We start from the raw sequence: 271,112 nt of genomic DNA, 5'->3' as shown, positions 1-271,112 counted from the left end.
GGAGGAGGCTGACTTGATCCCATTCGAGTCGACGCGTCGCGACGCCACGATGACGACGAGGACTCTAATCACCCGTCATCGACGCGCATCGCTCATGGCTATAAACCGAAATCGAAAATAAGAAATACGGATAAAATCTTGCGCCCCGCGACTTCTATTCGGGTCGTTTTTGAAGGTAGCAGACTCGATCCTGGATCGGCGAGCATATGGCGTGCGAATAGACAGGCCTCGCCGTTCCATCTGGGCGTCTAGGAAGAAAGGAAGAGCCGAGACGCCGTTTTGGTCTTGTTAGAATATTTTTCATGTAGGTATAAGGCGGAATTATACGGCCGTTTGCCGACCGGACTCGATTCCGCGAACCTCGTCGTCGCAATTGGCCGAAATTGGTTCTTTCGATAAGAGTTAAGAGCGCGGACGACTCGGGAAACGACTCGGGCCCAACCCTTCGTTTTTGACCTCCGCACGCTGCTGCACCCGGGTGAACAATCCTCGAGGCTGTGGTTTGGGTCTTGTTACACCGGCGGTTATTGCTCCGCGAAACGAGTACGACTCGTGATCGTCACGGTCTGATCCAGCAGGTTGTTCGGAAAACAATATTTACGGTGTGAATAATCTCCACGTATAAACACCGACGACTTAATGGGACAGTGACGTATCGCCGTTTGGACGCTAAGCAGCGGCTCATTCTTTCTCGGCACTACATAATCGACCCTGGATTACACGTGTGTACTTCTTCCTCGTATACCTCGGGCGTCTTCCGGTACGTCGGTCGGCTTCGAGATAAGGATCGATCACGATCCACGTGTACCCGATCCCTGCGTTAATCGCAGCCTCCTTACGTCGTACGATAATTCTCGGCATGGATCGCGCAAGCTGTACGCCGTGTTATACGTAAAATCTTTTTCGATTCACGCATCGATTTCGTTTCAAACATCGATTATCATCATTTCTGCACACTGCAATTCCCGTTCCTTCGGACGGTCTATTTATTATCTTCAATGGGATAACCGCGGCGCACGGTTGACCGTTAAGCCGGGTTCTATTGCGAGGAGGAACCTCAAGGATGTTCCAGGGGGGATGAAACCGTTGCCGATGCATGCCGAAGATCGCTTGACCAGGTGCAGACGCACTTTATGGTCAACCGATTTTTTTCCTCCCCGCTAGATTTTTTTTCTAATACCTCAGACCCCCTCTGCTCTCCCCGATCATCCCGATTCTATCGAGTAGGGATTTTCTCAACGCGACGCGTGCGCCTCTCGGCACGGCTTATATACGCGTCGGTGAGGGCTGGTAGTGAGGAGAAGTGGAAAAAATTAGAACTATATACGAGTAGAAGAATACGAGAAGACGAAGAAAAAAAAAAGAAAAAAAGAAAACGAATAGAGATCGAACCGAGAAAGTGAGATATATAAATAATGTACAAGGAGGGCTGATGATCCGGGGGTTTGATCCGCTTAGCCAATATGTTGCCGGTTCGCATTGTACCTTATACGTATGTGACGAGAAGTACGCGTCGCTTAACCTCTGCGGACACAACAAGCCGATTTCTCGTGTACAAGTATGGGAATTGTACTGCAGTACGAATACAGCGAATGGCGGTCAGTTGGTTTTCGGGTTTTTCCTCACAAACGAAGTTTCTTTTTCACTCTCGTTTGTTTTTTTTTTTCTATTTTTTCTATTTCTTCTCAACCGTACGTACGTAACGATATAATCGAACCTGAAACCCATTATAGCGTTCGTTCACATATCGATCGCCCTCTAATATCTTTGGACTTTGAGTTTTCCTTCCTGCTGAAGATTTTGATCGCTCAGTTTCTGGCTTATTATACTCTACTGTTTTTTGTCCTTCGACTTTGTACATCTATAACGTACCGTATACGCAGCGGATACGTTGGATTTGAACGAGCTGAAATATTGCTACCGGAAAAACTGAAGGAGAGAAAGTAAAAAAATAAAAACAAAGAATACACATTTTGAGGCAAGGTAAGAAATGGGGAAAAATCGCAAGACCTCCGAACGACTAGCTTGGGCGGTGATCCTGAGTGACCGGTCAGTTTTCCTTTTAATGCATGCGTGAAGCGCAAAGGAGGGGCTGTGGACGGACGTCAGAAGCAGGGATACGTTTTTGTTGCCTAAATCAGAGGAACGTTCGATTTCCCGATCAGACGCGAGGTGACGGGGTGGCGATTCCGCAGCAGCGAGAGCCGTGCGCGGGGCAGGAAATTTGGGGTGCTTTTTGGCCCGCTATTGAATTTATCGAGGCTTTGACAGCTCTGTTAGGCGCTTGTTACCCATCGCTTCTACCAATATAAAACCCATAGGTTTCACGGGCGGCCGCTTATCGCAGTTTTTGAACGCCGCGGAAAGAGAGAGAATGGATTGTGTGGAATATAGAAATGTACATATTTGCTTGCCGGTACCGAGGTAAATATATATTTTTCGGTGAAATGAAACATCTCGGATTTTTGTCGAAATACGAAGGTTTCAATGAACGCGGAATAAAGTTTCTGCTTCTCGTGCGCGTTGAAATTAATTTTAGTTATAGAGTATTTTAACGTAATTAGTTCGTATTTTTTAAGTCTGATCAAAAACGACGTACACGTATAGATATAATATGTATACTTCAGAACGGGTGACGTCATACACAGCAAATTTTTTCAACTCGTTTGGTCTGCTTCAATTTTTCTTCATTGGAAAAAGAAAACGCATGACCTAATTATTCTTTCCCACATTACTCAAGTACGGAATAACAAATATATATATATATATATATATATTATATGTATATTGAATGACCGAATCGTTTCAACTGTATCGAAAATTCGAAACGAGCGATTCTTCAAAGCTCCTTAACGATCGTAGAGGTGAATAGTGTTCGGAAATGGGTAAAAAATATTTTATACAGAGATAGATTTTTTCCCGAAATGCAACCATTTTTTAAAAACAGCACCAATTTCGCAATTATATTCACGTTTCAAACTGAATAATTTTACACTTTGCGAGAATTTTTTTACGAACACCACTCCTTTCGGACATTTGAAACGAATAGTTGGAATTATAAACAATCGATTCAACTTTCCGAAAAGAATTGATCGTTCGATTTAAAGATGTAACGGTGTTTGAGAAAAAAATTTGCGATTGGTACAGAATTGAAACAGCTTTCGGAAAGACGAACCTCGGTCAATTCGCGTTACTGATTTTCTGTTCGGTGGAAAATTGAAAAATTTCGCATTTACGAAATCAATTCCAACGTGACTGGAACCCGATCCCCAGAATTCATCAATCGCATATCAAACCTCGTATACCTACTCAAGTTTTAGGCAGTGCGTAGGACGAAGCCCTCGAACAATCCGTCGCCCCACGAGCGGCTCTCGTCTTTCCGCCTGCGTCGACGCAACGATTCGGACCCCTCTCGTTTTTGGATTTTCGGGTAAAACGAATCGAAGCGAATCTGTCGAAGGGGGAAAGGGAAGGTAAGGGAATGGAAGGGTGCCGGCCTCCGGCGGGAGGGAAAGGGAAGGACGATGCAGGAGGGAGGGCGGAAGGGTGGTGAGTAATTCGAGACCCTGCAGACGCGTATTTACACGTGCAGCCCTGCAATGCGTAAGCCGGGCGCAGAGAGATCGGCCACCCCCTCGTGGCCGCCGCGTTGCAGGGGTGATTTGACCAGCTACTGCAGCAGGGGTTGATTCTCGCTTTCCTCTCGCTGCACAGAACTAATTTCCAGCCTCGCAGCCCTTCGCCCTTCGTATTTTGCGATGGCGGCTTCCGCCTCGCTCGCTGTAACGCACTCGTGCAGTTCGTTGTTCCAGCGAAAACTGCGACTAGATTCACCCTCTCCTCACGCATATACGTATATGTATTCGACCTCCGCACGTTCACATCGCATTGGTTTAATTTTCTTTCCGCATCTTCGTCTGATAACAATTCTTAGGAATCGCCGATTCATGTTCGACTTGCCGCAATGACGCCAGCCGGCTGGACTTGGTATTGTGTACTTGAAGAATGAGAGGAGAATCATGAACGGTGCGCAACTATGTATCGTGTTACGTATATGCATACATAAATATCTGAGAGGAATGTTGTCCGAGTTTAAAGACACCGTTCAAAAGATTATACCGTATCTTTTCGGAGGCAGACAATGAATGGTGGACGAATATAAAAATTTTTTTTTTTTTTCTGCATCCGTGAGGAGCTTTTTGTTCCTGATTAATGCCGCCTGAATCGCGTAATTTGTCTCTCTTCTTGTCTCTCTCTCTCTCTCTCTCTCTCTTGCTGATACATAGTACATATCGGTACATTCATCAAGCCCTCGAAACCAAGATGAATTTTCAATTCAACCGAGCTGCAACTTTGCCCGAAGCCATATTTTTTTTCTACTTTTATATATTTCCCACCTGATCGCGCCTCGCTGATCTTCGACAATAAACCCGCGAGTAGAAATTATTCACCATTGTCCAGCGCGTCGCTGTTCGTCAATAGCGGCTAAAATCTATAACGAGAAAAGCTTCTGTAACGGAAGTGTAATTTTTTTTTGCACGGTTGAAAATTTACTTCCCGGTATGATTTTCTTGACTGCATATACCAGAAGTCAAGAAGAAACGCTGAACCCCGAAACGCAATAAGGCGCGAGGCAAAAAATATTGCCCTGTAGAAATATTTTCATCGTAAAACTGGGTGAAATATTTTTTTACTATTTTTCTTTCCGCTTTCTATTTTCTATCATGTGGTCAATTCTTCGACCCATTCTTCGTTCAGATCAGCTCATAATATTCTCGCCCGTCAATCCGTCGCTGTCCGTCTTATATAAACCTATAGTTATAAGGCAACGTATAAGGGTGTGAAAATGGTGAGAAAATCAGTTTCCCCGAAAGAATCGACGCCGTATTGACCAAACGTGGAGCTACAACCATCCATCGCTCTCTCAACGATGGTCACTCTTCCGTAAGTGACGACTCGATGACAAGGAGGGGAGGACGTCGACAGGCTAATCGAATAAAATTGACTGCACCGTAACCGAGGTGCGGAATTTCTCCTTACTTTCCCGTCGTACAACGGATAAACCGTTACTTGTCAACGATCGCAGGGCCAGCTAGGAAGAAATTTGATTTCGAACCGACCTGCGGCCCGAATACAGTCGCGCGTGTGGAAAACGATGAAAGAGATCGTGCAACAAGAAATAGAAATAGAAATAGAGAAAGAGCGAATGACGAAGGGCGGGAAGATTTCCGTGGCGATACGAGGCGCCTAAACATCCCCGTTAAACATATGTTTACCAAAATTATAATACTTAGGGCCGATCGGTCCCGAATTAAGAGTATACGGGCCCCGTTAGGATATCAACCGCCGCATGACGCGCACCCGTATCATCCGTAGGTCTAATTAAATTAGAGCGGCGTACACCCCTCGCGGCCAACCCTTTTCTAATTGACTAGCATTACGCAATAAATCGGTCCGAGAGCTGGGCATAACCGATTACCAAATGGACTGCACTCCGCGCCGGCAATTATACGCGCCGAAACGGACGGGACGATCCTTGATCGGTGTACGCGCGCGGTTCGATTTATTTCCGCATTAGCATAGACAGGTGCACCTTGCCCAGTCTTGCCTCGCCTCGGCCGAGTCGAGCCCGGCCCTAATGGCATTAATAATAACACGTTGCGACCGTCTCGCGTTCATCGCCGGACGAGCTGGGCGGTTTTAATTCCTGACCCGTGACTCGCGATGCGCAATGCGCGCGGTTTACCGACGTCTTAATCCCGGGGGTGATCGATGTCGTGCCGGAGGCTCGATCACTGCGGCATCTTCCTCTTCTGGCCCCGAAGAGGAGCGCGGCTGACGACTTTCCTTGCGACGGACCAGCGAGTATTTCTAGTTTCTGCAAGTACCAAGTTACTTGTATTATACAAGCTGCGTGCACGAAAATACAACCGAGTTGGAAAATTCACGATCATGTTACACGTGTGTACAGCGGATGAGTTTCGGGTACCGATTGCAGCGTTCGTCGCTGTTCATTTACGATAATATAACTACAGCGTCGCAAACGAGCCGTCGCATTAAAATCTCGTTTATTAACGAGCAGTGGGCTGATGATGATCGGGCGATTCTTGAAGTCTGGATACCAAAGGTCTGCGCGCATCGCGCTATATTTGGAAGCAGGCACTGCGGTCGCGTTAAAATCCAATTTTTCGATCACGTGATCGAGACGCGACAATTGCAGCTTTGAAAATAAAAGGTACGAGGTACGAGTCTGTGCATGCGTGCGCGCGTTTCTCTTTCCTCAAATTCCATGGTTATCGCGAGCAGGCGATGACTTTTCTCAACCGGGTTTCGGTATACAGCCTTGATCGCGAACGCAGCTACCGCAGGTTTCTCAGCTTCGAATCGAATACTTCGAAATCCGAGAGAACTGGATGGATCCTCGCTTAAGTTAACGCGCGGACGATTATCGTTTACTGGAAGTTAATCGTTGCGCCGATGTGATTTCGGGCTTACGCTCTGCGTTATCCGTTATTTTACGTTGCGTCTACACGGCTTTGCTTTTCACGTTCCGAAATGTTGTTTTCACTCAAGACTCCGTATCGCGGAGAAAATACTAGTCGCGCTGTCCTCGAAATACCAGTTTCTTATCGATCGTCACGTACGAACGTGCAGAGCAGCGGGCTGCGGCGTGAAGACTTTGTTCCGAATTTAATTTGGTGGCGGAACGTGAAGCGAAGATATCAAACTTTTACGATTCAACCACGTTCCGAATGGTCGGAAAGTCGACGACAGCTCAAAGTTCCGAAATGCAAGATTCCGAACATTCGAGTCTCGATAGAGTAAAATTCTGACAATTAAAACATACTCGCACAGTGTAGTTTACTCAACGAGTGGGTGTAAAATGGAAAAGTAGAAAAACCGAATATCGGAATGACCAGGATTTCGAACGTAAAAATATGGAAAATCCAAAACAAAGAAATGTCAAGCCAGAAATTCACGGAACCGAACATCTTCGATCATCCGGAACTTCGATGTTTAGGATATTTAAATTTTCTTATTTTGGCATTTTCGGAACTTTGACCCGTCGGAGTTTTGCCCTTTCGGCATTTTGTCCTTCCGGAATCTTGCACTTTCGGAACTTTGAGGGTCGGGTTTCAGCCAATTCGAAACTTTGATGTTTCCTCAAAGTTTGATTTGTTCACTGTAAGTTTCGCCACCGAAAAATTGTAAATTTGGCGCTTCGTAAACTTTTTAAATCTGGAACTTGAACCCCGCCCACGATCTTCGACCGCCCGTTACTTCCTCGTCTCCGATGCACGCCTTTTGCAATCCCGTACGAAACATGATACGGGTAAGCAGCTAATTCACAAAGTCAGCCCGAGTTCCATCTCCTGCACTTTCGGACCACCGAGTGTTATTGTCACGCCGATCGGCATGAATAAGCTCGGGCGGAGGAACGGGCTGCAGGTATTTGCAGCCAGATAATCGACGGCCAAGAGACGGCCCATTTGTCAGTGTCCGTTAGAGTTGAAAGTCGTTTAGCCGTTGACAATGTTAAAGAGTTGTGTATTTGCCGAGTTAAATGAACCCTGGCTGAGGATTATTTTCCAATTGTACAGCTGCGCCGTGTCATCTCCGGGTTCGTTCTGGCGAACGATGAAAGTCGCCAACGTTCGGGCGGGCGTATATCGCTCATGCCGGGACTCGGGCGAAACTCTTCAGGTGTGTCCAACCGCGTAAACTTCGAGAGGAAAGCCAAGTGGCAACCACAATGGATCGGCAGCGCTGTTTCGACCATCAGGGATGAAGAAATAACTCCCAGCGTACGCGCGAACGATCTTCAATTGCTCGCCCACCTACGTCGAGCCCTCGAATCACTTTGGAGGAACGAACCTCGTTCCACCTACGACATTCGTCGACGAGAGAATTACCTCCACCTTGTATACCTCGTCGTTGTGCTTATGGAGCCCTTCCGAGAAATGTCTCTGGATTTGCAAAAATTTATCGGGATCACCGCGGTGTGTATTACACAAGATGTTTGGTCAATCGTCGTACGGAGAAAAAAATTTGGGATGCCTGGGATTTCAATGATTTTATCGATTCTCCGAACGACGTGCAAAATCATTTTTCCTGTTTGAAACAATTGGCAAAAATTAGCGATATCAACGAATATAATAAATACGACTGCACGTATTGTTAACGAAAATACTCAGGTATAATGTATGGTACGTAATACGTAATAACCTACTAGGTATTCCTTGTTTTTTGCAAAGTTCTGCAATTAGTTGACAAGTCGGCGTGATTTAACTTCCGGAGATTCTAATTCTGCGGAAAGAAGCTAATATTTAAGGGAGACAAAATCTCGTCGACGATTTTTTTCTTCCTCTCATTAGTTACGCGTAAGAGAGCGCAATTTTTTCTTTTCCACATTTTTACAAAAACTTTGCCATATAATTCATTTCATATAGCAGTTTTTTTTCTATATTACACATGTATTCTTGCGAAATATAAGACAGGTATTTTTGAAAATTTGAAAATCACACCGGTCGAAACTGTAAGCGAACAATCGACTTGACATTGAGTAAAAACTTGGAACTCATGATTTTTCTGAAAAATTGGCATTCGGTCGTTGACGGAATGGAAAAAAAAATAAATAATCGATGAATTCGCGCTTTTCCCTGACTTGTAGATCATTCTCTAATTCTCTTCAGCTTCCCAACTCCAGACACGATTCGCGTAGGTATAGGCATGGATTTTCAGGTTGAACCACAGCTCGCTCCGCAGGCTACACGGGGCATCGATAACAGACGGCTGAGCGCCAACGGGCTTTAGACGCTCCTCCTTCCCTCCCGGGCTTACATCTCTCCTCTTTCCGTCCCTCATCTGGCCCTCCTTCTCGGTGGCACGCGAGCACACACGAGCACACTTGCCGCGCCAGCAACAGGCTGCTCTTTTGCTCCTTCCTCCTCCTCCACCCTCCCCCTCTACACCTTCCTGTTTTCTTACTCGACGCTTTCCTCCTTGTTTATTTTTTATCTGTCGTTCCTTCAGCGATCGCGCGGTGAACCTCGCGTCCGTTTTACTGCACCCTGGAAATTACGTAGCTGGCGCCGATTCTGCTGCAAAGCTTGCGGAGAATCGCCGCAAACGCGGAACTGGCGCTTTTGCACGCGAGGAAACTTTCCGAGGTTCGAAAGCCGCGAAGCGGCTTCCTTCGGAAGTTCTTTGACTCTTCGTCGTTCCCGCCCTCGAGTCGACGTGCCGCCGTGATTTCGTAACCCGAAGCGTCTGCGAAGTGTCGCGTTGAATCTTCCGTAAGGTCAGCCCGGCGCGCCTGGAACCGCAGCAGCCAGATTTTTTGGCCCTCGCTAAAATTCTTCAAAGGCCGGAATACCGCCGCCACTCCAGAAGCAGCGGGATCATCTCGAAGCGCGTATGGTACTTGTCGGTGGCTCTTGAACGACAAAAATTAGCCCACTTCTTACCCTTCCTTATCTCATACGCACAGTCGGCAAGAGGAAATTAGAGAAACACTTTCACGAGTGCTTAAAAACGTGTTTCTCTTCCATCTGCACCCACGGTTCGCAACCGTTTCATTTTCGGAATAGCTTGATAATCGGTGAACAGAAAAGCCGCCATTTCAGAAGCAACGAAGAGAAAATTAAATTTCGACACCGAAGTCTTGTACGGTTTTCTCTGGAGGATCGCGTTCCCTCGATTTTCAAGTAAATATCCATCGCTTTAGGATAACCGGTCGAAGATTGGAAAGAGTTAAAAAAAAAAAAAAAGAACTTGGTCCGTTGAACAGGCGTGTGAATTTGGTATACAACTAGTCGAGCATCGCGAGTTCAATTCCGACGGCTGTAAAACTTCTTATCTCACAAATTCGAGGAATGAAAAGCGCCTGGATCCAGGTGCAGGTCGGTTTAATTTGGCAAGGGAAACAATGTTTCGTGCAGGTGACGCAAACACAGCTTTGCGCCCGTTTCTTTTATTAATTTTTATCGTGAGTTTGAACCGGCCAAGTACGGCCGCGTTCGCTACCGTTCCCTGCAGATCAAACAGAAATTTCCCGAGTTCTCGATGCGGCCCAGGTTCCAGCCTTGATAGAAACGTTGAATGTTTGCGACGCGGTTCGCACCTCGGCAGGTGGCTGGCAAGAATGGTTCGCTTTGTGGCCGAATCACCCACGCGCCTCAGCAACACGTGTGCGCGTGATGCAGACGTTATATTACCCGAAGCGCCGCGTTTCGTTGCGTTATAATTCCTCGGCCGCGTGTCCCCGCATCGGCTATTAAGATCGGAATAAATTTACGCAATAAAGCAAAGATCCCGCCCGCAGATTAACAGATTATTATCAAATTAACGCGCTCCTTCGTGAAAGTCCTCCGCCGCCGCGACACATGTCGACGATTCAAACTGTCAACCCTGATTTATTTCCGGCTCTATTCTATTATATCGCTCTTAGGTACGAGGACTTAAAGAGCCGCGTGGTTTTTCCCCTATACCACCTTTGCACCATCCCGCGTCTTTTTTCCCTCTCCTTCTCTCTTTCTCTCCGTCTTTCGATCTATCTTTCTCGAAAATAGATCCTCCGCCACGTTTCGTCCGTATTATACGTTATACGCGCGTTGTAAATGCAGTTATAACACATAGGTATACGTATACGTGTACATGTATATAATTTTATACAAAAGTGAAAATGGTTTCGAGAACACGCGGTCCGAGGTCCGGCGCAGGGTCGTTTCTATAAAAAGAATTTTTTTTCTTGTCCGTGTGGGACCACGCGTGCACGATTCCTCCCTATCCTCCACGATGAATTCGAAAAACCTAGAGCCGAATTTATATCGGCCGATAGGTCGAGGTACGCATAAAAGGTGTACGGGTATGCGGTGCGTATACGTATGTGTACAAAACTCGAAATTTCTTTTTTTATTTACGTTCCTTTTTTTTCTCCTATACTCTTAAGAGCAGATGCAGGCTGCGCACGCTTCATCGACTAAACTTAATCGTGTTTATGCAACGCTCGTGCTGGCTTTGATATACATTTTTTTTTCATTTTCATTCTCATTCGGAATCCCCGTGATTTTAAGGGTCCTTTATTAGGTTCGATAGTCGTTGACGTGCAGGGGTTATTTTTTCATTTCTCTCTTCCTCCTCGCTTTTTGCGTACCGCCCTACTTTTCAAGTCTCCTCTCCGTGAATTTAAAACTCCGTTACTCGTCCGACGATCGCAATATGCAAAAGAGCTAATGGATTCAAGGGCAAAGAGGAGAAGACGAAAGGGTTGAATTATGCAAGATGGCGCTCGCTCGCCTTTCTCTCTCCCGTTCCCCTCGCTCGCTTCCCGCTCCTAACCCTTCACCGTTTCGTTCTAATCTCGTCGGCGCCGCACCGCGTATGCGCGCAGGGCCAATGAAAGCCGAGGGCCCTGCATACTGATTTACTTAACCCTTTCGTCCCCCCGCGTCGCGAGTTCCCCGCCCGATTTAACCGCCCGGCGCCCGGCGTTCGGTGCTCGCCCACCTGTCACCGAAACTCTTTCGTTACGTAATTAGGAATTCGAGGCAGGCCCTCGGCCCGTGATTGGTCATTAGGCGACGGGGGCGTGCCCATTGTCACCCTTTCCCGCCGACTATTCATCAACCCTTTGAAAGCTGCGCTGTCTCTTCGCAACGCTTTGATCCTGCGTCTGTGTTGCGTGCAAAGGGTTGCGTCTGAGGCAAGATGGCGGCTATCATCGTAGATTAGAAATTAACGATGCGGTGCTACTTAGGGACGATCGCGTCGAGCGAGCAAATTTGCACAGTGATTAAATCGCCTGTGATTTTTTTCCTCGAATTTTTTCTGGAATGTGTTTTACATTTTTTTTTTTTTTTTTTAAATGTTTTTTCTTCTATTATTTCTCATTCGAACGGCTAAACGGTAGTTTAAAAGTTGCAAGTCTTACCGGGCAAAGTTTAATACGGCGGTCATGATTAATGACGCCTAAATAATCGCAGCGGAGCCACTGGATTCAAGAAGGCCTTTAAAATAATCCCCATAAAATTACACCCTAATGCCCCGACCATTAATTCTCCACTCTCCATTCTCGGCGCCTCGTTCTTACGTAGGTACGCCTAGCTGCTGCACCTATACACATCATACACACGCCCGATTCCCCTCCCCCTCTCATTCTTATCACTCCTACGACGGCGACGAAACTTGGCAAACACAGTTTTCCGGCAACTCCCGCACAGGCAGAAGGGCGGAAGACTCGTTGCTCTCCTCCCGAAGTCGCAACTTCCGATCAACCCTTCAAGCCCTCCTTTGCTCGTCAAAAATTCACGATCGACGATCCGATCAATCGGCCGTCAACCGCATCGACCAGATCGTTTCGGCATCAAGAGGCTCTGGCGGAGAGCGATACCCTACCCCACTCGATTCTCGGGCAATTTCTATGGGTGTGCGTGCACTAGCCGTTCCACCTCGGTCGCAACTAGAGGTCGTCGCTGCGTCATCGTCGCCCTGATAGCCGCCCCGTTTTTCACCCTCGCGACCCCCGGGATTCGCCTCGAAGACTCGCCCGTCTTCTTTCGCGCTTAAGCCGGCGGCGCTGCCGGAATTAATTATTTAGGGAGAGAAATGGCACCCCCCGCCATCCCCCTTTGCTTCTTAGGTCGGGCTCGGATCCCACCCAACCCCCGCCAATCTCCCAGCCTTGCCGGCGCGGCGGCGCTCCGTTCGTTCTACTCCCACCGAAAACTCGCCCCGTCTAACCCCAGGGCGAAGATATAATTACGGGGGCCAGCATCAAGTATTCATGTTTTCATTACGCCGCCTGCAGCCTTACTCCGGCATTTGCGAGAGTGAGAGCGGCGAGGAGAAATTGGAGAGAGCGGGGAGACGAGGAAAGCTCAAAGGGAGCGAGAGAGAGAGAGAGAGGGAGAGGGAAAGAAGGAACGAAAGTGTGGAGCGACGCTTGATTAACCGAATCGATATCGTAGGGCTTGCTGTGCCGGTATCGCACGTCGCGTCGCGTCGCGGTTTTCGCAGCTGACATTACGAATGCAAATCATCTTTATTGAATTATACTTGCAGATTATACCTCGAGGATAACATTTTTTTCTCATTGTCATTAATTGCTTTTAATTTCATTTCCATTATTTGTAATATAACCATGCATCGGTGCTTATTTTTCTTCCTCATCTTTTTTTCCTTTTCGAAAAATGCCGTATGTATTCGAGCTTATTTCTTCCAATACCGCCTGTTTCGCCAATCATTTCATTTGGAATAATATTCACTCTGTTCATTGTAAATTTGAAGGAATACATGTGTTTTCAAAGTGAAAGGATTGTCATATAGGTATCGAATGTTACAAAGAAGAATACGACGTTCCTACAACACTACACACCATGTATCGTATTACCTTCGCATCGTGAAGACTCATTGGAATTGAATCGTTGACGCAAGGATAGCGACGACAGTCGAAATCTACGAAATAGGGGAAGATCAACGATCTACGTTGGATGAAAAATGAACGCCTGTGGATTATTCTTGATCCGCGGAATAGGAATATAAGCGAGTCGGTAACGTCCTGCTGGCTAAGACATCCCGCCGTATAGTCATAGAGGGGGGATGCAGGGAGGGTGCAGGACTACGGAAGAGGAAGACCTTTGCCGGTTCCTTTCCTCCACTGTTTTTGTACGGGCCGTTATCTGCCCTTTGTTGGCACCCTTTGTCACGGGCTCCCTTTGTAACGAAAATCTCGCCCGGCATTGTCCTCGGCTAGCTATAAGACAAGGCGCAAGGAGCGGACATCTTGGGATTAATCGGAGCGCGGAGGTGCTCGGCGGTGTTGCGGACGCGTCGAGGGGCGGATGCGGGGGTGGAAGGTTGGGGAGGGGGAGGGGGGGGGGGGGGGGGGGTCAATATATCTTGGGAAGATAATTGGCGCGGAGGTCGCCTGTTTAAAATCCCCGATTCGAGCCGCGAGTTGCCCTTTGATTAAGGAGAGATTTTTCCTCCTCCTCCTCCTCCTACCCTCCGACTTTGCTCCGATTTTTTTTTTTTCCTACCTACCATCTTTTTTTCACATTTTTTTCTTACCTTCTTCCTTTTTGGCTCGGTGTTCTTTACTCATTCTCCTCCTTTTTATTCTCTCTTCAGCCTTTGGGCTTCCAGCCGAGTTCCCTTTTCCGAAGTGCTTTTCTTTTTTATGCTCGGTAGCCATTATTTCCTTTTACGGCCTCGATATTAATTACCTGGAGGCGGTTTATCTTCGGGCGCACCAACTCGACCTATGACGCCACTCGCACCCCCGCCCCGCTCCGTCCCACCTGACTCTCTCTTTCTCTCTTTCTCTTCCCCTTCCTTCTCCGCTCCCCGGCAGAGCTGCGGAGGAACGCGAGAAATTTAAATTAAAAACTTTTTCTCTTTCTTTGGTACGGCAGGTACGCCAAACTGCCCACCCACCCGCCTCCGCCTCGCGTATTGTACCTATACGTATACATATACATATATATAATATAAGGTCGAGGAGGCAAAAGGCTCGCTACTCGACCCTACAGCTCTCGCCGAGAACGGGCCATCGCTTTGCCCAAAGACGGAAAGAATTCGCGATACCCGCGATAATTAAAAAATGCCTCCTAATTTCGGTTCCCTTTATCCCTCGCGTTTCGCGAATCACGGAAAATGAGGCGGGAAGACAATATGGCGAGAACTGCAGATCGACTGTCCAAGCTGCTCGCTTATAACCGCGGTATACGACGCGTATTTTTATCGATCCCCGGAACAACGAGAGGGGTTCAAGAATGGCGTGGACTTATTGGTCAGTTGCAGTTCGCACACATCGCGCGATACACGCACCTATACATGTAATATGTATATACATATATAACATGTGACCGGCGACGGGGTTGAACCGTGCAGGGTTAGCTCGTTCCTCGGTCCTCGCAGACTCGGGGGTGACTCTCGCCCACGCGAAGGGGATGCGCGAGGCTCCGGGGGTTCCGTGTCCGAGGGGTTAGTCGAGTCGAATGCGCGGGGGACCGGCCGAGATACAACGCGAGGGGCTTTTTCTCATTTTCGGAAATTATGGTGGCGTGCTCGTTGGTCCTCGGTTCTCATGGCGTCCGCGTGACGCTTTCGGATATCGCGTACCGAGAGTAAGCTCAGTAGGCGTAGTTGATGGAAACGGAATTTTTAACGGCTTAGTTAGAAATCTCACGCCAAGAAAGCGACTGCTCCGGTTAGAAAGAGTACTTACTCGTATGCCGATACGTATGAATTCGATTCTGAATTGGGTTTCCTTCTGACGATGTAATATATTGATAACGATCAAAGACTGTCGACATTTCGAGGATTGAGCCAAGAGGTGAAGTATGTATCGTAATGCCGGGTGCAGGGTGAGAGTTCGCGGTGAGAAAATATCGCGACACCTACGCTTGAGGGAGCCTCAATTCGCGGATGAACTTTCAGCGAATTCGGTGACGCGAAATCTCGAAGGTATATAACGTGAGAGGTTTGAGCCGAGCTGAGAGAGTTGATCAATCGGACCTCTTTCGTCATCGCGTGGTATTTTGACGAAAACGTAGGCGTTGCGGCGTGAGGTGTGGGGAAGAGGCGGGGTGTATATTTTGAAGGGACCAAGATACGTTTTCCCCCGGAAACAAGGTGTGGAACAGGTCCGCAAGTGACTCGGAAGGGAGAAGAATTACCTACTCGGAGTTTGACGCACCTCGAAATTCATGGAATATTTGATATGTTTATACCGAAACTCTCGGCTCTCCCCGCGGTCCCTCGCATCTGATCTCTCGCCCCACGTGGAGAGCTGGCCGAGAGAAAGTTCAAAGATAGAACGTGGGACCAAAAACAGAGGGAATAAAGAAAGAAAGAAAGAAAGAAGGAAAGAAAGAAAGTAGGAAAAAAGCGAGAGGGACAAACTTTTCCGTGATAAAAGTTTGTCGCCGGATAGGGTGTATATGTATAAGGTGATACTCCCTCTTTCCGAATTCCCTTCCTCGCTGGATCAAGACCGTATCTCAGCGGTGCATTATTCCCCGGATTCCCTCCTCCACCCCCGCGGTTTGACCCGTCGCTTGATAGCTCCGCGAACTTTCGTTTTTATATTTCTTCCTCGCGACGGGCTTGCACTGGGATCTGGGACTTCCGGATCCGTAGATACGACACCTCTCGCCTCCTATCCTCGCAGCCGAAACTCGCTGCAGGCAAATCGAGCCGGTGTTTCGGGTCGCGGTCGAATGACTCCTCGCGTAGTTGAGGAGAAGAAAAAAGAAAGAAAGAAAAAAACAAAAAAACAAAAGGAAAACAAAAAGAAACAACTTGGTTTTAACAAAGGAGGGACGGGAAAATTATGCGTGAAACCGGCGTCCAGCCGCGATACTTCTGATCTTCTTTTGCCGCACTGTTCTTGCCACGTCACTCCATCCTTTCACCCCGGTCGGTCCATCGTGGTGTTGGCTAATTTTACGCCAGCGTTCTAGCGGCTATCGCTATTCCGAGAAACGTAAGATTAATTATCGCCGAACGGTAGTGTGTTAAACCGAAACCGTACCGACCAGTCATTCTCCGTTGGCTAGAAGCTTTCGTCTCTCTCCTGAGGTTGGACGCGGAAAAATTATCCGCGAGCAGCGTTAGAATCGGCGTCGCCTTATTATCGGGGTCTCGGAATCAATCCGGGTACGACTGTGTGACGCAAAATGGCGACCGCTCCAAACCATGCAGGCAAAGGCAGGTCGCAGGATTCCGTAGGACTTCGGACTTGGAAAGCTTCGGAAACAAGATTAAGCCGAGAGTTGGTGTAACGGGGGAAGAGCTTTTCTACGCTTCTAAGGTTTGATCTCGGCGACCCGTGACGGGGCAGAAAACGTTGGCCCACGGCTCCCAACCGCTCGAAATGTTATCGCGGTGCCCGCAACTTGCGCTCTGCGGCTTGATTCTCCCGTATTAATACAGACGATGCACCCACACGCGTTCCTTCCGCTCCCTCGAATGTAGAGGTATCGTCGATGCGGCAAGTCCGCGTGCAACCTTTGTCGCTAATTATCCGCGCGGCGAAAATGCCAAGTCTCGAGGCCCCGGGGATGATTTCGAAAATGTCGCGGTAATTGCGAGGCGAAATATCAAGCCTCGGTGCTTCGACCCTCCTTGTTCCGGCCCGGCCTCGCTCTCGGGGCGCTCGTCAATTGGCACTCGATCACCTTACTCATTGATCAGCCACTTCCGTGGTCGAATCAACCTCGATTCCTGAGCCAACAACCCCCGCTACCCGGGTTTGTTTTCAATCAAGTCATTGGTGCGGAATAAAGGCTTGTTGCCGGATCAATTTCGGGACCACCGTGATTGCAGTCGGATTCTTGAAAAATGCGTTCCGAGAACCGTTTCTTTCGGCGCACCGCTTCTCCCCTCAGTTTCCTCTCTCTTCTCTCTCTCTCTCTCTCTCGATCCCAGGGGCTGAAACTCCCGGCTCCGCAGGCGGCAGCCGCTCGACAGACTCGGGGCTTCGTTCGTTTCTTCCTTCCTTCGTCCTTTCTACAGTTTGACCGAGAGACCCAAAGGCGAGAAGCGAGCGGCCTCTTATTACCCCGTGGTAATCGTCGAGTTGGCTAATTCCAAAGCCAAGGCGATCCACCTTGAACGACTCGGAGTTGCGGACCCGATACGGCCGCCTTTCATCCCCGACGCAAGGGGCGCCACCTACTTCCGCTTCATCGTGAAAGAAATCAACCCGGTGCGGTAACACCCTCATTATATGCTCGCTTTTACCGAATTTCAAACGTCTGTTGTCTAGCTTATTTCACGTCAACCCCATTAATCCCTCACCCCCCACGACGCGGCACAACGAACTTCGACGTCAAGGTACCACAGCGGCAACGTTTTAGAAAATCACCGATCGATTCACGGTTACTCCATTTCATTCCTCTCGATCAATTAATTCGAGATCAACGGAATTAACGGCATCTATATTCTATCCTCTCGGCACCCTTTCAGCTGTTGGAATTTCGCGGGAAATTGCGTTCGGCGGTCGGCGCGGTTTAACTGTACCAAAAAAAGGGATGAAAAAACTAGCCGAAAGGGTTTTGCCCGCAACCTGTTTCTCGGTCCTTTACTTTCCTCTTTTTTCCATCACCTCCGTTACGATTATATCTTTTTTTGTCGAAAGCGGGAGGAGGGGGACGGCGTTTAGTGACACAATGTGGGCTATGAAAGGGTTGTTTGCCAGGTATCGGTCCGACGCATATTATACCTGGGTCCGTGGTGCGGGGCCCACAAAAAGGGTTCGGCAAATAGATAGAATTCGGGCCCGGTTCAACCCTCTCTTTCTATCTCCTGCGGTGTGCGGCCATGCGCAGGAGTCCCGCAAGGTTCACCCAAGGTCTCTGTGTACATATACACGTGTACATATGTATCTCACGTGCGTGCACATGCGTCCGGGTAAATAGTGCATCGGTGACAGGTGCGGGACAGGGTTAACGCAACAGAAGGGTTGCTCCGCGCGACCCTTTTCACAGGTGAACCTGACCTGCGACGAGCGTAGTTCGTGGGAGTTTTTCCACCCCGTGACACCCTTTTCCGCATTAACCATACCATCCACCGCCACCAAATGTCGGTGTTAAAGGGGTGAATGGAGGGTCGGTCCTCTCATTTTATACCCATTAAATGATAATTCGATGCATTACCGTTGCGGTCTGTTGTACGGTGCGCGACCTTTTCACATCCAGGGTGCTTACGAAACTTAGGAAATACTCCCTTCGTACCTCGAGACCTTCAATTACACCGCTCGTCCTCAGGTCGGCATTGAAGTGTTGTACGCACGGTATTTGCATGTTTTATCCCATGATGCGCCGAGCAACGTATCGTACGTATAATTGCTCATTTTCCGATTCCGAGAACCGGTGAAACAGCAGGCGGCTGAGTAATGAAAAACGTGTTGAAGGGCGTGAAAATTATTGGTATTATTATACATACGATACAAACCAATCGGAAAAACAACTCGTTTGAAATGAAAATGTAGGTTTAATAATTTGGTTGGAACAAAGTTGTATTAAATTTTTCCCACATTTTTACTTGGAGAAAAGTAGTAAAGTGAAAAAAGTGGCAAGTAAATTATTGAGTCAATTCATATTCCAAACAAATATTTTTATTTCAAACAAATTCAGAGTGTTTTTTTCCAGTGTAACTACAATTTGCACAAAATTATTCCTATTTTCTTTTCAACAGACAAAACACCTGATTCAAAAGTTATTACTTGGCAGATATGCTACCTTATTTAACTTACGTGTACAACCCTCGACAATAAATTTCCTTACGTTTCCGCAACGCATGCAGAGAAACGAGTTGAATTGATATTCGTTTTTTATTTTCTTTTATTTTTTTTTCTTTGCACATCGACCGCGTGTCTCGCAGGCACTTACATGGATAAATACATGGAATCGAAAGGTTCGAGCATCCGATACGGGGTAACAGAAATAACAGGTTACACAGCCTTTTAGTTCTCTCGTCGGCACGATCCTCTCTATTTATTATTTTATTCTTCTCTCCATTTTTTTTTTAACCTTAGTTTTTTCCCCCCTTTATTACCAGCTCTTCGAACCCTTCCCGATTCTACCTGAGCGCGTGCGTGGCGTGCTCCTGTGTCTTTCCGTCCTCCACACACCTCTCCTCGCCTCGTTCTTCCCCTCTCTTTTTTGTTCATCCGAAATAACCGCAGTCGCTACCTGGATCGCTCCTATATAGGAGATGAATTAATACGTCGCGTAATAGATTACGCCCTGAAACAGCCCGAGATGAGATGTTTCCCTGCGCATTCTTTCACCCGGGGTGAGGCAACGGGAGAAACCCTCTCTTGCGGCAGGTCGCGTGGCGTACCTGCGAGATCCGTTTGCAGGTTCACCTCGCGCGCTAAGCACAAAGGGGTGGGCAAACCCTGGATGCGTGTGTCATCAAGGCCCAAGAGCCAGGGATAGGGTTGCATTATGTGCATAGCTGCACCTACCCTCTACCCTCCGGTCGTTGGAATTGAGTTGTTGGGAAACGGGATATTCTTACGCTCGGATTATTTGAATTCCAAAATTTTTTGGTTAAGAGAAACTGGGACGTATATAACCAGGTCAAAACGAATGCACAAGCGCAAGGTGAAACCTGAGCAGCAATTAATTCATGCGTGCAAGTCCATTGAAAATTTTTACCTTTCCGTCGTGCAAGGTGAAATGTAAATTTATTATCTAAAAATAAGCGGCAGAGGCTATTAGTCGGGACAGAAGTTGATAATCCCGAAGAAATCGAGCAGGTTCGAAAGCCGGAGGATGATATTTTGATCAGGGCCACGTGGCGGTTTTCTTTAATCCTAATGGAAGGGTGTTCCGAGGTTGATCCGAGGGGTGGTAAGACGATCCGAGATCTTATCCTCGCCTTCTTTTTTTCCCCAACGTTCAGTCTTGATTTCATCCAGCGGTCCCAGTTTTCCGTTATACGCCGGTACGCGTAGAGGCCTTCCCACTCGCACCGCAGCACCCTTTATTTCTCTGCTCGATTTTTTCTCCTCCACCTTGTATGCGTCTACTTTTCTTTTTCTCACTGCTTATCCGGATGACACGAGGCGGCGTGGCGCGCGCCGTCGGGGTGGGTATTAATATTTTGGAATTAGTCGAGCATCCGACAGTAACCGTAAGTATCCTTCGAAGGACTCTTGAGCACGCATGTGTGAGTTTCGAGAAGCGAGGCACCGGGCTGCGCACCTTGATGAACCTGCGAGCACCTTTTCCGAGCTTTCTTGACGGTCACTCGGGTGTTAATATCTCGATCTCTCGGTCGATGGTTCGAATTCGTTACCCCCGACTATCAAAGAACACGCGCGCCGGCGCGCCGGTCAAATTTGTACATCGCATTCACCGCCGATTCCATCATCCCCCTTTGTGTCAATATTTTTTTCTTCACCCGGACGCTCGAGGAACGCTGATTGCCCGCCGACTCTACTCGTTATTTATACGTATCTATGCAGCGGGCGTTCCTTTTCTCAACCAATTCCAACCCCATCTTCGCTCCGCGCACCGGAGTTGCAGGGTAAATATTTTCATTTCAAAACTGTGCCTATCTTACACCCGCGGCGAACCGACAATACTCCATGGAATAAACAGGGGTGAAATTTTATTGTCGCGTCCCCTCGAGGTCCAATTAGCTCCTGTTATCGTTGTTCTTAACCCTTCGTCAAATCGGTTCGAGCATTCTCGAGACACGCGGGCCAATGAAAGTTTGCTCGCGGGGATTGACGCGCGAATGGGTTTGTTGTGACAGGAGCGAGCAGGAATTAACCCTCTTTCGGCGGTGAGTAAAGGGTGAATCAAAGGGGTATATGGCTATAGGGTTGCGCCCGTAAAGAGGGAAGAAATATGGCGGTGTCAATTACAAAATGGCGCCAGCTGCGTGCCACGTGAAAAAGGTCCTTTTTTCCGACCCGCGATTAATCATTTTTATTTGTTTATCGTTTTGTTCTGCTTTCACGCGTCTTTCGGAAGTTTTTCTACAACTTCTTTCTCTCTCTCTCTCTCTCTCTCTCTCTCTCTCTCTCTCTCTTCACGTGACGTGCTTACGCTCCGTTTATAAGAAGGAAAGGGTTTCCCTCGGCAAGGAAATATTCTCGGCATCAACCGGTTTAACATTTTTTTCCCCTCTTCTACTTCTTTTTGTTTCCCGTTTCGCCCTCGAGTTTCTAATTTACGACGCCTGCGCAGAGGGTGTCCGATTATACGAAATAAGCACGGGAGTAGATACCAATTAACAGCCTCGAGGATCCGTTCGAGTTCGGTTCGAGTTGATGCCAGTGTTAAAATAATCAAGGACCTCGTTTATTCAATTTTAACACTCCGGCAATTACCGAAGCGTACCGAGCTGCGGCGGTAAAGTTGAAGTTCGACTCGTTGTCGTGTCCTCGTGAAATCTTTACTTATTTACAAAGAATTTGAATTCCTAATTGCCGGGTGGGGAGGGAGGGGAACTTTGTCAATTTAATATTCCCTCCGCATTTTCGTCCTCTTCCTGTTTCCTCCGGGGGCGGCAGGGGCGCAAACGAGATGCGGGGGCGGGAGGATCGATGGATATCCGAGAGGGCCGTAAGAGCCGTGATCGCGAACGCCGCACTCCGTCGGCGGACCTGCAGGGCCGATATATTTTGCGACGAGAATGCGCCTCCGAGACTCGTAAGCCAACTTCCTGCCGTCCAAAAATCTAAACTGCCTGATCTTCAACGCCGGGACATAAATTCTCCAACTTTTTGCCTCCCGCTCACGCGTCCTGCCGCGCATACCGTCGTTGGAGGTACGAGGATCTTTCAAAAGGTGCGAACCTATTGCCTAATGAATCTTCCATCACCGTCCCGGACAGGAACTGCACGCGCCTGTTTTGAATACAGGAGTAGACGGCGTCGCTTTTCAAAATATTCCAACGTTTTTTGCAGTGCGTTTTCGTTTCCTGCGTGGTTTCAAGCTCATTTTCTGCTACACGTCGGTGTCGATTCGCCGGTGAATTAAAGAAGAGCGGTTTTCTCGAACGAATAAATAGAATGATTCCTATGAATTTGAGATTTACTTCAGACAGACAAGGCGTGATTAATCAAGATCAAGATGACGGTGTTCCTTCGCAGAGTAACGACTACAGTACCTAACGGAAATCAGCTGTGGTACATTCTTCTAAGCGGATTTAAGGATTCGTTTTTTTTTCTCTCTCTTTCGTTCCTCAACTTTTTACAAAACATACACACAATGCATGCATCCCAAGAAGCAAACAACTCTCGTATACGTATAGAAAAAAAAAAAAAAAAAAAAACGATCACGCGGCGTATAAGATTTCTCGGATGGTCAGATCACGATGGATTCTACCAGATTTGGCCCGATCCTAACTGACGATGGGGTAAATATTATATCTCGAGGAACGAGATCTTGATCGATCCTCTCTCCTTCCCTTCGTCGATGTACAGGAAACGGGGCGAGGAGATTCGGCGGGTCGGTCACTCGTCGTTTCCGCGCGTAACGGACCTCCGACAACACCTTTTGTCCATTCGGGGCATGCGGAGCTTTGCCGAGCAATGAAACTCCCCCCGAAATTCAGCCTCGTGTGTTCTGCGGAGGTCAAGGGTTGGCCAGCTGCCGCTGGACGGTTGCACGTCGTTGTGCAATCGGACGAACGCCCTTCTCTCTTTTCCTCCCGTCCGAGAGGCGCCCTTGCGACCCTTTGGAACGCAGGGCGGTGACCGGCTCGCCCAGGGTCACCACTGGTCCCATTATTACCCCCCAGGGCCCCCCCGACGTCACTCATTGTACGCAATCAATGGCCGATTCGATCCCTTTGTCCACCTTCGAAGGTCGGACGACGGCCATTCCGAACCTACGCGGTATGTGACGGGAAATTTGGACACATCTTGGAAACTGGTCTTCTAATTTGCAATATCACACATCTTTCGCGGAATCGTACATCAATTCGGAATTCTTCCCCTGGTGTGTCGATTTTGACACCCCGAGAAATAATAATTGTTATCGTATCGTATCCAAGTATAAATTCTTTGGGTTGAGGTGAAAGCGTGAAACTTACGATTGCTTGCACTATTGACCACTAAGAGAATCTCATAAAACAAACGTGGATTTTTAATCATACAAAATTTCGACTATTCGTCAAAAATGTTTCCAGTTCGTTGCAAAATTGTTTGTAGCTTGCAGAGTTACAAATATGGTTTGAAAAATTGAAGACTTCTCTTCCGTCGTACTGAAAAATATGAAAGCAATGATGTAACGAGAAGCTGCTGGGAGTTGACGCTCCGAAGCGTCTCAAACTCCGACCCCGCGACTCTGGCGAATTCCCCGCTTAATTTTCCCCAAAGGGAGTTCGATTCGAATGAATAATCAACGGTTTCGAAGGAGGTTCGCGCAGCCGGCGAACGCCGACGAGGCGATATCAGGGCGGCAAGGGCAGATTAAACGGGTCCGGCTGCAGCGATTCCCATTTTATGGGGCATAAACTCCCTCTAACCGAGTATTCGGATGGTTGATTGGCTATCGGAATAATCGCGGGCGACGCCTTACGACAATGGGGCCCACGGATCAAGTGCGGACCGCCCTGTTAACGACGTGTGTCTAGGGTATTTTAGTGGGATCACTGGATTATTTTCGGCATTCCCGATCCCGGCTGAAAGACGCGTACATTTACTTCTCACCGAATGTACGTGAGTGCAGTGGATTACCGTCTTGAGATTGCAGCGTGTCGGCGTGAATCACGTATATTTCCTTTTTTCATTCTTCTTCTTGTTACATCTTTTTACCCTCTTCTCGGCAATCATCGAAACGCGGCGAACGGATTTTTGACTCTTCGATCGAACGTCGACAGTTTTTTCCGTCACGTTCCTTTTTCTACCTCCGAAAAGCACGCGTATTATAGGTATATACGCAGATGCGTTTGTTCGGGGCTCGTCTTTTTTCATTTAGTTTTTTTCACACTCGTACGTCTCTCTCCCCGCGCATCCTCCCCGAGTCCTCGACGCGTGTGTGCTTCGGGGTTATTCTGCGCTACGCGTCGCGCGGTTTTCCATCTAGCTGCACGAGAGCGGCGCGCGCCATCGGCGACCCCTGCATGCACACGGCTCGGCTGCAGTCAGCTACTCTATCCTCTCTCTGTAACGAATCTCAGTTTTTTGCCGACGAAAATATCCACTTTTTGGGGGAATCGCGCGACGCCAACAGACGGGGCGAAGCTGCTCTATAAGCGTATATGGAAATCCTCCTGCCTGAAACGGGGAACAAAACCGATGACAAAAAAAGCGGTTAAAAATATGTAAACTGTTCTTGGCGCGCGAGCTTCTGCCGAGGATTGATGCCACGTGGATCTTCTGCTTGCTGCACCGGGGGGGATGAACAATGTGTCACGTAGATGCGGAGGACCGTGTAGCCTCGTGTCTTATAATAGAGGGCGAATTCCGCCCTCCGACTAGCAACGCGGTGGGACGCGACGAGTAATTAGTTTTAATTAAAGGCGACAAACGTGCCGCTGAAAAACCACCGTGGCACCTAGATTTCAAAGAGAAAAAAAGTAAAGAAACCAGATAAGTCCTGCAAGACCGTTTCCTTAAAACACCCGAACAGTCCCACACATGCGCACAAAATCACCTCCTATACGTTTTGATTTTCACTTTCGTTTTCTAAGGGTGTTGTACCGCTGCCGGGCATGCTCGGAGGTTTTTCCTAATCAACAGCTGCCGAGCAAACAGGTATACCTACGCATACGTTGTACGTATAACCCGGCCAGGTAGGCACTAATTACGTAAATTAGCGGTCGCTCATTTGCAGGGGGTCCGAGTGACGGGGATGAGATCGAGGGGGCGGCGCGACGGGTGCGTCTGCATCCCTTGCGGTGTAGAGTTATACACGTAGGTATGACGTGATCCTACGTGTATCCTACGGGAAAGACCGACTGGCTTGCGGACTTTATAGCGGGCGTGGCGTGTGAGCCGCGGTCCTTCTGGGGCGGGGGTGTATTTTTAGTTGTTTGCCGTCGGGCACGCGCGGTCTCTTTTTCCTCTTTTATCCATTTTCCCTTTTATTTTCACTATTCTTTTTCCAAACGCTCGCCGTATCCCGAAGCATCTGCCCCTGCAGCGAACGGCGCCACTTTCCTCCCTCCTTCTCTTTGTACACTCTTCTCCGTTACGCGGTGCGTGTGTCACGCGTACGCAGGCATAACGGGTGCGGGTGTTATTGTCTTCTACTGGCATAAGCAGAGCTACCCGGAACCGGTGTTGGGTTACTCATTCATAAGGAACGAGAGCCTAAATCGGCCGACACCGTAATCGCCCAGCGCCGAATGCGCCCCGTGTATTAAACCCGAATCCCGCCTCCAAGCCCCCAAACTTTTCGTCCAGAGGCCGCGAGGAACGCGCCACGCGCGTGTTTATGGGTTAGGCTTACGGGATTCTCCGCATAGCCCCGATCTCGCTACACCCATCGATTTAGAATCTTCGGCAGGATCGTCCGGATGCTTTAGGAAGTATTCTACATTTGTCTCGAGGATGTATCTACACTCTACAGCGAGGCCTAAACATACTCAAGCAAATTAATCCCATCTTAAATTGGCGCCTTGTTTTCTCTTAAACTCGCATAATAAAATCAACAAATTTTTTAAACCATTTTTACGGATAAGCATTTTTTTCTACACTACTCAAAAGTCACGCAGAAATTTTTTTCAGTTTAATTTCAATTTTGAACAGAATATTCATTTCATCTGACCTGAGTTAAAATTTCAATATCAAAAGTAGCTACACACAAATACGCGAGGTGATCTGAAATTCAATACCTACCCGAAATAAAACCATCTTACAGTAGATACTCACTTGTTTCAGATGTTGTTGTTCGTCCTCTAGCGCGTCGTGTATACTTCGGCCGTTTGTACACAGCGCGTACGTTTACAATCCATTGAAATAGACCGGACGAATCGGTAAACCCTTTCAGTGCACGTCGAGCTATCGTAGCGACAAGGAGTTCACGGTGAAGGTGTGTGAATGGAGTGGATAACTAATAACGGCGTTGAAAGCGTGGCTAAAATTTTTCGAAATCGATGCTCGATAATAATAATAATAATAATGATGATAATGATAATAATTCTTTATTAATCGCAATTAAGTTTGCAATACAAGGTAGTAAGAGTAGAGTACAGCAGGGGGTTGTAAGTGGTAGTAGATACGTATATTAGTTTCAAGTTAACTTTGCAACGGTGTCGAAATGATGATAAAGTTGTTACCGTACCTACGCGTGGCCTCAAACTCGCGTCCGATCCGATGTTTACCTTTAGATCGTTTCAATCAAGTTATCATTGCAGTGTTTCCAATGTCGGGTGCCAAGTGATATATAATCAGTGTGTGCGATCTGTTACAGTGCAAAACGATGTTCTGGATATCCAATTGGGAGGCAACTACGAGCTGCAACCACACGGTACGTGACAAGGTAAGAAATAATTTTAATTTCAATTCCTCTGCTTCACAATACCGAACACCGCTGATTTGTTGAATAAAATCAGTGAGTAAAATTATAACCGTTGTACCGAGGGTAGATCGTAAGAATTTTATAACGTGATTACGTAGATATTACCGTCCCACAAACGGTTCCCCTAAAAGCGACACGTGCATGATCAGCTGCATCGGGTATATTTCTTATCTTCAAGGGCTGAAATCGGTTACCTGGGACGCAGGCTGGGCCGCCGAAAACCTGTCGGGCGGTTTGTACAATCTCGAGTTTGCCGGCTGTAGAGGAAAGAGGAAGATGAAAAAAAAAAGCAGGTGATAAAGGCGATACTAACAGGGTAGCGCGTGGTGAGGTTGAGGGGATGAAGACTCCGCGGCCTTAAGGAGGGTGGTGGGATTTCTGAGAATCGGTGTGGAACAGAACACGTTGAAAAAAGTTAGCGCTCGTGTTCGGCACGCGCGAGGACTGCGAGCTGTTCTCGGCAAAGGGGGGGGGGGGGGGGGTCCCTGCCCCGATTACATCCTTCAGGACGTGAAACGGGGGACGGGAAATATCACGTGTTCGTTGTTCAGACTTGTAATAAGTTGCACGGCATTGCTGCGGCGCGCAGTGCCGGAACCTAGAGTATGAAAATCGCAAGGACTAGAAACTCTTTGCAAAATGTGCGACCGCGTAATTCGAAAATGGACTCCGTTGTCAGGGCGTTACAACATTTGCGTCGGTTCGTCACGGGTCTTTTACCCCATACGGGAAAATAAATGATCGCCGGGCTGCATATGCGGTCGTAAAAGATGGCGGTGCGCCTCGATTTTTCTTATTTTTATTGGCGGTCCAGGGAAGCGATTGGCTCGCCGATACCACAAATGCATAACGCTGCGTATCGCCCGTTGGGCCAGCGGATTACGCTCGGCGCAGGCAGGGGTGCGGTAATAAATTCTCGACCGCCACCGCGGCGCATTTATCACGGTCACAGCCTGCAGCCAACTCGGTCTCACGACACGTCGCGTCGTCGCATATAATTGCCAAATTGCGGTGAATATAATATCCTAGCCTTTGCCTGGTATGATACAGGGAAGTAACGATGATTCGCATGATTCTTTGGTACCCAATGGCAAATGACGTGGGCGATGCGTGGCCGCGGACGAAATCGGGACTGCAAATCATCGCTCCTTATTTCCGTCTCTTTTGAAAAATTTTCTCTTCTGTTCGATCACGTTCGTCGAATTATAAAGGACTTGAATATTTCCTCTTTTTTTCCACAAAGGCTTGCAGCTTCGATTAACCGCTGTCAATTTTTCCTTCTCTCGATTTGCTGCACTTTGGTATAAGTCGCGTCTTTCGGCCCCCGTGCAATTTTGGTACTCCGCGCGCTCTTTGTTCGCGGCAAGTTGACCGTGCGATTAAACGGTCTGTAAAATTGGTTTAATCACCGACTGCAACTCTCGGCCCTCCGTTGCAATCGCGAAATTTTCGGCCAGGGAAATCGTTGTGCACCTTCCGTTGGGTCGGATGAATCGTCGGAAAATCCGGCTAACGGTGCAGCACAAAAACGCTGTGCCTCAACTTTATTGGATGTTCGCAGTTTCTGACGCATCGAATCTTTGGGCAAAGATCAAACATCCGGTTAAAACTTCTTTCGGCTCAGGCACCTCCGGACCACAAATGCGGACACCGTTTGTTGTGCGCTGATGCTCCGTCCGTGACTGGCCTGGCCGAGTCCTTGCTGAATCCTGCGGAGCACCCTTTTGTGGGGCACAAAGGAGTTGACAAAACATGACAATCATGTCACCCGGTTCGGTCATAACCGTGATATTTGAGGGGGTGGAGAAGAGTTTAGGGCGACAAAAGAGCCGCGCTCTAACAGCTAGACAAATATTATTTGACGAGACGAGACGAAACGAGACGACTCGAAGCTCCTCCTCGAGCGATGGGAATTATATCTTTGCCGAATCGTGCACTCGCTGTTTGGCCTCCGGATTTAACTCACGCAATTTCGACCGGCTTTCGCCGACGGGCTTCGACGTGTCGCCGAAATTGTTATTTCGGATCGAGTGAGACGTCATCGCGCACAACGCCCGGCGATTGTTCTCGTGGTGGTAATAATTATCACCGCGATATTTCGATGCTTGATCTTCGCCGGCAACGAGTCCATTGTGTTTGAACTTCGAAAGTCAAGAGTCTCGCTCGAGGCTGAGTCCCCTCTGGATTCTTGCATTTTCTCCGAGGCATTGTCACGACACGGACGGTTGCTGCTACAGTTAGGTTGGCCCGAGGACGTCGGTCTCATTGTTCCAGATATCGCTAAAATAGTGTGGCATAAAGTCATAAACCGTATTTTAGCATTTTTGCAAGTCTAGGGTGTCCCTGTCAGTGTCGACGAAGGGCCTTCGAGAGAGAGCATGCAAATTTCTCGGGGAACGAGCCCGGCGAAACCGTTCTCGGAAAATATATAATTCAGACCGTAAATAGCGCCCTGCGATCTCCTTTACCGCCACCACCATCGCAGTCGCCACCTCGAGGCCATTGCAGCCTTACACTTCTTTGCTGCGTTGCCCTCTTTTGCTCGCTCGCTCTGCAAAACGGTTAACTTTTAACACCGCGGGACTGGCGAGCAGTTAAAAATATGGCGGGCTGTATAAAAGGCATAACCTAAGAACTGTTTGCAAAAACCTGGACGGTTTCCTTTCCCCGATATTTATGCAAGACGGATGCCTTTCTGTACTCGTCGTCGAAAATTTCACCCACTTTTTGTACACCTTTGCTCAGAGACTCGCTCTCATTCGTCACCTTCTTTCTCGTTTGCAAATTTTTTGTTCCAACCAGTCTTCTGTCGAGTTGAACGTTTTTATCGATATCGGAAGAACTATCACGTCTTCTGCCATATTTGATACAGTCAAAAAATCGTTATCGGTGCGATAGCACGTTAAAAATTGAAAAATGACTCGGCAGTCGTGAACGAATGGTAGGTGAATTTCTATAATACCTTAAACACACACCGATACCGCGGGATACGCAAGAAATTTTCAGAGATTAATAACTTGCCAATAATTTGTGTTTTCCTTTAACGAAACGCGATAATAGTGGGAAAAAAAAACATCGTACACAGCGTAGGCACGGTATACAATAAACCAAGAGAGGGGGGGAGAGACGTGACAGCGTTTTCCCTTTGAGAGGCACTTCGTGTATCGAAAAATGGTTTACGATCAGGGGTGGAAGGGCGGAAGAGGGCCGCGAGAAACAAGGAGACGAAAGAGTGCGTGGGATGAGGGGATATGTGAAATAACGCGGACTGGGCTTTTTCGCCTGTAACGGCCACGCGGTTTATGATTACAGCGTCGCAAAACACTCCACCGTCAAAGGCGTGTGTCTCGTCCGTGTGCCCTATCGGCACAGCCACAGTGACAGGCCCTGAACGGCCTCGTAAAGAAACCTTTTAATATGTCCACACCTCTCCCACCTCCGCGCCGCGCATGCACCTTCCGCAGAGTTTACCTTTGGATCTTACGCAGATATAAACGCGAGGACTCACTCCGAGGGGTGAAACGAGAGAAGAGAGCAGAGAGAGAGAGAGAGAGAGAGAGAGAGAGAGAGAGAGAGAGAAGCGGACCGATGTTTTTTTGACGAATATATATATGTATAAGAAAATAACGCCGCCAGTGACACCGACGCAACAATGCCGGCGTCCTCGCGGCTTTGTGCCGTATTTATGCACCCATATTATGCGCGAACCGCGAGCGTTCCTTCATTTACTTTTTTTTTGGCTCCTCATACTCGCAGTTCGTTGTGCGAATCAGTTCGAGCGGTGTCTGATATTCAGGGGGTTTTTGGGCGGCGCCGCGGTGGGGGGCAATATGGAAAATTGTTTCCGGTACCGCGGAGGCTCTTCTTCTTCTCCGTGGCAAATTGAAACTCCTCGACTCTCCTCTCCGCGTTTTCTCTTGTCTTGTTCTCCATTTTATCCCCACCTCATTTTTATTTTTATTTTTATTCTCATGTTTCTCTTTGCTTCCCTCGAGGCTGGGACGCATGGACGGTCTTCGCTCTATTCCTAAACTGATCTTCGAAACAATCTAATCTGTCATCTCGATCCTCGGGTCGCGGGCACGGACCTTGAGGACATGGTAAATGGGGACGAGGCAGCGCTGTAAGTCGGGATGCAAATATGCTCCACACGTTGCCGTAACCTTCTCGCGTCGAGGACGTCACAAATCACTGCGCTTCAGGATGGCCGGAGGAAAGAAAGAACCGAGGAACGGTACTGCTCCAGATTTTCACGCGATTTAGGGAAAAATTTACGGAATACCAAACGCCGGGTGGCCGTAACGCGGACCCGTTGCGACAAACGTTTACTCAATTGTTGCACGGTTTAACTTTTCTGGAGCAGTTTCACAAAGGATGACCTTCCACTGCGCTGTCGAGATCATTTCCCACCTCCTGCGGAGGTCCTCGGAGATTCAACCGTCGCCGAGTCGACAATTCCGTTTCTGTTTTGTAGGAATCACGAAAGCTCACGGAATTCCGAATTGTTTCGTGGTATAAATTTCATCTTTTGGGATATTGATTAGAAGCTTTCGTTATCGAATCAGGATTGTATGGATATGAGTATAATTTTTTTTTATTCGCACGAACATTCGTTGAGGATCGAATTCTTTCTAGTTCTTCGACGAACGCTGGTATTGTCGATTCCGTCGACCAGCCCGCACCTCGGTACGTATGTTGAGGTTAAAAATCTCGAGAACGTGGTAGATTGGCGAATGTGGGGAAAAGGGGAGTAGTAGGCATGGCTGAGCCGCGAAGATCCAGTCTGCACACGGGGCGTCGGGGTGAGACTCGGTATATTTTCATTTCTCTCAATCCGTGAATTCGCATTTTGCATAAAACGCTTTCCTTTCGCATACATCAGAAGCCCGGCTGCACGCCCAGGGAGGCTCCGCGGAATCGCCCCGAAACATCGCAACACGTTCCGTTTATGATCCTCTGTAAGCGGGATATTTTTCCAAGGGCATGCGGGGGATATCTTCGGGCGTGATCCTTACCGCAAACAGGACGAACGGATAAACCACTCAGAGCCGGGCGTTATCTGTTTGGAAGGTCGTTTCGAGGCCCCAACCCTGTCTTCTCGCCGGCTCCGGAGGAAAACTTTGGGTCCGAAAATCCCCCCTCCCCATTTTTTTCCTACCCCTGTGCGTGTGCCCAAGAAATGATAATATTGCGACAAAGCGGGATAATATTTGTATATTTATTCTCGTCACTCTCCCGGCGGGTACGCGGAGAGATTCGCTGGCCTTTGCCTAAGACGGTTCGCCACGGGCGAAGAGGGAGGGAAAAATGGGAATGCTTGCTGCCACCGCCTGGCGTTAAGCACAAGATTTTACTCGAGGATCTGCAAACACCTTAAGCTGTTTTGCGTTCGCACAGGCTCTCCTCTCCTCTCTCATTCTCTCTCGCTCTCTCTCTCTTCCCTCTCGTATTCGTCACGCGTTTTTCGCACCTTCGCGTCGAGCGCTTTCCAATGTTTTTCAATACCTGGTTGAAAATATTTTTCTATTTGCTTTCAGGGGTGAAATTTTTTCGGACGAAATTCCGCTCCGGCAACGCCGAATGATCGAAATCGCTTGCGACTTTTTATAAACTAATTTCTCGTCAACTTTTCAACGTCTTATTAATGCGATTTGAAAACGAGGCGAGGGTTCGAGCTCGACTGACCGGCGGATACATTCATTTGATTTCCCTATTCCGGACTGTCCCAAAAGGTTCCAGGAAACGAAAATGCACCCGTCGTAAATGGGAGAAGTGAAGGATATGCGGCATGTTTTATACGAGGGGGGCGAAAAGTCAACTCCTGTGAAAACTAAAAATGGAGCGGTTTTTACCCTAATCCACTGCAGTTCTATTATACCTAACGTACCGGCCTGAAGGTATTTTTTTTTATTGGTCTCACTAAAACGCAGCCGATATTTACCGACCGGTTCTGCAGTGCCGGTGTGAGTGAAATATGAATACAACGTCATCATCGTCATTGACGTTTCCAAAAATTTGACCTCCGCATGTCCGTACATAACCAAATTGCGGATGGTACACAGCCGTGGTATCTGTTCCAAATCTCCGTGCAGGTATTCGCAGGCAGTATTCCAACGCTTTTGAGACCAACGTTACAGACGTTGCTTGAAATTCCAACTTCCCCCCCTCTCGAAAATGTGCAAAATAGGTTGACCCACATTTTGGGGATCTCGGAACTTAATCCTCAAGCCTCCGTTCGGTAGGTATCCCCGTACGCGGTGGTCGCATAGTTGTTCATCTGTCCTGAGTGGGTCGTTAGTAGGTTAATGAGTGTAAGCAAACTAAGCCTTGACCTAGTGGCACCCTGAAAAACGGGCAACTCTTTTCCTCAAAATCGGCGCACTGCATTAGTATCGGCACCTATTCCTTCATCGAAGCGCGCTCGTTATTTAACGACTGGGTTAAACTTCCGGCTACCTCGCTACCTTTACGGACTATAAAGAAATAAAATAAAACTTGGCTTGTTTTCGGAGGAAAATTCATAAAGTGTGAATAGCCTCACCCTCATAAAATTATCGACCTGGTAATTTCCCGACCCAGTTTGTATGTTATCTGTGTTGCACCGATTCACCGCTCGGTGCACGGTCTGTACACAGACTTGGAACACGGCAACTGCTACGAGTATTGGCTTTAAAAATATACCTCACGTTTCACGCGAGAATGAAAATAAATATAAATAATGTACGATCCGTTTGAATTTTTCGTGAAAGAACAGGCCGGTTCATGCAGCCAGCGCTGTGGATTCTATAGAGGGCAAGCCGCTGTAGGGTGAACAAAGCCGAGCGACATGACTTGGAAAACGTCAAAGGATTATCTGGGCGCCCAAAAAAGGAATCTTCGGAAAAGGGCTATCTGTCAAAGGGATCGCTAAACGGCAATCGTTATTCGAGAAATATTTCTCTTTCGAGTATCCCGTTCATCCCTGGAACCCGCCTAATGGAATGCTAAAATGTTTTGACGTTTCATATTGACGTATTACCGAGGTGGGGAATTACTCTTTTTCGTTGGGGAAAAAACGATTTCTTTTACGAAAATTAATCCCACCGTATTACGGAATTTTCGGTGTTTTTTTCGAGTTTAGTTCCAATTGTCGGCCGTAAGGTTGGTCGCTACTTTACGATTGCCTGTCACTTTTTTCGCGCTGCCAAAAACCAGCCGAGTCTTGATTTACACGAACAGCGGCGGCCGTATTTTAGACAGCAGAATTCTGGCGAATCCAATTAACGGACGTGACTAAGTCCATTAGAATAGTTTCACAGGATGACAGTTACGCCTCGGCATTGGTCGAGCCGGCTCGAGGCAGCCGAGTGCGAATTGAACCTCGTAAAGTAATATAATTTAATTAGAACGTAAAAAAAAAGAAATGGGACGAGCTTCGAAGACGACCAGTGCTGTTTTACAATTCCAACTAATAAACCGGAACGGGCGGGTAATTTGATTGGACTATTGTTGCGCTTACGTCCCTGAGCTTCGTCAGGTAGCCGGCAAACTCGCCTCTCGACTAGTCGCTTTGCGATCCTCGGCAACTCGAACGGGGTAGAATTGAACAGGAAGATTTTGGGACTATGCTGAAAACCCGGCAAGCACAGTGTGCGGTAAAGTTCTCTGATCATTGCGGCTGACTACGGGTTTCCGACCGTTCAAAATTCACCGCATAACTCGTCCTCGAATTTTCTTCTACAGTTTTAACGAGGGTGCTTTTAAAACCGAAAACGATTTCACCTCCGGGTTGAGAGCTTCAATTTTCAATTCATCATCAAAGCATTTCACAAAAACATTCGTTGAAATCTGTATGGTTTTTTCTTTTTGTTTCCGCTTGGTATTCTCAAAATGGTAACAAAAAAAAATCTGGAGAATACAAGAAACTTTGTCATTCAAAAATTGATGTGTCAATTGGAAAACTTTTTTCTTAGTATTTCCGTAAACATTGTGAACCGTGTATCGTTTAATATTTCCAACGCATCAAATTGTTACTTGATGAAAGAAAAAAAAAAGAAAAGGAAGAAAAACTTGAAACAGCTCGAATTTACACAGATTCACTGATAACTTCGGGCCTTTCTTCCAAGCTTGCAAAAACGAACCCTTTGCGCAGAAATCTTCAGTACAGTCGAAGCCGACGGGCTTTAAGGACAAAAATAATATCTCAGTTTACAAATCTCGCCAAACTGGGTTAGTTTAATGCTCTTATATTATGCTGTTCGTGCCGATATGTCCGGGTGTTTTCTGCCCGGGATAATTCGTTGGATTAAAGGCTTCGTTGCTGGGTCGTTTACGGAGCGTAATGAGAATCGGTGCAGCTTACGAAACGGCTCAAATCTGCCGGCCGAGATTAGAATTTCCTCGTCTAGCTGCACAGGGTTAGGATGATGACACCACGATGATTCCCCTGTCTTTTTCAAACGGCCGTGAGGAGCCAGGCTGCTGCCGACCTTTACCAATCATGCTCCAATAGACGAAGGATAGGGATTCCTTTGACGCGTCTTAGTGTCGGGACGAGGCTTAGCCGTGATTCCGGTTGTTGAGCCTTGAAAACTGCAGCCTCGGCGTAATTTTTGTACATTTCTCGTGCAAATTTTCGAGGGGTGGGGCGGGGGTCGTTTACGGCCGAGCGAAGACTCGAATCCCTTACGCCGGGAGGATCGGTTTTTTACCCCATCGGTCTACTTCGCCGCCGGCTACCCGGAAGGAGAAAAACAGGGGTGGTTGAGAAAAAAGCTTTTTCAGATTTCTCTCGTTTATGCAATGCACCCTGCGCCACCCGCACCACCCCCACCCCGCGGTCAACCGGCGAGGTCTCGACAAAGGCCGGGGTTTCCTTCGGCTCCGCGCTTACCCACGTTTGTTAATTGTGAAACACTATATCCCGGGGTCAGTTTAACCCCGCGGACCTCCCGTTCTTACCTGTCCTCCGTGGGAAGCTGCGGTCCTCGGTCTCCAGCTATTGGCGGATCCTCCAGATCCCGGCGAGGATAGTGTCACATTCGATGACGGCCTGATGCGAACCGAAGTGAAATTTCTAGGCATGAGGCGTGCCGACGACAGATGCCGAGGGTGTTGATTTTTTCGAGATAATTGTTGTGTTACGTTTTTTTTTTTTTTTTGTTTATTATTTTTGTTTTGATTTTATTTTATACTTTTTTTTGATAGATCAGGACACGAGAATCGTTATTCGAAAATTTGAAGAACACGGGAAGGTGGAAAAATTCATAAATACGGTATTTTTGTCTATCTCAAGGGCTGGAATGAGTCCCAATGGTTTCTTCCCTAAGAGCGCAAAAAGCGAGGGCGGAAGCGTAGTGCAAAATTAAATTACCGCCAGGCCATTTTTTCCCAAGGTATTATGTCGGTATAGAAGAGCGGCCGGAGGCGTAGGGGGGAGGGGAGGGAAGAAAAAAGAAGAGGGTAGAGTAGAACGGAAAATAGGCTGGGGCTACCGAATGGTAACCGGATCCCGCGCTGGACTCGAAAAGCAAAAAAACAAAATAGGAACCAAAAAAAAAAAACAAGAAGATGAAGAATCACAAAAAACAAAAAGCGGATATGAAATTCTGGGAAATATTGAGATGAAACTCCGAAACGTTTTTATACATTGTTTTCGCAAATGATCTTTTCCTCGAATATTCATTTCAAATTTCTTTCATTCTCAGATTTAATCATTTTTCTTTCCTTTATTTCTTTCCTGTTATTATCCAGTTTCTCATTCTTTTCTTTTTTCGGCTCTTTTCAGCGTCAAATTTCGCGTCTGTTCCATTATAAGCTTAATAACCTGCAGCCTCATTCCTCAGTTTCCCTGGAACTTCGATAGTTCGATTTCGTTATTTTTTTTTCCGCGGCGATTCCTCGACGCTGCGCTTGCAAGAAATGATTTTCATTCTTCGAACATCGGGCGCGCTGGATGCGTTGAAATTTTTCCGAATATTATTCACCTGTCTCACCCGATCTTTTTCCACTTCTGCAACCTTTACTCCCTGCAATTGAAACGCTCCACAGATTATGTTTTTGAAAAGGAGAGAAGTGGAAGAGGAGAAAAGGGAAATGTTTTCAACAGGTCGCTGACCGGATGGGCGCCTTGAAATTTTACCCGAAAATAATATAATCGATCCCTGGAAACCGGTGGCCAACGTTACCAAACGCAACCATGGCATCACCGATCACTTACGGCCACTGGATGTTTTGCAACCCTGGACCCCGCAGGCGGACCGTGGGAAGCAGTTTTATCCCCGGTCAGGACTCGGTCTCTCACCCCTATTTCTACCTGTTATGGTCCGCTCTGTTCTTTTTCCGGGATTTGCCAAAGATGAAAAATTATCTGGCCGCGTTTTGGCCGGGATGAATTAGACAGCTTAGCATTCACGGCGGACAAGGAACTTACGAAGGTTTCGATAATTGTCCAAGTTTTTTACCTCATACCTTTTATATCTTCTTTTTATTTTCTCCCCTCTCTCGAGGAGAGAAGCACCTCTGTTTCAGAGATAATTTCACACGTTGTACCTGCCGCCGAGAGCACAGCAATTGAAATTTGCAAAGGGTTCGCGGCTTACCTGCGGGACTCGTACGGTGAAAATAAGGTGTATCAAAAAAGACGTGGACGGTTTTTAGTTTGGGTAAAATACCTGTGCAGCCGCTACGCAGCGCCCTGAAAAGTATCGCGAACGATTCCCGTTCGATTTAGCCGGTGCAACCCTTCAGCCCCCAACAGCCTTTGGGACAGGTAGAAAGTCACGGAATTTCTTACACAATAAAGTTGGATCCTGGACGCCGAAGAACCCGCAGCTTCCCTTTCGACCCCCTTATGTAAACCCTTATTCAAATATTATATCCAGCGCGTTTATAATACACGTACGTATATCTATACGTATACCTGAATGCCTGGGAACCTTTGGGAAAATCCTTTCAGAAAACGCAATTTCAGAATGTGACGAGGAAGGGAGAAAAAGATCAAATTGATTATTTGATGTTTACGAGGACAAAATTTTTGAATATTGACCGTGAGAGATTTTGCAATTCCGGAACGACGTGCAACGGACCCTTTTGTCCGGCTGCTTTTGACGTTGGGAGATTTCTCTCCTTTACCGCATGTATCGAAGAATTTGTTTAGGTGATTTGAATAGGATCGACCGTGGGAGTTGCGGGAGAAACACAAAACGCAATTTTTGATACGCGTTTCCTTCAGACGCGCGGTGCTGTGCGGACCTGAGCTAGTTGCACTTCGCATCGTTCTGTGGGAATTCCCCTGTTGCATCCTCGGATATACGAGCAACGATTTGAATACGCGGGTTTCGCAGGTGCCTTTTTGAAAAAGAAAAGGTCCGCTCCGCCCTTTCGAATCAAGTATAACGTCACCGGGACCGCGCGTTCACGGTGGGGCAAAATGTGACAGATAAAGTCGGCGCAAAATTGTATATACATGTAGAATGTAGATACTCGTACGTGTATAACGTGTTACAGAAAGGGGCAGATCAAACATTTAAATCGCACAACGCGATTCTCGGTCTGAATCCGGGACAGAAAAGGTTCAGAGGACGAAAGGAGAACACGAGTGGATGCCCTGCGGGATGGATTCAATATTTTTCGATATGTTTCCGCGAGGGTGGATGTCGGATGTGGTTGACGGGATCTTGAGGGGGTTTTCGGGAAGAGCGATGGAGGAGAAAGCGGCAGGACCTCGCAGAGGGATACGAAAATGGTTTTACAATAATACGCGTGGTCCGAATTCTTGCATATTTATATATTGTGTGACAGGTGTTATCGCGGGATTGGATTGCAGGGGCTCTCCCTTCGTTTTCCATTTCGTTCCATCGCTCTCGAAAACGGAACTGGATTACCTTCCGACGAAAGTGATTTTTTTCCCTTCCCGTAACCGGACAATTGAAACACCGCCCGGATACAGCGATAAATATTGCACAGCGGTACCAACGTGTCGATCCGATTCGTTCGTACTTGCTCTCGCCCTTCACCCCCGGAAACTCGGGCGATTCTAATGAACGAAATGCGGAATGACGCGCTGGGTTGGGAACTAGTTTGCTGGAGGAATTGCGCTAAGAGACAGAAGGGGCAGGCATGATACTTCTCAGTATCCCCAGCAGAAGTAGGAATCTCATGCAGAATGCAGAGGCAGGTGGATTTATCTTCAGATCTCGCATCAATGTTTCAAAGATGCCAAAGCAGAGCGGCGGACAAGGACAACAAGTCTGACTGGCTCTTCTTCTTCTTCTTCTTCTCTCTTCCTCTTCTCTTCTTTCTTCGTCTGCACTCCCCATCTTCCATTCGTCTTTGAATAATGGAGCGATTGTTAGCGCCGATTACGCCCGCCCCGTAGCACCCTCTAAATCTCTAAATCGTACCTACATTATGCATATGTGTGAAGATGTATCAAGGTGCGCTTATACAACCGTTCGAGCCGAGTGAGACGGAAAAAAAATTTCACCAACACTCCGTACAAGCGGAGAACTACTTTAATGCGTGCCGGCGGAATTTATTCAACGTCGCGATTCACGCTCTGAAACTTTCGAGCTCCTTCGTTCGCTGTGAAAGTGCCGGGTCAAGATGCTGAGATTTTCACGCAACGATGTCAAACAGTTTGGTTCATATTGTTGTCCGGCTCTTCTATATAATTATGTGCAACAACTTCGGAAGTATCTTATTACGTCTGTGGATGTTACGAGTTGATCCCATGCGTTGCGTGAGAAGTATTTTCCCGAAAGGCTCGAACGAGGAGGGAAAAAAATTGAAAGAAAATAGTTCGAATCGCTCGGAAGCTGGCCGTGGTCGGTGAACGTCGGAAAAGCATGAAGCATTTCATATGCCGCAGTTTCACACGCGGTGTCATGTGGCAGAGGATCTGGACCTGGACCTGTTTCCACCCTCGTCCATCCGTCCTGCACCGGCCGATCCGTCTATCCGGTCATTTGGTGTTCCTGAACGTGTGCAAACGCCGGTTTTCTCAGGAAAGGGATGCCCACAAAATCCTCCCCCGAGATTATTGAACACGAAAGGGAGTCGTTCGGGGCTCGTTATTATCGCATATGGCGTCCAAATTCGGCACACGGAACCAGAAATAAAACTAAAAGTAAGTATAATAATTCTCTCTTCATCGAATTTACGACCAGTTTTAGAATATTTATTTGAGAGATAACCGCGCGTGCGACAGCAGCTGTCCCTCGCGGTCGGATATCGTAATAATGACGTCATCGTAAGCCATCTACCGGACGGTTTTCGCTGATAAACGAATGGTTGGCGTATCGCGGACCAGATCGATGGGTGGAAATAACAGAACCAAAAAATGGCGCGACAAAAATCAATTCTATACGTCGAAGGAACGAGCCAAGGTACAAGGGCGGCCAGCCGTTTTACCTAAACAAATAACCTCCCTGCCGCAAGTGTTTGGGGCCTTACGTAACCTAATGTAACCGGATTGTAGATTTTATCCTCACCCGTGTAAACTACGGGACCTACCTTCCGGGCGGACGTCCGGCTCTCCACTTCTGTCCTGATGCGGGGGCGCCGAGAATGGTTTTTAAAATTTTTGGCTCCTTGCCTCAAGGACCCTGCTGCAAATCCCTTACAACCGGATATATGAGGATCGGGTTACAGTGCAAGTAGGAACTCGAGTAGCGGTCATTGAAGAAACCGAGTTTCAGCGATGATTGATTTCGCGCAACGACCTCGATTCTCACTCCGCGTTTGTGATTGCTCGTTTTTCGTGCAACTCGCCTGCAGCGATAGGGATGATCGTCACTGTTACGGCCTGCAAAACCCTCAGTAAGAGACGATCATCCGGCTAGACCAAGTGAGCCCTAATCTCCGCACGCTTCAGCCATTTCAGAACTTTGAGATATTTGTTGACGATGGCACTCAGACGTCGGCACGACGAGGGGCAGAAAAGGGTTCGGAGACTCGGTTATTGGCCGGAAGATACGAGAGATAAAGCCTTGTGAGGGATGGTGGTCTGCTAATTATTCGGTCGACGTGAAACGGGTCGAATGGAACGAGCCAAGGCGAGCGAAAACCAGTCAGAAACCGCTGCACAACCTCAAAGTTTGAAAATTAGTCCTCTCCTCGACCCTGTAACATGGAAATCCAATGAGGAGGAAAAAATCACTCCTCTCCACAAACTCTTGGGCCAAGGTCTGGTTCTCTTACGTTTTTTTCTTTTTGTTTCTTTTTTACTTGCGTGTCAGAAGAGTTTCTTGGCAAGATGCAGTGGGTTGATATTTCAGAATTTCATCACTTCAAAAGTCTTCTTGATTTTCATAACTAAGTTCTCGTTCACTAATTCCGAGTCGAAAAACGTTGATAAGATTCTGTCGGGTGTGATTACCGTCTTGGAGAAGTCGAAAAATAACTCCAGAGGTCTGTCGCCTAGTCGTGTTTCGGACTAGAACCACGTGAAGAGGGAGACGATCTAGACCGGAATCCACCTGCCGTTTCTGAGCCACAAATTGATACCTCCGTGTTCTTTATTGATAGGACAGGCGGTCCTGACCTCCCGGTGTCCCTTGTGTGCGTGCGTGTAGGTATTCCATTAGAAAGGAGTTTGCAATTTCCTTGTCAGGCATGTGCCGCGGCATATGTCTTCCCGCTATCCTACCCTATCCCACCCTTCCTCTCCTCTATTTTTTCCGGCGTGCCGCCCTTATAGAAATTTCGAACGGTTCTCAATAACTCTTCATTACGGGCACGAGGCCGAGACCCAAGGTAGAAGCAAAGGCGGTCCTCCTCCCGCCGCTGCAGTTCAGGATGACGCGTCCTTTATTCGGCGCATGCATCCATCCAGTGGCTCTGTAATTTTGAACGCGTGTGCCACGGCGTGGTTTACCGTTCATCAGGTTATTATCGGGGCACTGGCCACCTTGCGCGCTCCTCGGCTCGGCCACTTCCATCTTCTGCTCGTGTCTTGATCGTCCCTGCTTTTCAAGGATCATCCATCACGCTCACATATAGGTACGCATCTACGGCACGGTCACACTCTGGCACTCCGTATCCGAGACCGTATGATAATTATTACGAGCTCAGAGGGCGTGATTAATACTTCACCGTCGCTCACCGCCAACGGTGATCCGAAACTGTCCTTTTACCACATTCATCAGAAACAATCTCACCGATCTTAATCTGTTTATGTGATTACTTCTCCGCAGCTGATATTTGAAAAGAATTCTTTTCCCTACATAAAAATTGCTAATTTTTGTATGAAAACATTTTTTTTTTTCAAATGTTTTTCAACTCCTCAAGCCATGCCATGCGTTGCAACTCTAGGTGAAATTGGAACGTACGACGGGTACTCTGAAGTGATACGCGTAGAATACTGCATATCTATAGTTTGTTGACGGAAGTGGAGGCTGGCTGGCTGGCTTGTTGCTGGTGGGAGTTGAGGACGGGGCGCCTTCTGCGCGAGACCGTGTGTTACGCGCGTGTGACGTCAGGGGCGGGAAATTGTTGGGGGTTGGAAGTGGATGAGAACGAGGACGAGGTAGAAGATGGGGCGAATTTTCCGCGACCTTCGACAACCAACTATCCCGCGCACGTGCCAACTTATAGGAAAAACGAAGGTGTGAGTCAGGCGAGGAGTGTTTGAACGGTGCCTGATGGGATATCACCGACAAGTTGGCGTTGGATTTTCGAATTCGGGATACAAGATAATTATTTTTCGTAATACAATGCTCGAAGATCTCGATGCGACTCTTTGCGAATTCTTCAAAGATACAGTTCGACAATGAAAGAATCAAGTGCGTCGAAGAGAGGCTTGTTGATGTATATATCGCGCTGGCCCTTCGAAAGTGAAAGTAAAGATGACGAGGACTGACCGCAGCCACTTAACTTACAAGCAATTAATAAGCCTGGCTCCCGTCTCTCCGCGGTGCGATCGGTGAGAAAAAGTAACCCTTCTAGTTTTTTCTTACCCTACTAAAATGTATAATTAAGCTTATCCCACTTTCTCTGTGAACGGCAGCCGCACCTGTAAGCATGCAGGGCACGTATGTATATGTATGTATATGTATAGCGCGTTCGGAAATGGTATGCCTCTACCTGCAGCGCATGAAGGCTAACGGGCTGCTCTGCTTAATAAAACTGACAGGAACATCGTTTTCAGGTGGTAAAGAGTTAGAGGATAGATCAATCGACGATTACTGTCTGCTGCTCGGCCGGCGCACACGCTACGCCTGATCCTTATAAGTAATAATCACAGGTTTTTAATATCTGAAAACCGGAACGGCGTTGATACGATGAAGAGGAGACCGTTTAGGATCGTGGCTATATAGGAAATATCCTCACCTCGGATCCAGGAGCGAAAGAGAGGACGATTCCTGTTGCGGTTAACGACAGGGATCTTGAGATGCTGCTCGTTAACTTCACTCTCACGGCGTGATTGCCGGCTCCTTGCGCAAGGATGTGAAATAATTATTGTAGAAAAATTTTTTTCCGCGTTCTTCTCGTTAAAACAAGATCCTCGAACGGCCGCGATCACGAAGTGAAAAAAGCTTTGACTTTGGTCCAAGGCACTGTATTGCGGCCGTCGAGACAATCGGTTTCGTATTTAACGACATTGTTTTCACGTTACCCTTCTGTCTCCCAACAATGTTCCACTCTATCTTTAAAAAGGGAAAAAAATGAGCACCCACTCCGGAAAGTTGTCTGCGCGTCTTCGGTGTATTCGGGGCGTAAGTAGGCAGACATTTTCTCTCTCGACTCGAGCCTAGGCCCGAGATACGACGGGGGGGGGGGGGGGGCAGCCTTATCACCACCCTTGATGACTCCGCGGGGTTCTCGTCGACGTGAACGAGACATGTGTGTTTTTTTCCCGCCGGTTGAAATTCCCCTTCCCTTGTTTTCCATCCGCGCTTAGATCCCTCCTTCCCTGTCCTAACGCGTGTACTCAGAAAGTCCGGATGCCTGTACCTCGTAAACTCTGAAACGGGTGTGTGCAAGTACCAGATAGCTCATGCATGTGTACGTCCGGGTAAAACGAGATGCGGCCCGACGCGTTAGTCATACTTACTCACCGCGTGGCTCTGTTCTTGTCTTTCGTGATTTAAATGGGCACTTTGCCTAATTGCGTTATGTTTACGACTCGTCGAATGGTATTTCTACGCTGATAAAAATTCAGGAAGTCGGACTTACCGGTCAGTTAGGCTTTACCAGAAAGAACAGAATCGAAATGAGAAAGTTACGGGGAACGGAAAACACTTTTTTTCCAAATTGTTTTAGCGGTGATTCAGGCACGGGTAATCACTCCCAGGAAAATACGTTAACAAATATCTAAAGTGGTCGGAGGGAAAAGTGTCGCGGAATCTGAAAGCGTCAAATATGTCGTGCGAGTTCCACTATCGGGAAAAGGCAGGGAAAATTATCAGTGCACTTTTCCGCACGAACATGGAACGCTGGTTTAATGTTTTCACTGTTAAAATCGTTGACAACGATGAATATTGAAGTTTTTCCCTGTATTCACACAATCTGATTTTTGACGGCAAACGCGAAACGGATACAATTAGGGACGGTGATATTAGGACAATTCTTGAGATTCCATCAAATTGTACTCGGCAACGACGACGACAGAAATAAACTGCACGGTGAGATTATGTGGCACGAAGAAAGTGAATATTACGTGGATTTTCGAATGATTTGGATAAATCGACAGGTGGAAAAGCCGTCGGCGGCAATCGGCACTTAATCTTCTTCGAAAGACTTAATTATTCTCCATCCCTTGGCGGGCCCCGAAGTGGAGATGCCGGCTCGTATGGCAAAGGGTGGCTATTTTAATTGTCCGCTCGGGTCGCCGTCGCTATCTCGCCGCGCCTTCCTTGCGCATATTAAACACATTATGGTTCGAAGCTCGGGCAGGTGCGTCGGCGAGTGTGTGCCTAAATATCCCGGCGTGCCCCGGACGTCCCGGAAGGCCGATTTAATCGATCCGCTGCCCACGTCGACGTTAAGGCTAATAGCGCTTTTGTTTATAAATATGGAGATGTCGAACGTTCCGGACGCGGTTTTATCGAATCAACGATCGGACGTCAATTTACGCAACTTTTTAATAGCTCAGCTGCAGAGTCCGGCGCTCCGGTATTGAGTTACAATTTAAACCCCGGTCGCCCTGCGTGCGGTCAAAACGTCCCGCAGCCGCGCCTACGAAATTCACGGTGAACCATCGAGATTTACTCTCCTCTCCCGCATCCTTGCACGGGGTTCCCAGACAACTTTTTCCGAGCCCTTACTTACCATTCTGGGAAAATAAACACCGCGCGCACGTATACCTCTACAATGGGCACATCGCAACTCCTCGACGACAATTTTCGGCTCGTATATGCTCCCGATATTTCAACGCCCACTTGAATCCTCGTATCGGGATTTTTCACGCTGATCCGCGCCCATCACGTTGCACTGGGGGAATAAATAATACCGTATCTAGCTGGCCGGTTAATTGAGGTAAATTGTGAACCCGGCTATGGAACGAAGAAAAGGTGGGGCAACCTTCCTCGCGCGTATAGGAAGAAAAAGGAGAAAAAGTAGAAGAAGAACCGTAGCCCGTAACCCTTCTCGGGCCATTCCTCATAATCGATTAATTAACCTAACGGTCAGCTATATCGTTCCTGCCCTGGTCTATATAATTTATCAAATTACGTCTCGATCAAAAAAAAAAAAAAAAAAACAAGCAAATAAGAATAAGAAGAAAAACACGCAGAAGAAGAGAACGGCTTCGTTGCACCATAGGCGTGCTATTCCCTCGCCGTTGGGAGAATATCAACTCGCCACAGGGTACCAAAGGGTTGTTCGGATATGGCCGTGAATTGACTCACAGTTTCAGAATTCGAAAAAAGTTAAAAAATTGAAAAAAAAAAGTATAAGGAAAACAGAAGAGAAATTCGAAGCGATCGAATGACGGAAACTCGTCTCGATTTCACGACGAAAATTTCATCGTCCTCGAACAATTCCGGGACGGTTCGAGGAGCGGCGCGTGGCACGCGCCGCAGCGTCTTTCGGGGATCTCGTCGTACGCGGGGCGAAGACGGCGTGGATCCGACCGCGACCGTCGACCGGGATCTGAGGATATCGGGAGGTAATTACGAGGGTTTATAGAGAGGAAGGCGGCAGCTGGTTCACCCTCACCTGCCGGTCACCCTCGGTCTACCTAAAACAGCCCCGATCCTCTCCCCCGGTTCCCGGTGCCACGTGAGTCGAGCTGACTTTGTCAGTCGCTTCTTCTTCCCGCGGGAGAGCCGCGTGGACCGATTGGCCGGGAGGCGGCGTGGAGTCGTTTGTTGAAAGGGATTATTCGTTGAATCGACCTGTTCCTCACGCACCGTTTCCCAGAAAACTGTACAACTATCCTGTATGTATATTATATTCTAATCTTAGGCACCGATCGGAACGTTTAACGGCGTAACCCCGCATTAGACCGATCTCGGCGGCATGTTCTCGATCCGAATAATATTGTCTCGCTTGGATAATCATCGCCCGGTGGACACTTTTATTCCGCTTCTGTAGCCCGGAGCTAGCCGTCGGCTTTTGGGCAAGCCTGTTCTTTTCCGCTTCTTTTTCGACTTCGGAGTACGATGTAAAGTGGATAGGTACGTGAAAATTTCCTCCTGACGATAAAACTGGGGACATTTTTGTTATCTTCGCGTCAGGATGACTTGGAAAATGTGTGTAATAAATGTCACGCCTCAGCTGAGTTGAACGCGCACACCGGTTTGTTTATCTTTACACGACAGGCGCCGCCTTCGCCTACCCGGGGATACTATTCTTCTCTAATTAGCTGCGGCTGATCACAGTGACGGGAAAACCATCCCCGTTGGATATGGCAAGGCGTCCCTGTGTGCGCATCAACGAAGCTAAAACAATGGACGTGATCCCACAAGCGGCAGCTGCTAGAGGAAAAAAAGAAACGTGTATACATATATTATACACACACCGCATAACTCCATGCTTCGTTTAATTACTGGAAACCAATTAAATTTCGACGACCAGATATCGGACGAGTCGTAGACGTAATTCAAGGGCGGCAAGATTTATTAGGGTTGAAATTTGTCAGGGTGAACCATACCCGGAATGAATTTGTCGCTTTTATCAACCGAAACATCATTTCCACTGTTATACGGAATATTTATGACAGAAACAGCTCCGTACCTTAGTTGAGACGCGAACCACATCCACGTGGCTCTCTCTCTCTCTCTCTCTCCTTCTCTTTATTTTCAAAAATCAAAAGGATTATCCTGCAACGGATTTGCCAAGTGTCGAAGTAATACATTCGCCGATCATTTAGCGCGGAACGGAGCCTTGAATCCTTGGGGCGAATCCCGCCACGGTCTGCTGAACTCTCAGCCTCCTTTGCACACCCGTCAATCCTTTGCTCCTCCGAACAACCTCCGCAGGGAATCGACCGACTCCCTTGGAGCGTTCGGGTTCGTTCGATCGTGTGATACGAGGCCTAAGTAGCGTTTCTTACCCTCCTATTTCTCCTCACCAGCCTTCGCGATGTAACGCGGAAACTCCGAATCTAGACTGACCGCGGCACGAAGTCGAGACTAGGTATTGATCTTGCATCACCACCTTGTGAAATTCTTCCGGTGTGTTTGAAAATTGTTTTTTCTTTATTTTAGCAAAAACTTGAGCGCTTGTGCAATTTTGTTGCAAATAATAAGCCCTGTAGCGTGATGGGGAAGAGTGAATATTATACCATATTCTTTGTCGTAATCGGAGGGTCGATTTATCTTTTTTACCAATCTAGTAATATTGCACAGACCCTTCTTCGTTCTCTGATAATTTTTTGTTTTCTCTTTTTTAGACATTTGTCGTAGACAATCGTCCCAGTAAGCTAATCCCGGTAGCGTGTGTGTAAGTGTAAACGACTATTACCTGCTCTCTTGAACGCATAACTCGGAACCGATGAATTCCTTTTACGTTCCGAGATAGGCATCGCGACCTTTACCCTTGAAAAAAAAAGGCACTTTCACCTTGAAACGGCCAGTCGCCTCTTCCGTCGATCGTTACGTTTAGGCCGATTCACATTTCTACTAATCTCTACACCGCGAACCCATTTCCGGATGACGGCAGTCGCTGATAATTTTTTCTTCTTTCCATTTTCTTCACGCGTCAAGATACGCCATCGTTCCAAATTCCACCTTGTAGATAACACACAACGCGTGACTAACCTGTTGCCAATCCGGATTTCGATACGAAAACTTTACTCACCTGCACCTGAAGTTCTTGACGAGGTTCGCGTCGGTGGTTCGGAGAGGCAGCTACGTCACGAGATACGAGGGTGAACGACGCGACACCTTGTATCGGGGCCCGAGGCTGCAAGAATAACTGGTTTATGATAGGATTAAGAGAACCGTGAGGTAGGTGAAATTCCTTCAAATATCGTCAGAAGTACGCGTACTCCCTCCGCTCCCATTTCGATCCCAACTTATCCATGCAAACAATTCTGTTTACCAGATAAGCTTGGAATGCGTGAGCCCCCCTCTCCCCAAGATCTCTCGCTTCAGAATGGCTAGCCGGCACCAAGCTCTCAGAAAAATTTTTGTTTGTCCTCTTTCTCAAAATCAATATTATCAGTTCGCCGGATGCAAAGCGCTGTGTATATACCTTTATGCATATTTTTGGTAAACGTTACACGTGCGTGTCTCTCTCCAGCGGAAATAAGAGCAGAAGTAAAACACAGTCCCTCTTTTTTCTTCTCCACGATTTTCGATTCAAATTTTTGCATAAAGAGAAATCATCCTCTCCCGTTTTTGACGGTTTATCGATCCATCGATCTGGTTTTGCCAAAGCGGAAAAGTCTCGCGTCGGTCGGTAATCCGTAACTCGGTATTGAAGACGAGAAACTTCTCTGGTCTTTCAGAAGGCTTCGGGAGCCGTTTTGGCCGGCGTGATGTAACGGGGAGGGAAGGACTATTCTGTAAAGAGTTTGGTTGACACCAGGGCTCTAATATTTCAGCGCAATCTATGGTCAGTGTGGTCCGGTCTGAAAGGGCTGAGAAATTTATGGGTTGCAGCTGATTCCGTGCCACGGTGAAAAACTACCGCGCACCAGATCCATGACCGAAGGAAATAAGGGTCGCTGCAGGCAGACGGCGTCCAGCCTCCGGGAGTAACCTTCTTCGAAGTCCCGCCATTCGGCACAGCGTTCGAATTTCCTAAACTGCACCGATCCTGGAATTGTTTCAACTTTCGTCGATACCCATCGCTGATGAATAATCTCGCGAAGCGCTGTCCGGTCCACTTTCATAACACGCAAACGCTCACCATTGTCCGATACTCGGTCCCAAAAATGTATGGAACTAAAAAAGACACGAATCTACGCAGACTCTTTCATGTTCGCTTTCTCGGCTTCCGCCGTTTTCTGTTATACTTATTTCGCAAAGGCGCGCCTGTCCGTCTCCATAATATGTATGTATGTATAGCTCGCTGTAAGAATTTCCGTTCGCAAGTGAGTCGGGTCGATCCTTTATGACGTAATCGCATTGGGCAGCGGGGCCGCTTCTCTTTCTCTCTCTCTGCCTGTGGTGCGACCCCTTTGATCTGGGTGTGGTTGAGAAAACGGTAGAAAAACTCTGTTTTGGCTTGCGACGATAATGTTGGCCAAAACATTCTTTGATGATGCTCCGTAGGCAGCGCTAATGGAACCCCGGCTCGACATTCAAAGGTGGCAGCTCGTGAAATGCGATCAGGATTTTCTCCTTCTGTTACACCCTCGCCTGCCCCGCAAACCCCATACCATCCCATAATCCGCCTACCGGGCGTAGGCGTCGGTCAGGACGCACACTGGACGAAATCACGGACCAACGTTGTCATCCTGCCAAGCAGAAATACGGACGCTCTTTCTTTTCTCTATTTCGAATGAAAACTTTTCAAAACCGCGAAATTCACCCCTCCAAAGCTAGGAAAATATTTTTACGCTTCAACCGTGGCTGCCTCGGTTCAATGCAGCTGTGCAATGCATTGCGAACGAACACCTAGCCGCCAGTGTCGATTATATACGTGGGGTATACTTTTTTCGCTAATTGTGGGTCGGGGCAGCTTCAATCTATTATTCAGATAGATTCAGATCTCAAATTCTATCGAATTTAAAATACGCAATCGGCATTCTTATTAGGCTAATCATTTACTAGCGTAGTAAATCGAGTGGAACTCGAGATGTTAGACCCTCGAAATTTTAACTCGACTGATCATTTATTACACGCGTGTACCGCAGGTACGTTCGTTTTCTTCTATTCAAAAAAAAATGACCGGTTATAGAACCTCCTTGTAAGGTAAGCCTTTCTTACGGATGACAATAGAGTTGTCGACAGTGAAACTCCCTCATAAGCCGTTATATAAAACCCCGTAAAGCAAGAGAGGATCCCGTACCCACAATGGCGTAATGCCGCATACAACGATCCCACCCTAATTTACGTATTATATACTGAAATTCGTTGCCCATGTTGTGCCGCTTCGACGTTACAATTTTCCGTGCCCAGGCACACGTCTCAAAGTCTCGGAACGTAAAGCGACGTCATGTCGAATATTACGTGTGCCATATTTCTGCAGCACGCACGCACACTCAGGCAGAGACAGGATTTAACGTTGTATAAAATTGGAATAAGATGCACGGAGTGAGTTGAGAAATTTTTGTTCAGTTGTCCCGCCGCACGGAGCGAGGGGACGGGGAATAAATATGAATTGTGAATATTTATACGAGGTGATAAATTTTCAGAATTTATTTTTACACCCCTTGTTCGCTGTCGGACGGTTTTCAAAATCGAACGTTCGAATGATCCCTGGCAATGATACGTATCACGATCAATGGTTATATACGCATAAATACTTTATAACACGCGCGTAACGAAGGGTCAAGACCTGGTTTCAGAACTGCGGTGTAAAATTTTCTGAAATATTTGATGCCGTTCATATACGACCCGCGTATCGCACATAATACGTTATTCGGCTCGAATCCCGAGAGGCTGCGGCATCCCAAAAAACAAAGTAGGTATGAGGAAAAGGTGAGAGGTAACAAGTATAGGCGAAAATCTTCGCATTATATACTGCATACGATAAAGTCATGATCACAAGCGCATGTACTTTTTCCTCGCGGGTATATAATTCAATATGCTCTTTAATTTTGAATCGGTGAAAATTCACAATTATCTTCGACTCAAACTTTTCACTAATTTTTCACTGATATGCAGCGTATACACACCGATTCTCTTAAGTGGTGTACTTGTATGTGTAATTGATTCATATTTGGAAAGTACGGTTATCGTACGATACATTTTAGTGGAAAAAATATGATGTTCCGCCAATCAATGGCTCGTCCGCTTTGCGGTTTGCCGGATTGAGACGAACCCGTGGGTGAAGTCTATCCTAGAACGTAAAAACTCACCTCCATAGAGCCGGACGACCCTGCGGCGGACGGGGATCGTAAAATCGGTGTAAACCCGTTCGTTAGTAATTTTATAGCCCCTTTCATCGCACGTTGTGTATATAGGTATACGTCGAGGGAATTTGGAGATGTGCGTAGGGGAATACAGGCACTCGTGTATGTGGGTACCCGCCACGTCTTAACGGGCGTCCGCGATGAATCCAGAGGCTTCATTTTATCATTGGCAGTTTGGCGCAACCGCTACTTTACGCGCACGACGCGGAATTTCATCCCACTAGACCCGCACTCAGTCTGATTATCGAAAATAAACGTCTACCTACCCATTTTACCACCAATGGTCCAAATTTCTCTGATCGATTATTTCCCACTCGTTTTTTTTTTCACCCGTGTTCCGGCTAGAGTGATCCTTAGCTGGACCAGCAAATGACGCAAGTTTTGACATTCCACCGTCCACGAACCCTCGGCTGCCGCAGATCAGAAGCGCCGACTCCACCCGCGTCTGCTTCGGAATTTGAAAACAGGAAATACGCGCGCCGTTTGACATATGGACTGCTTCTTGAATTTTACGCCCAATTCACCGGTCGTCCGGATCCTGCTATGACCCGGGGAAAAATATTCTCAAGCACCTACTCGACCTAAGGTTTAATTTACATCGCTGTACGAATCCACTCCAACAGTTTGTAGCGCTAATGGGATTTGCTAATAATCGCGACCCATGCACTTCGGTTGCTTCCGGAACAAAGTTGGTGCGGTGTCGCAAAACGGCTGGAACAATATTACTTCCGCAACACGATGTAGGTTGACGTATTCGTCGTGATTAGTTTAATTTTTTCTCCAGTGTTTCGCCGAGTTTCGTTCCGTTCCTTTGTCTATCGCCAGTCCTGACGATTGAAAAGCACGCGAACGTTCGCCAGATTGAGTTCCTCGCACGGAATCCGGCCGCATATGCGGTGTGCCGTTATTATGCCCATATCCATAACTCATAATTGACGTATCGGCTGTTTGTTTTCCCTTCCGTAAATTGCGGATACGGGTGATGAATTCCAGTGGGATTTGGCATGTTCAGACCACGTGTGAGAGAGGACCAGCTTCGGAGGATACTCCAGCTTCCCGCAAGGTTTCCTCACGTAACTTACGCGTGTATATCAGCCTTACTTGTGGCTAGCCGCGTGTGTTTCTCAAAATTGATGAATCGCTTCCCTCCCTCGGCCGAGTGAAAAAGCAAACGAGGAAAAATAAGAAAACGAAAAAAGTGTGGAAAAAATCGAGGGGTCTCCGTAACGCCGCGTAATAATGAATTAATTACTGGCTGCGCTCGTCTGAAAATGCATATTGTAATTTGCGTCAGACGGTCAGACGACCCGCGAGGTTTGTGGAACAGGATGCAGGACACAGTCTGGAGGATACGGGACGCGGCCCTGACCTACGCAAGGCTGATTTATTGGTCAACGGTCGAAGGAACATGCGACATCAGACAACCGGACAGCCGGACGACTGGACGAGAGAATGGCTCGCAACCCTTACTCAACCTATCCTAACTTAGCGAACCTTGCCACTGGCCCAACTGGCTGCCGGACTTCGAAAGAAAGAGAGGCAAAGAGAGAGAGAAGAACGTGACGCTGTTACGCGTGTGCGGAAAGGCGACTACCGCACCAATAACGAGAACCATTCAGCCGTTCTGTTGTACCTGAGCACTTTTCATCCCGGTAATAAGCGGAGTTTGTCTTGCCGTTTCACCTCACCTTCCTCCGTTTTTCGCGCACACGCTGTGAGGAAAGCAATGATTCTTTTCCCTTTTTCCCTTCTTCTCTGCAGTTATTTCTCCCAATTCTTGTCTCTACATATTTCTTTCTTTAGTTACATTCGCGAACAAAAGATTCTTCGTATATCAACATACTTGCGTTGCACGTCGCACAATTTTCTTTATCTATTCTTTTTCCCTTGAACGCGGGGTGGTATCCGTTCCGATCGGTAAGGACGAAACCTGTCGCTGTAACCCTTGACTACGCATGCGTCCACGTGCAGTATGTGTAATTGAAAAAACAATGGCTCATGGTACCGGTTGATATGAAGTGATACGAATTGTCGAAAGCTCAATCCAGCTTTCACGGTTTCACAGCGCAACGCCGGTCCGGCAAAGTCTGGGGAATACTCAAAAAGGTATACGTTTTAGGGCTGTTGTGCAACTATGTCTATACGGTCTGACGAAAATTCATTCGGGGAGGGCCGACTGCCACCGACTGCCGCGAACATACGGAGGACCGGACAGACGCGTGGACGTGAAATATAGCGGAGAGTGTTCCTGGCGCATCGGTCGTAGAGCGCCGAGGGATCACCTCGGTGGTTTTTCGGCCAGCATCGCAACATCTGCCACGGTACCGGCCACCGACGGATAGGACGGACAGACGGAACCTACTTGCTTACCCACACTTGCGCAACCGCTCGTGTCCGATGCCTGGCTGCCACGGTCAAACCTTTGAAACGTGCCCCATAGTCCTCGCCGCTCCTTGAGAGATTCTATTTTTTTAGGACCCGGTTCTCGGGATCAAAAAAACGTGGGGAAAATCCGTTTTCATTGCTGTTCCGTGACGGCAAAACCGTCATACGCGTCTTACTGTACGTGAAGCTTCGACTTTGTCAATGGATTGTTTGATAAGCGCTGCCGAATGTCCGACGGTCCTCGAAACTTTGATGCTTCTTCTTCGCAAGCAAGCAAAAACGGAGAGGAAACGCCCACGGATTTTCAAACTACCTAAACGAGGGTGTCGCGTCAGTTCGCAACGATCGGATCGATTTGAGCCATAAACTCGATCTGCTCAAGTAGCGCGGCATGGCTTGTATAGGCAGCGGCGATAGAATCGGCTTCCCTCTAATTTTAATCGACTTACAACCCTTATCCGTTCCCATTTCGCTTTGTCTTACTCTCTGTCTCCCAACGCGCATTATACGTATACCTACCTACCTACCTACCGTACGTCGAGATGCAATGTGTGTTCTTGTTTGAATACCATCTGTCGATGCCACCAGCAATTACGACGCCGGAATGGAATCTGGCCGATTGACGTGGCGACGCGGTGACACTGGAAACCAAATACTAGTTATACCGCCGTATCCGGGGTGCCTATTGATCCATCGATGTCAACGTTCGAACGGAGCAGGCTCGTTCGATTATCCATCAGCGTCGCCGATCCCGCGGTCTTTATTTATCGTCCGATCGCTCAGAGGGCGGCGAACTTGTAGGTATAATAATGAAACGAAGGCAAATATTAGAGGTTACCTGCAACGCGATCGCGAAACAAATTTATGAGATGCGGAGCAATGAGCAGAAAAGAAAAAAAAGTAGTAAAATAAAATAGAAACATAAATAAAATTTTCGGCTTGCCCTGCAACGACCGCCGGGAAGAAGTCTTCTTTCCGCTAAACAGGAGGAGGAGAGGGTGAAGGAGGAAAAAGGAGAAGGCGATGAGGGAGGGACGATTCTCTGAAGCACGTCTAATGGTGTCATTCGAGATCATAATGGACGGTGGTCAGGGTAAAGGCTTGTTTTTGTGCGAGGAGAAGAATCGTGATATGTGTACCACAATAGCGAGTGAGCGGCGTCGGCCACCCGGAGGAGAATCGCCACTTCGCCGTCGAGGATAAACCATTATTTTTCCCTTCACTCTCCCATCGTGACGGTGTCTCTTGTCCATTGTTATCCACCCGTAGCCGCGTGTCGCGACGCGATCTCCCTTCCTCCTCCCCTTACATCCAGGGTGCACCTCGCATCTCCGATATTGAATTTCATACGCGAAATTCCTCCTCCTATACCTCTTATCGTACCTCTCAGGAAAAAAGTTTTCGCCGATCAGAGTGCGCGTAAATGGATTTCAAGGAAAGCATGCGAAATTTCGAGAGTCACGATCGGACACTGCAGAGCCGAAAAGGGAGCGTCTGATTCGACCTGATGCCTTCGGTCGGGATTTGCTAATTTCGTTAGGAGGTGGGTTGACTTTTGGTTAGCGAAAATTTTCGGAAAATGTGCGGGATATATCCGATTTTAAAATCTCGGTCACGGTGCAGATCGAGCCGACCGAGCGCGGAAAAGGGGGACAAAGTTTTCGTCTGTAACGTGAGGGGATTTAAATGGATTTATTCGTGCAGGAAGTTAAAAGTGGGAGGAGGCAAGTCGGCGATAAAGCTAAGGCACCAAACCAAACTCGACACCTTTTTATCCAGCGGGTAACGCACCTTTAATCAAAATTCCACACCATGGAATTCTTGGGGGATTTTCTATTACGCAACGGCTGTATCGCTCTGCCACAAGTGTTTTTCATTTCAGACATCCCTCTTATTCGGTAGCACGGAGGAACGGGATACGCGAACGCAGCCGGCCATCAAGTGTGGTTTTCATCATTCTATGAATGGTAAACGAGGCTTGCCTCTATTTCCTGCCCTTTTGGTCAAGCCTGGATCCTCGACGTTCTTAACTCACCATGTCCGCAGTGTTTTTTCTGCTTTTTCTTCTTCTTCTTCTTCTTCTTCTTCTTCTCTTTTTCATCCTACACTTTCCCGCCCTGCGTTTTCGTACATCTTCGCCGTGCCCGCCGAGAAATTAGACCGGTCTCGTATTTCAAGTAGCACAACTGCGCAGCGTGTGTATGTGACCAACAGCATCCGGTTCACCGGGAGACTCTTGTCTCTCGACAGGGAGACGATTTGCAACCCTCGCCCTAGTTTCTCCGTTTTATTTTCTCATCTCTTCTTCTCACCCTCTCGCATCCAAATATTTTTACCACAGAAAAAACACACGTCTGTCCAAAAATTTTTTCAAACTCGAAGAACAACGTAACTTTTCTCCCGTCCCTATATTTTCCAATACAGGTACCCCTCATTTCCGACCATTCGATCGTGCGCACCGTGTAGGTAGAGACGCGCTCCTCGCAGATAACGTCGTTCTTCCGGGTTTCGATATCCTCAGATGTACAAGGCATGCGGTCAACGTATTCGAGTCACGGTTCAGGCATCCACCTCGGTGGATTGGATCGGCGAAGGAATCAGGGAAATGCGATCTTCCTTCGGGTTTTTGCTTAATTAGTAAGCCTAAAATTAGCAAGCCCTGGCTAGACTTGGTAAGGAATAGTTCTGCTTACCCTCTTCGAAAGCCGGGTAAATATGCAAGATTATATACCTTCGGCTCTTCAAGGTTCAAAACGTCAAATCACGCTGCTCACGGAAGCGTGACTAGTTACCTTCTAGCGTGCCCCGCGCCAAACTAGCAAAATTGCCGTTTGACCCGAAACGGTCTTTACCATTTACGGAAACTACTTTCTTTCCTCGCTTTTCCTGCATTAAGCCGTGTCCCTTCTTATCCTCACCCTATCGGAATCCATCCGATCTAGGTGTGCGACAGAAATGCATAAGAGACCTGCTTTCCGAGCCAGGCGTTCGGACCTTGTACGACAATTGCGAGCACGCGGTTGCTCATCTCTCAAATCGCGGTCGGCGATAACATCGAACTACTCGACGGATGTATAGTGTTTTTTCTCCTTTCTAATATTCGGAAGTAGAGATCGGCTGATACGGCGGAAGTAGAAAAGTGACTACAACAAGTGAAAATCAATTTTGCTGACTACCTGAGACTCTCGACAAAAATGACGTCTACAAGAACACCCGCCATTCGATGACCCGCAAACATTTTCGAGCGAAGCCATTAATGCCCTGTTTTGGCTACTTTGCCAATCTTGAAGCAATAATCTCGGCGCAGGGTGAATAAAAGTTGTCGAGAATGTGCAGGTCCGGGGGGAAGCTGGAAGATCTCTGGAAATCTGGTCGCGGCTCCGCCTCATCCCTGCGAAGACCTGAAGCCTCTGGGGCGTCGGCTTACGATTTTCGCGTTAAGGCTGGTAGGTAATATTTCACGAACTGGGTGAATGGAACGGCGGAGCGTAGGATAGAGGCACCGTCGTAAATGTAAAGATCAAGTGAGCCAGATTGTCCCCTTTGCGTTCTCCTCGCAAATTCTCGCTCTAATCTGTGAGTAATTGTCCCGCCACAATGGGAGAATAAAGCAAGTTCTGGGACCTGCCCAACCTGCCAACGAGATCCCATTCAATATTTTTTACTTTAGCGATCCCAATGCTGCCCTACTCTGCCTTGCCTCGCTATGCGACACCTCTTTGCCGATTAATCTTCAATTATAATGATCCTGACAGCTATAACCGTAACACTTTTACGACCCAAATCCCGAGATCCTTCGGATTGGATTCTTGCCGTTTCGTAAACGACTCGTTTTTCGCCCCTGCACCGGTGCACTTCTTGGGGAAACGGTAGTAGGTGTGTTGTGTTACAAGTGCGGAAAGAGGCAGATTTCCGACGAGAGTGAAGTTTGCAACACAAGCCTAGACAAATCGCCCATTCGCACTTGTGACACACGCTATTTTTACCAACAACTGCGAAGGATAGTTTGATTTGAGAAGCACACGAACGTAATAAAATAGTTCAAAAGAAGTAGACCAAGGGCAATCAAAAGGTCCTGTGGCACAGACTCGGCTTCGTGAAACCTAATCTAAACGCGCAAACTTTCGGCCGAATTCAGACCAATGACGTCACTGCGCATGCGACAAGCAAGCCCTAGTACGTAAGATACTAAATTTCGGGAATCGTTTGCTGGAAACTCTTTCTCAACGCACCGCGGATTTACTTTTTTCGTTTCAATTTTGGGAACAACAAAATTTATCAAGCTCGTGGTTCTCGCTTCGCATTTCAGAGACCCGTGAACGAATGCGGGGAGGTTCGAGCCCCGGTATAACGTTTGCCTTTGAGACGTTGAATAAAAATCGGTTGAGTCAAGCGACGGGTATCGGCCGTTGCATCAGGTATCGGCTCGAATGTGAGGAACGGCGCGCAGGGTCTCCGAGGAGTGTCGTTTGTATCGGTGAAAATATGTGGTATCCGGAATGGGGATATTGATGCGCGTCAAAGATCCTCATTGTCCGTCAGCCACCCCCAAGGCACCGATCCTCTTTCCTACCCGGCCATTATCCTACAGCGGGAAAAACTGCACTTGATATATTACGAGTTTTCTGCCTTCCTGGAACGGCTTGACGCAACACCCGGCACATCCCTTTATATATTGTACGCCCTTGCAAAGGATCGAAGGACCGCCGCATTGTCGCCAATCCTGCCGGGACAAACTCACCTGCAACTTCTCCGACTTATTTACCTCGTATTTGTTTGCTCGGTGATCGCGCTCGATGATTCAGTTCCATTTTCATTCGCTTTTTTTTTTTCTCCTAATTCTTTCTTGAAAAAAACTCCGATTCGACGAAAGGGGAGGGAAATTATAAATGCTGTAAATTGAGGATTAGAAAGTTGAATAATAGTCAGCGGTGTCTGTGCTGTTTTCACGCAAGGACCGAGGAGTGGGAAGAATGCTCGTTGTAAATCTTGCCGAGATCATTATACCTACTCCTCCGGTTCCTCCCAGCTTCCAACTCCCAGCTCGAAACTCTCGGAGCTTTACTCCCGCTGTACACGTTGCCCGGGCGACCTCGCCATGCCGCGAGAGGAGAGAGAGAGAGAGGAGATGAGAACCTCGAGATCACTGTTGCAGTGTCCGTGTCCATGTAAAGGAGCTTTTACATCCCCGTAAAACGCATCGTTAACCAAAGGTGGGGCAGGGGAGAGGGGGTTAAGGAGGGAAGGGGGTGTGCGATAAAAACGGGGAAACACGTCATAGTCTTTTCCTCATCCAGTCTTCCGGTGAATTTACTTTCCCCTTTTTCCCAACCTCGCCGGTATTTAATACCATTAATCGTATGGATCGACGAAAACTCAAGATCCCGCTTTTTCGATTTCTTTAAAAATCATTGTCATTTTTATTTTCCCCGTTTTTGAAGTTGAAACATCCGAACCATCGATAATGGTCACAGTCGCAGCTGTACGGCGAAAAATTTGTCTTTGTCACCCACCGCACGGTGCAACAATTTTCATGTGTGTGCGGCGCGCGAGGGTGCAGAGCGACGTTTCTGACAGCTAGAAATAAACATAAGACGTGCGTGTGCCGACTTTTTTTTTCCTTTCCTCCTTCTCGCTTCTTCTGCTCGATCTCATCCGTGAAATCTCAAACTTACGTCGAGCATTGTGTGACCTCCGGTCGGTCGTTGTTGGTTTGATTTTGGTAGGTACTTTTAATCTTAGATTCTTTGAGATCCCGTGAAAAATCTTCCCCTTGACGTTTATTCACGCCGTCATTGGCCGCCTCCTCGTGACCGATCTAAGCCCAGATCAAACCGATCGAGATTTATTGGCAAGAAAAACAACCCTGCGTCCTTTTGTATATAATATATGCTGAGTTGAAATTTGTGAGCATAGAAAAGCGAAAAGTGAATCAATTTTCGTGTATGAGTAGAATGTGGCAGATCGAGTTTTGAATCTTTTTTAGGCTAAATTTACTTCTTACAAATTGACGATCGTGATCTATAAATTGGAAGGGTTGCAGTAGGAGTTTTCGAAATGGCTCGGGGAAGCGGTAAAATCAACTGCGTTTACAACTTAGCACGAACAATGGGATTTACTGATGAGTGTAAAAGGCAACCCTTACCGAGGTCGGGAGAAAAAGGGAGGAAAGGGAAATTTCACGCATGTTATTGCAAAATGAATGCGCGGGAATGCCGGTTGTTTACGAAACGCTGGAACAGAGCGCCGCACTTTGTTCGGTTACTATGGAAAGAAAATAACGACAAAGGGAAAAACGTCGGCGGAATCCCACCGTGCCAAAATCTCCGGGAAATGGAAGACAATGGAACGATGGGAGAAAACCAGAAGGGATAAAGTAATGATGGACCGAAGAGTGATTACTTTGTGGCGGAGCAAAGATCCGTCCGTTCGCTGGTCCGGATGGAGTGGCTGGCTTCTCGTTAATCCTCAGATTGGCTTCAGGTCTTTGAGCTACCTGAACGTTTTGCCCCGTCCAAGGAATCCGTCGAAGTCACTGCCGGAGACTCGGTTAATTGGTATTCGTGCCGAACATAGGCGAAAACAGGCGAAACAGGAAAACAGGCCGAATCTCATCTCTCGAGGAAAAAAAGAAACGATTTTTGCAGAAGCGTCAACTCGTATATTTCGGCTTCGCTATTTCTCCCCCGAATCACGCGCAACTTGTTTTATTCGCCTGTATGTGCGCTTTGTATTGTGTTATGTGTGTGGTGGGGGGGGCATCCGCCTACCTGTGCCACCCTCATTTTTTCACTTTTTCTCCTTTTGCTGTTCTTCCTCTCCGCCCGGCCGAAACCTTTTTCTGGGTTTCCGCATCTTTCAGAATCCATTTGTTGGAATGGAGGGCGACTCGAGCGGACATAATACACAACCCCGCTGGACTCTCCCCGCCGCCCCGCTGCCCCAACCCGCTGCAGAAGCAATCGGCTGTAAGATTCCTTATTCAATATCCACCCGCGCCCTGCGGTTCTCGGATATATGTATGTTGCATATTGTATGTATATTTTCCACCGAATGAGGAAACGCGGTTTACGCGACATCTCGAGGCGCGAAGAGCCGCCATTCGCGCTCTCTCTTCCTTTTTCCAGTTAAGCCGGACAACCGATGAGTGTAAAATCTTGCTGTTAACGGGCGATGGCGGATATTTACAGCGATAAGAAACTTGAGGCGTCGCGATTCCGTTCCTTACATACTACGTACACGTATGCGATCGTCCGAAGCGGTCGAACGGAAAAATCTTTCCGGTATTTGATGCGTATAATGCGAAACTTTGTGATTATGCAGCAGGTATTACAACGGCAGATGCGTCGAGGGCCGATCGTCGACGTCGATCTCTCTTATACATAGGTACAATACAACGAGCATGGGATATCCCGCCAATTTTTACTCGGGATTGCTAATATCGCATGGGTCCTTGACAATGCCAAAAGGGAGAGCTGCTGCATGTGCAGGCTTCGAGCTACTCGAAGATGCTCGCTCAACCTGAACAATAACATATTGCAGAATTCCGAAGGTGTGTTTTCAATGCACGGGGGTGGCTTCATCCCCCTCGCCGACTACTCTACCTGCGCTCCGGTCGAAACTCCGACAGCCGTTCGCCCGCTCTCCTATTCGCCTTGGCATGGAATAATGATAAAAGAGAATTAGGAAAAAATGGTCGAGCAAAAAAGAACCCTTGATCTTGCTCGAAATTTTGCCGTGCAGATATTATATTCATGCGCGCAAAGTGAAGGTCAGCAAAATACCAGGACCGTATATTTTTTTTCTCCCGGATATCCTTTTTTTCCATAAAAATCTTCCAGGCGAAAAATGTACGGATGTTTGCTTTGTAACTAAAAATGATAAACAACAACGATGCGGCGTTCAAAATGAATAGCAAACATACCCAGAGTCGCTCTGTTTTTGGTCTAACAAGAATCTTGGTTTTTTTTTTTCGCGCCACAGGCGCGTGCTGAGACAAACGTTAAGAGCGAATGGTCTTGCGTCTGGAGGGAGAAAGTCAGGGTTGGAAACGCCGTCTCTATACGCGTACAGTCAGGGTTCTCGAAGGTCTCGCAGAAACCCTCCATAAACCCATCGGGTTCAAACGACGAACCGAGAATGACACGCTGTAGATACCTGGTTTTGTTATACACGGATGAACCGAAACTGCTCCAGTTTTGCCCAACATTGTATAATTTACAGCCTGATTTATCAGTCGAACAAACACTGGAGCTATGGGTTTTTGCCGTGGTAGATCGTGCAATTTCGTACAAACTTGTATACGGCACTATGCATATACACCCGCGCATACGTACACACTACACAAATTTCTTACGCAGCGTTGTAAATCTCCCAAGTAGGAAAGGGGGGAAGGGCGACGGAAAAAGTGGGGGGGGGGGGGGGGAGGGGGCGGGGGGCGAGGGCAATTTGGGACGCAGAAGAACTATGCTCTAGTTTTGCCTAAGGCCAGATAAGACGAAGATATTCCGTTGGGGGATTTATTACAGGTTACGTTTAGTGTCCCGCCGCCTCAAGGATGTCAAAATCGTCAAAACCTGCGGTATGAATTTTCCAAAGTAAATATCGTATTGCATTTAAATTCTCTGGCAGGTATGGCTGCCTCCCTGATAATCCGCACGCTGGTTGGTTGAGCGATTGATATTACACGGATACCTATACATATATACATATAATTCTTGCGACGATCAAAAGCTATCGACCTTAGCGATGCCGTTTCGCCCCGGTGGTTCGGAATGGAAAGAAACGCCTGGTATACGAGAATCGTTAAAATTTCTTTCGTATTTTTATTTTATGCACAGTATCTGTAAAGTAACGAGGTCCTCCCACCTCCTCTTTACCCCCGTCATCTCGCCCTTCACTCCTTCTTTCGACGAGTGAAGGAGGCTGGCCGGGTGGTTTTACAAGAAGAAAAAAATTAAGAAGAAGAAGGAGACGAAGAAGTAGACGAAGACGAAGGATAAAAAAGAAAGAGAGTAGGAAAAAAAACAAAACGAAACGAAAAGAATCAAGAAAAAGAGCGAGAAGATCTTGGATGGCGAAACGCGGTAAGGAGAAAGCGGAGCGGGGAAGCTTTCGGGGTGGCGAAGCGGCGAGGGTGGCGAGGAGAAGAGGGCCGAAGGAGGCGACGCTCGTGCGGACTCGCGCGAAGAAGCCGTGAGTTTAATGATATTCCTGATTACAGCGAGGCACTGACGTTGCTTCAACGTCCGCATACTTATTCGCGCGCGCGCGCGCGCACACACAGACACACACACGGTGTACCTGCACCCTTACTGTATTTGTGATTGCGTGCCTGTGTGTGTGTGTGTGAGTATTCACGAAGAGAGAAGTGTAACAGCGGAGCGGAGCGAGACCGACTCCGCAGGGTTGAAGGACGGCGAGGGGGGAGCGCAAGGAGACGGGGGTGCAGAGCCAGCTCTCGCGAATCTGGCGTAAAAAGTATTGATCTGAGGGCTCCTTGGCTCCTCGTGGAGTGCTCGCGCGGGAGAGGGTTGAATTCACCCTAACTGTTCGCGGTACCTTTATATTCATCATCCCAGACCCGGGCCCGGACCTCGGCGTATTTAAGGGCCTCCCTCCTTTCCTCCCTCCCTTCCTCCATCCAGCCCTCCTTCCCACCATCTGAAACTCAGACCGCCGAGGAGACTTTCCCGCGACTATTCCGAGGGGTGCCTCTATTTTTTATACCATTCGCCTTTGAATACCAACGACTTCCACAGGATTTTAATTGGCTTTTGTGTCGCTCTGTATTTTTTTCATCCTTCTTTCTTTACTTCGTCTTCTGGTTCTTCTTCTTCTTATTATTATTATTCTTATTCTTCACTTTTTATTCTACTTTCTTCTCTTCGGAGAAACGCATTTCAGTATCTTCCTTACTTCAAATATTTCGGTTTCTTATTTCTCAATCAACGAGGTTTTGCCTTGTTTTCAATAGTAACCTTGCATATTTAATCGTTCAAAATATTCACATTTTCTGAGAAAAGTATAGATGGAATTTTTTTTTTTCTACTTTCAACTCTGCAAATGACCTTTTCACCTATTCTGACGATCAGGGAATTTGGTACATATATCAACAACAAGATAATGGTTGTATCGAAGAGAAAAAAAAAGTAAATTGCACGGGACATTTGCGAAAACGAGAGTAAGAAAAAAAAAACGACCAAAGCGACGTCTTTGATCTTGTCAAGCATTTTCTCTTCGGTGTATATACATATGTATATACGTATACGTACGCATATACCGACATTGAAACGGCGGATAAAGTGGACCACTTTTATTTGATCTTAGAACAACTGACTGACTGACTGACTGACTGTCGGGGATCAAGGGTTGAAAAATCCTTCAGAATGTACGAAGCCATGTAAGAGAAGGTATACATAAGTGTATTCTTGCGCGTGTGTGTGGGTGTGTGCACGGAGAGTGAATTCGAGACAAAGTCTGCGAAAGAACCGCTACACCGCCCCGTGAGACAGGTCGACGTCTGGAGAAACGATTACATTAAAGTAAGTGGTGGATTAGCGGTGACGTTGCAGGAGAGGAGAAGGAAAGAAAGAGAGAGAGAGAGAGAAGAGGCCTCCGAAGTGGCCAAGCGGAAGGTGGAAGAGAATCGCGGATGTCGTTAAGAGTGTATCTATCCAACACGGTGGTCCAAAATCCTGACACTTGGCCTCTGGCGACTCGGCGAGTCGCGCCGAGGCAATATTTTCGGCATGAGATTATGCGCGCTCATCTTTGCCGAGAGAAAAATGTTACACAAAAATACTTCGACTTTCACACAAATCATTATAATTATTATCACATCGTCGGAACGCCGTGAATTTCACTCGAATTTACACTGCGCAATGTTTAAGAAAGGAATGTTATGCTCTATGTATATAAGAATTGAATCGCAGCGCGCTGATAAAATTGCAGACTCTTGAGGGTTGCGAGAGCAAACAACAATTACATCTGCAAAGAGCCGAGCATTTCCCTAATTTTCTTCCCTCTCTACCGTTTTTTCTTCTTTTTTTTTCTCTCTTTTTTCACTTCATCTTTCTTTCTTTGCTTCTTCGCTCGTCGCAAATTTGAAAGACGCTAATTTTTCAAGGGAAAATCACGACTCGTTATCTCCTTAGCCCCCCAACCCCCTTCCTCCTACTCATTTCGCAACCTCGTTCTAACCGTCGAGATAAACTTTGAGTCGCCCTCCTCGGATGCTCAGACAATATGCGCGCGGAAATTCACCCACGTTGTCATCCCCGCGCGGTGAACGGATAAGGGAAGGACAAGGAACACGTGTGAAAAGACGTTCAACCTACACCTACGCTCGCGAATAGTCCCCCTGAACATGGAGCAACAAGTGTACCCGATCTCCTAGCATACGACTCATGCTCTCGCCTCTCTTCCCCAGTTCCGGTTAAACTTCGACCACTCGCTGGGGATTTTACTAGTCACTTCTGGTCGGGATGAAACAAATTATTGCACGCTTGAATGTCATTGAAATTTTAAAGGTTGTATATGGGAACACTTTGATCGCATCTGAATAGAAGTTAGGCGACGGTGCTCTGGACCTTTCCATAATTATTTTGGTTCAAAAGCCCATCTTCTTCGCCCGGCGTGTTAAAGTGCGTCATTAGAAAGCTCCCTCGAGACAGCCTGTAAGTTGTTCAAAGAATGAGAAGGAAGGAGGAGAGAGAGAGAGAGAGAGAGAGAGTGAAAAAAAATGGTCCCTTTTAGGAGTATCAACCCCCTCGAGGTGGAGGAGAAACCCTTTTGAAGCCAGCGAGCGAGGCGTTTATAATCGTCCGAATCTGCGAACACCGCGTTGCTCCTAAACGCCTCTTATCGGAGGAAAACATCGCCGGTAGATCCACTTAAATGTATTTCGAAATCCCTCGAGTACGTATTGACCCGGCGTAGTGATCCTTGAAAGGGTTTCTCCCCCGGTGTTGTGACAGCGATCCTTTGTCGTCCTGTGTATCAGATGAAAATTATTTATCTTAATATTTTCGATACTCTAACAACGGTGGGTCTATTATTATATTCTCGCAGGCTAGTCGATCCCCGAGGTACAGGCGACATTCACCTGATCCGTGAGAATTTAACGAACAAACGAGCCTCTTCCGGCTCTTTCCCTTATTGCTACTAGCTGTTTTTCTTACTCCTTATTTTTCACAAAGAAAAGAGTTCGACGCCAATTTATGCGTTCGGTGTCCAGTTACGAGGGTTGAAAAGCGTCGGGCGATTCCGAGGCCCCGATATACCTTTCCCGCACTGCAGCTAGATAGATATCTGCGGCTCGATTAGACAGATGATTCGAGGCCCGCAGCTTCCGGGATGGCGTAAAGGCGTAAACGGGAGGGATCAATCATGGCGAAATTTCATCGGTGCAATATCCGCGTGGCAACAAAGCCAAAGATCGTTCCTGGAAATCTTAGCGAGCCGCTTGTGTCTTTGCCGCGACCAAGGTAAATTAGCAGCCAGGCCACGTTCCCTGCGAGATGGTTTACTGCCGTGCGGGGGAAAAGCGCGAGGGTGCAGGGCTCGAGGAGAAGGAGGAGGTCGGTTGAAAACGGAAGGGCCAAAAGTAATGCCACCTTTTATTAAACTTCCGCGCCCGATGCAAAATGTGTTTCGGGTTGTTTTAACTTTAGAAGCCATCTTTATTTACTCTCTCATTCGGTTCGCCCGCTATTTCTCACCCCCCTACAGCCGTTTCTCTCTCTCTCTCTCTCTCTCCTTTTCGCTCGCTGGATCCCGAATGAAGGAGGTTGTAGCCACTGTAATAAACCCGCTCCCAATGCAATTTTCCTTCGCGCTTTCCTCCTCCTCCTCCTCCTACTCCTCTTACTCCTTCATCCTCTCCGCAATAACGCATCGTCGAAGGATTCTTGGCGAAACTCTTTCGCCCTGCGAAACGATTTCCCTTACATCATCCTCGCGACGTTGTCGCAGGCTATAACTGCCACGGGGAATTAGTTGGACGGCGAAAAGGGTCGTCGAACGGGGTTTCCCGTAGCCATGGAAACGAAAGGGTTGCTGCCGAGCGCTTGTATCTTTTCCGTAAAAGGTTAACGAAATTATATCGTACAAATGGAAAGAAATAGCCTCCTCTCATCGCGTGGTTCCGTTCGCCACGGGAATCAAAATGGCTGCAGCCGGAAGGACGATCCCAGTTCGAGTCATCGCAACAGGGTGATTCGGTTACCTCGAAAAAAGAAAACGTTCCAATTCCAAACACGAGGTGATCAGTCCTTCCTTCGACTGGAATCGACTCGGGGATAAATAATGCATCGAGGATTAACGTAGTACTTTACTGCTGTATTCGACCTAACTTAAAATCTTTTACAATTAGTTCAACGACAAGGAAATCCGAGCGTGTCTTTTATTTCGGTATTGTAAGTATACACGCGTACGTAAGACTTGGGTGTATGACGCGTATATGCAGGAAACGGCGCATATTATTTCCTCACTTCCGCACGAAAAAATATTTTGGCAATGCCCGCACGCTCGTTTCTCTCACTCTGCTCAAAGTATTGCACGGTGGTTTTTTCTCTCTCGCCCTCTCTTTCCGTCTCGGCTCTCCCGATTCTCTTTCTCCTCTCCGTTCCTTTCCATTTCTCGTACTTTACTTTACCTCTGCTCGCCCTCGCCTCGCCTCGCCGCGCCTACGCTTTCCGTCCTCACTTCACTCACCTACTTCCCCGGTTCCCTTCTTTTGAAGTGAGTATCCGAAATTTATTTCCGTCCGAGTGTTGGTAGCCCTGCGCGTGGGTCGCCGGGTGGTTGCAGGGGGCATTCTTATTTCCATACAAAGCCTTTCAATTTCACCGGCTGAGCCTTTGTGGGACAAGGGTGCGTTCGCAGGTTAGGCAAGAGTGTTGCGATTTCGAATATTTCTTAGTCCCGAGTAGAAGGAGGTAGACAGAGAGAGAGAGAGAGAGAGGGAAAGAGCGAAAAAAAGAAAAAAAAGAAAAAACTGTCGAATGGAACGGGGAAGGGAGGGAAATGAAAAAAAAAATTATGCAAACCGTTTCCCCGCGTCGTCCTGCAGCACCAAGAAACTCTCTTCGCCCTTTTCCTACCTCGCTAACCGATTTGCACTCATCCCTATTTCGTTCTTCGATCATATTAAAGTATGCAAGATATCGGGTGATACCATGCCACGAAATTCGTTACCTGTTCCAAAATGGGACATAAATCATTCGTTCACTTTTGTTAACCCTTTTGGATTACACATGCAATACTTTGAAGCTGATCGAATGATCCCTTAACTTGGGAAATGACCATATATCAATTACTGGTCACATATTTCCTCTTCATAATTCCGGTTAACCCCACGGGAAAACCCTGCATTGTCTCTACGGCAGGGCTTGACCAGACGGCTGTACAGCCGGATAAGCCTATTATAAGTCAAATTATACTTCTAATCCATTTAATATCGATAATCTTCATTGAATGAGTGGTTGTAAAATAATATTATTGGCCCGAAAGGGGTAAGTCATTGTAACAGGTGAATACAAGACAAGAATTAGCTAAAGCCGTCTCATAAATTACGAATCAACAAAATTCTTTCCCCTTACATTTAAAATACAACGTAGATAATCACTAGAGGCTGTAAACCTCTAACGCTAAGTCTATTATTGTCCGTATTGTTAAGACCAATAATGATATTGGCACTCACTATTCGGTATTGTTTCGCTGCTATGGTTATCTTGTACGCATACATTTCTTTGTATAGCGCTATTCTACCGACTTTGTCTTATACCATTTTTAATTTACACCATTGATCGTATCCTTTGTTTTGTTTTTCAAGAATTGTACCCAACTAGGCATCTATTTGGGTGAAGAAAATCTTTCGTGATTGGCTCTGAGCAATTTAATAAACATATCGAAATTGCCAATTTATCCTCCGTTGTGCCCGTATCGATAAAATGAATAAAACGAATAACATGGATTCAATAACTCCACAACTTGAATCGGCATTCCAAAAAATGACCGATCAGTGCCACCACCTCGGACCATGTAAGTGATTAGGGATTTTGTTGAAGCCTCATGGTCACAATGCTCGCCCGCCACTCCTCTTCCGGAGGCTTTTTCGCGCATCCGGTCGGACTCGAGTCCGGCAGGGTCCGATGGGTCTCGTGTAGCGGAATTTAACCTCTCTGAAAGGATTCCGTTTGCTGAATTTTCCCCACGTCTCTATACGTGTACACATACGCACACACGTATACCTCTAAATCTCGGCGATTTATTGGTCCTGCCTGAATTACGTGTCAATAGTGAACGAGTTGGAACCCTTCGGTCCTCGCCGCCCACTCTATTCAGTTCTGTTCAAACCCTTTCAACCGTTGAAGTATTACTTTTTAAACGGCCTCGTACGCCTCGGGAATTAGCGATCGGTCAGCCTGATTTTTCTTTTCACAACGTCGCGTGAAAATATTCAATCCAGTTTGAGATATCCATACGCAGTGAAATTCGTGTTTCAACCGCTTGAATTGTTCTCTCGGATATTTGAAATTCGTATTCGTTCATTCCCCGCGCTTCGCACGAAGAGGGGTGAAGAAGAAGGGGCCACCCGTTAGCAAAGCGCTACCGGTTTCCGGATTTTCGATTTTTTCGGGAGGGAAGGCACCGGTCACACCTATGCCTTCCAATCGCCGGATTTTCGTTACTCCGCCGCGTTATGCAGAGAGGTTTCATTGTGGGACCTCGGGAAAATAGCGCTGGGGTAACTTACTGGCCCAAACTCCACCCCGATCGACTGCGGAGGTATACGAACGTTTCCGCGCTATTGAGCGACGAGCGTAGGCTTCACCGTTGGAAGCGATGTCGGTGAATGCTAGACTCGTCGTTTTCAAATTTCATTTCACACTCCTGCATCTTAGAGCCGTGCGGTTTACTCTCAGAATCTGAGGCTGATTATGATTCTGTTTATTCGACTTGACGATAGCCGCGTCACTGGTTCAGCCACTTCTCCGCTACCCGTTTGTAGGGTCGAGAGTAGAAGACGAAGGAGAGGAAAAAGGATCGGGAAGAAGAGGAGGCGGAGAGCGTACGCATTTGGCTGAAGTAAATACGACGGATGATCGAAGATGGAGACTATGGCGAGAAAATACACACGGGTCTTGGGACAAGGAGGGGGAGAGGGCTGGAGGGGGGGGGGGGGAAGACAGATGCGTTCCCATGTGTGAATCGGAACGTGCGGTTAGAAGCGAATCGGAGTCTGTCTCAGCGTGGGCTGCTATTTTCTCACTGTTTCCTCGCCGCACGTTCTCCGCGCGAACTTTATACTTACTTACTTACACTTCGTTCTCATTTCGTTTAATGGTATGGACGTGCGCATGCACGCGAGCCATACGCACGCAAGTCTTGTTGACGAGATGTACGTATAAGGGTAGTAGTAGGCGCAGGTATAGACTCCCCGGAAACACCGCAAGTAATAAAAATATGCCAGGAGAGAGTGATGGATAATGACAAAGTCCCGATGGATAGAAGTCCTTCTATTCTCACCGAGATGAAACCCGGCCACCATTTACTCTCTATCTCTTTCCGTTTCGTTCATCAGTCCATCATCGCGCACATCTGGATATGAGAAAATGAAATCACTGTACCAACACGTTGTAATCCGTGATTGACTGGTCAGATTTGTATAATATTTATTTTATAATAAATCTGGGGTGTTGTAACGATAAGAAAATACCTTCTCCATGATCCATCGATTGGCAATAAGGACAAAGTTACCGTATCGGGACGAGATTCAACGCGGTAAGCAGGTGTATCACTTTCGGTTGCAGGCCGGTTCCGCCAAGCGTCTCGATCATTTTCGGCTATCATTTATCATCCTCCGTTCATGCCAGGGTCTTTAACGTAATTACACGTTCGGTGGGCACGAGGCCGAGTACGGAGTACCGTTGATTCCTGAGCAAATAACGGCTCAATTTTCCATGATGGATGTAAACGCCCGAAGGATGAACCTCGCGTCGTTCACCAATTTCAGGATCACCGTGCGCGCTGCAGCGGTAACAAGGACCCCGTAATGCCAGGACTCGTGCTGCCGGCATAGCTGACGTTTTAATTTCACTCTCCTTATCCGGCGAACCCCGCGATCAAACCCGGGATTTATAAGCGTCGGCGTGGCATCGCGTCCCTAGCCAGCTTGCGGGAAGTTCAAGGAAAGAACCGGGGTTCAATCGACGCGTCTTTGTCTACCTGTTACGCCTCCCTGATAGAGCAGTTCTCGCGCGAGGATGTACTATAAATATACTTATCCAGGAGAGGAGGGAAAGAAGAGGAGGAAGAGGATGAAGAGGACGGAGAGCTTGCCGCGACGGATCTTCCTTCCTCTCTCTATCTCACCACATACTTTACCGGAGGAAGCCACGTGTGACAAACTGCCGACGCGGCGAGGATCGGAACTGTTCATCGTAAACACGATTTTCCCTCCTCTCCGTGCTTCTCTCTTTTTGGCTCTTGCTTTCACCGTGCTACGATACTTCTTTTTTTTTCTTTTTTCACCCAACGGTCGACGAGAATCCCACACTCGGGATAATCACGCGAAACCAGCAACAGGCTTCGTATCCTTTATGTCCTCTTCCTCATTCACATTCGACAAACTTCTGGTATTCACGGGCAAGTGTCGGCGAAAGATTCTTGGTGATATCTTGTGCTCTTTTCCGGGTTTATTGTTTTCTTTTTATTTTATCAATGAGTATTATCCGTGTTATTTGACGCTCCTGGACGGGACGTTGCTCATTCCCATAGGACTAAAAGAATCCGGCGGTTTTCTTTACTTAAGACGTCGATGGGATTATTTATGAGCATTATAATCCGAACAAATGATCCCCCACGGCAGTCTGCTCAATTTTTTCACTAGACCCCTTTATTAGGTTATCTGCATTACCTTTTACGTACAATTTCTTCACTGTTTCATGTTAAACGTGACAGAGACAAGAACAAAAATTGAACCGATGATAAGGAGGCATCCTTTCGGGTCAGAATCATATCACGAAGACTATCACTATTACACTATGTCGGCTCAACAATGATGCTGGTACAAGGTGTACATCGATAGTTTGTCTGTCGATCAAGATAAGTTGCGCACCTTAACGACAGAGCTGACCTTTTCCTAGTTTTTATAAAAGCCGCAGCAGCGAGTTTCGGTCCAAGAAGTGCGGCGAGGAAAAAATTGGAAAAAGTAATCCTGCAGAAGTGACACGCCATGAGGTGAGAATGACCGCGACAGTGGTTCGGCGCGTGTGTCGGTAGGAGAAAAAAACTAGCACCAATGTTACAGGGTATAAAATGCAGGGTGCAAATCTTCCGGGTATAGAAAATTTAAATCGACTTAGCCAAAATTTTTTTCACTTCCCCTGGATTTTTTTTTCCGCGCACGCGCTTTTCGCACTAAAAAACAGCCAGATGCCACGCCGCACGCTTCGGTGAACGACTTTGAGCACTTCCATTGTGTCCCGTGAACGTTCCTCACGCGCGTTTGGATCAGGGAAAATCGATGGAGAAAATAAGAATGGTGATAAAAAGTAGGTAACAACCCTTGCGCTCAGCCTGTCGCGTGTTCATCACTCTCGTAACACCCTTGCAAATGGCCGCCAGGTTCGATCTGTTTGGGTTAACCCTTTTCACCCCTTGGGATATCCCGGCGCTACTACTCCCTCGGGCCAGTCCTCGACCAATCACGAACCGCCACTGATTTCGCAACCCTTCCATATCCAATCTCCAACCCTCCCAGCTTCTGCCTCGCAACCCTTCCATCCTCCTCAGGGTCGGCTAAATGTATGACTATACGACGTGTGTATATGTGTATGTGAAACAGCAATGGCCGCGCTGCGGAGAGCTAATTGCCTTCGGGGCGCCATTAACCTTCGCAGCGTTAATCTTGGTCCTGAAATGCTCGTTACTTAGTTTTCATTCAATTCGCCGTTTTTTGCTTCCCGTTTTCCTAACTTGATAACCAGTTTGGCGACGGATTAAAGGGAAAAAGTATACATCAGCGCACAGAGGGGGAAAGGAGGAGAAAAGAAAACAAAAGACGAAAAAGAAGGTAACACCATTTTCAGACGTATCAGAAGGCTGCATCGTCACCGAACAAAGTCTTAAGCTAATCAGACCGCGTATCTCTCATCTTGGCGCTTGGCCTGGCAAGTAATGAAAGCATGAATACTTGATGCGGCCTCCGTAATTATATCGGAGGCCCTTAGGTGAGGCGAACTGAGGTGAGGTTAGGTTAAGACGGCGCGGATGACGAGCCGCGGAAACTGCGCGGCTGCGGGGAATGCGGGGTGGAAACTCGTGGAGGTGATGGGTTGGGGAAGGGCGAGGAGGGTGAGGAGGGCCAGAAGGGGAGGTTCGTTTGCATCGCTGAAAAGGCGTTTTGTGCCCCTGAATAATTAATTCCGGGTACGCTCATGGTTTATACCCTAAAAGCATACTTTCGGATGATACGCAAGTGCTGCCGACGAAAAAAATATTATGGCTAACTAAGTTTACGCCCAGCCGCCATTTTACTTTCTCCTCGCCCTACAACATATAATATTCCACTTTGTACACTCTTCGGGCGGCGGCCACCACTCACCAGAAGCTCGACGGATTTCAAAATTTAATTAATATCCGATTTCAGAGACGCGTGTTACATAATACATCAGCGCTTGGGCATTTATAGTTTTTGAGGTGAAAAAAAAAATTGAATTTTGGGAAAACCGATGAACGTATAATAACAGACAGCGATTGCATTATATACGAGGATCACGAAAGACGGAGGGACCGTGTTCGTTTTTCATCTCATCAAGAAATTTTCAAAGTCTTATCAAATCCGGCGTCGGCAAAGGACTCAAAAGGACAGCTATAAACTCCTTATTATAATACTTATTCTCGACTTCTTCTCATTCCCTGCAGCAGCGGCAACAGCAGCAGCGGACGGTGATAAATTTAGCTGACGACGTGGATGACGACCCTTTTGACTAAACTCGATCATTTTCTAAGGAGTCAGCAGACTGGTAGGCCTCAGATAAGGCGGGGATAATTAATATAATTTAAAAAAGGCGGAATTCACCGTTGCGCGTATTATAAAACGGTGGGCGCTAATGTCTGCACCCATACCGGTTTACATATCTCGGGAATAAGAGAGGCCGATTCAAATGAAGAGAATAGGAAATCCTTAGTCATACAGACAGGGCGAGCGAATTAGGCCCTTCCAATGAGCATGAGCCCGAGGCGGCGAGGCGGGCTGATTCGGCGATTCTTAATTGCCAGTCTGCGAAGGGCAATTATCCCGGCAAAATGTACTGCCGATTAATTCAACACGACGGTGCCTGCTTTCGGTACGAGTACATAATATGAGACCGGTGTCGTCCGCGTTATACATACGAGTTCCAGCTCGAGCGATCCGGGCACAATGGCAGGTGACAATGTGACAAAGGAAAATTTGCGCTGGAAAGAATCGCGAAGAATCGGGAACAATGACCCAAAGATAAGACTCAGCTTTCTCTCCGCGGAGTAAGAAAGAACGCCATAGAGAAGAAAAGTGAACAAACATAACAAAGAGAAAAAAACACACGCACACACACACACAGACACACACACACACACAACGATTCTACGGAGAAGGCGAAAAAAGATTAACTCGAAGGAGACGAAGGAGAAATACAAGTAGAAAAATTGCGCGACTCAAGACAAACGAGACTGCGACAGAGATAGAACCGATACTCCATTATATCCCGCGTCTATACGCATTCGATCTAATATCCCATGTTTCGGCTTGCCTCTACTCGCGGATAGAAAGGGTATAAGGGTCGAAAGATCGCTCGGAGACCTCGACTGAAGTAAGAGAGAGCGAGAGAATTATTCTTATCAAAGTAGCAGATTAACGGAATTCCTGCTGTCGGCACTCAGTGAGCGTTCGTTTTTCTGGAAGAAACGATCGAGGCTGGATGATGGAGGAAAGGCGTTCGGTCAATCGAGTGGGAATGCAATGGTTGTCCTCGCCCCGGCATGGCACACGTCACGGGGTATGGCAACGCCGGCTAGGCCACCCCTCGAGCGTTCGTTCCACCATAATTTCAGAAAATGAGATAAGCTTCCCTGATCCCGGCGTGGGGCTGCAGCAACCCTCTCCAACCCCCTCGGTTGACGCGGAGAATGGGGTTGCTGCAACTGACCAAGAGTGAAAGCTCATTGGCTAGGGACTGAGCGAGCGAGCGAGCTGTCCTGATCAATAAATTGTTCTAGTACCTACCAAACCGAGGCCAAACTCTCATTTGGAGTTGGTTGATGGATGAGACGCCTTGTTTGCCGGCGAGCTGCAGTATCGCCGAATGTTTGAATCCAAAAATCTCGGTGGGAAAATATCCCGCCTCCGCTGCTATTGATCGATGCGATCGCGTCCATCATTTTGTTGTTTTCTTCCAGCTTCGGACCTGTTTTTGTTTTGGTTTTTCCCGCGCCGACCCGATCCCCTCTCAACTCGGTCTTCCCGCTGAGAACTCACTTTAGAAAAGACTTGAGATGAGATAAGAAACCATTGAAAAACAGTTCCGTCAACGGGAAACAATTGTTTTCAATGATAAACCTACCCGGCGTTTCAGAGCTTCGAAGTGTTGTCTCCGCAGCTCGTTTCCCTAGATAGAATGGTGAAAAGAAAAAAAAATCCGCCATTACCTACCCATCGGAAAAGCATCAATTTCGCCCACTAAGGATTAATCGAACCCTTGTTACGGTTCAATCAAAATTCACGCGGAAAAAAGGAAGCAAAATTAATATAATCGCTGATAGAACTTCATTTAGCTATTATTTCTTAAACGATTGAAAAATTTTCTGATGCGCTGCCGGCACTGAAGTTTTTCGTTCCAAGAAGTAGAAGTTATTATAATGGGTTCTCTTTTCCTACGTAGAACTACTTTCAATGTCCACGTGACGATCGGGCATTGTTAGCCACGTCGAACAGAAACGGAGGGAACCTTTGGATTTCGAAAATTGCGGAAGCATTACGTCGCCAAAATGTCTACAAATTCTCCCAAGAATTATCGAAGGAGGAGAAATATCTTTTTCTCCATCAATTTTAATACTATTGAAAAACGGTCCCTACTGCTTTGAATTGACTCTGCATTCAGCGTTGAATGAAATCGGTCGCGTAGGTGTCCGTTATTCTCATTCGTGACGCATCATCATCGTCATAATCATTTTCTCTTTTTTCTCGCTCCGTATTTCTCGTTCTGTCATCCAACGATATTTGTCCAATACGCGCAGTGACAGTTTACTGTGACTTGGCACAGTTTTTCACAACTTGAAGTATTGAAGATTTGGAAGAAACTGTGTTTCCGGAACTGTGCCTAGTATACTATTATCTCTCTTTTTTCTCCTAATTTCTGAAAGGATTCGAGGATCACTACGGCGAAATATGTAATTTCCCTACATCCCTGAACGCAGCTGTAGACTCTGGTTTTTGTTTTTTCGTATAAGTATATACGGACAACGCCCTAGCCTCTGGGTATTAAACGTTGTTTTCTTGCGTCAAAGTTTGTTCCTTGAACCAGAGGAGGCATCCATCCAGAGTTTCACGGGGTTCCAGGAATTCCGGACGCGCCTCGAGGAGACTCGAGGAGAATTTTCGGAGGGTCCGGTTGCCCTGGAGACGGACTCTGTGGCCTCACTTCCGTGTTTCGTTGGTTGTTTATTCGCTTGTTCACTGACTAACACTCCTATTTCCCGTCTAACACGATGATTGTATTATCACAAAGAGCGTAGTTGTATCGATTTAAGGATTCGGAACTCCCTGCATCGCGGTATGTTTTATTAAGTTCTGTCGAAATAAGCCGCCCATTATTCACCCTGCAGACGAACGAAACCCGTGCGATGAAATTTTTCCCGGGGAAGATGAAAACGAAACGCGAAAAGACTCGATCACTTTATAGCAGTTTGTGGTCATCGAAGAAATTTTCACCAACCTTGAAATCAACGGCGGCCGGCCGTTCGTAACTACCGAAAAGGCTTCGTTCCCCGACCAGTAGCAGGATTCGACGAAAGTTCAAAGACGGGACCGCAAACTTTCTTTGATAAACTTCTCTGGAAAGGGCGCGGGCGGGTCGCGTGGCACGGGAAGCCCTGGGTAAAGGGTAGGGATCGGGGAACGGTGGCGGAGGAGGGCGAGGAGGGTGTGAGGGGGGAGAAGAGGATGAGGATGAGGAACTTCGTATCTCCGGAGTGCATTACTTCCCAGAATGGAGTCGATCCCCGGGCAGAACGGGAATCGATCACTCGCTCTCTCAGTCCGCATTTTGTTTTCACCTGTGTTTTCCTGTTTTTGTATTTTCCTCTTTTTTTTCCCCTTCTTTTTTCCGCCCCCTCCGTACGTCGAGCGGTGTTTCTCTCCCCCGTTTCTGGTATTTCGTTTTCTTGTTCATCTCTTTTCAACTTATTTCTTTCTTTCTTCATTTCAGATACTGACGCGCCCAACGTCATCAGAAACCAAGCGAGGAGAGCCGTTCAATCTTCGTTTTTCCTCCCTCACTCGCGTTCCCCGCTAATTTTCCGTGTTCACCGTGATCCTCGTCTTTTCTCATTACCACTCATTACCGGTTCCTCCTTCGTCACGTGGCAAAGAAAAAAAAAAAAAAAACGAAACTCGCGGCAGCACTGTCCGCTCGTTGGAAGCCGTGCAAGTGGCGAAGGGCGAGAGGTCGGGAAGCGCGGGACGTGTTTGGATGAAAATTTTCGGATTAGTACAGCAACGCGAGACACGAATTGAGTGTACTACGTTTCACTGTAACCCGCGTTACACGCTTTGTGTTCCTCTCGGAGGGTTTCAGTTTCCCAAATCGAATGAGCGAAGCCGTTGACCCAGTTGTGCGCTCCGTTTATGGTATCCCGATGTGACAGCGCCGAGGACTCTGAAACCCTCCGACCAAGCCTCGCATCGCGAGTTACGAAACTCGGAGTTAGCCTGAGCAGGACACCTCTGACTAACCGGACACCGAGCGTATGAAAAACTCGGCTCTTTACTACGGATTCGGGGGTTCGTTCGGCGAGGAGAAAGAAGAAATACCTAGCAATAGGCGAGTCGTTGGCGAGCCAAGACGACGACCAGGCGTGAAAATCCGGAGCAGCGACTCGGAGAAGAGGAATTATTCCCTAATTGGATCGCCGCCTTTACGACGTTCTGCTCCGACTTATAAATAACTGTGCAATAGGTATGCGAGCTACACTTTGACGTATTCATCTGCACTAACGACATTCGTTAACAGCGCGCGATGGGTGATAATGGAAGAAATCGTCGCTTGCCAATCAGCAGAAATCATCCGAACTTCTTATTGCCCCATGCTTAGCGCCATTCGTGTTCTCACTCCACCGTTATACCTGGGCGCGTGCGCATTCGGGTTTTTTTTACTCCTCTTACCTTTTTTTTCTACGGTTTATAGGACCCCGTGCCTACCTGGGCCACCAGGCGATAAATTAATACGTTGTGTAATCTATTAGGGCCCGGCGGTCCCCCTCTGGTCGCATATAGGTGGGCATCTATGATCCCGGACCGAAACTCTGCGTCTATATATCCAACGTGTGCACGGCACGGTGCGATGCGCGGTGTTGGAAGGGTTCGGGCTTGTGCCCGTGTAGTAAGTTACTTACACGCCATCGGCCATTGTGCCACGATGAAGTCCCGCTGATCCTTTTACCTAGAGTCGAGTAATTGGAAAGCGATAGATCTTTTATGTTGGCCCAGCTATACTTTAATACGGAAACGCCCTGTATGAGCACGTATTGTACACACGTTTTCGGGTTATTATAGAGACGTGGAGTCGTGCCCGTTGTCGCGAATAAATCAAACCAGGTTGATTGAGATGCTCGAGAAATGGATTCCGAGGCATGAACCAAGGAAATCCTATTTCGGGCATTTCTGATCAAAAAGTTATGATTAAAGAGAAAAGCTGTTTACGACGTGTTCGAATTGAAGATGAATTAAAATGAACATGACCGTCTTTGACAGTCGTCCAATCATTTCCACATCTTATCGTGCATTGTGAGCTGTTGGGTGTCAAATAATGTAAGAGCAAGAATAGTTCAGTTGCGGTTTGAACATTGAAACGAGCGCGAAGAGTGAGAATGCCGGTTGTCCGTGGCGTACTCCTGATATCACACAGTGCCAGATGCTCGTTTGTTTCCGTCACTGTGTTCTACACGCTCGAGTACTTATGATCTAGAGAAAAGGTATGGGGGAGAGGCGGCAAAGTAGGAAAAGATGGGTAAAATTGAAGAAGGTATAAAGTCGAGGAGGCAGAGACGTATCGTAGGTACTGGGTGTTGTTATAAGGTTGCATGTATTATGTGAATGTACAATGTGGGTCGGGCGCAGGATATGATGGAGGGAAGATTATGGGAAGAGAGCTGGCTTACGATGAGAGAGATTTTCGTCAGGGATTTTTGTCGAGTGAGTTTCAAGACAGAGAATAAATTGAGAGAGGGACAGAGAGAGAGAGAGAGAGAGAGGGCGAAAGAGAGCGGGAGATGCGGCTCTGTTTGCTTTCATCGAGGGAGCTGTAATTATTCCTGTTGTTTTTTCATTAAATTACTATTAAACTTATCCCCCCCACCACCCCCCAGTCAGCCGGTGTCTCGTTGATAAAACATTTTATTTCAGTTGGCCTCGAGGAGGCCTTTTTGCGAAAAGCAAAGAAAAAAAAGCAACGAAGAGAGGAAAACGAGCAATGTTGGGGGAATAGGTGGAAAGAAAAAAACGCTTTTAATTTATTTTTAATTTATACCACGTTATCTTAATGAAGACTTTTAATTACTTTTTCTGGATGAAAGTTTTTTAATGTATACGCGCGCGATTCGAGATTCCGTTAAATTAGGGGGCGACCGGAGTTACCTGACTTTGAGCCGGGGAATGTCTGGTGACAAATAAAAATCGAAATAAAATACGAATCTCGATATTAAAACTCCTCGAAATGCTTATTCAACCGCCGTGACGAGGCCGTTCCTCACAATTAGCAATCTCACGATCAGCCCGCGCGTTACCCGCACGTCCCGAGTATCGCCAATCCGTAATAATACACGCGTCACACGACTGTTGAATTCTCTCGCGATCATCTGCCGCTCACATTCGTCGAGTCCGACCGAGCTGGGAAAAAAAATCACACGAAGGTCAGAGGTTACGGACCCGGAATGGACGAAGCGTTGAAAAGTACATCTGGCCAGGTTTTCCCTGATTCCGGAACTCCCCGATGCTCTATGCGTATGCCCCATTTCCAAAGCCTTCCCTAATCGCTTTCGGGTATATTTCAGGGCCTCGGGCATGCATCCGGTTGGTCAGCCAGCGCCACTGACACACTAACTTTGAAAACGCGTTGCGGAGTAAACCAGCTACACCTTTCTTCTCAACCCCTGAGCAAAAGGCTCGGATCTCTGCACCGGTTCCTACCCACGAAATCCCACATTATGCGAAATGCAACGCGCCGAGAGGTCAAGGGTTCACCAGCTGCGCTCTAACCCCTGGTCAAGGTCCCGGCCCACCGCCTTCCTACCGGTCCCCGGATTTCCCCGCTCCTCCCCATGACGCCCGATCGGATCGGGAAAACGTGACGTCAGTTATTATCCCCGCGTAATGGACGTCGGCGCCATTTTTACACAGATGGTGCTACCGCACCACGCCCGGATTTAGCGCCAGAGAAATTGGTCGACGAGTGCGGGGCTTTGGTCACTTTCTCGCGACAAAATCTCTCCGTCGATAGTATAAGTGAGTGCACAAATTTGTTAGAGAGTTGTCTCTTTTTGCCGCGTGCTCCCGTAAGCCGGGTGAAGAATCCCGTGTTTTTGCCGCCAAAAATATAGCTACCCTACGGGAGCATTTTCCACGTTGCCCCGAAGAAGGCGCACAAGCTAGCTAAGCAAATATGCAGATGAGAAAAAACACGGTTAAAAATATGTAAAGTGCGGTTTTTGGAAGGGCGGGGATCCAGTCGGCGAGAAGGGCGCTTTTCTCCTTCGCCAGTGGCAACTCGCCCTGCAGGGTGGTGGTGGATTGATGCTGCGTGAGTGCCGAGGGAGACAATGATGTCGGCGGGTGCAGGCAAGCAAGCAAGCAGGCAGGCAGGCAGGCAGCCGCCGCCTGTATTTCACCGCGACACTTTGTCGCTCCCGAGATCTCGCGAGTAGGAGAAGAGGGAAATTTTTTCTTACCTCTTCTGAGGCGAGAGATCAAGAGGTCAACTCTCGGCGCGGGGAAGACGATGGTGCGGCGGGCGGCTTCTCCTCGAGTCGAGGGTGAAACTTGAAGTGAAATTTCAACGGCATAAGGATCGCAAAGAGTATAACGCGAGGCTCAGCCGACGGAGAGGAACGCAGCCGAGGAGGTTTTCTTCCGAAAAGGAAGTGGGAAATAATTATTACTAATTGACACGGATCGTGGTGCGGTGAACTTTCTCCTCCTCGGAGGATCACGGATACCGTGCACGTGTCACTCGGAGGCCCGGGTTGAACCAACCTTTGCAAACGACTTGCGGTACGATTTTCACTCGGTGAGTTTGGCGCGTGCAGCGGACCCCGCAATAAGGGCGTGCGACGTTAATTATCAAAGCCTCGAATGACCTCCGGTATCTCTATGGCCTGCCATAAAACGCCGCTGCAATGCTGCCACGGTATTGCAACCTACGGGTGTAATCTCCTTGCAAAGTTCTCACGCAAATCTCATGCTCATTTGGGAACCCATGCGAGCATGGCTTTCGGGGCAGTCCAAAGCCTCCAACGTCCATTCTCACGCGATATTTTTCCATTCCACCGCCATTAAGATAAGACCCGGTCTACGCCGATGTTTATTGAAGGGAGGAATTACGAGGGCAGGAATGAGCGCGGCTCTGTCTCATGAAAAATTGACGAAATCGGGGATTCAATTGAGTTTCCCACTAACGTGAATAACTCGCATCCGGAATCACTATCGCAGCTACGTTCTTCACAAAGTAAATACGTCATCGACAATTCACGCCGAGTTTAGAATTACCCCGAGATTATTCAGTTCTTTTAAATCTCTCGTAAATCGTTTCACGCCTAATCGTCCGAGACTCGAGTTTGGCTTCAACCACATCTTTCCCTATTCCGCATGTGGGACCAATAAACCAGTGTTTGATCCTGAGGCAGAGTGTGGGGCCCACCCTCCCACGTTGACCGGTGCATTTTTTCTGGGCCCACGCCCACGGGGCGACCTAGCGTCGAGCACCGGACGTCCGACCCAGGTCAGAACGTGGTGACAAATTTCTAGTTTTTCCAGCAGTGAGACCTGGTCGTGTTACATCAGCGCCTGGGTGTAGGAGAATGTGCCTAGGCCACAAAGCATAATACTTGGCGGCTCTATTCGATCGGGTATAACAGAGACGTCGGGCGTCGAGCATCGCCATTATCCTGGACTTTATGGTTCAATCTCGATACCGTCGCAATATCTAGCGAGATGTTAGTTTCATGCGTTAATTCAAGTAACGGTCGGTGCATTATGTCAATAGCTAGCATCTTTTTCCTGGCACAATTTTCTATCTAACTGAAGTTTTTCGCCAAGCTTGTCGTTGACCGTGATCCGAGACACACGGCCCTTCCTTTTTTGCGCCCTTTTTCCTTCCGTCCGTTTTGTAATTTGGGCAAAATATTCAAGGAATTTCGGGCTCAAAGCCAATAAGTAGCGCAGGAAGGCGATCGGCCGGAATGTCGGAAAGATCCCAACGTCCGCGACTCGCTTCACGTCCTCGTCATCGACTCCGCCGCCGGGCTCCCCCAGGAAGTCCGAGGTCCGACGTTCCCGGGTGAGTTGGGCGATCCCATAACTCGAATTGTCACAGCCGCAGGAGGACTTGGGCGCACCTGCACTCGGCCGAAGCTACGCATATTCCTTCACGCCGGAATTCGCGATCGGATTTCTCCCCTTATCTCGATATTCCGTGTATGTATTCCCATTTTGACAATTGTTATTCTCATCGCAGGCGGAACATCTCTGTGTGGCTTGCGAGAACTGAAGGGTAAAGACCGGATCGGTTTTGCGGAAACAGGTACCTGCCACCCGGGCAGCTTCTTATACCCAGCGATGTTTGCAGCAAACAACTAAGGATCCATACCCCGAAGATTATAGGATTAGGTGTAAGAAATATACGCCTGGGTGGTCGCTAATAATGGAAGAACAATGCGGAGGGCCTGTGCGGCTGTATGAAAAACTGAGTGTTTGTCGAAAACAGGGATTTGCAAGAAAGGTTTGTCGCCACTGGGGGCTTTCCTCTCATACTGTCCTCGTGGCGTACGCTCCAGTACGCGATGAAGATCATCGTCTTCATCGTCTCGAGCTTAATACCAGCTGGGCTTAGCCGCCCACCGCAACGCTTCCATAAAACCGGAGTAGTAAGAACGGTGTAATTTGCGGTGGTCCCGCAGCTTGGTCGCCGCCATACTGGAGTGGAAAATGGGATTACCATCCGGCGCCTAGGCGCTCCTTTTCGATCCGCGAGTCCAAAGAACCCGCCAAAGAAGAGCCGAAAAGAAGAAGAAGGCCTTGGTGAGGAAACACCGCGAGGTCTCATCCTTCCACCCCGTCTCCGTGAGTCACCGCGGAAGGCGTGTACTCTGACAGCACATAGGGGAGGGTCGCATCTTCCTCGTTGTTGTTGTCGGCCGGCGAACTGGACTCATTGATAATTACGCCGAGCACGCAACAGCCGAGGAAGTGGCGCGATGCGGGGGTGCGTCGGCCGACAATACCAGAGTAGGTATCTGGAGGGCGCTCGTTGCGTAGTCGGTGTGTTCCGACAAGCCGTAAAACTGCGGAATTACTGCTTCCGGTCGTCCGGCTCTTAATCAATGGTCAGAAAGGTTGTCGGCGTTTGATTAAAAGTATGGGCATATAAAGCCGTAGCTCTCGTTCCTCCGACCGGGTCGAGTGTTTGTCGGGGAAAAAGGACATTTAATTTTCCGCCCTCCCGAACGTTTCGTTATTTACACAACGCGTATAACCACGCCGCGCTTGTGTGCACAACTATTATTCCCGGTTTTCACGAGGAAAACGTGATCTCGGACGCGTCGTCGCCCTCTCCACCGACCCTTCTTTCATCCTACACCTTCCACTGCGCATTCCGAGATGAAAACCGACCGATCGAGATTCATTGGCATTCAAATTTTCGTCCCAGTCTGCGCGAGCTTTGACGTAACCAGAAGAGAGTCTTGCAGCGAGAACGGGACGATTGTAGGACGAGATAAGAGCCAGCACCCATTGTGGGTGGAGGAAGGATTTTCTTCCTCCCCCGGCAAAGGAGCAGTTCATAGCATTGTTACGTCACAGGTCTCGAGTTTCTGCAAGTCCATTCAAGGGAGGGGAAAAAAAAAGAAATAGGAAGAAGAAAAAACTTTGGTGATTCTAGAAGTAAGACGAAACGGGTCTGCGCAGCTTCACTTCGGACAGAACCTAAGACACAAAAGGATTTCGAAAATTGACCGCCCTTTGTGTATCGGTACCTATGCGTGTTCGATTTCTTGCGAAAATCTTTCGGCAGGCCGGCAGAGATCGTCCAGCGTTCCTTGCGTACCCGTTTACGCAAGTTTCAAGATCTCCGGTAATGATTCTTCTGAAGGATCCCGACCGCGCAAAACATCTGTTGCTGAAGCGCTGTAACGCAGTTTGAGTCGTAGACTATGCATAACGCATTCCGACATGTATTACGGAAACTGGATGTAGGAATGGAACATTTTGTGCCGCGTGAGTTTTTTTTTTTGTTTTTTTTTTTTTATCAGCACGTAGTCAGCTGCGGTTTAGATGAAAATTTTCACTTCGGTCGTAAACATGCTGAAAAATTCTTATACCGAGAGTGATTGACACGTGCAAAAAATCCCGAGTTCTATATTACGTAACCCTACAATTCGCTTAGCAGTAACTCGACACCAGGGCGAACGTATTGCGTTACCGCATCGAAACCACAATGAGAACGAGAACGCAAAGACCAATTTCAATCGGAACGGTACCTAGTTTTTCTCCCCCGTTATGTATTTCGATGCAGGAATTTACAAAATTTCTTATGTACCTGAAAAAAAAATTCATACACACGCGATTCGGAATTGATTGCGCCTGACAGCCTTCCAATATTTTTTTTTTCCATATCCGTCTCGCATTCTCGTTGCGTAAAACTGGAATCGTCAATATATTCATTGTTGACGTTTTTTCCATCACACTTTCAATAGCTTCACACGGTTTCAAATCTTGTTATGCAATCGTGTCGATACACATACCAACGTCGTGTTTTTTCGTCGTTCGATACTCCCGAACGAAGGAAAAGAAAAAGAAACAGCTTAAGAGAGAAATGTGTGAAAAAGCTTGCAAACGGTACACCGGTTTCAAAAGTCACAGATGTTGTTCGCGAAGGCCGTTGTCTCGCTTGACCATTAGTGGACCTCCGGCTCTTCGACCCCCTACATTTGTTGGAACGTGCCGCCTAATTATGTATCGTTGCGGCACCAGCCAGCAAGCGGCTGCAGTTATTACGCGTTAACAATGCGAGATGTGCAATATTTCCCATGGGAAAATAACCGTTTGTAAGAATATAACAAAGACTGAATAAATCCGACCAGCACAGCTGCGACGCGACGACGGCGTGAAAACTTTACGCGTCGCGGCGGTGTTTCCGCAGAGCGATTTCGCGATGACCGCGGTCCGTGGAAATTGGGCAAGGTGTCGGCAAAAGATTTTCTTTCGAACTGACGTTACCGGGCAGAATCGCGAAGCCGCGTCTTAATTCTTCCGACCGCCGACAATCACCACGCCTCGCAAAATCTTCCAACGCAATCGTGAAACGTGGCAAGTCTCGCCCCCCGCGGTCCACCTTTTATCTCACCTTGCCGCGCGAACAACTGACAATGAGTTCCTATTATTTTCAACAAGATTGATGCTTCGACGAGACTGCGGAGCGTCCGGCCCTCGCTGCGGCCCTCAAGCAAGCCTAGACGAGTTTAGGCCCTAAAATGGGGCCTGCCGGATCATTACGAGAGGTGGTTTCGCAAATTACCGGAGATCCTGAGTCATCGCCGGCATATGGCGCGCGCGATACACACAGCTCGACTCCGGACGCGATGAATGTCGGCTATGACTCGGCTGCGTGTGGCAAAAATTGACTAGGGCTGATGTACGGATGAGTTGTGGCTGAGCGAGAAGCCGATTCTTGCGATATCGAACTGAATATCCAAGCTGTGGAATGAACGTGTTCGTTTAAAGGCTATCCGTGCAAAAATAGGCAAAGTAATTAATACGAACACGAAGAACGAAACAGCGGAATTAAAATATGTAGAGTTATTCAGTGAGGAGAGAACAAATTAGTCAGACGATACAAATATTCAAGCATATATTTCGTGTTTATGGAATTGGACCTTTGTAGGCACGAAAAGTCCTGAAAAATGTTTAATTTCACGAGGAAATTTCCCTGCTGAGGATACTTACGGAACATTCGTTGTTCGGGAAGAATAAAGCGAGACCTGCTCTAGTTTAAGCTAGTTTCCAACTCGACTTATACAAAAGGCGTTTCCTTTCCGAGGACTCCTTGGTCTTTCTTTCATTCTTTTTGTTGCCTTCGGCGAAAAGGTCGCCACTTTCCATTTTTTGGTCGGGCCCGAAGGGAAGGAAAATTAAAAATATAGAAGCTGCGACGAGGCCGACGACGATGAGATCTTTGAGGTTGAAAAACGGGACTCGTATTGCCAGTTTTCTTTCCTAACCTCAGCCGATGCGTCGCATCGCGTCGTCGAACGATTATTTTGAAAATTATTTCGTCAGCCTTTCACCACCTCTTTTTTAACGACGCAGATACGACTATCGGTGCTCGTGACGTGGGTGTATAAAGCGGCGCTTCGCCGGGTTTGTAAAAGTCGAAAAATGGCGGTGATGGTAGGGAAAAAATGTTCTCAAGAATCATCCTACGCTATGCGGTGATTTCAAGATTTTTACGACCGACCTAACGTCCATAGTAAACGACTAGAAAGTTTCGGTGGCGAAAAAAAATTATTTAGAGGTCGTAAAAGGATATCTCACGGATTGTTTGAAACTGCTACCGACTGTCGGACTCGCTGCTAGAATAGTAATTAAACACACTTTCTCTAGAAAGAAGACAAAACCCTGGGTGACCTTCTCATCCAAACTTTTATCCCCAAAATTCACCCACAAGGCAACTGATTCGCTTTCAAGATTGGAAATAATAATCAAAACTACGCTGCTTTTTTGTTACGTTCAGAACGCGTCAACGCTGCAGAAGCCTTTGTTATACCTACGTATAATGAAACTGCACGGAAAATTATCTGTCGTAACTCAACGGCTAGCATTATGACCGATCGTGCTTAAAATCCATTTAAAGCAAACCAATGAAAAATCACCGTTCGAACGAGTGCTTCCCCAAAGCACAGATCTTTGGAATACCGAGAAGAAAAGAGATGTATCAATGATTATTTATCCCCTGCCAAAAAGGAGGAGAAAAACGTCTTAAGCCTTTGCCTTTCTCCTTGAAAGTGAAGAATTCTTCAAGTTAGTGTCCAAACACAGGCATTATGATTCCAAAGTTGGGACTCGTGCCCAACGAAGCGAGCTGATTTAATTTTCGTTGCTTTTTCATTCGGTACTTCCAACCGGAGGGAACCTACCCACTACTCCAAACTTTTGGTCAAATCGTAGTGGTGGTACAAATGAAATTACTGTAATACATTGGCGGTGACATCAACGGGATTGAAAAACGGATATTTGCAAATGTCCCGTATTTACACCGAGCTTACATGCCGACTGACTCTTCACAATACGCGAGGACCCATCCTCAAACTGGAAGGACATTTCGAGTCTTCACTTACTCCTTGCTCTTCGCTTGTATGCCGTCTAGATGCTGCAGGTAAGACGAAAGGCTGGCAGCTACACGTCTTCGATCTTTAAACTGCGCTTTTGCAATGTACTTTTTCGGTGAATATAGAGAGTAAAAGTAGCTCGATATTGAGTACGATCGATCACAGAACAAGTTACTACATACAGGTGGGTTGGAAAAATTTTATGCAACAAGATCAAACTCTAAAATGCGCAAAAATTAAGTCGAATATCAATGTGCAAAATTTGCAATCCGAGTCTTGAAAGACACCGAATGGTTCGTCGGACGACTCGCCGACGTAAGGAAAGAGAGAAGGTAAATAGCGGAGGACGGCAAGGAAAATATACAATCCACTCGAAGAGTACAATAAACGGAACGATTGGTTTGTCTTCCTAAGCCTTTTCATATCTTGTCAAAATATTGTAAGCCACGGCTATAGCTGCGGGCTAAAAAATACCACCGCGTCATAAAATGATGATTCCTGCGGTACACCCGCGGCACGTGCACCGACAACGGGTCGGCGTATTTTGAACGATTCTAAGGAAAGGACTATAAAAAAATAATAGTACGACTTTTAAAATACTCGGGTGTTTTTTTTTTTTTCTTTACGTTTTCTTCATGTCCCGCTATTATTTGCCACGACGTGCCTTGCTTGTAAATCTGTTAACAGAGATCAATCTGCTGTCCAAGACTGTGATACCGTTACAAATCCGAACTGTGATGGAATAAATATTTTGAACGTGTTAAAAAGTATCTACATCGATAACAGGTAAAAATATTTATGTACCAATGCAAAGGAAATAAAGGTTTAATAATGGTTTTTCCTTTCATTTTGTTAAATCTGATTGACGGAAGTCGCAAATTTGATGGCTTAAAAGCTATAACTACAAGTAAATTTGCGATCAAAAGGAGAGCGGAATCGATAATCGTAAAGAAAGAAAGGGAAGAAGAAGAAGAAGAAGACGAAAAAACACCGCGTGCCAATAAACTAGACCGTTATAAATGTGAAACGCGGAAAGACTTCCCCCGCCGTAATTATAGGGTAGAGTTTTAAGGCAACGTCTAACTATCCCCAAGGACCCTTGGCGAACTATCAATGAATTGGCCAGACATTTTTTACCGTCGCCTGCAGGCTCGGCGCCATAAGGCGGGCGGGTAAGACTAGAATATAAATAAAATTTGTATTTAATTGGCGAACTTTTGAAGGGGTACTTAAAACCCCTTCGTAAGAGTTGCAAGATTTCGTTACATCACATAAGCGATACTTGTGAAACCGACGTCAATATTCGACCTACCTAATTGTATTCCCGGTGGTTAAAAAATGCGCCATTCTCCGTCGGATATGAACGGGGGTTTCAAAGGCAGTCCATCTGACTCTTGAGTGTTAGATTTATGTTCAAGGCGTAGCAGAATCTGCAAAGAATTTTGTCCCTTTGGCCCCCCTCGGCGGGATCCTAAGATTGGGTCAACCAGGCAGTTACGAGAATCGATGCTTTCGGGTCTAAGCCAACCATTGATCTCCTGCCTAGTATACTAATGATCTCTGATTTCTAAGCGAACTTAGCGTGCTGCGCTGGTTCAGTTTTCCAGAACCCAGGAGTTGACGCTTGGAGTTGAAAAATAACCAAATTCTCGCGTCACCTCATACATGCGTAGATTTATCTAAAAAGGTCGATGCTGGATCGAAGGACTGACTCAAATCTCATAATCTCGAACTCTTATTCGCAAAATGGTTTTGCCGATGTCGTTCAATCTTCGTTTTACGGCCGTATGCGTCCGTGTTCACCCTTCAAAATTTTTTCCGGTTCTAAGCTGATGTCTTCGTCGTGAATATAATCGGAGCCGGGCGCAACCGTGAAGATCGATAATTACAGTCCGAAGTTGTAAAAGGGTCACTTCATCCTGTGCACGTAGATAATTCATGGTCCAGGCCGGTGGCTTTGTCGTGTTCTTTAACGCGGTGGATACCCGTGAAAACGTATTGACGAGCTCCGATGTGAGAGAATCGGTGAAAATTTATGACTCGTAGAAAACTGTCTCCTGGACCCTACGCCATGCCTTCGCCTAGGGACTGGACACTGTCACATTTATCTCCACCACATAGAGAAGCGAACTGACTTGAGCCCGACTTTCTCCACCGCACAATGTTACTCCCTTCGTACAGTAGATCTCCTACGGCGTTTTCGAGGACTGCGAATATGCATCCCTCATTCACGATGTGACATCTGTTCTTTGGCATTGTGCATGATCTCGAGATGATCAATGTTAAGTACTACCTTAGCTTATTGTGCCTCCAAATATTTAGGCTTCCATGTTCACCTGTGCGTCGCCTCAGCAATTTTTTTGTTAAACGTTTTTTGCACTAAAAGAATTGAATCGTGCCAGCTACTTTAAAATATAGAGCAAAAGTGTTGCAGTTTTCAGTAATGCAACAACCCTAGGCACTGCCGACTCTTTGTTATAATCAGTGTTGAGGACTGAAAAGGCTGCCTTGGTTACGCGTTAGTTAATTCGTTCCGTGGAAACGAGCAATCCTTTTTGATCTCGGCCGACGAACGGACAAAGATGTTTCTTTGGACTAGCATTGGTAACATAGTGAGTTGTCGCGAGAATGGACTATTAGTCTCCGGACCACATTGGCACTCTCTGGATTTTTTATTTCTGGCAATCACGATCTCTTTTGCCAATGAAACTTTTAGTATACAGTCGCTAATTCTCACATGTTTTCAGAAGCACGCGCGTGTCTCTATACTGGGATGTTCTTTGAGTCTATGTGAAGTTACTTTGCCGCGCTTAGTTTCTGGTCGAACAATCGTGTGGCACATGTAACACATCGCGTGTAATTTTTTGTATTCCTTAGCCAAGGTCCTCGGCCACTATACACGGTCGATATTCTTTCGAGTCACCGTCGTAGTCTCGAAAAAGGTTCAAGACAACATTTTCCTACCCATTTAACAGAATCCTCTCCTTACACAATTTTGCGTCCTTTACACTGCAGCCTCATAGCGTTTTGTTCTACTCTTCAATTTCCATTGTCTTGTTCCCAGGTCTGAAACGTGTTTAGCGTCAAATGACTGGGTTGTCTGAGGTTACAGATTTGCAGTTTCTGTATTGCAGATGTATGAACAGAGTTCAAGAAAGGCAAGGGGCATCGTCGCAGCTAAGGATCTTAGGCAGTGACTATATTTCGTAATTTAATTCGCTTAACATAAAATAACTTGGAGAAATTCGATCCCTTTTTCCCAGGGGTTTATCCTGGCCGGGTTCCAGGACTGCAGCGTCTCCTTTTGATCTGTCCATAGGTGGAAATGATTAGATACAATTCTGACAGTACAGGTAGCGGATACTCAAACTCCTCTAGAGTCCCGTCCCATCCCGTACCGGTCCCTGGCAGATTGTGAAAGTTTACATAATTTCTCGCACGCCCGCGTATAGAAAGACATTGAAACTCTCGGGAGGACTTGCGCCGCATGGGAAGGACCCTCGTCCTGCAAAATATCAAAGGCACACGGGGGGAAATTGAAAGGCTTTGTATGGAAATAAGAATGTATCGACTGCCCCCGACAGCCCCTCATGCAGGACCCGATGCCTGCCTAAACCGTCAGTCGAGAATGCTTCTACTCAGAGTGAGTGAGAGAGAAAAGGAATATACATATGTGAAAAAGGTAAAGAATATATTCAGAGTTTTTCCGTTTTGAATGCTCAATCAGAGCTCCCACGAAACAAAAAAAAAAAAATAAATAAATAAACCTTGAACTTCACTTGGACTCTGCAATAAGTCCCTAATTTTTTTTTAAAGAAAATTCCTTCACTCTCTCATCGCGAGCACCATATTTGCGATATTCATGGATAACGATGTTGCACGAAAATTGCATTTTCTTCATCGGGTTCAAATAAGCTATTGTACTGGAGTTTGCAATTTTCTCGGCGGCATTCTCAACTTCAAAACCCCGAAAATGGTGTGGAAGAAGGTTGACCTAGCAATGGTAATTCAGGCTGGTGACGTTAGAGCCTAGATCAGTTTCGACAGTTTTCTTATTACCCGGAGAGTATCGTGGTGGCAGCACCGGTCGGTCAGGGTCTCTGGTTTGAATTTCGTTCGAATTACGATCATAATTACTCACAAAATTTTTTAATTTATCGCCAATTTCGAATGGAATATTAAAAGGTAGATAAGAGAAACAAGATTGATTCAAGCAAAATCATATTTATTTGAAGATATTCAATTAGTAGATACAATGATCGTACGATACAAAATTAAAATTTAGTGGTTATGATAGCACGTTGTGAACCTATGACTTATTTCTACTCATACCTAGAAATAAACAAATTTCTTAAAATTTATGCATTTTCCACAGAGCGAGTTTTACCTAGAATTAATCTATTCACTAGGAATAAGTTATAATAATAATCGTAAGGTCAACAGTTCATAATCTTCCGTTATTCGTAACCGAGGGTCAACTATTACAATCAACTGGCAACCACATCACAGAAGCCAAGTCACCAAATCATGTTCATAGCTTCTTTGCCTCGAGCCAACGGGTTCAAGCAAAGAGTGGACAACACTTTGGCAGCCTCGTCGCCATCGTCCTTAGCGTAGAGCGTCTTCCTCTTGGCACTTCCTCCCCTCAAGGACCTCCTCCTGAAAGTCCCTAACAGAGGCGACCTCATCTTAACTTCACCCTTACGAGATCTGACAGTGGTCCGGGGCGATCGCTTCAGGGAGGAGTCGCGGGACAGTCTCGTAGAAAACGCGTCCGTCCGGTTAACCTTGAAGGAAGGACGCCGCTGGCCCTTGCCTTGTTTCGTCGAAGTTCCTCCGATGTCCGCAACGGCGGTATTTCTGCCAATGAAAGCCTGCCGCGATCTCGAAACAAACTTCCTGGGTTCGCGAGGCGCCAGTTCTTCGCTCGGATGCTGCGGTGCTCTTCTCTTCGGATGGGTCCGGCTCCTGCCGGCGGGGACAGCGAGGGGTGCTTTTTGCGAGGGACGGATGGTGACCGGGATTCTCCTCGAGGGTTGCACAGGGTCAACGTTAAGCTGAGTGGGCCACGGTGCGATTACCGGCAGTCCACAGGCGTTGTGCATACCAACGAGCGGCACTCCGAGCTGACGTTTTCTTCCGGTATCGACGGAACGCCGGATCGGGTCCCGACTGTTTCCCTCGTATACGGAAATCTTTTGGACCACGTGACCCCGTTGCAAATCCACGGAGTCTCTTTCAAGATGGCCTCTTCTGTCGCAGAGATTTTGACCGACAGACGCACGACGTCGGTGATCCTTGTTGGGCAAGTCGTTGTTCCGGTATTCGCCCGCTACCGTTGAACGAAAAAGGGACAAATCCGGATTCATCGTCAGACTAAAGCCATCATCAGACCGTTTGGCAATCTTAAGATTGCCTTTTGAGATACGAGGAAGAAGATTGACTCGTTCTTTAGTCTTACTCGATAGTCTAGGCTCCTTCTCCGACTCGGTAACTAAGGATTCGAACTGCTGTTGGGGTAGGACCGATTTTCTCAAGGTGCCAAAGTTCGCTGCTATGGACGCCTGGTAGTCCTTGATAGGAATATTTCTGACTGTGCCACCTCCTTGAGGTTTCCTGATCTTTATCATAGTTCCGCGATTGTTTTCTTCCTGCTTCCCCGCAGGATCTCTTTTCTGAATGAGATCCGGAGGTGCGTTCACCAACCTTACGTCGATGGCGCGTTCCTCGTAGAGTTGATCACCCTTTATCACGTAATTAGACCCGTTCGTGGGATTTTGCCAATTCTCAATAATGCTCAGCCGATTTTTTGTCCACGGTTCCAACTCTCTCGGCTCCGTCTGCACCCCTTCCGTCCTTGTTGCCCCCTCGATCTCGCTGTCCCCCAGCCGCCTTCATGACTTGGCACCGAAGGTCGTCCCTGCCATGTGCATTCTGTTCTCTATCCCTGGAGAGAAAACGAACGTAGTACAGAATTCCACTAGACTCAACGTCGAGTGACGCAACCTCAATATCTCACCGTAGTCGTGATCTGCTTCGTTGAATGTTCCAAGAGTACGCGTCGACGTGAAGGTTGAGGGTCGTGGCTTATCGCCCTTCCGGAGCTTAGAGCAGGCGAAAAAGGTGCTGAGTAACGCGCAGAGTTCAACTAGAACAACCGCCAGTCCTACTCCAAGCAAAATGAGCGCCTGATCCTGAGTCCATTTTTCCAACGGTCCTATACATCCCTGAATCACATGAGAAAAAGATTTTCAAACAAAGATGAAGAAAGCTACCACCCTGTCATTCTCCTTTGTCAAACTTTACAGAGAAATCGATATTCAGTGTAACACAGTTAAAGCTTGGCTTTCACCCGCTCAGAGTGTATTATTGATATTTCCGACGCCTGCATTCTCGTTATCTACTCTACTAATTGCATCACGTTATTGTAACCGCGTCACTGCTTGAACAGCGAAGTGCAATCTATACTTTGGCGCGCCGAAAAGCTTCTGCATATTTATCAGTAGACGTCTGGACGCTGTCACAGGATATCAATATTTGCTTGTTCGATGTCGAAAATCCCGCTACCGCAATGTGCTCATACCTGAGTGTGTCGAGCTTTCTGATGCTCGGCGGGATTCAGGGTTTCGCACAAAGTTAAATTCGTCGGTTCTGGGTTCAGGAACGCCTCGGATTGGAGCGTGTTGTTCAGCATGCAACAAGTCAGCGGGACAACCAGATCACGACGACCAATTTCTTGGAGGCGCCACCAAGATGTCCCGTAATTACTGCTTCCGTTTATACCGCAGCAGGAGAACTGCAGGAATAGAGCAAACCTCTCGTTATCGTATATTCCACATATATACATTCCTAACGGACGTGAACACCTCCCAGACTCTAGAGGTGGATGTCTTTCACATACTAACCGCGGTTTGAGCCAGATCAAGAGCAGCGGTGAATTGATCTCGCCCAGCCACCGCGTAGCTGCGTTGTAGAGCCCGAACGAGACGTGCGGTCCTGACGTCTACACCGAGTAGATGAGGCCAAAACACAGCCAATACGCAAACAGTGCATTCTCCGAGGAGTAGAATAATTATCAGGGCTACGTACTACGGAGAAAAATATTTACAAGTCAGGCAGTTGTTTAGATCAATTAGTTGATTAATTATTTTTTGTGTCAAATGAGTAACCGCAAACCAATTAAAATTCCCAATCTTGCGTGATGAAATTACCGTTTTGTGGTTACTGTGTGTACCTACTTCGAAACGCTAATCAGCACATTTCGCGATACGGTTTACAGATATGAATGTCCGGGCACCCAAGTATAACCGCATGAGTTTTTTCGTTACATTTTCAAAGTAACTGTAAACAATATACTTATATATGTATACGTGGGAGCCTTTGTAATATTCTAGTTTTCTCTACTTAACCCAGTAACCAGTTGTAATTCACTATACAACTCGGAATCAAGCGTGAAAATATACGATTTCGGATCCAGTGGGAGGAACCATGCTCCGTGCAAAGCTAGTAATAACTGGAGGAATGTATCCATAATTATTATTGTAACAACTCCAAATAAACTCACGGTTACGGTTACGCAACGGTTATAGAGACACGAGGCCCAGCAACCAAGAAGTCCGGTAGCAGCCATCAGGAATCCCAATGCCACAATAGCGAACGCCAAATAGTAAAACAGAGGCTGTTCAGGGGTTGCATCGCCTGGGCCCAATAGACGCGACAGCAGGATTCGCTCGTTGTCAGCCAGGAGAAGTGTCCCTAGAGAGATCAGGATGAATCCTGAGATCTGAAATTGGATGGGTAAGTGAATTTTTTTTTACTCCGGATCGACGGGGTCCCTGTGACAACGCAAAACGGCACATTTGTTGCCTGGTGCGTATTGAGTCGATAAAAGAAAGTAGGAACGGCACAGGTGAAACGGTCGACAAAGCAGTCCCTGGATAATTACAGAATGCACGTACCGTATACCGGCACTTGCATGAATGTTGAGAGTATTACTTATTTTTCATTCTCGTCGTATTTTATGTACATTTCTAGTGGCCAGCTAGCCTCTCGGGTTCTACATGCGACAGATAACATGTACCTGCATACATTTTCATTCGGTGTCTACATCGGACGAGTTGCATTCATTCGATGTAGCTTTAATCCTGTACCGCAGATAGCTTGGTGCCGGTATCGTGTGTGTCCGGGAGGATCGGACTGGCGTACATAGCAAAGCAACTGGTATTGCTGTATACAAAGAGGTCTAGATGTATACAAACGTATTACGCATATATAGGTGTACGTGCGCGGCGGCTTCGTTTCAACAGATGTTCTCATACCGTTACTAATAATAAATTATCTCCGCCACCAGCCACACTAGAGGTACGATCCTTTAACTCGCCACTAAAATCCCGGAATATATCTTCCCTGCGGGCGTAGCAAACTTTTTTTTATTATCAATGCTCGAATACCTCTGAGTCTGAATCGCAATCAGCGGTGATTTTCATCACCAGACCAGAGAGTTTTGCCGTTAACTCCGGTCTGTGTACGATACTCGTATGTAGTAAATACCTCCCATGGTATACGCATCAGAGCACACGCATTCGTATAAGGCATGTGAATGCTGCTCATCGCAACTTCATGTTCGTGCTTTTAAAAGCTGACCAACCCTTCGGAAGGTATTTTTAATCACGGTGAAAGGATCGTTAACATTTCACGTCTCGGATAAAAATTGGCCAGCTCGGAATACACTGCAGACCCATTATAGATTTTTAACTGATAAGGCACCCTCAGGAAAATGGTGCAGGGTCAGTATATGAACTATGGTTTCGGATGCGCTTTAATTTTAACTGGTACAACTCACCAGAAATACGATGTTAGAGCAGCACAAGAACGCTTTGGAAGCAGTCAAGCCTTTACCCGTCATTTTGGCTTAGCGTCAGGTTTTCAATCAAATCCTGGCAATGGTCATGGTTCGATCGTTATTTTTACCGCGTGGCCAACTGCTGAAGCAAGTCCTCATCCATGGTACCCATTACGCTCGGTGTTTTCATTTCCACAAATCTGCATACAATTGTACGCTGTAAATCCAAACAGTAACAAAGCGATGAAGTACCAGGTGATTGGAAGCCATAATTGCCGGTTAACCGTGTCCCGTGTACCTTCTTCTTAAGTCGATAATAGACCTTCAAATGTGTGCTTGATCGTTGCGAAATGGCCCCCAAAACGACAGAAATCGGCTAAAACCCACTGGTTTCGTACTCGTGTACGAGCACCACGACCACTGCGAACTTGAGTACGTAGGAAACGCCGGTGTTGAACTGAAACCGAGGCAAGTCGGGCCGGGGAGTCCGCGGGTGCGCGATCCCTGGAGCGCGACATACCGGATACAGGAAGGAAGTAGTGGGGCTCGGAGGGGATCGGCGTTCATCCAGGTTTGCGGCACGGGCTGCGATCAAGGGACTCGGTAATTACGCTCGTACACAGGTTATACACACGTGCGGCCGAGTGCCGGCAGGCGTGGTACGCATACACTCGATGGGCCATCGATGACGAATAATGCGCGGTCCAATGGCCCAGTGCAGGCCGCGGGTGAAAGGGCTGGCTTAGTTTCACTTCCCATGGCGCACCTTCGGTGATTATTGGGGTTTACCTACCGTTTTTGTTATTTTCTGTTTGAAGGACTGGCCAACGTGATCGAACGAAGGGGGAATTTGAATTTATACGTGCTTCGAATGGTGTAACACTCTGGAATTTGGTCGTACCTGTTGAGTCTCGGAACTAAGGTGTTGCAGGGTGTGCGTCAGGTATTGTCGGTGAGTGTCTACACTGTTGGGCAATTCTTTGAGTGCGTGTAACTGGTTGTAATGTTTCGATAGTTTCCTGTCTAAATTGTGTGTAATCAAAGGTTTACGCGTCCCATTTCTTTAGCAGCTCGAAGGTGAGATTAGTCGAGCCTGTTAGCACTAGGCACCACGGTTGTTGGCCAAGATCCCCGAATCACAGATTACTTAATTAGTGGGCTTGAATTGTACGATATAACTGAGGATCTTTACGCACTATGATTTCTCAGTACAAAGCATAGCACACCGTATCATCCCGTTACTGGCCAGGTAATTTACGAATTATTTTGACCAATGCTGCACTGAAAACTCGAATTACTTTGCAAGTCACAGAATATTGTACGGTGTCAGTAAAATTTAGCTGGATCAATGGCGGTGCTCTGCACCTTCAGATTTGTACATTTTAGGCAAATTTTATAGTTCGAGTGTTGGGTTTGCGATTTATAACAGATACGTATTTTTATGTTTGAGTAAAAACGGAGCGCCTATCCTTGCCGGTACGCGCTGACCAAGCAGCAATCCACCAGTCCACAGAATTAATCTAGTCGAACACCTCGCGCGCAGAGGCACGTCGCGTGTATCATTGTGGGTGTGCATGGAGCCTATCTCCGCCTGCCTGCATTATTTGCGTTCAGCTTATTCCGGTGTGGTGCCGAGCACATCCGGTTCATCGAAAAAATTAGGATTTGTGAACCACGGCTGGTGTCCTAAAATCAAATTCACCTTTCCAGCAACCCTTGCGTCATACCTGAACAAACACAATTGCGATGAATTGTGATAAATACCTGAATACGTAATTTCAACCGATAATTTATGTTACAGATGTTTCGGGACGAATGCGATCTGATGTGACGAGTCCAAGAAACAGAGTGCATCCAGCCCTCGGAAGGATTGCGAGGTGCATAAGATATGTGGGAAGTGATTATTCAAGTGCGTCGGTAATGAAATTTATACTGTTCTGCTTTATTATGAAAAGATACACCATGAAAATGTACATGATTTTGAAAAGAAAGGTTATGAGTTGGACAATATTGATTATGAAGATTTTCCTTGCTGGTAAAGAACATTCTCAAAAATGTGACAAGAATGTATCTTGTAAAATAAATAAATGATTACGAAAATATACAATTTTCGAAGAGGTTCCTTTCATTTCCCCTTCATTACATAATGATAGCATCTCAAGATACATGTATATTTGATTGCATCATCAGCTTGAAGATGTGATCAATTACTTACAACGAAAATACTATCATACAACAACAATAAATTCACTTCGAGAATCGTCGGACACTAATTGATGTGACAAAATATTATCAATTCTGAGAAGGAGATATATTTTAAATTTGTGAATTTATTCCTTGAACCAATAATACTAGCGCCTTGGAGACCTCGGAAGACAGAAACTTGGAACTTGCTAGAATCATGTGTCGAAAAAATTGAACGAGATTTCTGGCTGTGATTTTTAACCCATGGAAATTCCAGAAAGACAAACACAGCTTTGTGAAATCGGCAGTTGCAAAGATTCCATAAGACTGTCATTTTCTGCAATATAGTGCGATCCTGTGCTCTTGGTGATTAAACAATCATTTTCTCTCGCATATTGACTCTAAAATAGAGGTCGAATTTTTTCCAGCGTTTTTCGGAGAATGTCAGAATTTGTCGGACAAAATACTACAAGATGAGCTTTTCCATTCTTGTGAGTTTCAGAAATGCAAAGGGGTTAGCCTTACTTTTTCTTCATTTTTTGGCCGAAAAATTTTTGGTCTCAGATTCGATTTAAATGACCCTTTCCTGACTAACTGGACCCCCAGGAACTCAGAAAACGCAGCGAAAGGAGCGTGGGATCAACAGGAGAGAAGTTACGAACGAAAAAGCACCCGCTGAAAAATGTCTCAAAAACAGGTTCTCGTTTTTTGACTGTAACTTTCGATGCGTTGATCGCAGCGCATCGGGACTGCGCCCAATCGATTTCTCTCGCAAAATTACGTCGGAATAGTGCCAGAAAGAATTTATTCCAGCACTTTTCAAAATCGCGAAAATTTTTGACAAAAATGCAAAGGGGTTAGCCTTACTTTTTCTTCATTTTTTGGCCGAAAAATTTTTGGTCTCAGATTTGATTTAAATGACCCTTTCCTGACTAACTGGACCCCCAGGAACGCAGAAAACGCAGCGAAAGGAGCGTGGGATCAACAGAAGAGAAGTTACGAACGAAAAAGCACCTGCTGAAAAATGTCTTAAAAACAGGTTCTCGTTTTTTGTCTGTAACTTTTGATGCGTTGATCGCAGCGTATCGGGACTGCGCCCAATCGATTTCTCTCGCAAAATTACGTCGGAATAGTGCCAGAAAGAATTTATTCCAGCACTTTTCAAAATCGCGAAAATTTTCGACAAAAATGCAAAGGGGTTAGCCTTACTTTTTCTTCATTTTTTGGCCGAAAAACTTTTGGTCTCAGATTCGATTTAATTGACCCTTTCCTGACTAACTGGACCCCCAGGAACTCAGAAAACGCAGCGAAAGGAGCGTGGGATCAACAGGAGAGAAGTTACGAACGAAAAAGCACCTGCTGAAAAATGTCTTAAAAACAGGTTCTCGTTTTTTGGCTGTAACTTTTGATGCGTTGATCGCAGCGTATCGGGACTGCGCCCAATCGATTTCTCTCGCAAAATTACGTCGGAATAGTGCCAGAAAGAATTTATTCCAGCACTTTTCAAAATCGCGAAAATTTTCGACAAAAATGCAAAGGGGTTAGCCTTACTTTTTCTTCATTTTTTGGCCGAAAAATTTTTGGTCTCAGATTCGATTTAAATGACCCTTTCCTGACTAACTGGACCCCCAGGAACTCAGAAAACGCAGCGAAAGGAGCGTGGGATCAACAGGAGAGAAGTTACGAACGAAAAAGCACCTGCTGAAAAATGTCTTAAAAACAGGTTCTCGTTTTTTGGCTGTAACTTTTGATGCGTTGATCGCAGCGTATCGGGACTGCGCCCATTCGATTTCTCTCGCAAAATTACGTCGGAATAGTGCCAGAAAGAATTTATTCCAGCACTTTTCAAAATCGCGAAAATTTTCGAAAAAAATGCAAAGGGGTTAGCCTTACTTTTTCTTCATTTTTTGGCCGAAAAATTTTTGGTCTCAGATTCGATTCAATTGACCCTTTTCTGACTAACTGGACCCCCAGGAACTCAGAAAACGCAGCGAAAGGAGCGTGGGATCAACAGGAGAGAAGTTACGAACGAAAAAGCACCTGCTGAAAAATGTCTTAAAAACAGGTTCTCGTTTTTTGGCTGTAACTTTTGATGCGTTGATCGCAGCGTATCGGGACTGCGCCCAATCGATTTCTCTCGCAAAATTACGTCGGAATAGTGCCAGAAAGAATTTATTCCAGCACTTTTCAAAATCGCGAAAATTTTCGACAAAAATGCAAAGGGGTTAGCCTTACTTTTTCTTCATTTTTTGGCCAAAAAATTTTTGGTCTCAGATTCGATTTAAATGACCCTTTCCTGACTAACTGGACCCCCAGGAACTCAGAAAACGCAGCGAAAGGAGCGTGGGATCAACAGGAGAGAAGTTACGAACGAAAAAGCACCTGCTGAAAAATGTCTTAAAAACAGGTTCTCGTTTTTTGGCTGTAACTTTTGATGCGTTGATCGCAGCGTATCGGGACTGCGCCCAATCGATTTCTCTCGCAAAATTACGTCGGAATAGTGCCAGAAAGAATTTATTCCAGCACTTTTCAAAATCGCGAAAATTTTCGACAAAAATGCAAAGGGGTTAGCCTTACTTTTTCTTCATTTTTTGGCCGAAAAACTTTTGGTCCCAGATTCGATTTAATTGACCCTTTCCTGACTAACTGGACCCCCAGGAACTCAGAAAACGCAGCGAAAGGAGCGTGGGATCAACAGGAGAGAAGTTACGAACGAAAAAGCACCTGCTGAAAAATGTCTTAAAAACAGGTTCTCGTTTTTTGGCTGTAACTTTTGATGCGTTGATCGCAGCGTATCGGGACTGCGCCCAATCGATTTCTCTCGCAAAATTACGTCGGAATAGTGCCAGAAAGAATTTATTCCAGCACTTTTCAAAATCGCGAAAATTTTCGACAAAAATGCAAAGGGGTTAGCCTTACTTTTTCTTCATTTTTTGGCCGAAAAATTTTTGGTCTCAGATTCGATTTAAATGACCCTTTCCTGACTAACTGGACCCCCAGGAACTCAGAAAACGCAGCGAAAGGAGCGTGGGATCAACAGGAGAGAAGTTACGAACGAAAAAGCACCTGCTGAAAAATGTCTTAAAAACAGGTTCTCGTTTTTTGGCTGTAACTTTTGATGCGTTGATCGCAGCGTATCGGGACTGCGCCCAATCGATTTCTCTCGCAAAATTACGTCGGAATAGTGCCAGAAAGAATTTATTCCAGCACTTTTCAAAATCGCGAAAATTTTCGACAAAAATGCAAAGGGGTTAGCCTTACTTTTTCTTCATTTTTTGGCCGAAAAATTTTTGGTCTCAGATTCGATTTAAATGACCCTTTCCTGACTAACTGGACCCCCAGGAACTCAGAAAACGCAGCGAAAGGAGCGTGGGATCAACAGGAGAGAAGTTACGAACGAAAAAGCACCTGCTGAAAAATGTCTTAAAAACAGGTTCTCGTTTTTTGTCTGTAACTTTCGATGCGTTGATCGCAGCGTATCGGGACTGCGCCCAATCGATTTCTCTCGCAAAATTACGTCGGAATAGTGCCAGAAAGAATTTATTCCAGCACTTTTCAAAATCGCGAAAATTTTCGACAAAAATGCAAAGGGGTTAGCCTTACTTTTTCTTCATTTTTTGGCCGAAAAACTTTTGGTCCCAGATTCGATTTAATTGACCCTTTCCTGACTAACTGGACCCCCAGGAACTCAGAAAACGCAGCGAAAGGAGCGTGGGATCAACAGGAGAGAAGTTACGAACGAAAAAGCACCTGCTGAAAAATGTCTTAAAAACAGGTTCTCGTTTTTTGGCTGTAACTTTTGATGCGTTGATCGCAGCGTATCGGGACTGCGCCCAATCGATTTCTCTCGCAAAATTACGTCGGAATAGTGCCAGAAAGAATTTATCCCAGCACTTTTCAAAATCGCGAAAATTTTCGACAAAAATGCAAAGGGGTTAGCCTTACTTTTTCTTCATTTTTTGGCCGAAAAATTTTTGGTCTCAGATTCGATTTAAATGACCCTTTCCTGACTAACTGGACCCCCAGGAACTCAGAAAACGCAGCGAAAGGAGCGTGGGATCAACAGGAGAGAAGTTACGAACGAAAAAGCACCTGCTGAAAAATGTCTTAAAAACAGGTTCTCGTTTTTTGGCTGTAACTTTTGATGCGTTGATCGCAGCGTATCGGGACTGCGCCCAATCGATTTCTCTCGCAAAATTACGTCGGAATAGTGCCAGATAGAATTTATTCCAGCACTTTTCAAAATCGCGAAAATTTTCGACAAAAATGCAAAGGGGTTAGCCTTACTTTTTCTTCATTTTTTGGCCGAAAAATTTTTGGTCTCAGATTCGATTTAAATGACCCTTTCCTGACTAACTGGACCCCCAGGAACTCAGAAAACGCAGCGAAAGGAGCGTGGGATCAACAGGAGAGAAGTTACGAACGAAAAAGCACCTGCTGAAAAATGTCTTAAAAACAGGTTCTCGTTTTTTGTCTGTAACTTTCGATGCGTTGATCGCAGCGTATCGGGACTGCGCCCAATCGATTTCTCTCGCAAAATTACGTCGGAATAGTGCCAGAAAGAATTTATTCCAGCACTTTTCAAAATCGCGAAAATTTTCGACAAAAATGCAAAGGGGTTAGCCTTACTTTTTCTTCATTTTTTGGCCGAAAAATTTTTGGTCTCAGATTCGATTTAAATGACCCTTTCCTGACTAACTGGACCCCCAGGAACTCAGAAAACGCAGCGAAAGGAGCGTGGGATCAACAGGAGAGAAGTTACGAACGAAAAAGCACCTGCTGAAAAATGTCTTAAAAACAGGTTCTCGTTTTTTGGCTGTAACTTTTGATGCGTTGATCGCAGCGTATCGGGACTGCGCCTAATCGATTTCTCTCGCAAAATTACGTCGGAATAGTGCCAGAAAGAATTTATTCCAGCACTTTTCAAAATCGCGAAAATTTTCGACAAAAATGCAAAGGGGTTAGCCTTACTTTTTCTTCATTTTTTAGCCGAAAAATTTTTGGTCTCAGATTCGATTTAAATGACCCTTTCCTGACTAACTGAACCCCCAGGAACTCAGAAAACGCAGCGAAAGGAGCGTGGGATCAACAGGAGAGAAGTTACGAACGAAAAAGCACCTGCTGAAAAATGTCTTAAAAACAGGTTCTCGTTTTTTGTCTGTAACTTTTGATGCGTTGATCGCAGCGTATCGGGACTGCGCCCAATCGATTTCTCTCGCAAAATTACGTCGGAATAGTGCCAGAAAGAATTTATTCCAGCACTTTTCAAAATCGCGAAAATTTTCGACAAAAATGCAAAGGGGTTAGCCTTACTTTTTCTTCATTTTTTGGCCGAAAAATTTTTGGTCTCAGATTCGATTTAAATGACCCTTTCCTGACTAACTGGACCCCCAGGAACTCAGAAAACGCAGCGAAAGGAGCGTGGGATCAACAGGAGAGAAGTTACGAACGAAAAAGCACCTGCTGAAAAATGTCTTAAAAACAGGTTCTCGTTTTTTGGCTGTAACTTTTGATGCGTTGATCGCAGCGTATCGGGACTGCGCCCAATCGATTTCTCTCGCAAAATTACGTCGGAATAGTGCCAGAAAGAATTTATTCCAGCACTTTTCAAAATCGCGAAAATTTTCGACAAAAATGCAAAGGGGTTAGCCTTACTTTTTCTTCATTTTTTGGCCGAAAAACTTTTGGTCTCAGATTCGATTTAATTGACCCTTTCCTGACTAACTGGACCCCCAGGAACTCAGAAAACGCAGCGAAAGGAGCGTGGGATCAACAGGAGAGAAGTTACGAACGAAAAAGCACCTGCTGAAAAATGTCTTAAAAACAGGTTCTCGTTTTTTGGCTGTAACTTTTGATGCGTTGATCGCAGCGTATCGGGACTGCGCCCAATCGATTTCTCTCGCAAAATTACGTCGGAATAGTGCCAGAAAGAATTTATCCCAGCACTTTTCAAAATCGCGAAAATTTTCGACAAAAATGCAAAGGGGTTAGCCTTACTTTTTCTTCATTTTTTGGCCGAAAAATTTTTGGTCTCAGATTCGATTTAAATGACCCTTTCCTGACTAACTGGACCCCCAGGAACTCAGAAAACGCAGCGAAAGGAGCGTGGGATCAACAGGAGAGAAGTTACGAACGAAAAAGCACCTGCTGAAAAATGTCTTAAAAACAGGTTCTCGTTTTTTGTCTGTAACTTTTGATGCGTTGATCGCAGCGTATCGGGACTGCGCCCAATCGATTTCTCTCGCAAAATTACGTCGGAATAGTGCCAGAAAGAATTTATTCCAGCACTTTTCAAAATCGCGAAAATTTTCGACAAAAATGCAAAGGGGTTAGCCTTACTTTTTCTTCATTTTTTGGCCGAAAAATTTTTGGTCTCAGATTCGATTTAAATGACCCTTTCCTGACTAACTGGACCCCCAGGAACTCAGAAAACGCAGCGAAAGGAGCGTGGGATCAACAGGAGAGAAGTTACGAACGAAAAAGCACCCGCTGAAAAATGTCTCAAAAACAGGTTCTCGTTTTTTGTCTGTAACTTTTGATGCGTTGATCGCAGCGTATCGGGACTGCGCCCAATCGATTTCTTTCGCAAAATTACGTCGGAATAGTGCCAGAAAGAATTTAATCCAGCACTTTTCAAAATCGCGAAAATTTTCGACAAAAATGCAAAGGGGTTAGCCTTACTTTTTCTTCATTTTTTGGCCGAAAAATTTTTGGTCTCAGATTCGATTTAAATGACCCTTTCCTGACTAACTGGACCCCCAGGAACTCAGAAAACGCAGCGAAAGGAGCGTGGGATCAACAGGAGAGAAGTTACGAACGAAAAAGCACCCGCTGAAAAATGTCTCAAAAACAGGTTCTCGTTTTTTGTCTGTAACTTTCGATGCGTTGATCGCAGCGTATCGGGACTGCGCCCAATCGATTTCTCTCGCAAAATTACGTCGGAATAGTGCCAGAAAGAATTTATTCCAGCACTTTTCAAAATCGCGAAAATTTTTGACAAAAATGCAAAGGGGTTAGCCTTACTTTTTCTTCATTTTTTGGCCGAAAAATTTTTGGTCTCAGATTCGATTTAAATGACCCTTTCCTGACTAACTGGACCCCCAGGAACGCAGAAAACGCAGCGAAAGGAGCGTGGGATCAACAGGAGAGAAGTTACGAACGAAAAAGCACTTGCTGAAAAATGTCTTAAAAACAGGTTCTCGTTTTTTGGCTGTAACTTTTGATGCGTTGATCGCAGCGTATCGGGACTGCGCCCAATCGATTTCTCTCGCAAAATTACGTCGGAATAGTGCCAGAAAGAATTTATTCCAGCACTTTTCAAAATCGCGAAAATTTTCGACAAAAATGCAAAGGGGTTAGCCTTACTTTTTCTTCATTTTTTGGCCGAAAAATTTTTGGTCTCAGATTCGATTTAAATGACCCTTTACTGACTAACTGGACCCCCAGGAACTCAGAAAACGCGGCGAAAGGAGCGTGGGATCAACAGGAGAGAAGTTACGAACGAAAAAGCACCTGTTGAAAAATGTCTCAAAAACAGGTTCTCGTTTTTTGGCTGTAACTTTTGATGCGTTGATCGCAGCGTATCGGGACTGCGCCCAATCGATTTCTCTCGCAAAATTACGTCGGAATAGTGCCAGAAAGAATTTAATCCAGCACTTTTCAAAATCGCGAAAATTTTCGACAAAAATGCAAAGGGGTTAGCCTTACTTTTTCTTCATTTTTTGGCCGAAAAATTTTTGGTCTCAGATTCGATTTAAATGACCCTTTCCTGACTAACTGGACCCCTAGGAACTCAGAAAACGCAGCGAAAGGAGCGTGGGATCAACAGGAGAGAAGTTACGAACGAAAAAGCACCTGCTGAAAAATGTCTTAAAAACAGGTTCTCGTTTTTTGGCTTTAACTTTTGATGCGTTGATCGCAGCGTATCGGGACTGCGCCTAATCGATTTCTCTCGCAAAATTACGTCGGAATAGTGCCAGAAAGAATTTATTCCAGCACTTTTCAAAATCGCGAAAATTTTCGACAAAAATGCAAAGGGGTTAGCCTTACTTTTTCTTCATTTTTTGGCCGAAAAATTTTTGGTCTCAGATTCGATTTAAATGACCCTTTCCTGACTAACTGGACCCCCAGGAACGCAGAAAACGCAGCGAAAGGAGCGTGGGATCAACAGGAGAGAAGTTACGAACGAAAAAGCACCTGCTGAAAAATGTCTTAAAAACAGGTTCTCGTTTTTTGGCTGTAACTTTTGATGCGTTGTCCGCAGCGTATCGGGACTGCGCCCAATCGATTTCTCTCGCAAAATTACGTCGGAATAGTGCCAGAAAGAATTTATTCCAGCACTTTTCAAAATCGCGAAAATTTTCGACAAAAATGCAAAGGGGTTAGCCTTACTTTTTCTTCATTTTTTGGCCGAAAAATTTTTGGTCTCAGATTCGATTTAAATGACCCTTTCCTGACTAACTGGACCCCCAGGAACTCAGAAAACGCAGCGAAAGGAGCGTGGGGTCAACAGGAGAGAAGTTACGAACGAAAAAGCACCTGCTGAAAAATGTCTTAAAAACAGGTTCTCGTTTTTTGGCTGTAACTTTTGATGCGTTGATCGCAGCGTATCGGGACTGCGCCCAATCGATTTCTCTCGCAAAATTACGTCGGAATAGTGCCAGAAAGAATTTATTCCAGCACTTTTCAAAATCGCGAAAATTTTCGACAAAAATGCAAAGGGGTTAGCCTTACTTTTTCTTCATTTTTTGGCCGAAAAATTTTTGGTCTCAGATTCGATTTAAATGACCCTTTCCTGACTAACTGGACCCCCAGGAACTCAGAAAACGCAGCGAAAGGAGCGTGGGGTCAACAGGAGAGAAGTTACGAACGAAAAAGCACCTGCTGAAAAATGTCTTAAAAACAGGTTCTCGTTTTTTGGCTGTAACTTTTGATGCGTTGATCGCAGCGTATCGGGACTGCGCCCAATCGATTTCTCTCGCAAAATTACGTCGGAATAGTGCCAGAAAGAATTTATTCCAGCACTTTTCAAAATCGCGAAAATTTTCGACAAAAATGCAAAGGGGTTAGCCTTACTTTTTCTTCATTTTTTGGCCGAAAAATTTTTGGTCTCAGATTCGATTTAAATGACCCTTTCCTGACTAAGTGGACCCCCAGGAACGCAGAAAAGGCAGCGAAAGGAGCGTGGGATCAACAGGAGAGAAGTTACGAACGAAAAAGCACTTGCTGAAAAATGTCTCAAAAACAGGTTCTCGTTTTTTGGCTGTAACTTTTGATGCGTTGATCGCAGCGTATCGGGACTGCGCCCAATCGATTTCTCTCGCAAAATTACGTCGGAATAGTGCCAGAAAGAATTTATTCCAGCACTTTTCAAAATCGCGAAAATTTTCGAGAAAAATGCAAAGGGGTTAGCCTTTCTTTTTCTTCATTTTTTGGCCGAAAAATTTCTGAACTCAGATTTGACTCGTATGACCCCGTCCCGACAAATTATCTCCCGAAGAGTTTAAGAAAGTGCAAATAGATCGCCGTAGCTCCGTCTGATGAGGAAATACGACAACAACACGTAGTAATTCCTCTTAGCTGCTAGTCCGTTTATTTTTCATCACCCGTAGTCTTAGACTGTGTACATCTGATTTGTTCTTTAAAGTTATGTCGATATTTCAGATAGCTACGTCGTTCATAATTTCTCCGGCCTAATCGGCATTACAGAATACTTCATTAGTCGCAGTACCTACGTTACCTACTACGAAATCACTGGAGTACATCGAGCTTACGAAACCGACCAACGTGAGTCCGCTAGAGAATAACGTAGTTTGAGCATGGTTGTTTACGATTTGGTGTTTTTGACACTGGGATGTTTTTAACATGAAATCACCTGATATTCAATATCTACACAGCACAAGGGTACTTTAAAGTTTTCTGTCATATAGAATAAGTTCGCATCGACTCCAGTTACGTGGTCCCACTCAGAAACGTTCGAGGCACCGGGTTAACCTCAAATTCCTAGATTTTTGATCCGAGATATTCTATCGATCTTATAATGTCTGAGGACGAAGTCGAAAGTTTTGAAATAACAGACTACGATCTGGACAATGAATTCAACATTAATCGTCCTCGGCGAAAACTGTCCAAAAAACAACAGATGCTTGGTAAGCAAAAATCTATTATCTTACTTTGAATTCTCCTAACTCTGTTACATTCACATATTTCTCTATCACTAAATGCAATCGTCAGGAATATGGGCTGATGACAGTGATGAAGAAGAAGTGCCAGCACGACCTTCCTTCAAATCATCAAATCGTGGCCCCAAGAATTACACCGCACCAGTTAGTTTTGTTGCCGGTGGTATTCAGCAAGCTGGACAGCCCAAGGATGACAAGAAAGAATCTGATGGAGACAAAGATGATGACGACGAAGGTGGTCGGCCGAAACGAGGAGATGCTGATTACGTTCCCAACAGTTCTAGGTATAGCTTTTAATATATTTTTTCTACCCATAGTTTATGAATTATCAATCATTGTAGTGATATTAAATATCAGTTTATTGTACAATTTTCTATTCTCAGCACAAAACTCATTGTGTCATTAACATAAATTAGTGTCATGAAATTCTAAGCTCTACAATCACTCTTCCACAGCTATCGCTCCCATTTTTACGCCTTCGTACAATCCATATCCTATTCTTTTACATTCCAGTGACTCAGATGACCAAGGACCGAGCTTCGCTAGAGCAAAGCCATCATTTTCCTTGAATCTAGAAGGTGACATAGCTGGTCTGCGAAAAAAAAGAACATCAGTTAACCCAGTACTTATGAAATCAGGAGTCGGAAGTTGGGAAATGCACACAAAAGGAATTGGAGCGAAACTCTTGCTTCAGGTTAGTACACGGTTCGTTTGTTACCTATCAATGAAAGAATATTTACCTGCGATGACCAGTGTGTCGGATTTTCCTGTTTTAGATGGGTTTTGAACCCGGTAAAGGTCTCGGTAAGAAGTTGCAAGGTATAATGGCTCCGGTAGAGGCTCATCTCCGTAAAGGCAGGGGAGCGATAGGTGCTTATGGTCCAGAAAAATTGGCCAAGGTGCCTGAAAAGAAAAAAGACGAGGATGTAGAGGAGGAGAAGGAGTTCAAAGCAAAATTATCGCAATGGCGAAAGGGGGAGACGGTCAGCAAGAAGAAAGTGAGATATTGCTACAGGAGCGTTGACCAAGTACTGGAGGATGGCAAGTTAAGACCGAACCGAAAAGTTCAGTTGAACAGTGAAATGAGCAAAGTCAAAGTCATCGACATGACAGGACCTGAACAACGAGTATTAAGCGGCTATCATGCAATCGGTGGTGGACAACAGCGACCCGATGAGACTGTTACACCGGTCGATGTAAAGAAAACAGGCGTGAATTTCGCCCTCCCTGAACTCCGCCATAATCTCAATTTGCTAGTCGATTTGTGCGAGCAAGACATTATACAGAACGATCGCCGAACTCGTCATATGTCCGACAGGGTGGTAGCTCTTGAGGCGGAAAGGTCAAATTTATCTAAGATAGTAGACCAGCACGAACAGCTAATGGACACTCTGGAAAACGTTCTATCTATCGTCGATCAGCTCATGGACCAATCCAATGATCTGTCCCTAGAGGAAACTGCAGCAGCCTTCAAAGATCTTCAGGATAAATATTACGAAGAGTATAAAATGTACGAATTAGGTGAACTTGCCACAGGCCTGGTCGGTCCTAAAGTTAAGGAATTCTTATCTACTTGGAATCCATTGACGAACCCTACGCACCCCATTCCACTATTCAAGCAGTGGAAAAATATTCTTGAAAGTGGCAGAAGCACCTTGCAAAGCGGAGCTCTGCAACCCTACGATCAACTGGTATGGAACTCTTGGATGCCGTCAATAAGAGGCGCTGTACAGTGAGTATTTTTGACTTCAGAAAATTACATTGTCAGATATCAGCTGATTAGTGGAACTTACGTAGGTGTTGACTCTTTCAGACAGTGGGCTTGCCGGCAACCTGATCCTCTAGTCGAGCTTCTAGAGCAATGGATTCCTCTTCTGCCAGGATGGATACTGGAAAACATACTCGACTTGTTGGTTCTACCCAAATTGACGCTGGAAGTTGAGGAATGGAATCCTCTCACCGACACAGTACCAATTCATACCTGGATTCATCCCTGGTTACCATTGATAGGTAAGAGTAGTTGCTGAAATTTGTGATAAAAGAATGGTAACGGATTCGGAGTACAAGGGATGAATTATTTAAGTTCGATTTAATACATTCTCTTACTTTCCTCATCTCCGTTAATGATTTTCCGTAGGTAATCGCTTAGACACCGCAGTGTATCCGATCATTCGTCGTAAGTTGGGCTCAGCGCTAGGAGGGTGGCATCCTTCGGACAGATCAGCAAGACTGATGCTACAGCCGTGGTCCCTGGTGTTCAAGAAGGGAGACATGGAAGCTTTCCTGGTGAAGAACATCATTCCAAAACTTCAAGTAGTTTTAGCCGAATTTGTGATCAACCCGCACCAGCAGCATCTGGACCAATGGAATTGGGTATTTGAATGGAACGAAATGCTGCCGATTCACACCATGGCAGGTCTACTGGATAAATTCTTTTTCCCTAAATGGCTTCAAGTCCTGGCTCTCTGGTTAAATCATTCTCCCAATTACGATCAAGTCACCAACTGGTATATGGGATGGAAGGGAATGCTGAGTGACAAACTGCTGGCAGAGCCGCAAATAAAGGGCGAGTATCTGTCAAGTTTTTTCTCACGTAAAGGACGTGTCGCAATAAAACCTAAACGTGCTCATGAAAATATTTCGAATTTTCAGACTACTTCAAGAAGGCGTTGGACATGATGAACAGAGCGGTAGCGGCACCTCAGGGACACCAACCCGGAGCAATGGAACAAGTGTCATACCTCACAAATCTCGAAAGAACTCAAACCGCTCTACCTCCGTCTGCCCCAGCCGCTCAGCCCAGGATGGAGGTGAGAACAAGAGAAGAAAGATTTTATTTTATCCTTGTATCGCCGTGTAGTTAACGCAGATATCTATAATGACGAGTTTCTATGTTTTCCACTTCAGAGAATTGCCGAGGCCGTGCGTACCGCGTCGCAAATTCCACAAGGCTTCAAGGATCTCATACAAAAGCGGTGCGAGGAAAGAGGCATCCTCTTTATGCCCGTGCCAAACAGATACAGGGAAGGGAAACAAGTTTATAAAGTCGGCAACGTTCAGGCTTACATCGATAGAAACGTCGTCTTTGTTTGCCACAACGGATCCACATGGGCTCCGACCCATTTGAACGCGTTACTGGACATGGCTGAGATATAGGATTGTAAATACGATTGTACATACTTGCAGTGAAGTCTTAGAATTTAGATAAATTAAATATGTTCACGATGAAACGATTGTGACGAATTTTAATTATGCGGTTCGCTATGACCCTTGCCATCCATCCATCCTGTTTAAAATATTATATCGGATATCCGTCATATCGATATAGCTAGCCCATCAACATGTAATTTCAGGCGAATTACACATACGTTTGTCGTGCGGCATTGAGAATATGTGCAGAGAGAAATATTTGGGACCTTTATAATTAAATCTGACTTGAAGTGTTAAATTTTATAATATCAGATGACGTCTCATGAGAATGCTAGTGGTAATCAGACGCAAATATCAGACGATGTTGGATTCATTACAAAATAAGGCGGGCCTGAATAATTAATACTGTAAACATACCGCAGTGTATATCTATTTTAACGGTAACTACAAAGCACAAGCAGCTCAATACGTCAGTGTACTTGGGCGGTTTGTTTATTTAATTCCGTATGCCTCATTCGGTTCCAGGCGTATCACGCGATTCAACGGGTTAAAATCCGGAAAGATGACCTAGCGCATAAACGAGGGAAGCATAGGCGAATAAGGCATAAATCGGCGGAGCAGCAATAACGATAATTAATGCCTTAGAGAGGTAGGCAGGCAGGCAGGCAGCAGCAGGCAGCAGCTGTGGAGGCAGGGAAGGTTCTCCACCTCTATTTAGCTGTCTCGCGTCGAAGGCGTGTAGGCGCCCCTGGTTATCCCACCACTAAGGTGCAGCTTAAAAACTTCTCGATATGGAAAGTTGTATAGTTGATTCCCGCGGAGACGAGGTCTGGCTACGGGCAGCCAACACCGACGCGACTTCGGTCGCGTTGAATGGGCATCCTTCGCCCACGCGTCATGATCCGCGACATCCGCGACGTCCTTCCCCCCCACCTCACTACTTCGAAGCCAGCGACGAAGGGCAACGCAGCGACTCCAAGACTCCTCGGCATTTCCTCCTGCAGCAGCCACGAACGCGTCTCGCGGTGTTGGGAAATTTGCATCCCGGCAAGATGCGAGAGTGCCTGGTAACTGTCCGTCTCCGCGAGGCTTCTTCCCTCTCTCCGGCACCTATCCAGGACCTGTAAACTCCAACGGTGCAGCCTCTGAGACTCCGGGGCACATTGTCTGATGCCGATCCTTATTCTCTATGCGCAACAAGGAACTCGCGTCACCCGCTATGCGAAGTACTTATTGTATCACGTGTACCTACTCTTGTACACCCGTATATACGTATATACCCAAGCTATCCTACAACCTTATACACGCAACGTAATTTATGTTGGCGTAAATTGCGGAACGCCGATAAACGCGTATGGCCGCAGCTATCGCTGGGACTCTCGCTATACCAACGTCCGTTTGTGCACGAATTGACGTGCAGTATAGGATCGGGATAACACCTCGCCGTGCGGATACACCTATCTTCTGATTGAAGATCATTCGCTGTTCCAAAATATCGTATTACATCACTATTCACTAGGCATTCCTCGTTGTACTTGCTCCTGTAATAAGACCATATATTGGACACTGTTATAACGTCGAAGGTTCGTCCCAGCAAACGATCGGACACAAAATCTGATAATCTGAAAATCTTGAATTCTCCGTCAATTATTTATTATTACCAGTTGACCGTGATTCATATGAAGCGTTCTTAAACAAATGGTGGGTATCTTTAAATGGGATGGTAAACACGAGTGTGCATCGCGGTTACTCATCATTCATCGAGTGTATCCTCCAAGGAAGTGGAGTTTTTCCACAGCTGCTGAATAATCTCGATATAATATGCTGTGTTCGACGAAGTCTGGTATTTAATTCAGAGAACAAGTGGCCATAAAACCTGGGTAATTCCTCACGTGAAGGATGTATACATATATACGTATAGTACAGTTTGTATGAAGAGCGTTTGGATCGGCGCTGAGCGTGCGGTTAACAGAGTCGGTTATATTCCGACTTTCGCCTTATCCAGATCAGGATCTGAGATCCCTCCAGAGTTTCTGCAGCATTTGCATCGCACATTACGGATACATCGAGAGGCTCTACTGAAACTGGTATACATGCAGAAAATACTCGACAACGGATATTTATACGTGCCTTACACAGGCGCATCGATGGGCAGCCGTTTTTTGTAGAAAAAACGCGATACAATCGCAACCCAGTCGACGTGACGGAAAGTGAATTTCGTGAATACAATACCAGATAACGTGCACTTCACCCTGCAGAACTGCGAGCGCGGAACAGAAGTATTGAATTATAGTCCGATTGTCGAATAAAAATCGAACTGTTTCCACACTCCACGCGGCGGCGTCGGCCATGCAATAAATTGTCGCAAACAGTTCTGCTGTGCTACTTTACAGGGTGAGAATCGCACGGAATTTCTAATCTCCGAAACGATTGCAGACCCCATGGTATTGAGGTTTGAAATCATTTCTAAAAATTCTTCAAAAACTTTTTCCTTTTCAAACCTAACTGCACGACCTTGCATTCGTAAATAAATTTTTTCCCGCCCATAGACTCATAGACAGAACACGTAAAGGCATACAGCTACTCGGAATGTGTGCGTATGTATAATCGACAGAGAGAGAGAGAGAGCTAGCGAACGTCAGGGGAAATTTGATCTTTCGATCGCGTAGTCTGCGTGCTGACCTTTAAGCGCAGCGCGTCGTTTCTTATGAGTTAATCTTTATGTATACAGAGTCGAGGATGGGGTCGGTGAACTTGACGCATGTACGCGAGTACACGTATTACACCCTTTTTTTTTAAGACGGAGTGTATAAGCCGAGGCCCGGATGTCAAATAAATGGCTGAAAAGTCGATGGTAAAAAATGGTTTAATTAAAAAGTATCGCCCGATGGGCAGGGATCGAGATACTGCACCGCAGGTGCGCGCGTATAACGCACATTTACTCGATGGGAAATAATACACGCAGGCTGCAGCGGCTCGAGGAGAGTGAGTGCAAGCAATGCTGCGAAATTCTGCAAGGCGGATCTGAATTGAATTCGTGATGAGATTCGAAGCGTGGATCCTCCGCGGTCCCGATCGTTCCGAGAATCGCAATCTCTTAATAGTCGGTAATCGCGTTCCACTTATACTGCCTGGCAATAATCTCTCGAGATAAACGCGGTATTTGCATAGAATTGACGTGCAATTCCGTAGCCGATCGTAACCGCGTTGCACATTATACGTATGTGTGTACCTACGGTCTACGCTGCAGCCCTGCGGAGTGCCCTGATGTGTACATTGGCATATCTATTTATCCCGATCCCCGCTCTATAAACGCTCGATATGTTAAACTGGTGGAAATATATCCGCAATCGAGTATTTACTCACTAAACTATCAAGGATTTGCAGCCCTACTCCGACGTCCCGCCGCACGGCTCCTATCTTATACATATCCTGCAGGCTGCAGCGACGCAGCTGCGGATCAACTCCGCTGTAAGGAGGAATAAAAAGATGAGGATACCGACGGAGAAGAACCTCTTCTTGTATCCTTTAAGTTTTAATTTACTGGTCTCAGGAATCGTTTTCGCCAACATCGTCGTAAACAACCGGGATGGAATTTATGCGCAGACCGCGTCTAGGCGCGCAAAGAGGCTTCCAGGGTATCGAGTATCCAGGGCTGCGGATCTTCCCGCGCGCGTTCTCCGTCTTCGGAAACTCGTTACATCTGTAAGGAAGTTCGCAACGGTGCCAGTAACTTATTTCACGCCTTTACAAATCGAGGGAGCGAGCGAAAGAACGAACGAACGAACGACCCGACGCGCGTACCTTATACCTACGTAGGTGCAACGCGTCTCGGTTGCAGCTTAAGCTGCGGATCGCAGAGTTGCAGACAAGTTTGCACAAATTCTATAAATAGACTAACGCTTCGTTGCGCACCGGTCCGCGCGCAACAGCTCGCCGTGTCAATGCGCAAGCCGCGTGCGGCAACTTGTTAAAATTTTTTTCTTCATTCACCTCCGTCTTATCGTGCCTTCGGTTGGTTTTTTATTTCTCCCGTATAAGATCCTCACGTACCACTTCGCGTCGAGAAAACTCGCCGAGTTTATTACACGGATTATATTCATTAAATTCGTCCGGCGAGTCGGAGCGACGACACGGCTTAACATCACGCGGCGTAATCTCCTACGGTCTTCTTCCACTTTTTGCCAAGACGGAAAACTGGATCTTATCGTTCGTAGTCTCGAATAGAGCTAATACGTTCCGACGTTCGAATCGTCGTGATTCCCTCGCGTAAGGTGTGCGTCATTTGGCCCTCGATCCACGGTGGACTTGCGGCGAGCCTGCGGTGCGTGCAGTAACATGTTTTCAGCAAAATGCGATCGCACCCAAACATTCCAAGCCCACGCAAAACGAGGGTCCCTATATCCACCTAACTTGGCCGAACCCCTTCGAGCCATACCTACCTCCGTAAAGGAGTTGCGGGTATGAGGTAACACGAATATCCATTTACACAGGCAAATTCTGATACCGGTAGGCATATTAAATAAACACCGCCGCGGAGATAGAGAAATCTGTATGCGGGTAACGAGGCGATATACCTCGTAAGGTAGGTATCACACGGGTACCTGTAATACGTGTAACGTTGCGGTGATGCGGACTCATGTTTGAAAAGTGAGGAAATACTAGTTCCCGAATCCGTCCGAACGAATAGCAGCGCGAAGAAGGTTTATCGGCATAATTCGTGGACCGCAGCCCGTGAGCAAAGTTTACACCGAAAGCTGCTGCCTGCTGCCAGTTTCCAAAGAGCCGCGCCTGTACGGCGGGTCGGACAATCTCCGAGTGGAAAAGGCGAGCCTCTTGAAATTAATAATCGAAAATGGAAGGCCCGGGTCTTCATTCACGTCACGTTAACAAGCCGGGTTCCGATAACGCTGCACGCCCGGTGCGGTAGGTATTGTTTTACTAATGGGCTGCTCGCAGATAGGCAGGTACCTGTACCAGCGGCTCCAACGTGGTCCAGGCAATGCTACATGGCGAACAAACGACAGTCTCTTTAAAGTGCTTCACAATGGCAGCGATAACTCTTCGTTCCTTACATCCACGCATTCTTACGGCACAAGCACTCCACGCGTGCAGCCCACATCCATACCTGCAGCGTATTTATAATTTATACTTTCATACGACCATTCATAATCCACCGGTCCTTAGCCTACGCTGCTGCTGCTGCTGCTGCTGCCGCTGTTACGAACATGGAAGCTGCGCGCTCGACGCTTCGCAAAAATATACTTCGTACGTAGCTGCAGAGTGTGTCTTTGTACAGCTGCTGCTGCTGCGACGGAGGAGAAATCGGCAGTGAATAGGACTGGAAAATGCGGTTTCAGAGACATAGATACAACCCCAATCCTGCACCGCGTCGTTATTACCGCAAGCTGCAAGCACCTGAGAGTATCTCTCGGAATTGAAGCAAGAACAGGGATTGAGGCCTGACGAGACTTTATTCTCTTTGGCAGTATCGCTTTCGTTTCATCGACTGTGAAGTCAAGCTTTCTAATTAGAAGAAAAACGATGCCAGCATGTGAAAAAGATGTGAATTCCCGGCCGGAATATGCTTGATCGCACTCACGAACCCGAACCCTTCACTTTTGTTCGAAACCTTTTCACCCTGGTCTATTTAACACGCGAGATACCAAATTGAGGAGTTAGGAAACGTGACGTCCGAGATGCGCGTCGGATCTCCTCGAGTTGGTAATTGGGACGCGGCGCTAAGAGTTTGGGCGAGCAACCGGCGCGCCCACGAGCTGTCAAATCCGAGCCCCGTGCGATAGATATAGGCTCTTGATAACCCGCGACGTCGTCGACGTCGACGTGGTTGAACGCTCTCGAGATAGCCGTCCGAACGATTTGACAGCGGGGATAAATTAGCCGGCAGACTTCCTAATTGCGAGATAATTTGAGTCAGTTTCCAGTTGGTGAACGCATGTCGCGCGTTGCATGGATGGATATCCCTTTCTCTCTTTCTGCCTCTCGTTCCTCCTCCTCTTTCAATTACTCTTTGGCTGTTTTTTTTAATCCTCTCCTTACGTACTTCCGGTTTGGCGGCCAAGAAATTTCTCTAATAAAAGTACAGAATCGGAGGTCAATCCAAGACGGCTTGGGACCGGCATTCGCGGGCTTGATAATAATTATTTGGGCAACCTATCGTCAATAATCGTTAATATAACGGCGTCTCCGTGGCAGAGTCTACGAGTCGAGAGGCATTAATGTCTGGGACGTGGGCGAGCGCCAGTCAACGAGGCGTGAGAGCGAAGCCTTCTCCTTATAAACTTGTAACTTTTAACTTTGAACCCGTAATCCCGGATTCCCCCATAACCGACGGTCCTCCATAGCCAATACCGCGAGAATGAAAGGAAAATAGTCAAGAGTCGATCATATTTCTAAACAGCTCTCCATTCTCCGCCATCCCCTAACAATACTGGCACGAAATCAGGCCGAGTACCGGAATGGGAATGAACGATCGAGCGGAGCGAGATGTGGAAAAAGTGAAGATAACAGTGACGGCCGATGGGCGATCGCTAGTCGGAAGGAGTCGCTGGTTGAAAATTGCACTCTTTAAGACGTCCGCCGCAGGCCTGCGGAGTGAGCGGCTCGCGTTTCCAGCATATGTCAAGATTTCATGAACTCCGGCAGCCCTCTGGACCTTCTTCGATGCACCGAGCTGTCCAATTACAGCGTGTCTCCCCGACCGACGTGGGCACATGTATACGACGTGATATATCAATCTCTTTGACTCGTTACCCAAGCGACACCAAACGCAACAACAATACCTCTCTCTCCTCCCGCGGCATGCCATCGGCGGTAAGAAACGTCCCGGACTCGATACTCGATACTCGATGCCTCTCTATTATCTATCGCCGAGTCTCGTACGCCGGGAACCGACTGTGTTTTAAATTGAGTTTGCCCGCAAAGCAAAGCGGGAAAGTCAGGCGATTTCGGTGATTCGCTGCGGCGAGTGTGGGAGAAAGAATTGACGTGACTAAGCCCAACGCGGTTGGGAACAATCGTTGCGATCGCTTTCAGGGAATCCCTTAAGTGGCACGCATATGTCATGCAGCGGTGACGAGGCCCGGGATTATTTGTACGGGCGGAACACTGCTACTACTGAATTCCGTCGTGATTCATTGATCTGGTCCTCGATCGTTCGAATCGCCCTCAGGGAACGTGCGATTCGGCGTTGCGAAACGGTGTGTCTGTCGAAACCGGAAGTCGAACGTTAAGGCGAATTGAACGGTCCAAAAAGATGTGAGTTGCGGTCGTAAATCATAAGAAACGCGATAGCGCAACAGCTAGATTCTCATACCTGCCGTTCGACTATCCTACGCAGCGGATCTCTACAAAGCAGTCCGCGTTTTTATTTACGTTTGAAAATACGCACTCACTCCCACAAGTTGATCACCCGTCTTAATTAGGAATCGCACGTAGGACGTGCAAGCAGTTGCAGCTTGGCGATGCGTTCAAAAAAATTCTGTCCGTTGCATAATTGACGCGGTGTTATTTTCCACGGACCAAAGCGTCCGAAGGTGCGATTATCGTACCTCCCTTTGAGTCTCTCTTTCTCTCTCTGTACAAGTTTTAATTGGTTGCTTAATCGGTTTAGACAGAGCAAGCCGGTCGCCCGTCTCAAGTTAAACGAACTTGAAATTTGCTATCCGGTAATTAATGCCAATCTTGGAGTTCGTTGAGCGGTATACCGTGGCTCAATTATACCGTTTAAGTCAACCAATGGGCGGAGGAGCCAATTTTCTCCGTCTTTCTCCATCCTCGTACATCTCTCGAGTCTCCCGTGTCTTCTCTCCTCCCGTCCTTCCGAGGGCCGAGCGGTTCCCATAAGGAGCGATATTTATGTTATCGTTCTTTCGCGCCGTTTCCAGGGCGTCGAACAGGAATACATCCCGTAAATCATAGAGCCTCCTCCGTCGTCTAGTTTCGCGGGAGTTTACCGTTCGCCACGCGCGTTACACCCAAGGAGGACTCAACCCGTTCGAGATAAAACGCGTCAGCCCGGCTATCGCGTTGCCGGTTAGTCACAGCGGCGGAATGGAAGGAACGAATTATGACGGCATTGCACAGTTTTCGCGTTCGAGCGGTGATGAGTCATAGGCAAAAAGCCGCGGTGCCGTGGTATGTCGCGGGTGAACGATTCCGAGTCCGTGTTGCCGGGGCGGGAGCAACAGGTGCGAGCTGAATTGTTCTCCGCTCGAGCGGTCCCACGTCGGCTGGACCAGGAACACCGTCGCACTTCCATGGCGCATGGGCTTACGGGAGATACCCGCTATCCTCCCGGGAGGATAAATCCTGGTATGTACACTGTAGGGGAATTCAGCTGTAACGGTCGTGATTGGCTGGTACCGATTTTATCCTAATCCGACTGCGAGAAAGCTGTGATCTTGCAATCGGATGAATTACGCGTGTGCGTATAATTTGTGCACTGTAACGGACTTTCTCGATTATTATTGATGGGCGTCGTTAAATTTAGACCGGATAACGACGTCGGTTCGAGTGCCACTCGGCGAACGAGTCAACGAAAGATTACGGCCAGTCTTTGTACACTCGGTCTTTCAATAGTACCTACATACATGTATAACTTCCATGCGTAGCGTGCGGATGCTGATTGTGAACCGAGATACCGCATGACGTTGTCGCTTCCTATGGACAAGACAGCTCGTTTTATCGCCTCGTGTGTTTTCTGTCGCGTTGCGAACGATCGTTGACGTTCCTGACCAATGGTACCGGTCTATTTCAGAAGCATGAACCTGGTCCGATCTTCGCACTCGATCTCGTCCCCTGCACTCTTGAGTATAATCACGGTACTCCGTTGGACTGTTTCAATCGACTTCCGTAGGTTCCACGAAGCAGTTTCAGCTCTCGAAAGAAACACTTGACCAGAGATCGGATCGGGTGTAAAACAGACAATGAGACACACATATGTGGGACTTTTACAGGACTTTCATGATACAGATCATTATTACCGATCGTTGTTAATGGACAATGATCATTCGATCGGATAGGCATGAGGACCAACGACGATTAGCGTTGATCGCAGTGTAGCGAACGTAGCGAACGTCTTGACGAGATTGCAATTTCCTTTTATACTTTATTTTGTTAAAAGAAAGAACCTTGTTCCGCTTGAGTTCGGCGGTGGAGTAAACTTGAGATTCGAGAGTGTAAGGAAAGTTCTCGTGTACCACCCAATCACGCGGCCTGCAGACCGAGATGCATACGAGGATGGCCTGCCGACCGATTGTGAGAACGTAATGAGGAATGACGCGTTGCAGCAAGGGCGTGCCTGCAGGTCCCACGCGGTCTCTGCCTTGCGGTATACACGCATGAACGCACGTCACGTGCGTGTGAACCGAAGGAACATCTGCTTTCGGATGTGTGCATGCATACTGACTAACTGACTGGCCGAGTACACGGCCAGAGTCAAGTCTCGGAGCCGTGAAACGCGCCTGCGGGAATCTCATCCTCAAGTCTCACGCGGCTCTTTGCATCGCTCGTTATCGGAAACGGAGAGTTGTATCAGTCACGGGGTCGGCAAGCGTGTGAGGTCTGAAAATTGTGGTGCAAGAAAGTTACGTAAATTAGATAAGAGATCTGGGGAAGTCCTGAAATTGTAACGAGGAGCATTATATCTTTTTTCTACGCGAGGTTTCAGGTGATCACCAAACGACCGTTGTCGTCATTGAAGCTTGATGCTTGGAACGCGTGCCCATTTATTATCCGTGCATCACGGTATCTTTTGACTCTGTAGGCAATATATATGGATACCGCGTTGCTGCAACCATAGCAGACGACGGTAGTGATGATAATTGATATTAATGAGAGTAATTTGACTGGCTCGACTGCTCGAACCCGTCTTCGGGTCGCGTGTGTCCGATGAAAAGGAATTTTTTATTTTTTTTTCTGTTGCGCCTTTCTAACTGGACACTCACAATTGATTTCGACTAATTCACATCACAGTCGCATATATAACGGAGGTATATATCTTTCAATTGCCATTCAGCTAGTACGCTCGATCCTTTCTCGCGAGTCGAAAACTTGAGTAATTGCGATAAAACATCTATACACCGACGAGGAGACAGCAACCAAAACCGATCGTTTCTCCATTCTTCGGTGATCAAAGAAATTCGGTACACGTAGAACTTATAAGCCATCTATACCTATGTAGGTATATAACGCGCGAAATCTCGGAACTGCAGATGAACGCATCACAGCCAATTTCGTCAAAAATAAGCGTTGACTAATCAAACCCGTACACGTACGTAAGTATAAATGTACCTATATCCGAGAGGCCGTGGTAATCGATGACTAATTTCGAACGGAACATTCGAAAGATTGGTTTCCTCCTTTCTTCGTTCTCTGCGCGGCGAGAACGCGGATCTTTCGAAGAACGGGGGGAATCGATGAGTTTAGAAAAAGGTCCGAAAAACGAACCTTGCAAGGAGGATATCGACCGAGGAGTACGGGAACGTGAGAGGAGCTTTCGAGCGTGATAAAACGAGTCACGACGGCGAGGAGCGTATGTGAAAAATCGCTTTTTCTTCGCAGCGTCCGGCTGGACCAGTGGTAAAAGACTGAGGCTGGTCGGGCGGCTCGGTAAACTTCGGTGATGTTCGGTAGAAATCGTGGGGGTTCGGCTTCCCGCGTTCCCTCCGCTGCCCCCCGTCAGGTTTGCTTTTGCCGCGGCTCGTCAACTCGACAACACAATTCAACACAATTCGAACGTCCCTCGTTTCTTGCCGGACGCGAACTACCGGCCTCTCCGTTGCGTTTGCGCCTGACGCGCACAGCCTCCGCCACGCTGATCTTCCTCGTTGTCGGCCGCGTGTGACGAATATCGCGCTGTTTTTACACCGAGTAGAAGAAAATCCGACTTCGGGACGCGACGACGCGAGTAACGGGCGACGGATAAACCTTCCATTTTTAAATAAAATACAGTTTGACAAGCCGATGGATACTCGACGAACCGCTGATTAAACAATCAAGCGATAACGCGTACTATAAATAACATTCACGGCTGGTTGCGAACAAGCGCTGCGACGTTGGATAAAACACGCGTTTAAATGTCGAACACGATGCGCCCCGCGATCTGAATTTCGCCGTCGATCGTGTAACGGCGTTGACGCGAATCTACGTATAATGATCGTCGGGAGCTCGACGTTTGCGAGCTGCCGCCGTTGTCAGTGGATCTTAATGCAGTGTTCGTTTCTGAGTGATTACTGTTCTTCATCCCCGTTATACTTTACCTGATTACAATGGTGATTTTAAAGCGCATTTTACGCCAGTGACACAATACGGCCGCAGTTTGCGATCGATATTTGACGATCGAGCGCGCGGGAGTTTGAAAATATAATATCGTTATTCAGTCAACCAAGCTGCCCAGCGATACCCGGCATGGATGGAACCAACCCAATGGTAAGTCACGGAGCGCTACCTTTGATTCTCTGATCGTATTTGCGATGAACAGATTCCCGGGATTTTCAAAATCCGCAGAAAATTGTCACCGCGATATGTTGCGTTTAAATCGAACGATATTTGAAAATCGCCCGCTTGAACTACTTCGAGAACTGCAGTTTGAAGGCTTATTTCTCTCCTTTTCTCTCTCGCTCTTTACGGCCGTTTCGTCGCGAGGCGAATAATGGTGATCCAGCCGAGAATTCCAGCAGCAGTGAGTTTAAAAACTAATGTCGCACGCACGTGAGCCCGAAAGTATCAAGGCTGTCTTTATATTCTACGCAGCTGCGTCCAAAAGTGGAATAATTAGGCACACCGGGCGTACGTGTACGGCAGAATTGAGAATTTTTAAGAGAACTTGCCCGCCGTCTGTACGCGAAGATTCGAACCGACTCAGAGCTGAGACGCAATTGGCGCGCGCGGTTTTCCGTAATACAATATGAAATAATACACGCGATATTATATTCCGAGTCACATGCGACGATCGTTAATCGAGCAACGCCGCGAGTTTTGCCCGTATTATACCTATATCATATACGTATTATGCAATGTAATAATACACCTTTCGTTTGATACAATCGCACTGCACACGGCCTGTGCAGTCACGTAAGCTTCGATCGGTGCTGACGATAAAACAATATTTTCCTTCGTACACGATATTTCCCGGTGGATAAGAAAACGTAATTGTCAGGGCAAAAGATCGCGACCCTGCTTTTCGCATTTCATTTTCGATAATTTCGCGTCGTAGCGTTTATAACTCGTACACCTACCAGCGGCTTACGCGCGATTACGCGGGATCGCTGCATATCACAACGTTGTAATTAATAATTCTATGTGAATATATGCATCCACACTTTCTCACGAAATAAATTTTTTCTTACAGGTACGTGTGTCTGTCGAGATATTTGTGTAATATTTATGCATATCTTACCCATTTTTATTTACACACATACGTACGTGTATATTACTAGTTTACGAAAGACGTGTGTTATAGGTATACACAAGTATAATAACACGCCGGCGAAAACTTGTTTCTTCTGCTTCTTCTTCTCTCGACTGCACGCTTACACCTCTACCTTGTATCAACGACGACACCGCGGCGGCATATTACCTGTATATACATATAATACCTGCATCAAACGCGTATTTAAGCAGACGCAGGCACACACGTGCGCATTACGAATAATTTCTACATAAATTATCATCTAGAGTCATATTCTAATTCATATGCGTGGGTAATTTTATTATTGCAGTTATACGTACAGGACGTAGATACTGGCGCAGGTGAGGTGACCGAGTGTATAGGTGAATGGGTGTATAGGTGTATAGACACGGATCGCATCGCCGAACACCCCGATGCATGGCCAAGCTTTGAGAGCTCGGCAAAGGTATTAAAATATCACGCTACTTCTCTCTGCCATGTATACGGCTTGCGCTGCACAATATTATACACGTATGCTTACGTCTGGAGTATCGATATTACGCTCATCCGCCGTCTCGTGTGACGGGAATCTACACCCGTATCCGAATTTACGGTTTTGATACCTGCCGCCTCCACTTCTCTATTATAGGTATAATATACAAGCGCTTTCGGTCTACAATTTCACAAATTTTGTCGTCGCAACCTAATTACTCGAAACGCACCAATTATCTCTATACTTTTTTTTCTCATCCATCTGTGTCTCTCTCTCTCTCTCTCTCTCTCTCTCCCTGTCTCCTCTTTGTTTCGTAAGCTACGACGACGACAACGACGAGGAGACGGAGTTATAGAGTATCCATACATACATGTACATGTGGAGCACGCCATGGGGCTTTTGCTCAGCCATTAGACTCCGGGAGCCTCCCACACATCTTGAATGAATCAATGCGATAAGAAGCTGCCCCGCGTTGAGCACGTTACGCGCTTGCTATCATGTAGGTATATGTCCATAGAACTCGTGTGAATCACACACACATGACCACCTCCAATTTCCATTAGCGGTAGCCGTCATTTGCGGAGTTGATTTCTAAATCTCCGATTGACTCACTCGAGTAATATGAAAGGATTGAATTTTCGGCCGTTATTCACTCTTGGTTCAGTAAATTCTCGCTCGTTACATATATTACAGATACATAGATTATACGCGTGCGGTATACAAAACGTCGGCGAAACTTCATTTTGGTTATTCGATAATTCAGTACAATCAGACGCGCAATCACGCAACGATAATATCATTCAAATTGTAAAAGAAATAAATGACAACAAAAATCTCGGACATAACCGTCTGTACGTTACACACCCTATATACATATAAATGCGGTGATAATTTAACGGCGGACGAACCGCGGGCTGCATATGCGGGTTGAATTGGCGTAGGTGAGGTAGATTGTTATTCAAATTTGGTGAAAACATGTTGGACATGCATAGGCATGAGGTGCCTATAGCCGCAAGGCGGCGCCGCTGAGTAATCATTTCATGAAAATTGATATACCATGCTGGGCACGATGAGTATACATATACGTACCTATGCGTACGATCATAGAAGCTCCTCCCCACGCCGCGTATAATGTAATTACCGAATTCAAGGCTCCCCTCGTATTTCCCCTCGTGCTGCCCGAAAATTTAATGGTTACGATTAAATTAAGAGCTTGCGTGGCGATGCTACCAATTTTTTTTCCTTTTTTATTTCACATTTCATTCGTTTTTCATAACGTATTAAATGCCACCGACATCGTTACGCAATCTTCTGTCAATCTGTTTTTCTTTTTTTCTTTTTTCAAATTAGCCCAGTCACTGTGTCAGGAAAACTTTCGATGGAGAGAGAGAGAGAGAGAGATTGGAAATTTCATAAGCGCTTCGCAAGATCTGTCGATGTTCAAACCGTAAAAATCTGTCGTAACTCGTCGTTACACATCGTATTTAAATCTGTAAGTCTCCGTTGAATTTGTTTACCGTTTAAAAAATCTATTCCATGTATAATCGACGCATTAATTAGCGATAGGTAAAATCGAGATAAAAAAAGGTGTTTAATTTCAACGTATAAGAGAAAAATTTCACCATTGACACAGATCGACGTTAACAGCCTGGCTGGCGTATAATTTGCAATGAAATTCAGATCACACCTGTATAAAGGTGTAGGTAAAATACATAATATATCCCCGGGGCGTTAGAAGGCGCGATACGCGGACGATTTGTATGCGACGTGTAACAGGGTTCGTTAGCGAGGAGAAATAGTTTGTGGAATAAAAATGCACGTAGATATGACACGTAGGTTTGTATCGCGTCGCAGGTAGGTGCGCGTGAGTATAAGTGTAAGTAGATAACAGCGGCGGAGACGCGCGCCTAGCTGTTTTCCGAATAGAAATAAAAGCTGGCAAACCGCAGTAAACTAGATTCCTGAAAGGGGGGGGGGGGGGGGAGGGGGGGGACGCGAGCGCCGTGGCGCTTAGGACGATCGGATTCCCGGAGCCGCCGGCTGCTGGAATAGCAGGAGCCTCAATCACGATCGGCGCATCCTGCGTAGGGACAACGAGTTTCCATGTTTCCGCCTTCGATGCTCGACGGCGGCGCGGCGGCCGGCGTCTAGGGTAAAAAGTTGGAATAACGCGTCGTCGCCGAGCGCTATTTAACAATGGTGATCACGTGTGCGGCCCGCCGGTTCCCTTACAGGGGGTTCTCTCCCCCGACTCGAGGGGCCTCACCGGGCCCCGCGCTCCATGAATGAGAGTTTCATTCATGTGCATTCTGCGCCAGCTCGACCAACCGCACACCGAGCATACCGCGGACTGCATCCTCGATTCCATGCCCTCCGGCCTATCGTTAGCTACGCGGTGCTGCGCCGCACACCTCTTCCGATAGCATTCCTCTCATCGACTCCAGGAATCGAGCGCCGACCCCGTCGTGTCGCAGTCACTTCGCTTATTCACCCCCACCCTGCAGCGTTTAGTAGAGAGATAGGTAGATGGATAGATGGATAGATAGATAGAGAAAGAGAGAGAGAGAAAGTATGTTTATTTGATTCCGGAGTGTAAGTCCCTTGGGACCACGGGCATAAATCACAAAAAGACCAATGATAACCTAAGACTGTTTAATTCTAATTAGAATAGAGGAAAAACAATAGCTAATTGTAAATCAAAATAACATAGAAAGCGAGGAATCAACGGGAAGAAAATAATACTGATCAAATGTGGAGATGGAAGTGATGAAAGTATAATTGAACGAAAGATGGGGATGATACCCTGCACACCTCGCAGCACACCCTCTGCGAGATGAACATGATGAAGTTACTCTAACCATGGCAGTCATCGCTTGGTATTACTTCACTATCGACAACGTTGTTTCACAGTCGACGAATAGGATTTTACTCGTACCTAAGTTACAGGTATAAGTCGTACCGAACCTACAATGAGAAACCTTATTGTCTCACGATTGATGCGTTATAATGCGATTTCATGTTTACACCCAAGGCGAGCTTTTCTTCGCGATTTGTGCAAAATGCCTGTTTCGTTTAAGCCGGTACCGTAAGGCACGGCCTTACCTACACTTCTGGCCGAGAGCTGTTACAGGAACGTTGTTTGTTATCTTCGCCGGATGACAGTCGCCGGTACAATGCGCTCGTGACTCAGTGTTCGCATGCCTTTACCCTCTTATCAGCGACTCGTTGCCATAAATCCCCCCCCCCCCCCCCCCCCCTCTCTGCGATGCGGATAGGAAAGAAATCCTCGTGTATGGCTGATGTCTGATCCTTGTACCCTCGACTTTACAAACCTTGTAAACCAAATGGTTTGACTCTTTTAAAAAAAAAAAAAGTTATAGTCCAAAGACAATTTCTGTTCTCGGGCGAAAGCATACTTATTTTCCAACTCACATACATTTCTTTCGTCACAATTGAGGACTGTGCGGGAATATTTAAACTATTGGAACGAACGAAGAAGAAGAGAGAGGACGTGTAATTGAAAATGAGCGCCGTCCATTATAGAATGGCGAAACTTGTCTACGACATTTATTTAAAAAAATTGTTGGCCCGACGGCGAGCTAAAACTGTACACGTAACCTGTCGCGAGATGATCAAAGGTCCGAGACGTCGCGACGACACGCAAGTTCCGTACGCGGGCACAAGAAGGCATAAACGCAGGATCTTATAAATCAAGCCTCATTGTGTCACGAGGATCGTGGGAGAGAATCGTTGCTTCGCGCGTTTCGAGCGCACACGCATAAGCCTTGACTCGCTATCCGACGATCAGCTGCAACCTCTGTACAAACTGCACTCGTATGATTGTAACGTCTTGCTGCTACTCCGACGGATCGCGTTGCCAAATTTACGGAGAAGAAATCCTACGGCAGGGGTGAAAAAATTCCCGCTACGCGCCTCGTTTTCTCCAAAGTTGAATTAGGGAAAAGATTAATGAGGGAATACGAGTACCTAACAAGTAACGAGGCGGCAAGATTTATCAAAGATAAATATATCGCGCGGGATTGAAGATGGCACGATCGTTTATAAAACGTCTAATTTTGTTCCAGAGGAACAGAGAGAAGGGAGGAAGAGTGACCGGCCGAAATTACTGAGAGATCTGCTCAGGCTCTCGTAGTTTCTCTTCCTCGATTCTCAGACTTGCAATTCCACTTTACCGCATGGCTCTCGTACTTTTTCGCACTCGTTGCTACGCCCACTTGGACAGTCAGAGTTGCCGTTTCGCTCGTCACGTCTGGCGGGAGTTGACGGAGATCTGACACCGTCAAGTATAACTCGAAGAACTTCCGTCAGCTTTGAACGATAATTACAGGGGTGGAAACGGTTTGACGGATTCCGAGTTACTCGTTTCTGCTCGAAAATTATAAAATCCACGTGGGTGTCCCTCTGGCTAACGTTCGGTAACAAATTACCAAACTGCCCGCAACTACCGAAGGCCAAAATCGCCGGCGGCGGATCTTCGTTACGAAAATATAAAGCTAAAACAGGTGTGGTCCGACCGGTGAATACTGCTCGAGAATAGAACAGGTAGCTTCGTGAATTGGCCAGACAACAGGCGGTTACGTCAGCCGACTGACAACCACTCGTCGTGTTGAAAAATCCGCTTGCATAACGTACGCCCCTGATGCCTAGAAAATTATAGAAGATCTTCCGCCTTGCTCTATTTTCGACAAACGTTAAAAAGGATGAAACGCGGGCCGAATCGCGGCACAGATTTTTACTTGCAATTGTTTCCGAGTGTTCGCACGAACATTTTTGAACGTCAAAATTGACTTGGAACGACCTACTTGTCCTGGTGGTTAACTTTTGGTACATTGCAGTCCGAGTCCCGATGTCACCGTCCACTTCCGTTGACGACGCGAGCGTTGCGCCACAAGGAACCTCGGGATTGTGGGAATGGAATGTCAAACGATATAATGGCCGAGTCTTCTTTGCGGCAGATTTTCTTTGGCCGAATTTGAATAAACGTCAAAAAGCCGTTAAGACGATCTTCCGTGTTATTCTTCCTCTTCCTCTTCACACTCGGCTGACCAACGCGAATTCCAACCGTCCGCACACTGTGGAACAAAAATGACCCGCCGATCCAGGCTTGCATTGATCCCGCTGACTTCTGGGCTTGCACCAGCATCGAACGTCCTACTTCGTCCATCATTCTTAATTAAGACAGCTGGCATGACAATCCCATTTGCCTATCTCACCTCGAGATCTCTCAACCAGCCTGGCAGGCCCGCAGCTTCCGCGGACCACGAAGCTGTAATAAAACAATTTATTCATTGAGAGATAAGAGGCTCAGGATATTCCAGGCACGAAAGTCTTCACGTTTTTAAAAGGTGGTCCGAACGCTTTCGACGCAGCAATCAACTCCCGCACATCCAATTAACCACTGAGTTCATATTAGACAATTTAATCGAGCACATGGATCTAACAATGGACTGGAACCAATGTGTTTATCTAGAATCTTAATTCATCCCCAGCTTTCTATTACACAGGCGTCGTCCGGTGAGGCAGCAGGTTGCGAACACGACGGATCACCGATATCACAATGGACTGAGCTTGCGGTGTACGATGCAAGAGGCTGATTGTACCGTTCTAACCGAACCAACAGATTACGGCCGTAATTCATCAGAGGAAAATACCGTGCAACTCAAGATCTCGTTACGGCGTAGAGTTTCACGTTCACTCATCCGCGATCGTTATACGAGCTTTGCTCGCCTCGTGCGACTGCTGGATGTTTAGCCACGCGGCAAGCTAATGCATATTAAATGAGCTCCAGAACGAATTTGTCTGTACGGAGACGTTTTTTTGCCTTCGATACGTTCCTCGATGGATAGCCACGTGCCGATTCTCATCATTTGTTCTTGGAGCTTAGGAGCGACGCACGAACTATGAATTACGTTGTTCTTTGCTCGATATGTATAACATTGATCGTACGAAACGATTTGTTGTAAGAATTGGGAGTGAACAATGAGACGAAATCCGTTTGTTTCTGCATCGGGGAACGAAATTGGTAACGTAAAAAATACTTGAAACGTTTTAGCTCGACAATTACTGTGAACCGTCGAATTCGCCCACAGCTGGCACCGCGATTCGGGAAATAGTTTTCGTCATCTAACGGGCAAGAAACTTTGAGGAAAGAATAAAGATATAGAGTCGTAGACTCACCTGTACATTTATCGTTACATAACCGGAGAACAGTTCGCACAGGCAGCGAATGCGCATTTGTAAAAAAGTTTAATAACCGATCAGAGAATTGCGGAGGAAACAGGAAACCGGAAGTGTCGCAACGGCAAGCGGGACTCCGAGAGAATGTACGGCTGGTGCGCAGCGAAGGCAATCTATTAACTACCGCGGAGTTAATAAAGATTGACGAAGCTCGATATTAGACATGTTCAGGTGCTCGAGGACAGATCGGGATACATAATGGAAAGAGAAAGCTGGTCGCAGGCGGCGGGTTAGGGAAAAAATATGATCCGTTGGCGGAGGAAAAGGAGGGTGATGAGGGGGAAGAGGAGGAGAGGCGCTGGATCGATTGGTAAAGCAGGTAGCGATTCGGCTCGGCTCCTTCGGATCAGCCCGGCATCCCGTCGAGATCGCAGCCGCACTTCCACTACTGTTTCTGCTCCCGCGGTTGCGTGGGTGTATTTTCGTATTTTCGTTCCAACCTAATTCAGTAGTTCTAGGGTTACACGATGGCATCCTAAATATAAAATCTAGCGCACGCTTCGCTATAAAATTATACACACAAACGCACGTCTCTCCTCCTCCTCCTCCTCCTCCTCCCTCCCCCCCTGCCACGTCTTTGTAATTCGTTTCGGCGTCCCTTTTATTTTACACTGTACAAAGAATGTATACATATGTATGTATATCCTTTCCCCTCTCGCGTAGAACCTGCAGGGAGGAGAAACATTGTGGTAATAATTACAAATTTCCGATCCCGCGCACGCAGCCCCGAAACTTTTTCGAAAACCGGATATCTAATTCTAGATATCACCCGTGACACGCTGCCTTGGAAGAATTCTTGCTTCCTGTCTGCGGCGAGTAAAGATCTGCTTTTTCGAATCTGAGAACGAAAGCCTTGCCGAAGAAACTTTTGCAACTATATATAGCCTATCGCTGAAAAAGATCTCTTTCCGTCATTACAGGTACGTTCAAAAAAGATTGTTTACCGTTCTTCTCGGCAAGCGTGTTCAAAAAATAACCGATATTTTTCCTCGTACTCGCAGCGGTTCACCGGTCACGTATGTTACATTTACGGACTTTCGACTACCCGAGGTGGCAGGAATAGATTCTTAAGAACGATTATTTTTAAATTGCACAAATGGGTAGGTAAGTATCCCGCCGGTCTCGGCGATCCGTGTTACGTAAAATCCAACCGAAAATTCTAACTCGATGTTCCACCGTTTCCCGATATTTTTCATTTCTTTTTCTCATTTGCGTAAGATTATGCGACTCGGATGCGTTGCGGAATTTACCGTCTTTTAAATTTTCAACGATCCAAAAGTCTATTAATACAACGCACGCCCAGGTATTATACACGCCTCGTTTACCGCATATAAGCTGAGTAAATGTTTCGCGCGGACAAACAAAAACCCTGGCACAAATCCAGCATTTTCATCCGCGCTAATTCTTAAACGACGCTTCAAATTGGATGATATAAAATAAAAACAAAATCTGCTCGATGAATGAAATGTAATTATGCGTAAAAAGAAAGAATGAAAAAAAAAAAAAAGTAAACAAATAAATAAAAAACCGCACTCTTCTCAACGCCTCGCAGCAGGGATACGCGCGCAAGTGCGATCCTCGAAACTTCGTAAGGCATGTATAATGTGACCCGCGTTAACCCCCCTCTCCGGCCCCTCGCGCCCCCCACGATCACTCGATCAATCAATCAATGATCAGCTCAGCCTCCGGATTGGAGGAATAGTCCTCCTCTCTTATCCCAAACGCCGGCGAAATCCCCCCGCGCGAACAATCTCCTCCCGCCTTTCCAACATCTCGTGCCAATCTCCCTGCAAGGCGCATGCACGGAGATATCGGGACGTTGGTATAAGGTGCAGAAGCCGTCTTGCCTCCGAGTCCTGAATTATTGCAGCCCACAAATTCAAGGAATATGGCCGCCTCGACGATTCGCATAGCGGAATTTTTTATTTTCCTCCTGCATTATTTTTCCAACCATGTTCTTCGGATTTAAATACAGAAGTCAAACGCGCCAAAGCTTTATTATTTACATCCAAAGACGAACGAAACGGTTCGACCTTTTGAATTAAACGTCAGATTTTCGGATTCTGTGAAAAATTCGAGCGCTGCACAAGGGAAACGAAATTGTTTTAGGAAAATCCTACGAATGAAAAGTTTCCTTGGTTCGTTACATGTATACCTAGATGATTTATCACTCTTCCTCTGAGTCGGATAATATTTCGTACGAATCATATTTGATCGCCGTATTTGGTAAAGTCGATCGGTCTTTTCACTCCCGGTTATCCGATAGCTTCGTATAATGTTTGTAAAACTTTTTCGAAAGTGCAGAGCATTGTTTCCTCAGATGGAAAAAATGTACGTTTCAAGTTTCGCCCGGGTCGTGTCGAGGAGATAAAACGGATCACGGAGTAATAAATATTTATTACTTGGCGTAATAAAAAATGTATTAAGCACAGGGTCATGGCTATAACGTGTAACGTGAATGCTCGGTATATTTATTACGGTTTAATGAAGGGATACTGATGAAAATGGTCTATTAAATGTTGATAAATTAGACCCTGAGCAAATATACGCGGCAGTAACTCTTACGTCTTACCCGCGTACAATTTCTCTGTTTTTCCACCTAATCAGGCGGTAATAAATATTTATAACCATTTAATTAAATGAGCTTTCTTCTTTAGTGAGATTAGTAAGTGCCCCGAGGAATCTTGGGCTGCTGATTTTCGTCCCAAAGTAAGAAAGGCAAAATGAAAAGAAAAGCGACGGGATAGAAAAGTCTAGCATCGATTTCCGGGAAACACGCTGTATAATAAAATACGTCGGTAATCTCGTAATTCTATTAAAAATTCCCGACTCTTGGTAATTGCACTGAAACGTACCATATGTCGAATGTGAAATGATAATTGTCGTGCAAAAAATTTCGCCGCAAGGGTTCGCGCAATTCAACCCGTCAATCTAGTTTCTATCTGCAGAATCTCGGAGGCAATTAGAGATTGAAAAAAAAAAAGAATCGAATTCACGTACAAATGCAAGGCTAGAATAGAATTTCTTGATGAAGTAATTAAAAACGTCGTCAGCAGCTGTGCAGTTGCGTGCATGGCGTTCTGAAAAAAGTTATTGATCATCGATGCACAAGATTTCTGAGAAGACAGAAAAATGGTCGTGCCTACGCCGCGCTACTTTTTTTTCCAGCAAATTATCAACTGCAATTAACAACGAATCGCCGAGACAAGTGAACAAGACAATGAGAGCGACGAAAATACATTACCATCAAATTATGCAAATCAAACAAACTTACGCGGCGAAGTTCCTCCGCAGTTTTCAGAGGTTAAAAAATATCGCGTATGCAGGAACGAACGCGACGATGATGATGATTGCCGAGTCGCGTGGGCGAAGGCACATTGCTTGAACGGTATACGTAAGAATTTTTTTTTGTCTCTGTGTTTATTTCTTTTTCTTCTTTCTCATACGCCGATCGAGGCTAACTGCTCCGCTCGCGAATGCCAAATCAATTTCTGCCCAAAATTGTGTCCCACGGATCCGTTCCAAAAGCTGCAGGAGTCTCTAGCCTCGCGTCGATTCTACCGGGCCAGCTTGGGCCCAATAACTCACCCGGATGTACTCCCCCCTCAATTTTTGCGTTGTATGAAAAATTCGCATTATCTCAGGCTCGAGATGATCCTGACACCATCGGTAGGTCGAAATTTTATGCGAGTAGGTAAATTTTTTCGTAGAAACTATGTACCCAAAGACTGCAGTTTTTATATCCTCTTTCGGTTCGAAAGGAAATGGAAATAATTGGCGTCAAATTTGAGAGAATATTTCCCACCATGGAAGGCATTAGACGCGCACGTAAGCAGACCGTGCGTGAGGTGAGATCGCACACGCGTGTTTCAACGCACGGTGAGCGAGAGTTAGGTAGGTACTGGGCTGCGCACCGGTTCGCGGAGGCGTAGCCACATTATATTCCTTATAGGTAGAGCCAACCCGCCCACGAGATGTGTCCCAATACCTGAGACTGCGATATGTCAACAACTGGCTTTCCATTCGTGGATTTTGATTTTATCGCCTGAATACGCATACGCGGCCCAAAGAGGCCCGGAACCGTGTCAAGAAATCGAACTCGACGATAGCAATCGCGCGCGATATCGACGAGCAGATTATTTCTCGTCTTGCCCCGTGACGCAAATTGTATCGCGAAATAATTCGCCCGAGAGAAAACGGACCACGCGTCGTGAGACGCCTGATTTCGTTTATGCGAATGGTGACGTGGTACAATGTAAAAGCTAGATTCGATAATTAACCTGAAGCGTTGACGAGCAACGCGACATACCATTTTTCGAACCTTCGTCATGCCCTTTATTTCCTCCACGTGATCGTTTCAACGTATCCTTGGTATCCGCTTTTAAGTCTTGATATACGTACAAAATCATCGGAGTACGTTGTTCGAGGAACGGTCGCCTCACGGTTGGATGATATTTTTATTTACAAGATCTTCGGTGGAAAAGGCAGCCTCGTCAAAACGATTTCGAGAATCGGCCAGTGAGACGTCCAAATCACGACATCTAACATAATTCCACCGTTTCAATTCGTCAGCATCGCTGCAGAGCTTGGACATAACTTTGACGGTATAAAGTGTGCGGGTAACACGGCGAATTATACCTCGAGGAAACATCGCGGTAATTTTAGAGCTTGTTTCGCGCGGGTGCCCGGCGCATTTGCATCTCTACACGACGACGACATGCGTGTCCCCAGAAGCTGTAACAACTTTTGCTATTATTAGGGATAACCGCTGAGCTTAAGCGGCCGAAAACACGCTCCAAAAACAAGATCGACGCTATGCTTCGAACCGTATGCGCATCGCGATTTAGTTGCAACAAGTTTTTGTAACACTGCTGCTGTAGGATCAGATTTTCGTCCATATCGTGAACGGGTCTCGAAGCGTGACCGTCCCATACTTGATCTCTGCCTGAGACCAACTTTCCCAAGATTTATGCTCATTTCAACGCCCATACGCTGTGGATATTCTCGCATCTTCCTCTTCATTCAAGACCGCAGATGTTGGTCGCGGGTCCGTTTTCCTCGGTAAACGATTCGCTGCCGATAGCAAATTACGTATCCCAAAAAGGCATTTTCCACACTCTAACTCGTAAAGCAGCTTCTGGGTAAAAAGAAAGTACGTCGTAACTCCGCCGTCCAGAGGGTGTAAGCCGACACCCGGAATAGTCGATACAGGTCGGTTTCTCCAAAAAGTTTGGAGAGCAAAAAGGCATTAATGCCATTAGGGAGGCGAGCGCGATGTTTCGTCGGGCGCGTGCGCGGAGGCCGGTGTTTAAATATAATACGACGGAGGTTAGGCGAGCCTCGCGTCGTGGCTGGTATAGGCAAACGGGGTTTCTCTGCCGTTATAAGACTACCGCGAACACCTCCGCCGCGACGCCGCGCGTACCTCCCGATATGGGGCAATCTCGAATTTCCAACCGCCCAAATTGAGAATTTACTCCCGCGCCTCGCGCGAGCGCCGCGCGCCGCGCGTCCCGACGAGCCTCGACGTCGACGAAGACGGAGACGGAGACGTCGAGAGCGTCGTGACGCCGGCCAGGGTTGCTGGTCGCTGCGCCCGCCCCGAGGTCCGAGCACACAGTGCCAAATGTGCTCCAAAACCCTCCGGTCCGTATAAACGCACTTTGTTGCGACCTCGGAAGATAAGATCCACGTGTCTCTCACCTGAGCGCCGCCGATTGGCCCGTGATAATCCCCGTGATCCAGGGGCGGAGTTTATTGCGATAAATAATATCGTTCACCCTGGTGCAACGTTGGGAGGAAAACACGCCGGGGGACTCTGTCCGATTTTCGCTACTGTGATAATGATAAATTGTATATTGCTAAAGGAACGGTGATTTAAACTTACGGTTAGTTGCGCGTTAATGTAATACCGTCGCGGTTAAGCACAAGTTTTCTAACGATCGTTCCGACACACTTGGTTCGATTTTTTTCACCCACGATCATTTCGTTAAAAAATATATCATTGACTAACGTGAGAAGACATCGTTTTCATGTTGCCTGAAAGTAATTTTCCTGTAACAGGTAAGCAATATGAAAATATACGAAATAACTGTCGTAACGATTCTTGGCTTGAAATCGGGTGAAATCTATGATGTCACACTCTGACCAGTCGGCCACTTGATCTGGATCGTAGATGCATGCCGGTGATTATGATTGCAAGTTCAGATTGCGTTCAGAGTTTATATTTATTCGGCGGAAAATTCGCGGTGAAAATGATCTTTTTCATCGATCGTCTATCCCGGGAATATGATCGGTGCAATTAGTGGGTTTGACACATGACAAACAATAAGGTTTTCCGTTTGTTCACAGTACCAATTATCCTATTAGCTTCGAATATCGGGCTATCAAATTTGCCCGGTTTATAATTACATCGACATGTAGGATTGGTTGTATCTTTGCTTGTTTCGCAGTACCGGTTGTGTAAACACGGCGATGGCTTTCAAAGCATCATAATTCCAAATATGGAGTGAGAAATTTGAGAGAGAGCCGAAAATAGTGGCGCTACGCCAAGCACTAAAAATAGCCAAAAAATAAATCGTAGTTACGTGCGCCTGCATCATTCCGGTTCTTGTAATAATATCCTGTATAATCTGCAAGTGTTAATGAGACCTGAAACGAGGGAATTGGTTGCGAATTATAGTCATGAAAATGACAAAAGAAGGGTGAAATTTCTTCTCTGGTATCAAATTGAAAACTGCATATGCGTCGGCAGTTTATCACAACATATACGTAGGTGTATATAATATATATTTACCAATCGTCCTCCTCATTCCTCTATAGTCAAGTTTGTCCGCAACGCCGAATGTCTACGAGCCAAATATATAACAAAAAAACACTTGTCAAAGCTCGACACGCAGTTTAATTAAAGTTGCTTTGATCTTTGATCGCGTCGCGTAGCGTATCATCGACTCATTGGCGTCTATTCAGAGGCAAAGAGAGACATTGAGTACATAAATAAGCGATCGACGATCACGTGGCCGATTTTGTTGGTAGTATAAATACCACTCCGTTTATGCGATAAGCAATTTTCAACCACCGTTCAGAATTCAAACCATCATCACCAAGGCGCTTGTACACGTCCCAAAGACTAATTATATCCCAACCGTTTTAAAAATATCTTCCCTTACATAAGGTTCTCTTCAACGCAAAGATCCACTCATAACTATTGCACAACAGACGCCTTAAGTATCAGCGATAATTCGTAAGCGATCGAAAACTGGCGTCAGCGTTATGGATCATAAGGGAAATGAAATCAAACACGGTCTCACGAGTATGATGTAACATCGATGAATTAAACAAAAACACTCAGCGTCAGCCGATTTTAGGTACCGTGTGGATAAAAACGGAGACCAACTGCAAGGGCGTGAAAACTACGGCTGAAACCCGATGAAGAAGCACCAATTAAGGCGTACAAGTTGCGGGTGTGATGCTGCTGGTCGCAGGTTTCTCGGGCACGCGCAAGTACGCTTCAAACGTCTTGTAAGATCCGAAGGATGCTGGCTTATGGAGAACAGCGTGCGACCGGTTTATTTTAGACGGTTGAATATTTTTATCCGTCAGAGTGTCGAGGAGGGAGGAGGAGGAGCAGCAATGCCTTCATCCTCGGCCCGACTGTACGATGCCGTCTTTCTCTCCCCCCCGCGTTCTATAAGCTTTTCCTCGATTTGCGGCAACAGAGAAGACCCCCGTTATCAAGCTTCACGAAGTGTCGTTCACACTGACTGTCGTTTTGGCGACTAACCGACCATCCCGCACAGTCAAACTTCATCGGGCTTACACGCTCCTGTAATCCTCCTCGCTGATCCGGATTAATTACTCTGCGAACGCGTGTAATCCTTAAGTGGCTCGACCCGGACGGCTGATCCATTCGAACAGCTGTCCTTGCGGATAACTCTCGGCTTACATTGCACCGGCTCGAACATCTTCGCTGCCATGTGTCGTCCGGAACGATGACCAAACTTACCCTCATCAATTATGAGACTACCCGATCGACAGAGCGATAACAGATGTTACTAAATCTTGGGGCATAGTTATCGGGTGAAATAGTTGGACGGGTTATCACTTGGCGATGGTCATGGGTAGAAATTGATGTCATAAGCTGGTCACGCTTGCACCCTTTTCTTTTCTTACCGAAAAGCTTTGTTGGTTTTTGCTGAAACGGTCGAATGTCAGCACGATGTCGTATACTACGCATTGGTATCCCATGACGCGATCAATGGTGCAATTCCTAAGAACAGTCCTATCGTCACGTGGTTACTGTACTGTTACGACTAGTTTCCTCGACCGTTGGCTCGATTTTGTACCTTATCGCGTTTCTCACAAGTTTAAATATTCGGCCAGATCAATCTCGATGTCGTAAACGAGGTTCAATCTAATCGAGATGATTAACGAAGGTTAGAAAGAAAGGAATAACGAAGAGTTCGTTACGATTTCAGGGGGCATTATGCAGACCGAGGAAGTCGTCCCTCGAGCAACGTCTGCGGGGATAGACACGGGCAGCCCGACGGAGGAGATATCCCACCAGCAGACCCAGCTCCTGCTGCAACGTCAGCACTCGTTGCCGTCGCAGCGGCTCCCGAGTCCCGTGGAATCGCTGACAAGTCAGATGGCGGTGAAGCAGGAGCCGCAGGATGAGGAGGAGCATCAGGGAAGGACTTCGTCCAGGTGAGTCGAAGGCACGCCGCGGTTTTCCGCCATCGGGCAGCATCTTCTAACGAGTCGTCTCGCAGTCCCCAGGTCGAGGCGCACGCCGTTCAAACCGGCCTGCCCAACGGGGGGCCGGGTCAAGTCCAGGTCCTGCAGAACCAGGCGACGATGGGGAGAGCGGAGGTTCAACCCGCCCAGGACTGCACGGGCGGCAGGGCGAGGCCCAGGTGAGATTGCTCGCTTTCATTCTTGCTCGTACGATCGGCTCGGCTCCGCGCTGATTGATTCGACCGGTTCGATCGTCGACGGTCACGTGACGCGCGGTGTATAATACACGCCGCTGTTCGAACCAACCGGTTGTTTACCCGGTTTACGTACGGTCTCTTCGCGCCGTTCGTCACCGGTTCTCCCTTTTTATCATCGTTGCCCCGGGGTCCGGGGCCGGACGTATATTGCGCAATTATCTCGTTCGGCGGAATAATTATACAGACCGGAGTCGCATTCCGATTAATTGTAACCCAGAGCAGTTCCAGGAGAAACCTTTTCTTTTGTTTGAAATTTCAGCCGGGGAAGGAGGAAGTCCCGATGGAAGCTCAAGTTCCACCACCAGGCCCTGCCGCCCGAGTACCTCGACCATTACGAGGCCGCGCTCGCTCGGGAGGCCCTCAACTCCCCGCCGACCCCCGTCCACGACTCCACGGCGCCCAGCCCGGCGCCGACGACCTCGACGTCGACCCCGAGCCCCGTAGCCGACGTCCACGGCTGGCTGCAGCGGATCGCCGCGATGCAGCAGGAGCTCTGCCCCCCGGCCATCGCCCAGAATCCGGTCGCCTCGAGCCCCCAGATGCCGGGCTTCCGGCGTTCGGTCATCACCTCGACGCCCCATCCTCAGCACCACCCGCACTCGGGTCACCACCACCCCGTGCAGCAGACGCAGCCGGCGCCGAGGCCGCCGATGAAGTACTCCGACCTGCCGTACATGGGGGAGATAACCCTGGACAACAGCAAGCCGAGGCGGGGCAGGAAGCCGAAGAAGGCCGACATCTGTCACCTGATATACAAAAACTACGGCACGATACTCCCGGGAACGCCGGGGCTGGAGGAACGGAAGCAGCTCGGTGGTCCCCGCGTCAAGATGGAGATGAGCAGGGAGCAGCCGGCCCAGGTATCCTTCCAGCGTACCGACATTCAGAACAGGATAAGCAGCCTCTTGGAGAAGCGGCTGACCCAGGAGTCCCGGAGGAACCACTCGGCGGCGCATGGTCCGAGGACGACGGAGCAGGAGGAGCCGCTCAACCTGTGCATAAGGGACCTGAATCAGCTCAAGATACGACTGCTGCGGAAGCACGGGAACGTTTACGAGTCCGGGCAGGTGAAGAGCGAGGGATCGAGCGACGGCGAGGAGGTCGAGTGTCTGGGGGCCGCTTCGCCGACGGAACCGGGGACCGACGGACCCCCGGTCAGCAACGGGGTCGGGGGTGGAAGCAGCGCCCTGCAGGGGGACTCCGTCATCCCGGCTAATCCGGGGTTCGTCTACTGGCCCAACGCCGGGGTCTTCATCCACCCTATGGCGCTGCAGTCCCAGTTTCTCTACTACCAGAAAATGGCTCAGGGCGAGGGGGGCCCGGGGTTCACACCGGCGATGCAGGAACCCCCGCCCAAGGAGCAGAAGATCGTTCCCAAGTCGATATACTCGATGCTTGAGAGCAAGTCCCCCGCCCCCGCGGCCGCACCGCCGCCACCAACAACACCGACGCCCCAGCATCCCGCGGCGGCAGCGGCTGCGGCCGAATCGCCACGGGCGAAACGGAGCGGTCCGACCGGCGGCCACGCTCAGCCTACGAAACGGAAGCGGTCGGCGATCTTCATCCCCCCGATGCCGACCGAGAACAACAACAACCCCGCGACCGAGGTCAGCATATGTAAGTTCAAGTTCACGGGGGGCGCGAAGCCGAGCCTGCAGGAGAAGAAGAGCCTCTCCGTCGACTCGGGGGGGAATTTCCGGTACTACAGCGGGACCGGGGACAAGAGCATGCGAGGCTACGAGTTCTTCCCGCGCGAGGCGCTCCAGCAGCCTGCCGGACAGGCCGGATCCTCGGCTGGGGCGTTTTTGAACGCCGCTGGTGAGCGGATCCCGCCGCCCGGACAACGGCCCCCGGTCCCGGAGGACGGACGGCGTAAACGGAAGACTAGGAAGTCGCTGCAGCGAGAGAAACTCGAGCAGACGTTCAAGGAGAAGGGTTTCCTCATCCAGACCCAGCAGCTCGAGTCAGCCGAGGGCGCGACCTACTGCAAATTCAGGCAGCTCAGGAAGTTCACGAGGTATCTCTTCCGCAGTTGGAAGGACTACTTGCCCGGCAATGTTCGCGAACTAACCGGTGCCGAGGGTGAGCCCGAGGTCGAGGGCGAGGCTGACCGCGAGTCCCCTGTCATCAGGCCCCACGTCGGGCCCCCCGGCGTGGTCGAGCTCCCTCCCGCCATTCTGGATGAACCACAGCCCCTGCCGCTGACGTGAAGAAGGGCAGCTACCAGGAGCCGAGTTTTGGTAACGCCTCTTTTTATACTTTTATTTTTCACGGTAACGCCGCTAGTGAAACGGTCGCAGCCGGGGAGGACTGCGGTTGAATTCAGAATTCGTTGGAGAGATTACAGAATGGGAATTAGATGGACGGAGAGAAAGAATTTGTATTCCTATACCTGATGAAGACGTACACTGCCAGACAGCTGTCGAAAGCGTCCTTCCGCGGACTTGAGGGAACCGCGTAGCGACCTGCAGAAGTGAGAGATATTATTGTAATACGAGAAATGTAACCATGTTTCTGTTTCTTTTATTTTTTTATTTTTGATTTTCTTCTTTTTCTCATCTGTAAACACGTGGAGTAGCTTGGATAATATACGTTAGTCCGTCACATGCATTGTATTGCGGATAAATGAGGATTCTTTACGTATCGTTAGCTGATGTATAATGCATTTAACGAAAGTGAAGGAATAATTGTTGTATACTATTTCAATGAACTAAACAACGTGCAAGATTTATTATTTTATTAATCCGTTTAAGCGATCACTTTTATGCGGAAATTGTATCGTATTTTCTACTCGTTAAATGTTCTCACATATTGAAACTAAATGAATGAATAACGGAACAAAAAAAAAACAAAAAACAAAAAAAAAAACTCTGCTACGAATCAAACGTAGTATTGTGCCAAAGATAGGAGACTCAATGCATGCAGGATACACTGCGTGTAGGTTATGATAATGATTATGTAACTACGACGCGTACGTGCGGTAGAAATTGTACATTCATTTGATGTGAATGGAATTTATTGGGGGTTACGCTGAAAGAAAATTACGACTATTAAGGGAAGAAGATTTATTTTTGAGGCTTTCAGCTATCGGAATCAATATTCTTTGTCAAATTCGAGTGATTCACGTCGTTGTTTGATCATATTGTCATATACATATATATATATATATATATATATATATATATATATATATATATATATATACACATATACATATATATATATATATATATATATATATATATATATATATATATATATATATATATATATATAACTGTATATCTATGTAAATATGATACATACGTTGTAATCATGACACGGGGGTAAAAAGATAATTTATGTATATAGTGTATACACATGCGTAAGGCGCGTAATTGTGCATTTGTGAGAATGAAGAGTGAGGTTGAATTAATTATATTGTTATCTGATTTTTTTTATCTTTTCTTTTTTGTAAATTATGTTAATTATTTAATGTACCGTCTAACGAAATCTAGTCTTATTTATACTCTTGTTGAATCAAACATATGTTCTATTGTCATTATACACATTTTTATTATTATTACGATAATTATTATAGTCATTGACATTGATTGTTACCCTCGTACTTTCCGATGCTTAATTAATGATCGCGTCCCTGAAGCTCTTATTTTTTTTAAACAAACAATGAAAAAAAATACCACTAGAGGAACACAAACGATTTTGATCCTGAAAGCTGGGCGGAAGGATCATTCGATTCATCAATCTCACTCGAGTCCGAGGGTAACATTTTCTGTAATCTTGCCACGTTGATAAACTGAATGAAGAAAAGAAACGAAACGGAATTAAAAGAAAAAACTATCGCATCATCGGACGCCACTGTGCAAAGAATATATATGTATAAATAATATCACAAAAAAAAAAAACAAAAAAAAAAACAAAAACCGTCCCGTACTGGCAATAAATTATGAAATATTTTTTATCTAGTTATCTTCCTAGCATCATCTCGCATCACACCTACACACATTACACACGCTCATACATACTCTAAAGAGATCATATGATAAAATTGTTTATATCGCAAACAATAAAACTATATTGTTATTAATAGTTGGCCGTTAATTGTGCCGATTCTCCGATTATTCTTACCGTTCCCTTTATCCCTCGGGCCAACCGATAGTTTGCAGAATTACAACACAATTGGAAAGAAACGCTCGTTTCACTCTTCGCATTACGAAGGCTAGCTGGGAGTTTTGTCCGCTGTTCTGCGGACCGCGGATATTCGTTGTGCAATCCAACAGACTGTAGAGTTATCGCCGACGCTTCGTGGGCCGCCCCCGCCTCCGACCGAGCCTCGTTGTTCAATGCTGATTACTATACAATTCCACCACCGTTGTCATTATAATTCAATATCCCGACTGGAACGCCTTTCCTTTCGGTAAATAGAATAGGGAAAAAAGTTGCCGCGGCCGCATCGGCGATACGTAAGAATTTAACTCGGTTATTTTAACGCAATTATTATACGACGAACAAACACTCGGGCAATTACGAAATCCCATTCCACCGAGAGCCGATCGAGGTGCGGATAATCATTTCATTATACTCGCGCGTCTCCGTATACCGGAGTGCAGAGGATAGTCATAATCGAACGACAAGACGCTTTGCGAGAGGCCGCAGACGTATAATAGGCATCGACGAACACCTTCGGTGAAAGGGGCATTCGTGACTAAGTAATTTCTTCATTCTCAAACGATACGAAAAATGCTGCGGCATGTCGATGTAAAATGCGAGCTGTGAATGACTCAATCGCGTCTTTCGTATCAACCGAATTAAAGTTCCCACCCGAAAGTGATCGGCCTAATATCATTTTATCTCCGAGCTGTACGAACTACATCTCAACAGCCCGTGGGTAGAATCGATTTCCATCGTAATCGTATCGAAGACAAGCTATCTTATACCGGATTGGTAAGGATCTTTCGTATTAGCGGTACAAAGAGGGTCTGACGTGACGAAAAAAATGATCGAAACGGTTGCGCGTATCAATTGCTTAAGGAGGATGCGGCGGTCCCACGCCTAGAAAAATAAGTGCCCGCGTGTATAGGTGCCAATTAAATTAATCGACGATCGATAAAACGCATAACAGCTGGTATACAAGTTTTATGCATTATCATAAGTATAATACGAAATGCCTACCGCGGCCGGATAAGAACTTTTTGTTGCACAGGATGTAACCGGTACATGTATATTCTAATCCCCACCCCCCCAAGAGGCGTCGAAAAAGTATCGAAAATAAAACCGGAGAGTGCGTGCGATTGACGATAAGGAAATAGAAGGTGACTGGATCGAGAATCGGAGCCGGAGCTGCTGCGAGAAGAGAGGGGTCGATTTCTTTAGGACCGTCTATTAGTCCGAGCATCGACGTCTCCGGCCAGCGGATATAATTAAGCGTTTCACATCGCGCTCTTTTGGCTCCATTGATGCTCCATTGAAGGTGGTGTAGTATAAGGCCGAGACGCGGTCGTGCCGCGACTCCAAACGCACCCGGTGCGTAAGGGCCCATTCATGCATAAGCCCATTCACGCACTCACCTCTCACGGAGCAGGCTCACCTTGACGAGTTTTTATTCCCCCGTTGCAACCGCCGCGTCTAAGAGTCGAAGACGCCGACGACGCGCGTCGAACCCGAATTAGAATGAACGATCGATAGTCGGCGAACCGAGGATCTCACCCTCCGATCGATCGACGCTCGACTAGTGGTTTTTTTTTTTTTTTGTTTTTTTGTTTTTTTTCCGTCGAGTGCGTACGTAAACATTTTTCCCTGTTTTTGAGGAGATTACTATTTCTGTATTTGGAAAAAGTTCAAAACAACGACCCGCACCTTAATATCCACGTACGATATCGATATCGGTAAGGATCGCTCGACCCGTCGTGAATTTTTCTCCACCGTGAGGTGTTTTACTTTTCTTTCCCTTCATCCGTTGCGTCCTTTATTTTCGCTCACCGGTATATTCGTCGACGAGGGGAGGCCGTCGGTCGGTCTCTCTACCTACAATGACTCCAGGTTTCCTAATACGGCCTCGCGGCGGAGCGTCGTAAGAAAAAAGAGGTATTTTGGCGGGCATGAGGGGCCCACGGAGGGCCTGGCAGGGCCTGGGAAGTTAAGGATCGCGCGTTAGACGATCGTCCGAAAAAGCCTCGTCAATTTTATTATTTTTCAACAAGCAGCTACCGCTGCAGCGGCGATTTTTCGCTGAATGCGTGACGGAGAACACCCGATTCTCCGCCTTCAGTGTGCAATGCGATATATCGCATATACTGTACGCAGGTATGTATTCGAACAAAGCTAACTAATGGCGAGAGCCCCCTTGCGTAAGGCAAGATTTATTCTAAGCTCCGGTGCATGTAATATGTGCATACGTTGTATTAAATATATAGGTATATGTATATATATATATATACGTGAATATACACACATGTAACGTATAATATATGTACGTATCTTGAGGCGTAAATTCCTCCGCAGTTGCACTCCGGTCATACAAGACTTGCTCGCCCTCGATAGAACCGTTTTAATAACGTCGGTAGGTATAATTAAAATCGCGTCTCGTTCCGTGTGGGCATCTTCAATTAATTCACTTATGCTTATCTGCGCCAGGCGGTTGGCGCAAAGAAACGCGCGATGATCATACATACAATGCGAACAAATCGCGTACCTGTAACTTGTTGTTATTTTACAATATTCAAAAGTCAAGTCGCTGCTTTGGTATTCAAAACGGTGGTAGGGAAGACTCCGAAAGATTACAACGTTCGGAAAAATTCCGGAGTAAATGGACTTGACGTCTAATGGCAGGTACTCAAATCTTTTAGTCACAATGGTTACCCTGAATTTCTCTAGCACCGGTGCGTTCTTCTTCTCCGTAATTTTCCTCGTTACTACGAGTGAATCGAGATATTGAAATGATCCTCTGGTCCCGAGAGGCTGGATGTCGGAGGCTGCGGGAGAGCGGAGAGCGAGCAAACAGGATCGTGCCGGGAGAGACGGTATCGGGAGTTGGAGGAGACGGGGTCGTGGACCACGGCGGACAGGTTCGTCGTTGAAAAACTTCAATTTGTCTCGCGCTCAGCCTATCGCAGAACCAGGATCTTAGCGCGGGCTCCACAATCTATGCGGCGGGAGGTTCGTAGAGTCCTATTTACGGCGAGTCTTCGACGCGTTTTGAATAACCGAGCCGAGAACCGGCCGCGAAGATCGCGTTTGACGTTGAAAATCAACCCAAGACGAGGCGGAGGCTGACCATTCTGCGAATCTAGTCGTCGCGTATATTTCCCTCGCGATTTATACCGAGGCGGAATTCCTTGCTGGTATAACAACGGTTTCACCACCTTCATTTGCATAACTAATTGTCGAGCAGCAGCAGCAGCAGCAGCAGCAGCAACGCTCCGAGAACGTACATGGTGCAATTAACAGCTATCCAATACGATTTCCATTTCGCGTCAAGGCGAGTTTCAATTCGTTATTAATTAATAGTCGTGGTGACGTTGATCGATACGCGGCATCCTGCAATTATTGCATCGACTTGTATAATGAGAAGGGGGCGTGACGAGACGCGCCATTTTTATTTATCGCTAAAATTTCCCACCTATCGCGAGTGGGGGTAGAAAAGATGAGAAAGAAAATAAATAGAAAAGAAAAGATACAGAGAAAAACAGAGTGGAAAGATAAATTTCCACTAATTCGACCGTTTCATCGATTTATGCTACTCGCATCCCGCGGGCTGCACCGGTAAGAAGTTGCGAGATGTGGGGCCGCCGCGCGGAGTGAGTGAGATTAAACTAACCCAACTTAACATAACGTGATCCGACGTCGACTGACATTCATTACAATGAATGGCCGCCGACAAACGATATTCTCTTCGAAGAAGTCACTCGATCTCTCGGTATCGGATTATTGGCGTATCAGTCCGCGCCGATTCCCCTTCTTTCCTCTTTGCCTACTGATTTTATTTTTCCCCCCGCTTCAGTGTCACCAGATGCCTGCCTGCCCCCCTTGAGAGAAGAGAGAGACAGAGACAGACAGAAAAAGACGAAGGGATCGTTACTATCTCGACAAGCGATTATCCGATAGTAACGAGATTCCTTCTAGTTCGTTGCCACTGGAAAAGCGCAAATCCCTCCCCCTCGTTCCCCGAGGAATCGCGGGCGGCAAGAACGTCGACTTAGTGAATGAACTCGAGCGGCGCTGAGCGAGGAAAAGATCTCTTCTTTTTCCATCACCCCTATTTATTTACTTATTGTTTTTTTATTTTTTTTTTTTCTATTTTCCTACTCGAGCAAACTGGAATTGACACAATGTGGCTGGAATACCGGATCGTTTCTAAGCAGCGCGGCGCGCGGCTGTAATTCCGCGTCGCGGAAGACGTCGAGAAAACGATAAATAAGAGAGCCGGAGGTGAACGGAGTAGTAGAGCCGAGACTGATTGTGTTGTGGTGAAAATAATGAAGACGCGGAAGGTATAAAAGAAGTGTAAAGTAAGTGCACAGCTACCCGCCGAGCCGATGACGCTGCGGACGCAGGACTGAAATTAATCAAAAGACCGGTTGCAGCCGGTATAATTCACTGTATGAACACACATAATCCTGGCCGCGGGATCGGGATTCGGATCGCGATGTAATCGATCTCCGCTCGTATAATCGGCATAGAAAATCGCGGCGTGATAGGTAATCGAAAATCGGATGTTGCGTTCCGTTCAGCTGCAGGCCGGGCCGAAAAGATGTAGAAGAGAAGAAGAAGAAGAAGAAGAAGAAGAAGAAGCGAAGGGGAGGAGATGAGACTGCGGAGCAAGAAGAGATCGGGGGTGAGGACGAGGAGGAGAGACGCCACCGGAAGGCATCATTCTCGGGCGGCGTTTTAATCGAAGAAACCGGAATCCGTCGGCGGCGCGCGCCTCGACTAACAATAAGCCGGTCCGTCGACCGGATCGGGATGAAATCACGAGCCGACCACCGGGCAACGTTCATCAATGGATCCTCTCGCGTCGCGCCTCGAGATTCGCGGCTGGCCCGGAGTCTCCTTCGCCGTTGATTAATTAAATGCAATTAAGCCGGCGCGTCTTTCGGCGCTGCATTCCGCTTCTTGCGCTCATCCCGCGTCTCCTTGCGGACGAACTCCCGGCATCCTTTCGCCGGCTCCTATCCGCAGGATCCGGACGCCGAGGTACGCGCGTGCCGCCCCCGTCCTTCCATCCTCCTTCGCGTATCGAACCTCGAATGTTCGCGGTGGAAGAGGGAAAGAAGGGAGGGAACGGAGGGAAGGAAGGAAGGAAGGATCTTCTCGTGCTTCCAGCATCCTCTCCGACTCTTCTTCTTACCCGCCGGACCACCGACGCTATCGACATTTTCGCATTCACCCTTTGATTTATCGTCGGAGGTACACGTGCTCCGATACCCCGGGATGCGTGCCCTCGTCAAGAATCTCAGCTTGATTCGAATCACCGCAGAAAGAAGCGGCAGCACGAGCTCCGACTTCTTTACATCGTACGCTCGATCGACTATACACGTCGCAAAGATTGCGCCGAGTGCGTCGTACGCAAACTGATTCGTAACGTCCGCGAACGAGAAAATTTATCACCAGTGGAATTTGAGGAATTTCTTTCCGACGAGGCAGATATCCGTATTTTATTATTAATTCTATGTTCGGGATTGTCTGTGATTTGAAACGCCAGGTTCTAGAAGTCGCGAGTCCACGGTTGGACCTCGGATAACTGCCATTCGTTTGACACTCACTTCGCGCGTGTTCGTAACACTTGAAACTCAAGTACACGGAACTTTTCATAAATCGCAGAAACCTTAGGCTTAAGAGCAGCTTGATTTGACGATTATTGACGAGTAAATTCAGGCCGCTCTTGTCGATCGAAATCGGGTAATCGATAGTTGAGTAGATTGAAAAGTGAGTTACGAAACTATCCGGTAGATATAGAAGGACCATTAAACTGCAGCCTACTTAAACCAGCGATATATATATATATATATATATATATAGACGTAGATAAAATATCATCATAGTTGGGAAAGTTGCGCTGAGACTTGCACAGCGGCATTTAGACCGAATGATTTTAATTACGGGACATAACTCATCGCTAAGGTCTATCAGGTTACGCAAATGAATCGTTCGGTTTTAATTAACCACTTTCCAATAATGTTCCCAAACAACCTCCGGCGACTTGGGGAGGGTCGCCTGCAGCCGCGCAGGTGCGAGCACCTATGCATCAATCTTAAGAAAAAAATCGAACCCCGGTAGAGATTTATCATTTTTGAACAGTAATTTCTTGAACCGAATACATAATTCTTCTACTCGAAGCTGGCATACAATAGAATCCTTTGCTACCGCATCGATACGGCAAAGTTTCCGAAGAATTATCCTGCAACCCGCACACACACACACACACACACACACACGCGCGCGCGCAGGGGCAAAAAATGTGTGTAAATGGGTTTTAACTATCGCTGACCAACATCAGACACGTTACGGGCGTTTCGTAACGGATTTTGCGTAATTGCGTTTATAACGCGATTGCCGTGTAATAATTATCTCGCCGGTCGGTGCAGCTGCAGTCGTACACATTGATAGACGTCAAGAAATCGGCTCGCGTACGAAGATCCGCGATTACGGATACCTAGCCGAGCTCGTTGCTCGTTAAGAGAGCGCAACGTGAAACTGGACCGTAGTCCGTAGGTTGTAAAATATTCGAGGAAGTAAAGTACAAAGGAGCGTGGGCGAAGGGCCGAGCAGTGCGTTAGTAGGAACGAGCCGGAGGGCCCGAAGCCGGCTAATGATTGGACACGTGATGATTTCGTGACAAATTGACCCCGCAGCAAGAACTTTCCTCGAGACGAGTCGACGCGAGGCTCTTTCACCGGGTTCTAGCTGCTCTTACGCTCAATTGTCAGCACCAGCTTGACCATTGGCTCGGCTCTTCCGAGCTCCACGGGAGACTCGAGTTTTGACGTGACCCAAGACCCTGATTTGCGTTTCAATGCCCCCCGAGGAAATATCACAGCGTTCGTTTTTGACGCGTCGCGCGGACTGCGGCAATTGAAAGTAAAGAAATAAAAACAAAATAAAAATGCCATACCCAGCCGGAGATGCCTCGTTCCTCGTAATTGTCCGTTATATGCATCAAATATTTATATATATATACAAGACTGGCTGACTGGCTGGTCCGTCTATCTTCTTATCTATCTATCTATCTATCTATCCATCTATCTATCTACATATCTGTCTTTCTCTTTCTCACTCTCAAGTGTAGCCTCCTTCTCCCGCAACACTTTTGTTGCGTGACATTCTTCGACTGCCGGAATTTTTTACTACGGTAGCCCCACAAAGATCAGTCCGGTACATCCTTCTGCCTCGAGGTATCAGCATGTTGGAAGCTTGTTTTTCTTTCAACTTTTTTACGCGACCGTCTAATCACTCCCCGTGCAATCAAATTGACACGAAGTGAGAAGCTTTTCGTTTCGTGGGATCGTCGATCACCACCGACACTTTAAATAAATTTCAAATCGCTGATATCAATGTTTTGATATCCATTGTAGAGATAAGCGAATGATACTCGAAGCGTCGCGATATTCTATTTTTAAAAAAGTAGTCCCGCAGCTCGATCCTCCTTTATTTTCCAAACCCCGAAATTCACGTTAGCTTGTTTGTTAAATCTCGCGAAGTCGCGGTAGAATCACGAGAAGAATCGTAATTTTCGTCAATAATTCCCTAGCGGGTTCGAGTCTGCGGTTTTTGTTCCGCAGAGGTGGATTCGCGGTTGCGATCGGTCCCGGGATCGGGCCAGGAGTGTTTTCTCTTGCGAAACGAAAGATCGTACAGTTGCACGTAACAATCGCGCGAGATACGAAGTCGCGAGTATCTCTTGGTTACGCGTAGAGTCGACGAGATATCGGTTGTACCTAGTGGGCGTTTCACTTCCATCGAGATATAATCTAATTGTAAGGTCCGACCCGGCCCGACGCGTTCTTCTGGCCTCGAACGAGCGGCGGACAAGCAAGCGTTGCTGCAAAGGCGAGGCGAGCTTGCGAGCTGTAAGCTGAACGAAGAAAGGAGCTGAGCGGAGTCGAGTGGAGGAGAGGAAGAAAGAGACGGGACACCGTTACAGCCGCGGCTGAAACCCCGCGAGGTGCACAAACCCGGAGGACGGTGGTAAACGCAGCCGAGGGACTCTCGCCGTGTCCGGACAGGTTATAAGGCGAAGGAGCAGGTGTACGACGACCCAGGGACGCACTCGAAATCAGGCTCCGAGTCGCAGGTGCGCCTTGAAAACGAGGAGGAGGAAGATCGGAGAGAAAAATTCAAAGACGGACACCCCCGACGACCGAGAGACTCGAACGAGAGAGAGAGATGAAAAGCCCGAATTTACGAGTATAATCGATCGACGTTGACCCGCGAACACCTCGTCGTCTTTCGGTCGGTGGAAAGTCACACGACGCGTAACGGCGAGGCATAAATCACTCCCGGGGTATGATTCGGACAAGCGAACACATGTAGCCTGACACACGACGACGATAATTTTCAGGCCACGCGTGGGGCTCGCGAAACACGAGTTTCATTGCAGCTGATTCAATTTTTACCCCAGCGTTCGCGAGCGAGTCGGTATTTATTTATTTATTTATTTATTTATTTATTTATTTATTTTTCTCTCCAATATAGTATAATAACATGCAGCAGGGCGTGAGCACGAGCACCGGAGCGTATCTTTCAAACGTTGTGAGATAATTATCGCTGCGGGGCGTTTATTTTCTCCGCATACCCGATCCGTACCATGGGACCATAGCCGTGCACGGTTAGTGGAAGATTCTTCCCTATCAGACTTATCGGAGTTAATTTTTCATCTCCTATCGACTCTATCTCCCGGTCCTCAATCTCATCTCCGATGCGACCCTGTAAGCTGCCCAACAAGTGTACGTATACACGCTGGAACACAGCGGCACAGCAGAGGCAGCTGGCTATCTATGAATTAATTGGATTAGAAGGTCCTTTTGATGTACTGACAAATTATCGAGGCCTGTACGCGTAGATTAACCTGACACAATATCCGTCACTGGGTGTCGGTTGATCGGGAGAAAAGGAGAAAAGAACGTTTGAAGAAATTGAAGCTAAGAGAAAAAACCACGCCGCCTTTTCCCTGTAACACCGGCGGTCAACGCGACGTGACGGTGTTAAAAGATAATTACAGATCGTGATGTGAAATTGTCAATTAGTGAAGAGCGTTGAATGGCATTAAACGAATTGCGTACAACGGCAGACGCAGGAATCATCGGTAATTTTATACGTGATATTAACGACGTGACCGTATATAACACTGTCCTTCTCCAACGCGTTTAATGTCATCGAATGCAAATTCGCATATCGTGTGCATGTGAAAATAATATAACATAACGTGTCACACCCACACACAGCTGTAGGGAGGCAATAAAATCTAGATAAACCGAAAGGTCCAAGCCGTACATGCACTTTACACCTACTTCTCCGGTAAATATTCCTAGGCGCCGCATGAGCAAAGCGATAAAGACTTATTCTCGGATTTGTTAATAACAGTTGCGTATGATATTAATTTTAATTCAATGCATCGACTAATTGAATTCACCTACACGCAGTTGCGACAAGCGAGAATCGCTAATATATAATACAGGTATGTTTGTACGATGTTTAGTGTTTACGCTATCGCGGTTAATCAACGTTTCTCTACACCTCAATGTACCGATTATGCTATAAAACGAGAAGATGCCATCGTCGACGAGAAAGGAAATTACGTGATGCAGGGGCAGGCGACCGTCTTGTCTTCGATGATGATGATAATAATCGACGATAGCAGACCTTATCGTATGCTTAGAACTTAATAGCAGTCATGGTACATTGAACCTTACCATCGTATTATATACGTGCCGTAATGATAATTATATATATATATATATATATATATTATACAAATATAATGTAAATATATGTATATAATTATTTTTACTGTTCGTATAAGTACTATGTATTATCATTATCAATAATATTACAGTTAGCACTAGCGCCGTTATTATTATTATTATTATTATTATTGTTATTGTTATTACAGGAAATGATGTCGCAAATGTACAATATTTGACAGGCTTCTGTATATTATGTATGTATTATATATATGTATGTATATATATATTATATATATATATAGTATTTATCGCACTATAATTATATTATTTAATAATATAGGTTGTGATAGTAATAATTTATTAGCAAACGATATTTTATTATTTGTGTTGTATTGTTATTATTCATATTATCATTATAATTATTGTTGTTATTATTATTATTGATAACTTTGTATCGTACGGTAGGTATAATATGTATAATAGTCGTAAGGAACAGAGTTCTTCATCTAGCCGCGAACGCTCGCGGTATTTTGATAAACTTGTTATTCCCCCCTTAATTCCGTTCTCTCTTTTTATGCATCCTGGAACACGGCATATTGAATACGTAGGTATAATAACTTGACGATGTAATATCTAATACGACGCGTGTGAATATAATTACAGGCCGAGCATGCGCGGACGTGTGTCTTCTGAATTCATCTAAATTGCGGCGAACGTTTGCGGCTAATTCGACAGGTCGATATCGATAACGTATCGACGAGACACTACTAGTGGCTAGTATAGGCAACTACGGTGATATGGTTGAGTTGTGTTTTCGTCTTTTTTTTTTTTTTATTTTTTTAATTTTTTTCTAGCTTCAAGAAGTGTTTTTAATTGTTTTCCATCGCACAAGTAGTTCAATATTAATCATCAGAATTAGACGATTAACGTTACTTACATACGCTACGTTATATGTATAAACTCTTCAAAACCCTCTTCGACGATCTTATATTTATCTTTTTATATATTATCTTTTATACACGTCGCAGGACGCATTTCGTCGCGCAGAGAAATGGAAAAGGTAATGAGAAAAAGAGATTTACAAAAGAGAAAAAAAAATAAAAACATAAGAAAAAAACCGGTGAAAAGTAGTAAAAATTAATTTTGAACGGAGTCAACATTGTGTCGATCAATTTAAAGATTCGTCAGAAAATATACATACTGACGTATTTATAATACAATGTATCGTATACATAGGATATATATACGAATTGTAGTACATATGTATAATATGTATGTATATAGATATATATATATTATTTTTTTTTTAAATGTATTTATAGATGTAGATCAGCTACGGTTTTTATTATATAGGAATATAATTTGGTCTTTCATATTTGCTGGTATTTAGATTCGAAAAGTTGATTGTTGCTTAAGAAATAAGGTCGGTAGGTTTGGTCAATCGTACAATTATTAAAGATCATCGTGTACTGTGAGGAAATATTTTTTCTTCGTTACTTTTTTCTTATGTTACAGATTATCCCGCGTTAAACTTCACTACAGTCTCCGTCATTCTCGACTCTTGTCAGGCAGTCGTTAATGAGACTTGTAAATATTTATGTACTCAACGAATGTATGTATGTATTGCTATCGAGATCAACCGTTGAATATCATCTTTCGTGGGCGTTATTTCGTATGGTCTAAGTCTGTGACGTAATTCACATGTGATTTCTTCCCTCGCTTTAACATATTTCACACTCCCATATATCTGGCACGTTACATAGTTCGATCACGACAGTCTAGCCTTGTATCGTTTTTTCGTTTTCTCTCTCTCTCTCCCCTCTCTGTCAATGTATGCTCGACGTATAATGAACGATATTCTTATCCAGATAGAGCATCGAGTGAAATTGATATTAAAAAAAAAAATAAATAAATAAACAGAAGTCGATCAATTATTCACCGCGTAGAGATAGTATATTATAGATATAGTCGAGATGGGAAAAAATTTTCGCTATACCGATTATCATGTCTGTATAACACTGCGTGTGTACATGCGCGTATATTTACACGCACTGTTTTCGTTATTGGATAATATTGTTAAGTACGTTTGATAAATTGTCGAAATTTAGAAAATACACGATTGGTCCAGATTGCTTGCTTGCTTCCTATATAATCGAAATATTATTTTATGTATAATTTTTATTTAGATCTATAGTTAATTTATTAGTTAATCATTTTTTTCCCCCCATTAATAAGTATAAGCACGTAACGTGCCCGGCTTTCCCGCTTTCGAAAATTTCTTTCAAACTTAGAATTCCTTCCTTCGAATGTATGATATATACCTATATACTATGTATATTATTTCAGACATTGCTAAATCGATTCATTTGAATTCCCTACGCGAATGCGGTGTAAGAATCAAATAAAATCAATAATTTTTTCGCTACTTCACGCAAAGAGTATTCTTTCCAATTTGAAAGAAGTTTAAAAAAGACGCGAAGGGGCCGCGTTCTGCCATTTTCCAATTCTTCAGGTGCGGTATAAGGGTTCTTGAGCCCAGAAAGTATAGTAATTGTTTTTACATTTTCATAAATTCTTTACCTTTTTTTTCGCAATTTTTCCGCTCTTTCGTTTTTTATTCAATTTTATTTTCTTCTACTTTTTTCTCTGACTTTCAAACCACATTTATGCATCTTCTTGCAAACGCTCATTTTAAGTCAACGTTGTACATGCGACGCCACTTATTCGCTACAGCGATTTTATATTGTATGTATATATATATATATATATATGCAGGAATTGCAGATAAGGGTATTATTATATATGTATGTATATCGTATACACACAATATTATACATGCATACATAGTAATTGTACTTAATTATTACGAATAAATTATTAATCGTATCGTTTAAATAACAGTATATATATATATATATACACATATATTATATATATATATATATATATATATATATATATATATATATATATATATATATATATATAATACATGTATAGTAATAATGGTAATGTATTAATTTTTACGTTCGCTATTGCGCATAGAAAAAGTTTCACTTTAAATTAGGCACGACAGAAATTTGAGATTTAAGCTTCTCGTCCCTCTACTAAATATTATACATATAGTTACCGAATCGTGAAACATTTTATATTTAAGACGAGTTATAATACGCACAATGTTTGTTACAAACTTGTCGAACGGAATGGTAACAATGAGAAAGGCAAGAGCAATAGAAAAAGAATAATTCGCTCAATGTTAGCTACGTTCGTGCACGGTATCGAAAACTTCAATAGATACGTGAATTTTTTGTTTCTTACTTTTATCGTCACGTTCCTACCTCAACCTCGAACTACTCGAACTACTTATCAAGCTACCTACCAAATTCGAAATTTACAATAGTCAATATTTTACATAGTACATCCATTGAGAAATCGCCAGACGTTTCCAATTAATTTGAAATTAAATTGAGGGCAAGTTGATTAATGTACCCGCAATAATTTCATCGGGATATATTTTTCGGAAACCTCTGGAATTCTGCAGATCGTGTTTCTTTTTTTTTTTATTTTTTTTTTCACTAATTATGAGAGAGGCAATCACGTGATTCGGATGAAAACTTCACTTCCTTACCGCAATATATTATAGTTGATCGTCATGAGCTAATTAAACAATTAACCAACGAATTCGTACAATCATATATACTGCATAAATATTTTATAAGTATAGGTCACGTGTTATCACATTCTAGGCTCTGGATAGCAGAGCTTTTGTTCAGTAATTTACTATATTTATTTATACAGATTTAAGTTTAATGCATTACCTAATTTCATTTTATTCCCATGCAATTATTTCCATTGTACAATATTTAATTGTCAGCTTATTCTCGTTTTATCCTTTTCCTTATATTACGCTCATTATTGTTATTATTCTTTTTATTATTAATTTTACTATAACTGGTATTATTATTATTGTTGTTGCTGTTGTTGTTGTTGTTTATGTTGTCGTTTTATTATTATTACTGTTATAACTGCGACAAAGTTGTACCTTAATCGAGATGACGCGTAAATATAATAATCCGTAATGTTTCAAGATTTATCGCTATTACTATGAATATATTCACGCTTATAGAACGGAGTGGGTAAAAAAAAAAATTTCGTATCATTCTTCGTCCCCCTGAATGAATCCGGCGAACCAACCTCGTTTACTTTCAAATATACCTGATCACTGTTAGATTTTGGAAACTTCGATTTCACACCGAAAGAACCGTCGAAGCGAGTGATGAGAGAGATGAAGAAAAATGAAACGGATTTTTTATTTCAGCCACCCTGTAATAGACGCGCATTTCACTCTAATGTGTATATATATATATTAAGATATATATATATACATATATATTCGGCCGATTCGCGAACGCTACTTGCTCCATGAGTATAGTAAGATATTATCATTTTCGAGAGTATTATCATTATTTATATATTAAAGCATACGACAAATAACTATAATATCGCAGTCATCGTGACTAGATAGAGAGAATATTCCTACCTATATAATATACATTTGTAGAAACAATTCGCTACGTAACCGTAAATTTTGAACAATATAAATCCAGGCGAATATAATTTATACCGTTTTGTTAATCTTCCGCGGTGTGTTCAACAATTGTGTATAATTATGATAATAATAATAATAATAATAATAATAATAATAATAATAATAATAATAATTTGACAAGCGATTAATATTATATTTTTGCGAGCGGTGTAATTTATCTAACAATACATATTTCAGTCGAATGTCGTTCCACAACTTTGATATCTGTATCAGAGACGATCGTATATTATATATCTGACCTTCGTTTTAACATAAATAAAGTCAACAACATAATTCAACATCGCGCACAACGTGGCAGTATTTTTTTACTTTACGACCTCAACTTTAACTCTAACCGCGGTATAGGATACTTTGTAGGTACCGTATGTGTGTATAAATTATCCAACAAAGCGTTTCTCCGTTAATTAGTGAATAAACAAGGAGATAAAAAATAAATGGAGGAAAAAAATTACACGCGTTACGAACGTTTCCCTTTCCGACCTTGGCTACAAAACTATGGACAATGTACGTCGTGTATGTATGTACGCAGTGAGCACGCGTAGGAGTAAATGTGGACACTGGTTTCCTAATTGGTGATTCCGAGGCTGGCATTGCGGATGACAAGACGCAATTAGGGTGTCAATTTGGTGGAAGAAGCAAACTTTCGAACGTCGGTGGGCTTAAAAGGAATTAACGACAAAAATTGAGAGGCAACACGCTCTGCGAAACAGCGTCTCTCGAATTTCGTTCCAATAATATCTTCGTCAAACTTGAAAATAATCAAGCATTTTTAATTAGAGAAAAGACTCTTAATTAAACATACGGATTTATGTACAGAGTCGATCATATCGACTTACGAAATTCACGGACCCCCCCCCCCCCCCGCCGCCCTTTTTTTATTTCCCTTCTTTCATCATCCAGCTTCGAATTCCACGTATTTTATAAATAATATATATATATAGTAAGATAATTTGAGAACGAGTGAGAGGCACCAAAGTATTTAACGCGCATTTTACAGTAAATATCCTAGGTAAAATATTTTTACAAAGGGAATGTAAAAAGTGACTCACCATTCGTTGAGAAGTTGTGAAATTCGGCACGACACGCGAACTTTTTGCTTTTAAACGACTCGACACGACGCGCGATTGATTTCGAGATTAGACATACCTACATACGAGTGTTCTTAAATTATTCCGCGTAAAATATACTCGTATATTGCTCCGTTATTCTTATCGCGAATATTCCCGTAAAACGCAATTTCAAGGCATAAATATGATCAATCGACATTCTTCACATTTCACGACATTTCACCAATTCGTTTTACCCGTTGCAAATCATCGGTATCATTGTTAATTGATCTGATTGTCCGCAGCACATTTTTCAATTAAACCTCGGAGAAAATCGCCTCGGTATTTGAGAGAAGAAAAAAATGCTTAGTCAAAACCTTTACTCCTCGTTTCGCGTTGATTGTAAGAAAATTTCGACGCGTGATTCTCGTATCACAGTCGGAGTATCGACTGAGAATGAAACTGTCGTCTTCGAACTTTGTTTACAACGGAGGATTAATCCTCAGGTCCGTCGAATGCCTAGACTGGCAAAATGACAACAGATCGATACGAGCTTGAAATTGTTCTCTTGCGAATTTAGCGACCTACTCCAGCCCTTCGTAAATACTTCTTGTAATCATTCGTCGTGATGCTCGACGTGTTTCCAAAGTTTCAAACGCGGCGCACAATCATTGTCGCCAGACGATACATTTCCAACAATTTATGCGATTCTCATAGCACCGAAATTTATCCATCTTTTTCATTGTTCCTGTTCGTCTTCCAACGTCGACGTGCGCGTACAAAGCTTTAGAACGCCCCCCTAAATCACCGTAATTAATATTTATTACATGCGTGTATTCGGCGTAACGCCATGCCAGAGTCGATTTGAGTACTCGCAGCGTTTGATTCGACACGACCGGTTACACACGCCCGTCTATCAATCCGACATTTTTTCTCTCCTCTTTCTCCGTACCCAAATTAATTTACGACGCCTCTCTCTTTCCATTTCACGATCGATCCGCCGTATAGTCGTAATTTGACGATTGTTGGAGCGCGTGATACAATTCGGAAAAATTCGAATGAAAAATTGAAAAATTGAATAAAAATAGGTCGACAAGGTTGGTCGCAAAGCACGTTATTGTGCACTGTCTGTGAGAAATGGTTCGGCACTCAGGCGCATACCGGGTTACGGTCCAATTATGATTTCTCCTCAGAGTGCGATTAGCGCAAGAGCAGTGCAGCTAGTCTCCGTAAAGGCGGTTTTATTTATTATACATCGGCAATAAATAGGCGGTGAGTGCTCTAACTAGTCACCTACAGCATCGCGCGCTGTCTCTTCGAGCCTCGTTACGGTTGAATTTTCAAATTGGTAATGGCACACGTTCGCACTTTCACTCGCGTAATACCTAACACCGCGTACGTCGTCGGCTATTCAACTATCGACTCAATTTTCTTCTTCTTATTAATCTTATTATTATCCTGCGTCGCCGCGCGTCCCGTTAATTACTACGCGGAGACAAACTCGTCGAAACATTTCATCACTTCCACCGCTCTGTGTATCGTATTTTTCACTGCAGCCAATGGAACGAAGAGTAATTTTTGCAAATTGTCGAAGTGCATGAATTTTCACCGAGATATTATCCACGCATTGTATCATTTCCCTCTTTTCCCCTCTTATCTCACGTCGTGCGTGACGTTGAATTATTATTTTCGTCGTTACCGGCACCCCGCCCGCAACTCTGTCGAATCAAACGCCGCGCCGAATCGGAATTTTCCAAAGTACCTACCTCCAGCTTTCGATCCACGAAATAGTAAGGCTCTATAACAATGAAAATTGTTTGAATACAGGTATATTTTTTGGACCCTAACAGTATTTATACAGGCTATAATTTTCTATCGTTAAGCTGTATGACTAAAAATACCCTCAACAGCTTCCTCGCGATTTTACGATACTTATACATATAAATTTTATCGCGACTGCAGATGATTTTTCAGTGTAAAGAAGAATTATTTTAATCACGCTATTTTGGAATTTAAATATTCAAAAGAAAAGAACGAGGTTATGAAATATTATCTATATCATTTATTTATCCGTAATATTTACGTAGTTTCCGTATTTAATAATCGAATTGATTAATCGCTATGCCTTATTCACAAATTTACAAGACGTATCAACGAGATTTTATTTATACTCATTATTTAAACGTTGTATCTTCCTTTCTTTTTTAAATACCCTCGAGTTTCAACCGATTAAAACACATCCACCTTTTTCACGTATCAAATTTTTATTACAAAGAACAATACCGTCCTCGACCGTGGTATTAAAAAGTAACGACCACTTCATTCTCTCATTTCTCCCCAAGTTCACAAGTATCGCGAAAAATAATAAAGAAATCTTCCGACTTATTTCCTGTTCCCATCAGAAACGTTACGGCGAACGAATTTTTGATCCACGACCAGCAGAACCAACGGAGGTTTCGCGAGTGAATTTATTTTTAGCTTATTTTATTTTATACTCGACTAAAGTTTTCTTACTTCCTCTTTCCCGTTCATTTAATAATTATACCGTTACATTTATTATTATCTTTATCAGTGTCATTATTATCGTTACTACTGTTATTATCATTATCATATTTAATATTACGAAAAATATCTCCGAAAGACCGAAGCAACAGCGTGCAACACCATCTAAAGAATCTTCAATTTTTTCTTTTGCACAGCTTAAATTTATCTACCTGTTTGTTCGAAATGTACACTACTTAAATTAATTGTTTTTCATTGTGTACGTTGCTATCTACACGTGTACGAATTTTATGCAGGCCAGTGTATCGTTTCCAAGTATTGTAATATAGACCGTTTGTATATATAATATGTATATATATTATATATATAATATGTATAATAATTATATATACATATACGTATAGTGGTACAGAAACTCACTTACGCACGTACGTCGCAGGAAAAAAAAATAGAATTAAATTCTCGCGCAGTGATGTGATTATTAGATAATGGAAGGGTGCCTCCTCGCCTGTCACTAAGACGAATTTCTTCATATATATATACCTATGTATAATTTTTTTTGTCTTTATTTTTATAATAAAGTAGTCGGTCTATTTATTTTATTATTAATTTACTCTTTAGGTCATTTAATTCGTTTTACGTCTACTGCTGCATTAAATCGAGCTCGTCAAGCTCGGTTTCAACTGTACTCTTCGTTTTTTTTTTTTTTTTTCTTTTCTTGAAACAGTCTGTTCTATAACTTTTACCTCCGCGATGACAAACGATAACCACCTGCTTCTTCTTCATACAGCAAGTCAATCTGTGCATCGGTATATTATATATATATATACAATATACATATTATCATGTATGCTAATATATTACGCGATGAAATCGCTACGGTGTATGTTATACATAACATACACACACATATATATATATATGCGTATGCATATGTATATCATATTGTTCGTGTGCGTAAAACCTTATTTACAACGTGAAAGAAACGTTTCTTTTTTTTTTTTTTTATTTTTATCCGTCATCTTTTCCTTCTTGCTGTAATTGTCGTTTTTGTTCTCGTTTATTCGTTCATATCGAAACGTTCGATTGCGACGGAAAAGTTGCGACAAAAAAAAAAAAAGGAAAAACACGCATCAGCACACAGCCAAAAATAATACAGTCAGACCTGTAACATTAAAACGTTCAAACAGGTATACGGTAATGCGAAGAATATAAAATAAAAAAAAAGAATTAACTCGACTTCCGCCGCCGTCGGTCCAACGAGGCTCGCAAAGAAGCAAAAGATCATTACGAGAGTAATAAATTGTATGATAAATCAGGGAGATTTTTATCTCCCGGCAGGCGGATTCCTCGTCCCCCTGAAATAATCCTCGCCGGATAAAGGCAGCCAGGAAACGGATATTTCTCAGAGGTTGCAGCAGGCGGAGGTGCGCGGTTGCAGAAACAACGAGTCGGTCGGTCAGAAGCCCTGGCTCAGCATATCCGGCGTGACGGTGGTGATGGTGAGCTTCGGCAAGACGAGCGCTTCCGGCGGCGTTGAGGGAGCTTTAAAGCTCAGCGCGGCCGAAGACGAGAGGGACGACGTCGCGGAGAGTACGGGCGCCGCGAATCCCGACGCCGAGGCGGCCCGCCGTTAGACGTCGTCCTCTATGCTCCTCAATGGGATTTGCTGCTTGTGCGCCACTGCGTTCAGCACGTACACCAGCTGGTCCATCTTTTTGTCCATCACCGACAGCTGCGGCGAAAACGAAAAATTCGCGTCAATGCAATCCGCCTCCCGTTCTCCCTCTCCCTTTCCCCCTCATCCTTATCCCTCTCTCCCTCGGCCGTTTCTCTTTTTCTTTTATACCTTCCGATGCATCGTACAGCGCGGGGACCGGCATAAGAGGTCGCGGAATGAGCTGGTTGGGAAACGGAAGGCTCCGGGAGTCGGGGAACACGCTACTCAGCGCCGTTCAATGGTTTGTTGAACTCGCTCAAGGTGTCAAGACCCAAAACCCGGCGATAGCAGGGGTACCTATTTACCTACAGCCTGTTCGCACGACGAGGGAAATACTCGGGCACTCTCCGAAGTTCGATCCGTCGACGGTCTACCGATTAGACGAACGAGAAACTCTCGATTTCTCGCCTGATTTGTTGTTTTTTTTTTTAGTTTGTTTCATTTACCGTATTCTCTACTCCCATCCTGACACCGATGGTAGATTCTTCGAAGTTCCTCGAACCGCAATCGCCGTAACGAACTGATCTAGTTGTTTACCCTCGGAAAATGCCCGGAGGCCGTTCATAATGAAGTTTGAAGACTTGACGAGTGAACAGACCAGAGCTGCACGGTCTACAGAGTTTCGAAACACGCGATTTAAGTTTGGCGGTTCAAGTTTCAGGTGGCGGGCAAACGGTATCGCATTGTCGTGTGTATAGCCGCCCCGTTTCCGTTCAACTTCGAACTTCGAATATCGACCTGCGCAAAGTCTGACGGATATTTGATTCGTCGTTAGCCTCGCAGACAGCGGTGTCTCGGAGGTTTACGAGCGTTCGTTCAATCCGAAGCGTAACGTTGCGAGTTGTGAAAACGAGGAATCGCATTAGACGATTCGGAACTTCTTCGTACACGTTACAACCCACGATATCGGCGCAGAAACGGTTGTAAGTAACGAAACGCCGTAACCCGAGTTGGACAACAACTTTCGGAGTGTGAAGATTTAAAGGGGGAGATACCTTTGGCTGCCTAAAAAAGGCGAAAAGTGTTTTGTCCAACAAAATGTTGGTATAACCTATCAAAAGTCTCAATTCCAGTGCGCGGAACTAGATTCGAATCTCTTTTTGATGAGGCACGATTGGTTCTTCAGCAGCGCGGGAGCTCAATATTTTCTAAAGAAGCTCGAAAATGAACTTTCCAAAGAATCCGAAGGCTCGTCGCATGGCGCTGGAATCGCTGATTAGCCGTAAAGTCATTTAAGTCGTGTAAAGTTTTTACTTGTCAAAACTTCAAACACGTTTTTCTCAAAACTACACTTACAAAACTGGTGTGACGCAAAACTCTTTCCTTGTTCAATGAAAAAATTCTGTAAAGGTAAGATAAAATATCCAGCAACAAAATTCAAGCGACCTCTTTGTCGTTTGCACACCCCGTGCGGGGAATGGAATCTCGGTGTCCTAACCGATATAAATACGGGCGGCGTCGCGGCGGGCCGAGTATTTACGATTATTACGATCGACGGCGGTTAGTTTAAGCGCCGGTTTTAATCTAGGCGCGATATTAAACCTCGGCGCGCTATCAAAACGTCCCCGCGACGCACACGGGCGAATATTTACGCACGTTTCCACCAGTTTCCACGGAGCCTGAGGTTTAATGGTCTCAGGAACCGGGTTCGGCTGCAATATTGCAAACGCGTCGCGTACACGTTGAGCGGTTGATGTTAGCACGCGGACTCGACTCGGCTGCAACTCGCGATGCAGAGTTAATGCGATACATCGGCGGGATATGCGGTTTGGCGAACACGCGGCTTTCGGCCCGGATTAATTATTTCCTCGCCCAGAACGTAGCGGCTGCGGTTTCGAGCCCGCGCTTCGAATTTCGGCAAATCCGCGAACACCGCGCGTCTTGCATAATTATTGCGCGAGGGAAATTCGCCGGGGATCGAGCCGAGAGAAAGGCGAGACTCGTTGTTGGGCGAAACGAGTTACCGGACGGGTTCCCAGGTAGCGCCAAGCGTCGGGTTAACGCCGATCGCCGATTTCTGGTACCAACCTGCTGCTCCACACGGTAGAGACGGGCCCCGATGGTCATCGGCTTCACGTTTCCCGCCCGGTCGATTCCCGCCAAGTAACTCCCCGGCTTACCGAGCGTCTGGTCGAGCCGCCGCTGCAGTTCCTGGGGGATGAAATTCAGCAAATTCAATCTCAGGCGCGCCTCCCTCCTCACGCTTTTCCCAGGAGGAAAACGATCGGCACGAGGCGTTTCACAGATTTTTTTATTTCAGCGAGAGACGATGGGTGAAAATTTGAGCGAATGACTCTGGAGTTCGACGGAGTGACGTGTCAAAGTTAATATACATATATATACCATATTCGTAAGCACGATTAAACACGAAATTAGACTTTGTTGAACGAACGTTTTCAGAAATTATGGGATTCGGGGGACTGTGATTCCGGATCTCAATCACGATCGTTTCGTGGTCGGAATTTGTCGCGAGATCTTAGAACGATTGACAAATTGTAGATACTTTTTATTTCTATCACGAACACGGTGTTTGAACGGTGATTGCAACCGTTGGAGCAGAGAAAAAATGCAGGCGTGATCCCTGCAGGATGCAGTGGGATTCCTAAGGGGTTACGGTTTCAATTAGCCCCGTACGGTTTGGCTTCGAAATCACATTAGCGTTAGCACACCGCGAGAAATCAATAACTGGACGTGGCTGCAGTGAGAGGTCGAGATGCAGCCTGTATGTCATATAATATAGAAACACGGATCGGGGTGTGTAATATTAACGTTGTAATTTTCGCGAGAGAATAGTGAAAAAGCCTGTTGGAATATTCAGCAATCCTTTTCTCGGCGCGATTCCATCCCGCCGTTTGCCGCGAAAGGGAATAGTAAAAATTATTAGTTCCAACGTTGCAAACACGGGAATTTAAAATTGAATTTTCGTTATTCCTTTCGACGAGAAAAGCCGTCGGATGGAAATGTTCCCATTCGTTGGTTGAATAACGGACGGGAAAATTCACCCCTCCCCCTTGATTCTTGAATAATATCCGGGAAAACGCTCTCGTCTAACGAACCGGAATTTTAGCCTGCAGCTTGGATTTTACTGCAGAAGCCGAAGAGAATCACAAGTGTAGGAGAAACTGCGATTATAGCTGCAGCTCTGCGCGGGTCCGTCATAAGGTAAATGTACCAGTTATGAAACCTTTTACTCGCCAAAGTTGTAAATTGAGGGTACAAACCGTAAATTTCTCGATGACGAAAACCAATTGCTGGAAGGTGAGACATTACAAATTTATTTTTTAGGTAATTTTAGAACTAAGGATTAAACAGATAAGCCAAAAAAATTCAATAACTGGGACAGGGTCAATAACTGGTACGCTTACCTTAATACCTAATGTCGTCCGACGGCGAAATTTTGACTGACGGCATTTGTCAGCGGGATATTTCAGTCGGACGTGACGCTGATCAAGCCCCGTTGATATATTATATCTGCATCGTCCGTCGACGAATTGTGACGTGGATTTACCAATTTCCATCACTCTTTATTTTTGTCAGTGTTCGTCGTGACCGCGCATCATTTTCCATTTTCACGAATTTAATCTACGGTATATACAAATAACTCTACGGAAAATAAGAAACAAAAATATAAAATAACAATGAATTCTTGAGCTCTGTTACACAAAACTCACGACCAACGCTCGACTCGAATTTATTCCTCGAAAATATACGCTGCATATACTATTGGAAAATCGTACCGAAGTTCGAAAGAAAATGAAGAAAAATAAAAATAAAAATAAAAAATAATGAAACGGCGACAAAGCTGTATTCGAAAAAAAATGGATCGTCCACAAAGTGGATCCCTTTTCGTTTTCCCGCCATTTAGCGATTAGTCACTTTCCGAGCATTACATCCGCAGCACAGGGATGAAAGGAGGGTGCAGGTTTCTGTTTGCGTACCCGATAGTAATTGCAACACCATCAATTTTCGTTAAGCGCTAGAACCATTTTTCACCGTCCATCTCGCGCATAGACAACCGTTATGGAAATTTCGCCCAGACCTGATCCATGTTGTTTTTCATTTTACAATCAATGGTACAGCGTCCATATCGCCGTTATACGTTACGTGCTCATGGTAATACGCAACACTATATCGGAAATTGCACTCGTTTAATTTTTTTTTTCCAACCCTGGGTTCTAATTTTGTTCATTTTCGTCAGTTTCATCGGTCGCCAATGATTTATCGTCGAATCGACGGATAAACAGTTTATACTTGATACGGAACGAAGGGCGGCAGATTAACGAGGAAGTGATGCTGACCTTTATCCGGACCATCATGTTCAAGTGGCCCTGGCTGTACTGCTCGATGACGTCACGGACGTCGTACGGTTTTCTCGCTTGCTGAAACTTCCTCCGAGCAACGAAATACTTTATCTTCCGTATCGCCCGTATCGCGTTACGATGGGCTTCCGTCAACCTGCAATTAACCCCATTACTGCTCAAGCGTGCTTATTCGATGACATTCGACCGCTTGACTGTTCGGCGAATTTGTTTTTACTTCTTTCCTGAGTTCTTTTTTAGCTGTATTCTAGGCAAAACAAAAACATATCAATACAAGCAGAATTTTTGTTTCATCAAGGATGTCGTGTAAGAGGTGAGTAGAAGCATAATATGCGAACATTGTAGGCTTCGAATACGAGGAGAAGTCCAAAACGAAGAAAAAGAGGAACGTTACGATCAACGGATAACAAGTGATAGTAAAAAGGCTTTCAATCGTGACTCAAACGTGGTTGTGGTAATTCGTGAATTCTAATTCACGGAATTAGGAATCAACCGCACGACGAAAAGTGAAAAAGAAAGTCGATCTTTTCTTACAATTAACGAGAACGTGTACATACGTAAAGTCGCCCTGAGAAATCACATGCACGGCAGACTTTAGTGGATCAGATTATTAAACTGTCAAGGTGGTTTAATTTTTAGACTGTCGTAGAGTTTTCTTTTTTCATTACCTTCCCGTTTTCGTAATTATTATCAGCTTCTTTTTTTGGGGTGATTATATCCACCCTCGCAGCTGTGTAACGGAGGGTGTTTATCACCCGATCCCGCAGTATTCTTTTCCGCAAGTATCGCCGGTGCAAGATTCCCGATTCGCACTACTTCGGACATTAACCGCGACGAGTGGGTGTAAATAGTGCAAGAAAAGTAAAACCCAAGTCGTAAATAAATTTTCGAAACGAAAATAACCGAGGTACGACAGCCGACGGAGTGTATTTGCACGTTTATAGAGAGGGTTGGAAAGTCGTTGAAGTGGACGAGACAGCAGTTGCCAGACTAAATTTCCGGCAGCACCGCGTCGCGTTTTCGCCGAGACGAAAGAGATAAATTCCGATCGACATTGGATCTTAAGTTTAATGAACATGTTCAGCGGTACCTGCAGCAAGGATCGAGAGATCCGCCCTCTCGCCTTCGGCTTGCAGGAAGTTTGAACGGAAATGCACCGGAGGGCTTGTAGCTGATGGAGAGAAGGTGTAAAGTCGAACATAAATTCCGGATCGTTGGAGCCAAGCTCTGAAGGAGCGTCGAGTAAATCTCTTGCACAACCCCCGAGTCTGCTTGATTATTTTTAATAATTTACTCGGAGGTGTCGTTAGGAGTGCAGCGGGAAGTGCAGACTCTTTTTTTCACCGCCCTTAGAAGGTCTTTGCTGCGGAGGATAAGTGCTGAAAATTTGAATACGTTTCGTGTTTTTTTTTTCTTTCTTTTCGCGTTCTTGTTCCTGTCTAAATCCTGCGCGTGAATTTCACGGCGGGGATCCTTACAAAGTGCCACCGAAATCGCTTTGATCATTTGCGCGAGGGTGAATCCCGCGAGATCACTTCACCTGCGTCACACGCGATATGATTTGAATTATCGATTCGTCCGCCGTGCGGCTTTCGGGTTTTTTTATTCCTTGATTTACTCTCGACTTTCGTATCGCGGGGTTCCTCCTTAACAAGCCTCGAAAACAATCGACCGGCACTCGCGTTCGAGGGTGTTGGGGTGAAATAAAAAAAAACAAAAAAAAACAAAAGTCGTTCGTCGAGAGGAAGAACCGAGGCAAGAACGACCAATCAAGGATCGACTGTCGCGTCGTAACGGAATTCGACGCAAAAGATAAGTGAGGAATAAAATTTGAAGAAAAAAAAAAAAAAAGAAATACCAGAAATACGGGAAAAAATAAGGGAAACAGGAAGGGAAGGATGACGGGAGAGGAGGGAAGACTGATTCTTTGTACTTACGTAGTGACGCGTTGGGGCTCCTCGATGTCGATATCTATTTCATCGCTCGCTGCTTCCGTCACGGAGCTTGTCTGCGACGTGAAAAGACTGCCCCTGCCAACCGGAAACACACTACTTACAACGTCACGGTCGATAATCTCTTCTCTTTGCGGCAAAATTCACTTTCTCTCTCCCTCTACGTCTTCGTTTTAAAGCTCACGATCAACCGAAATTCAACAAACAAACCGAACGAGTGATTCACGAAAGTCGCCAGGTTTTGAACAGCGTTTTTATCGCGTGACTGTCGAAGGCAACTGGAAATCGCGTTCGCTTTGCGAAAAAATTCCCTGATTCGAAATTTATTGCGCATGAAATTCCCTCGCTTGGGGAAAAATTCATAATACATAGGTATCTGTACGTTGTATTCATAGGCGCAATTACTCGTTTAGTTATACCTATAATAAAATGAACAAGAACTCGGGAACATTTTGTTTGTTACAGTCAATAGAAATTTCTAGTATGTGATATAAATGTCGTTGCATTAACAATTTGAATATTGTTGGCGTTACAAGAGAATGGGTATTGTAGTAACCGCAACTACGGAAATTTCTCTCGATGAGATTAATCGCGGTTGAATGAGGAAATATGGGAACTCCCATGATTAACAATTCTGTGTATTCCGAGTTTTTCCACGCTGACAATGAGAAAAGAGTTCGTTCACCGTTAACAAACGTATATTTGGATAAGACGAAAGTAGATCCAAATATGATCCGTCAACTATAAACAAACTTCTGTCTATCGTTACCAAGTTCAACTAAAATTTGATAATAACAGCAATAAAACTCGTTGCTCGGTGCGGATCCGCACGAATCCATCCGCACTCGGGATGATGAAAAAGTGAGTAGAAATGGTGAAACTGACGAAAACGTCGGACGTACCGATTGTCGCGTCTCGCACGATTCGGCGTTCCAGCCTTCGGTTCCTCCATGTAAAAAACGACGTCGCCCTCGCTGTCGCGGCGCTGGACGTCGTTGTTCCCGGTGGCTGAGGAGCCGGTGACGGGGGGCGGTGGTAGAGTTTGGCCCGACTGCTGGACCTCCATCCGGTTCCGGGACTTGCGCCGTTTCAAGACGCTTGCTTTTTTAGCCACCTGGATCATAAGAGACTGAACCCCCGTTGCCCTCCCATTATGACACGTTCAACACAACATGCACTACCCTACGAAGTGGTCGATTTCTCACGCTCGTCACCCGAAAAACAGGCAGAGGTTTAGGCTACTCTTTCTCTTCCCTGGAGTTCCCCGGGGATCGGACGTCCGTGTCCCGGACCGGAAACGGGTTCGAGGCGTCGACGCCGACACATTATATATTTACAACACCGTGCATTTCACATATTTCTACATACATACATACATACATATATATATACATATATATATATATATATATATATACTAGATATATATATGTATATATATACTAGAACCGCGCAAGCTTCAAATCCGATGGGACACTGAGCTCGTTCTTCTGTGCATACTACGTATTTTCCTCAGGCTCGTTACGCCGTTTCGACGTTTCAATACTTTCCCCATTTTTGGTATCCTCTTTGTTTTCTATCTTCGACTCAATCGCAACCCCGAGACACGTGCAACGTGGCCTCAAATTCGTGTCGAATCTTTCACTTTTCATTTCTTTCATTAATATCTTTCAGAACATTCAGAGCTTTTACACACAGCGTGCGGATCGATCCTGAGACTCGAGACGAAGTTGAGGTTGTGAAAATTTTTAGAGTTTTATAAAATTCAAAGTAACGTATGATAAGGCACTCGGTTTTTTCGATGCAACAATCGCTACTAATTGTAAGATCTCTGTATTACATAAAAATTTGTTAGATAAAAATGCGAACAAGTATGGAAGTTATTAAAAGTAGAAGCGAGAGATTTTCAGTTTTCAGCCGTATAACGTGACAGCGACTATGATTACATCACTACGATAACTCGTATCATGCGTCTGGAAGAGAGTATTTACTAAAAATTGATGTAAAACTTGGTGTGCTACGGAAAACCAACACTTCTGCTAATCACAGAATTACCATGAATAAAAACAGAGTCGTGAATAGATACTTAATACATGTGTATTGCAAGATAACGTTTAAACGCGATTCTTGCGCTTTTGTGTTTATGAATGTACACCAGATTTTTAAAGAGTTTTCATTCCGCCTAATCTATGTCAAGCTTCACCCTGTATTATTTTTTCACGCGTACGTGTCTCCGTAGAAGAAGAAGTTTATAAAGAAATTTGTAGCTAGCTGAAAAGTGGTGTGTAGTAGAATAGTTCAGGGAAGAAAGATAGACGAACGACCACAGAATCCCATCGTAACAACACAGCATCCATAATTATGCCACAGCGATAATATTCGGTCAGTCCTATCGTTGAAAACGAATTTGTAACGTGGAACGACGGACAGTGATTGCAACGAGCAACGGTACGTGTAAAAATAAATAAATATTTCCCGTAAAGTTGCTTCGCGGTTTGACGTGAAAGTCGAAAAAGGTGGATAATACCTGATTCAGTTCACGTTGCGACATTGACATTTACATATATGCAAAGCAGACTCATGCAACGTATTGTACAATGATTTCGTGATACGCGTTACTTTTTAATATAAGAAAAAAGTTCACTTTTCGTGCTTTTAGCTTCGACTGGTCGAATTAGTACGAGTAACGATTTCTTTCTTACCGGAAAAGAATTTATACTATTTATTTCTAATTTTCCAATAAATTTTGACTAATCAAATTTTTGCAGATCTTGAATTTTACCAAAGCTTAAGAATCTGCGAAGTGTTCCGAGGGGATTGCAGAGATATATAGTATACAGTGGAGTTGATGTAAGGAAATGAATATGTTGTGTGTCTTAGAATTGAAATAAACATGCAAAATAAGTGTATGTATATTTATACACGTATATATATGTATGGTTGCACATACATACATGTATATACATACTTTTGTATAAAATATTGAAATAAATCTAAACCATTTACATACCATCTTCTTTACACAAATCAACTGAAATATACACAGGGATATTTCATCAATGTTGTCCCCAAATAAACATAATTAATTATATAAGTTGCTTTTTCTCTAATTAACGAATTATTTAAATCGTTTCTGTGGATTTCTATACAAGTTTCTTTTTCTTTTTCTCTTTGTCATCAATTCTCCTTCTTAATTAATTGTCGTAGCACGAGTGAAAAACAAATTTTTTCCCCTCCACATACTAATTATTATCTCGCTTAAGGTACATATATCCAACACCCAACAAAACTATATTCGCCTATTATATGCACGTCAGCAGCTACAATATGCAATGAAAATAATATTGATATCAATAATAACAATAACACCAACGATAATTATAGTAACAGCAACATTACCACATATCAACATCATTGCAACAAAGCAAATATTTCATCAAAACTGATGAAAAATTTGATCATAATTCTCAATCGTATAACGCGAATATTGTCATCAACTTGCATTAATTTAATAAGTAGTTTTACTTGTGATGAAAATTCATCGCGATTCGAGCTACCTGTTAACACCCGTGAGAACGAACACTCGTTGCGCTTAATGGTGTGAAAACACAAATGAAGTCAGGAGAAACAAATGACGAGAAAAATCATAAGAAAAAGGTTTCAAGATGCGGCTGATGCGGCCTGAAAAAAGCCGCTGGATAAACGACGAGGAGGGGCGGGAGGGGGCAGTTCTACTTGCGGGAGAAAAATGTTAGAACAAAAAAAAAAAGTCGGACATGGGACGTGAGAAAAGAATGAAATGCGCTGACAATGAGAATAACGTCACCTGCCCGAGACCGTGATGAATTGTAATTGTCAGAGTATATCGTACATTTTTATTTTACACGAACACGACGACCCTAATCCGATGAAAATGCAGCCAACCACGATTTAAAAATATAAATATCCGGGGAATCGTGAAAACGCGGATGTAAATTGCTTTCTTCCGACGACGGATAGGCGAGTTGAAAGCAACTCGAAAAGATGAAGATAACAAACCTCGTGATTACTGTCTTGTTTTTATTTTCCTGTACTTTTCTCGCCTCTTTTATTTTTCACTTCAATTGGAATGGAATATTGAGTTATCAAAAACGAGCGTCCCTTCAACGACGCGGCTAATGTCACTGCCCTCTTTGATCCTTTGGCGCCCCAGGGATGATGTGCGAAATGCGTGAAGTATGTTCGGGTTTGTTTGTCCTCCGGGGACTGTCGACCCGTATTTTTATCCGCACCCCTGCTGATCCTGAATTTGGATGAATTATTTTCAGCCGGCTGAGTGTGTGTGTGTGTGTTTTTTTTTCTACTTCCTTTACTGTCAAATTCGCCAGTCAATATCGTGCAAAACGCACGAGGAAGGCGTGATGATTATTGCCGGAAATGCCGCCGGCAAATTTATCGACAACCTGTAGTACTTACAAGTCGAATTTGAATCCTTCAATGCGGAGAAAATATTGACCAGCGAAAAAGATAAGGGAAAATAAAAGACGAGACACCGAGGCTAGAGACCCGACAAAGGCGGGATTCGTGGATCACGTAAGTAAGCTGAAAATCCTAAATAGGGAAAAACGACGCGGGGTTGCAAATTCGCGACGAGATATATCAAAGCAATTTTTGCCATTTTTGTCTTTCTCGTTTTCACGCCCGCAACTATTTTTCGTAAGGCAAACAGTGAGCAGCCAGTCGAGTGAAACACACAAAGAAAACGGCAAGTTATTCAGCTTCAGTGAAACCTCTGCTTTTTCAAAACCACGGACACATGGTAAAATATACTGTATCGTGGCGTAAAATTAGCACCTTCCAAAGAAATCCGGAATCTCGTGAATAGTCTTGCACTTCTAGCTATACGGGATGTTTTCACGGTTCCTTGAACAAAGTGTCGCGAACGTTCACGTAAACGTGATGCAGTATGGATCGTGGAGTGATCGAATGATTTCAATATCAGCAATGATTAAATTCCTGCGAGTTTTCAACGGTCGGAATATACTGTTCTTAACAACGTCATATTTTCAACGGTTCGACGCAACGATTTACACCTTTATTACCGTTATATAATGCAATTTTTAAAGATTTGGTTGAATTTTGTCTGGTTAAAAATTGAAAAAAAAAAGAAATAAAAATCGCGAACGTATCGGTACAGAGACGAAAAAAGAAAGGAACAATAATTCAAACAATCCGTCATATGTCCGAGCCGAACAACGTACTTGATCTTGACACGAATTGCCGTTTCGTCAATCGAAAACGGGGCCAACAAGGGCACCGTAACATCGGGAAGCGACTAAAAACATCAACAACCAACATCTAACAGCTACGTTTAAACACCTATAGATAAGGCGATAGGTGTAGGATAACCGTCGTCTTCTTATCTCACCTTTCCAAGGGGCGTAGCCGGCTGCCCAGCCGGAGCAGGATCCTTGATATAAATATTCCAAGTCGCGACGCTGTTTATGGCTTTGTCAGCAGCGTAGCACCGCCAGAGGCACTGAATGAGCATGGCTGCCGCCGGTATTTGACGGTTGAAATGTTTCTGCCTCTGCTTCTGCTGCACCTTCAGGGCAAATCCGGAGCCGAGTATTCCCTGGAAAGGAGGTAGCGGAGGGTCAGAGAGGAAAGAGAATATGAAAATCGGATTCCCCGCGAAATCTTTGCACAACGCGTAAGCCAGCTTTCCCGTTTCGACGTTTCTCATTTCCGTGAACGTTTCTATTCTAGTTTCTCTTGTTTCGTCCTTGTCTTTGTCGCTGTCGTTTTCGTACAAGATAAACGACGGATCAACGGATTTCGCAATATATAGTCTGCCTCAGACTTACGGCGGGTAGAGCGAAAAAGGATATCGCAAATACGCTGAAACACGAAGCGACGATCTTTCCCATCCATGTCTGCGGAACCGTGTCGCCGTATCCTATCGTCGTGACGGTTATCTGAAACGGGAATTACCATCGTTGATTCGTCGTTACAAAGTACGGAAAATTCGATCGCGGAACACCGGCTGCAACGCTACTGCCGAAGGAATCGTGCGCCTTATCATCGTAGTTTGTAATTACATTATTATAAAAGCAACGGTGCGCATACCTAAACACAAGTTTAATACCGCATTCCAACCAAGTTTCACAGGACAAATATTTGCACAGGTATACTCAACATGTTCCTGTTATTGCTATTTACTCGAGCGAAATTTTGTATAATTAATTCAACCGACGCTGTACGATCACTTGACGCATCTCATCAGATTTCAGTTGACGTTCGCTTCGTTCGTGTTCTGTGAAGTTTAACACGCGGCATCATCGCTTATCAGATCAGTTCGAACATCAGGGTAGGTATACGCGCGGTGACAAATATTTTCGAGATCATTGGTCAGATCATTCGGTCATTGCGCCGCGGTTCTTTGAAGTAATTTCAAACCAGTCGTGTGATAAATGATATCCGCAGTCGCGTAGCCGCACAATTGAAGTCAAGCGACGCGACAAACATGCACAAAAGTATTGTAACGACGTGCGCAAACGAGTCGTCGATTGAAACACGAACGAATAGCGAAGCGATTCGATGCCTGCAAACGACAACTAAACAACTACGGTACTTGAGATTTCATTTCAACTCACCACGCCCCACCAAAGCGCGTCAGCGTAGCTAGAAAAGTCTGTTTTCCCATCGGGTCCGACAACGTCTTTTTCGGCAAGGTACACGAAGTAGCTGCTGAAAATGAGACCTAGGAACCCGATGTAGAGCGTCGTGATCAACTCCTGAAAAGAATCATCAATAAAAGAAGAGATTTTTCTGAAAACTGCAGGTGAAAGGTTTTTCGGTAAAATATACTTCGTAAAATGCAGAATTTGATCCAGAAAGAGTGAGAAATCGTTGTGCGTGGAGTAAAATGCTGCTGACGGTTGATGATGTTTATCCGCGTGCCGATGGTATAACGGGTGTATCATTGATTACGATTCACTAGCACATGTGACGCGAGTAATTCGAAACCCCAAGAACTACAACCAAGCTCCGACGTCGTGAGGACATTTTCCAATAACTGACACGGGTATTTTTTACCAAAAACTCCGTCGTCTTCCTCTTTTCCTACGGCTTCTGATGAAAAATCTGCTCTTCTTCTTATCTCCGCGTACGCCGCAGGAATCCGCGAATTGCAGAACCGTTACGGTGTGTATTTACGTTCTGGAATGGTCAGCGTTTCGGAAGGTTTACTCACCTGTCGGTGTATAAAGACGACGGAACCGAGGAGACGCCACGTTCCACCCTGTCGGTCGACGTGAAGCATCCGTAGAATTTGCAGGAAACGAATACCTCTGATGGCCGACGTGGCGAAAACCTGACCGTTGCTTCCGACCGAAAGCACCACCATCGATGCTACGACTACTATCAAATCTGGGAAAAGAAAAGAAAAAGGAAAAAAAACGGTATCAGAGGTTTTATATTCGCACTCACCTATTATACAAATTGGTTTCCTTATGAACCGGAAACGGCCGCAGCATCCCATGTACTTGGACCTGCATCCCGCGCTCCAAAGCCTGACGATGTACTCGACCCCGAAAAATACTACCAGACATATTTCCTGAAAATATTGACGTTTGTATACATCGACCTTGGAATTATTGTCAATTTACGAGGAGTGAAAAATTACTCTTTTCGCATCGTCACCTTTCCTGCTTTATTATTATTATTAGTATTATTATTTTTTTTTACAGCTATCGGCTGTAGAAAAATTAACGATCAAAACGCAAATCGTTTCCTTTTATACGGAGAAATATTTATATGTACATCCAAGTTGCAGAAAGAACTCTAAGGAATGGCGCTAAATGTATATCCACGAGCAAATTGATACCTGCTATCTGTTGTAGCGCCGACAATGAGAGAGGTGCTTCTATTTTGTTTGAATAACTCATCGAATTCCAATAATTGTAAAATCCATTATCGCCTCGCCCATCGTGGCGCCGCGTCTTCGGCCTGATGTAATTCTATTGATAAAATGTGAAAGCTGACCGAACTGCGAGAATTTTTATACCCTCGGAAACTGACTTTCGTTTTTTCCTTGCAAAACTTGCAGTACCGCAATCGCGAATTCAATCCATCCACTCGTTTTACAGCAATAAAAATCACCTCGTGTGTCGAGAATGTCGAGCGAATCAGTTCCCAGTATAAAAAGTATAAAGAAAAATTTTCAATTCCTACCTCCGGAGAAAATGCAAGAAAAGCAAAACGTGACTGATCGAACAAACGTAGGCAATCCATTTCCACCGAACTGCAGTTTTTCATGTGCGTTGTAATAGTTGAGGGTCGCTGAAGGAGTCGAAATATTGACCCTTCCAACTTTTTAGCTCCACTCTAGTTGAGTAAAGATTCTACTTTTGTCGAAGCTTCGCAAAGTATCCGACCAAGTATAACCAAACATCCAAAATACACGTGTAAAAATCCTGAAAAGTTTAGCAGTGTCTCCGTAGCACAGCTCGAAACCTTTTCGGTTTCCTGTCCGACAGTTTTGGAGTCGAATTCGCAAATACACCTCTGGAATGACCAACCGAGGCCGGGAGATCTGTGCAAGCGCCGTGACACGCGGTACGCGAAATTTCGGAAAGCCTGAAGCAAGTTTTCGGACGATCCGGGTAAGAACCACCGGCAGTAGACAAAGGTTGATTGAAATCCACGAAGGGAAACAGGGATGAGTAACGATGAGGACCCAAGAGCACCGGCGTAGCAGCAGCGCTTTTTATTTTTCCACCCCCCTCGTTGTTAGCCGAACTTGAAGCATGTCGTTTAAGTAGGCAGAGTTTCCCTTCATTTTTCCCTTCCTCGCCGCTCATCGATCGCCCCGCAGGTATGTACGTATAAGAAATGGAAAGAGCGTCAACAGGTCGCGTGTCGTGTGGAACCCACCTTTTGATGGACTGGCTGCTGCTCGTCGAGAAGCGGAGAAACCGAGGGAAGAGGGACGACGGTAAAGTGCTCGTAAGAAAACCCCTCGACGTACGTACGACGCAGATACCTACTCACCGTATAATAATAAGAAGGCTCAGTACTTCCTGACACGAACCATGTCGCGGGGAACTTATCCCCAATTTATAGAACGCGAATGAATTCCGAGGGGATGAAAATCCCTGTGGAAAACGCGTGCACGCGGCGTTACAGCAATACAATAACGCCGGATTGTTCCCGTGAAAACACACGTAAAGATAAAAACAAGCGCGGTGATCGCGGATACGTAACAACGGGAAGTCATTCCTTGCTTGAATTAGCAACTTAACGTTATTTCCAATCAATTTCCTCCTCGCTCTGATCACCGGGCGAAAACTGGGCGAATTGTAAGGATTTCATATTTTTCGCCGCCTTCTTCTTCCCCTTCGACTCGTCTCTCCGTTGAACTTCTCGTCACCCTTCGAAGGCCTGTCCTGATCCGATCGACGGGCCAAAAATCGTGACGCGAATGCGGAAGAACGCGATATCCGGTTTCACGACGCGTCTCTCTAATTCGCCGAGCGATCGACGCGAGGATATAGGATTTCAGGTGTTTCGGTCCCTTCTTCAGGCCGAACCCGACTATTTTCGACTCTCGATACTCACCCGGCATCGCTCGCGAGATATATCCAGACTCCGAAAGAATAAACTATTGAAGCACCGAGCCGTCCCGGAGGAGTTCTTCGATCGATACAACCGCGGGGAAGAGTTCCGATGTACGTACCTGCGGACAGATAGAAACACGGCACTCACCGATCCGCGTATCGCACCTTCCTACTTGATACGTGTAGCGTCACGCGCGTATCCGCTCCAGCATTTATTTGCAGAAGAAGAGCCTAGGAATCAATGGTTCAATGATCGGGGACTCCCCCGTTCAAAGCGATACGCGTTAGAGGCAAGGCACTCGTTTTCTCCTCCATCTCCTGTGATATACACTCCGCGATATCGGCTGATGGATGAAATGTTACCACTTTGTGTAATAAGGAAGATTTATCTCTCGCATTCTACCACGTCATTTATCTTCACTCCGCGATTCCATTCCGTATCTTTTTATCATCCATACCCCTCCGTTCAAACGTTCGGAAATTGTTATAATCGGGACGGGATTCGGTTCGGGTTCTTTTTTTTTTTTTTTAATTTTACACGGCCCGTGTTACTTATTATTCTTTTGTGATATTCTCCCCGCCGAGAGCTCGAGATTCCACGTGAACCAAATTTAGCGTTTTACAAATCCATTGATGGATTGCTACGAAAGTTTTGGAACGTCGTTCGAGCCCAGCGTAATTATCTCGAATCGAGATAAAAATTATACTGCCAGGATATTCGGGCTGTGTTTTTTTTAACCCTTGCGGGAGTCGAGGATCGAAAGCAGAACTAAAACACAAAGCCAGGCGCGTTTTACGCCTGTGGAAGAATATATCCGGCTCAAGTCTCGAGCCGAAACGTCAGCAGTTCGCTGCATCGCGGAGCCGTAAAGCTTTCGAACGTGCATGCATAAGTAACGCATAGAATTGAGAATAAGAACGCAAACCCGATTCCAGAGAAGACAGCGAGGTTCAGAGTCACGGCTGACAAACCGCGAGACCCTTTTCCTCGAGTTCATCGGTATCCTCATCCTCCGTAAAATTGTTCGCACTGCAATGGCAACGTGACGTAGCGACGAACGAACTGGCTCGAAACCAGAGATAAGGAAGATGAGACGAGACGAAACGAGAGACGATTCTATTCTACGCAGCTAAATTCCGAGGGTGGCTCTAAGATTCTCCAAAAAGGGGTTCCACGCCGAGCCTAATGCAGCCTGACGAGATCGAGTTAAATTTCATCCCTAGGCAGGAGCGAATAATTAATCGACGAAGATTTCGTCCCGGCAAAATGAAATCAGGGTGCCGAGAATTCGATGCGAACCGCGAGACGAGCGGGTCTCTGGACAAAATTTGACGGCAATGAAATACGGTCGTCGATAAGACGCGATGACGGATCGAACAACCGACGATATTGCCTCTCGTGGCGGGTTTTTCGCTCGGGTCGAGGATGAGCTCCCATATCCGGTCCAGATGCCGAGTGTCTCCCCTCGTATCCCGGACACACTATCCAGAAGCAGCGTTTCCCCGAATCCTACATCTTTTTTCCCCTCCGTCGCCTGTTTTACGTCGAATTCACTCACGTGCTCTCGTATCTCGTCGCGCAGTCGTCGAGCGACAAAGTTGTTTATTAACGACATCGAGGTGGGTACAGCTCGTCGATAACCGATACCCGATACCCAATATCCACGGTCGCGTTGATAATTGCATGAATATGCCGGGGCGCAATGCACAGGGTATACAGGCGGTAATTAGTGCTGCGTCAATTAGACGAAGGTGAGAGCTTCGATCGAGCCCCCGCGGGCTGGAAGCTCGGAAGTACGGGGGAGAAAAAAGACTGCAGTTAATTTCCAGATCCCGGTTGCAAGGCGTACCCAGAGAGAGAGAGAGAGAGAGAAGCTGCTGCCGGTTCAAGTTTTCCTAGCTGCGATTCTCACGAGTTGTTTCGTTCTTCGTTCGGAGGAAAGTGATTTCATTTTGTTTAATTTTTTCTTCTCTTTCGTGGTTTTTATACTTCTTCCTCTGCAACGGTGCCTCGAAACAATGCTTCGGACACTTGTAGCACTTCCCTGATACCGCATTCAAGTCCTTCGGACTCTGACTTAATGCCCCGGCCGAGTGTAACAAAGAGACTCTCCGCAACTTTCCCTATTGTTCGTACACCTACCCATATTCGTCTAAATTTAGGTACAGGATGGAATTACAGTTCGAGCATAAATATTTTTGGATCCGAAACAGACGTCTCAGCTTTGGAAGCTGCTCGAGACAAAGGATTTTCAATTTTCTCTCGTGCCCTCTTTTTCCCTGGGCTGAAAAATCGATAGCCTGCACTTGCCGGGTTAGTCCGCGGGCTGGTAAAACTCGTCCCCGAAGTAGGTGCCGCGATAATATAATAACCATCGCGTAACAACGACTCAAGTTGAGCAGACAAGATAACGAGACGGTTTATCCGACAATAAGGGTACAAGGCGGCTCGTCAATTCGGCCGAGCCATCTTAATTAAACTTGAATTCTCCGTCTCTGCGCAACGCGTAAATACATCCATACATACGTACATACAATCGCGCATACGTATGTGTATACACATATAAATATACATACGGCACAATTTATCTGCGCCTATTATTATTCTACGTGTACAATATGTACTGTACATAACCGTTATAGCTGCACAATATGCGCATTGATTTACTCACCATCCAGAACAATGTTTCGTTAGCGAAAGTCATGTACTGTTCTATCGTTGACAGTACGCTGAAGATGAGGCACACTAAAACGACCATGAACCTGGAACAGAAATTCATAATATACTTGAGTACACAAGTCGTATCATTTGTACAAGCAAATATCGCAACGGGGCGATTCGCGTGGAAAATAACCTCGTGAAATCGTCCAATTTTACGAGGCATGTATAGATAGAGCGGTGCGTGTTTTTCAACCCCGCCTTGTTCTTCTTTTGCTTCAGCTAGCCCCCCTCCCCCAATTAATATTTACGCCACAAATACACGGGTATGCACACTTGTTATCTTTGGCCTTTGTGTACTTTGCTCGTATTCACCCTGTCGCGAACCCGTACCTACGTACCTACAACCGGCTCGCAAGGGTTATCCCTCGTGAATAAGCAAGGTCCTGTCCCTTCTGTTCCTGCATGTTGCAGATACACGTAGGGTACAAAAGTACCCGATCAATGTTTAATTGGACAGGGAGACGTATTTTGGTTGTCGAAAAGTAGCGGAAAGATTAATAAAGCAGAACGCTTCTAGTTGACTTAGTTTTTTCCCACTTTTTTCTTTACAAACTTATTTCCATTTCTCTCCGACCGGAGAGAACTAAAGTGAAATATTACAAGCGATACCTATAACGGGACAAGAAAGGTTACCGAGAAAATCCTGAAATTGATGGATCAAAGTCTCCGCGGTCTGTTTTTTCTCACTGTAATTAGGCGGGAAATATAACCTATGGTACAGTTTCGGTTCTGCGCCGCTGTTAATCAGCAGTGTTTAACCGTCGTCGACGCCCGGGCATATTGCGTTATCCTTTGTGTCCATAAATTCCCGAAAGCCTTTCGCCATTAATTAACGAGACCCTCCGGGGACATTCGTCACGTTAAACGGATCGCAGGCCTGTAAGCCCGTACGGATCCCAGAAGGTTTCGCGGCGAGCACTGATCGTTATATCTCGAACTGCGAAAAAGTTATCGCGAAATATAACACGACGACCTCTGTTCTATTCTTTCCAGGTCATTTGCCCTTCGATACAACAATTTTTCGTTCGATCGGTCACAGATTTTGGATCCAAAAAACAGGCGCATTGATTTTTTAACGACAAATACCGACGACGCTTTTTCCAATCAACGCGATGCTTCGTAGTTTTGTGTATGTTACGTACGCGGACGTACACATTTACAGTGTGTCCGAGTGACGTATCGTTGAATAACGTTCAGAGCTGTTGAGCACGGTTATTGATCGGAATAACATCTTACAACGTTGTCTGCTGCAGGTGGTGAAGCAATTTTTGTTTATTTTTTCTCCTTTTACTTTTCCATAAATAAACCTTGACTCAACCAGCGACAGGAGTAACACTGCGAGAAAATTGAAAATTTCCTCTCGTTCCTTTTTCTACGAAGATATAAATTATTTTTCGTCGTCAAACCCGCAGCTTCACACTCTTCGCGAATATCGAAAATATTTCCAACGTACACAAAGTGTTCGATCCCTCGGGATGAAGAGGAAAGAGAAACGAGGAGGGAAAGAAAGAAGGGAAATAAATCCACATCTAATAAGTTTGCTCATGCAAATAAGGAGGGCGACGCCTCGAAGGATCTCCCTCGATCCTGCGGCAACGAAAAATACAATTACCATACATTAGCAGGGATCGATAAGGGTCAAGCCGTAGGTTAGATCAGGCTCTAGGTTGGGTTAGGTTAGGCTTTGGTTTGCACACCCTAATGGCGCTCTGACACGACATCTCAAAGACGTTCGAGAACCGGAATTATTCCATCTATTATATCCTTCGCGTACGATATGTCGTAGGTACATGGTCGATAATGCGAGGCGAGAAACGAGCTGCTGAAGTAAAAGAAATCGTCCACCTTTAATCGAGCTTCGTTGCAAGGAGTATTGAAACAAAAAGGAGACAAATGCAGAGCTTTAAGAAGTCTCGCCGAAGCTCGTTATTTACAACTAGCCACATCCGACGAAACAAAGTTATTCTCACGCGGGAACTTTTTGCTTTCACACTATCAGAAATTTTATCGGCAGCGATGAAACGTCTTGTAATTTTCAACCGCATCAGATAAATCACACCTGGGTATGTTGTTCTACTATTTTATCGTTCAAAAGGCTCATTTTACTATCGTAAATGAATTTTTTTGTCCAGCGTAGATCGCTAATTCGAATTGTGATTAACAATAACGTATCTTTATCGAATAATTCGTCATCTGTGCAACATAACAATCGTACGTGTCGGATTTTACAAACAACCGACAAGCTCAACAAGAAATGTCTGCATCTTGGACAGTCCTGTGGAGAATTCGTTAACGAATGAAATGAAAGCTATTTTTCAATGAAATTTGTCGAAATACTCGTATACCGATCATTCTTTGGTAAAATACGATAATAGAAATAATAGGATGTCTCTGAAGTTGTTACAACGACAAGGTCTTTCGACGTGTTTCTTTTTTTACACCACAGAGACTCTTCTAATTAGCGGATACCTACTCGATTGGTCTAACGATAAGTTGAACCCCTTAATTCTCCGTTTGACCGTGTATTACTATTTCGACGCATTTTCGACTCGAGTATCTACGCCCTTGAGGAGGGTGACGTTTGGTCAACGCGACCTGCGGGAAGTACAGAAAGGGATGTCAATCTTCGGTTACGATCGGGCTACAACGACACGCGAGAAGTGTCGAGAAATTTAAGGGAACGAAGATTGGCAGCCGTAAGTCGGTGTTTCTCTATGCGACCCCCTGACCCAGCGACCTTGGCCAAAGCTCGGGAATCGGCGCATTACAAGTTTCTGCGCAGGCGATAAGAGTAACCGGATAAATCATCGCCTGAAACGAAAAGCCAAGTCTCGAAATTTCCTCCCGCCTGCCGAATGCGGCTGCGCGGATTATTCCGGGTAACACGTAGTTAACAATGAGACCCGTTCCTCGTTTCGGTTCCTCGTTTCGCTTGTGCAGCCCAAATACGAACCGCCCGAACTGTGAAGTTTACACGGAGAGTAACGGGTTAGCCGGTCGGTATTATTTGCCGCCCGTGTCAAAACAATAATTAGGACCGCCAAATATCCTCGGTCTGGAGTTAATTATTCACTAATTAGAGGTTCGACCGAGAGCTGGATCGGAGAGCTTGCGTCGTATTTTCAAGCACGGTTGAAAGCTACCGCGAAACCGCATTTTCCCCGAGTCGGGAATAGATTTCAGTTTCATACGAAATACCACAAATTGGTTCTCCGCTTATAGTTGTACGGATGCAGCTTTTTTCAACTAAGCCAGCGGAACGCAAAGCTTCTTGTAAGCCCGCGCGGTGGTAAAAGATGAAGAAAAATTCTCGCCTGTGATTGAAAATCGCACGATCAGAGTTATTTCTTGTACTCGTCGTTAGAATTTAAGATATTGCCGATTCGAATAAATTTATGGAAGTTCTACTCCGACGACGAAAAAATTTCGAAAAATTGCGCAACGGATGCGTAAAAGAATCGATCTTATTTATGACGTGCGTTTAGTATGCACGATTTTTCCAATACCATACATAGAAAGAATTGGGGCTTAAATCGGAAGCGCGAGGATTGCAAGTATTTCTTTTTTATCCCTCTCCCCTCTTCCAACATCCGTCGGGAAAGCAGTGTCGACAGAAATAAACGCAGAACCATCGTCTTTCATATTTTCCTTGTTAAACTTTACGAGGGTTGCGAGACAAATGAAGTCAAACACACGTATATAAAGGGGAAACGATTCAAAGTTTTACGGTAGACGATTTCGCTCGTTACTTGTTTACAGTCGATGCGGATTCTCGTACGAGTAAAAACAATTTTTGCTCTCCCTCCCTGACCCCCGCTCTTTTTCTTATTTTGAAGCCAAGGTTCAGGGAATGCACAATTAACTTCACCTCCTTCAAATTCGGTGTGAAATTGACCGTATAGGCGAAAAGATTGATACACGACGTACGCAAAACTTGAGCAGTTATTAATAAAAATAGAGCAGCTCGTAGCAGTCGCTCAAAAAATTTGAATGCAACAGAGCAAGATTGATTATACCTACGTCATGGTCGAAGGTGATTGACGGGAAAAATGGACGACGGAGAATCGTCGATGAATACAAGCGAGTTTGCAGGCGATGGAATTTTCGCATAAGCGTGAATATGCGTGAAAATGCCCAAGATTTTTACCCCCGATAAACGGGTGCCTGAATTTCCTGATAAAGGGATGAAATCGAAGGCCGCGTAAGAGCCAGACGAGAGGCGATAGATCTGTGGCTGTCGTTGCTACGTGATAGGAATACGATGCTTGGATCGTGCAACAACGAATTACGGGTACGGCGATTCGTTTGAGAACGGCTATTAATGACCAGTCATGAATCACGGCTGCCCGCCGAGCATTACTCGCCTCTATATATCCGAGGCTCACTCCCGTCTATTGACAGGTCAAAGCTCACCCACAAATCACGATTATATCGCGGGCGTGTGCTCGTGCGTTGAAATAAATGCGACTTTCAATTCGCGGGGTAAGAAAGTGTACCTTTCAGAGTAATGCGGATACGCGTTACGTGGATGTGTTAAAAATTTCAAGGTCACGAGGGCCCCTTTTTCTCTCCTCATGAACAAACCGATATTAAAATAGCTCAATAACATTACCTCGCGTAATTTTTATGAAAGAAATAAATCTGTTTGTTAATTAGCGAAAACCGTTGCGCGAATGTAAGAAAATATCGATAGAAATTTCTTGTACCTCGGAAACGTCTTTCAAATATCCGAAGACGATGATAAACTTCGGTTTGTCAGAGTGATTATTTTTTTACACTCGCTCGTTACGCGATTCAACGTTACTTTCGAAGATCGACGAGCCGCGTACGTAGGTATTCAATATTCGCGATAATTTCCTTGAAATAATAACGAGACGAGAAAGAGAAGAGTGAAGATCCAATTTACTCGGCGAACAAACCTCGGTCAAAGCAAGGCGGGAAGATCCGACGTTTTAATAATTTGTCTTGGATAAAAAAAAAAGATAAAGGGGCTGCCGCAAACGCGTTGTGATGGATGATCGGAGCTCTCGATTCCGGTGTATTAACTTTTGACGGATTATAGACGGAGAACACGAGCTTGGAAGAGGGCGAAAGTTACCCCGAGGAATAAATAGACTCGATCGCGTCGTAAACGTTGAATTTATTATTTATTCTCTGCAGAGGGATCCTGCCCACTCCTCGATGCTCTTCGACGGCGTGAAGTGATGGAAAGAGGGAGCAGCGAGCGCTGGGAGAAGAATAAATAGAAGAGGAAGGATAAAGGGGCGGAGGGGAAACTCGCCCTCTCGGATCCATATCATTCCCTCTACGTGCAAAGTTCGAGAAGCCACCCGCACGACTCTTCAACCCCCCCCCCCCCCCCCCTCCTCCTCCTCTCATCCCCCGAACAACTCTCTTCGAAGCTCGAACCCCCGCCGCAGCACATAACTGCTTTCGACTCGCAGCTTGAACCCCTTCCTAAAGTTAAACCCCCTCGCCCCCTTTACAGTTCGCCTACGGTATCTGCGGTTCGATTCGGTGGATCGTGCATACAGCCGTACGAGACTGATTGACGAAGCGATCGGCGATCTATCAACCTGCCCTGTGTGAGAGAATTACGTATTGCTAGAGAGAGGGGGAGAGGAAGAGAAGCTGGAGGATTAACTGTCCGTCAACAACGAACGGCAAGTGATGAAACCTCGCTTGCTGTACTTTTGATTATTACAACCCCGCTTCGTTTTCCTCTTTGCTTCTTGGAAATTGGGTGGAGCGGGGATCGTGACGCCGTGTAGTGTAAAAGGGTTCCTTCGTATGGGTTGCACGGGGCTTACAGTCGAGTGAAAAAATTCAGCGAATGGAAATCAGGGTATGAAACGTGAAAATCGGGTTACGTTGACTTGGATTTTACTAAAAGAGTTTCTTCGTAGTACAGAAGTATATTTAAAAACAAAAAACTAAAGTGAAAAAAGATGGTAGAATTAATCAACAAGAACTTTTTGTGCAAAATCGTGTTTATAAAAGTTTGATTAATAAACTTACGCTTTATATTGCGGAAAAAATTCACGTTAATTGAAACTCCTTTCAAGCCGCTTGTTGTAAATTTATACACTGGCAAAATGAGCCCTGATCCATCGAAGTTTGTCAAGTCCTGCGATTTTGGCATTTGAAATGAAAAACGGACGAAATGGTGATCTGATTTTGTTCAAATTGTCAATAACTGAAGTTTCTTCATTTAAATTTCAGGTCGTTAATTTTTTGCAGATTGAAAAGAGCTTTTTTTAACGAATTCAAGTCAAGTCAAGTCAAGCGTTACCTTTTAAGGCTACGTACAAAAAAAAAATTTCATCCAACTTCAAAACTGAGAACTTGACCCTATCGAGGATTTCACCGATACAAGGACAAGTTGGCGAGTCTGGATTTGATTTCGAGCAGCTGTAGGACGCGGAATCAGTTCAGTGCATCAAAGTGCGGGAAAGTACAAAGAGAATCGAGCTACAAGGGTTGACCGGCATGGGATTTAATGGCGGTGCGGTGGGAGACGATTACGCAAACAGATTAAGTCTCGCCCTAGACGTACGTATATATATTAGTTACGCTGAATATCAGATCAAAGAAAACATAGAAATGACGTGACTTAGCCTCGCGAGTCGAGTTATACGCGGTCGAGTAAGGTACGCTGGAAAAAAAAAATAGTTAGATCCATAATAACATTCGTTTCAATAATCCTTAGCAGACAATTGACTGATTTTTAAAAATATTTGATTATTCCAACAAATATGTTTCTATTTCGAATAAACTTTGCCTAACTGCAATAACCGTTTGAGATGATTAAATGTCTGCTACGGGACTGATGGAGTAAATATTCTCTTGGATTCAACAGTTTTTATTTTCAGAGCAATTACTGTGCCAGCGTGTATTGTTTGACGACAATCAGCCCTGGTATGTATGTAAGAAATTTTCAACGATTGTAGTGAAATGTCATTTGGTAATTCGTCGTACAATTTGCTGCGGACCCAAGTGAAAAATTGCAATTTTTGGCAAATTGAATAGTTTAAATGGCAATTTACGTAAAATTTAGGAGTAATTTCTTTCTCCTTTTGCCGGTAACGATGTTACACGAGGGAACGGAGGTCGAGGAAAACGAGAAAAGGCGGCGTTCGCATCCGTATAGAAGTCAAATTATCAACGAGATACGATTTTTCACTCATAAAGCGCATACTCGCCGAAGGATTCCTCCGCGCCGCAAGAGATTTATGGCCGAAGAGATAACCCGAATTGTTTTCACGGCTCGGTCGGGTTCGCGAATTCAGTTCGATGTGTACCTTCTGTCATTTTATCGCGCGCAAAACCCGCACTGCGTGTGTTAAATTTCAATGGGACATCCATGCGTACGAACGTAACCGCATCGTGTTTACGGTTATTAAACTTCGTCGATTTTCCCCTTTGTCTCACTCTTTTTTCCTACTCTGAAATATTGCGTGGAGTCCAGCGCGTGTTTAACAATTCGGATAACTCGAAACCGCGCCACAATAAATGTATATCTAACAAAAGTGCACAACGCTTTTATTAACGCTAGAACTACCAGACCAGTCGATATGACTGGTTTCACAATTTCATTATAAAGTTCCCACTTCACGTTACATTTGTTTCCCGCACTGATGCGATCACTTTTACAACGATAACTAAATTAGTAATATAATGAATTTTATATTTGTTTTATTAGACTGGTTTTACAATTTCGTTTGAAAATTTCTACTTCATATTACATCATGTTCCAGTGTCAATAGATATCTAGATACAATACCGTGGTATTCGAATCCCCGCAAGGAGAAAAAAATTTTCATCCCTTACGGTCACCAGAAAATTATACAGTTGACTAAGTTACCTAGCGTTGTACAACGATTGTTGTACGGTTTAAATATTTTCTCGAAGTGAAAGAAAATCTCTTACATGAAACCATTTATAATAATTATTATCAATGGTTTGTCGGTATGGTAAATATTCTGGTTATTGCAAAGCATTGAAGCCGCTTGTTTATTTACAATCAATTTACCACAATTTTGCACTTGAATAAGCTCTTGACATCGATTTATTCTTGCGAAAATATCAATTTATCGCCATGTTTACAAGAAAAAACAAAAGAACAGTAACACCTATAACTTAGATTTTCTAGTTACGATTAGAAAACTAATTCTCATTCTGTACCCAAGAACAATATTATTTTTTTTTTTCTCACAATATACGAAAAGTGGAAATAATTAAGGACTGTGAAGTAACCACGACTAGAAACGTCTCTCGGTGCAGAAAAACTGTGAGTAAATTCCCTCCGTTACGTCCACTGATTTCTCGTTACGGTGCGAATCGGTGATTCGCAATTCTTTCGCGGCGTTTTAATTCGAAAATGGAAAGCGCAATTTCGGTGGGTGCGGTTTATTGTCCGCTGTGTTTCCATCGGCCGGCCGCCTTGATATACGGCGTAAAATTTTCCGCAGTACACGGGATTGGATTACGAACCTCCAATGACGTGTAAAAATAGTTTTCCCTCATCGGATGCCCCTCGAACGGCGCCGAGTCGCAAATTATTGGCAAACGCCGGTGGGCTTGTATTTCAGCCTCGTTTGTTACACGCTCAGTTTAATTTCGTTTCAAAGACAGCAATACGTCTCCGGGACTTCGCGGCATCTTTTCCTAGATTTCCACCAGTTTTTGACAAAACAGACGCGCCGTTTTTCCGCGATACGATTTACGAAAGGCTCACCGAAAGTTGAAACAGAAGCGAAAGCTTTCTCCACGAATGTCCTCCTCCTAATTTGTGGTCCACGGTTTTTCCAACTCCGCCACGGCGAGCCGATGAGCCTTTGTCGACGAAAGTTCGGATTAATCGCGATATCCTAACCAATGACGAGGTGCCGTGGGCAAGCAGGCGCAAGCTGTTTCATAAATTATTTATACCCACCTCCGTGTTCCCGGTGTAATCGACCGCGGCAGAAGCGAGCAATGATAACGTTACCGGATGACCGGACAGTGTCAAAGGGAAATTGAATGGGCCTCCATTGAACGCGGTATGCTTGCCCAGGGAATTGTTGCTTACGAGCTTTAGCCGAACGCACAACTGTGCATACGCGAGTTCGAGCAACGTGGAAACGGTCCGACTTCTACACGCGAATCGGAGAGATCTGTGGATTAATTATAATAGTAGGTATTGAACGTAACGTAACGTAATCAAGAAATGCGAGTATGAATTACGTTAGGCTTAGAAATTTATCTGCAATTTTAGGGTCAAGTTCCAAACACTGTGGATGAGATATTATTTTTCAAGGGACGAGAGTTTCAAAAGGAGAAAAAAATGTATCTTCTTTTATTTTTTATCACAAAAAGTATTTACCGTTCACTGATGAACTGAAAGACGGAAACAAAAAAGAAAAATCCCCAAACAACAACTGGATTTTTATTATTTCAGTAGTCGAGCATCGGTGGTTGCCCTTCAATTTTTTTTTTTTTTTTTTACAACGTTTTTTTAATCGTGTACTATGCAAAAGTTTGAACTTGCGTATTTGAAATACATACGCGACTCTACGTAACGCTGACCAGGGATTAAAGAATAAAAATGGGGGCGAAACGTCTATACGAGACTCGAAGAATGAAAGGGGAGGATAAAAGGAGTGAATGAGGGAGAAAAAAAATTGCACGGCGTTGGGGAAGGGACTGGAATTGTTTCCTTTGTAAAATTTTAGCAGAGTGGTAATAGGTACTTGGCGAGCTTTTATCGCGAGTATAAAGAAATCCTTTGACTGTCATGAAATAAACTCTGTACCGACCCGCGGTAATTTTCACGATGGAATCCGCGATTCTCATCCCTCTCTCTTGTTCTGTTTCGGTTTTATATCGTTTATCTCCCTTTGTCGAGTGAAATTTTTTTACTTTTTTTTTTCTCAAAAATCACAAACTCACCCTTTCGTCGACAAATAGAAACGCGTCTTTTTATCCTTCTTCATTCGCATTGTTATCGCACATTTGTTTCACATCGGATAATTTTTCTCTACATTCTTTGCAATCAACCGTCGTTTTCACCATCATCCAATTTTCCGATAGCCGATTTTACGAGTATATCTTATATATACATCTATGTCTCTCACGTGTATACGTATACCATACATGTACAAATCTGCATGCGTACATGGAATTACGGATGGACACACAATCTATATATAACATAACAATGTATATGTTTATAACGTATCCACGTACATATTAATGGGTATAAAAGTAGCTGGTCGCGTGACAAGGATGGATTAACAAAACAGCCCGCGAACATCCTTCGCCGTGCGGAATTTTCCACGGTATAAATTGCATACATGATACACGTCTAAAATGTACATGATGTACGGGATGATGAATACGAGTATAAAGAAAGAGAAGCGAGCTGACCGCAAGAGCAACAAAAAGAAAAAAAAGAAAAAGAAAAAGAACGAAAGAAAACGAGAAAATGAAAAGAACAAAGAATGAAACGGCATTAAGCAATCGATAGACAAGTAGGTACGTAGAGTGGCGACGAACGTGAATCGAAATTAATATATCTAGGCGTGAGAAAAAATAAACTTACAGTATTGAAGAAGAAAACATTTGTCACTCGCGACACCGACGGGCGTGTATTTAATGCTCTGGTGATCGGTATTAAATCGACATCTGGTAAAACAATAATTGCCGGTAAGTTCAGCGCTGTGACATTAAAATGAAAATTGTACGGGTTATACGTATAACGTGGATTTGCAGGATTGAACGGGGTTTCGTTCAATAACGGATATCCTAACTCGATTCGACGGGATTACAGTTTGTTAAACTAATATCCGAACGAATCGCAGCGTCGTTTTCAAACAAGTGACATAAATGGACGTGAATAAAAAATTGAACTTTAGTCGTACCTCGAGAAAACCGTGGGTGCGGTAGGAATGATTGAAACAGTAACGACGAGTTTACTAAAAATGCAAGAAAGAACTATATTTACCAAAATTATAAGCAGAAACTTGGATACAGATATGGATTTTTTAGTCCGAACATCTTTAAAATGGCAAAGCATCCGGTTGAACTTAACTCTGCCATAATTCATTTGACTCGTGAGACGGTTCTCAGCAATTCCACAGTTGATATCGTCGAGTATTCGAGTTTTCAATAATGCACCGATAGCAACATTGAGTTGACGGTAGAAAAAGTGAAAAATCAGTGTCGTTTCGATTTCAAAATCTTCGTAGCTTGCGAATATGTCAATAGGATAAATACTCATTGTCAATGCCGAAAGATCTAGTAATCCAACAAACAAAAATACAATTCACGTTCATCTAACGATAAGAGTCCAGCGTTTCGGAGCTGCTGCGGGAATATCGAACGCCGAACGCCTCGGCGTGCCGAAGTTTAGGGGATCTTCGAGTTTAACGTTTGTTAATTCGACACGCCAAGGGAGGACTAACAATCAGCCTTAATTAGTGCAAATGCTAATTGCCCCGAGACTGTATACGCCAGAGTCTTTAACTCGACGAAGAAGACGCCGGTGGAGTCTTTGATCCAGCGGCGTGTTTCGAACGCTGCGAATCCTCCGCAGGGGCGGAGTGGCTCAATGTATATACGTACATGTGTAAATAACTATATATATATATACGTTTATGTGTGTGTGTGTGTGTGTGCGAATTCGAGTAACGAAGAGGCAATCAGGTAACCTGTTTATCGATGAGTTAACTCGGCGAGCTGTTTATCCGAGCAGAAATTTCCGACTCTCCTCTCTCCCAGATAACTTGCGATCCATTCATCCATCAATCCATCCATCCATCCTTCGATTCCTACCAAAGTAGGCTCTTTACCTCGCCGCGAATCCGGCTGTGGCTGGCTGCCGCATTCTGTTGCTAGAATTTCAACCTATCCAAGCTGGTATCTCGACATTTCCCCGGACAGACCTTTCGCCGTATACGTCCCTCGGGATTTCGGACGCCGCTGCGCAAGGAAACCGAACTCCGAATTCACCCTCAAACAACTTTTAGTTCAAACCGAGACCCGAATAGCCTCCTCTTTACCGCGCAGGACAGAAAAGTAATAAAATTGTTTGATTAAAAAAAAAAACCATGTACGAAGGGTGAGAGAATATCCAGATCTGACATAGACAACGGAATCCGATAAAAAAAAAATTGTTCGGAAGCGAGACGATCGAGAATTTACAGAACACGTCCATTGGGGGTTGAAAAGGTTCATTAATTTCCGATATCAAGCAACGTACGCATGATGCGTGTGTCGTGAAATAGGTAAAATACGCACAGTAGCTCCAAAGTGGATCGTGAATTTACATCCAGCGAAGAATCCCTTGCTTTTATTCCCCAAAGCGTGTACATTCGATTGCATGCTGAACGTGTAGATTTACATACATACATACATACATACATACATACATCCATGTACCATACTCCGCATAGCGAAGTTGGAGAGAGTCGCAATGAATAAAGAACGTCTTTCTATTTGGTTGAAACGTATTGTTATCGTTCCACACCTGTCAGGTTTTTTTCACCAGGCGGGAATATTCTCAGCGGTAGAAAGTGAGGGAGGAAGCGAAGAAAGAGGTCGGGAAGGAAGAGAGAGAAAAAATCACACGAATGCAAAAAAATTTCCACCAACTTTTGCCCCCAGCTAATATATGTACATGTATGTATGTATTTATGTATGTACAAGCTCCGGGGTCGAGTGAAAATAGGCAATAGGCCTGCGGGTCCGGCTCGTGCTGCACAATCCGAGTGTATCTTGCCTAGTTCAATTTTGTTGAGTGCTTCGAAGCGGAATGCCAAAGTACCGAAACTAGTTTTGTCACAGTCGTCCTGGGAAATGCAGAAAAATTCGCGCTCCTTCCGCAACACACTGTATCACTAGACAGCGATATGAATCGTCATCCAGTTGTCGCGGTGAATAGAATAGATCAAAATTAACGCGCCTTTTCTGTTGCGATTTTTTAAAGATCAAAGTACACTTTGTCCGATCGTGTCGACGGTTGAGAAAAGTGTAGAGAATCAAAAACGATCCCATTTAGTTCGACTTCCTCCGCTTCCTCGGATTTTTATTATATCCCTCTAAGAAGACTTCGGGCGATATGAAAACCAAAGGTTATTGGATCGAGCCAGATGCACGATCCGGAATATCTAGACTCGGATCCACGCGAATAAAATCGATTCCCGATGCGGGGGGTGAAGGGCCAACCGTCCCCGGGATATTAGATCGAAATTATGCCCAAGTTATACCGGATTCTTGATGGGTCGGTATTTTATTGATACATGAATTTATGTAAGGAGCCGAAATCCGTGCAGTTTGTGGTGAACGACTCGCACCGAGAGTGTCCACGGGGAGAAAAATTACAAGACAAAGGGGGGGGGGGGGGGAGCGAGCAGGATGAAAGTCGCTTTGAAAAGGGCGATTAAAACTGCAAAAGGTCCGTCGATCCGCGTTCGTACTGACAATTCCGTCGTTAAAAATTTGATAAAAACACCGTGGGCGAGAAAAAGGGCGCGATGGAAAACTTCTTGAAACGGAATAAAGCGGTGTGCATGGGTAATAATTCATTCCCCTTCATCCGGAAAAACCGGTGGTCATATCCGCGTTACGCTACAAGCGGGGAAAGTTGGGCGAGAGATGGAATTCGCGATCCGTATTTTACGAAAAAGTGGAAACGAAGAAGCAGCCGCAGACTTTCGCGCAATTTTCAAAGTGCTAGCATTGCAATGCATATTATTGTCGCCATATTTTGTGAATTCAACAATTCTTTCGATACATTCGTTTTCTGTTCACGCCCTTCCTTTACCTTCGTTTTTCGTACATCTGACTTGGCCGATTTTCGTTTTCATTCGCCTTCTTTTTTTTTTTCTTCTTCTCCCTTCCTTCGCTCGGCCATTTCGCAATTAGCCGACGAGTTGGCTAATTGCTGTGATATATATATATATATATATAAACGTACATACGTTACTGTTTTAGTAATGGCGAGATAAAGCGAGTGAAGAAAGAAAACACAGCGTACGGTTGGATATTGTGTATTAGGTCTGTTTTTACCAAAGGGTACGCCGTTGTGCAAGCAAACCTGTAAAATAACACGAAGCTAATTCATTACCCTCGCCACCTTTTGACCTCGATTTGCCTTCTCCGTGTTCGCGAATTATATTGCAAATGTTATACTCCAGCGGTCTTTCTTTAAAGAGGGAAAATAATCGAGAAAACCGAAAACTCCATCCGCATGACTAATTCGCTAAGCAATTCGATAATATGATACCTCTCTCTGAAAATTTGATCCCTGTTACGCGGAATTTTATTACCTACGGAAAGTGAAATTTGACGCTTTAAGAATCAATATATCCGTTCATTTACGGACCGTTATTTTTTCGTCCGCCTGTTGATACATCGCACACGTCATAGTTTAATTACCGAAGAACGGATACAGGCAGTTACACGACACCGATCGCATTTCAACGGAAGAAATTTATAGAGCTGAAAAGGTCTCCATTTTTTTTTCTCCCCTATTCTTACACCGGTGATTTATCAAGCAGATAAATTACGCCTCACGTGAATTAGTTTTTTTCATTTCCGAGGACACGGGACAGCGATGTATATACATATACATATTACATAAGCCGTGTGTCCCAAGGACCCGATGATTCTGCTAGCTGCAAAAACGTTTCTCACAGTCTAGTAAATTGCTAAATTTTTCAACGATCAATTTCTTCACAAATTCTCTGTTATAACTTCTCTCGGGACTTTTCTCCCCAAGTTCACAATTGTCGTTATTAGCCTGCGCCAATTAACAACAGCCCTATAGAAATGCTGCATCGATCAGTGGGAGTAAGGATTGAAAAATTAAACAGACAAGAATAAAACCGATGACCCACATTCGAAAATGGAATAAGGATAATATCCTTTGTGTTGAAAGTTCGAGTCTCCTTTGCGCGTGTATATATATATATATATATATATATATATATATATATATATATATATCATGTATATATATGTATTTAACTATCCTTTTTCAAACGGGCTTGAAAAGGGTATCGCTTTGTTATTCGTTAGCGAATTTCTTCCTTTCTTGCTAATTCGGAATAAATCTACCGGTGAGCAATGATTACGTTATAATTCACCGGCAGCAGCTAAGAGATCCGAAACGATCTTTAGGGGCGGGTTTGCATCGCCCTTCGGACTTTGTTTATACCTTGTTTGCATCGAACGAACGGATAAAAGAGCCGCATCTATTCGATCTATCGATCGATCGACGAGGAATATTCGGCATCAAAATACAGTACGATAATAAAGGATCGCGCACTCCTGCGGTAATCGAGCGAAGGGGCGATAAAGTAACGCGGAGGGCTCATGATATATTCATCCCTCGCATATTTCAAACTCGGTTATCTTCGCTTGACCACAACGCGATAGCTTATGTAGGCCAAACAAACAGCAGAACAAGGCGTAAGGGTGGCTTGATATAATAACGTTTAGCCTTCGTACGTCGAGTCGTCGGTGAAAATTATTATCATCTATGGGATTCGACGCAGCCATTTCCCTCTCGTATCGTCACAATTATTCTTTGGATACCCACACGCACGTTATTTCTTTCTACTTTTCCGAGAGAATTTTCCTCGTATCTTCCGACATGATTCACGCAGTCCGTAAAGGGATAATTGTTCGGAATTTTTACACCTCGACTCCCTAAAAGCTTTTCAGCGTATAATAAAAACGAGAGACGTTTCATTAAAATCACGAAATGACAATTTATATTCAAGCATGAATCGTCCCCGGCAAGATTATTCGCGGAATCACATCTCTCGCGATAATCTGAAAGTCAAATAATGCGCGAGGACCCTCTTAATTTCCGTATCTGCAGGGCTCAAGTTCGTTTCTCGCGTCGAAAGTACACACGGATATTTATACCGAAATCCGTCGGACAGCCCGACCTGATTTGCACGGTTCTTTGCGCGAGTAGGAAAAGGTGTATTTATAGATATGCACAGTTACAGTGTGGATCTATATTTTGGCGCCACGGAGTCGAAAACCAAGAGTCCGCTAACGAGCACAGTTTTCTCATACGGTAGCTAGATTCGTCGGGTTTATTCGGGGAAAGCGACATGCGGGCGTGACATCGATATCGAGTCACCGGAATTACCTCGGCAAGTGTGGCGAAGAAGGAAAAGGCTCGTAGCTTCTGTCGCTCGATCGGATTTTCGAGAACAATTATCGCGAGGGGAGGGAGGAGGGCTGAAAGGATTTCATTTCGGGAAGATCCTGCAAATTTTCGACACTGAAAGCTTCAAGCTCCGTGCTTTTAGCCGCGACGTGTCAGTTGACTCTCGTCTCGCCAAATTACGTCGTTTTCGCGACATTATAATTGATCTCAATTCTTACTACAGTCGTTGAGTAGGAAATAAACGCACGCACTATTACCGCAAGTCTTTCGGGAATTCAAAAATTATACATTCTTCAATTTTCCTCGTTTCATTAGATAATTGGATACCCGTGAGAGAATGTACACCTTACTACTTCTTGCCTGAAATTATAAGTACCTCTTTCGATTGAACCAATTATCGTATTATTATTGCTACGGTAGACGATATTGCGAGGTCAACAAATTGGAATAATTTTCAAAACGAGCAGCCAATTATTCGTCACTTTCCTTACTCACCTAATTTATCGAAGTTGTTTATATATGTTGGGAAAACAATAAACTCGACGACCTCGCTTCTTTGAATTTGTATTGTGTGTAATAAATAAATTCCGTCTTTACTTTCTACTCATTACTCCTAAGAACCATATCGAGCGAATTTTGTTTTCGGGCAATCAGAGATGTGACATACCGTCATTATAAAATCACGGTATAGTCGCAATATCGTTTCTGAGGTGGTTACCGAAAAAATCGACGAAACAGACTTTCAAGAACGAATTACTAAGCGGTTTGTAGAAACGATGAGAAATTTTCATTCCACTAAGACCGTCCTGTTTTCCAGACAGTCTTCCAAACACGTATCTCATGAAAATGCATGAAACGAGGTATAATCCCCCCCCCCTCAAAAAAAAAAAAAAAATAAAATAAAATAAAAAAACAACGACACGGCGAAGATGCGAGAAGGAAAGGCGATTCGATCGAATACTCACACTGTGAAGTGGTAGACAAAACAAATCCATCCGCCCGGATGTTCGAGGAAGACGTACAACCGTTCCTGAAAAGTTTTCCCCTTCTTGTGATGAAACACGTACTTGGCCTTGAAGGCCTGATCAATGGGAAGATATATGGGGTAGTAGGGGTCGGGGACGCCCCTCTGATCGGTGCCGGGCTCCTCGCCGACTCCGTCGTCGACGGTGTCGTCGATCATGTCGTCGGCGAGTTTCTTCCTCCTGTGTTTCCGCTTCATCGGAGTCGGCACCCTCTTGTGGTGAGCCTCGCCGAATCGGGGGCTGCGGAACCTCCGCAGGAAGGTGAAGCGCCTCGACGTCTCCTCCTCGCCGCCTCCGTTGTCCGTGTCCTCCGTCTCGCTGCCCGGCGTCTTAAGGGCGACGTCTTCCGTTTCACCGCCGGCGACGAGCTCGTCTTCGCTACCCTGGAGGGCCGCGTAAGCCGCGGCAGCGCTGTACCTCTTTTCCGTCAACCTCGAGGACTGTTGCTGCTGCTGGCGGTCCTTACTTCGGGGAAGATTTTCGCTGGCGAATCCGTGACCTAGGAATTCCCGGGTCAGTTCAAGGGGGTCGTATTCCAACCCACTTTGGGCAGGGAAATTAACTTTGGGGACGGTTTTCATCGATATTGTCGGTTTTCTGAGCTTGGGATTCGTTTCGCAGATGCAACGCGATCGTTCGTTCGATGCGAGAAATATTTTAAAAGCCTTGTATACTCCTCGATTTTCCAACTATTTAAGTAGATTCGAAACGCAGCCCACCGTGGTCCAGTTTTATTAAACAGTCAATTTTCTAAAACTCGTCACACTGTTCAGGGTTCGAAGCTTGGATCCTAGCAGCTCTCCGTCGTCTATGACCGTAATCTTCTAACGGTGTATGGAACATGACTGCTACAACCGGTAATCACATTTCGAACACTACAAAAGAGATTTTGATATTGTCGCGAAGTTGAAGTAAGTCACGGAACTTCGGGAAGAAATTCATTATTTTCCAATTTCAGAAACATTTTCAAGAATTTGGCTTTTCGAATATATGAGCATATGTTTGGTTCGGTATGGTGTACCAAATTCTAATGGTGCGTCGTAACGTTTTTTTTTTCTACGTTCCTTTTTTTGGTTTTTTTTTACTCAACAGCCACCGTTACGTCAACGTTCGTAACTTTAACCGCGTGTAATTTCAGGCGAGGAACCCTGTAAACTTTTGCGAATATCAGCTGCAACGTACGTACATCACCGCGTGTGAAACTTTGGGATTGCGATTAGAAGCGTGCAGAGTATAACGGAGAGTTGAACGTATCAAGTTTCTCCGCGCAGCGTCGCTTGTCTCGAAGCGATTTTCCACCCCTGTAATCACTGTCAGTGCACAGCTGACGACCCAGGAGGGCGAGTGAAACCAATTCCCGATCCAACGCTTGTTCGCAGTGCGTCTGTACAGTTTTCGAAACTATATTCCTTCGACAACTTGTCGGCAAGTAATGATCGCTTAGGCACAGTGACACAGGGTTCGACTCTTCGCTCCTTTTATCGATTCATTCGAGCGTAACGACTGAGTAAAGACTGGTATAGAAGTTTGTTTTGTCTGTATGTTGATTCGCTGGTGTCTCGTATTAAACCAAGACCGTTGGTAGTCTGGAATTCCAGAAATTAAGCTGACGCATCGCCAAGTTTCGCGAAAATTTACCTCAGCGACGATTCTGGTCTAACCTACTTTCTTTCTTTCTTTATTTTTTTGTTTTTTTGTCCCACTTCTTCTTTGCTTATCATTTCTACCGAGTACCTCCGAACCGTTCCTTTCTTTCAAGACACAAGTTTTTCTCGTTTATTCTCTGCTAGCAAAAATTGAGTTTGAAGTAAACGAGCGTTTTTTGACACAAGCGCGATTCCATCGAAGAAGAATGAGCGCAGTGAGGCAAGTTTTGGCGAGGATTTCGAGGTCGGCATCGTAATTGTTTCGTGATTGACGTTTCGGATGTTCGAAGGGATTCCCTTTCCTCGGGAAATTACCCGTGCGAGTGGAAATTTTTCGGACAGCAAGGCACGCGGCTGGTCCGCGATCCCAATAACGTTGCGAAGACGATACTGGACGGAAAATCGCTGTCTGTCCGCGGAAATTGATTGTATTCCTAGGTTGGGCCGTTCCGTTAATTCCTCCTCCGCAATCAGTGACACGCCGCTTCGCGAACGTTATTCCGACGCCTCTGTGCAAGCTCGTAATTCATTCCCCGGGGAGAGGGAGAAACAAAAAGCACCGCACGATACACTCGCCGACTGATTATTTCGCGATGAAATTAACACGCGGTTAAAACAAGCCAACGCCTCGAGTATTGGTCGAAACCGCGGCCAGCCATAAATTATGCAAATCTACCGCGTGTAAATATTCGAGTTCACCGCTGCCTCGACGAATCGTTTCTAAATTTTGCGCTCCTCCCGTTTTTGACCCTCGCTAAAATCGCTTGCATATTTTATCGCGTTACCACGGACGAGGTCGGAGACAGTCGAACGCTGTCGGATGTGTCGCGAGCTGATGGAATGTCACTCGGCAAGTTCCTGATTCGCGGTCCGATTACCTGAGACAGAAATTCCGGTCTTGGTATCACCGCGTCACAATTCGGACGTTCGAAAGTCTCGACGTTTCCAAAGTTGCAAGTTGTCCCAGCTCCGATATCGGTGCAGAGATTGGGTTGAACTTACTCGACGCGGTAATAATTTTACGGATTTTCTGCTCAGATCGTAACGCGACTTGAACAGATTCTCTTGAACAACGAGAAGCAGAAAAAAAAAAAAAAAAAAATTTTGAAGCAAGTTAACAAGTTAAAAGAGACAGAACGCGAATCGAGTACTTTCAGGTCAGTTATTCCAAAACCAGATTACACTTCAAACGATGTCAAACACTTTTCTTCCATTCAATCGTCGCGAATCAGCCTCAACGAGAATGTTGGTATAAAAAAAAAAAAAGAAAAAGAACTCTGTGCGCGAATTTTTACAACGTTGGATACGGAAAATGTATCGGTAGGTGTACTCTTGTACCCACATGATGTGCCAATCGCAAATTCGTGACGACGTTAAATACGAAACAGCTTGGTATACAAGGCAGGTACTCGACTTCTTTTTCGATCATAATAAAACGGGTTTATTCCCTCGTCAATGAATTTATAAGGGAGGGAGCGTGCACGTTTATTTCACCTTTCGCGCTAATATCGGGGGAAAGAGAGAGAGAGAGAAAAGTAAAAAAAAAGGAAAAAGAAAAACGAACCATCCGGCAGAAATTTCGATTCTGATAAATGATCTAGTGAATCGGTAACGACCGAACTCGCGGTTCTCCGATTATCTGCCAAAATTCTATTTATAGAACCCGGGTCTGAAATAATTCAAGCCATTTTCTCTACCACTCTCTACCTTCGTCAGAAATTGTTTAACATCGGAAATGGATACCCATCGCTTCCCCCGTCTTCATCAACCGAGACCCGGAATCGAAGAACTCGCGATACCCGAATCACGATCCGAAAACTTGCCAATTACCCCGCGTCAATTAACTTCTCCGCTATGATGTTTCAATTCTCCTTTATCTACTCGGCAGGACTTACTCTCGTTTTTATTATTGTACAAAACTGATGAAAGCGAGCGAGACGATATCGTAAAAGAAAATTGAACTCTGAGGCAAACGACAAGTTTACGCGAACTAAATTTTCTACCTCGGTATTTACGCGGATTGGGGTCGATATGAAGAGCTCTAAATACCTCGTTCAGGGTAAAAATATGAGACGCGGTGAGCTGCGGTTAACACGGGAGAAGCGACGCAAAGTGTACGTAGCTTTAGAACGTTTGAAACTTTTTTTCAATTTACTTGAAAAGCTTTTTAGACGAGGCGCGGTCTCAAATCTGGGGCAATCTTTCCTTGCTCTCGCTCTCCCCCCCCCCCCCCCCCCCTTTCTTACTCTCTGTACGCTATGTGTACCTAGGTTGCGTCCTCGCGGCTTTTCTTTCTTCATAATCGTTACTCGTCGTCAGTTTATCCCGACTACGCGATACGAAGCGAAGAGCCTCGGACGTACGGCTAACTTTTGCAATTTCCCACCGCTTTAAATTCCGAGTTTTCCCCCGAAAACGCGTTCCTCGGTACATCGTAGTTTTTTTCTTCGCTAATAACGATTTTTAGTCCTCTTTTGCTTTTTTATTTCGCATGAACTCGCATGAGCTGGTAACAGGCTTCGCGAACAATGCCGTTGCATCTGCGCGTATAACGTAATCCGTGATACCGTGCACAAGATTGCACTTTGAAAGGGAATATTTTCAAAAGACTGGAACGCCTCGAATGGATTGATTCCATTCGAACATTCATTCGCAAGCTCTTTATTCAAGTATAATATATTCCAGGCTCTGGTTGAGTATTGTTATCGAATCAACCAGTCGATTTAGCAAGAGGAACATCATTCAATTTTCGCTAATGTTTCGTCCACTAAAACGGAATCGATGGTCTTTGAAAAACAATTTTGCAAACAGAAGGAAATCAGCAGATGCTGGTAATAGAAAACCACTGATTTAATTTTAAATCCGTATCATCTAAAAACCAAGCATCGAATTGATTCTCGAGAAACAATTTTCCGCGTTCGCTTTGCATCCACGCTGAATATACTCGAAAAATTTATCATCGAACGTGATTATTAGAATATATCCCTCCGAGAATAACACCAGTTGTCAAAAAACGTTCCCTCTCACCAAGTTGGGGTTAAAAATCGTATCCTCGAATCGCAAGCTCGTATTCAAGGTTCTCGACAGACGGACCCGAGCCGATTTCCCCGACCGCACAGACCATCCTCAAAATTTGTACCTGCCGTCGCGCATTTTTTATAATTCTCCTGAGCCGCCTGGCAATTGGCGTGATGATATTGACCGGAGGATTGCTGCTGGTGTTGTTGCAGTTGCGGATGAAATCCAAGGTGGGGTGAATTTTGTTGCAGCTGTCGGTGCTGCTGTTCCTGATGCTGTTGCTGGTTGATCGGGGCCTTCGTAACGCTAAGGACGAGGTCCTCGCGTGATGGAACGATCCTGGTGAGCTGCCTGCTCTGCCGGAACAGGGTTTCCTGTTCGCCGCGGTTCATTTTGAGGCGGGTCGACGCTCTTTCAAGGATAAAGGTGCCTTGCCGGGAGTAGTCGGCTGGTCCAGGTCGACCGGGGCCGCTGCCTAAGAGGACGGCGTGCAGCATCCCGAAGCCGGGAGGTCGGCATCCGGAGGGCCGATGAACCGCGATGGTACCGAAGAGCGACGAACCATGGCAACCGCGAGTGGCTGGGGAAGCACCGCCGATCTCTCGCCGCGTTGCGTTCTTCCAAATTTACAACGAAGCTGGGCAAGGGAACCGGGAATCGGGAACCGAACGAGCAGGTACGAAAGAAAGGCGACCCTCGACAGCCGCGATGGCCTTTCGCCCCGCCTCACCTGAGGACCTTCTTGAACAGGTCGACGCTACCCAACCTTTTGCGGGCGAAGCGGAATCCCGCGTTTCGCATTATCAACGTCAAACAACCACCGATCCGTGACCGAATTTTTCCGGGCACGCCACCGTCGTACGTAATTTTCCTCAAGGTCATCTATGCGGTTGCTTTTCCGAAACCCCAATCCTCCCTCCTCGTAATTACAATATCTGTTGAAACTCGAATTATTGCCTACAGCTTCTGGGCGAATGTATAATATAACGATTATTATTATTATTCTTGTTGTTATTGTTGTTGGTATTATTATTACTATTATTATTATTATTGTTATTATTATTATACAATTACGGCTTTAATAATTTAATAGACATGCACTAAATTCATCCATTTGTTTCACCGCAACGATTCACTCTTACGTTTAGTCTCACATTTACGACTTTTTTGTTATCTTCTTTCTTCCCCCCTTTGCACTTGAATGATTGCTTGTGTTGATTATAAATTATTGCTTAGCGTTGAATTTTCACGTTTATTATATACGTGTAATCACAGAACGGTTGCATATCGGTGCCGGTTTCTCGATCATTCTCGATCGTCCGGCGTAACGATCGACGCCGATAAAGTTATCAAAAAATACGAAAAAAAAAAAAGTGTGAGAATCAAAACAGACCAGAAAAAAATAAATAAAAAATAAACGCGAGTAAATCCGGGCCTCAACGACTCCGTTTCCAGGATTTTTTCGAGGTCGTTACTCGGCACCCGTCGACTCTAATCGCGACCCATGCATCAGCGCGGTCCGACGATGAGCGCCGTTTGACCTTTCGCATGTTTCGATCCCGCCTCCCGCCTCCCCCCCCCCCCGCCCCCCCTGCCCCCGCGCGCTTTGGATAATTCGGGGTGAAAAAAGCGCGACCCTTTGACGTTCGGTCACTCGATTCACCCTGAGCTTCTCGCGCTCTCTTCCCTTCTGATCTCGAACTCGAAATGGGCGAAAAAGAGCCAAAACTACGGAGCACGCGGAGCGAAAAAAGCGCTCTCGACGGATCGCGCGTCGCGAGGAGGGTGAGGATCAGCTTGCGAATCCGGCTCCAACATCTCCAAGAATTTTGACAATCATAAGAAAACTTTGACCATTGGGAGGTTTGAAATGAAAAAAGTTGGCGACTCGGCTCGACGCGGCGCGTTGATGTTACCGGGGCTGCGGCCCGCAACCAACTGTGGCTTTGCACCCCTCGCTAGTTCGAGCTTTCGCCGCGTTTCACTCCGGGGATGATCTGGCGCCACTGCCACCCCCGAATTTCCCTCCTGTCCTTCCCCACGTTCAGCTGCGTCTAAGAAACCCGAAATTCCCGCGGTAAGGTCCTGGAATTTCGTTCCATGCTTTTTACGTTTTCAGGTATTCGAGAGACGCGATATTTTGTTCGTGTATAAGAATGATGAAAATGACGATAATAACATGTTTGGACGTGCCGTGGATATTTCTATCTATCAAGTTTCCGACATTGTTTCTCTCTCTTTCTCTCTCTTCAATCGTTATTTCACTTTCGTCCTCACCGAGATCGATCTCTGTTTATTTGATCAGATTAAATCTTACCTCGTTTCTGTTCACTTCCTTTTTTCACGTATTATTTGCCTCTCACGATACATCGCTACTTTTCTCTGTCGCATCTGTTTGTTCAACATCGCCACGAAGAATAAATTATACATGTATCTATCTCTGGTTCATACGAGCTAAAAATTCCACCGATTGGATTTCCTTTTCTTTCCTTTCAGTTACCGCGAAATCTACTAATTTTGAATCGAAGTCATAGAATACAGAGGTAACATCAACGTTACGCAAGATGGAGAAACAAATGGACGATAAAAATGCAAAAACAGCGGCTGTCTGCGGCGAGGAAAGAGACGCGCGGAGAATTCGGATCACGAATATCTTTAACAGGGGTTCGGGAGAATTAAATGGGGGTTTGAACGGGTTACCGTTGAAAGATATGCAATCGGCTCCCTAGCCGTGTATAACTTATCCATCTTAATGCGCCGCCTCGTGATTATGTAGACCGGTTCTAAGCTCGCCGTCTGGGCGGGGGGGAAGTATATCTGTATATATATATACACACACATATACATACATATACATATGCGTTAGAACATGGGTATAGGAAGGGTTGCGGACGGGATAGGTCTGTGTGGCTGCCTTGTACGGATGTTAGATTGCGGCCCAGATTCCGTGTTAACGAGTAGTTATACTCGCCTCGACGATTGCGGGGTAGAAAATCTCGGGGAAAAACGTGTTATAGCCATCAAATGTCTCCGTCGTAACCGAATTTACAACGCGACTATTTATTACGTTAACCTACGACACATATCACACAGATTTATCACTATTTCCGGGAAAGCCCCGCTGAGGATGCTAAAATATCTGGAGATTGGAAGAAATACCATCAAAACTCGGAGGGTCTGGAATATCAAGTTTCGGATATCGTCCAACATCCGTTGACAGGGGTTTTTCTTTTTACCCTTGACTTTGATTAAACTTTTACACTCTTTGACTCGAGTACTTCTTTCTCCCCAGTAATTATCTCCAGAGTCCTGTAGACTTCATTGAACACACCGAAGGTCAGACGTTAAAACCCTGTCAAATCAACACCTTGACTAATTTTCTTAGAGCCTCAAATTTTTTTACTTTTCTTCGTGATCGTTTGAAAATTTACTTCGCGATTTCTTTTCCGTTCAGGAAGGAATTTAAATTCACGTTCTTTTTTGTTTCACAATTTTCGAAATCCTTTTTTTTTAAACGCTCCATCGCACCGTTTCGCAACTTTCCCATACCTCTATCCGTATGTGCGTATGTATGTATATATATATACCATTTTGTTTGCGAAATGGTGCGGAAGAACGGCCCCACTGCCATCCCAGGAAGGCCAATATTCCAGGTTTTCATCTCTCCAAGACCGAAATGAATTTTCTTCCCTTCCGCGGCGATCGAAGGTGGAAGATTTCTTTTCACGTTTCAAGAATTCAGGAAGAAATTAATGAAAAATCCGCTCGCGGTTCAAGCGCCGAATAGCATTATACGGTTTGCCAACAAGTAAAACAAGAAGCTGAACAATAACTGGCAACTTTGTTTTTACAACGAAACAAGCTTTCGAGTTCATCTCTCGCCTGGCTATAAAAAATACTTCGAAAACCGGCAAATTTCCATCGAAACCTTTTTAAAGAGTGTTGTATATACATTCAGCGATACAGAAACAATGCGGAAAACTTACTTATATTATACAATCTGCGTCTGATTGACACTCAGAGCGAGTACGGGCGAAGTAAAAAGAAAAAAACGTAACACGGGCTGTCATTCGAGGACAGGGATGAAAATATCGAGCTTACGAAAGCTTCTTTCCTCGGGAATTCCATTAGCGAACAATTATTGTAACCCGCTTACATGCCGGTAAGGCTGTCCGCAGACCGTCCGTCCGTCCGTTTTCCAGCCAGGCGTAACATGCAAAACATGAAAAGCTTCGCGTACAACAAAATCTGATCGACGCACACGAGCATCCGCTGTACGGAAGCTCTGCAACGTGAGGTGAAAAAAAGGTGTTACGAAAGAGAGGAAGATAGAAAAAGACGCGGACGCGGCCAATTCTCGCAGCTTCGCCATTTTCTTCCTGGGGTAAATCGCGATACAGCGGAAGACAGGCTGCTGCAGGCTGCGGGAAACTAAACGAAACTGGCAGGCATGAGTTATCGCTCACACTTATGTGTACATACTTAATACACTTAGGCTGAAAGGCAGACGTTTTTAGGTGGGTACATATGATGCGGTAAAACAGTTCGGGGCGGCCGGCGATAAAAATAATAAAGGCCGTTGAATTTATCGCTCTACCCGCGGAAAAACTTTCCCTCATACGTGCTCTGCCTACACGTTGATGCGACATTGTGTATCAGGTATATACATTTATACGTGTGCGGTAATAATTTCATACAGACGTCGATTTTGCGATAAAAATTCCATCGGTAAAATAAATTCTATAACGAGGATCGGGGAGCAGCAGTTATCGAGTCGTGTGTACTGTGTTGTATTATCATACGTTAAAGAAATATGTGTATTGGCGTGTATGCGTATGGGGAATTCCACGCGAATCCAACAAACGTGCAAGTCTGATCCTCCCTATTTGCGATTTTGATCCAAACTTTTTCTGCAATTGTCTGAAACTCTGAAACAGTACCCTGAATTTTTTTTCAATTTTTCATTGGACTGGTTAATTATTTGAAAATAATGAGAGTGGCGATTCCTTTTCGAATTTTTTTTTTGTTTTTTTTTTTAGCGCTTCGAAGTTTTCCGATCAACGAAAACCTTGTTTAAACGGTTTGGATATCCCCGAATACTTCAACAAACTTGTTTCATTGCGAAGTTGATAAAAAAAACTTGAATGTGCCAAAAATTTTAAAAAAGCTTCTTTTCAAAATCGCTCCTAATATTTACAAATAATTATCGAGCTGGTTAGAAAATTAGTAAAATATCAGGGTACCGTTTCAGTGTTTGGGCAATTTCGGAAAATTTTTCAAGTAAAATCAAAAATGGTGAGAGTCCATCGTTTTTTGGGTTCGCATGGAATCCCCCATATGCATGTACGTACGTATTAAAAGTATAAACGATACGTGCGGTACTTTGTTGCTGATACTTGAGGGAGAGCTTTTTCAAATATTGCGCAGCGAGTTTTCTTTTTTTTATTCTTCATTGTAAGCTGAATCGTTGAATACGCGTGTATTTGTGGTAATGTGGCGCATAAGCTTGTGCGTGTGTACCACTTTAATTCTTCAGCGATGTTATACTGCAGCTCCATCTGCTGCTGCCGCTGTTACGTTTGTCAAAGTGAAACGAAAGGGTTTGAAAGCTCACTCTCCGGGAATAAAGCATTCGCTCTACTCCCAGCACCAAACTGTAACTCACTGTACAGTACGGTAGGCGCCCACTTTCCCTGCACAAAAAATATGCTGCACTGCACAAATACCGTGTCAAATATTTTACATATTGCAAAAAATATCACGTACGTGTAACCAAAGATTCAAGTTGTCAAATTGCATAAATCCGGAATTTCAAAATTTTCAAAACCGTATCTCGCGACCTAAGCATGCATAAATATTTCAACAAAAACAAGAAAATAAAACAACACGAACCGTTCAACTCGTCTTGTCAGGGAAATTCTTCGAGAAAATAAAAACTATTTACGACACCCGTCAGGAAGGTGATTCTCATCTAAGGTGAAAAAATTATGTCGAGATATGTAACAAGAGTTAACGAAGAAAAAGAATAAAGAATTCTTTAGCGCCGATTGTGTTCATAAATAGGGCGAAAAATAAGACATGAATAAAAAACGATACTGCATGTACTTACATGGTATGTATACGTAGATGTACACGTATAGTACATACGGACGTAATTTTACCGCATTTCTTGACCCGTTAAAAAGATAATCTCACGTTCTAGTTAATATCGAGTCGCACAACCCTGCAGTTCCTACATTATTATATCGTCATTATTGTGGTTATTATTATTATTATACGAGTTTGTTGTGCACAAGGTGCGGCATTCGAAGAAACAAAGAAAGAGAGAGAGAGAGAGAGGTTGAGGGGAAAAAGAATACAAATAAAAATCTTGATATCATCAAGAAGTTAAAACTTATTTTATTAATCAAACGCAGTGAGACGTAAAAAAAGAATATTAGAGAAAGGAAACACGTCGTTCAAATTGTTACACAAAGATTCTAATTATATTTCTTTGAATTCGTTGCGTGAATTTCTTTCCCTCGTCTGTCTGGTTTTTGAAAGGAATAAAAATCCCTCCTCGCAAAACTCTGCAGGCTGAAACCGAACGACCGAAATGAATCGTTTCCAGATTATACGTGACGCAAGCTTTCCGCGTGCATCGCAAGTGCGCTACGTTCCTGCAAAAATATCTGCATGGAAAAGTTTGCGAGTGAGCGAAGAGAGAGGTTTCCGGTTTCGACCGGAAGTCGGCGGGCAGCCGACAGCCGTGCCTTGTTCTCGACGCGTCAGCCGGTATCGCGAGTACGTATTTACGCCCGTATTCACGTCTCGATTTATCCACGCTGTAACGAAGCTGAGTCGAAGCTGCACCGCGTGGCAGGATTGTTTCGAATTTGAACTCGGCAGCGTTTCGCCCTCGTCCTCCCTCCCAATTTCTGCATCGCGCTCTGCGGCGAGGCTTGAAGAGAAGTTTGTCACGAGACGCTAAATACTTGGGACTTCGCCGCGAAACTCTATTTATAGACGAGTCTCGCTCGATACTGCATGCCGCGAGGGGTGTGCGAACCTCGCTTCTTCACCCCCTTCGGCAACCCCCCAAAAACCATGCGGCGAGTCGCGACGCCATAAACGCCTTAAGACGTACGGTTCAAAATTTCTTTGTGAGACTTCCTTCGCAGTATTGGAAGTTTGATTCGGATAAAGCGAACCCGTTGGTTGAAATTGCGAAATTTCAGCTTTTGCGCCAAGTTTTCCTGCTCTTTTTTTTCATGCATGAAACAGAGTTAATATTGCACGTATTCGTTTGGAAAGAATCGAGGGTGAATGTTTTTTTTTCTTTCTTGTTGGAGAATTTCCCATACAATTCGGTGCAAATGACCAGACTTCAATTTCGTTTCCAGAACTCGTCGAGGTCATATAATTTAGTCATGGTTCGAGTGGAGGAAAAAAGATAATACGTTGCACTTCAAGCTTGGATGAAAGTAGAAATTATTTAAATAGAAAGAGAATTGGCAGACGTGCAGCTTATTCTTCTTCTTCCTTGGATTATATATCTATAACGTTTTTTTACGTCTTACTGGTATACAGGATCCTGAGATTCAACCTTCGAGAACACAATTTTTCTACTCGCCGTTTTCGCAAGATGAGACAGTAAAATACTATTAATTGATTTATTGAAATCTTTTCCTCTGTTATCGCATATTTTTTTTTTCTCCGTCGAATCCGAAATCAATTTATCAAGCTACAACGAACGATTACGAAAATTCGCCGTCTCGAAATCCTGCTTTCCTCATCTTTCGCATCGAATGAAAAAAAAAGCAAATTGTTTGTACCTCTGAAGCTGATTGACAGTGGTTACAATAAATTTGAAAGAAGTTTGAATTTCCCACATTTCAATCTCTCCGCAGTACAAAGATTCTTGATTCACGTTCTAATTTGAAAGACGAATAAAAATCAACTCCACCGTTATCACACCAGTCCGTGATTCACGAACGTATTCGAGTTTCCGTACTTCCGCGGTAATGGAAACAGGTTTTCCGGAGTTTCCGGCCCGCCGGCGTCCGATCCGAAATAAAGAATCTTGCCCAGCGAGCAATATCTTCATGCTGTCGTAGGTCGGACTGCACACGTACGAGCATGTTGTACGGACAGGTGTAAAAGGCGAGTGCGGCTCGAAGGGCGCAGAGAGCCCATTAGGCGACTGTTTGTACACGCCAGCGGACTCGAGAACACTTTAAACTCGCTACCTTGGGCACTTCATCCCGGAAAATGGGTGGAGCTGACCTCCTCGTCCATCCAGGGAGCCGAGCAAGCCGCTCGCGATCTATTGTCTAGCTTCTCTCTAGCCCGTCTTTGACCCCAACTGCAATTTCCCACCCCTGGTCGACGATAATTAGACCCGAAAAGCATAGAAATGTCGCATGCGAGCTTAAGGAGGGGGATGAGAAAAAATCTTGACGAAAACACGACGGAAAAATTTTATGCAAAAAAAAATTATAATTCGTAACTTCGTAAGCTTCGAGTCGATTGTAACAATGCGAGTCGGCTATCGAACGGTTATTAATTATCGGTGTGTAAAATTTTTATGAATACTGAGAAAACCGAGAAAAAAAATACGAGGGAATTCTTTTGTTTCATTTACGAAAAAAAAAATTGCATATCGGCGAAAATATTTTCGCAAGCTGCAGAAGCGCGCGAATTATTGTATAACGCTTGGTAAGAGAGTGGGTTTTATCTCAGCGAGTTTTTTAGGTGATTCGACTTGCTCTGTTCAAATACTCGTGTTTGCTTGGAGGGGGTGAATTTTCTCTCAGCGTTTGTGTCGAACCAGGCTTGACCCTCTGTAATTACGATCTTCACCGTCCACAAACGGCTGCATGTGTGTATAAATTTATAGATAAAATATCAATTTTATACGCATACGTGTAATAAATGATAAATTCACGTGCGAAAAAGTGGAAATAATTAACTATATTGCTATACATAGTCGAAATGAAATTCCGTGCTCTTGCGTAAAATTATTTTACTCGTCGAACACGTGTTGGCCAAATATACATTTTTTTCCTGGCTTCGAGCGAACTAAATTAGTGTAATTAAAAGTTGGTGTAGAAAAGCAAAAATAAGAAGAGAGCAACAGTTCGGACATAATGATTTGCCTCTTTCTGCTAAACGTTATTTTTTATTCAAATCAGGTGCGGAAAAAATACTCAAGACAAACGATTCTCTCGACGAAAACTCCGCGGTATTTATATACCTAGCCGGATAATTTTTTGCTGCCGTGCAACGATTTAATATTCGAGCAAGTAATTTTGGCGAACATTTTTACGGCCATTTTTTTCCCAACTGTAAGTTACAGTTTAGTTTTCATGAATTCAATACACGCTTGTATTACTTTTTCCTTTTTCAACGACAACGACAGAAGGAAAGGCAAAACTTAGAAGAAATAAAAATCGAACTTTTATATTGCACAGCACCGAATGTTTGATATTTATTTCTTCTGTTCCCAGTTTTTAACATCGGACTATATCGATGATACAGATCGTATTACAGACTGACGTGTATACATATACATATATATATTATATGTATATATATGTGATAACGCTACTTTGTGTGTATAAACTGATTAATTAATGAAGAGGGGAGTTTAAATTTTTTTTATTCGACCACTTTTTTTTTTACTTCTGTCTTTTCTGTAGCCTCGGTACTTTTTTTTTTGTCTCACTTTAACGAAGGGCGCAGTGGTCGCTCCGCGATTTCCATGAGATACCTAATATACACGCAATCATTCGCGTTCGGTGGGTAAATTTCGATTAAAGGGAACGGTCGAAACAAAGAGGTAGGTAAATAAAGTGAAAAAATATGAAGGAAAAAAAGAAACAAAACCACCACGAAGAGGCGGACAAAAATTAGAGATCGCCACGTCGATACGGTGCTGAAAATTAACACCAGCCCCTCTTCGGCTGCACGCCACCTAGCCGGTAAACTTTTAGCGGAGTGAATTTTCCCGGAAAACATTTCGCCCCGTTTTTTGTACCGTTTTACACGGTTCACTGCACTCGTGATTCCTGCGTAAGCGTTGAATTCAGCTCATGAATTAGCTTGGCAAATACAATTACGCCTCGATAATCGTCGTTTCGTGGGTCGACGTTAACGATCGATTTTATCCCGCTACGCGGGCGATAAAGTTTTTCTGCGAGACCGTTTGACTTTCAACGAGCGTGGTCAAGATTTAACCTCAAAAGTCTGTACGAACAAATTGCAGACTCGTTTGTTCTTTTTACCACGGCGTAGGAAATTAATTCCTACTCTGCAGAGGAAATGGAAATGATTTTCCTGCAGTTTGTGTTTTTTTTTTTCAGCGACAATACGTTTCAGGATTTCGTTGCGTATTTCGAAAATTAACGACGAGTTGAAATAACGAAGTAACAAATAACGTTTCAACTTTATCATCTCGTCGATCGGGTTATTCGTACGTATTCAACGCTGCTGGGCTGACCTCACACTGAGACTTACTACTCGCCGGCTGACAGGACAGGATAAAGAGGCGCAAGTTAGTCCGCGCTAGAGATCCGAGATTATACGAAAGGGCTGATCCACGCGAAGTAACAGTTTCGATACGAAAGTGTCTTAATTTTTATTTTTTCATTTCAGGAGAACAAGAAATTATTTTTTTTTTTACGGCAACGTGATTTAATCGCGACGGAACTTGTGAAAATTCTTCAATATTTCATCGTTTGTCTTTTGCCCTCGAAGAAGATGATCAATTACAGTTACTACAAGTTACATTTTCCTGCACCGTTTTTCTTATAAGCTCGACTTACTTTTTCAGCGTAAATAATCATTAATGAATTCTAATTTGGATCCGAGTCTGAGGTGTAGTAGAGAAATAAAAATAATTAACACGTTTGAGAAAATTATAACCGTTAACCGAAAGTCATCAATTTTTCAAACGCTCGATAAGGATTTAGTTTTTTTACTTCTTTCATTTCTTTTTTTTTGCTTCTGTGACGAAGTTGATTTCGCCGTACGGCATTTCTAGTCCTAATTACCAAAAATTACTTAAATTAACCCTAAAGAATGGTCTTGGAAAGAAAAACCCGTCTTATACAAAGTCTACGTAAATCTGTCGGTTTAATCACCTGCGTGTAACTTTTTCCTCTCACAGTTGGATCGAAAAATTGATCAACTAAATTAGTATAAAAGACGTGAAAGAAGAAAAGATTCTCCGAGAAGGATTGCAAAGCAAAATCATCAAGTCACGCCTCTCGACCGTACTTATACCTGAAAGGGGTGGGGGTAAAACATTAAAATGACGGATCGGTAAAAGGACCGAACTATCGAATTCTCAAAGACGATGAAATCTAATTCGTAAAATGATCAAAAGGTGAAAAATGCAAGTGTAGAAAGTCCAAGTACCGAAAGGCAAAATATAGGAAGGTGAAAACGTTGAACGGCAATGTCTGAAATCTGTACAAGACTTCACGTTATCGCGACGACTTCTATTCTCCTCCTCCTCCATACTCGGACGTTCCCCATTTTTAAATTCAACAAATTGAGTTTTCGCTCCTCTAAAAATTCTATACCGCGACCCTTCGATTTATCAATTTCACTATACTTCGACCTCCACCCAGCTGAAAGAAGAAAGTTGGAGATATCGACAAGCGACGCGACGGTCAGCTCGAAAAGCGGCTCCCTCGACGGATGAAACATCGCCGCACATGTATCATACGTACATTGTACATACGTACCTTATACCCGCAGGCATATTATCGTACACGGAGGCCGATGTAGACCCGGAGGGTATGTACAGAGTCGAGTAACCGTGTTGGCGGGTACTAAGGGCTGATGGAAAAATGTGCGTGTGCGAGTGTGTGCGAGTGTGTGCAGAGCGGCGAAGAGACACGCGCTGGCTGACTGGCTGGGTCGTCGTCGGAAAAGCACGAGTCGATATTCCTCCGCGGATCGATGCACGAGGGACAGCAAGGCCGTACCGTGACCCACCTCTATTATTGACCCAAGTATTTATCGTGCCCGTTCTTGCCTGTGTATGCAATTTTATTCTCCTCTTTATTCTTATTGGTTTTACAAAAGCGAAACCACCTGCGAGAGATTGGATGTCGCGAAAGTGTAAAGAGATCAGAAGATTCGGGAAGGGTAAATTTTTAATAACGCGACAATACGTTTGGCAGAATTACGAAATGCGGAATGTCGATGTGTAGAAACCGATGAGGATAGACATTTGGAGAAAACCGAAAATCGAAGCCTCGCTGTAACGAACTTGGAGGAAAAAAAATCGCTTAATAATTAGATTGGAAACGTGGAAAGTCAAAACACAGAAAAGTCTGAGCGTAGAAGTTGCAAGTATTAATTAGCCAAGACCTAGAACCGCGGTTTGAATTCTAACAATAATACTTATACACTCTGACTTTTCTACATATTTCAACTCAACGAAATAAATACGATCCTTACATTTTCTAATCTTTTAACATTTTTACCCTCAGCCACGATTTTACACAATTTCTCTGGCCAGCGTTTTATCTTGAATAATTTCGTTTCGCTGAAAGTCATTTATTTATTTATTTTTGGCCAGCAACCTTTGTCGCACGTAACGATCACGTATGATTCTATTCACCGTATCCAAAGAGCCAACTTTTTTCATGCGGTCCCCTCTTTTGTTACGCTTCATTAAACGCGTCCCGCGCTATCGACGTTTCGCAATTCAATAAGTTTACGTACGAAAAGAGGGAGGCAAATTATTTGAAAATTGAAAAATGGATAAGCCTTCGCGTCTTCCCGAGTTCCATTGGGTCTCGTTCCCCCTTTTTCCATTATTTTTGCTCTTTAATTTCCTTCTCAGTTCGACGCATGTTATTCTAAAAAGAAAAAGGAAAAAAGAAAAAAATGTAATCGCGGAATGTAGAAAAATATTCTCAAATCGTTTTAACCGATCGAACTCACCGCATTCGCACGAAACGGAAGTATCGTAACACTGCCTATATAATTTACAATCTTTATGCCTTAAACCAATAACGCTTTTAACTTGAAAAACCATGTTACTGAAAGTTGCTTGAAAGATCAATTATCGCGATTTTCCCCTTAATTTTCAAGGTTTAATAACAACAGCCCCTGGAGTGGCTGCTAAAATGTCATCTGTTCGTGGCGAGATAACGCGGGGTTGAAATTTCGCGAACGAAGTTAAAGTCGGCGATACAGGGATCGCATTTTATCCGAAAGCGTTCGTAGGGCGGTTCGATAATAAGAAAGAGAGAGAGAGAGAGAGAGAGCGAGAGAGTGTGCGCGTGGGAGGGGGGAGGGGCGACATGGGACTGCAATAAGGCATAATAAAATGGAACTCGGAACACTAACAAGCGTCGTAAGGCTACGTATACGGTTTTACTCGAGGACTCGGGGTCGAACTTATAGCCCGCACCTCACGAAGACTTTTACAATCGGTACTCGGTGTTTGTACGAAACTGGCTTTTGCGTGCACGTGTGAAACGGCCTGCGGTGCACTTACGGTTAATTCTTCGTATTTCCCTCGTTATGTTTATCGAAAAGGTTTCAACGAGATTGAAAACGGTACGAGATAAAAAAAAAGGGAGAAATAAGAAAAACAACAAGAAGGCGCAATCGTCGAGCCGGTGAAAGCGTCGAAAAATAAAACGAGAGTTTCACCCTTCGGCCGTCAAAGCATGGAAACGTATGACTTCGCTAAATAAAGTTCGCCGGGCATCCGGGCCGCGTCGATACACCACAATGCAGAAAATCGAGCTAAAAATATTTACCCCCGTGTGCCGGAATAGCGGAGGGACGGAAAGTGTAAAGTACGTACATACCTGCGCCGGCAAGAAGCTGGCTTCGAAAGTAAATTGAGTAGCTATTGATTTCCATAGGCTGAAGGCCCTCTCGGCTTTGACCCGAGGAGCTGTGAGGTTCGAGGTTCGCCCTCGACGGTAAAAACCGTCTTGACGTTGACCCCTGCAGGTCCTCGAAACTCCTTCTCGTCCTTTCGAAGCGAGCGCGGTGCGGGAGAAAAAAAAAACGTCGCGTTGCTACCTCATCTAGTCCGTCAATTGTCTTCCGCAATCCGCGGGAAGGATTTACAAACATCCGTTGCCATTCGTTATACGTATTATACGCAGAATCGCAAATAGAAATGGGCTGGATTTTCAGTGCGTTCCAAAAATCGGTAGTTTCCGAGACACGGTTCTGTTTTTGTTGTTGTTGTCGTCGTCGTGATTTTTATTACTGTTATATCGTTGTCTCCGTTGTCGGAGGCTTCCCTACTCGTCCCTTACGTGTTTCCCCCCTTTTTCGCCCTTGGCTAAAAGCTCCGACACTCGACGTACCTACTCTCCGCAGCAAGCCCGCTGCAAAAGGGGCTTTGGAGATTTCGAATTCTTGCCTCGGGGCGTTCGATCCTGAGGCTATATGTTTCCTCCTTCCGAGGTGAATTGGCAAAAACTTGAGCGGAGAAATTGGACAAAAGAAAAGTGACATCACGGTGAAATTCGGTCGCAGACTGTCGAGACAAGCGACCGAATCGATTAATTATCGTAAAGAGATGTCGCGATATCTCGAAGAATTATCAAATTAGAGAAAACAAGTCGCTTTGCTACCTAAAAACTGATCGTATCACACTTCCAGCGCTCTACATTCTTCGCACGTCGCGGGTCTATCGTACAAAGTGCAGCTACCCACAAGGATTCGATTAGGCACTCGTATGTTACCACAGGCATTTAAAGAGACGGGCAAAGTGAGTTCACATATTGTGGATACAACGCGGTACGAAGTGCGGCTTGCATCGTATGCCGTTCCAACAATCCGACCGACGTTTGTAATAACTGTAACGCACATTGAGCATTACTATAGCATCGTTACGTTCGGCCGATTTCGAATTGATTAGGTAATTAACACGACGCCGACAAAGCCCGCGGCAATTCGGCCACTCCTGCGGCAACCGCCTCGAATTGCACAAAGCAATCGCGTTGCGCTTCGAATGTATAATGGATCTTTATATCTACGTACGTGCGGTTGAAACATGTGCATAGACAGGTTTATACGTCTGTAATGAAATTTCCTGATTTCAGGTACAACGACAACAGTAATAATAGCAATAATAATAACAACAATAATCAAACTCTCGGATATGTTGGATTATCCATCAACCCGTTCACATTGAAATTATATTATCGACTCGAAATGCCTTGGTTTGGGTAAAGGAACACTTTTTGGCCGAGTATTATTTAATTTTTTTTCCACGTCTTCTCATTAAATTTGCATGTGAAGCGTGCGGGTAATTTAATCCGCGCATTATAACATCGCCTCTCTACGTTAAAAAATTATTAATAAGATGATGAAAATTTCTCTTCGTTCCTCTTTTTCACCTTGTTTCGCATATTTTTCAAAGGCTCCGTTACGTAAACTAGTAATTTTGTCCAACTTCCGGACTCACGTCTGTATTGACTAACTTAAAAAACGAACAAGAACAGAAGAAGAATAAAAAGATAAACAATATCAGAGATTTTGCGTAAATAAGACAATTACCACCCTTGAATTATTTCGGAATACCGCGGAATTAAGGTTCATCGGAAAAATCCGTAACGATCAGGCAACTTAAATAAATGAAATCCAATATCATTTCAACAACAAGGATTATTCACTTCTTCACCGCTGGAAATAACGAACTGAGCAACCGTATTATCGACAGGTCAATTGTTTCTTGAGCCGATATTTTTGTTGGGTTATAAGTTTACGGGTAATTTGGCTGGCACGAATTTTAGTTACGAATATACGTAACATGCTCGTAGCGGATAGATCGTATCATGATATCTATAACGTAAGGGCGACGTAATCTGGCAACGTTTGACAGACGTCAGTCAACCGTTTGACTTTCGGAAATTCATTTCCCCATTTCTTCCGGCGCACGCGGTTAGCTGATTCGATTTTCATACACCCATTCGCCACAACGCCTCTGTACCCGTGCCTGTACGACTGCTCGTATCCTGCACACGCGACAACGCAAAGCTGTCTCGTAAAGGCAAAAGTCGACCTTTTCACACGTACGATAAATTGTAACCGCGTCCATAACGTATATACACGCTTACCCAAACTATGCACGGCGGTATTTGTTTTACGCGAAAAGGGATGGCTGCGGAAAAAAAAACCCCATGTTAAACTCAACCTTGACCCGATTCTTAACCTTGACCTTGACCTTTGATCGCTCAACGCTGTTAGAAAATCCGTCACGTGACGGGGACAAAACGGGGGGAAAAAAATAAAAAAAAACAACATCGTCAACCTTGTACGTTCCCTATCTTGTTTAAAATCGTTTTTCTTTCCTTTTTTTTTTTTAAGGAATAAAACGTCAGCGACGACGGGAACTTGCGATCGTGACAAGCGTATAATGAAAAGCTCGTCTGAAATGAATCAGCGCGAAAACGATCAATCGGATACACGCGCCTCTATATCTCGTATACCGTTCTTTCACCGTTACGTTACAGGGGAAGAAAGTGATGAAAATTCATTAGCTGTAACGGATTTGAAACAAAGCGGTAAAAAAATAATTTTGACAATGTTAAAAAAAAATTCCATCGCAATCGTATCCGAAGTAGGTACTCTTACGAGTGAAGTCGCGCAAGGTTGAAGCGAACCAAGTCCTTACAGAGAGTACGAATCCTCTTAGGATTCGCTCGTATCTCGGCGGGCAACAAACCGCGAGATGTTAGTCGTGAAATTATCGCGGGAAGCGAGAGACCGAGATCGTCTGCGGAGCAGAGCCCTACGCCTGAACACCATACCCACGTAAATACGTTACACGTATATGTGCATGTATAAGAGCAGTTCCGACAGAGCGAAGAAAATTACTCGTCTTCGCATAACTCACGGCGGTACGTACGACTGATCTCTATGCGGAAATCAGTGATACGGTTGTGTACTGTAACTGTGCAGAGACTAGCTAAAGGAGGACTCCGAGGCCGCGGGTGGGAGTAAAAATATAGAAGGCCGAAAAAATTGTTAGGGCACAATATCGAACTTGTTATAGAAGCGAAAACCTGATTTATAGAATTTAAATATGTGGAAAGTCGAAGTGTGGAGAAACAAATGAATAGAAAAATCAGAACATAGAATTCCGTCGGGATTTCTTTCGATAATGCAGAATCGTATACAGATTCACGATTTTGCCATTCTGTATTTTCATACTTCTGTATTTCGACTTTGTATATGTTTACAATTTTCTATACGTAAATTTTTCATATTTTTAAATTCTATTAATCAGATTTTCGCATGTATGGTAAATTCGATATTCCGGTCCTTTTATTAATCGACGATTCTGGTTCTGTACGCATTGTGCAATGTCCATGTTTCTTCTGAAGAGTAAGGAAGACATTGATCCAAGTTTCGGGTGAATCGGTTGGCTGAGTGTCGAGTTTATCGGTAACAAACATGCGAAGAAACGAAACTTTTTACGCGCGATATGTGTACGGAAAATGATCCTTTCCTGAGATGGTGCGACTGCAGTTGCTGTAAAATTGTGAACACGGAAGAGATGAATCAAAAAAGAAAAAAACAACGGGGGTCACTGATGCGAGGACATTTTCTTTTTTTTTTACCTCCTTCGCGAGGGGACGCGAACAGCTTCGATTTACGTGAATCCAAGCGTCGTCGAGAGTTCCGGTCGAGCTCCAATTTCTCGACCATCCGTGTTTAACCGTTAGTTTGCGCCACTGCTTTTTGCTGTTGGATATTGAAGTGGGGTCGAAAAAGAGGGTGAGCGATAGAACGATCTGAGAAAACGAATCGAGCGAGGATCACGACTAGAAATTCAAGGGTCGGAGTAGGAGGAAAATAATATGAAAAACGATTCGCGGTTAAAAATGCAATTTTTACTGCAAATAAGAACGAACTGCGAAAAAATTTAGAGGGCGAGAAGGCTGTGCCAATTTAACTTTGCACGAAACAACAGCGTTGGTTATTTTGAGAATAGGAAAATGCCCGACGTTTCGCGGGAAAAGTAGTTTCAACGCGGAATACGAATGTATGTATAAGTAACTTCCACCGCATCGATGCAACGGTGAATTTTTACTCGGAGTTAAAAAGAAGTAGGTTACACTCGGTGCGGTTGCATTCACGCGTATATAATGTGCAGCATCTGCATTACGTAACGTGTAGGGTGCACAGTGGCAAGTAATATCCGTAGCTGCGCAGCTTGACGACTGAATGAAAAAAAAAGGGCAAAAAAAAAAAAAAAAATCCCCGCACCCATCCATCCGTAAAAAAGCTAAAGAGAGAAAATAAGTTGAAAAACAAAACTAGCGAGAAATTGTACCGAAAGAAAGTTAAAAGTAGCGAAATAAAAGATCGGAAAGAATAAAAGAAAAATAGGTATAGTATGTTGAAAGGGAAATAAAACCTGCATGCAGGTATACCGTTTTTATTTACATACGTGCGAGTGCGCGCGTGTAAAGCTTGCCGCGAACTTGCGAGTGTGCTGAAAATCGATCCAGGAGTTTATAGAGGCACCCATACACGCATCTTAACACAGACGCTGTCCGTATTCCTGCATATTGGATTATACCCTCAACACATGTAGGCCGAGGGATTATCCATCTTCATCCGATGCCCCCCCACCCTCTTCCTTCGTCACCCCTTCACCCCGTTCACCCCATTTCGCATTTTTATCCACTCTGTTTTTTGAATATTTCACCGCATTACGGTCAATCTCGTCCTTCGAATAGCGTACGAGCCATTTCTGATTCTTTTCTTCCCCATTTTTCTTTCCCATTTTCTCCGCAGATTGAATCGTTTTTCAATACCGTGTACAACCCGTAAGTCTGCGTATGAATTTGCAGCAGGTATTATCGAAAGACCATTATCCGGTCGTTAAATCGGAATCTCGGTTGGAAAATCACCGTCAGAATCAGTCAGGTAGCGATAGAGAGGAAAGAAAAAAATAATACAAAAAATAGTACAACCAACTCTCTGCAAGTTTACTCCGTATTAACGATAATAAGGCTTGTAAAGTGCGTTTGCGTTTGTGTATGTATTCACAGCCTTGAACTTTTCCCGCAAGTAATAGCCATTAATCTATCCCTGCAGTAGCTGACAACATTGCAAGGTGGTGCAGAGATAGCTGGCACGACGGCAGGTTCGTACGGTGAATGTGAAATAAATTGCGATACGGTGGTTGCTCAAACGGGGCGAGGAGAAAAGCAGCGAGGACACACGCGATGACGAGGTGAAAGAGGAGGAAAAAAAAAAAAAAGGACGAAGAAAGAAAAACCAGCAACAACGAGCCTCAACGAGTCATCGTGACGCTGCGTACCGAACAGCGCTAAATTATTCACGTTAAATCACGCGACACTCGCCTATGAACGACCGCATTTCTTTTGCAAATAATACATCCATTACAACTACAGGTCATTTTTTTCATCCGTTTAATAAAGCGAAAGAATCTACGCTTGCTCGTTTTTTCGGGGACGAGAGCACGACGCGTTTGGGGTGACAAAGAAAGTAGAATGAACAAAAATAAAAATAAATAATCCGCGCGTCACCGTCATTTTATACAGTTTGTCAAATTGTTGAAAAGAAACCCGTTCGTTTTCCTAATTCTTTTTCACGTATTGAGAGAAAAAAAAAAATGAAATTTAAAAGTAAAAACGCTAATGATTTTCCACCCTCTAAAACCAACGACCCACAGCATGAATCTTCCGACTATCGAACATTTTTTTCATTCTTTTTTTTTCTCCAGTTCTTCATTATTCCCATTGGAAATATTTCCTTATACGTTCCGTTCGGAATGCCGCGAGGGTAATACTCGTTAAGCCAAGGTCTATAACGCTGGATTAACCGTTCATTTTCCCGCAACCCCTCGACGATGTCGGTTTCGTCTATATGCATATACATACATATATACATATATACTCGTATGTACATCAACCGCAAGTATATAGTTAATAGGTATGTAATACGTATATATCTGTTGCGAATTTGCGTCTACAGACGGGAAGAACCACTCGTTTAATTTACATTCGAAAAGCCGGCGGGGTAACCGGCGAAACAAGACGAAAAGGAGCGGGAAACCTGCGGAGCGTTACAAGGACGATGGACGAAGGGGGACTTAATCGGTTGGCGAAATTCAAGCTTCAGCTTCTCGTTACGGGAAGCAGCCAACCAGCCCGAGACGCGATTCTATCGGAATCAAAAACGATCGCTATGCAACACTGGTCAACACGAATGTTCGGTCTGGGTTTTAGATGTGAAATTTTGATTTCTTCTACGTAACTAATAATGTGAAAGAATGGTTTTGTTAGGTAAAGTTCGTTTTTGTAGAAACTAGAACGGAATTTCAGATTTTAAGAGAAATCACCTATTTTCCGAAAGATTTATTGTAAATAATAAGTAAACGTACTTCAGTTTTGCATTTAAATCACTTTTATTCGAAACTAATAATTTGCAATAAACTACAAATGTTGAGAGAATTGATAAACAACGTTTAAAAATGTATATTTGTCGTACTTCTATTTTCGTATGGACTTTCTCGTATCAACGATATAACGATAATAACGATAAAGTCCGTCAGGTCTTGGTGAAAACGTTTTTCTGTTTCTTCCGAATAGTCTTCCATATTAGCTATATCAACCAAAAACTTGAAGCCTTATTTATCAACGTAAAATAAACACAAAAACTAACTTTATAAGTAATAAACAAAGGTTTTGGTTATTATTCGATGTATAAAATCGAAATTTATTTATTTCAATAGATACTTGAAAATAAAAAGAATAAAATTTTTAATATAAGCAGGCGTTTAGTTTGACGAACCAGAAGTAAAACCAAACCGTGCACATCGAGTAAAAATAATCACGCGTCGGGCAGGCGTAAAGTTTCAGGGTTACATTGCAATTCTCGATGAAAAATCACGCATCGAGGCGAAGCTTTGTACAGCTGCACTTTATTTTACGGGAAAAGATCGACCGGCGCGGGGTGAAAATAAAAAGAAAAAGAATAGAAAAATTAATTTCGTCTGAGAAACCTGCGGAATAGAAAGTAAAAAGAGACGGGTCGAACGGGTCGCGCGGCTGCCGCGGACTCTGCAGAAACTTTTCACGACTCGCTATAAATTTTTACTGCCCTAGGCTCTTGCGTGACTGAAGGAGGATAACGTCTATGCGCGTGTGTAAGTCGCTCTCGAACGAACGAACGAAGCAATGCTTTTGCGGATCAGCATCAGCCTCACCTCACAGAATTGCACGGGTATAAAGTTGTTACTAGGGTGAGCATGCGTGCGGAGGTTGAAATAACATTGTCTGGTACATAAACCTACGTGTATGCACATGCGTACTTGCATCGAGTCATTAGGTTCTTTCTGTACGTACATTTTTGAGGCTGTAAAATTTTACCGCGGAACGTCGGGCGAGCTTTGAAATTCCGAGAGAATGGTAGAGAGGTAAGTAAAGAAGAAACACACCTAGATGCGGTAAATTCGTTCGTCAAAGAAAGAAATCAGATTCGTGTTTGTAACGATATTGTCGTGATAAATTATGATAACCTAAAACTCCTTAAAACTTATTACAAAATGGCCAAACTCGTATTTTGTAAGTTAAACTCTGACTTGTTTTCGAAGCAGCGAAACAGCGATTATTGAATCAACGTTTCGTTGGGTTGGGTAACGTTTCCAGCTCCGGCCTCGCAGAGGTATTATCGGTTGCATGTATACATTTAAAACTGTTCGTAGAACAATGGTTTTTTTTTTTTTTTATTTCCCTCTCTCTCGTTCTCACGATTAATTGCCCGAGTACCTGCCTGAGATATAAAGAGCCGAGGTATAAGGAGAGTCGAGGAGATAGATGGATAAATAAATAAAAGGTGAAATAGTTGCGGGTGAGTCAGAAGAGACATTCAAAGCACGCGAGATGCCTGCCCAAGACAAAGTGGCGGTACCTACTGGCTTACATGTCCGTGTAATATCTACGTAGGTATATAGGCTTCGCCCTTACGTGATGTGAAATTTATATATAATCCATTTGTCTCTCTACATACATATACATACACGTGTAAATGTATGTATATGTACAGAGATTCTGGATAGGCGAGCAGGTGCGATTTATGGCACCTGATTGCGAGTCAAATCGTATCGAGTATGTATTTCTTTATTTCGTTTTTCCAGGTCGAAATAAAACGATTCCGGCTCTAGTCAAATATCCTGAATTTTGCATTCCTGAACGAAAAAAGAAGGTCAGTGGTTAAGGATCCTAAGATTGCAGAATTTTCAAAACTAGAATCCCTTTTTATTTATTGTTGTTTTTTCACTGTCTTACCACAAGAAGAATCAATCGCGAAACTTCAATTTTGTCGGACTAATAATGTCGGTATTCAAGATTTTCAAAAGTGGAGTTTCATTATTTAAACAGATACTGTTATCAGGATTCTTCTCAATAGAATATACTCAACTTTTCGTGAATGAAAAAACGAGCATTTGCCTTCCGCACGACGCTGTAATTTCAGTCATTTCGATCGTACATAATATTTTATGCCCCAGGAATATCTGTATTTCTTTTAATAATATCGTCAAATCGATAGCAGAAAAAATACAAGGTTTCGCCATTTTTCGATTATAAATCAAACAAGTCACGTACATGTACGCAGTATTGTTTTATTTTCTAGTTCGTTTCGAAATCGATATTTAAGAGCCTTTCTCCACCAATTTGGACCTCGTGTACTCAAAAACACACTCATTTGGAGTATTCAAAATTTTGATCCTCCTTTTTTTCACCCTCAACTCGATACTGTAACCCCTCCAATACTTTGCCAATCTATTTTTCGACCTCCAGCCCGCAAACACGTGACACAAAAACGCGGATTCCGCGTACCGGCGCCACAGTGGAAAACGTCCGTGCCTATCCCGCCATCTGGCTGATCGGAGCTCAGGCGAAGCGAGTAGAAACGGTCGGCAACACGTCGGCCAGTCGAGCGGCAGGCGTCGCGAGGAAAAAGACTTTGCCGATCAGTTCCTTCGGTTCTCCGGGTTCTCGACGTATTTTTTTCGGTTGATTTTTACGTTCCTTTTTCACTCAATAAAAGCACAAGGCACGCTGTACCCACTATCGGCCAAAAAAAAACCGCCAATCCTAACTCGGTTGGTATGAAAATTTTGCACGTTCGATTATTCGATGACTCGAATACTCGCAGCCTTCTACAGGACAGTGTATGTAACAATCGTGATTTATTTTTGACGGTAGCAAGAAAAACGATTATTCCAAGATTTTCCGGTCCATTCTAATCCCTTGGATTACAATACGCTGGTCAGAGTATCCCGATGAATCAATTTGACGTATTAGATTCGCAACGAATCGGCACTCAAAATCCTGCCACAATCAGATAAATTTCGGTGCATGAATAAATAACGTTGAGAATATTTCTCCGATCTTTGGAATGTAAAAATGTGTTTTGGTAATGATTCCAAGCTTTTTGGTAATGGTTCTTCTTCTTTTTTCAGCCGTCAACTTACAGACGCTGGAGATAATAGAGAGCGTCGCGTGACAGCAGCGTGAAGGCAGTCATTACTAACAACTATGTACGAGGGGCAAGGGGAACATATCGCTGCAGTAATCAAGTAAATTAGGACGGATGCAAATTGGAGCCCCGATATATCTGTACATACATGTTATTAGCAAACTGTCTACAGGTTAATTGGATAGAGACACTCCCGCGTTGTGGACGCAAAACGGTCGATGGCTGGACACGTGGGAATTTAGGCGCACAACATATGCAGGGGAGACGTACAGATTTGGAAACGCGGGCCAACACACGCGAGATATTCGCTAAATCGGAAGCGCCGCGAAATTAATTATTAAATAACTGGAGATCGAGCGGATCCGTGACGTAAATATTTGTGCAGATAATTCGCCATCGCGAGGAGTACCGAATACTTTAGCGTAAACCGTAGACAAGTTCAGGTTGCTCCGAATTTCTAACAGATTTCCATGTTTCTTCCCAATTGTCCTTTTGACTCTGTAAAATTCATACAGTCATCATCATTTTCGCTCGGGGTATACGGCCACGACGGGAATTATTCTCGCAATTATTTCCACATTACGTGACGTCATAGCTGGTACCGCTCAATAAGGTTTATCGACGCCCCGATGAACAATAGCAATGATAACACCGCCGGCGAACAATGATATTGCAAGAGGAATTGCCGGCTTTCGTTTATGCCTCATCGACTCGCGCTTTCATCATGAACGATTTTTGCACTTTGTCCGATCATATTTCTAACCGTCTGCATCTCACTCTCTGTGCACGGTTGATTAATCGGACGATTGTAGTGGCCGAGGAAATTCGCGCCTGCAATTAATCTGATTCTTTCGCAAAGATTTATTCAATTTTTAAGATCTCTATCGTTTGACGGTATAGAAAATCGTCTCCAGCAATTTTGTGAGTGTGCCTGTGTGTGAAAACGATTCAACGTATTTGGGCGATGTTTGTTTCAATCGACTGGGTTTCCTTGGAACAGACAAGATTTTGGACATGATTTGTCCAGTAGTTTTCGAGTTATTCGATTACCGATATCCAAAAAAAAAAAACAACAATATCTCGATCGACGCAGCTTTTCTCAATTCGGACTACTGAATATTTTTTGTGTTTTGTCGGCAACGTAGTTTGCGCCTTAGATATATTACAAAATGTAAGAACGAAGAAACTTGATTCGTTAATGTGTTACAGGCTCGAAACACGTCTCAGCGGAAAGTTCTCAGTCGGAGGCTCCGTCAAGGTAAGCCAAATTACTTATTTGTTTAACTCCGTGGCAGCTGAAGATGCGGGTAAAAACATAACTACCCTAAAATTATGAAAATTGAAGATGATTAAATGAAAAACAAACAAAGAAACTGAATACCTACATCGAAGCGATGAAAACTGATCCGAGTAGCAGTTAATGTTCTACATTATATTCAAGCTCTAGTAATTTTAATTTCGGATTCTTATATGTATATAGGCGAAAAGTAATCGTTTTGACGCCAACGCCGTGCACCGCAATATATTTGCCCCACGCCACGTGCCTGATAGGTTAAAATGCGGCTTAACATGGCCGAGTGCATGAATGCATCGCATCATCGATCTGTCTTGCCGCATGGGCGCGAGTTTCTTAGGGTTTGTCTTATGGTATTCCAGGGTGCACCGCGATACCATTATACTCGCCCTAGACCTAGACTTATAAATAAATAAATGGTAGGGACCGATGCATTATGTACCTGAAAACGGCTTACGCGCCCCGTTCTGGGGGACGAGCCAAGGTTAACGGTATAAGGGAGAAAAGGCCTTAGACTCTCTCCGCATTCACCGCCCGTTACACAACGTCTAAAAGCCTCTTTTCGGTTTCTCCCCCGTACAACAAGTTCGTTTCCTCAAAAATCTATCCTTTACAATGGTTTTTTTCACAAGGATTATTCGCAAGCTACGAAGATCTGTTTAAAACTGAAAATTTTAAACAAGGTACTGGAATTTATATTGACAGAAGCATCAAACCGCTTCAGAATGGTTAAAAATCCATGAGATTCGTCCGATTTTATTTCACCACCGCTCGTTTTATTCAGAACGCTATTTTCCACAAAATTCATTGATAGACTTTGTTCACCGTGTTGGCATAGTTGAATATTTAACTTTACAACATCGCTCCGATATTGAATATCATCTGCGAATCGCAGTATTCACCTGACTACGAAAAGGACGAAAATCTGCTTTTATGGATAAAGCGTAAAACGACGCTGTCCTGCAGAGGGCTAAATTCTCACCCCGATCTTGACGCCATTATACGCCAATAAACCTTTTGTTATCGTTGTTGTTTCGTTCTATATGCAATTTGATTGAAAATAACTTACACTGAGCAGTGATAGACGAAACATTTCCAGCCGGTGGGCCGCTCGAGGAAGTTGTAGACCTGACCCTGAAACGTGGCTTTCCCGGCTCTCCGATGTTCCTTGATCTGGTATCGTCCTTCCCACGCGAGACGATCGCCACCGCTGATTCCGCCGAGAAGGAGGCGCGGATCGAGACCTGTCGAATCGTGTGATGGGAAGAAAAATGTTAGATCAGACAAACAAAAACCTGCAGAAATAAATCATCTGACTGGAAGAAAGTAAACTAATCAAGTTGTTGCTCATCTTATCTCCTTTAAATCGGATTCTTCGTTAATTTTCTTCTATAAAGGATGGCGGTCGGTAAAAAATCCGTTACAAATTCAAGGATATTTCCAGGACATTTTCGGGTTATTCAGTGACGTTAAAAACAACATATTTTTGGGACGCAAGAAAAATTCAAGGATAGTTTCCAGGACTTTTGAAGGACAAGCAAAAGTCAAGGACATTTTCAGGATCGCCGGACACCGTGTAAAGACATGTAAGGAATTACTCTCCCTGGAATGGAGTTCCGCTTATTCATCCGTTGAATGCAAGACGGTAAATACAAGAATACATCAAAGCTCGGTTGATTCGACACACGGTGATCAATCACCGATGGATTCCGACGGGGTCGAAGAAAATGATCGTTGGCATAGGCGTGGATACAATAGCAATAATGACAGTGATGACACAGATTCGACCTGATCTTGGAAACGATATACTAATAGAGGTATAGGTATGTGTGTACGAGTTGTAGGTGAAGAAGTAAATACGTACATGTGCAAGTATACGTAAACAGGCGAGTGTAATATAAGGGAATTGGAATTGGAATTGGAATTGGAATCGGAATGATAAACGACTACGTATCGGCGAAACGGAAAATATGTGTATACTTTATGATAATATACGCGAACCTCGTATTTTTCTCTCTAACACAGTTACGGTCTCTACGTCATGTCGAGGTTAAGTTTCTAAGGCTGCGGACGAGTTTGGAACGCCCATTACATTTCTGTGTGTCTGTGTTTCTTTACATTGCAAAGAAACTCCTTTTCCGGCGCCAACACGCGTCAATATTACAATAATGTTTATCGCCACGGAGGTCCTTCGACTGCGTGATTATAGGTTGGTAAGAAATTTTTTCTAGACGCGTGATGACGAAACTGTGAAAATGATAACAAACCGAGACAATTCGTCCTTCCCAATTTCATTAAAAACGCAAGAAAAATAACACAGTTGTTTCATTACTTCGGCGTGAAAAATTACTTTCCATCCTTTTTCTTTTTCTACGCGACGCTTCCGGATCATAATTATACAACGCCACAATTTTTCATTGCGCTCGAGATTGCTAATTTTCATTCTCAAGTCGTCTTAAAATCCTCCGCAATCCAGTTATCTTGGAACAATTTTACCGAACGGTGAATAAAATTTTGTAGATCAAGAAACGGGGACCAGAAAACGGAACAAATAATCCTACCGGTCTTGCTCTTACACCAGTTCATCCGATTCCGCGACACTCGCTTCACCCAGCTGTTAAAATACGAAGGAAGCGGAAAGTAAGAGCAAAAAAAAAAAAAAAATGCGCGGCGTGGGTAAAAAAATACTTATTCTGCGATTGTTGTACGGCTTTCGTCGAATACTTGAATTCCTGTAGACCGAATGGGACTTAAACACCGGTGTCCCGTTGTTGTTTCCATCCTGGTCCGCGCTACAATCGATCACGAATACATCTGGTAGCTCCAAACGCCTCGGTCTTCGTTCCATAATAAAATACGAAGCCACTGCAGCGGTTCAGCTTGCGGAGAAGCTATCGCTCGTAGCTTCGTGAAAACCCGGTTTACACTCCATTTTCTTTCCCCGTCTTGTCGTCGTATTTCAAATTATTTTTCACTCGTCGCTCGCACGAGTCGAAATCCCACTGCAATGTCGCATCGAACGAGTTAGTCGTTATTTTCACTTGAAGCCCGATTATGACAAGAACAAAATAAAACGTACAGTCCGGATCCGACGCGTTGTTCGAAGAGAGCGCGAAAAGCTCCGTCGCCTTGATCAACTTTCGAATATTTCGGCTGCGGTATCGACCGGAATTGAAAACTCGAATTACCGGTACGCAAAATACAAGGATTTTGAATCAGCTGAAATTGTCACTGCCTCTCATCGCGATTCGCCGAGTTACGCAGTCGTCGAAATCACGTGGTCTCGGTCCACGTGAGCGATTTCAACCGTATAGCGGTTGGTGGCTGCGTCACACAGACACTGCAGGTAAAACGCACCCTCTGACAATAGTGCGTGACACTCGCGTTCATTCCCCAAAGTCAGAATTGGCGGTGTAAAAAGTTTGAACAACGCACCGGAAGCTTGCGAGAGTCGACAAGGAAGAATTAGGGGAAAATTGTTGGAACGAAAACTGAGAGTCGGCGCGTGTTCCCGAGGAAGAATAAATTCCACTGGACGTCGGCTGGCACAACACTGACCGGGACCCCAGCGAAGCTGACCACCGCGCTGCAGGGTAATCCTATTAACGCTTATACCAAAGTAGCCCCGGATACAGAAGAACCACGTGCTCGATGTTCCAGATTCGGATTCGTTCGGCCGCCCGATCCTCCGCCATTTTTATATTTATTTTCACCCTCTTCTTATCATCTCCCTCCCACGTCCTATTCCCAGACGGACAGACGGACAGTCGGACAGACCGACGGACGTATCATCGGCGCTCCGCCTTCCCCGTCACTCCGGAAGAAGCCTAATCGCTTTCCGGAAAAGAAAGAACCTCTCCTTGGTTTCGTCTGTGACTTGCGGATGTTATTTCGATGGCGGAATAATCGTCGCGGTTCCGTAATCCCAGCGCAGTATCTCGGAGTGGATTTTGCTTGTACACCTGCGCTTATATCGAAACCGTAAACACGACTCTCTGTACAGTTGTAACGTATACATATACTGTATGTATATGTATTTTATATACGTTATACGTTATATATTTGTGTCTTTAAACGAACTCTTCCAAGTGCCGATGCGAACGTACGAACATCGGCATTGATGTATGAATCGGAAAAATATCGCAGTACATTAATTATAAACTTGTGAAATAAATTTTCGCAATTTCTGTACGCATATAAGGAATTGATCATCGATGATTCTAATCATTTTTTAGTGTGATTTTCTTACAAATCCAGAAGGGTCTCGGGAATGTTTTCAGATTTGTTTTTCTTCAGCCACTGGTAAAATTGTAATTCAAAAGGCGATTTTTCAGCAACACACGATAATGGGATCTCAGTATTGACTATTGTTTCATAAGTTTTTAGTTTTACCATGTCGGAATTGTTATTGCTGTTTAATTTTTTATATGCCTCGGTATAAATAGATTGCAGAATCACATTATTTGCATGATGGTTTTTTTTTTCCTTTCTCCTTCTCCGGTTCCTTTCATTTTCTTTCCAGTAAAATCCTTCGCGGCGAGAATCTTGAGCGTGAGCTCTTACTCTCTTCGCCTCTCGAAAAACTCTCGGTGAGTGAGTACGAGAAGGAGAGTTCGCTACGGTGCTTCAATTAAGGGCGGAATTGACGTCGAGCCTGATCAATCAATGCTCCGTCTCTTGCACACAGAAGCTAGAGATACGAAAAAAACAAAAAAAAACAACAAGCGGAACCAAGAGGAAGGTATAAAAAGCCAACTATTAAAAAAAAATCAAACTCCCGAGAAGATAAATCGCTTTCATACCCAGGGACGAGAAGATGGAGGAAAATAAATTCTTCGAAAGAAAAAACTGCCCCTTACGCTTATCGCATGAAATGTAACGACGAACGGAAAAACAAAAAATAAGTTGTGTTTTTCAACGCAAAAGCACACATCGCATGCATAGTTTTTGGTATCGAAATCCAGTTGCGTGTGGCAAAAGGACGAAACGAAGAAAGAAAAGTAAAAAGCATGCCATAAGTTTTCGGTGAAAAATGGTACCTTCATTTCGTACCCGTCATAACGCTAAAATATAGTTTTTGGATAAATTTTTTCACGGATGTACTTTTTTGCTCTTTCGTTTTTGACTTTCACCTTTCAACGGTCTTCTCATCCTCGATGTTATTGTTGCTGTTGTTGTTATAACATATTGTTAACGTTATTGTTGTTATGCTTCGGCGCCTTCGAGTCGGAAGACTTCCATTCTTAGATATATCATCCTCTATCTTCCCTATTGTAGATATACAGCTGTACATACATTGGTATATGTATAATGTATATTGTATAGAGGAGCCTCGGCTCGTCTTTGATATTGCTTCTACTCCGGTAGGTACTAATGCTCACGGCAGCCCCTTTATTCATTCTCGAGCTAAGCTCCTGAGCAAGAGAGAGAGAGAGAGAGAGAGAAGGAGAGGTAAAGAAACGAGAGAAAGATCGAGGTTCTAAAACGTTTCCTGCCGCAGGATATGACGTCATCCGACTTTCCGCCGCTGCAAGGACCCAAGGCGCAAACACGAGTAATTACCATCGACCTTAGTGAAATGGTGTGCACGGTACAACAAATTTTAGCCGATCTTTTTCCACTGCATTAGGCTTTTCTGATGTATAATCCACGCGTTAAAACGCTGTTCGAGCTTTATGCTTGATATTTTTTCCGCCACTTTTTCTTTTCTACTAAATACAAGCCACTTGATTCAACACACCGCAGCAAAGCTCTTTGAAATAACATATTAAATCCAGCCTCTGATTCCGTAAAATGTAGTGCATAAGATACAAATCCGCTTAGCAAACGTAAAATTTAATAAATAAATCACTTGACCTCTGGACCAGAGATGAATTCCTGCGCTTAGCCTTCAGGCTTTGTCGTTATACTTGGACCGGACAAATATCATCGATCATTACTAATTTATCCATGGGTTATTTTTGCAGCTGACTATAAGAAAAATAATATCGTAAAAAGTATGTCAAGAATTTCTCGTCACATGTTGTATATATATATATATATATATATATATATATATATATATATATACATACTCGTGTTGTTGCACGCTTCTTTTTTCTCCAGTCTTGTTTAATCAAGAAAATTTGTCCACCGCGAGCTTGTTTTCCAAGTATAATTTCAGACCTCTTTCTACGCACAATATAAAGTGGCTTCATTAATTTCCGAGTATTATAAACTCCGTGGGCGCGGGTTCGTTGTTAAGTCGACTTACATCACGCAAACCGGTTCCATTGTACTTTGGGCTTACAATTAGTGTAATGTTATTAAATCTAACAATTATATTTCACCACTTAAAACTAGAAAATCCACTCGTCCGCAGACTGGATTTTAAAACCAAATCACCGAACTAAAAAGTCAGCTCGATTCAACTTCTTCGCAAAAACCGTAATTCCGCTAGTTGATGAAAAAAAAAAAAAATAAATAAAGTTATTAAACTTCGGTCAATAAAAGCTTACAACAATTAGTTAGGTACGTAAAGTATGATCGACAAGGAACGGGAAACCTTAAGAAACGAAATCTCTCGAGAATCCCGCAGTAATTTCAAACTAACAAGTGAGATACCAATTAAGATTGAAATCACTCACCCCCCGTGTAGGTGTCGTTGTTATCTGATTGCAGAGTGGCGCTGATGTCCGACAAGGGGGATGCCGCCGGTTTCAAGTCGGACGGCGGTTCGAGACCCAACAGATCGCCGGTCCCGCCGCCGACGCCGCCGCCGGATGTTCCCACATTACCGCCGTTTCCGCCCACCTGGACAATTGTTACGCTAAGCGGTCCACGGTTACCTGTAAAAAGAGAGCCAAAGGGATCTTCGTCAATCCTTCGTTGAGTGTTTAGGTGTGTAAAATATACGCTCTCTCCTTTCCCCGATAGCGAATAAACTCCAATGACAGGTGCAATGATTGCTGTAGCAAAAAAAGTGAAAAACCAAAACTGAACGTTGGTTATAAGAAGGATGAAAAAATAACCAAGCAGCGCTGTTATCTGTGCAATGGTAATAATAACTGTGACGATAAGGGTATTGATCCTGATGATTTTTTTCTAGTTGCCTACACACTTTAACGTTTCGAAGCAGACCAAAGATTCTCTTTATACGCAAAGTGATATATTTCGCGGCTCGATATTATTACTAAGCGTTTAACGTTAAACCGTATAATCTCGAAAGATTGACGAGTTGGAGTGCTTCGTAAGTCTTTTAGAGTCTGAGCCAAATGCGTGAAGGTACGACGAGGTGGTGGGAAAGTAGTCTTTGATTATGTCGAATTCAATAAACATGTCTCACCAGCCGGAGGAAATTTCTTAAGGGTACAAAATTTCGGATCCCGTTATAGTATGATTATCATTATTATTAAGGCCTGCCGTGCCGATGATTCGTTGATTCGAATCACCGTGAAATGTCATCGAATGTGAAACGTTTCGCCCGCTGTTTTATAACGCCACTTCGTCGTGTAATACGTAACCGATCGATTTCCTATACGATACAGGTATAAAAATGTTTTACCTACGTGATTTCGCATCACGTAACCGACCAAAAGCTTCCCTCAATCTTTTTAAAAGTGGATGATGTACAATTACGTGGTAGCGTTTTGTATCCAAATTTTCTCACCTTTTCCTTACGATTACTATTTGATGAATAACATTTTCCTAAATTGTTTCTCTCTTCATTTCAAACTCCGTTACACCGTTAGTTTGTGAATATTATACCCAGTGCACGTAAAATTCTAAAAACTAGAGCGAACTTTTCGTACCAGAAAAACGTAAGAATAAACTGTGAGACATTTTTTGAGAAATAAGCCCGAGATTTCGGAGTTTAATGTTATACCTCCAGCCGAAAAGACGAAGAGTAGAAACGATTATTTATTTACGTTCAATTATTGGTAAATATATAAGTTTAATGTAATTTGCGCGACGATAACGCAGAATGTATATAACGCGGAGATGTTGAACTTTCGAAGAGCGTATAATTCGAGTAAATATTCGCAAGCTCTCCCTAATATCGGAGTTCGTTCTAAAACGAGGCGGCGAATCGTTGAAATTCGTTTCGAGAAATACGGAGATTAAAAATGAAAAGAAAATGACAAAAGAACACGTTTCGTTGTAAGTAAATTATACCGATTGTGAAACCCATGAACGTATTATAGTACGAAGGGCACACTGGATATTCACCTCAGACCGCGCGGATCCTGCATGGACGTCCATGAAACTTTTTGAAATCCCTTCGAAATCCAACTACAATTAAAGTTTCAAAATTTATATTCGCGAAATTTTTTTGATCCCGACAATAAAACAAGCAAGGTGGTAAACTTTACTTGTACATGTATAGCAAAGTGATTCCGACGGGTTTCAGTCGATTCCTTTTCGCGTCCACGTGTTCCGAGATTTCAACGTTAACAACCCATCTTCTTCTACACGACGTAACTCGAAACAAGAAGCACCGTTAAGACGAACCCAAACGAGAGGCTGAACCTCCCACGTCTCATTACCGCGTGTATTTGTATTTATAAGTGTGTGTGGGTGTGTTTGTGCGAACACACATGTACGCACGTGTGTGTAGATACACGGCGTCGCGACGGAACCCCGGCACGCAACCATCTTCGTAAATCACGTGACCATAATTCATAGTAAATTTGACCCCAGAGTGCGGGAAAGAAAAATTTCATCCACCCTGTTGGCCTTCTTGTCAAAATTACTTTTCCCTCCGTCCCCTTCACCGAGAGATATTATAGAAACTCGTGCAAGTGGACGGGGGTTAATTTCTTCTTCGTTAAATTATTCTCCGATTAAGAATCAGTTGTAGGTTTTGAGTGATTCGAAACGCTTGGAGATAAAGTTGTTTTGATAAAAGCGACCGGATGATTGAAAATTCAGGGGTTGGCCGTCGTATCGTATTTCGTTTCGTAAGACTGACTAGAAAATTAGGATGGTAAAACGAGCTTCGCAACTTTTGGCGTATCAAGTGACTATTTACCGTCACGACAATATTCCTATAGTCATCAATATGTACTTTACGTTTCCCGATAAATGGAACGATAATCGCTTCGACCTTATACGTCTTTACCACATTTTTTCGATCCAAATCAGATCTCATCGGGTTACGCAATATTTTTATTACATCTCAACGTCGAGCAATCACAATTGCAACGACACATAATAATTGTACTGTGATTATATCATTAAAATAAATAAGTAACTAAAAAACAGGTTATACATATATCAAGACCCTTGTACTTATCTTCTACTCGTAACCATATTTTTCAGTTATAGAAAGAAAAAAACGAAAAATTGGCGCACATTGAGTTACAGCTCCGACGAGAATTAGAAATTTTTCTCAACGACGAAAGAATTATTTCAAATCGACTCTGCGTAAGCGATTAATTTTTTAACCGAAAAAAAAGCTTCGCTTGGTTTTTCTACAATTACCGCAAGGCGAGCAAATCTTTTCTCCGCGTTACAAACGGAAGCGCAAATTTTTCCTTCGACCCGTCAGCGATGGAGGGCGTAAGAATTGTTTAAAATGGTAACAGACCTGTCCTGGAAGCCGGAGGCAGGAGTCCTTGGACCTCGTCCAAGGGCATGGCTTGGCCATGAAGATGTTCGTGGTGCCTCGAGTGGTTCCTCATGGCCGCAGCGTCCTCGGAGGGTCGAAGAGGGGGGCGGCGGGTCCGAGGTCGTGGAGTCCGGGGGGTCTAGACGAGGAACGGGGACCGGGACCGGGGCCGGGGTGCGGAAAACGCGTGGAGGCGACGGTGGGTGGCGGTAAAGCGTCATCGCCCTGCCCCCACACCTAGGACCATGCCCCGCGCAACGCCGGGTCGCCGATTTCGTCACGAGACACGGAACACCCGCCCGGCGGCCTGGAACAAACAAGTTTACTTTACAGGGATGAAAGCGAAAAACTGCACGGGGTTTTATCCTGTTTCGGAAAGATTCTCACTCGCTGAAACCGGGGAAAACACTCAAAACTCCAGTCTATGGTTTCGTTTGGAGTGAAACTCCCGTTCAATTCGAAATCTGGTATCGTGTTATTGATTCCAAGAATCCTATGCAAAAGTGATTTCCTACTTCCATTTAATTTAACAGAGAAACAGAAAATGGAAAGCCGAAGCGTGTTCGGAGGTGTATCGAAGAGAAGAAGAAATAGTTTCATCGGCGAAAAGAGTGAACACGGAACGTTGAACACATTTGATAAAGAAATTGCTAGTTTAATTTTACAAGAAATACTTCTCAGTTCGTTGTAATAAAATGGTGATTTTTTCATTATTGGCATGCTTTGTTTATGCAAGCGATATTTCTGCTTGTGATCGAAATTTACAATGCAAAATTTCGCTTATCTGATTAGGTTGTATAATACTAGAATGAAATTTAAAATTGGAGAATTTTAAGCCGTTCACTAAACTACATAACGGAGGGTGGCGGGTTGGGAACTAGTTGTGATTAATTTTCGGAAACAAGCGAAATCCAGAAATAAGAATAACACACTTTTAATTGCAACAACTGCGAGTTGCAGTCGTTAGTGATTCATTATATGCATATACTGCACAATTTTATTTTTATATTTGTCTTTTTTTTTCGCGATGTTCCGTATAATTAAAACATGGATAACTCGTTGCAGACGGTATAATCGGGACTTTGAGCACGCAAAAATCCCATCGAAATATCGGCAATGGAAAACATATCTCTGATAATGAGGCAGAACAAAATTGATCGAATATAATATCCACATGTATAGGTACAGTTTGTCCATACAGCATTCCGGAATAATAAATCATGACGAGTATTCATAAGAAAAAAAAAAGGAGGAAAATCTGACTTGTGATATTGGTGTCTGCGAGTTCAATTCACGAACCTGTCTTTACTCGTCGATTTGTTCGCATGAATAATTTGATACGATCACGATCGCTATCCGTACACTGATGGACTTTTGGGGTAAGAAAACGTTCGGTTCGCGCGAAAAATAAAAAGTGTTGTAAAAAAATAATCGATCCAATCATGCCGAGTTGATGGAGAAAATAAGTAAAACACCACAATAAGGAAAGAAAAAACAACAACAACGAGGATCCTCGTCGTCGTTCGTTTTAATACAGGCATTATTTGCGATGGCCGAACGCCGATCGATAAATTGAACCACTATGGCTAATTTACGACAGTGTTACAGAACAAATTTACCAGCCATGCAAGACATAATACGTAGATACCCATACATTCACGGCGATGTAAGGCAATTTATTTATTTATTTATTTATTTATTTACCAGCAATAAATTACAAACGTACTTACAAGAAAGTACAAATGTAAGAAACCTACAGTAAGTTACAAGAACCTGTGCGTAGAACTAGCTAAATAAAAGACTGTACTATTTGTGATTATTCTTTTCTGTTTTAATTATTCAACAACGTCCAGTTTCTGAGGGTTGATACTGTGGTACCCTGTAAACGGGACGGGATGCGACGCGATGCGGTAAGCCGTTGACATTTTGTCATATCTCACTAATTAAAAACGCTCGGAGAAATTGTGAATTCGTACCGCAGACTGTGTGTATATATACACAGGGTCCATATTGAAACAAATTTCTTACGAAGACGAAGCGATTATCATAATATTGCGTATTATGTGCATACACACATCTGTATGTATCATATGTACAGCGGTTGTTCAATTTATTTAATTAGTTTAATTGCGTATAATCGTTTCCTCGCACTAATTACTCAGATAACTGCGGTCCTAATAGCTCGAGGTATAGGATCGATCTATCCACGTTTTATATGATGATTTATTTCCTTCTCTAGGTACTGCGACAACCGTGTAATTTTGTGTAATTGTGACGCAATAACTTTGACCCGGAAACAAACAATAAATTACAAATGATAAGGATAAATTAAAGGTCTCGCTGTTGTGTTTTATACTTACAGACTATTTTTCCCCCGAACTAGAAGAAACTTGTATTCGAAAAGTAAGAGATAAATGATTCGACAGCACCAAACAAACAAACAAACGTACACAGAGTAAATTCGTCGTAAAAAATTACACTCTGGCAAGAATTTAAGGATGCCCGCGAAGCAAAGTTTTTTTTTTCTGCGAGCAATATCTCTGCCGAAGCGAGTAGGCAGTAGATACACAGTGAGTACGAAGGACGAAGGTAAAAGGAATCCCGTATTTGCAGCATATCCGTCCACTTTTGTTTTCGCATTTGCGTTGCCGACAGCAGCGAGCGAGGAGAGGAGAGAGAGAGCTTCGCGGTTCGCGGGACGAGATAGAAACAGAGTAAAGATGAATGCTATGATAGGCTAAGATATTTTTCTCTTCGCGTCGATACTCGTACCTTTTGCACGGTTCACCGAATCTTAACTTATATGCCTGAAAAGACGTCCTGCAAAAGTTGGCTCGACGCAATGCATCTGTGTGTAAGATACGATACGAGGACCAAGGCAGAGCCGTAGTGCCAGTTTCGGATTGAAAAAGGGGAAAAAACGTATCGGAGTAAGAAAAATGAAGGGGAGAAATGGGAGAAAAGGAACCGAACAAAATGAAATTAAACCTCAAAAATCCACTTCACCGCGATTTTAGAGCAAATATTTATCCACGCAGTTATACGCTCCTGTGCTTTCCCCAGCTTTCGACTAAATTGCTAACCCCTTATTGTACCTTACACACGTTCTCGGGTTCAATTTATACCCGTAGCACGTAATTACCGCAAATTCCGGAGTGCATAAGTAAAATAGAGGGTCAAAGAATAATTAAATGAAAGAACCGAAATTCCGGCAATTCCCAAGCCGAAAAAGAAAACCCACCTTTTCCGCTAGTTGCGTTTTTTTCACTCTCTCTCTCTCTCTGCTTCCCTGTCTCTATTTTCACGCGAACATCCGTAGTTTTAAGTACGACAAATTGGAGAGATTACCGAAAACGGGGAAAATAATCGGCGGAATTCGAAAGTCGAGCTCGGTTCCGTGCCTCGATTAATAAATCGATTATTTTTTTCCAATTAATCCGGTATAATCGATTATTTTTCAGACTCGGTTATTTTTCATCACAATCATTTTTCGTTCTTTACTCCCATAAGCGACTCGATAAAATATCAATTTATGTGACTAAAGTATCAATTGTTATCATTGTCTTACTTATTAAGTTACCTATTTAATGCGATGAGTGGAAGACTAATAAATATTTTCACCCGAAACTGAAAAATATTTTGAATAAAAATTCACGAAATTTTGGTTTCAAATGCACCGTTACAAAAAAAATACGAAATAACGGATTATTCGATTAATTTTTACCGCTTCAATCGAGTCGTGCTAGATTATTTTTTTAGACTAGAATATTTGTAGCTTAGTGGACATCGCTACCAAGTTCCTCGGATCGGCGACGGTGTGTCACTCGACTGGGTGGTCAGATATCGGCGTGTAAACACCGTCTTCGGGTCGGTCGAGTCTTACACGTTATGCTTATTATACTCGACGTCTAATGGGCGAACGCTGGGAGTCGCGCAGGTCGAAGGACGGAAAATAAAGGGGTTGAATTTACCTAGGCATGAATCGATACGAGCCACGGGCCGAGCCTCGAGGGTCTAGTTCATCGGAATTACACCGACGTGACTTAGAGACAGACGCGCAGACGTACCGTACGTGCTTAGGGGTGGTTTTTATTTTCAAATTTCTCAAATATTGACTCGGACAGATGATTAGTTCCGAGTAAATAACTGACAGTCCCCTTCAAGGCACGGTTCTTTCTTTGTCTCAACCCTTCAACCCTCGCGCAAGGGATGTGAAGTTTGCTGTCCGAAGCACACACGTTTTTACGACAATTTCGATATGTATTCCGTCGCGGGAAGAAATGATTTCGAAGAAAATCCGTTACCACGAGAAACCGGTGAGCATTGATTGTAGCAATCAATAAAAATATCAGCATCGACTATCGAGCATTTTATGTCACCCGTACTCAATTACAGACGTAACAAATGTACGGATTTATGAGAATTTTCGAGAATTCAAAATCGAGGTAAAAAATGAAAAGTTGAGCCACATGCTCGTTACAGTGATCCGTCGAGTTTCGTCGGAAACGAGCCCAAGGCCTTGATTCCGATGTCGATAACGCCGAGTCGTCACCGAGCCGAGCCCAACGGCTGATCCAGAAAGGAGTCGGTACGAGGAATTGTTTCTCGCGCGTCTGACCCTCGCCCTCCCAACCCTTAGACTCCTGATCCAGTCGGGGTGGTGCAGTCCTAATATTGGACTAACCGAAAGATAAGCCCAACCCGTAAAGCCAGCCACCGACGGGGCTTATGCTTTACGATGTTGAGAATTAACCCCACCGCGCGAGGTGAATTTTTATAACTGCAACCGTATTTCTCACCGGCTTGAGGAGGAATATGATCCAGGGTCGAAATCGAAGCTGCGAGAAGAAAAAGAAGAAACACGTTTCGACAAATTTTTTACAAGATTTTTTTAAAGTAAATGGAAACACTGAGCAATTTGAGTTTAGGGCTTTATTATTTAGAGTTTTAAGAACCTTTTAGAATTTTTTCATTGTAATTAATGACAAAGCGGTGACATGGCACGCACAAGTAGCCAACGACCACGTTTTCAATCCGACGGTGCAGGTTCCTCCGTCAATTCTTCTCCGATCGATTTGAAATTTTTACACAATCTTTAAAACTTGTTTATCGAATCGGACTCGTGGTTACGTTCTTGAATTTCAATCCCAAAATTTTTCAAACAATTTTTTGTTCATAATCGAGGTGGAGCCATTTTAAACATTCTAACAATGTGAAGCGTTTTTTTTTCAAATTATCGATATCTCGCAAGTTATGTTATTCGAATTTGATCAGAACCGTTTCTACCGCATAGCGAGGATGTATTTAGTTCGTCTTCACCGTCATCGGCGCAAATAACAGTGCTCGAGATTTTTTTAAACGATATTTCATCTTCTACCGACTTGTGACCTTGCAGACTGTGCATTTTTCTCTTCTTACCGTATTACGGTAAAAAATAAAGCTCCGAATAGGCCGAAAAGTAGACGGTGACACGTGGCGTTAGGCCGAGGCTTCGTTGTACGAACATGCGCGGCACATGTGTAGATATCACATTCATGAGACAAGGTATAACGGGTATAATAATGACACCGTTGAACTGTGCTCTGAACGAAAGTTGGCAGCCAGGGTATACATTTGCCGTTGAATATTCACGATTGTAATCAGCTAGCGACGTTCGTTCGGGGTCGATAAAATAATTTCACGGTTACACTTTATTATACATCTGTATACAAAAGTGACCTATAAACAAACTCCAGAACCGACGAAAAAGAATTGGAATAGATACGACCAGAACTAGTACATTGTGCAACAAGGAGGTAACCGCAAGTTTGCAATACGAGTCGCAGGTCAGCCGAAGTAGAAAAAGACGTTGCCTCCTTTTTGTACTCGATCCTTTATATAACAAGAGTATGTCACGCGTTTTTCCACGAAGCACGAAATTGAGACTAGAGTCGCGTAATGTCAGATCTGTCCGCGACTGCGCATGCGCGAAGTACAGAAAAGACCACTTTCAACACTCCTAGTACTTAAAAGCGGTATTTTCATTACTCCGCGTGTGCCTAATCGCGGACCAACTCGACCCTCACAGAAACGGGTACTTTGTTGTGTACGGAAAACACGCGTGGAATTTTTTCGTGACGGTATAAAAAAAATTGGGCCGATTTTCTCGTCGTAATAATACGTTTCTTCGAGCTTACAGTGCAGCTGTTAATTGCCCTCCGATTACTCTCGATTGCTCCCGATCGCTTAGAGCATACACGGACGAGTGATCGGTGACCCTGTCTCTACACGGACACTTGGAAATTTCTTGCCGCACCCCGGCTTCGACGTCTTAAACGCACCCCAGAGAGGGAGCAGCGTCCGTCGCTTAATTGCCCGTGTAAATTATTTTCCTGCCTCCGAAGCTTAACTCGGTCAAAAATGTTCGCGTGATAAATCATAAGATGCTATGACAGAAATCAACACGTCATTTGACGATTCGTGCTTTTGTATCTTATTGCGAGATCTTTTATACAATATATTTCTCGAATTTACAAGATATATCGTGTAATAAATTACACGTTGATTTCGGTAATAACGTTGTGTGATTAAAGGCATGGTCATTTTCAGTAGGGAAGACTCGTGATATTAAGACCTTTTTTCAGGGGGGAGGAGGGATGTTTGTGACAAAATTCTACGCTCAAGTATTACGCATGCGTTTACAAAGCAACGAATATGCTTGCAAACTACCGACAAAGTTGTAAACTGTCCGTCAGAAGTCTGTCGGCAAGTAGATTCGACGAAGACGCGCAGAAAGTAGAAATTTCAAGATCGATTGAAAAAAAAAGGTGAAATGGAGGAAAATAAAGATGAACGTATTTTTTTCGACTCTTCAACGCCTCGTTCTTGGATTTAGTTCTAATGTGACCTCCAATTAATTTGGATTTAAATATTGACGGACAATAAAATTTTCCTCACTTTTTCCATTCCAAACAAAAGCCTCCGGACATTTCGCGGTATCTAACTAAAAGCTTTCGCCCTAATCGTGTTTAAGTGATCGGGCTGTGCAAACAGCATCGTCAATCGTTTCGTGAATAATAAACGAGGTCTGTACGTATGTGACGGGTTTCTCCAATTTTTCAAACCAATTAACCGACCGAAAATCCACAAGCTACGGCTGGTGACCTTGTCTTTCTTTATCTTTCGCGAACTCGCAATCGGCGTCGCCGATGAAAAAGGAAACGCTGAAAAAATGGGAAAAAAAGAGGCCAACTCACCCTCAAAAACCAGTCTCCGTAAATTCCCATATCAAAATCCCACGGACAAATCAAAATTTAAATACAGTGATTTGTCTTTAAAAACATTTCTTGGACCCCTGCAGGAAACGAGTTTAAATATTCATTGCAAAGTTCTCTCCCGTGCTTATTCGGATCGCAAGGTTCTTTCTTTTGGTGAGGAAAAAAAAATCTCTGTCAACGACACGCTCCATAAATTGCAGCTGGTCGTGTCAATGCGACTATAACCGTGGTATCGTAATAATCGATACCCTTCACTGTTACACACTGTAGCGGCAGGCCTTGAGATCGGGGAGAGAAAATTGATATCAGCTAATCGATACTATGCATACACATGTTATGCCTGAACGTACCGAGACCGACGGTCACCACGTGTCGATTATTACAATACGTCACCAAGGTGCAGTGTTTTCATACCTGCCATGCCTGTCCGTATAATGTCGGGTTAAAAGTGCAGGGCGTTTAGAAGTTGAGAGACGACATAATTTCACCGTCGAACACGACTCGAGGTTCGTAACTGAAAGATGTACGACCAGGGCTTGGATTGACATGTGAATACGTATTTTTTATTTAAATCGTTTTCATTCCTTATTTGGTTTTTTACGTAAAGTAGGTATGACGTTTGGAAATAACCAGGCAATGCAGTTTCTATTTTCTCCATATTTTAATTTTTTAAGTCTATATATTATATACATAAATGTTTGTAATTTTGAATACATACGTATCCGGGCTCTGTACGCGACGAACATGAAAAACATGAATTTGCGCTGTATGTGATTTTGAATTGGATACAAACAACGAAGAAAAAGAAAAAAGAAGTGTTAAACAACCCTGATATTTTTTGATTCTACGAAATAACGAAGTTTTATTTGATTCGAGAAAACTCGATGCGACTTTAACTCAATGCGAGGGAACGCATCTAATTACCAATTCTAATAAAAAGCGATTCATAATTTCTTCCGATGAATCAGAGTTAATTTTATAAGATTCTTCGCTTTATACGATATTGCAGGAACATAACGAAACGATTTAATGAGATTAAGCTAAGTGTACCAGTTATCGACACGCTTGGATCCAATTATTAACCCCTTTGTTGTACAAAATTGTAAACTTACGGTATAATCTGTGAATTTCTCATTGACTAAAACCAATTGCTGGAGAGTTAAACTGAGAATCAAACAGATGCAACCAGAAAAGGTCAATCATTGGGACAGGGTCAATAAGTGACACGCTTATCTTAGTAAGTCTCTCCTTCGGATAAATGAATTTATTTTTACAATAATTAAATGCATACAAAAAATTTCGCCGACTCAAATAAAAGAATAATAATTGCTTGGGTTAAAGAATCGGAAAATCACGTATTTCAGGGAATGAGTGTTTCTCTCGAAACGGGCAAAATAATTTCATCGAGGCGTTTCAATTCGCACTCAGGTAACGGATGATTAATCATTCGCGATAATTATAACCGTAGGCGCGGAATTGGGGCAAAGTTTGAATCGGCAAAAGCAGCGCGGTTGAAGTTGATGTACAGACGAAGTCGGGCGAACGGAACCGAGGTGTAAAAAAGGTGCGGATTGCGAGGGTTGCGGGTACCTGAGTCTTTTTTGGGGAAATGAAGCTAGGTCAGGATGGGGCATGGTTATTGATTTACACGTCTGCTTTTGTATCGCCGCGGCGTGTTCTCAGCGTGCAGGATACAGGATAGAGATATGTACATAAACGTATAAGCCTCAACCCTTAGGTGTTAAAGGTTTGCAACTACACCGACAAGACCTTTGATGATAATTATAGTCTTCCCTCAACGTCGTTTTACCGGAAGATTAACGGCGATCGTAGAATTATCCGAATGAAATTCATTTATATATTTATTATCTTTCACTTTCTTTCACGTAACCATCGTCGGCAGAAATAAACGATAAAAAAAAAAAACAACCCTTTCGTATTGTACTCTTTTTTTTTGTTCTTGATCGCTTATAAATCTCATCTCTGATATTAGTAATTACATAGAAATTTCTACGGCACGAAATCACGATGAACAATAAAAGACAATTTAGATTTACGATATTCCTTCTAATACATGATAAATCACTCGATGTGTACATTTTGCTGTTTTTTTTTAAAACTATCTTATTTACGAATCTGGTGTACATGCGTGAATCCATTAGACAAATAAATCGTACCTACTATCGTTCGAACAATACTGTCAATTAACTTGTGTGTGTTAAATGTACATGTTACACGTACAGATGTGTCGATATGCGGGATAGCGTTGACAATTTTTTTTCCTTTCAATGTTTTATTTTCCTTTTTTTTTAACGAGGTTATCAAACGTCGATTGTACCTGTAACAGAGATTTCCGCGTTAACATGCGGTGAAATTCCGCCTAACAGAGTGAACAACATTTTATGGGTCGGGGCTTATACGAGAATTAGCTCGTGTTATAAAAAGCTACGAGCAACCGCGTCGCGCTAAAATCGTCCGGCAAATTTTACCCCGATGAGGAAACATGCGAAAAATTTCCGCACAACTTCCGACGAAATGTGGAGAAAACTAGTCCATGGAGTTAAGCCGGAGGCTCGTGGCTGGGCTCAAACCGTATAATGACAAGCGTAGGCAGCCGGATAGGTGGAAAAGCAAAGCAGGGTTTGCTTTTGTTCCGAATCCAACCCCGGCCGAGTGCCGAGGGAGGGCCGGGGGGGGGGGGGGGGGGGGGCGCATTTCGAAGGGCGAGAAAACCGCGAAACGAGTCTCCGGAATCGAGACAAGTGCTCGGGGGTTCAACTAATTCGGAAGGGCGCTGCTGCAGTTGTTCTTGCAGGAAAACAACGGTGCATTTTCGCACCGCGACTAGAGGATTATTTCTTCGGCGAGCGAATGAGTGGAGAAAACCAAAGTGAAAATGGGTTAAACAAGCGGACAGGGGGACGAGGCCTTGCTTTTTCTGTGGAAAAGAGCGTCTTTCCTATCTTCCTTCCTTGGCTTCTCTACTTCTCGGCTTCTTCTTCGCTCTCCTATTTTCTCCTTTCGCCTCGCTGATTAGTCCGAAAGGCCCCGAGCTCTCTGGCCTTCCTCTCACTAAGAGTGAGAGGAACTCACAAAATGAATTCGAAAGTATAACGAATACGAAGAAGTGCACGATTCCCAGGCAAGCGTCGTCACCGTGCGCGTCGGTCAACCAACAATGCCTGCGTTACGTTGGTATACACAATAGTCGTAACATAAGGCTTGGACGCATACCGCAATCGCCGCGATTAATAAATAAATTAATCAAACAAAGCTAAGGCCGGGTCGGCGCCGTAACTTCGGTCTGTATTTCCACCCTTGGGGAAAATTCAAGAGGGGCTCACCGGCAGTCGAGGATGTAGGTACTCTACGTATGTACAACGTACAATATACACGGGTCCATGCATAAGCGCGCATTGTACGTGCTCGTAAATATGATACACTCGTGTGTCCACGCAACCGAATATGCACAATTTTAATATATCCGTGGCAAAAAAATGTCGGTGCAATTTTTATAAATTTCTCATGGGTATAACAACTTCCGTACGGATCTTAAAAGTCGGTTTCTTCATTTTACCTCTTATTTTCTGTACGAAATTTTATCGAAATCCGTTCGGTAAATTTAATGTGCCCCGGAAGGGGTTAAATGGGAAAATCCACCCTCTTGCGAGCGTGGGTTAGAATTGTGTTAAAAATTTGAAAAAATGAGGGAATTATTTTTGAATTATTTCGAGCCGATCGGTGGAGGTCAGCCAGTCGAAGTTGTTAAACGTGATCTTTTTAAGGAGCACCCTAGACTGTATAATATCTTTTAATTTATTTCACGAAATCTGGAAAAAAGAAAAATACAACGATTGACAATTTTCGCGGGGTCCTCCGGCGTTTGAAACCATACGTCGAATCCACACTCTTTACCTGTCGGAAATATTTCGCTGTTTTATTTAGAATCAACGCGTTGCGCACGATAATACTGAGCTGCAGGGAATATTGCAGCGTCTAATTCGCAGGCTGGTAATTACTCCTGATTACGGTCGGCGATAATGGCCAAACAGATCCTGTCCCGGCCCAACTCATCTCCCAACTTCCCCCGACACCGACAGCATCAGCATCCGCCTCGGCCCTGCATCGTTCCCCAAGATCTCTCACCGCGTTGCCTGGGACCTTTTGTCTCGTAAGTACGGCGCATCAACGGTATCGTTCGGGAAAGTAAGACGTCTCTCGGTTGGACCTCGCTTCCAGAGATCGTTGCCGAGTTAGATTAGGGAAACACGCGACTCGGTTAGCGTCTCGGATTTATCATGCAGGTAAAACTCGTCTATGTAAATTTTGACGAAGTGTAGGGATTCTTCGCGGGAAGAGATAAGAAGAAGAAAAAGGAAAGAGATATCAAAAGGCGAGCGAATTGTGATTTTGAATTACTTGACGTAATTAAGATGAAAATATTCTCTCGCGATGACGTAGGTACGAAATAATGCAAAAACATGAAACCTTTAAACACTCCGTATCATCGAATAACGCTGAGGAAACTTTTTTGTGTAGGGTAAATATAAACGTGTGAAAGAACGAACCGAGGCTGCGAGATAATTTACGACCTGTTTCGTTCGTCAATTGACCCGGAAAGTTTAATCGAAATTTTTTACAGTCGAGAGAAAAGCTTGAAAATCGTGGCAGAGAGAGAAGTTTTACAGCAGATTGGAAATTCGGATTTTGACGAAATTTGAACGTATTTCAAACCCTTCTGGTTGCCAATTTAAAATAAAGGGGAAAAAATTCGACACCACGATCAAAGTTTAACATTTCATGCATGCATATCGCGTACAAGTGTACATAATATATAACGCGTCTCTGTACGCTTATGCGATAGTCGATAAAGCTCGCTGTGCCAAATAATCCGTACCGCGGGAATGCCAGATGCTAAATTTGGCACTGCCGCAGGAGGAGCCTGACGAATAATCGGCGTCGAATAATGCCCGGCAAAGGGCAACTGGGTACGTCGATCTCGAGCTCACACAATTTTCCAAATGGCGAAACGCGACGTCCCCTCGTGTGTTTGCAGGCACGTCACGCCACCGCTCCCCTGCATTGCAGGCTCGTCGTCAAAGAGAACGGATTGCACGAAATTATTATAAAACGACAATATTGCACAACCGACGTTGCTGCGTAGTAATAATAACATATAATTTGATAGGTTAGTAATGTTGTAATAATTCCTAATTTCTTAATTTTACGTTTTTTCAGAAACTAGGATTTCGAAATATGAGCGTATTTTGTTTTATTACGGTTTACTGAATTTCAGACGATTCCAAAATGGCGAAATGAAGGTTTTTCCTCGGCATGAATCGTTGCGATAACGTTACTAGCTTCAATGTGATTCCCTCGTGGAAAATTGAGAGAATTTCGTAACACGCGAATCCTCGCCAAATTCAAGGACCCGGATTCTCCTTCGCAACTTTTCCTCCTCCCTTCTAATCTTGGGGGTTACAAGTACGCCCCGGCTAGGCTGAAATATTGAAGGAACGAAAGAACATTCAGAGCGGACCGTACGGTAGGTGAAAAATAACTGCAGCAGTTACACGCCAACGATAATATAGAAAGTTCAATCAGCGCCGAGGCAAATTCGAGTAGACACGTTACGCGGTTTTCATTATTCACAAAATTATCCTTCTCTACGATCCTGCACTGAGAGTGGCAAGTGGAATAATAGAAAAGCTACCCGCATGCAAAAGCGAGATTCGAGACCATGGAATGCTCCACAGGAAAAGCAGCTTGCAGTAAAGGATTCTTGCCTACAGAGACACGCGTAAGCGAGCAACGACTTTGCTCGTGAAACTTATGCTTTGTAGATACAACGAAACGTTCATTTCCTCCGGTTGAATGTTGATTGTTCTATTTTTGTCCTTTTATTTTCGAAACCGTAGTTGCGAAGAAAGAACGAGGCTGAAGTTAGCAACGTTAACGTATCGTTGAAACGTTGAAATAAAAACTACTATCTTGCATCTCTGGAATGCCCGGAGTTTAATTTACAAAATCTGAATTTTTCGATGCTGCATTAACAGTTTACCAAATTTCAAGTAATTCCAAAGTTGCAAAATAACGACTTTTCCCAAAGGTGCGTCGTTACGACAACGTTGCAAACTTCGGTCTGATAGGAGGGACGTCGTTTCTGATTGAAAATAGGTATTTCAAGAGAGAAAAAAATTAGCCAAGCAAATTACAAACAGAGCTCAGCCACCGCGACCTTATTTCCGTTGTTCATGCATGGCAGAATTTCCTCGGGGGGAATCAGGAGCAAGTTATAGCTGAACCCGTTTAAAATCTCACGCACACGTCGCATTTACGTGCACGTGGTCCTCGAGGAGAAGTCAAGTTATCCCGACTCGGATTGGTTTGACTTGTAAAAAACTTTCTTTTTTTCATTACCTCCTTTCTCGTCTTTCCTTGTCACCTTGTTCGCCTTTGTATATTACAGCAGATTGCACAGATCAGCTCGTAGCCGTGACCGCGTGGCTTATCCACTCTGACTGATATGTTCAAAGTCGAGCTTGCGGCTGTGACAGATGATCCGGAAGAGAGAGAAAATAATTTGTTCAAGATTGAATCGAGAGTAGGAAATTTTCTACACTGCCAACCGCTTTCTTTTTACTATCATATCTCTATAGATGGAAAATCATTCTCTTTTACATCATGTCCTTGCTTTGTTTTGTTTTTTTTTTTATTTTTAACGAATTTTTGAATCAAGTTATACTTTGAGATTAGAAAAACATCATTATGCAAAGCATCAACGTCTTCATTCACGTACAAAGATTTCGATGCTTTGTACTAGACGACGTTTGTTTGGTTTTAATTATAATAATTGAGATCGGTACGGAGTAATATTTCAGATGAAATATTTTTATACCAGTTCCCGCGACGAACAATGTATAATAAAAAAGTCGAGTTTTAATTGAGTGCCTTATAGGCTGAATGAAAACAAAGAAAAAAGAGAAAAAGCAGCAAGCGGGGCAACGCAAATCAACGTCTCGAATTTTAAACAAGGTTCTGCAGACTTTTCTCATCAGATTATGCACAGACTTCAAAAAGATGGAGAAAAAGAAACAAAAACAGAAAATAAAGTAAAAGAAAAACGCGAACCAGTGTAGTTCGCTGAGAGTTTCCAAGTACCTACAATTCTTCGTCACTCGCTCGACCTGCACCTCGATTCTTTAAAAATATATTCCATTTTAAGGGGCATAGCCTCTTAAAGAACTTCATAACGCGAGCAGACCTCTAGCCTAGGTGATAATATGCTGGTAAAATGTTCGATAAATTTTTATCAAATCTGAAAAAATTGATCCCGCAGGAGGCGGATTCTTCTTGATAATAATTATTATTAACATTATTTTCATCGCTATAGAATATTGTAATGCGAAGCATGCACGTCGAGTATGAATATTCCGGTATACCGTCGTTATTATTACATATTACTGTTATTGTGTCCCGCAGCCATGACTCGCCAACAGCGCAAGCAAAGTCAAGTATAACGTACCTACAACATACATTACACGATGTGCAAACCCAATACATGCAGATTTATTCAACGTATTGAAATCACGTAGATTATCGTAATATAAAAAATAAATTAATCACCGCAACGGAAGTAAATTTACGTTTCCATATACAAATAAGGTACGTTTAGCGAATTTACTGGATACGTAAAGGCTTCCCTTTTACCCGTGATGGGTGCTGGCAGTGCAGCGTACGTTACGTAGAGAGGCATATATCTGCATAACCGAGGAGTCCCTTAAGCCGGATATAATTTTACGTTCAGTAAATGTGATCTAGACCGACGAGATCGCTCGAGTGGCTGTCCTCGATAATCCAATACCTCGGCTCGTCCTCGATTAATTACCAATCACCGCGATACGCCTCAAGTGCACCGTGTGTGTGTGTGTGCGTGTTCAGTTTACATGAATAAGCAGTATATGTTTGCCTATGTATTACTTATAAATTGAAAAATGATTATCGTGCAAACGTTACCCCGTTCATCGGAGCAGAAAAAATTAGTGACCTTATTGATTTTTCTGCGCACATTTCACGCTGCATATACGTAATTGTTTATATCGAATAGTCACTTTTGAAATTATCGGTTTTACGAGTATTTAAATTTGTGTATGAAAAACTTGTTACGTGGAAGTGTTTCGTTGGGACGGAAAGGATGAAAAGGCCAATGGAATAAAAAGAATTTTTCCATACGGAATAAAATTATTTGTCAAAGTTTTTAAAACTTTCGTGACACGTCTAATCAGACAATCAAGTGTGATTCTTCATCGAGTGTTTGCCAAAATCGACTAATTTCAAATTGATTTGTTGTTCCGAATCCTGTGGTTGATCACGAGAAATTTATCAACATTATTTTCAGCACGATGAAAGAATATTCGCTAAGGGTCGAAAAACAATTTTTTTTTAATATACATAAACTGCCACCGGAGTAAGAGGAAACCTTTCCCAACAGATTTAATTCGTTTCCTCGATTACCTCCGCAATCGTTGGGAAAATCAGATAAAAAAACAAGAAGAAAAATAAAAGCGCAATCGAGGGTCGGTGAGTTCCAAGAAACGATTTTCAGGGCTTGTGTAATTCATGTGCGACAGACTGCCTAACGAAATCAACCGATTTCGCATATACCGAAATTACCGGCACGCGGATAGCGTGTAGAAATAATGAAAATTCAAGAATAAGTTTAACGAGACTGTCCCAGTTGGCCCAATTTCGGTACAAGTTTCCGATGCTCGCTTGTCGCGTGCAGCAATTAAGCGCGATGACGAGAAAGAGACGACCGGGAAATATACAGGTATACCCAGTCAGTCGGGCGCAAGTAACGGAGGGCCAAAATCAAGAGCGAAAAGTTATGGCAGGTGAGCACGTGACTAACTTACCCGCCATTACCGCGCCGCGTGACGTCAGGGGGCTGCTAAACTAGGACATATTCCACGCCGGGTCGACTCTGCTGCGCGGTTGAAAACCGGGGACTGACAGCCTGACAGACGGACAGACCCAACAGCGAACGAGACGGACGGATTTACTGTAAGCCGAACTACGAGTTCTCCTCGCTACTGATCCCGGCTCGTTAATCATTAGCTGCTCCTCAAACAGGATAATCCCCAATTTAAAGCCAATTTTTCATTTGCCGTTTTTCCTCTATTTTTTCACATCGGCATTAATTTTTACAATCCAATTGTTGGTGTGTAAAAAAGTGAGGAAAAAGGTCGACTCGGTAGAATTATCTGACGAAGAGGAAATTTTTATTCACTCGCGCAATGTCTAATTCCAGTTTCCACGTATCCGAATTTTCTAAGCTTTTTTTCGAATGATAATGACCGCGTTGAAAATCTTGTAACATTCTTTCATAACTGAAGATGAATTAAAACAGGTGAACGCTGAATTCGTTTGAAAATAATCAATGAGACGGTGAAAAAAGTAAAGTAATTTGAAAAATCTAATTGCATGTACACGCAGTAGCTCGGTGTCTTGTTATATTTGATCCCGATGAGTCGGAGAGTTGTATTAAGGGAGTAATTGATATCGACGACGAAATCCCTGGTCCCCAAAGATGAATAATAATGCAGAAAAGCCCTCAAATGTTGCTGAAATTCGCGTGTGAACGGTAATTAAGTCAAGCGTGTACCTCGCGAGCGGAGAGACGAAAGCTCAACGCTATTGGCCGGCGTCGAGCAGTAAAAAGGAAATGAAATCTACAGCCAAAAGGCGCGTACCTGTTGCAACGAGGTCTGGAAGTTCTTCCTGTCCGAGCAGGCGAAATATACAGTTAGTAAAAGAATCGATGCAGTTGTTATTAATATCTATCACCACTCACAGTTCACTTTTAAGATACCAACGTCTCACTTTGTACAGTCGTCAGTCGATGAACGCCGAGTCGCAGTTATCGGTCACCCAGGTCATCCAGGTACGGTACAAGATAAACAAATAATACACACGCGTTTCTGAAAACAACAGCCGGTTTCAAACTCTCGAACTGAAAGTCGAGCGAATCTTCCCCTCTCTTTCCCTCTCGCCGATTCTTCTCCTTATTTCCCTCTCGACACGCATGCTTGTGCAGCCCTCGACCCTCTTCTCGCTCCTTGCCTGAGTCTCCGTTTATTTCTCCACCAACTTTCTATCCCTCGGCCCGCGAAGCGACTGACTTTACTACCCTAAAATAATCGACTCGCGCTCCCGCCGATTCGAGAAACGCGACGGGTCCTCTTGTTGTCGGCTACCACGCGGATCTCTGAACCAGGCGATGAGTCCTGGTCACTCTGAAGACCAAGGCACGCGCGCTACCCTCGAGTGCGCACCCTGGACTGCGCCGCACAAGACGCAACCGACACATCAAACCGAAACGCAGCGCGAAACACGACGACGCGACCCGACCCGACACCCCGCCTGCCTCTACGTTTCGCTTTCTTTTTTCATTCTCGATTTTTACCGGCGCTGGAATTCCCATTCGCTATCGCTTTGACGACGGATCACCAGTCGGAATTTCGATTCTGTTTTAGGGAAACGCCGATCGACCGTTTAATTTTAACTATCCTAACACAAACCATCCTCCATTCTTTGCCAGACGCGCCTGTGCGGCCGAAAATGTTCGTGTGATAAATCATGAGATGCGATGACCTAAATCAACGCGTCATTTATTGCACGACTTATCTTATAAATTCGAGAAAAAACATTGTAGGAAAAAATCACTAGTAAATTACGAAGGCACGAATCATCAAACTATACGTATACTAGATCAAAAATCATATAACAATTGACTATATGATTTTTTATCTAGCACATCTGACGATTCACGTTTTTGTGTTAAATTATGCAATAAATTATATTTTGATTTCGATCGTAACATTGTGTGATTTAAGATATGGTCATTTTTGGTAGAGTGAGAGTGTCGCACTTTCTCTTATTCAATTTGCATAATTTTTACTTTACCATCAGACATTTCTGCGGCAAAAAAATCAAACGTACGCCAGTATGACTGTTACGTGAAGCTTATCGTTTTAAAGTACGCAAGCGGTTGAGTACCAGTGATATCACTGTCGGTTAAGCCAACGTCACAAGACTTTGTAGAGAGCCACGAACAGCTGTCGTAACTCATCTATATTTTATTGCCAGCTAATTATAATGCCCTGGAGTTAGTTTTCAAGGATTGAACAAATACGAGAACCGAATGTACTGCCAGCTCAATAAAACAGTGCATCGCCGACTGATGCCGTACGATCCGTCGACTGCGCTGTGCGGAATGCGGAAAAATCTCGCTGAGAAATTCGGACCCCCTGGTAAAAATTTCTACCAGACCACGAATTTTCATAGAAGTTGAAACATCTCGTGTTACTTCGTACCAAATTGTAAATATGCATAGTTTTTCGCAAAGATATGTCAATGTTCGCTAGAAATTGCAGTATTTTGTACATTTTTTACCGAAACAACACAAATTTTCATGACGATCTACAAGTTTTAATGAGAAATCATGCATGTATACAATTTTGTACGATAACAAGTTTTTATACAAGATGTTACAAAATATCTCAATTTCCCTAAAAATTCGTGGGAAGATTGTAGCAATCATTTTAACCAGGATCATACAACACGGTGTGCCACTGTTTAGACATGGTTCGTACCTCCCGCCTACGAACAGGACAATCGCAATTTATAACCGTCATTGCGTTTATGCCAAAAGGCTCACACCGTACAACATACGGCGATAACGAGCCGGTACGTTGGACGCGATACCGAGGTCCCGGAATATTCGGGGTCTGACTTATGACTGACGTGAATCACTGGTCCGCAGCGTCTGACTAACCTTGAATAGACTTACCTGCGGTACAAGCAGTAATAGTGAGCAAGTCATCGCGAGGAATGTTACCCTGAATTTTTAGATATCACAATTTTATTTTTTTAATGTTGGATGGGGGGGGGGGGGGGGGGGGTCGTGGGTAGTACTCTAAATCCAGAATTTCGACTACATTCTGCATTGGCTTCGGCCGCCATCTTGAATTCAAGTCGGAAAATATCGATCGTAGACAAAAAACCAAATCAAATCTGGTAGAAATTCTTGATTTAGATTGTCAATAACCTCCCCCCCCCCTCTTGCCGCCCCTGCCCGCCCAATGATTAGAAAAAGAATATTGTGATAGGTAAAAATTGCAATTTCAAATGTACATTCCGACTAAACTAAACTGCAGCCTGAAACGACCGGTTCTCGAAACTTTTATTATTCGGAACATAAGTATTCACGTTACACTGCAGAACGTGGGTTAAACCGAGGGTTAAATTCTACGGCAACAGGCTACCGCCAAGCACCATCGGCGTAGGGACGCCGAATCGATCGATTTTGAACTTAAAATGCAATTCTGTGAACTATTTTACCTGTTCGTTGCGTGTGTGGCCTTTCTCGTTGGCATCCCGACATCGTCGTTTTTTACCAAAGTGAATCAAAATGGCGATGAAAGACGAACGTGGACGATAATTGCACATCGCCGCTCTACGACCTGGACCTGGATGAAGGCATATTTTTATCCTGAAACAAGAAATGGCAATAAAGAGAACACGAGAACAACATTTCGGCGACCGGGAGAGTGACCTCCGTAATCAACCGCTTATTATGGAATCACCCGAAAGATTAAAAGATATTATAGGTATATAAACAGCTAATCACCTAGTGATTACGTTATTCGTGTTATAATTCAACGTGCGGTCGCTCTAAAGTCTGCTCAGGTATGTATTGATTTTTTTTATCTCTCCGTGACGAGCGCCTCACCTCGATGTAAAAATATTCATGCATGAAGTACGGCGCAAACTGAAGTTGAATTCGAATGTTCAGTTGTTTTCTATTTTGAAAGTATGTATCGATAACGACTTTTTATCTTGTCTCCCTCAATTTAGTTGCGAAGGACTAATCAAAAAGGATGAAATTAATCGGTAATTGTTTCGTTCTACCGCGAGCTGCCTCCCACGAATTTTGAAAGCCTGTGCAAACTTTTTTTTTCAATCAATCTATATATCGTTGACTGAACATGCATGTGTCTGTATTCAGTCAACGAAACTGTGCGTTTATCGAAGTTTATTTGGTCGGTAAGAGTAAAATTGTTACATGACCCTGATTATGTAAAATCTTAAGAACAAAGATTCACAACCTGCAATATGTGCTTCCTGAGCCGTATCGCTGATTGTTATCAAATTCTCCTTACTTTTTTTGCTTTTCGACCACGCTTCCATATCCTGCGACGGTGATTTGACCGAGATTGAATTTGCAGTCGCTAGATGGTTGCAGGAGACGAAAACGGTTGTCAAAGATGGCGCTAGCTGTCGTAGAATTGCATTCGATTTCAACGTAACCATCGTCAGTTTTCGCGCCATTCGAAACGTGTGCGTACAGATCGAACGCCAAAGTTTCTGGAAGAGAATTTATTTTGTCAACGACCAATTCCATCAAGATTTACAATGAATAAGCGGCCTTTTTCCGGCCCTCCGTCCAAGAAAAATAAATTCAGGCAAGCAGATATTGACGCATTATTAACTTTTAGGTTATCCTGCTTGACATCACTCCGATTTTAAAAGGCTGAATCTACCGACAAGCGTTTATCACACAGACAGTATAAAAATTTTGCAGCTCCGTAGTTAATTTTTCCAATACAAAATCATTTTTAAGCAGAAATAAAATTCTCTTACCCATTTCTTGAATTTAAATCCTATTTCAGTCCATACATTTAAGTAACGTTATTTCACTCATTTTTCTTTAACAGGGTAGACGATGATGATGACGAATACCCAGGATCTTTTGAAGCGGAACTTGCCATCATGGAACAAATGGACGACGAGTTTCAAGACCCGTCTCAGGCCTCTGGGGAGGTATACACAACTGAACTACATAACAGAATGCAAAAAATTCCGTTACATGTCTGGCAATACCTGCTATGATTGATTTCACAAAATTGATAAAAGTCCTTATTACCGTCTTGAATTTCGTAGTCAATTTAAATCTGATGCACTGTGCACAGTCTTTATATTAAATTAAAAGTAAGTAAGGTCACCAATTTGGAATTATGGGATCAAACAGTGCTAAAGATATTCAACATTCACAAAACGTGCATAATGTTAAATAAATATTATAATTGTTACTCGGAGAATGATCCCCAAATTTAAATTAACGTCAAATAAATAGTCGTGTTAAAGCAAAAGTACCTAAACAAGGTGGCAAACTTGTAAAATTATTATCTTTTGTCTAAATATCCATAATTTACTCTTTTAGCCTGACCCTGCAGATCCTCAAATGCGAGTGAGAGTAAGTTCTCCTAAGACTTGAGCTCTGTATTGACTATATACATGTCTTGTTGCTGTCTAATCATGCTTTGTTTTCGCCAGGAAATTCATTCTTCATCGATTTAACCGTTTACTTCACAACTCTTTTTTACAAAGAATATTCACGGTATTCGAGTATTAAAACTATTATCCCATTATTCTTCATTGAATATGCTTCCTCAATCCCTCAACGCACCTGCTTGCACCTTTTTGCACGTGCGGTTGACTGGTATCTTATTTCATAGTGATAATCATAATGCTAATAATAATAATAGTAATAATAACAACAACAGCAATCATAATGATAATCATAGATAAAGTAACAAATGATATGCACAAGCATTTCACTAATCATATGTGGCAGTATGCATTTTGTTACCAAGGCTGCAACACTAGAACTGCTAACATGTTGCGACGATTTGTACGTATTTTTGGACTATTGTCATTTATATATGATCAAAACATCATACACGTTAATAGTTGCAAAATTTGTACGTAATTTTGGACTATTCTCATTTATATTTGATCAAAACGTCGTACACGTTAATAGTCGCAAAAATTTCATGCCCAAGTATTATTTTGCACATTTGGCCTGTCACTAAATGTTTCTGGGAAGTTGAAATGTTCTTTTAAAAAAATGTCTCATCGTCCATATTTTTCGAAAGTATGCAAACATTCATAAAATCTACTCTCGTTTAGGGCCCAGATCAAGAAAACACCTGTTCCAAATGGAATCGGCCAGACCCTCGGCCATTCAATCCTCAAACAGACTCGCTCACTTTCCAGCAAATAGAAGTTGACCATTATATAGGTAAATTGCTCTTGAAAAATATCACGTTTACACTTTATTCAACGATACACTAGCCAAAACTATTGTGTCAAACGTTACACAGTTTCAAACAACGTGAAGCTCGCATTATTTTACATGCTCGTCAATTCCAAGAAGTAAAAAATACATTCGTACAGGTATATTGCAAATAGCCAATTCCACTTCATCCCCAGACCTGGTGAATGCCTATCTGAAGACTTGCGTGTTCAGTAACTTATTACCTATTTCCCTCGTTATGATCGTTTTACGATTCCTCGACTGAAAATTCAGCAAGAAATATTTCTCTAGGGCAGCCGCTGGCTGGAATGCCAGGAAGCAAAATTGGACCAGTAGCAATAATGAGAATGTACGGAGTCACCATGGAAGGAAACTCTGTATGCTGTCACGTGCATGGGTTTTGTTCGTATTTTTTTGTCACTGCGCCAGAAAAATTCAATAACTCTCACTGCAAACCATTCAAGGTAAAATGCTTCGTTCTCGTTGACTGACCATCTTTTAATCAATACGACATCCCCACCATTACAGGACGCTTTGAACCGAGCTGTATTAACAGATATGAGATCGAAAAATGATAAAGTTACAGAAGCTGTACTGGTAGTAGAATTAATCTACAAACAATCGCTGTACGGATATGCAGGCGAGGACTTGGTGCCTTTTATAAAAATCACGGTCGCCCTGCCAAAGCTTGTGGCTCCGTGTAAACGCTTGTTAGAGAAAGAAATGATCTTTCCAACATTCAGCGATCACGTGTACCAAGCCTTTGAAACTAACATTGAGTTTGATATCAGGTTCGCATACAATGGCTGTTATGATTATAGTTAAAGACGCTGCACGTGACTTAAATTAAAGAAAGCCAATCATACTGATCCGTCAATGCTCATGATACAGATTTATGGTGGATACGCACGTGGTAGGCTGTTCATGGATCAAGCTAGTCCCTGGTAAATGGAAATTAAGAGGCCATCCAGGGAATGACTTGCCTTTGACTAGCCGTTGTCAATTGGAAGTTGACGTTGCCTGGGACAATTTCATTGCTCATCCACCAGAAGGAGAATGGGCCAAAGTTGCGCCCTTCAGAATACTAAGTTTTGATATTGAATGCGCTGGACGCAAAGGTTCGTATACACCGTAAAACAGATGCTGCATTTTGAATGAAATTATTAATTTATACCTGCACGGATTTGTTTGGCAGGAATTTTCCCTGAGGCAAATCACGACCCAGTTATTCAGATTGCGAACATGTTGATAAGACACGGAGACACCGAACCCTTTTTGCGGAATGTATTCACATTGGATACTTGCGCGCCAATTATCGGTTCTCAGGTACTTAGTTTTCAAAAGGAAGCAGTCATGCTGGAGGTAAGTTTCGTAAAATAGACTTGGAAATTCTTTGCGGATATATTTGAAAATCAGTGAACTGTCAACGTAATTCTGGATTTATGGAATGATTTCTTTGCCGAAGAAATGGGCAGACTTTGTAAGGCAGTGCGACCCCGATATATTTACCGGCTACAACATCAACAACTTCGACTTTCCCTACCTGATAAATCGAGCACAGCACCTGAAAGTGAATTCCTTCAGCTACCTTGGAAGAATAAAGGATATAAAATCTGTGATAAAAGATCAAGTGTTACAAAGTAAACAAATGGGCAGGCGAGAGAATAAACATGTCAATTTCGAAGGAAGAGTGCCGTTCGATTTATTGCTGGTAATTTACTTTTACGCTTGCGATTCTCATGATTTTTCGTCTGACTCGAAATTTCGCGTATGAAATAGACCAAATATATTTCAGGTCCTCATTCGAGATTACAAGTTACGGTCGTATACATTGAACGCGGTAAGTTATCACTTTCTCCAAGAACAGAAGGAAGACGTACATCACAGTATTATCAGTGATCTACAAAATGGGAATCCGCAAACACGCAGAAGACTTGCGGTTTACTGTTTGAAAGATGCCTACTTGCCTTTGAGGCTACTGGATAAGCTCATGTGCATTATCAACTACATGGAAATGGCAAGAGTGACGGGTGTCTCTCTCTGCTGTTTACTAACCAGAGGACAAGGGGTCAAAGTTGTTTCACAGCTGTTGCGAAAAGTACGATACGTTTTTCATACTATCAGAATATGCTATTATAGACCTCGACTCTTTGACAGCAAGTTTTTTTTTTCTCAGGCGCAAGAGAAAGGCTATCTAATGCCAACGCATCAGAGTCAGGGAAGTGACGAACAATTCGAAGGAGCAACAGTCATAGAGCCAAAACGTGGATACTACAATGATCCGATTGCGACATTGGATTACAGTTCTCTATACCCGAGCATAATAATGGCCCATAATCTCTGCTACACAACGTTACTACTTCCAGCAACTCAACACAAACTGAAACTAACGAATGAAAAGTTTTCACAAACACCAACTAACGCCATGTTCGTCAAGTCCTCAGTTAGAAAAGGACTCCTTCCAGAAATTTTAGAAAATTTATTGAATGCTAGAAAATTAGCTAAAACAGAGCTAAAGAACGAAACCGATCCATTCAAACAAAAAGTTTTGGATGGACGACAGTTGGCTCTGAAAATATCAGCCAATTCTGTTTATGGTTTCACCGGAGCACAAGTAGGCAAATTGCCTTGTCTGGAAATATCTAGCGTGAGTGAGAATTTTTGTGTAAAAAATTATCGTTTTCCATTGAATTTGAACCATTGAAGTCTATTGAGAGATATCAAATAATAAGAAACATTGACTTTCAGAGTACGACAGCTTACGGTCGTGCAATGATAGAGCGAACTAAACAAGAAGTGGAACAAAAATACTGCATTGCAAACGGGTACAAACACGACGCTGTTGTGATATATGGCGACACTGATTCCGTGATGGTTAAGTTTGGTGTAAAGGATATGGCGGAGGCGATGGAGCTTGGAAAGGACGCAGCTGACTTCGTTTCGTCAAAGTTCATAAAACCAATCAAGCTGGAATTCGAGAAAATTTATTTTCCGTATCTATTGATAAACAAAAAACGATACGCAGGTTTATTATTCACTAAGCCAGATAAATACGATAAAATGGACTGCAAGGGATTGGAAACCGTGAGAAGGGACAACTGTCCGTTGGTTGCCAACATGATGAACACTTGTTTGCAGAAATTGTTGATAGATAGGTGAGCCAACATCGAACCTCTATTTTCATTGCATTCAATCCTCTTGCCTATTGATTATGTTTAAACACCCAATTTTCGTGCACAGAGATCCGGATGGGGCGACAGACTACGCGAAACAAATCATAAGTGATCTCCTCTGCAACCGTATAGACATTTCGCAACTTGTGATAACAAAGGAACTTACAAAGACTGAATACGCGGCCAAACAGGCTCACGTCGAGTTGGCGGCAAAAATGAAGAAGCGAGACGCAGGAACGGCTCCGAAACTCGGCGACAGAGTTCCGTACGTTTTTACGTCCGCCGCAAAAGGGACACCGGCATATCTGAAAGCAGAGGATCCGATTTACGTCCTCGAAAACAGCATTCCTATAGACTCAAATTACTACCTGGAAAACCAACTGTCCAAACCTCTTCTCAGGATATTTGAACCTATTCTTGGAGACAAAGCTGAATCTCTATTACTGAGGGGAGAACATACCCGCACCAAATCTGTAGCGACTTCACGTGTCGGAGCATTGGCCGCATTTACGCAAAAGAAGGAAACTTGTATGGGGTGTAAAGCCATCATGCCCGCAGGGCGAGAGCACATGGCTTTATGCCAGCACTGTGAATCTCGCGAACCTGAACTTTTCCAACACGAATTATTACTCGGCAGGAAGTTGGAGGAAAAATTCTGCAGATTGTGGACAGAGTGTCAAAGATGCCAGGGTAGTTTGCATCAGGAAGTTTTGTGCACCAGGTAAGCAAACGAACTTTGTACACCCTCACCGTTTCACACTTTCAGACCTTCAATCAAAATTCCGGAATTCTCATTTCAGCCGAGACTGTCCGATTTTTTATATGAGGAAAAAAGTTAGGATTGAACTGGATGCACAGGAGAAGCGAATTGACAGATTCGGGATTCCAGCCTGGTAGTGGAATACAAGGTACAATATGATTCTTAAACTAGTTATTTGTAATTTTTATGTATACGTAACTACCTATTTATTACATTATTAAATACTATAATATAGAAATAAATGGAATATTACAAAATTTGGAATAATACATTTGATGTGTTTTCTATCTTGAACTCAATCATTCAATGGTAAAATTCGTCCATCTGCATAATATATTAAAAGTTTCTTCCTTTTTTTTTTCAATAGAATCCAACTTGTTTATACATACCGATGCACAACTGCATTGGTATATTAATTTATGTTACATCAAATCGTTAGATTTGTTCAATTTTTCGAGCTGGCATGTGGCGCATGTATTAGTTTCATATTAATATCGTATTTTATTTCAAGCGTCAACCCCAAGACTGAGCTAGCAATACAATGACAATTCGATATTACTAAATAATTAAATACAATCAATTCTACGTACCGACATTTCTCCTTGCGTTCTAGTCTTCGATGCAAGATAAGGTTGTTCCGCTTTTCTATGCGGAAACCATTACTCATCATTGAAATCGTCGTATCTGCCGTATTTAATTGTAATATCAAGTGCTTTGTGTGGTGAACATTTACATTAACCAAGATTAATCCATTTGCTCTAATACCTATAACTGACTGTGAAATTTGTAATACTGGTGAATTTTATAAATGAATCGCCTGATTTTTGCTCAACATGACGTTAGATATTTTTTTAATCTATTATGCATCAGAGATACCTTTCTCAATTTTAAATGATAAGAAATAGGATGGCTTTACTTGTTTTTTTCGAATGCCTAGAATTTTAGGAGTCACTGTTGCGCAGTTTTGTTGTACACTGTAAAAAGTTTACTTGGTTTTTGTTACAGTTACAAATTGTCACTGCCTAATGAAAAGAAACTTATACCTATTCGGTTGAAATATGCAATGAGTGATATGCAGTATTTTGATAATTGGTAAATATCAACTAAAAATGTTTTGCATGGCTGTAAAAAATTCAGTGACTTAATTGATCCAAGTAACAAATGTTACGATGTCTCTGAACATTGATCATACGTAGTATTATAACATTTACAAAATAATACTTATTATTACTTTCTAGCCATTTTTTCATCTTTTAAACCGCAACTTTGTCTCATTAGTAATTACCACAAGAATCAATGCATCGCAAGCAAATAATATCATTTCCACCCACTTTTAATGTTATATTGATAATCTAATCCAGGCTATCAGTCAACTTTTTGTGTCAGTCCCATTGAACTGAGTTATTATAAAGAAATTTTGTTTTAGAAAATATGACAATCAGTATTTGGGCCCTCCGTATTACCTAAGCCGCTTGTTTTTTCAATACTTCAGATCTACCTGTAATTTCTAGATGTAATATTCCAGGTAATTACGTCAGACACCACACGTATATACATTTTTTTTTCTATTTTCTATATACAATAAACACCCACATCGTGAGTCGTATGCCTCTGCAATAATAACGATTAACTATCAGAATGAAAAAATGTAGAAAAAAAACGTTACATTTCGACTAATTGAGAGCTCTCACGTTTCACGATTAGAAAAGTTAAATGTAAAATTTTAATTTCGGTTTTGCTTAGTAAGATGCTATATCTAATTGGATAAAAGTAATACTACAAATAAAATTGTTTGCCTCATGATTGGAAAGACCAAGACTTCTCCCCAGAGAAAATAAAGTAGGTAATATGCCGTTGATATGCGAACTCTGATACTTACGGCAAAATTTGAGATGCAGAAATAACAACGGCTCATTTGAGATGGAAAACTCGGTGTTGGTATTATTTGCTGATCGAGTAATGAATTTGTGTTAAGTATTCTTGATAATAGTGCAGCAACATAGAGTTGACTTTTACCCTTAAATTAAAAGAAATACAATGCATTTTAGTTATCTCTTTCATTTATTTAGATATTATTAAGATTTTTATTTTGAAATTAATTTACTCCAACTTTTTTAAACGAACGGTCAAATTTGTATTTCTGAAAATCTTTTGTTGACCTGACACTAAGCTGTAGGAAATTCGAAAATATTCCAACGTAATAAATTAATGTAAAAATTCGAATTAGGTATCTTTCACCACACAAAGACACTTCGATTAGGTGACTGTCATATGACTAGTCTTATTATAAGGCTTGAATGATGTAAAGTTTGGGATTAACATCAATCATTTCCTACTCATTAGCGCGTTTGAAAGCCAATCCATCGCCATGTCAAGTCCTTCTCCTTTGGTCGCCGATGTCTTGAAGATTTGGAACGTTCGATTCTTCAATGCATCAAGACCTAATGCCTGATGTACTTCTGCGACGCTTAAACACCCTGCCATGTCTTGTTTGTTTGCCAGTACAACTAGAATTGCGCCCTGCAACTCGTCTTCCTGAAAACGCAAAATGACGACTGACTGGTGTAAGTGTTTTCGCTCAATAATTCATTTCAACTCGGCAAAATCATGAAGTCTACTTCAAGTTTAATTGTTTCAAACTATATTTCTAATAGGTTTAAATTATTTTTATGATCTCTTGAGTAGAATATTAATAAATTTACGTATTATAGTAAAATGAGCTATAATTTTATATGACCGAGCCATACTCACGCCTAACATATAAATCAGCTCATCCTTTGATATTCCTATCCTATCTCTGTCTGCGGAATCAACGACATAAATAATCGCATCTGTGTTGGAATAATAACATCTCCAATACGGCCTGAAACATGACATTTTATTATTTAGTTGGTTATTTTTCATGGATATTTGCAAGTAGAATTGTAAACAGTACATTCAGACATTATGGATTCATGCTGTGAAAACCACCTTTTCATTTAAAATACGGTAGTGAATTCAGGGAAATTAAAAGAAATCCATTGGCCGATAAAGAAAAAAGAGCTGGCAAAATTAATTTCATAGAACGAGTGTAGGGAAATATGACGAATAAATGAGCGTGCAGCCTGAAATTGAGTCTTACGTACCTTATACTCGTCTGTCCGCCGAGGTCCCAAACTTGAAATTTGAGATTCTTGTACGTAACTTGTTCGACGTTAAATCCTATGGTTGGTATTGTCGTGACAACTTCGCCAACCTGAAGCCTGAAGCGAAAAAATTGAGGAATTGGAAAACGCTTAAAAACTTTTGTCAACATATCGGTATAAAGTCGAGTAAGCCAACCTGTACAAAATCGTCGTTTTCCCGGCACCGTCCAGACCTAGTATTAGAATGCGCATTTCCCGACTTCCAAGCAGGTTGCGAAAGTAACTTAATAACCCTCCTGTAGCGGCAAAAGTCAAGATTATTAGAACCGGTTAAAACAAATATTTGTACACGAGTCGAAAATTTATGTGGGTTTGTTTATCTCTTGATGTAGATGACGTGTTGGTACAGAACGAACGAGAGCTCGAGGTTACGGCTACTTACCCATATTTTAAAACGCTGACGACTGTTTAAAAATCATAAAACTCGAGTGGTTATTTATTTATCACCCCGAGATGGCGACGTAATTTAATTATTCGGACACCCACCCCACTCTTATCATTAACCAAACCCAGCTACTCTCTGCTCTTTAAACGCTTATACGTTTCCAGGTATTACTTGATCACTACCAAAACTCTTCCGCCGATTCCCTGAAGTTTGACGTGTTCCCGCAATTATCAATATAACCGAACCAAAGTCCCCAATCAAGCATGCAACCTGACGCAACGTAAGTCCGTGGTCTCCGTGGTTCTCGAGACAGAGCTATAAAAAAAAAATAAAACATCGCTGGTGCAGCGCCACCTTCAGGGTACTCATGGAATTCTGAGATGCCGGAGAGTTCGAACGTGCTCAAGTTGCGTGCTGGGACCTGAATTTTTGCAAATTTGTGCTCAGTTCCATTGGTTTCCATAATTAATTTGATTCGTAAATCTGGCCTTGGTAAATGATCATGAATTGAACAGTTCAAATTATTCAGATGTTCGTATTTACGATCTAAACTCGTGACTGTTAATTTTTTTTTTCAACGGTAAAAAAATGACGATCGCGATTTGACCGTTACGCACTTTATTCGTGAATATCTTCGGTACAGTCGTGAAGAAACCACTCGTTAAATGTGCTATTCGTTCTAGAACGTCTTGTTTTCGTTTCACAACGGTTATTTCGCGTGTGAGAAGTGATATACGATCCCTTTAACGATCTACGGACATAAGTATGTATGTACGTCAACAGTACATTGTACTATTTTTCACTCAATGTTCAATTGTGTTATCATGTAGTCCTCGACCATTTTCCTCTGTAGAATAATGCGTGTGAAGTCTTTCCTGGTACATTTGCGGGCGAATCCTGCGTTAGAAACAATAAGTACAACCTTTCGACACTGTGTAACCGCTATTTATAATGTTTAACAGACATGTGTGTGTGCTCGAGTGCTGAAAGCTAGCAGCTCTGCGACGTCGAAGGTCCTTGTCGTCAAACGATTACCGCACCTGAGCGTTAAGATCGGTAAGCCTCATTTTCAATCTGTTAAAATATCAAGAAGCCGCGATCTTTGCTATAGCGATTGAGTTTTACAATAAGCGGGAGGATTCGCCCACTACTGACGGTGTAAACAACAGTAACACCTCATTTGAGAACTAAAAATCCAGTTTGCCAAATTAATTTAAGTTCTCTTGTTTTTTTCTAGAACCAAGCAGAGACATCCGAGTAACTTATCAGCCCATTACTCGGCAACGTTGGTAAGTTTGCATGTGTTTAGGTTACGGGTATTTCCCTGGGTCTCCTCTGTCACGTGGCGTGGCGGTAACAATTGTTACACAAATTTATTGTATTTTAGTTGTAGAGATAGGCTCATTCACGATCGCAACGGTGCTCGACTTTTAGTTGAATTGTCTTGTTTAATTGTTTTTTGCAATTAATTCTACGATACCTTAGTTTAACTTAGAAACTTCTCACGTTGAGAGAGTGAAATGAGCATCGCGACGGGTAGCCATCGCTTACTCGGCATTCGCTAGAACGAGTTGTAATCAACTTTATCTGATATAATATTCCAAGTTTGAATTTACCAATGATGTCGTTTAAGCGGTGGATTCACCCGAGGTTTCATCATATTTCAACGATTGTTTAATCATATTCACATGATTTTTTGATTAATAAAATTTTAAAGTCTGGTATAACGTAACTCAATGAAATGACATGTTTTATCTTGAAACATGTTTGATTTTTGAATACCCAGCAAGTATTGATCAACTGCAGGTTTAGCTCGCTTAGAAAAATGCTAATTAGCATACAGGATGTTTCTAATCTATTTTACAAAAGACTGATGTACCGATAGTCCGCCAGCAGTCACCAAAATATTACATATAATAATAGGGTTGGCGGGATACCACTTCGATACACTATCGTTGAACTTCACTCTTTTCAATATTATTGTATTGGAGTTGGCTGACCATGGGACAACAGTATTTTGCTTTTTACAGGTAATAAATTGAAAAGTAAGTCAGAGTGACCACGGCGCAAATGAAGAAGAATGACGTGTGTTGGAATGAATGGAGATAATTATTTAGATCGAATATAGGTAACCGGGTAGGTAGGTGGTGCGGTCGTTTCGCGATACGTCGCGGCATTTATGCATGTCCGTATGAATCTCTCTTTTTAACATTTCCGTTGGGTGGTTCCGCTGGGAATCAGGCGAGGGTAGGAAGGTCGCGATGTACCGCGATGTTACTAACTTTTGCAACCCACACAGCGTCAAATGATCACAGAAATTTTCCTCCTAAAACGAGTAAAAGACTCGGTATTTAAAATTCTTCGAACCATTAGTGAGCTGG

General features: G+C 44.4%; 6 protein-coding genes and 1 long non-coding RNA gene across 21 annotated transcripts; 4 read left to right on the top strand and 3 right to left on the bottom strand.

Annotated features, from left to right (window-relative positions):
- Positions 1-91,939: 91,939 nt before the first annotated feature.
- Positions 91,940-97,085, bottom strand: LOC124308239 (tetraspanin-1). 2 transcript variants are annotated; one of them, XM_046770775.1, is made up of 7 exons: positions 96,834-97,085; positions 96,536-96,752; positions 95,258-95,476; positions 94,599-94,781; positions 94,277-94,489; positions 93,713-93,920; positions 91,940-93,640 (listed from the first exon to the last, which is right to left on the bottom strand). In XM_046770775.1, exons 2-7 carry the CDS (start codon positions 96,596-96,598, stop codon positions 93,588-93,590), a joined length of 939 nt encoding a protein of 312 aa, XP_046626731.1. In that variant the 5' UTR covers positions 96,599-96,752; positions 96,834-97,085; the 3' UTR covers positions 91,940-93,587. The 2 variants fall into 2 exon arrangements, with proteins under 2 accessions (XP_046626731.1, XP_046626732.1); XM_046770776.1 differs by having other exon boundaries at positions 96,536-96,735.
- Positions 97,086-108,505: 11,420 nt separating this feature from the next.
- On the top strand, positions 108,506-112,130 carry LOC124308196 (septin-interacting protein 1). Its single transcript, XM_046770672.1, has 8 exons — positions 108,506-108,867; positions 108,953-109,184; positions 109,414-109,594; positions 109,677-110,632; positions 110,714-110,910; positions 111,038-111,466; positions 111,553-111,710; positions 111,808-112,130. The coding sequence occupies exons 1-8, from the start codon at positions 108,759-108,761 to the stop codon at positions 112,054-112,056; spliced, it is 2,511 nt and encodes an 836-aa protein (XP_046626628.1). The 5' UTR covers positions 108,506-108,758; the 3' UTR covers positions 112,057-112,130.
- A 10,539-nt stretch (positions 112,131-122,669) lies between these two features.
- LOC124308198 (uncharacterized) lies at positions 122,670-143,108 on the top strand. 2 transcript variants are annotated; one of them, XM_046770674.1, is made up of 4 exons: positions 122,670-123,501; positions 139,691-139,919; positions 139,985-140,128; positions 140,466-143,108. In XM_046770674.1, exons 2-4 carry the CDS (start codon positions 139,699-139,701, stop codon positions 142,414-142,416), a joined length of 2,316 nt encoding a protein of 771 aa, XP_046626630.1. In that variant the 5' UTR covers positions 122,670-123,501; positions 139,691-139,698; the 3' UTR covers positions 142,417-143,108. The 2 variants fall into 2 exon arrangements, with proteins under 2 accessions (XP_046626630.1, XP_046626629.1); XM_046770673.1 differs by lacking the exon at positions 122,670-123,501 and adding an exon at positions 136,580-137,276.
- Positions 143,109-154,799: 11,691 nt separating this feature from the next.
- LOC124308195 (potassium voltage-gated channel subfamily KQT member 1) lies at positions 154,800-256,389 on the bottom strand. 10 transcript variants are annotated; one of them, XM_046770671.1, is made up of 16 exons: positions 255,821-256,389; positions 238,792-239,119; positions 235,850-236,050; positions 230,293-230,467; positions 182,527-182,617; positions 177,726-177,852; positions 177,490-177,665; positions 176,891-177,031; positions 176,102-176,212; positions 175,663-175,869; positions 173,266-173,286; positions 171,158-171,384; positions 170,241-170,351; positions 168,283-168,457; positions 166,013-166,135; positions 154,800-163,999 (listed from the first exon to the last, which is right to left on the bottom strand). In XM_046770671.1, exons 2-16 carry the CDS (start codon positions 238,883-238,885, stop codon positions 163,898-163,900), a joined length of 2,082 nt encoding a protein of 693 aa, XP_046626627.1. In that variant the 5' UTR covers positions 238,886-239,119; positions 255,821-256,389; the 3' UTR covers positions 154,800-163,897. The 10 variants fall into 10 exon arrangements, with proteins under 10 accessions (XP_046626627.1, XP_046626625.1, XP_046626626.1 ...); XM_046770669.1 differs by having other exon boundaries at positions 177,490-177,852; positions 255,821-255,848; positions 255,922-256,389; XM_046770670.1 differs by having other exon boundaries at positions 177,490-177,852; positions 255,821-255,848; positions 255,951-256,389.
- Positions 227,941-230,415, top strand: LOC124308199 (uncharacterized). Its single transcript, XR_006908943.1, has 3 exons — positions 227,941-228,069; positions 229,139-229,187; positions 230,323-230,415. It is a non-coding gene; the product is annotated as an uncharacterized LOC124308199 (long non-coding RNA).
- A 2,938-nt stretch (positions 256,390-259,327) lies between the features above and the next one.
- Positions 259,328-267,640, top strand: LOC124306924 (DNA polymerase delta catalytic subunit). Of its 4 annotated transcripts, XM_046768092.1 has the most exons (15): positions 259,328-259,594; positions 259,847-259,952; positions 260,353-260,385; positions 261,102-261,213; positions 261,520-261,692; positions 261,757-262,019; positions 262,120-262,346; positions 262,424-262,590; positions 262,694-262,939; positions 263,024-263,326; positions 263,405-263,875; positions 263,977-264,383; positions 264,469-265,122; positions 265,202-265,309; positions 267,505-267,640. In XM_046768092.1, exons 1-14 carry the CDS (start codon positions 259,545-259,547, stop codon positions 265,296-265,298), a joined length of 3,309 nt encoding a protein of 1,102 aa, XP_046624048.1. In that variant the 5' UTR covers positions 259,328-259,544; the 3' UTR covers positions 265,299-265,309; positions 267,505-267,640. The 4 variants fall into 4 exon arrangements, with proteins under 4 accessions (XP_046624048.1, XP_046624050.1, XP_046624049.1 ...); XM_046768094.1 differs by lacking the exon at positions 260,353-260,385 and having other exon boundaries at positions 259,329-259,594; XM_046768093.1 differs by lacking the exons at positions 259,328-259,594; positions 259,847-259,952; positions 260,353-260,385 and adding an exon at positions 260,393-260,823.
- LOC124306925 (ADP-ribosylation factor-like protein 1) lies at positions 265,436-268,971 on the bottom strand. The gene is made up of 5 exons (XM_046768097.1): positions 268,729-268,971; positions 268,483-268,582; positions 268,287-268,403; positions 267,913-268,024; positions 265,436-267,696 (listed from the first exon to the last, which is right to left on the bottom strand). Exons 1-5 carry the CDS (start codon positions 268,730-268,732, stop codon positions 267,487-267,489), a joined length of 543 nt encoding a protein of 180 aa, XP_046624053.1. The 5' UTR covers positions 268,733-268,971; the 3' UTR covers positions 265,436-267,486.
- Between the last annotated feature and the right edge of the window lie 2,141 nt (positions 268,972-271,112).

This window comes from Neodiprion virginianus, chromosome 6 (genome assembly GCF_021901495.1).
Source record: "Neodiprion virginianus isolate iyNeoVirg1 chromosome 6, iyNeoVirg1.1, whole genome shotgun sequence".
Lineage (NCBI taxonomy): Eukaryota > Metazoa > Arthropoda > Insecta > Hymenoptera > Diprionidae > Neodiprion > Neodiprion virginianus.
This window is presented reverse-complemented; position numbering and strand designations above follow the sequence as displayed.

What these genes read in the sequence shown, in the direction of transcription:
- LOC124308196 (XM_046770672.1), top strand. Translation starts at nt 108,759, where the DNA reads ATGTCTGAGGACGAAGTCGAAAGTTTTGAAATAACAGACTACGATCTG. An exon ending in GAGCGAAACTCTTGCTTCAG is followed by an intron (nt 109,595 to 109,676) that starts GTTAGTACACGG and finishes TTCCTGTTTTAG; the next exon opens with ATGGGTTTTGAACCCGGTAA. An exon ending in TCCCTGGTTACCATTGATAG is followed by an intron (nt 110,911 to 111,037) that starts GTAAGAGTAGTT and finishes GATTTTCCGTAG; the next exon opens with GTAATCGCTTAGACACCGCA.
- LOC124308195 (XM_046770661.1), bottom strand. Translation starts at nt 204,930, where the DNA reads ATGCTGCACGCCGTCCTCTTAGGCAGCGGCCCCGGTCGACCTGGACCA. An exon ending in ACGCGCTTTGGTGGGGCGTG is followed by an intron (nt 176,213 to 176,890) that starts GTGAGTTGAAAT and finishes TTCCCGTTTCAG; the next exon opens with ATAACCGTCACGACGATAGG. An exon ending in GAGCCCCAACGCGTCACTAC is followed by an intron (nt 168,458 to 170,240) that starts GTAAGTACAAAG and finishes ACGCTTGAGCAG; the next exon opens with TAATGGGGTTAATTGCAGGT.
- LOC124308198 (XM_046770673.1), top strand. Translation starts at nt 137,246, where the DNA reads ATGTTGCCTGAAAGTAATTTTCCTGTAACAG. An exon ending in AAGTAATTTTCCTGTAACAG is followed by an intron (nt 137,277 to 139,690) that starts GTAAGCAATATG and finishes TTACGATTTCAG; the next exon opens with GGGGCATTATGCAGACCGAG. An exon ending in CAGGGAAGGACTTCGTCCAG is followed by an intron (nt 139,920 to 139,984) that starts GTGAGTCGAAGG and finishes GTCGTCTCGCAG; the next exon opens with TCCCCAGGTCGAGGCGCACG.
- LOC124308239 (XM_046770775.1), bottom strand. Translation starts at nt 96,598, where the DNA reads ATGACGGGTAAAGGCTTGACTGCTTCCAAAGCGTTCTTGTGCTGCTCT. An exon ending in ACCGTTGCGTAACCGTAACC is followed by an intron (nt 94,782 to 95,257) that starts GTGAGTTTATTT and finishes TTTTCTCCGTAG; the next exon opens with TACGTAGCCCTGATAATTAT. An exon ending in AGAAAGCTCGACACACTCAG is followed by an intron (nt 93,921 to 94,276) that starts GTATGAGCACAT and finishes CATGTGATTCAG; the next exon opens with GGATGTATAGGACCGTTGGA.
- LOC124306924 (XM_046768092.1), top strand. Translation starts at nt 259,545, where the DNA reads ATGAATAAGCGGCCTTTTTCCGGCCCTCCGTCCAAGAAAAATAAATTC. An exon ending in AACATTGAGTTTGATATCAG is followed by an intron (nt 262,020 to 262,119) that starts GTTCGCATACAA and finishes CTCATGATACAG; the next exon opens with ATTTATGGTGGATACGCACG. An exon ending in TGAATGCGCTGGACGCAAAG is followed by an intron (nt 262,347 to 262,423) that starts GTTCGTATACAC and finishes TTTGTTTGGCAG; the next exon opens with GAATTTTCCCTGAGGCAAAT.
- LOC124306925 (XM_046768097.1), bottom strand. An exon ending in AAAACGACGATTTTGTACAG is followed by an intron (nt 268,404 to 268,482) that starts GTTGGCTTACTC and finishes TTTTCGCTTCAG; the next exon opens with GCTTCAGGTTGGCGAAGTTG. An exon ending in GGCGGACAGACGAGTATAAG is followed by an intron (nt 268,025 to 268,286) that starts GTACGTAAGACT and finishes GTCATGTTTCAG; the next exon opens with GCCGTATTGGAGATGTTATT.